Source organism: Caretta caretta, chromosome 2 (genome assembly GCF_965140235.1).
Source record: "Caretta caretta isolate rCarCar2 chromosome 2, rCarCar1.hap1, whole genome shotgun sequence".
NCBI lineage: Eukaryota > Metazoa > Chordata > Testudines > Cheloniidae > Caretta > Caretta caretta.
Genome location: NC_134207.1, coordinates 62,489,549 through 62,777,906, shown reverse-complemented (window position 1 = coordinate 62,777,906; position 288,358 = coordinate 62,489,549). Strand labels below are relative to the sequence as shown.

At 41.6% G+C, this 288,358-nt stretch overlaps 4 protein-coding genes and 1 long non-coding RNA gene across 9 annotated transcripts; 2 read left to right on the top strand and 3 right to left on the bottom strand.

Moving 5' to 3' along the window:
* Positions 1-51,607: 51,607 nt before the first annotated feature.
* ARMC1 (armadillo repeat containing 1) lies at positions 51,608-102,431 on the bottom strand. 2 transcript variants are annotated; one of them, XM_075125168.1, is made up of 7 exons: positions 102,178-102,431; positions 92,027-92,216; positions 85,883-85,974; positions 58,726-58,915; positions 54,528-54,644; positions 54,353-54,427; positions 51,608-53,833 (listed from the first exon to the last, which is right to left on the bottom strand). In XM_075125168.1, exons 2-7 carry the CDS (start codon positions 92,198-92,200, stop codon positions 53,642-53,644), a joined length of 840 nt encoding a protein of 279 aa, XP_074981269.1. In that variant the 5' UTR covers positions 92,201-92,216; positions 102,178-102,431; the 3' UTR covers positions 51,608-53,641. The 2 variants fall into 2 exon arrangements, with proteins under 2 accessions (XP_074981269.1, XP_048696758.1); XM_048840801.2 differs by lacking the exon at positions 102,178-102,431 and adding an exon at positions 97,418-97,581.
* Positions 102,432-102,622: 191 nt separating this feature from the next.
* MTFR1 (mitochondrial fission regulator 1) lies at positions 102,623-140,284 on the top strand. 3 transcript variants are annotated; one of them, XM_048840805.2, is made up of 8 exons: positions 102,623-102,819; positions 116,031-116,174; positions 119,562-119,660; positions 127,840-127,958; positions 132,888-133,129; positions 136,291-136,531; positions 136,717-136,885; positions 138,329-140,284. In XM_048840805.2, exons 2-8 carry the CDS (start codon positions 116,109-116,111, stop codon positions 138,386-138,388), a joined length of 996 nt encoding a protein of 331 aa, XP_048696762.2. In that variant the 5' UTR covers positions 102,623-102,819; positions 116,031-116,108; the 3' UTR covers positions 138,389-140,284. The 3 variants fall into 3 exon arrangements, with proteins under 3 accessions (XP_048696762.2, XP_048696764.2, XP_048696766.2); XM_048840807.2 differs by lacking the exon at positions 102,623-102,819 and adding an exon at positions 102,887-102,905; XM_048840809.2 differs by lacking the exon at positions 102,623-102,819 and adding an exon at positions 121,723-121,762 and having other exon boundaries at positions 116,158-116,174.
* LOC125632519 (uncharacterized) lies at positions 137,062-148,539 on the bottom strand. The gene is made up of 3 exons (XR_007355337.2): positions 148,241-148,539; positions 144,807-144,894; positions 137,062-137,385 (listed from the first exon to the last, which is right to left on the bottom strand). It is a non-coding gene; the product is annotated as an uncharacterized LOC125632519 (long non-coding RNA).
* A 135-nt stretch (positions 148,540-148,674) lies between these two features.
* PDE7A (phosphodiesterase 7A) lies at positions 148,675-278,995 on the bottom strand. Of its 2 annotated transcripts, XM_048840802.2 has the most exons (13): positions 277,831-278,995; positions 216,726-216,786; positions 193,119-193,202; positions 176,211-176,362; positions 174,722-174,785; positions 167,128-167,223; positions 162,149-162,249; positions 158,287-158,418; positions 157,919-158,010; positions 157,125-157,269; positions 154,369-154,465; positions 152,124-152,204; positions 148,675-150,468 (listed from the first exon to the last, which is right to left on the bottom strand). In XM_048840802.2, exons 1-13 carry the CDS (start codon positions 277,966-277,968, stop codon positions 150,257-150,259), a joined length of 1,455 nt encoding a protein of 484 aa, XP_048696759.1. In that variant the 5' UTR covers positions 277,969-278,995; the 3' UTR covers positions 148,675-150,256. The 2 variants fall into 2 exon arrangements, with proteins under 2 accessions (XP_048696759.1, XP_048696760.1); XM_048840803.2 differs by lacking the exon at positions 193,119-193,202.
* On the top strand, positions 254,171-254,829 carry LOC125632517 (large ribosomal subunit protein uL13-like). The gene has a single exon (XM_048840810.2). It carries the CDS (start codon positions 254,171-254,173, stop codon positions 254,786-254,788), a length of 618 nt encoding a protein of 205 aa, XP_048696767.1. The 3' UTR covers positions 254,789-254,829.
* Positions 278,996-288,358: the final 9,363 nt, after the last annotated feature.

Genomic DNA, 288,358 nt, shown 5'->3' with positions numbered 1-288,358 from the left:
ATACAAAGTTGACATATGGCCACTATTGTGCTTTTAATCGTGTAATTTTGTTTGCGCTGTGTTGTTGCTATCTCATCTCCTAAATTTTCTTCAGGCAATTACTGTCAAAAGCATTTAATTTCTTCTGTTATGTATTAGCTAGTTGCCAACATTCCCTTTCTTATGGTATATGGAGACTTTTTAATGAGGCCGGAGTAATATTATCATAACATGTTTTAGGTATATGCAGCTATGTGCAAAGTTACCGAAAAATATTCTGGTCATTCACTAAAGAGAGGTAAAGAAGCTGTGGAGATAATAAACCTGTTCTTCCCCCCACCCTAAGATGTCACGTAGCCATAGAAAGCATGCTGGGTTGCTTTTCAGCTCTAATATGTTGAATATTTGCCTGTGGTTAATTACACTGCATCTTGGAAAGTGCCACAATCAGACATAGGATTAAACCAGTTGAAAGTGATGTGAGGAAACAGGGGGAAATAACTCAGGTATCCACACAAAGTGCTAAGCCACTAACCAAATGTGGTGTAACATCATATAATTAACCACTTTGGTGCTGTACAGACAGCAAATATCCAGGCAACAGACAACCATATGAGCTAGTGAATATGCATTGTTCATTCTTCTATTTATTCACTTCAATGTAGTAAACAATAGATTTGCCTTTAGCAAGAAGGACTGTAGAAACTCAATAGCCATATTACAATATGTATTTCAGTCCATTGTAATTTAGTCCAGCTATGACAGAACTGCAAATATAGAAAGGTAATGTCACCATAACATAACATGATATTGTGCTCTCATTTCTATTGCACGGTAAACATCTATTTTACATTTTCTCCATTTATAAAATGGAAATATGCCTTCCTTACCTCACAATGCTGTGAGAGTTCAGGTAAATTTTCAGGTAGCTGGTCTCTCCTTTACAGGCATAATCTGTACCCACAAAATTTGCATCCACAAAATGGATTGCAGCCCCAAATCAGCTAGCTAGAAGTATAAGTATCCAGATTTGTTCCCACTGTTCATTTTGCAAACAAAGTCCAAATTTTCAAATTGCACCCACCACAGGCAGACAGGCAGGCCCCCAAACCTACAGAAAATATATCTTTTGATTTGTTAGGTTAGATATTTGAATAGAAAGCAGGAGAGAAATGTAATATATTGCTATATTTCAAAACCTGCCAAGTTTTGTGCTGAAATTTAGGGGGCCATTACTGAACCAAAGCAGGACTCTGGATATTTACAGAAAATAAATGTTACTACTGATTTCTTTCAGAAATGCCAATATTTTTCTTCAAAAATATCCAAAGGAATATTGACGTGTGAATATAGCGAGCATGGGTGGCAGTCAGATGGACACAACAGATATTGACAATATTATAAAAGCAGCAGTTATGCTTGAGCTGGGCAGTTATATGAAACGGTATCAATGTCCGCTAATCAGACAGCTGGGTACCAATTGATAAACCAGTTTATTCATAAAGCAAAATGTATCATTAAAAACAAGCAGCTGTATGACTAGGATGTGATTATATTGGTTGAAGCAAATCCTACAATAAACCTGTTCTCAACGTGTATCAGAATTCAGCTATTCAATAATGGTTCAGTCAGCAACTGTCACTATTTTGCTCAGATATCGTTTGGACAAAATGACAGCCTGAACTAACTGGGACCTGTGAAAATTCACAGCTTGTTAAATGGTGATTAGACAGCTAACTCCATTTCCTGCTTCCACTCCTCTTTTCCCTCTTCTGCTCTCTGATAGCTTCTTTCTGCAGTGGTAGGATTGACTGAGGTAAACTGGTGACAAACAACAGTCCAGGGTAATACGCGGTATACAAGTTTTATTAGCACCCATTTGTGATGGTCTGCAGAACTACACCTGGTCAAACCTTGGGAAAGGTGCAGTTCTGTAGACTAAGGGTTGTCAACCCGTTTTTGTCTGAAATCCAACCCCCACCCCCACAACCTACTATAACAAATCCACGGCCCACCTGTGCCACAGTAACTGGTTTTCTGAATAAAAGAGCCAGGGCCAGTGTTAGGGGTGAGCAATCAGGGCAATTGCGTGGGTTCCTATGAAGCTACATTACTCAGGCTTTGGCTTCAGCCCTGGGCAGCAGGGCTCAGGGTCCCACGCTTCAACCCCATGCGGTGGGGCTTCAGCTTTCTGTCCCAGGTCCCAGAGAGTCTAACGTTGGACCTGCTTGGCGGACCCCCTGAAACCTGCTTGCCAGGGCCGGCTCCAGGCACCAGCGTTCCAAGCAGGTGCTTGGGGCGGCAGTTAGAAAGGGGCGGCAGTTCCTCCGGCCGCAGCGGCAATTCGGCGGCAGCTTCTTCCTTTTGCCATCCACGGCAGCAGTTTTTTCCACTGCTTGGGGCGGCAAAAACTGTAAAGCTGGCCCTGCTGCTTGCAGCCCCCCAGGGGGCCCCAGACCCCTGGTTGAGAAACGCTGCTGTAGACCATCACAAATGGGTTCCAACAAAACTTATAAACCATGTGCTACCTAGTTTTTTATATATATATAATAAAAATGAAAATCAGGCCCTGTTATTTTATTCCAAGAGAAGAAAGCACTGCCTTCGGCCTGGTTTCTACATTTGGATTTCTCACTGGCTAGAATACAAGGGTGTAACTGATTTAAACATTCTGTTTATACTCTGAAACCAAGTTTAAATGTAAATTAAAAACACAACATTTACCATAAATATGACTCTCTTCTACCACTGTCATATTCTTGTCTCCTAACTGAAATACTTGGTCTCATTTTTCTTGCCTCAGTGAGCCACTTTAAGTGATACTTCATTATAAGGAAAGATACCACAAATTTGCTGAAAATAAAGATTTTTTTTCATTAAGGTAAACATTCTAATTTCAAAAAGGGTCTAGAACAGTCATTTAATCACCTTTAACATCATCTGGTTAGTTTGAAAATTAATTTTTCCTCAACTTCCATATCCTATGTCATGAATGCTCTGTTGCAGATTTTCCACTAAAGCTCCAAGAGTACTACTCATAACATGGCTCTTACTAAAAAAACAAGTCTCTACATTACTATTGTTAATATAACCTCAAGAGATAAAAATTATGAAAAAAAAAGTCCATTTTCACTTTTTGAACAGAATCAACCAGAACTTCACCCACAGCTCTATTTTGAGCTACTAAATACAACAATACACATTACTATGGATCTGATCCAAAGCCCACTGAAGTCAACTCGGTCTCCAATAGGCTTTAGAGCAGGTCTCATTGTTCATAGGTTTCAGAGTAGTACAAACTCTGAAAGTAAACTGAAACTGTGGGCCAGACTGGTCAATTCAGTCCTCCCCACCCCAGCAAAAAAAGAAAACTTCAGAGATCCAAGTTGCAAAGCTGACTGTGGGGGAAAGGTAAGGAGAGTTCATGATAATAAACACCCAAACTGACACACAACATGGGAGTGCATTGGACTTAATTCTTTTGCATGGCCCGGTGTAGAAGAGAGGATATTACCAGTCTCTACAACATACTCCATACTTATATATGGCGCTTATATGCCCCCATCATAAGGAGTGCTTCAAAGAGGTCCACAGCTTCATTGCTGCTGTTCCCCGGCATATGATATTCTCTTTTGGGTGTTGGATCATATTAAAGAAGTTCTGTATTAAAATCACAAATGAGTTTGATTCCCCATAGTTTAAATTCCAATTTAGTATTACTAATTAAGAGGTCTCTTGGTTTTTGGTACTGTTTCTCTCCCTCTATGTGTGAAACTTGCAAGCTGCTAATTGTGTTAGTACATTCTAAGACAGAGTCTGTTCTCAAAGCAATTCTTTGTAATAACAACTGCTCACACAGAGAGAGACTCAAAGCAATACTCTGTAACAACAGAAACAGCACCCCGCCCTTTTGTTGTATTCATCTTGCTTTGTTAACAATTGTGATTAAAATAGAGATAGAGGATATGTGGATGGATGCTTGGTGTGGATAATAACTGAATGATCAGGGAGGTGCCAGCCTAAGAATCCAGTGTCCATCGGCTGAAGAAGGCATCAAGTGGAAATAACCAGAGGACCCCCGGAGGGCAGACTGGAATCCACCCAATAGCCTCAAGAATGGGAGAACCAAAGAACAAGATAACATCTAGCAGCACGGAGCCGTCAGGAATGTGCCATCTGCTGATTGATTCAGCAACAGCATGATGAAGCAATTCCCATAAACTGGCATAGGAAGAAATTCCTATAAAAATGGGACTCTAGAAAGTGAGAACTTTGCAGTCTGATTCTGCAAACCAACTTCCAGGAGCATCAGATGTGCATCTGACGAGGCCCTGCTCCCTCCTCATGTCCAGGCCACCTGGCCAGTGGCTTGGCATGAGCAACTCTAAGGCTGGTAATTATAATAACAACCTTGCAGAACCTGTGTGTGTGTGTTTGTATGAATGAATGTGTGAATAAATATGAGATTGAATGGAATGTTATAGCTATAACTAACTGCTTACTATGATTCTTTCTGTATTCACAATAAATGTGGTATTTTACCTTTTCCCCTTTAATAAGATCCTGCTGGTTTTTATTTTATTGGTATAACATGGGGGTGGGGGAAAGAGGAGTTTTCAGACTGCAAAGCGTCATTTTTAATCTCCCTGGATAACTTTTTTTAAAAGAACAGAAAAAGGAACTTGGGTCAAAAGCACTCTCTCATATTCAGGTAGTCAGAAAATTGCTAAGTGGATCCCTTAACACCACTCCAAAAAGCTAATTTATAGAAATCGGGCTGGTTGGCCCTGGAAATGGGGAGACTGCAGAATGTCTGATATGTTATTCTGGGCTATTTCATTACCCTTCAGAACTTTTCAGCTGCAGAGTCCAAGAAGTACACAGATGAATTTGGGCCGGCACAATAAAGAACTAGTCTACACTAGAAGTGCTATAGCAGTGCAACTGAGCCACTGTAGCACATCTGCTGAAGACACTCTGTGCCAACGGGAGAGAGCTCTCCCGTCAGCATAACAAAACCACCTCCACAAGAGATGGCAGCTATGTCAGCCGGAGAAGCTCTCCCGCCGACATAGCACTGTCCACACTGGAGCTTAGGTCAGTGTAACTTACGCCGCTTGAGGCAGTGGGCTTATTCACACCCGAGAGTGACATAAAATATACCAAAATAACCTGTAGTGTAAACAAGTCTGGATTACTGTCAGGAAGATTTCCTGACATGATTGAAGTCATTCCTGAGCTGCTAGAGGAGATGGAAAAGGGTCAGGCCAATAGAAAGAACCGTCACTGGGTTTAGCAGGAACAGCTCAGCCATCATGTTGAACAGCAGAAACAGTCAAATGGCTATTCTAGGGAAACTTAGCAAAAAGAAAGGTTAAAAAAAAGAAAGTGAGAAACTCCATTTATGGGTTTTCTATTTTTTCAGGACATAATAAATATAAAGACTTAGTTATATCAATGAATTAGGACCTGGTTTCCATCAGCGTCTAGAATCCAATTTGAAATCATCATTCCATTTTCCAAGTAATAGATATAAAAGTTTACATAGGAGACAAAGCACCTGAACTTGAATCACATCATCAGTTTTGTGCTGATGAGACATTGGATGGATTTTCTATTACATATCTAAAGAGTGAACATCTGTCTTACCAGAGAGCTTATTCAACCTCAGCCAAAACCCTTCATACTCAGGAATACATGTCATAATTTGAGACTACTGAACTGAAGATACTCTGGAGAGGAGTCATGCCAGCAGCGTATATTTTAACACAGCTGAGATTAGTCTTACATGAAAAGGATTCTTGGAGTTTCTTTTTTTTTTTCTTTTTAACTTCAATTTTTATCCCAAGTTACTTCTCTCCCTTTCCATTTTTAGCAGGTGCTTTAGTACCCATAGTAGCACTAACAGTGGCAACACTATCCTGCAGAACATATTTACAAAAAATTAAACGTAAGATCCATAAATTGGCATGTTGCAGTTTGGTGATTTGATGAATAGCATCAAGAAGAAGGCCATAAACCACCACAGAGTACTGCTAAAGCTAGAGCTACCTGCCAGTTAGCAGCAGCGAATGCCTGAAAAATGCCTAGCTATTCATGGGCTGTATTTCTGTGGCATGCCTGAGATGCAACATGTCCATAAGGCAGGGCCTTCATGGAATGACATTATATTATAAGCCAACTAGCATTTCCAGCAGGGAAATTTCAAATGCAGAGATACATCTTCCAGGGCTAACATGTCCAGGAACAAAATAAACAAATATGGTGGCATCCAAAGTTTGAAAGTAGGGTAGAACATGAAACACTTAACTACTCCCAGCACAGTGTTGGATTGCCCCCTTCTCCCTGTGTTGAAAAGCCCAGTTCTCCAAAGCAGTAGGTCTCATTTCTGGCTATGGTATGGGCTTGAAGTGGTAATTAATTCAGCTAGGCTTTTAAAAATTATTTTCTAAAACACAATGTTTTTTAAAAAAGCATTGTAACCAGCAAGTCAGTAGCACACACACACAATATTAAGTTCCAGGCCTGCAATCCCTTCCTCACATGAGTGGTCTCATTGATTTTAATGAGGCTACTCGTATGAGTAAGCGTTTTCAGACTGGTGTCTTTATTTCATACAGTGCCTTTCGAACAAATTGTACCCTAAAACGTTTTATGGAATTAAACGACACAGAGAGTGGACAGTATATGACATTAATTACAGAAAGCATGTCATAAAGACTGTGTGGTGAATAAATTAAGCCATTCAGTCATAAGGCCAACAACCAAGGGAGAGAGAAATTAAGAGACATAGGCAAGGGGAAAAAAAGATATTTTTTAAGATGAGATTTGAAAAGAGAGTCAATGAGGCAGAGAGATACATTCCTGCAAGAAGATTGCATACCAAGAAAAAACTTTCAGATGTCCAGATAAACCAAGCATGGACAGGTTTGAGTAGATGCATGGTACATGGAGGCTATCCCTACACAAACAGCAATTCTCACATGTCACAAATTATTTACAGGGAGAAGCCTATTGCTTGATTGGTCTACTACAGGTGTGGCCAACCTGAGCCTAAGAAGAAGTCAGAATTTACCAATGTACATTGCAAAAGAGCCATAGTAATATGTCAGCAGCCCACCATCAGCTCCCCCACCCCGCTCCCAGCACCTCCCACCCACCAGCAGCCCCACCGATCAGCACATCCCGCTCCCTCCCCGCACCTCCCGATCAGCTGTTTCATGGTGTGCAGGAGGCTCGCGGAGGGAGACGGGGGAGTGGGGAGGAGTGAGGGCACGGCAGGCTCAGGGGAGGGGGCGGGAAGGGGTGGAGTGGGGGCAGGGCCTGTTGCAGAGACAGGGGTTGAGCAGTGAGCACCCCCTGGCAAACTGGAAAGTTGGCGCCTGTAGCTCCAGCCCCAGAGTCGGTGCCTATACCAGGAGCCGTATATTAACTTCTGAAGAGCCACATGTGGCTCCGGAGCCGCAGGTTGGCCACCCCTAGTCTACAACTTGTAGTATATCTAGTTTTTCAGTTCACTGCTCTATAAAAGTCATTTATACTAGCCCCTAACCAGCAGAGATCAGAGGAACATCCACAAGTCATAAACCAGAGCCCATCCTCACGTTTCTCCAGACAAGGAACATTTGTGTTAGATTCATTACATCCCTATACAGATATTTACACAACTGGAAATCATTACACTTTAAAAACCTGAGCTAAACAGTACGATAAGTGGACAGTATTATTGTGCACACACGCACACACACAAACACACACACACCTACCTCAAAGCGCCGGGGTTCAATTCCCAGCTCTGCAACAAACTTTGTGTGTGACCTTGAGCAATTCACTAAATGTCTCTGTGTCTCAGCTCCCCAGCTGTAAAATGGAGATGTTCGTACTTCTCTATCTTACAGGGTGATGTGACACTGAAAAATGCAGAATGATTGTGAGGCACTTAGATACAACAGTGATGGGGGCTGTCTAAAAACCTATACAGGAATATCTGTCGTAACATGCACCTAATACATTCAAGATGGTAAAAAGAGAATGAAGAGACTAATAACCAAATGCCACAATTTGAGAAAGTCCCAAGACTAGAGTCAGACGACTGCAATGATTATGAGCTGAATCATGCACTTTAAGGATTAAGGAGATTGAAAATTTCTTCTAGATTTAAAGGAATCAGCTCTACTACTATAAAGCACCTTTATACTGGTATAATTGCATCCACACTAGAGGATCACATTGGTTTAACTAGATCTGTTTCTAAACTTGAGAAAACAAAACTGGTACAAAACCTGGGTGCAGACAAGTCCTTAGAAGCGTACACATCTGAGGCAGAACTTTTTGCTGACGCCACAACCTTTTCAGACTGACTCATATTCACATGGTACTTAAGTGAGGACTGATCAGTCACATGAAGGAAAAACACTTGGAGTCTTGGCACCACTTCAACCCTCCCTAAATTTCTGCTCTCATTTTCACTATCTATTTTATTCCCAAGCCTCATGGTTTTTGTTCTCTTTTTGTTCCCTTCTCCCACCTGTGCTTGCCACACTCTTTGATTTCAACTGAATGTGCAGGTGCTCAGATCATCTGAAAACCAGGCCCTCAGCGTCTCAAGTTGATCGTGCAGAAATGGAGGCACACCAAATCAGTGACTACTTTTGAAGATTTGGACCTTAACCTCTTTGTTACTTGAAAAAACCACGCCCCTGACCGACATAACTTTTACCAACAAAAGCACAAGTATGGACAGCGCTATGTTGGTGGGAGACACTCTCCCGCCAACATTGTTACTGCCACTCGTTGTGGGGTGCTTTAATTATGCCAGTGGGAGAGCTCTCTCCCATCGGCATAGGGCGGCTACATGGGAGAATTTACAGCAGCACAGCTGCAGCGGTACAACTGTGACGCTGTAAGGTCTGTAGTGTAGACGTACACTCAATTTCCTCATCTTTAAAATTAAGGTAATCGCTGTCTACCTCAGAGAGGTTTTATGAGGCTGAACTCATTAATGTCTGCAATTATGTTAAGGTCCTCAGATGAAGCTGCTACAGAGGTATTTTTATATAACAAGTTCTTCCTAGATGAAGAAACATAGACAAGACACATGCTACTTCTTGTTGAGACTGACTGTTGAAATGAAATCCTGAAGCTTGCACGGCATATGGAAATGTTATGCCTTCGTAAAACTGACACATTCTTAGAGTGTTCTTTAACTAAGTCATATGGATGCTCTCACTAATTCTTCATTAGCCTGCTGCTTCCTATGCATTAAAGGATGAAAAGGGCTAAAGATTTTCCCATATAGCCTGGGAACCACAAAGTCAGCCCTACTGAACGGAGTTATCGATAGAGTTAGAGTTCTAATTTATGTTGTGTGTTTTAACTAATAAGGCTGCTCCTGCTTTAATTAGTGTTCTAGGGTTAGGAGGTTATTCTTTTAAGTGAAGGAACTGAACTCACCTGCTGAGAGACAATCTAGAGCATTCCAATAAAACAATAATGGCTTCATGCCTCCTCTGTCGCACTTAAATCTATGTTAACTGTTTCCAAAAGCTAAGCAGCCAGGCCTATGCTCTACAGTGATCAATAGCCCCATGGTTAGATATTAGAGTATTGCACTCAGTAGGATAAATGTTCGGTCTTTGGTAGATTTAGTGGTGGGTGAAAATGACAGATGGAACGCAAGTCTTTTGTTCAAAAGCTTTGTTCTCTAGACTTTTTGGTATAAAGAATTTCTCTGTGATATTTCTCTCTCTTTTTAAGAAACAGGAAGCACCAAGCATTATGCTTTGTCCCCCTTAGAAAAGCCACTCTTGTTTGCCCAGGATAATTTATTAACAAAAGGAGTAGGTCAACTTAAAATAAAACAAGGCTCCACTCACTAACATTATTCTGAACCTTCAAAGTTGCCACTGTCTGAATAAAACAACTGAAATATGTGACAAATGACCAAAATATGGATGTGACCCACAGACCTCTTGGTGCCAATAGCAGAGGTTTTAGATCCTCTGTATTGGATATACACCTAATAGTTCACGAGAGGGTGGCATGTGAGGTCTCTACTGAGAAGTAGGAGCCCACTGATCATCAGAATCCTTGTGAAATGCATGTATGGATAATACTGAAGAAGTTAAGTATCTCTACTGAAAATTGCATTCTTAAGGTCTTGGAGTTAAAGCAGGTCACCAGGAGGTGACATGCCTCTGACCGGTTCCTTTCAGGCAGGAGTTAACAAATGCTTATCTCCCTGTCTGATCAGGTATGTGTTTGTCTGCCTCACAACGGAGGCCTATTTTCTGGCTGAGCCAGGTACCAGTGCAAAATCTACACAGGAGAAAATCTCCATAAAGAAACAAAACAGAAGGGGTACGTCCTTTTTATGAATGAAGACAAAGGATGGGACTTGTGTATCTTGGGAGGCAAAGGAACACACTGGATCCTTCCCTGAGGAGGCAAGGTAACAGCATGTTTGTCTTACCAAAGGAGGGTCACAGCCAGCCTGGCTGTAAAATGCTGCAAGGATGAGCAACATTCTACAAGACATGAGAGTATCTTAATTAAGTCTGGGCTCTAGAAAGCATGTTATGATTTTGTTTTACATTTAAATCATTTGTTTCCAATGCTTCTACTTGCTATTACTTGAATCTCTATGCTTTGTTAAATAAACTTAGATATATTTATAGTGAAATCAGTATAAGTGTCATGTGATAAGCAAAGCAGCAATCTAAGATGAAACTCGTAAGCTGGGGTGTACTGTTTCTTTTGGATGCACCAAATCTGTGAATACTGTGAGTGTCCAGTGGATTTGTGGGTTTGGACACTTGAGGGAGATGCTTGGAGGGCCCAGAGGTTAGAATCTACCTATTGTTAATCTGTAGAAAAACAGCAGGGCATCTGTAGGCCTAGAGGGCAGTGCTTGTGTTGCCCATGGCTGGTGGAGTTGGGGGCCTCCCCCTACCCCCCAGCCCATCAGGCACAGACAGGGCTTCCTCATGCTAAGGGCAGGTGGCAGTGATGTGCCTCATAACCCTGAGGACCCCTGGAAAGCATCACAATGGAGCACCTGTGTTTTGTTGCACATCACACCGTAACGCACATAATGGCTTTTAACTATTAAAAACTGTTTTTAATGGTTTGTTTTCTCACTCTGTAGATCAAATAAACCCGTTGTTTAAAAGAAAAACTGGAAAAAGCGAAAATTCCATCATGTGCAACCACCTGAAGCCATGGTCAATAGAAGGGGGTGTGAAATGCACAGAAATATGAAAAGCAGTCAATGTGGAAGAGGTGAGCTAGGGACCCATGGCCTACTGGTTCCCATTACACTGCACTGTTCCCTTTAGATCGCCTCACCTGGCAGTATTGTGGAAAAGGAAGGCTAAACAACGCAAAAGGTGCAACTTAAAGCAAAATCTGGAACACTCAGAAAGTATGCACACTAATTCAAGTTCTGGCCTTAACTTTCCTAACCTTATACTCATGCAGTCCTCACTGAAGGTTTCATGGCTGTATCTCATGGTAGAATTTTACCCCCAAGGCTTTGAAGAATAGACAGGACTTCAGATTCACAGGAAGGGTTCCTACTTACTGCAATGAGAGTGACACTAGTGCTTGAATTAGGTAGGTGGGAGATATAGATGGCTATTTAACTTCCTTACTTCTCACTACTACTATTTGAACACGGGTGGGGAAATATTGGCACATGATATTTTGTAGGAAGTGGCATATATTATCACTCACTTTTCCTTTTATTGGAACAATATATTTATGATTCATTTCCAGGCCAATCTCCAGATATTTTATTTTCAAAGACTACCAATTTTATAAGGTGAACTGTATTACTTTTATTGGGAGGGAGTTTTTAAATTTGTTTTTATGAAACAGTATTAATACACATAGATGTGGAGAGAGGGGATTGACACTTTATAGGTGAGCAGTTTTGCAAGCAGCTTGTATTTTGTAAGATACTCACAGAAGTGGTAGGATATCTGCAGACTGGTGGTAGGTGTCAAAGGCCTTCACAAACATTAATAAATTAACCCTCCATCCTGCTGGGAGGTAGTTGTGATTTCCATTTTATTGATGAGGACTCTGAAGCACAGTGTGGTTAAGCAACTTGCAGAAGGTCACAAGGAAATTGCTAGCAAAGGTAGGTATAGGATCCAGGACTCTTCATTTCCAGTCCTGTACCACACATCCATCCATCCTTTACTGACTGACCCTGACTAGATTATAGTTGGTGTCAGGGTTCCCTCTCCACTCTGAACTCTAGGGTACAGATGTGGGGACCCACATGAAAGACCCCCAAGCTTATTTTTACCAGCTTAGGTTAAAACTTTCCCAAGGTACAAATTTCGCCTTGTCCTTGAACAGTATGCTGCCACCACCAAGTGATTTAGACAAAGAACAGGGAAAGGACCACTCCTGTCCAGATTGGAAGCTGAGGAAAGACAGAAGGAACTCCAAGTGCCCTTTCCCTGTTCTTCGTCTAAATCACTTGGTGGTGGTAGCATACTGTTCAAGGACAAGGCGAAATTTGTACCTTGGGAAAGTTTTAACGTACGCTGGTAAAAATAAGCTTGGGGGTCTTTCATGAGGGTCCCCATATCTGTACCCTAGAGTTCAGAGTGGGGAGGAAACCCTGACATGGTGGCAGAGCAGTGGGATCATTTTGAACCAGAGATCATTTTGAACCAAAAGCACAGACCTGAAGAGGTGTGTTTTTTTTAAGCTGAGAGCAGCTAGAGGGTTTTCTGTCTCTTTATCTGGAGGCAGAGGTGTTAGTTTTTTAACAAAAGGATTTTTCTGTAGGCTGAGAACAGCTATCAGAATCAAAGGTATCAGGTTACAGCACAGCAAACTGGGAATTCACAAGCAGGTTCTTTCTTTCTTTCTTTCTTTCTTTCTTTCTAACTCTTGGGTATAACTAGGTTAAAAACAAAGGGGCTAGGATGACAGAAAGCAATGTCCAACAGAAACTGGAATTTGCCAGAAACAGATCAAGGATGCAAGCCCTCCAACACCTGTAAAGTTAGTAAGTAATCTAGCTAGAAAATGCGTTAGGTTTTCTTTGTTTTGGCTTGTGAAATTCGCTGTGCTGGAGGAAATGTGTATTCCTGTTTGTGTGTCTTTTTGTAACTTAAGGTTTTGCCTAGAGGGATTCTCTATGTTTTGAATCTGACTGCCTGTAAGGTTATCTTCCATTCTGATCTTACAGAGTTGTTCTCTTGTCTTTTTTTTTTTTTTTTTTTTTTTGTTCTTCTAATAAAGCTCTCTTTTTTAAGAATCTGATTGGGTTTTTTGGGTCTTAAAAATCCAAGGCTGGTTTGTGCTCATCTTGCTTATTCTCAAGCCTCCCCAGGAAAGGGGTGTAAGGGCTTGGGGGGGATATTTTGGGGAAATAGGAACTCCAAACGGTCCTTTCCCTGTTTTTTGTCTAAATCACTTGGTGGTGGCAGCATACTGTTCAAGGACAAGGTGAAATTTGTGCCTTGGGAAAGTTTTTAAACTAAGCTAGCAAAAATAAGCTTAGGGGGTCTTTCATGTGGGTCCCCACATCTGTACCCTAGAGTTCAGAGTGGGGAGGGAACCCTGACAGTTGGCAACTGAAGGTTTTAAGAAACAGAATATACAGATATAAGTGCTGTTAAAATTCAGACAGAGCTTTACAGGATGAACCCATCATACAACGGAAGCTTGCATTGCTTGTAACCTATTGGCCAGTTACACCATAGTATTAAACTCCAGAGCATAATGAACCCTTTAAGCCACTGTTGACATAGGTAAGGAAGGTTGGGGACCATAGCAAGCAAAACTGGTAACCTAGAGTGAATTATCTAGCAGATATCCTACCAACCTACACAGAATGTGGTGTAAGCTCTATAAATGCCACTTTGGAAATGTGAAAGCCTCCTAGGCTGGATCAATGGACATGGGAGGTGGGGAGGCACCACATGAAAACAATAAAAGAAGGGGCAATAGGTTCTTAATTCCACAAGCAAATGAGCAGTCTAGCCACAGCAGACGGTGAGTGTGCTCCCTCAGGAAAAGTGGAAGACAGGCTGCATTCCGCAAATAAACATGTTATTAGTATAGATCATGCACTTACTATGATTTATTGGTATCCTATTTGCCACGTGCATATTGTTACATTTTTCAAATTACTTCTTGGGGGGGAAAAGGTGAGAAGAGTGGTTAACAGATTCTATATACATACTTCGTGAATGGGTTTGTAAATTCTCAATCCCATCAATACCTTTTACATGTGCAGATATAAATTCAGATCTCTCACATTTGGGGGAAGAGGAATACCAACTAACCACCACTAATCCAAAATTGACCTAATAGAATTTTGCAGTTTGCCTCCTGTCAAGAAATAAAAATATAAATTATGTTTTTCACAAGCAGGGCCTCAGGAAAGTCCATGGTGTCAGCAGTTTCCTGTTCAAGGTCTGACATATCTCACCACTAGCTCCTTCACAGTGATTGAAATTAAAGAAATCTTTTATTAAATCACTAAAGAGTATGTGGCTCTAGTTTCAGTATGTCTGTCTGAAATAATGCCAGTGTTGTATCCTGCCCATCCACTTTATTATTGGGAGCAAAGTATCCAGTTCTCAAGTTCTGCGCTCTTAACAGTACCACAAGATTGTAACTCAAACTGTTTTTACACACTGGCCTCTCATGACTGAGTCTTAAAGAGAAAGGAATTGTGTTCCTGCCACCACAGTACTCTGGGTTGCATGCTCTAAAGTGAGCCATTAAATAGAACTTTGAATATTTATAGGCATGTGGTATACAAGTCATCAGCAGTGGGCTCTACTTTATTGGGCCATCCATTCACGCAGAGTTTTTAAAGCTTTTTCAGGTGATTCCGAGTTTCCCAATAGCAGGGAAGTAGAAAAATTTACTAATACTGTACCAAGGAAAACATGACGAATTGTGAAGACAATTTAATCAGAGAAGGGTAATGATGTAAAATACAGTTTATGAGCTTTAATTTCAGTAAATGCAAACCTGTCAAAGATCCTAGAGGTAACAGAAAACAGGTGACCAGTTTTCAATGGCAAGAGAAAAAAAAAAAGACAACAAATACAGTTCCAAGGAATTACTTGAAAATCTAAGGAAATTACAAGTCCCTTTAACAAGGCCACACGTGAAGTAATTTGTTCAGTGCACTGACCCCGAAGACAGAGGTTCAGGTTTAAAAGCAAGTATACCAAAGGGCAATGAGGCTCATTTAGGGAGCAAGGATTTCAGCAGTGGAATAGGTTTGGTTCTGAGATAAGGTATCGAAGTGTGTGCAGTGCATCATTACAGTATTTCAAAACCAAAAGGAGGTCAAACAAGCATCTAAGGGATGCCGCATTTGACTCATCAGGAAGAGATGTCATGAGCAACATTTTAAAAATTGCTTTCTAATTTTGGGTGCCTCAGTGGGGAATGTGATCACTCAGCATCTTTGAAAATCATTCCCAAGCTGTCTAAAAACGAGCAGCCAAAATTAGAAAGCACTTGAAAATTTTGGCATACACGTGGCCGTAATTGGAAATTGATGAGAGACAAGCTTAGGGTAAACATTAGGAGGGTTTTATAGCTCAAGCTGATGCAAAACCAATGTGCAATAAGTGAATGATAAAGACTCACTAATCACCGTATTATATAGAGCATATGGGTATATCTCCCGTAAGTCAAAAATGAGAAGACACAAAGGGAGATGGCAAACCTAAGGAAGATGAATATTCTGTGAATGTATCTCTTTTACATTCAAGGCAAATTGAAGAACAATATTATTAAATATTTACTTATCACCTACTAGCTTATTAAACATTGTTGCACCAAATACAGCTGACAATATAGTGTGGGAAGGGATATTCTTTACTAGTAAAATGTCAGGAGTGAGCCTCATAGGTGACAAATGCTGTAAGAAAAAGTGACTCAGCTGTATTACAAGCAGTCAAATACCCAAACATGGGCTGGCATTCCAGAAAATACTTATTTCTCTTGCCTTTTTGTTAATTTCCTTCATCCGGTTCCCAGTGTTGCCTTGTACTGAATGATGCTGAAACATCCCAGAATTTGTATTTATATAGCACCAACACTGTGCAAGCTCTTGCAATGCACTAAGTTCTTGCTCCAACATGAACTAAGTGACAACAGACCGTCAGCTGATCAGAGCTCAAGCAGGCACTTTCCAGACTAGTAGAAAAAAAATGCATTAACTTTTATTCACCACTAAGTGTGGATTTCTACAGACCACCTAAGGGGCAGTTCCCCCATTGTAGCACTGATCAGCTGAGCAGTGCATTGCTGCACCCAGATATTCCACTTTGGAAGGGCAGGTGCTTATGTCAAGTCCGGTGTGCACTGCTGCTGCCCACAGCCAGATCATCAAGCAGCATCAGGATGGATTCTGACCTCTGAAGTTACCGAGACAAGTTTGAATGTCAAAACTTCATTAAAAATACAGAAGTCTGGATAATATATGGCAAAACAAATGATACGTATATAGGGAGGAAAAAGAGTTTTGTATTTATAGCACAAGACAGCAAGTCAGAAGAACTGAATCTGTTACTCATTGGCTGAAATGCAACCTTCCTGCTCTGGGCTAGTCACTTGGGTGGGAAAATTTAGACCCAATTTTGGGTACCTCAGTTTTTGGATGCCTAAACTTGAGGCATCTAGGGCGTGTTTGTCGGAAAGGGTGAGTACTCGCAGCTCCCAGTGAGGTCAACTGGACTTGTGAAAAATCTTGCTTCACATTTTCATAACACTTTTATATGTTCAATGAATCAGGAAAGAACCAGGGTTAGAACCCAGGACCTCCTAGGAGTCTGGGTAACAAACAGGAGGAAAATTTAATCTAGTTGGTATTACTGAAACCAATGGTTATATTGAAATCAATGGTTATAACCTATTTAGGAAAAAAGTTGACAAAAGGGGTGGGGGAGTGGCACTCTATGTCAAAAATGGCATTACCTGTTTCCGAGTCACTGAAAACTCAGAAAAAAGTGATCTTGAATGCTTATAAATCCACATCCTAACAGATAAAACACAATATGGGGTATTAGTTGGTGTCTGCAACAGACCGCCAAATCACACTAGGGAACAGAATGACTGGCTCCTTACATACCTATTGTCATAAATGTAAAGGGAAGGGTAAACCCCTTTAAAATCCCTCCTGGCCAGAGGAAAACTCCTCTCACCTGTAAAGGGTTAAGAAGCTAAAGGTAACCTCGCTGGCACCTGACCAAAATGACCAATGAGGAGACAAGATACTTTCAAAAGCTGGGAGGAGGGAGAGAAACAAAGGGTCTGTGTCTGTCTGTATGCTGCTTTTGCCGGGGATAGAACAGGAATGGAGTCTTAGAACTTTTAGTAAGTAATCTAGCTAGGTATGTGTTAGATTATGATTTCTTTATATGGCTGAGAAAAGAACTGTGCTGAATAGAATGACTATTCCTGTCTGTGTGTCTTTTTTGTAACTTAAGGTTTTGCCTAGAGGGATTCTCTATGTTTTGAATCTAATTACCCTGTAAGGTATCTACCATCCTGATTTTACAGAGGTGATTCCTTTACTTCTATTAAAAGTCTTCTTGTAAGAAAACTGAATGCTTTTTCACTGTTCTCAGATCAAAGGATTTGGGTCTGTGGTCACCTATGCAAATTGGTGAGGATTTTTACCAAACCTTCCCCAGGAAGGGGGGTGCAAGGGTTGGGAGGATTTTGGGGAGAAAGACGTATCCAAACTACATTTCCCAGTAAACCCAGTTAGAGTTTGGTGGTGGCAGTGGAGATCCAGGGTCAAAGGATAAAATTAATTTGTACCTTGGGGAAGTTTTAATCTAAGCTGGTTAACCTAAATTTTCATGCAGGTCCCCACATCTGTACCCTAGAGTTCAGAGTGGGGGAGGAACCTTGACACCTATCTATAATGTGTAGGGGAAAAAAGCTCTATGATCATGGGGAACTTCAATATGAGCGACATATGCTAGAGGTCTCATGCTGCCAGTACTGAAACGTCTTGGAAGTTCTAAATGTTATAGATGACAATTTTTTAACTTGCATCCAACATGGGAGAATTCTATTTTATACCTTGTCTTGACAAATAAAGAGGAACTGATCACAGAAGTAAAAATTAATGGTAGCTTAGGTACAAGTGATCATGACTTGATCACGTTTATAATGAGCAATCAGAAGGAAGTCCAGACCTGTAATATATCCACTTGGTGCTTTTAAAAGGTTACTTTTACAAAACTGAATACAATTATAAGCCAAATCATCTAGGAAGAATTTAATCAGAAAAATGTGAATGATAATTAGGAATTGTTTAAGAACACTTTATTAGAAGCCATAAACCCACAATCGAGGAAGAAGGCTATATTGGTTAAAAACACCCAACCTGGTTTAGAGGAAAAGTGAAGGCGACTATAAAAAATATTAACAAATGTAAGAAAGAGGTGGTGGATAGTAATGAACCTAATCAGAAGCTAGGAATTGCAGAACACTAGTAAGGGAAGCAAAGGGACACAAGGAGAAATCTATAGCCAGCAAAGTTATGGACTATAAGGAGGAGTTTTTAAGTATATTAGGAACGAAAAGAATAACAATGGTATTGGCCCATCACTACATGGATATCGTAGAATCATGTAATAATGCAGAAAAGGCAGAAGCGTTCAATAAATATTTCTGTTCAGTATTTGGGAAAACAGATGATGTGGTCCTATCATAGATAACACTCTTCACATTTTGTTAGTATATCAGGAGGATGTTAAATAGCAGTTACTAAAGTTAGGTATTACTAAAATCAGCAGTTCTGGATAACTTACATCCAAGAGTTTTAAAAGAACTGTCTGAGAAACACGCTGGACCGTTAATGATTATTTTTAATAAGTCTTAATACACTGGAACATTTCAGAAGACTGCAAGAAAGCTAATTTGTCAATATTTTAAAAGGGTAAATGGGATCACCTGAGTAATTATAGACCTGTCAGTCTGTCTTTGATCCGGAGTGAGTGGGTGGAATGGCTGATACAGGACTTGATTAATAGAGAATTAAAGAAGAATGATATAATTAATGCCAATCAACTTGGGTTTATGCAAAATAGAGCCTGACAAAGTAATCTGATATCTCATTTCTTAAATGAGATTAAAAATTTAGTTGATAAAAGGTAATAGTGCTGATATAATGTGCTTAGACTTGTGTAAGGCTTTTGACTTGGTACCACACCTTTTGATTTGATTGTCTTATCTTTTCCAGACTTGGGTTTTCAGGGAACTTTTTGCTCAAAATTTACCTATATTACTAAATCATTCTTCAGTTACGCCAAGAAAGCCTGGCCAGCAATTTTGCCTGCATTTCTAAAAGTGCTTATTCAGATACCAGTTATTAGGCCCTAGTTGTTTAATTGTTCCCCAATGTTCCAAACCACACTGCCTTTCAGAATGAGTCCCTAGGTATCTAAAATTGGGTGTTTAGGAACTTAAACGACTGGGCATTTCAGAAAATTTGAATCTCCATTTGTGTTTTCTCTTTATTATATTGGGGTGTTGAAAGGAGAATATGAGAGAGAATGTTTGACTGTTGCCAGAGTAAAACCCTTTTTCACGTCAGGAATGGCTGTAACTCAGTATAGCAGAGGAAAGCAAAGCGACAAATGAGTTATGCATGGTCATCCCTATGGAATGAAAATAAGAAGTATATTACATTGCCTACCATTACATATTATATTTAATGATACCATGGCCAAGAGGGGATTTCTCTACAGCAAATGTAGATGTAAAGTTTTTACTAATATGGTTGTAGAGATATTATAATTTATTGCATTCTTCCCATTGGTTAGGTTTAAATATATAAGAAATTAATGTACATGTTTCTGAAGGAGAGAGACCCTGGGAAAATGCTTAGAAATAATCTGAAATGTGGCCACAGTATCTTTATTTTGTATCTAAGGCATCTTCCCAGTCAATGAACCTCTGTGAAAGATTAATGTAGTTTGAACTTTTATTGAGGAATATCATTCGTGTACTGTCACATTTAGCACAAATGGTGCTTCAGTCACAGTTCAGTAATATTCCAGCATATTATTTCCAAGGCATTTGAGAGTTTAGAGAATTATTGAAGGGCACACTGTACTCATTTGGTACTAAGGCAGAGTGCAGTTGCAGTCTCCATATGATTTCAGCAAATGGAATCATTGTTAATTTCATTGTACATAGCAAAATAGTGGTGATAATAACCCAGGGGAAATATCCCACTGGAGAAAATAGATGGAATATAGTGCTCTATGAGATCTCCACTAAGAATTCTAGAGGCAATATGGGAATGAGAAGAATTAGACTTCATTCCTATGCATTCTGTGAAAAGCTAAACTATTTTGTTTTACAAACACATATGTCTCAGAATATCTTCATTTCCATTTTCTGAATGTGCTGCAGATGAAAAAATTCAAGTCCTACAAAAATCACTTGACAGAAGGTAGGTTCAGATATTTCAATTTAGGGATCATTATTTGTATTAAATACATCTAAGGCTGATCCTGAAAATAAAGACCAAAGCCAAGATTTATAGCAGATGTTGCCTTTATACCGGTAGTTGTGAGTTTACTCTGTCCTTATACATTGTAATAGAACTAGTCTAATTTTTCATTAAAATAAAACAAATGTAGTCCCTTTTCTAAATTGTTAAATCATTCACAAATTGAGTCTGATTTCTATGAATGTGTTGTTTCCAAGTATTCACTGCATAGTTTAAGCAAACATATTTTAGCCTACCAGTTGTTTCCACCAGCTATTTACTATCTGTGGTTTGTGATTGGTCATCTAAATCACATGAGATTGCTTCTGCTTTCTGATTGGATGACAATCCTTTTAAACAGGAGAATAATGACAAACAATGAGCAGTGACTAATAAATACTCTTCTTTGTGCACAAATATCCATCTTGGTACTTGTATTGCTCGCATCACTACAGCATCTGAAAGCCTTTTTCACATGTAAATAAAGGTATTCATATGACAACAATAGCCATTCCCCAAATTTTCATGCAAACTAAAGTGAGTTGGTCTCAATTTGCAGGCCACAAATACTGTTGAACCAAAAATCCATTGAGAATTCAGAGGAACCAAAAAGCCACTGAGAATTCAGACTAATGTTTTCAATTGTGGACCAGACATTATCTACATGAATATCTACATAGAATCATAGAATATCAGGGTTGGAAGGGACCTCAGGAGGTCATCTAGTCCAACCCCCTGCTCAAAGCAGGACCAATCCCCAGTTAAGTCATCCCAGCCAGGGCTTTGTCAAGACTGACCTTAAAAACTTCTAAGGAAGGAGATTCTACTACCTCCCTAGGCAACGCATTCCAGTGTTTCACCACCCTCCTAGTGAAAAAGTTTTTCCTAATATCCAACCTAAACCTCCCCCACTGCAACTTGAGACCATTACTCCTTGTCCTGTCCTCTTCTACCACTGAGAATAGTCTAGAACCATCCTCTCTGGAACCACCTCTCGGTAGTTGAAAGCAGCTATCAAATCCCCCCTCATTCTTCTTTTCTGCAGACTAAACAATCCCAGTTCCCTCAGCCTCTCTTCATAAATCATGTGTTCCAGACCCCTAATCATTTTTGTTGCCCTTCGCTGGACTCTCTCCAATTTATCCATATCCTTCTTGTAGTGTGGGGCCCAAAACTGGACACAGTACTCCAGATGAGGCCTCACCAATGTCGAATAGAGGGGGACGATCACGTCCCTCGATCTGCTCGCTATGCCCCTACTTATACATCCCAAAATGCCATTGGCCTTCTTGGCAACAAGGGCACACTGCTGACTCATATCCAGCTTCTCGTCCACTGTCACCCCTAGGTCCTTTTCCGCAGAACTGCTGCCTAGCCATTCGGTCCCTAGTCTGTAGCTGTGCACTTCCGTCCTAAGTGCAGGACCCTGCACTTATCCTTATTGAACCTCATCAGATTTCTTTTGGCCCAATCCTCCAATTTGTCTAGGGCCCTCTGTATCCTATCCCTCCCTCCAGCATATCTACCACTCCTCCCAGTTTAGTATCATCCGCAAATTTTCTGAGAGTGCAATCCACACCATCCTCCAGATCATTTATGAAGATATTGAACAAAACCGGCCCCAGGACCGACCCCTGGGGCACTCCACTTGACACCGGCTGCCAACTAGACATGGAGCCATTGATTTGCCAAAGCTTTGCTGTTGAGCCCGACAATCTAGCCAACTTTCTACCCACCTTATAGTGCATTCATCCAGCCTATACTTCTTTAACTTGCTGACAAGAATACTGTGGGAGACCGTGTCAAAAGCTTTGCTAAAGTCAAGAAACAATACATCCACTGCTTTCCCTTCATCCACAGAACCAGTAATCTCATCATAGAAGGCGATTAGATTAGTCAGGCATGTCCTTCCCTTGGTGAATCCATGCTGACTGTTCCTGATCACTTTCCTCTCATGTAAGTGCTTCAGGATTGATTCTTTGAGGACCTGCTCCATGATTTTTCCGGGGACTGAGGTGAGGCTGACTGGCCTGTAGTTCCCAGGATCCTCCTTCTTCCCTTTTTTAAAGATTGGCACTACATTAGCCTTTTTCCAGTCATCCGGGACTTCCCCCGTTCGCCACGAGTTTTCAAAGATAATGGCCAATGGCTCTGCAATCACAGCCGCCAATTCCTTTAGCACTCTCGGATGCAACTCGTCCGGCCCCATGGACTTGTGCACATCCAGCTTTTCTAAATAGTCCCTAACCACCTCTTTCTCCACAGAGGGCTGGCCATCTATTCCCCATGTTGTGATGCCCAGTGCAGCAGTCTGGGAGCTGACCTTGTTAATGAAGACAGAGGCAAAAAAGGCATTGAGTACATTAGCTTTTTCCACATCCTCTGTCACTAGGTTGCCTCCCTCATTCATTAAGGGGCCCACACTTTCCTTGGCTTTCTTCTTGTTGCCAACATACCTGAAGAAACCCTTCTTGTTACTCTTGACATCTCTCGCTAGCTGCAGCTCCAGGTGCGATTTGGCCCTCCTGATTTCATTCCTACATGCCCGACTACATTCCTACATGTAGTCACCTACTACAGGACAGGCCCAACAAGGAAAATAACAGAACACCATTGGCCATCACATACAGCCCCCAGCTAAAACCTCTCCAGTGCATCATCAACGATCCCCCATTCTCACAGGCCTTGGGAGGCAGGCCAATCCTCACTTACAGACAGCCCCCCCAACCTGATGCAAATATTCACCAGCAACTACACACCACACTACAGAAACACTAACCCAGGAACCAATCCCTGTAACAAACTGCATTGCCTTCTCTGTCCCCATATCTAGTGACACCATCATAGGACCCAAACACACCAGCCACACCATCAGAGGCTCATTCACCTGCACATCTACTAATGCGATATGTGCCAGCAATGCCCCTCTGCCATGTATGTTGGCCAAACTGGACAGTCTCTAAGTAAAAGAATAAATGGACACAAATCAGACATCAGGAACGGTAACATACAAAAGCCAGTAGGAGAACAATTAAATTTCCCTGGACACTCAACAGATTTAAATGTAGCCATTCTTCAACCAAAAAAAATTTCAAAAACAGACTTAAATGAGAAACTGCTGAGCTACAATTCATTTGCAAACTTACAGCCATCAGTTTGGGCTTGAATAGGGACTGGGAGTGGTTGGCTCACTATAAAAGCAATTTTCCCTCTCTTGGTATTGACAACTCCTCATCAATATTGGGAGTGGACCACATCCACCTTGACTAAATTGGTCTTCAACATTGGTTCTCCACTTGTAAGGTAACTCCCTTCTCTTCATGTGTCAATATATATTTATGCCTGTTTCTATAATTTTTCACTCCATGCATCTAAAGAAGTGAGTTTTTTACCCATGAAAGCTTATGCCAAATAAATCTGTTAGTCTTTAAGGTGCCACCGGACTCCTCGTTGTTTCTGTGGATACAGACTAACATGGCTACCCCTCTTATACTAGGTATGGGTTTGTACTCGATGCTCTTTGATTGTGTAATATTTAGAAGCTTGTGAAATGTGCAGGTCTATTTGACTATCAAAGTTGGGGAACGGCCCCGGACTGGGTCCACCCACAGAGATGAGATTGGCCATCCACATGAGAAGGGGAGAGAGATGAAAGGTGCAGGACTGGCAGTTTTGAAGGCTAGAGTCTTTATGTATCCACAGAACAGAGAGCATTGCAGCCATGCAAGAACACACAAATGTCAAGAATCACTGTGTTTGATTCAGTCCTGCTATAGCTTCCAGCAGCATATCCCAGGGTTACAGGACAACATTTAAGGGCAGTTTTCTGGGAGGGATTGAAGGAGGCTGCAATGGAGCAAGATACCTCACTTCCTTCCCCCCCCCCCCCCCCCCGGGATGAGCGTATCACAGAAATTTAGTTTTGAACATAAAAATCAGAATCTATGAATCCAATGGCCACTGCGGGGTGGTAACCAAATCCACTTATACAAACATGTAGTCCCCTCCTGTGCCTGCATTACATCTTGGACTTTTTTGTGAGCCAAGTAAAAAGTTAAGCAATAAAATAATTACACATTGCTAGCACTCTTCCAATCTCAGTTCTCTACCTTGCATAGGGTGAGCAGCCTGCCCTCTGCTATCTATGGGAATAGATGAGTGTTCTGGAGAGAATACATACAAGCTTTGTGGGGCTAAATATGACAACAGGGCCATACTGGACACAACTCAAGTTTATTATTCCACAGATACTGAAAGAAAAATCTTCTTACTGAAGATTGCAAACTATAAAACTATGTGAACAGAAACTAAAGACAGGAAAAAATCATCTTGTTTTTAAAGTATAAAACAAATGTTTCCATTTGCCAGATCAAGTCATTTGTTATGATTTTATTTTTTTTGGAGCTCTTTCAACCTCATTCCCAAAGATGACCAGGACAAAGTCAGTGACTAAAAGCTTCTGTAAGGTCCAAAGCAACTTGAATTAAATGTCTGATCAAGCATATTATCAATAGGTCAAATCCCAAAGACCATAGTATTTAGTCAGACAACTGCCATTGAAGTCAATGGGATTTTTGCCTGAATAAAAATTGAATAAAGACATCAGGATTTAGCCCTATGAATGGCCAGGAGACTAGTGTAATATTCTAGCCAAGAAGGACAATACTAGACCTCTGAACTAAACAGTTTCCATAATAAAGATCCATTTTGTTATATGGATGTTCACAAAAAAATAATCCTCTCAGCCATAAGTAGGGCTGATATGTAGGTTTGGAAGTTTTCTACATATCTACTATTTTAGTCTTTAAATATGCAGTACTGGTGATGGGAAAGAGTTTTTGCCTTCATGCAGGTTTCAGATGGAAACTGTGAAAGTTTAATTTTGAGAATATTCATATTGCCTGCTATCCAAGCAGCAGGCTGGATTCAACTCATGTGATAATGACATGTATATGAGACCCTCCAACCAAGGAGCCCAAAGTGCTCCACAGACTACACCATATGCATATATCACTTTTGAAGAACATGACACAATATAACAATACACAATGATTCAGGGCAGGAGAGGAACACTATATTCATTTGAAACTACAGGTGAAGTTTTAAGATATACACAATATAATTACACAAGCTGCATTGTCAACCAGGACATTAACTCCACTATTTCTGCTCTTGCAAAAGATAATATGGAAATTTCCTTGGTTGCAGGTAGTCAGAACTTCAGTTTTATACCATACCTAAACATCTTCATCTATTCCTACACAGTACCCCATACCTAACTTCATGCTGGGGTACCACCTACTAAGTGTCCCACACGATTTCCTTCACCATCTACAGTTTTCCTTGAAGTTTTCCCACCCACATACTGTCCAAATCCAGCACTTCTTACTTCAGGAGACCTGAGGAGATTACATCCTGAGGGTTATAGACACACCCAATGTGATCAGTAGCTTTATTTGGACTCACAAAGGAGAAAGAACTGAAAGGAAGAGATCAAGCCCAATCTTGAAAGAGAAACTTTGAGAAAGTAACATAAATTGGTAAGGGTCAAAGTGAGGCACATTTCTTTGGTTCTCAACTAGTTTCTAAAGGTTTTCTTTGTGTTTTGTTGGGTGAAATAGGTGATAAGGTAATTGTACATGGAGCGACCAGCACAGATTTTGTTTACATAGCCCTATTGTACTACACATCAAGTTTAAACTTCTTGATCTTGGCTTTGGTAACATTTTGACACATTGTCAGGTTGGTTTGCTTGAAGAACCTATAGGCAATAGCTTTTTACCTAAGAAGTCATTTCAGGCAGAGAGAGATTTGAGGCAAAGTATCAGTGCTACTGGTGATATTATCAGCATCTAAACAGAACTGCATCAACAAAACAAATTTCTTGAAGATCTAAATGCCTCTTTATTTGTTACCCTGGATATGAGGGGTGTGTGTGCCCCCAAGCTAATTGCAACCATATTATGTGCTTCAGCCACCATGAATAAATAAAAATAGAATACCACATAGTACATGGGTAATTTGAAAGTAGGCTTTTGAAAGTTAGGTCAAAAATAGCTGGGAATTTCTGCTAATCAGAATGGGAGGAGGGGAAAGAAAAGTCAACAATTGAGATTTCATCCACCAAGGTTTTCAAACCTTGGATTTAAGCACTTATGCTATAGAAAATTGTTAGGAATGTTTGTTGATAGTTTATTGAACATTAGAAAAAGTGATGATTTAGTAGGGGTCACTATGACTTATGTGTTTTGTAGAAGTTATAAAAGACTAGCTAATATACTGTACTTTGAAGCAGTCCTCTGAAGCCATCTTGGGAGATGTTTTTCCTGACCCTTTTCTCCCTGGCGGGTAAGCAACTGGCCACTGCAAACCTGTTAATTACTCAATACCATTCCAGATTTTTGGTAAATATTTGGGATGTTTTAAACCTATTGCTTATGTCTGTGTGTGCTTAAATCTAACAAATTGCAGTTTTAGATAGAGCACGCTTACTTGCATTAATCTTTTATCAGACAGAATTGCTGTGTTCCCATTGATATATTCCTGACACTGCCTGGAGTGAAACAGGTAAGTTACCACTGCTGTGGGTTCTGAAAACCCTGGGTAACACATTCAAAAACAAGTTTAAGCAAAAATTTGTTAGGACAATCTGGCAAATCCCAATATTATTATATTCAAGGCCCTACATCACGCAGCCCCGTCAACATCTCTGATCTGGTCTTCTTTGGCATTCCCTGGCCTTTTCTGTTCTACTAATTATGTCAGTCTTAATACCCTATTTATCATCTGTCAGGCATCTATATACCTTCTCCCAGGCTCACTTACGCTGAACTCATCAAAATCCCTCCTATAAACTCACTTATGTCATTGCATCTTGAAGCACAGGGATGAAAAAACAAGAAATGCAATGATGTGCACATGCCTCACTGAACTGAGTGATTATGTGATCTTACTGGTGTCATCCTCATCTCCCCTCTTTTTGCCTGTTCATTACTCTCCTCTGTTGTGTCCTGTCAATTGAGTCTGTCTGCTGCAGGAATTGCATTTTTATTTGCTCTTCTGAGGTATTAAACATTTTTGGGTGCTCAAAAAAATAAATGAAATAGTGTCTGATATAGAATGATCCTCAAATTCTAAAAAATGGAAAAGTAGATTAAGCTGGGCCTGATCCAATTATAAGGACTTTAGGAGAAAGGAAAGGCTACCTAACTCTAAACTAGCTAGCTAAGGTACTTATACGCCACTATTACTGTAGTATCTGAACTTCTTTAAAAGTATTTACCCCTCCCCCCCAAACCTCTGCGACAGAGCAACGTATTGTTATTCCCCTTTTACGGATGGACAACTGAGGCACAGAGGGACTTCAGCCCAGATCCTCAAACGTATTTAGGTACCTAACTCCCATTGACTTGCCTGAAGTCACACTGTATGAGCTGCTTCTATCATCTCTTCCTTTGCTTCTGGATGTAGTGAATGCCTGTGTTTCTGGAGACAAAGTGGATTGTGCTTGTACTCAGTTCTCATTGCTTCTTCTTGATCTTGCTATATTAACACAGAAAGGGTATGTTTTACATAGACACTCAGGACTTGCCAACCTTATATATTGTGCTTTGATTGCTGTCTAGTGTTGGGAGAGGGACTGTTATAGCTGGTGTGCGTACCACTTCTTTCCCTCCAATTCTGTATATGTGAAGTCATACACACAAAATCCAGTGGAACATATGGGGGGAGATTTTCCAAGTCATACACGGTATTGACTTTCAGTGGGATTTAGTAGCCTAATTGCCACTTGTGCCTTGGAAAATCTCCACCAGAGTGTATTTGACCCATATATTTCTGAAAGGACTGTTGGGAACAAGGCAATAAGGAGATTTTCACTTTACTAATATATTCCTGTTCTAGTTAAATAAATAAAATTGAACAAAAGCATAAACATTGGGCTGTATAACTTCACTTAAGTCTCTGGATCAGAGACTTCTCGACCTTTTGGTAACCACTTCTTGCCATTTGGGGCATTTTTTGAAGTTATGGTTTAATTCTCTTTTCACTCCGCCTCTTGGGAGAAGATGATTATCTCTTTTCGGTGATCCCTCAACCCGAAACGTGAGACCTGAACTTCCAACCTCCACATAATATATAATGCTGTACCCAGCCTTCCTGAATCATGTTCTGCTATACATGCTGCTTTTCTATTCTGCATCTGCTGTGGCACAAGCTCTTATCCTGACTTTCATTCTCTGACTCAATATTTGTACTTCTGTCTCATATGGTGATGAAAACATCTTTAGCTGCACTACACTGTAATTGGTATCAAAATATTTGGTAGTACAGTCAATAACAGCCACAACTTTCATTTATTGCTTCTGTCAGTATAGAATGATGGTGTCTTCAGACACTTTTTGGTGGTTTTGGCTTATTTTCTTCTAGGAAACAGGTACATCTTTCTCATTTTAATGGTGGAAATGCTATTTCTGAGTAAGGGAATCTTCTTTCTCTTAAGTTTCTTTTCCGAAGAAGTGCTTTGGAGGACCATGAAGAGCACTGGATCCCAGTGAAAGCAACAGCAGCAGCAAGCATACCTGCACGTTCATTGGTAATCTCAAACAGAGTCAATAGGTATGACATCAGTACCGAGTGGGAAAAGAGAGATCATAGTACAAAGACACTGTGGGTTCTGATATTGAATATTATAGCCTTTGCAAGTGTGGCAATCTGATGACATACAAGAACCCTAAAATATCACATAAGACTGGAGTAGAATGTTGGATTTAATATTTTGGAGACAAAACAGGTACACAGTACTTTGCCAATCACGAAGAGCTCTCTGAAATCTCTCTCACACACGTCTGCACATGCAGAGTAAAAGTTGCAGAACTGATCTCTCTGAAGCCCATTGTAAATGGGACCTGTACAGCCCTAATAGGTAAATGCATATAAATAAGGTGGGTTAATTTCTCTGTGCTGGAGAATTCATTGTTTGGCATAGAATTTGTATATTATATTTGTCATGCTGTCTGGAATGGCTCATGATTGAGTTCTTACCTCAGGGTAGACTGTCAAAAACAGGACAAGTTGGTGGGGTATATTCTACTATTAGATTTCACCAAACCAGTAACAAATGTGAACTCTTGTCTTACCATTCACAGACAGTCCACTTAGACTCTCCAGTCTATCTTGCCACCTGGACAAACTGGACTTAGTGATAAATGGTCATTTACGCTAAAAAAAAATAAATAAATCACACCACATTCAGGTTGCTTCCAGTCCCAAGAGACTGGTCACTTACCTAAGCTCAACTGGTGCCCTAGATCTTACGACAGAGACAACGCCTGCAGCCAATCCTGTAATAAACTATTTAAAGGTTTATTAACTAGGAAAAGGAAATCAGAGTTATATACAGGTTAAAGCTAGCAAACATATGCACACCAATGAGTTACAATCTACAAAGCTGTAGTGATCTGTACATTCAAATTGTCTTTCAGGGCAGATCCAGGAGGCAGTCCCTGGGGATCTCTGGCTACAGTCTAGTGTCTCTGGTCCTTCAGAGTTCAAACAGCCAAAAAGATGCAGTTTCTGCTTGTCAGGGATTTTTATTCCCTTCCCCCAGAATTCAAGATGATGGGACAAGTTCACATGCACATCTCCTCTTCACAAGTGGTGGGGAGCAATCAACAACGTCTTTTGTCCTCTGATGTTCCACAATGGTATGTCTGGTGTCAACTGGGCGTTCTTTTGTTGGGCAGGTGAGAACACCACCTGTTGCAAACTAGTATTTCACACTTGGTAATGTTTCTCTCCTGACTGTGGGGTTTATAGTTTCAGAGCAAACACTTAAATATTACCTTATGACATGAATATAGATATTACAAGTGAGATTAATATACACAGCAACACAGAAACATTTCACAGAATCTAAACATTAAATATAATTCTTTCAAGAATTATACCAATTTTGAGCAAAACTAACATAACAGGTGACCTGGTCTGGTCTCCAGCTATGAGGTTGTCAGTTCTTAGCTAATGTCTGCAGCCTCGTTAAGAGCTGGCATCTGGCCTTCCAGCATCAAAATATTGACGAGCAGAAATCAGTTAATCTACTCTGGGTCTAGCTGATGCACTGCCAAAGCTAATTAAAATACCTTACTGACTGCTGCAACATGCACTGTCAAAGAAAAAGAAGAATTTGGTTTGTTCTGATTTCATAATTGAGGAACCCACTTTTCTTGAGTGCTGACGCAAAAGTGGTCAGAGAGAAGTAATCTTTTAACACCACATACACAGAAGTGCAATTTCGATCTTAGGGCTTGTCTATACAAAAATGTTGTATCACTTTAAATTATACTGGTGTAGCTAAAGCAGTAAGATTCTTCCTAGTGTGGACGCAGTTACACTGGTATAAAAGGTGCTTGTACGGCTACAGTTATCGCCACATAGGGAGGGGAGTAAGGTATACTAGTAGAAGCACGATTATACTGGTATAACTGCATCCACAGTAGGATACTTATATATAGCCAGGATACAAACCAGTATATAGGCAAGACCTCGGTTTGTTGTGTATTTTCACATGGCTTCATTTCCAGGTTCCTATCTGTACCGCACGAAGCGACAGAAAAAGAGAGAGAGAGATTCTTCTCATGGTATAATGTTTCCAGTCAACCAGAAGCAGGAAATTCCAGAAATAACATGAGATGGGCTATTACAAAAGACTTACAGCTCAATTTTGCACACCCAAGAGATATGGATAGGACAACCAGACTTGTGGATACTTACTTATATGAACAGAAACACCCTTGCAATCTTACTGGGCTTCACCAATCAAAGCTGTGATCTCAACACAAAGCATCACTCTAGGGCTCAAAAGATAAGGTACCATTGTCTTCATAATATCAAGATAATCCAGAACTTCAGTGTTTATTTACAAAGATCCTGGGCTAAATTCTGCTCTCAGTTACACCTATGTGAATCCAGAGGCACTCCATAATATCAGCTGAGTTACTCTACATTTAGTTTGGTGTAAATAAGATCAGATCAGATCTTCTGCCACTAAAAGTAGATGGAATTTACAGCATGGGGGGAAAACACACACACACACACACACACAAGCTTCTTACATTTACAAGATGATTCAAAACTCAGGTTAAAGAAAGTTAGTTTGCTTATAACTACAAATACTACCTCTGTAATGAAAAACAGACACTCAAGTTAGATGAGGTTTGCCTCTGGCCCATGCAAGTTATCCATGTAAAAAGTAAAAAATAAGACTGAGATCTAACAGTGAAAAACAAAGGAATTGAATATTCAATCACAATCGCACCAAAATTTAGTAGCCAAGCAAATGCATCTATCAAAGGGAGTTAAAGATGGAAAGTAATCCACTACCTTATGTTAAAGATGAGAAAAATGGTCTAACAGTTCATAAAAACAACCCCTTCGCCACCCACACTTTTTTGGCATAACAAAATGCAAGGGAAAATTATACCGTTCTAGAGTCAAATTCCATATCCTCTAGTATTGTGACAGGGCTTGCAATAATATTTCTATGCTGCCATCTAGTGCACTGCTCAAAGAATACAGGCTTCTTGTCTCAGTGGCTAAAACTAATAGGGAGAAAAGCTCTCTCTACCCTCTTTTCCACATATAAATGACTTATTTTCAGTGCCCACCAAACAACACAACTTTACAAGTTCCCTGCTATAGCAATTATTATGAATACATAATAATGAATACATAATTTCATCTGGCCAATAGTTATATTGAAGCCCATATTTTGATACAACATTCATTAGGATTTCTTCATGCCCAATTTGCAGAACAATTTAAAAAGATGCTGAAATTCTTTTCTGTAAGCGTGCATGATTATTAATTGATTAATACGAGGAACTGACTATATGTAATGATATTGTAAAGGTCCAGTCCTGCATCCCCTACTGAGTTCAATAGAACTATACAAACAAGAAACAGCTATAGGATTGAGCCAATATGTAGAGAAATACAAATCTGGAGAAGTGGAAAAACCTGAAACATGGTAGGCCCAATTAGAAATTAGAGTGTGTTTATACCCCATAGGAGATCAGCATAATCAGTCAGTCAATAAAAAGTCACCTTGAAATAAAGGTATTATATTAAACAGTTCAGAGCACAGAGGTCTCCATTATCACTGAGTGAAAGTACAACACTACAGTCAAAATACATTTAAGCTTTGCTAATTGGGAAACAAAGAACAAAAATATCAGAAGGAATGGATGCGTGTAATATAACTTGAGGAATTTGAAGCTATATCAGCACACCTAGCTCCAGTTCACCTGCATCCTTTCACATAGGCTGCAGAACTATGGCATGGAAAGTAGCTGAGACACACAGATGTGGCCTCATGTTCACTCAATGCCACAATATCCAGAGGCACAACATAAGAGGAAATGATCCTTCTCCAACGTACAATCTGAAAATAGTCTCATCCTTTGGTAGAACCCCAGAATTAGCCTGTTCTTAAGAACTTTTTATATAAAAGTGGAAACATTTAAGTAACCTCTAAGAGTTTAGGGAACTAGGCAAATTCCACAGGATTTTTCAATAATCAAAAGAATATAGCTACATCAACAGTAATACCAGTCACAGCTCTTCCCATCAAAACTAACAGTAATGTCTTTCTGAAAGGTCATGGTGCTAATACTTCCTTCCAAATATAGTTGAAAGAAACAAAGCAAGTCAGTCGTTCTCTCATATTAGACTCTCCAAGTTCTCGCCTTCAAAGAGTCCTGGCTCAATCAGGATGCCTAGTAAAGAACTGCAACCTCCACACAAAGTAACATAAAATTTTCAGTCTTACAAACCCTCTATAAGGGCCACATTCCACTCTTGTTGGGCATGCAGAACTCCCACTGATGTGCCACCCATGATCCCGGTCCTTTTTCTAATGGTCTCAAAGTAATCAAAAGTCTGTGTACCACAGCTAATTTTGGGGCTGGGAGCTCATAGTACTGGGATGAAAAAAAAAAAAAAAGTATCTCCTGAAACTCTAGAGACCTCCACAATTTAGTTGCCCAATAAACACCTATGCCCACTCTCTAATATCCACATTTCAGAAATATTCTTCCAGTTTTGTAAGGCTGTGTAGTGCAGGACTCTACACTGGACCCAAAAGAACATAAGAATGGCCCTACTGGGTCAGGTCAAAGGTCCATGTAACCCAGTGTCCTGTCTTCCAACAGTGGCCAGTGCTGGGTGCCCCAGAGGGAATGAACAGAACAGGTAATCATCAAGTGATCCTTCCCCTGTTGCTCATTCCCAGCTTCTGGCAAACAGAGGCTAGGGACACCATCCCTGCCCATCCTGGCTAATAGCCATTGGTGGACCCCCACTCATGCAGGTCCTACAGAATTGGCCTGCTCATTCAGCATCTCTGATTTGATACAGGCACCCAAATGTGAACATACACAAATTGGAGAGAGCAGGGAAGACTTTCTGTAATTGGTATCCTGCTCTGCTTGGAGCAAAAGACACACAGGGCCATATAAAGGAAAGGAGAGTGCCACATAGTAAAGAACTTCCCTCTCTGGCCCTTATATGCCCAACTGGGCAAGGAAGAGCACCACTGAGCAGGGAAGCAGAAAGGAGAGCTAAGATCAAAGCATGGAGCAGAAAACTAAACAGTGGAGGGTAGGAGGTGAACAAAATGGTGTTGGCAACTCTCACTATTTTATCACTGCTTTTGTGCTATTTGCTTGTTTTTCTTACAGTCCCCACTCTTAAGAAGTAATTCTATGGGAAACTCAACTTTCATTAGAATTTCTAACCCTCACCGTTGCAGAGAAAAGCTTGAAAACATGCCAAGTGCATCTCAATGGTTAAAAAATAACCCCAAATCCAACAAAAAAAATGGCAAATAAAAAGAACCCACATTTATTTATTAATGATCCCAGAATTTTAAACCATTCTTTTGAAGGGGGGCCAGGCTTGACTCATGATTTTTAATATTTGAGGTTGGAAATACTGAGTACTGGGAAAGAGGAAAGTAGAAGAGAGAGCAAGAGGGAGGAGTACAAAAAGCTAAAGACAGAGTATGCCTTGGAGGAAGCAAGTATTTACTTTACAGTAACTGATTTTTCTGAATGTTTTGTCCGGGTGGATCCCATTTGTAGTGTGTGTGCACCTCACACAAGACTGGAATCTCTGACCAGCACAGCCTGTTGGGGCTGCACCTGCACTGTGTCTCTCCGCACGTGTCCCCACTCCAGAATACATAGGGCAGAATGGGCCTGATGGACTCTCTGTTCCCAGCAGAATCCCAGCAGAGGTGGACTGTGAAGTAGCAGGGATGGTTGACTGGGCATAGGATCCACATAGGCTAAACATCTCAAAGAAGCACAGTTACCTCAAGGAAAGAAACTGTTCTCTTCTTCTTCACATCTTTGTAGATCCCGTATGTGGTGGCTGGCTGTCAGTGTCCCTAGCAATAGAAGTGGAGGAGACCTCTCTGTGGTAAACTAAATAAGGATTGCAGAACTGCAATGCTAAATTTGGCCAGATCCAGGATATAATGGTTTAAAAAGTATGAGCTGAGCTCCATGGAGCTGCTCTGAGAGAGCCAAGAGGCAGTGCTAATTTGTAATGAAAGAGGTGCTGGGGATCAAACAATTTTTTACTTTCATAACTGACATGGCAAGCCCAGAGGTGCTGGGGCTATGAACTACCAAGCCTTGAGGTCCCAGGGCTCAGCCCTGGCAAGCCTTGGCACAAGAGAGCACTGGAGTTGCCTTTGCTTCAGTCAGTGCTGAAGGATGCAAAGGGCCTGGCTCACTAACCAATGTGGATTGATCAGGTTTTTGGGGCTGAGATTTAAAACAGTCAGAAGATTCATGACTTTATTCCTCCTCTTTGGTTTCTCATGCTCTGGGAAAGAGGATCAATACTGACAGTCACCCATGATACAACCTACTGATCGGCTCAGTCTCAGTGAAGTGGAGGTGATACCAAGCTTCAGAGCTGAGATCCCAACTAGTGTAGAGATTGATTTGGGAAAACAAAGGCAGCTTGTTGAAGGGTTAGAGAGTCCCTTCTCAGCACTGACCAAAGGAGTTTTAGGGATAGAGTCCCTACTTACTGGGGTCCTGAAGGAATGGGATTTTTGAGAGGATAGTCCCTTTGGGGAATCAGAGGGACATCTTTCTGAATCTCCCCTTAGAAACTGCTCCAACAGAAAAACATTTTAGCCAGGTATCTCTGGAGTGAGGGGTTCTGTTGGAGGAAGACTGGCACAGGGAACAATGATCTGGAACATGTCCCTCACCCAAACACAAAAGGCAACAATTATGACCATCCAGTGAAGGAACAATATCATTGCACGATGGGCAGGGCTTGATGCCCAAAGATTTGAGCTCATCCAGTTGGTGGGATGGCAGCTCAGTGCTAAAGTGAACCAGACTGTTTACATTTAAAACAAAACCAAATAAGAAGCTGCTGAGAGAAAGGAAAAAAAATTCTATCTGAAGCTACAAAGACAAGTTGTTTTGAGGTAGCGGTAGACGCTGCGGAGTTCTCTCTCTGCACCATGGGCAGGAAGACAGCACTGAGCCAAGGCTTCTCTGTCCTAGATGTTCTCAGGTGGGGAGATGAAGGCATGAAAGGCACAGGTGCAGCCCTAGAAACACAGATGGTCAAGAGAGTCGATCTCACAAGCATACATACCACACACAGAATCCCCATGGAGAAAGATTCCAAGAACTACAGAGACAGAAAGGCAAAATTAGAGGGGGACAGAAAGGAGGAGAAGGTGATAGCAGGAAAAACAGGGAGAGGGGGAAAAAAGAGGCAAAAGGAGAGGACAGAGCAAAGGGAAATGCAGGGGGTGGGAACAAAGAGTAAACAGAAAGCAGGAGATGGACATGGAATAAGAAAAGAGACCCTGAAGAATTCATTTTAACCCTACAATATTATATAGTACTATAGGAATCCTACAGTAGTTAGAACCTTTAATGTAGGATTCTGTAGTATTATTAGATAAGTGCAGGTAGGAGATAAGGGTAAAGACTAGAGGAAAGGAGAAAGTTAGAGAGACAAGAGAGGTTAACCAGGAGAAAAACTTGCCTGTTAAACTAAAAGTACAGAGCTCAATCTTCAGTAACTTGTTACTAAGGGGATAACAGGACCACTATAGTTATTTCAACACCAGTCATTCTGGTACACATATTTTCTATACTAGGCGTTGAGGGATGTGCCATGGTAAAAGAAAAGACAAAACTAGAGAAAAACATAAGAGGAGTTAAAAATATTTACTGTCTTGGAAGAATATGGTCTAGGAATTATTTTGGGGAAGTTCTATGGGTTGTATTATACAGGAGATCAGATTAGATGATCAAAATGGTTCCTTCTGGTCTTGCAGTCTAGGACTCCATGAAAAGGCAATGCACCAAGCAGCCACTAATTACAAAATGGCGACTGAAGGGCTACAGCTGCTTTCCTCTGCAGGATTTAAAAGGCTAGTCCCAGAAAGGTATGTTGGGAAGAAGTTCCTACCAAAGGGCACTTCTGTGCTAGGGAGAGTTGATTACAGAAGGAGTGGTTGCTTTTATATGCTACTACATACTACTACTGCATTGCAAGGTGCTATTTTATTAACAATTAACATAAGAATGGATTATTGGAGTAAACTCTAAAAAGTGAAAAGGAACATTTATCAAGATGATCATGTTTATATTTCCTTATCTGTGTTACTGTTCAATTTTACATCATTAACATGAAAAGCATTTTTAAAACATAACTTGATATTCATCATGTACATTGCATTTGTTTGAGCATTTTACTCATATCAGATGGTGGAACTAGAACAGTCCGTTTTGCTTTCTGATTTTTATCAATTTGTAAGATGATGTTTCAGGTTTCCAGCAGTGCAAGCTAATTTTGTCTGTTTTCCCATCACTGTTTTTATTTCTTTCATAAGTATTTGTATTATATCATATGCCTAGTTACAGTCCCACATATTTAAATAGGAGTCACACCGGGCCCATTCTGAATAAAGCAATGGTCATTAAAACCAAATATGAAAAAATATAAAATTACTTAAATATCTCAGTTGAGACTTTGACACTTGAATATATGTAAGCTACCAAAGGATCACAGCAACTAATGTGCTGTATTTGAAACCTACTTCATAAATTAGCGTACAGGTCTAAATACCACAACATAATTCGCATGATCTATTAACCAAATACATACATCATTTTTACTAGTGGAACATCATTTATTTCTACAGCAGAAAGTGTTTCAGTGGCAATGGCCTTTTGTTTATATTACAGTGGAGCATACTGATAAATTAGCATACTTCTATTTCAACAATTATGCTAAGGGACAACACTGCTATTACAACAGCATTATATGTGGACATTTTCATCGGCACTGACAATTTTTACACCATGCAAGTGTTAGTGTTTAATAAGGACATGCATTCTATACAGATGGAGGACTTATTTTGTAATAATGATGTAAAGGAAAAGTGGACTGGGTCTGTAGTTGATATCCAAACTGATGCTCGCTACCACTTCTATCTAGAAGTAGGTAGGTACTAGCGATGGACTCCAGTCACAATGCCTGGATTCAGATACAAATTAAATAAAGTTCACTGATGTTTAAACCCAGGGTTTTAGTTTGACTCTTTGTAGAAATGGGCTCAAACCATGAAGTTCAAAACCAGATCTTCATTTTCCCAAAGCTTTGGGCTGTTCATCTGTAGGACTTTGGCTGAGACACACCTCTCATACTTTACCTGGCAGCATATATATTTTTACATCAGCCATTGACAAGAGACTTTGACTCAGTCTGACTGGCCATGGTATGATATTGTTCTTTCACTAGAAATACAGTTATTGGTGCTTTGATATTGATTGCCCATATGGTGACTCATAAATGCTTATTTTCTGGACTATGGACTGTATATACCACCATGTTGACAACTAGAATATTAAAGTACAAATAGTTGCATTCCTAGTGGAAGTAACATCTGCAATGATCTGTCTAGCTTCCACCAATGCATTTTTCTTCATTCAATGGGAGTTGCATGTGAGTAAAGTCTACAGGATTAGGCCCATCCCCTCCTGTTTATGTTTTCTCCTCTCCAGTCACCCTGTGACAATTCTCTATCCCTTTGTATATATGAGTCTGCAGCTTCTGGCAACGCACCTGTATGGGCCAGGAAATTAGGAGTAGAACTAAAGTACTGCTTTCCAAAAAAGAAATGCAGTTAGGGCCTCATTCTATGCCATGCTCATCTGATATCAGGGTTAGATAGGACTTTGGTCAGAAAATTGAGACAGCCCCTCCAGCTTGCATCGGGAGGTTGTGTGTGAGAGATGGGGTCCCTAGAAGAGCAGGATCTGATGTAGTTACATCCATCATACAGACCTAAGGCAGTTCCTGTTGAATTTTTTTCTTTGCTAATTTGATTTACTTAAATAATGCAGTTAACATTGCTTTGCACGTAAGATCTCTGTTCCTCTCCAATGATAATACTACCTAGTTCTTATATAACACTTTTCATCAGTAGACCTCAAAGTGCCTCACAGAAGTCCCCATCATTAGAATGTATGATTTCCCCAGTGTAGGTTTGTCGAAATAGCTCAATAAAACATATTTTAACATATTTATAGTCACATTTACCATTTTAAAATATCTTAAGCTACTCGGTGTTCTCTCCGAGAACCACAGCTCACTTTTCATAGTTTATGAATGTCAAATTATATATATGATAATGGCTGTCTGATTTTCATCATTCGATTATACATAGGAATTGTTGCTCAATTCCTTATTGCCTATGAAATTACAGTACTGCAGCACTGATATCAGATTCAAAATTCATTTTACTCTATAGGTTGAGGGCGGCATTATTAACTACTCATTTTATCAACTGTATGTGTTGATGAAATGCAAAACTGCAATAAAAGAAGCACTCAGATCCCCATCCCACCCCTCGCGCGCACACACGATAAGTTGAAAAAGATTAGAATAGCACAATATACTAGAATCTTGTTTGACTGACATTGGACACACCAATCTAAACTACAAACAATCGACTAAGGTCAGTACGTTTCCAGGAAATCCAGATTGGTGAACAGCCTGTGCCAGGTTTAAGCTACAATGCATGCACATCAGAACGGATAAAATGTACCATTCTGTATTTTGTAATAAATAATGCAAGGTCTCATCTTAAGAAAGAAGTTATTTGAAAATAACCTGTTATCTCACTGAAGATTTCTATGTACAAGCACCATTTAATCTATTGTTTTTTCTTAGAACAGAATTTTGCAGGAAGGCATGAGCCTTCATTATTGAAAGGCTACTAATAAAAGCGGTTTCAAATATATAGTCTTTATTAACTTTATCTTTGTTTACTAAATTGAAGGGTTTGGATAAACCTTCATTTCAATCAGCCAAAATAGCCCTGCAGCTCATGTAATTTACTGTTACAAACAGCAATGCATATTATGTACCAATACATCTAAACATATGCAGAAACAAAACTGATTACATTCACTTTAATAATGAGATTGCTTCTGTAGCATAAATGATAGTAAATGCTCAGCTATGTTAAATGACTGCTATTTTTCCCTCTTATAGTCAGTGATATGTCTTCATTGTTTCAGTAATGTAGCCAACAATTGAGAGTTAAGTAGTAGCCCCTATTCACTATCAGTAAGCTTTACAGTTACTTTATACACCAAGAAATAGACTTTTAAAAAGTCATTTTACTATGTCTCACTGAATTACAGTATATAAACAATAATGGTTATTTGCTAAAACATAATAGCATATATTTATTGTAATAAAAGAGATAACACCATGAAAATGTATATTTTTTTATTTTATAAGCATTGTAGAGAATTTTAAAGGGATTACTATGTCACTATTAATCATGGCATTTTCACATTTGCAGTACAATTTCGTAATCACTACGGTTCATGGAGGCTTTTATAAGCCAGTGTTTTGAGGTAGTTCATATTTTATTAGCAAAAATGAATCTTGTAATAATACCAATTAAACATCATCTTTATTCCATTCTTATGTAAGATTAAACTACCTCTGCTCCTGTGGCACAAAGCCTGCTAAAAGGGTAAAGCTCATGTGGACAGGCAATGGAGCTTACTCTTAAATGCTGGTTCAAGAGTATACAACTTGCTCCTGCAAAAGCCAAGGACCATCACAAACGTTGGCGCTTTTCATTCCAAGATTTCAAGCTGACCTTAATAAATAAAAATTCACATACAATTTTCCCCCTAGGAAGAATGAAGAAAGAACCACATTACATATGCTAGTCACATTGCCTAATGTATCACTGGAAAGTGTTTAGATACCATGGTGATGGGCACAGAATAAAAACCTTAATAGAAGAGAACAAAAGCCCTTTGAAATTTATATTTACTGCTGGTAAGGTAAATGTTGGTGTCCGTAGTGTCTGAAATACCCTAATTAGAGTATACAGAAAGGTACTGAGGGATCAGAATCACCATTTAGGGGAAATCATGGAGAGTGGAGTGGCTGTTGCCACAGATTCTTCCCTCCATAGAACTTTAACAGCACAAGTGTCTAATTTGAGAAGAAAACTAGCTTTCCAGCATGTCTGTTTTGAAATGCAGCATGCAGCATTCACTAGTAAACATGTAGTCAGGCATACTAGTAAATGAATTTTTCCACCATTGGCTTGAGTCTTCTGGGGAAAGTGAAGAAACCTAGGCCCTTTACATGGGAGACTGCCCAGTCTAGTAATTAAAGCACAGAATTGGGAGTCAGACTGGCTTAATCTTTGATAATATTTAAGATTCCTGTGTGATCGTGCGTGGACCCCTTCCCTATCCCAGATAATTATTGTATGTTTATGACTATGCTATCTGAGCACCTGGTTACGAGATCAGTCAAGATGAAGGTGACAGCTGAAGAAGGCAGTGACCCCATAGAAGTATTATGGAAGGTTTTTGCAGTATTGACTTCCGCTTTGTTTCATGTCCTGCATTTAAAAGAGCCTTTTGGGTAGCACGTGCACATTTTCACCATTTATTGCTCACATTAAAAATGCTTTCTATATATTAAAATTGGTGCTAGACCCATTTTCACTATCACTTCCTGGAAATCCATAAGTATTGTATGTCATCCTAGCACAAGCACTGAGAGTTGGCTAGAGCCATGAGCATTAGCCCACTATTAAAATTAGGATAATGTTGTAAATTATTTAGATGTGGAGGCATTTATAACTCTCTAACAATTTGAAAACTATTCTGGGCAGGGACCATGTCCCTCCTTCTGTTCGTACACTGCTCTGCTCCAAACTGTATGTTTGGGAACTACCCCAATAAAACAACCTGTACCATTTCATTTTACAAAAAGAAATGTGGTACAAGTTGGATATCCATTTACAGCTGTTTTCAAGGTATATCTTCAACCATCCCCACTGACTAATTCAGCTGATCTCAGATTTATTTGGCAGAGAGGCTCAGCCCCACTTCTGCTCACTAAGGGCTTGTCTACACACAGAGAATTGCACTTGTTAACTTAAATCTGTTTAAAAATGGATTTAGTTTGTGAAACACAAACCCTTGTGTGGACACCTATATCAGTTTAAACGTGGCTTTTATAGGTATAACTTGCACCTTAAATGGATCTAAGGCAGATATAAACTGATACAAGTGTCAGCACACGAAGTTATACTTGTTTAAAATCACTCTTTTAATTAGATTGCTGCAAGTTTATGTTTAAATTAGACGTAACAATATCAATGGTGTTTGCTCTATGTAAACTGTAAGAAATAAGGACAGATATATTTGATTTTTGTTTTAACTTAATGGAAGGCTATTGCACTAAGTTTTAGAACATAGATTTAAACAGCAAGTTTCACCTCTCATCCTAGTCAGATGCTGAACCTCACTGAGACAGTGACCCTCCAACTAAATAATGTGTACTTAACTATTCCTGGAGAGTCACAGTCTTCATCTATGTGAAAGGGGTTGGGTGTATTTTCTTCTCCCTCATTTGTTTTCAATGCTTAGGTTTTAATAAATTGTTGCATTTGCATTTTTGGGCACTAAAAGGTAGTTAGAAATAGGGGAGGTTGCACGATTCAGGCCTAAACAAGGGGAATACAGCAAAAGCTGCTGCTGCTGCTAATTTTTATTAAATGTATTTATAAACTCCACTAGTTGACAGCTGGAGAGTTGTTCAGAGGCAAAAAGGAGAACCCACATTTTATTTTCCTGTGTACACAGTTATAGGAATACTTCACACCTGCCAGTTTATATCTGCCCAGGTATTCAATGTTCACTTTCGAGTTAGCCCCACACTCTACTCTCCTCCTCAGCTTACATACCCTATAGCAAAACTAAGCAACATCAGCTATTTTCATATGAAACAAACCATAGGTGTTTGGAGAGTGGGGAAGGAACAGCGTATATTGTACTTCGTTGTGCTGTAAACATTCTACAGTATTTGACAGCTATTTACATGGAGTCACATTTAGGGGTCTTGATTTTGCCTCTACCTACCCTATCAGCACTTATTCTCATTATGAAAGAATATGGTAGTGATAAAGACACTACACTCTACACCTTGAGACAACCCAGGCTCTTTAACTAGTACAGAAGGTAGCAGCCTGCTTGGTAAGCAGTGCTTTCCAAGGGGAGTACATGACACGTGTTCTCCTTAATACTTCTTTCCCAAGTTGAATTCTTTTCTGAGGCCCCTGATTTTGCAAGCTTTTTATTTTTATTTTAACTCCTTAAACCAGCTTTGAAGGACTTTTTTATCCCTGATTTCGGTCCCAGGCAGTACAGATACCAACTCATGACTTCTAAAATTGGCAACCTTTACTAATTTCTTGCATTTTACCAAAACTAGGGATTGGTGAAGACTATCCAAACCTTCTGTTAATTAAATGTGTTCTTTTCTGAATTCCTGTGTGCTCCTGAGCTTCCCCTCATTATCAAAATCCTGGTTTAAAACCAAAAATGAGTTCCTTGAGCCCATGTCCTTACACTAGCATGTGCCTGATTACTTTTTACAAAAATGAAGGTTACTTGTTACTGGAATCCTTCAAGATGACTCTACATATTCACACTTATGCATTTTGCGCCACCTTGTGCAGCTCACAGAATGAACCTACTTCAAGTAGTACCCGTTAGAGCACATGTGCACCTACTCCTGTCCCTGTCTCCTCACATCTCCAAATGTTCTGAGGGCATGGCTACATTATGGGCACTGCATACTCTACTACCTCAGCTCCTTCCACTGCCAACCAAGAAAAAACACAATAGGACTTTGAGAAAGAGGGGAAGGTTGGTGGGAAGTGTGAATATGCAGTCATCTCGGAGAACTCTTGGTACTAGTAATGGTCATTTCTTCTTTGAGTGGCTCTGCACAGTCACACTTATGGGTAGTCCAGCAAGCAGTGCTGAAAACTCAGGAGGAGGGAGAGTCCTAATTAAATGACTGATGCCCCAGTTGACCAAATCTAGCAACCGCTCTTGAAGCTAAATCCAAAGCATAATGTTTAGTAAAGATATGTATTGACTTCCATGGTAGCAGCCTTACAGATTTCTCCAGTAGGAACATGCTGCTATTTGCTGAGACCGTACAAGAGTAGGCACAGGGACAGCTACTAAGTTGTTATATTCAGTGACATTGTTTAACCCATCTGGAAATAATCTGACCAGATACAGTATAGAGACAAAAAGAAAAGGAGTACTTGTGGCACCTTAGAGACTAACCAATTTATTTGAGCATGAGCTTTCGTGAGCTACAGCTCACTTCATCGGATGCATACTGTGGAAACTGCAGAAGACATTATATGCACAGAGACCATAAAACAATACCTCCTCTCACCCCACTCTCCTGCTGGTAATAGCTTATCTAAAGTGATCATCAAGTTGGGCCATTTCCAGCACAAATCCAGGTTTTCTCACCCTCCGCCCCCCCCCCCCCCCCCACACACACACACAAACTCACTCTCCTGCTGGTAATAGCCCATCCAAAGTGACCACTCTCTTTAAAATGTGTATCATAATCAAGGTGGGCCATTTCCAGCACAAATCCAGGTTTTCTCACCCCCCCCCCCCACCCCCCTCCAAAAACCACACACACAAACTCACTCTCCTGCTGGTAATAGCTTATCCTAAGTGACCACTCTCCTCACAATGTGTATGAAAATCAAGGTGGGTCATTTCCAGCACAAATACAGGTTCTCTCACCCCCCCAGCCCCCCTTTTTTTTTTCCAAAAAGCACACACACACAAACTCACTCTCCTGCTGGTAATAGCTTATCCAAAGCGACCACTCTCCCTACAATGTGCATGATAATCAACGAGGGCCATTTCCAGCACAAATCCAGGTTCTCACACCCCCCCCGACCCCCATACACACAAAAACTCACTCTCCTGCTGGTAATAGCTCATCCAAACTGACCACTCTCCTTACAATGTGCATGATAATCAAGGTGGGCCATTTCCAGCATAAATCCAAGTTTAACCAGAACATCGGGGGGGGGGGGGGGGAAGGGGCGGGGAGGGGGGGTAGAAAAAAGCAAGGGGAAATAGGCTACCTTGCATAATGACTTAGCCACTCCCAGTCTCTATTTAAGCCTAAATTAATAGTATCCAATTTGCAAATGAATTCCAATTCAGCAGTTTCTCGCTGGAGTCTGGATTTGAAGTTTTTTTTGTTGTAAGATAGCGACCTTCATGTCTGTGATTGCGTGACCAGAGAGATTGAAGTAATCTCCGACTGGTTTATGAATGTTATAATTCTTGACATCTGATTTGTGTCCATTTATTCTTTTACGTAGAGACTGTCCAGTTTGACCAATGTACATGGCAGAGGGGCATTGCTGGCACATGATGGCATATATCACATTGGTGGATGTGCAGGTGAACGAGCCTCTGATAGTGTGGCTGATGTTATTAGGCCCTTTGATGGTGTCCCCTGAATAGATATGTGGGCACAGTTGGCAACGGGCTTTGTTGCAAGGATAGGTTCCTGGGTTAGTGGTTCGGTTGTGTGGTATGTGGTTGTTGGTGAGTATTTGCTTCAGGTTGGGGGGCTGTCTGTAGGCAAGAACTGGCCTGTCTCCCAAGATTTGTGAGAGTATTGGATCATCCTTCAGGATAGGTTGTAGATCCTTAATAATGCGTTGGAGGGGTTTTAGTTGGGGGCTGTAGGTGACGGCTAGTGGCGTTCTGTTATTTTCTTTGTTAGGCCTGTCCTGTAGTAGGTGACTTCTGGGAACTCTTCTGGCTCTATCAATCTGTTTCTTCACTTCCGCAGGTGGGTATTGTAGTTGTAAGAATGCTTGATAGAGATCTTGTAGGTGTTTGTCTCTGTCTGAGGGGTTGGAGCAAATGCGGTTGTATCGCAGAGCTTGGCTGTAGACGATGGATCATGTGGTGTGGTCAGGGTGAAAGCTGGAGGCATGTAGGTAGGAATAGCGGTCAGTAGGTTTCCGGTATAGGGTGGTGTTTACGTGACCATTGTTTATTAGCACTGTAGTGTTCAGGGAGTGGATCTCTTGTGTGGACTGGACCAGGCTGAGGTTGATGGTGGGATGGAAGTTGTTGAAATCATAGTGGAATTCCTCAAGGGCTTCTTTTCCAGATGATGAAGATGTCATCAATATAGCGCAAGTAGAGTAGGGGCGTTAGGGGACGAGAGCTGAGGAAGCATTGTTCTAAGTCAGCCATAAAAATGTTGGCATACTGTGGGGCCATGCGGGTACCCATAGCAGTGCCGCTGATCTGAAGGTATACATTGTCCCCAAATGTAAAATAGTTATGGGTAAGGACAAAGTCACAAAGTTCAGCCACCAGGTTAGCCGTGACATTATCGGGGATAGTGTTCTTGACGGCTTGTAGTCCATCTTTGTGTGGAATGTTGGTGTAGAGGGCTTCTACATTCATAGTGGCCAAGATGGTGTTATCAGGAAGATCACCGATGGATTGTAGTTTCCGCAGGAAGTCAGTGGTGTCTCGAAGGTAGCTGGGAGTGCTGGTAGCGTAGGGCCTGAGGAGGGTGTCTACATAGCCAGACAATCCTGCTGTCAGGGTGCCAATGCCTGAGATGATGGGGCGCCCAGGATTTCCAGGTTTATGGATCTTGGGTAGTAGATAGAATATCCCAGGTCGGGGTTCCAGGGGTGTGTCTGTGCGGATTTGATCTTGTGCTTTTTCAGGAAGTTTCTTGAGCAAATGCTGTAGTTGCTTTTGGTAACTCTCAGTGGGATAATAGGGTAATGGCTTGTAGAAAGTGGCGTTGGAGAGCTGCTGAGCAGCCTCTTGTTCATATTCCGACCTATTCATGATGACAACAGCACCTCCTTTGTCAGCCTTTTTGATTATGATGTCAGAGTTGTTTCTGAGGCTGTGGATCGCATTGTGTTCTGCACGGCTGAGGTTATGGGGCAAGTGATGCTGCTTTTCCACAATTTCAGCCCGTGCACGTATAGAGACAAAGTGAGGGAGGCAATATCTTTTATTGGACCAATTTCTATTGGTGAAAGAGAAGCTTTCGAGCTCTTCTTCAGGTCAGGGAAAAGTACGCAGTGTCACAGCTAAATATCAGGTGGAACAAACTGGTTAGCATAACTAGTTAATACATATTCTAAGAGACCATTCAAAGTGAAGTGGCCCTCTGCAGTTAACTCCTCTCCAGTCATATGACAAAAAAAAAAGGGGGTTAGTGGATTACAGATTGTTGCAATAAACTATAAATCCATTGTCTTTGTTAAGATCATGATGTTTCGTGTCTAGCAAAATTATTAATTTAAGCTCCCAGGCTTGTCTTTTGATGGTGTTGTGCAGGTTTCCTTTGAGGAAGACAACTGAGAGGCTGGATATGGAGTGATCACTTTTCTGTGTGAGTTCATTCAAGAGCATAGTGATTGTCTAGTTTCATCCACATTGTTGTTACGGGGGCATTTAATGCACTGGATGAGGTACATCACATGTTGTGACAGGCATGTGTAGGACCCTCTTCAAAAGACAAGCCTGGGAGTTTAAATTCATAACTTTGCTAGACATTAAAAATCATGGTCTTAATAAAGATACTGGATTTATGGCTTATTATAACCATCTAACTCACTAACGCTCCAGAGGTGTTAACTGCAGAGGGCCACTTCACCTTGAATGGTCTCTTAAAATATATGTTAACTACTTATACTAAACAATCTGTTCTAACTTTTACTTGGCTGTGACAGTGAGTACCCTTCTCAGACCTGAAGAAGAGCTCTTTGTAGCTCAAAAGCATGTCTCTTTCACCAACTGAAGTTGGTCCCATAAAAGATATTACCTCACCCACCCTGTGTCTCTAATATCCTGGGACCAACACAGCTACAACAAGACTGCACCTGGATATACTATGATGCATATAATTCTTAGCATAAGAAACAACTTAGATGATTCCTTAGAATTCTAGCTTTATTTAGACAACATGCTAGAATCTTTCTAGCATCTAAAGTAAAAAAGATTCTCATTTATTAGTATGCAACTTTGGGAAAAATACCAGTAAATTAATAGTCTGATATGAAACTCGCACTATTTGTGATAAAAAACCTGGGATCAGGTCTAAGAACCCCCTTGTTTGTATGGAAAGTAGTAAATGGTAAATTAACCATCAAAGAATGCAATTTGCTCACCCTTCTGGCTGATGTTATAGCAATAACAGTTTTAATAGGTAAGTTTAATAAAGAACGTTGCCTAGGGTTCAAAAAGTGGTTTCATAAGTATAGATAAAACCAAATTAAGATTCCACGTGGAACTGGATCCCTTAAAGGGGATCATGTTAGACAACCCCTTCATTAACCTTTGAACTATGTCGCATAAACAAAGATTAAAACATGAAAAACTAAAAGAGCAGCCCAATGAACTCTTAAGAAGAATTAGATCATCCTTCAGACTTTAAAAACATTAAATACTATAAAACACAGGAAGAGAAGCTGTAACTGGTTAATCAGATTTTCCTCGCATCCAAGAAACAAATTTAGTCCATTTCAAATAATACATCCTTACAGACTATTTTCTAGAACTGAGCAATAAATTTTGAACTAGCAAGGAACAGGCTTGTTCAAGATCAGGCAAAGTCTGATAGATCAAGCTGTCAGATGGAAAGACTATGGATCTGGATGAAGGATCCTGCTCACTGGTGGAATATCAGGTGTGGAGACAAAGGGAGACACTTGCAGACTCTGACATCTGAAGCAGGTCCACATACTCCTACTGTCAGACAACCCGGAGCAATCAGGATAATCCCTTCTCTGTCATGACTCATCTTCTTCACTGCTTTCTGAATTAATGGAAAAGGAGGGAAAAGATGCAGAAGGTCCCTTCCCCAATGCAGCAAGAAAGCACCTGAGATGGATTGATTGTCCCTTTCTGCTCTTGAACAGCACAGATGACACTTTGTATTGAACATGGTTGCAACTAAGTTTTCATTGGGCTGATCCCAGCTGGAAAAAACTTAATCCTTCAGGAACCACTCATGCATCTGAGAACTGTCCCTGCTGAAATGACGGCTAACACATTGTTGTCCTCTGCTAAATGCCGGGCTACCAGATAAAGACATTGTGAAGAATGCACCAGTGCCATAAATTGATTACCTCTGCACATAACAGGAAAGAATGAACTTGTTTACATAATACATAGCAGTTGTATTGTTCATTGCTATCTGAACAACCTTCCCCCTTTAAGAGAGGAAGAAAAGATCTGAGAGCCAAATAAATGGCTCCTAATTAAAAAAAATAATTATATGTAAGTACTTTCCTTGAGAAATCCAGTGGCCTCGAACTGTAAAATGATGTGGCTGAGTTCCCCCATCCCTTGCTGGATACATTGGAAGTTATTGTGACAGATGGCAAAGAGGGATTGAAAAGACACTTCTGAGAACATTTGATCTGTCTGTCCACCATATCAACAAATTTAGAACATCTGAGACATGGGCGATAAACATCCGAAGCCTGTTCATATGGGGTCTGGAAAAGTGTGACATCCAAATGCTGCATTAATCTCATTCTGAGGCATGCAAATGGAGTAATGTAAGTGGTCGCTGGCATAGGATCTATTAGATCTAAAAAGAAAATAATCTTCTGGGTGCAACACACTGAATCTTTGAAACAGGCTGTTTTATCTTCCAAAAAATCTTTGTTCCCAAAGGAAAACTCTTCCAGCTAGCGAGTCCAGCATACAGCCTTTTCACTGAATTCTCTCAGTCAAGTAGAGATTTGACTTTTGACATTCAGAAACAGTTCCAAAGCCATAAGAAGGGATGTTGTAGATTTGATGTGAAATAGGAAATCCTCCTGTGAAGATGACGTTAGCAGCCAATCATCCAAATATGGGTAAACAAAGATACTCTGTTTTCTTAAATGTGCTGCTGCTACTACAGAAAGGCACTATGTAAAGACTCAGTGCTGTAGAAAGGTAAAATAGTAGGTCTTTATACTGAAAATATCTTTGCGTCATTACAAAACACAAAGTACTTCTGACAATTTGGTTGGACAGAAATATGCATCCTTTAAATTGAGAGTTGTAAACCAATCCATAACTGGACAGCAAGGGAATTATGGAGGCTAGAGTTAGCATTCAAAACCAGAACTTCTGAACAAACCTGTTCAATTTTTTTAAATCTAAAATTGGATGGAACCCAATCCATCTTTCTTCTCTACCAGGCAGTTGACTAAAACAGTTGACTCAACAGATGTTTGAGTACCTCTCAACAGCACCTATCAGGAGCAATTTCTGAAATTCTGATAGAAGAATAACCTCATGAGAAGGTTCCCTGAAAAGGGAAGGATAGGGGAAATTGAAAGGGGGTAACTTTTCAAATTGTATTGCATTGCCCTTTTCTATAACTTCTAGGATCCTTGTGTCTGATGCAGTAAGCATGTATCAATAAAATGAGCTGACATGTCTCCAAATGAAGAAAGGGATGCATTCTCACCAATTGGTTAACAACTGTTGATCCTCACATCAAATTTGAGGCCTTGTATTCAGTAAAGATGAAGAGGAAGGAACAGATTGTTTTGATTTAGGTCTGGATTGGATTTATTTCTTTTTATGCTGAGACTGTGATGAAGATGTTGTGTGTAGATGTTGTCCCTCCATCAATAATGCATTTGCCAAGCTTCTCTTATCATCTGAGAGTTCCTGTGCAAATAGAGCTAGCTTCTCCCACAGATGGACTTGGTAATGGGCTATCACCCTTCTGGTAATAAGGCACACTAATTCGAGGAGATGAGGAAGAACAAAAATCTCTCTCCCTGCCCCAGGGCATCAATATTCTTTTCTTCCCTTCTGTGTCCACAGTTGAATGGGCCTCACCAGACTGAAGCCTATTATTGGCAGCAGCAACCACTAGAGAGTCCGGCACAGGGTGAGAGTGAAAATACAACAACCCTTATAAGGTGTCTGATACAACTTTTCAGCTTTCTTAGATACAGGCTGACAAGAAGCATGGGTAGCCCAAATAGTCTCAGCAGGCTGCAAGAGACCATCCAGCACAGATGGTAACACTAATCACCTGAAAATAGCACCAAAAACATTGAATACCAGATGTAATGTCTTCGCACAACAATGAAGGTAAGTTCAAAGTGGATGCCATAGAATCCACCAGGTCACAGAATTGCAAAATGTTCTCAAAAGGAGATGACACAGAAGCAATACCCATATGTTCATCAGGTGCCAAATCAGGATCAAAGTCTCTATCCATCTGATAGCTCCTCTTGTTGAACAGTATCTCCTCATCCCCCTCTTCAGGCAGAGAATCAGGCACTATTGCTGAGCTGCACGCGCACTCTAATGGGCACTGCTGGGAGAAGGTCCTACCATTTGGCTGCACCAGATAGCACAAAACCTATGTTAATATGCACAGTCACTTGAAGAATACTGTTTAAATAAAAGCACATTCTAAAAATATTTGCAGCATGCAGGACATAACACACTAAAGAAATGGTTGAGCATGGGTCATTTGATATTATGATGAGGTATTTGTGTTTCTCTCTCTTGAAATCCAAAAATAAAGAGCATGAGCTTTTAGAAGTAGAAAACCCAAGAACATAACAGAAGTCAATTGTCATTACTATACCCCAAAAACCACAGGATGCAGGAGTATGTTTAGTTTAGTTATATTACCCTTTATTATTTTACAATATATTTCAAAAACTTGTACAGATGCCTTAACTGTTTTACAAGACCTGCAATACTGTCAAAAAATAGCATACCTAAAGACTGAATGCACAAACTGTAATACCTACTTGTACTGAACCATTAATATCCAAAGGGGTATAGTAATTTAGTAAGTAGATGTGCAGTAATACAAAATGCAAACAAATGTTAACAGAGAAAAGTAAACTTTGCATTCATGGCTATAGAACAGAGGGCTTTTCAAACACATTTGGTACTGTAACATTCTAGACTGCAAAATGAGTAATATTACATATTTAAAGCAATACATGCCCTGGAAAGCTTGTATTTTCAATCTGTGCGTATAAACCTGAATCAAAATGAGCTAGCTACATTAAAAAACAGAGACATCTAGTCTGAAAGTAACCTTTTTCGTCCCCGAATGACACTGAATTTGAGTGGGTCAACTCTGACTTTTGTTACTGTTATTTTACACTATTCTTTCCTGTACACTGTTGCATTAATATGACAGCCTGTGAATGATTTTACTCCCCGCCCATAACACTGGGGAGTAACTTTTATGGAGCAAACATTTGTCTCAGTCTCCAAATTGAAAATGTAGCCAATGTTATAGCATGGATGTCATCACAAAACACACTTTTTTTTTTTTGGTCAGTTTTATAATAGCATTACAGTTTTTTAGCTGTATTCCTGTGAAGCAACAAAGCAGTACTGTAGTTTTCAGAACACTGAAAATGCTTACTAATATTTCAATATCCACTTTCATAGATTCTACCTACTTTTGTTATCTTTTCTGGTCACAAAACAGAGAGAAGATGTTAATGACCAAGACATCTTTAAACTTACACTGTCTGCAAACAACAAGACAAAACCAATTGTTCAGGTATGTTTTTTGTCTTATCCACGTTGATGTGCTTTCATGGGAAAATAATGAAGGCAATAAGAGGAAACAACTACAGTACTACCGATCAGATTTCTGCCAAGCAATAAAAGTTTAAAGTCAAAATTTATGAGAGTGGCACTGTGGCGGAACAGGCATTCAATTTGTTTTATTTTTCAAGTTTATGAAGTTTCAGTTACCATTATAGTCACTTATAGTGGACACTATCTGATAACTGAGTAAGGCCAACAACCCACCTTCTATCTCAGAAGAAACTGCAATAAGCAGTTGAGCAGATCACAGCTGTTGGGAGTATGATCTTCTTAACCAGCCTACATGGCAGTCAGTAGTATCTGGTACTATATACACAAAGTCACTCACACCCATCATTGAAATGATTTTCCTACAGCAGTTTATTTACTGTATAACATATACATACATACATACATACATACTTCTTTCTGCTCATTTAATCCCTTATATGTTAATCTCATAGCTCACCAGTGGTTTAAGGGCTGAAAAATATTTCAACAAACATAAGGGGTTATAAAGTTCAAGTGTGTAGCAATTTTATTTTCATACAGAAAATTAATATGAAATGCTGGTTCTGAACATGGTTGGCAAAAATAAAAGGCAAAACAAAGGCAGGGTATATTTTCATCTGGAGTCAATGTCTAGAAAACCAAAAGAAATAAATCTGAAATAAGGCAAAACAAAAAAGGCATTTTGATTCATGCACAACTAGAACTAATAAGAATTTCCTTTCACAGAGGTCCTGAGACTTGAGTTGAATGGGTTCTCCCTATCGCTTGCTTCGTGTGAAGTCAAACTTAAAGCTCCATAAGCATAAATGTTTGGTTTTTAATAATGGACCCATTTAAAAAAGGAGACAATAAAATGTACATGAAAACAAACAAAAGCGACTTGATCTGAGGCCTCTGTCCTTTGACCTGCCTAACAGGCTAAATGGCCAATAAAATGTAAAATGCAGCATACATTTGTGTAATCTAAAATCTTTTCGTGATAATTTATTGCAAATTGCACTTGGCAGTTCACCACACCAATGGAAAACTGGCCACCCTGTTGGTTGTTCATGCAGTCCTTTAACCACAACGCAAGTCACCAGTAGAAAGACCTGGACAGAAAGTTTGCCGCTGTGCTGAGCCAGCTGGCTGCACCTTCTGGGTGTGACCCAACCCGGGATACTGCTTTGTCTTGTTCCTTTGTAGGGCTTTCATCCTCTGGCAAATAGTCAGGTAGATCTGTATTTTGCTCTACTTCTACAGGAGTATCTTGGAATGGAACCAGCACCTGATGAATAGAAGAGTTCAAGAAATTGTCAAATGCTGTGAATCAAAATGAATACAAAAAAAGACAAGGGCCTCATCCTGAGAGGCAATGAACACCTCCCTAAATAACTGCCATGGTAGATATTAGGCACTGTCAATCCATTTTATTTAGACCATATGCAAGAAAAGTACAGGTTTAAGGTAAAAACATACCACCAAAAAGTCAGACTATCTTTCTCTACAGCTGTGAAATAAAACCACATCATTGAGATTTGCCTTCTTGACAGAAACCAAATCTCAGTTTCCAGACTCATCTCTCCAGGTCACCTCTTGCTAACAGTTCAACAGTAATTTCTAGGAATACTATTATATGGATTCACATCTTTGAGCAGTATACACTTTATCCTCTTTATGTTGTGTATGAATCTCTGACAAGTACAACAATGTACAGTTCCTTAAGAATAGAAGTGATGGGCATTGTAGTACAGGTACCAAAGATCCAAGCCAGATCCACCTCTAGTTAGAATGAACTGTATCTCACCTCCTCTCCACTTTCACTTTTCACAACTTGCTGTGCTTTCATAACTTTGGTTGATGCTATTGCTGTTGCCAAAGCCTACAAGAGGGAGAAAATACAAGGAAAATAAAGGAAAATAGTGTTATAGAACTGCAACAGATGCACAGGCCTTAAAGCAAGCACAGTTGTAAGTACTTACTTCTGCTTTTAAGTCTGAGCGAATTCGGACCACACATCTTTGAACCGCCATTTGAAATGTAAAGCTAATAACTCCTTTAATTTTCAACAAGGCTTCTTCACAAAGATTCCTTCGAGACTAAAAAAAAATAAAGTATTAACATGCAAAGGCCATACAAAAGTATTAACCATGGATGTTATGACAAACTCCTGCATCTTTTAAGACAGTTGGTAAATAAGGTAATTTTGTAGAAGAAAATAAATAGTGCCGGTTACAATTATTTTTAATACACATATACTGACATTTCATATTGCTACAAACCTTGTCATAACAAAATTTACAACATTTTTGCTTATATTTTAAAAGTCAGACAAGGATGGAATCAACTGTAAATAATCAGGAAAAAGTGCTGAAAAGCAAAGAATGTTTTTCTCCGTATGATCAGCTAAACAGTCCCCTGAGGTTAAGTCCGGATTGAGTGGAGCGCTCATTGATGTGTAGTTAGTGTTTAAGTTGCTATTTATCAGACACCTTGTATCCATACTGACTGAATGCATCAAAGCAGCTGTTGTATCCTTCAGCTACCTCATCTGTGGCAGCTCATGGACATCAAAGCACAGCATAATCTTAACTCTGATTTCAAGGGAAAAAATGTTTGGTTAAAAAACCAACTGCATGTTATGTTTAAAGCAAGTGACAATGCCTACTGTGCAATAACATTACATTGACCTATACTGGTTGCATCTAGTCTACATTACCTTAAAATGTTTTCTTACTTTTTCAGTATTTAGAAAACAAGATGGTTACTACAAAGAGAGTAAAATATCTATTTGGGAGACTGTTACCACAAACAAAAAAGCTACATTGTAGTGGGTTACCAGAGATAGATACATATATACACACCTTGACAGTCTTATAGACTCAAGTGTTAGTCAAGTTTCATCAATCTGCTAACTAACTGGTTCAGCTAAACTATACAGAGGCAAAACTCAGCTTACTTCCATGCACATATGAATGTCATTTTGGACTGTATTAAAGAACATTAATAATTAGAATTGTGGCAATATAGTAGGCCTGGGCTACTATATATCTTTACACAAAAGTGTGGGGGGGAGGGGGCAAACTGCATTGTACAAGTGAAAGACAAATAAAACCACCTCTGGCCACGAGGAGGGAAGGCACAAAAGGGTGTGAGGCAACATGGTTTAGTAGACTAAACAAGGGGTGATTGCATGGATACATACATCAACTGACAGAGTCTCTCCTTCTGAGAGCTTGGTCAAATCATATAATCTGTGTCTCTGTTTCCCTAAATGGAGTAATACCTATTCCACAGATAGTTTACTACTTTAAGTTGTAAAACACTACATGAATGCTAAGCCTCACCAGAGTGTGTACAAATCCCTTCACTAGCTGGAGACTTGGCAACCTCCAGCTATTTGGACAACTGTCCTTTCCATTGATAACTATGAACAAATCCCAGCTGGGCAATCCTTCTACCACAGCATGGAATTTAGGGTTGGGGAAAACAAAACCTAAAGGTAACTCAGGTATCCATGTTTTATATAATGAGTCAGTTAAGTCTGAGATGCATATCAAAGACTCATCTTGCCAACTGTTCCCAAAACCATCAGGCCAACTCTGTGTACTGTGAAGTATCATAGAATATCAGGGTTGGAAGGGACCTCAGGAAGTCATCTAGTCCAACCCCCTGCTCAAAGCCGGACCAATCCCCAATTTTTGCCACATATCCCTAAAGGCCCCCTCAAGGATTCAACTCACAACTCTGGGTTTAGCAGGCCAAAGCTCAAACCACTGAGCTATCCCTCCCCCCCTACCAGTAATTATGGTAGACAAGTCATTCACAGTTCGTGGGGGAGTGGGAGGGATAACAAAAAGTGGGCCCAAAAGTGCTAAGGCTGCCTCTCGTGTAGTGTTCTTAAAAATTAATAAAAGATTCTGATTATTTGGGGCTGACAAAAAATCCTGCCAACTCCGGCTAAAATTATACAGACTACCCATTTGTTACCACTATGAAGTCTTATTGGGAAGATTAGACAGCAGTAGATCAATCAACAGACTTCTGTTGTACTACATTTTTTGTTTTTTGACTGAGATCATTATCAAACTCTACAGAATGTAGCTTTATTTTGAATAAACTGATCAAGAACTATTTGAGGTCTCCAACAAGTCAAGAAAGATTTACAGGATTTCCAATCACTCTTACAAAACATGAACTGGTAAAAAGCCTTAAGTAGGTCAACTCTGACATATGAATTTGCAGGCCCAAAAAATCAGACAAGTCTATTCAAAACTTTGAATTCCTGCAGATGTGTTTGATACATTGAAACAGTTCTTAAGTTTAAAAAGAAAAATAATTTAATAAAAACAGACTGCTCTTTATTCACATGAATACACAGAGGAAGGTAATGGGTCATCGCTGGAGACAAGAGTCAATTATGGGGGCAGGGAAGCAGCATTGCAGACAGAAGCTGGTTTTTTTGTTTTAATTTTGGCAGGGATGAAGTTAGTTATTTGACAGTAAGAATGTTTCACAGACCTGGCAAAAAATGCTAAGGCCAGCCATGCATACACATAGATGAAGTTACACACATACCTCAGACCGAATCTTCTTTGTCAAGTGCTATATAAAGCTAAATTATTGTTATTGTTCACATCCTCTACCATTGTATAGTTCCCAACTTATTCTAACACTTAAAACTGCTTTGTAGGGATGTTTTACTGCTGCTGTGTTATTCCAGGCACCTCGAATATCAGTAGGGTTTCTTTGATAGTCTCATGAAACTCAGAACTATGTACATTAGCTAATCCAGCCAGCACACAGCCAGATTCTTCTTTTCCTTTAATAATGAGCTGAGAAAACATGCTGGTGTATTCCAGGCAACCGGAGAAGCCTGAAGTTCTGCTCTCTGGATCCAAACATCTAAATACCTTGTTATACACTTTTTACTAGGATAGCAATGAATATCTTTGCCACAATGCTTAAAAAGTGAAATTGCAAAGAGCTGCATTAGCTCCATTTGTCAGGGAACACAAATAAGAGGTCTTCAGACCTGCTGGCCTCAGTCCATTTACGGGATTATATGTACTTGAATTGGCAGACAAAGGAGAAGTGGATAGAGTTTATCTGTGTTTTAGAGAAGCTTTAGAGACTCTGATGCACAAATGATCTACAATGTTAGTAAACATAATAGGAGCATACTATTGGAATGTATTAAAAACTGGTTTGAAGATACAAAAGCAAGTGATGCTGATAAACGAACAAGTGAAGGGTTCCAAGGTAAGTACTTATTTCTTTACTACGCATACAAATGACTTGGAGTACAATCTAATTTCAAAAGGAGCTAAATGTACTCACAAGAAAATATGAGGAAGGAAATGCTATTGATAAACTGGGTTCCCAGACATGCTTACTTGGAAAAACGTAAAGTAACAAAACAAAGGATCAGGTCTGATCATTTAAAATGGGTACAAAGCTGAAGATACAGAGACCTGAGGGCATTTGTGAAGAACATGCTTAAAAAAATCTACATGCTATTTGGCAGCCGTAAAAAAGCAAACATAGCCCTGGGGTGTTGTACACAGGGTATGGTGGATAAATCTGTAGAAGTTATTTTGACATTACATAAAGACTCAGTGAGATCTCACTATCTCAAGTGCCAGTCTGGACACTATAGTAGAAAACATCTCACAGACTACAAGATGATGTAGCAAAAGGACGCTAACAAAATTCAACGTTCCTTAGAGTTATAATAGAAGATTAGTCAGTGGCTAGAATCTCTCATGCTGGTACAGGCAATTGTGAAAAATAAGGAATGGTTTTGATTCCAGTGCTCTGACCACAGAGAAATATCATGAATCGAGATTGATAAAAGGCAGTATCTCAATTATTCTAAAGGTGACTGAAACAGGAAACAAAATTGGCAAAGATGGAAATGGAATTATTTAAAAATACAAAGTTACAAAGCAACTAGCCATAAATATTTCTTGCATTAAATGTCTTTAAATTATACATCAGTATTTCAAAATATGACTCACAGGAGTTGCTGGCATACATGAAAATAATAAAAGCATTCTTTGAATGCCCTTCTTTTTTGGTGCAAAGTATGTTTGAATATAACATGCATGTACATTATCACAGTATTTCCCTATCATTTCCAGTCTGATTCCTAATGATAAGTACTTAGGATTTACTTACTGAATCATCAAGGCCATCTATATGTAAAACCACTGTTTTAGCACGTTTATTTGTACTGCCCAGGAAAAACTGAGCTTTCCGCCGGCAAGAATTCATTTCATTCACACCATCCATGTCTGACATGTTGGAAGCTTGAAGGATGTCATAGACTTCAGAGGCTAAAAGTTTAGTCTCTCCTGGTGTAGTAGTCCTTAAAGAAAAAATAATACATTGAGATTTATAAGGATCTATTTTCACAGTTTTATTTCAATTAGCTGCCCCATTTATGACTCAGTATCTTGAATGATCAGCACACTACGGAAGCATTTTATATAGCTAATATGCAGTTAGAAGAAAAGACTCCTTAATTTAAAAAAAATAAAATAAAAGAGAGGGTCTACCCAACCCACTTCCATCATCCATATGCCAGTGCTATTACCAGCCTGAAACTGAAGCCAGAATGTTTATGTTAATTTTATACCTGTGAGCTTCTTTTGCACCATTATTTTTTAATGATATATCAAGAACACTTTTAGCTTTTATTTCTCTCTCTGCTATGTGTCATATCTATTTAGAAACTTGCAAACACAATAATTAAACTGATTGACAAACTTTGATAACCCCCCCCCCCCCCACAACATGTTGATTAGGATACAATGCAACCATGTTGTGTTCTATTTGCTTAATAGCATCTTTGATTAATCTCAGTTCCCAGAACTATGTTGACATAGCTGGTGCTACAAAAAGAAAGCAAATGCAGCTGTAGATATAACATAAATAGTTGCCCCTGTACGAGAGGATATCAAACTGCCTTAGAGATAAGTATTCCATCTCTTACCTACCTTGTGGGGTACCATTCCCATTTTACCTGGAATTTTACATTTTAAATAGAGTCACAGAGATTAAGTAACAAGTCAAAAGTTCTGCAGAAAGTCAACAGCAGAGCAGGGACTAAAACCCACAAGTTCAGACTCCCAGGTCCCTGCTCTAACCACCATTCCACACCCTTCTCGACTGTGGATCTTTAAAAATAGCATTGTGGAGATATTCCGTATTAAATAAGTTAAAAGTAGGTTAAAATTGGTGGCATAAGCTATATGGGAAGCTTTAAAGGAAATGAATTTAGATATTAGACTGGACATCTTTCATTATTTTCTTATGCTTAATCACAACTGAATTTAATGGGCCAAATTCATCACTGAATTAATTTCACTGACTTCAATGGAGGGCAGGATTTGACCCATCATTAATAAACTATAATATTTTGAATGAATAAAAACAACACTACAGCAACATCGTACAATGCATCTTACTGTGGCCAATCATAGGCATAAATATATTGTAGTAAATAGCTAAGTTTTTCCTTTGAAGCTTTCTTCCTTACTATTTCATCCCAATAACTAGCCCGGGTCAAACATTACCTCCATCCCAATTTCATATCACAGAAGAATAATGTTGGAGCAAAATCTTAGTCAATTCCCTCCCTCTAGGTCTCCTACTGAGTCTTGTCTTCTCTTCCCTGTGACTGTCTTTTAGACTGTAAACTCTTTAGGGAAGAACTATCTTATTTGAGTATCAGTACAATGTTCACCATGCCTGCACTTAAATTAAAGTGATACTGTGAGGTTTGTCCTAAAGATGATAAAAAACAAGACACTGGGGCCTGAACCAGTACAGCATTTAAACAGTCACTTAAAATTAGGCACATGCTTAAGTTCATCCCTCTACAAGGAAAAACATACTTAAGTAAATCGAGGTCAGATAAAAAATGCATGCTTTTTTTTCATGATACTCAGATTCACTGGACAAAATGCGTACATGTCGTCCACGGCTTGAAGTTGAAGGATGGCGTCTATATTTAGGTGCTAAAATTTGACAGCAGTGCCATGTGAGCTGATGCCTCAAGGAACGATAAGTTAACTTTCAAGAAAATGACAGCTTAACAGGGCACCATAACACTAAACAGCCGTTCGTTATGTTAAATTGTGTCCAACAAAATTAAAAGACACAGAAGCAAAGTCTTCTGTAATACCTATTCCCTTTCAAATATAATTTGTTTTTCCATTAAACTTAACTGGCCAGTTCACAATCAGTATAACTTTTTCCCAAAAGCTTTTTTCTAAATACAGTAACTCCTCACTTAACGTCATCCTAGTTAATGTTGTTTTGTTGTTATGTCATTGATCTATTAGAGAACATACTCATTTAATGTAGCGCAATGTTTGCTTATAACATTGTTTGGCTGTGGGGGCTTGGACCCAGGATGGGCTGACAGCTCCCCTCCACCCTCCCAGTGCCTCCTGCCTGCTGGTGGCCCCGTAGATCAGTAACTCCCCCCTCTCTTCCTGCACCTCCCACCTGCAGCAATCAGATGTTTCGCAGCATTTAGGAGGCTCTGGGGGGGACGCGGTGCGCAGCCTTCCTCCTCCCCCCTAGAGCCTCCTGAACACCCCGAAACACCTGATAGCTGCAGGCGGGAGGCACAGGGAGGAGCGAGGACATGGGGCACTCGGGAGGAGGAGGTGGAGCAGGGGTAGGAAAAGGCAGGGTGGGAGGGCAGCGAGGGCTGGAAGAGCCAGGGGTTGAGCATCCCCCAGCACTTTGGAAAGAACAGCAAGAGGAGCAGCTGGATGATCCACGCTCTTTCAACCTCTGACTCCACCACCTCAACCAAGCTTCACTATCATCGTTGCTGAGTACAGTATTAAATTGTTGGTTTAAAATTTATACCTATATTACACTGTTTGTTTAAAACTGTTTAAAATGTATCCTGTATATCTATATAATGTCTTTTGTCTGGCTGAAAAAATTTCCCTGGAATCTTACCCCCACAATTTACATTAATTCTTATGGGGAAATTGGATTAGTTTAACATCATTTCGCTTAAAATTGCATTTTTCAAGAACATAACTACAATGTTAAGCGAGGAGTTACTGAACAAGTTTCTTATCTTAGCCTTAGAGTACATCATGGAACACAAAATAATCAGTTCAGAAAAGACAGAGACTACGATAATAAAAGTTCCTTAAAAAAAAATCCCACTAAAAACATTAGCCATAAAAAGGCACAGAAACTTAAAATTCGAAGTTGAATGGTATGCTATCTAATAATGAAATGGGACTTAATGTATAATGTAACAGTAAGCTGCATATATTTAGTGCTCCAATATCACAGTTGGCAGGAATTCTTATATAATTCCAGCTATCTTCATATAACTTAATTATTAAAATAACCTGCTAATTTGACAGCACAAAAAGCAAAATCTGCTATTTTTTACAGACACATTAAAAAAGTATTCTCTAGGTTGTCCCCAAAACAATCCTTTTTTTTTAAAAGTAAGGAAACTGCTAAGGAAAATCATTGAACAAATGTATTATCATTAACAACTTCTACTCATCAGTCTGCAGGGGAACACAAACTATCTTCCCATTCAAGTTAATGAGAGTTGGGATTGGGTACCAGAATCTCTGTTCACACAAAGATGATAAAACGTAAGAGTTACTATTTTTCAGAAAAGGTTTAGACACTATTTGAATACTGAACTGTAAATCAATGCATTAAGAAAGCTTAACAGTATAAATTGCAGATAACTAATTTTCTAAAAATGTAAAGGGTTTGTAGCAGGTTGCCCACAAACATAAGTATTACTTGACGGAGCGAGTTACTCAACAAGATTCAGCTCACATCGCATACGTACTATAACAATAGCAGTAAAATGAAACTAAATAAATGAACAGTCAAAGAGAGGCAAGCTGAAGTGATACCACCACAGTATAAAATCAGAGATACAAACCAGAAATAGGAATATCAGTCAAAGTAAAGTTATATGAAGTATCCATCTACATAATGCAATACTGCCAATAATTCCAATAACTAAGTTACAAACAAAAAACAGCATTATGCCAAATACATTACAGTTTCTAATGTGCTGGTAAAATAGAGTAAAATCTAAGTCTTGCACCAACCTGTTCCTGTTTCAGTTAAAGGGACTAACAATATAACATCACCACATGATTAATTAAGGATGAAAGTATGAAAAACTAATACAATTATTACAAAATTAAACACTTTTTGGCAGAAAAATAAGTTGATCATGACCAGGGAAATATATAGTAAAACCAATACCATATTTAAAACTTCTATGTTCTTTTGTGTTTGTATGGCACCTGGAACACTATGGGTGCTACTGGAAAAATAAAAATAAAAAACATAAAAATGTAAACCACTAATGCACAGTATAAATACAGTAAAATGTGAACAGGCAAGACAGTCTAGCAAAGACTAAAATACAATGAAGTTAAATCAAAGCTCTAGCAGTACTGTCAACACTGGATCAAAGTAGTATGTGATATGTCAGGAGAGGATGTGTGAGATAGATCCTGTTTAAAAAAATAAAATAACTTAATTGCAAACACAGTAAACTCTGAAGCAATGGTGTGTGCGCTCAACTAAATGTGTACAGTTCATCACAGGGTTCTTATCTTTCACATTGTGATGGGGTATATCTATTTCACCCAGATTTTTCGAAGCCATTCATCCTACAGACGGATGCCTCAGAAGTGGGGTTTGGGGCCGTACTGTCACGGGAGCTGGATGGGGAGGAACGCCCCATGCTCTACCTGAGCCGGAAGCTACACCCCAGGGAGACTAAATATTCCACCATCAAGGAGGGCTCAGCAGTGAAGTGGGCGATTGAGGCCCGAAGGTATTACCTATGAGGGGGCCCCTTCCGCCTCATCACGGACCATGCACCTTTCCGTTGGATCAACACCATGAAGGACTCGAATGCCCAGATTATGTGGTGGTACCTCTCCCTCCAAGACTACAAGTTCAGTGTGCTACACCATATAGGTAGGGATCATGCTAATGCGGACTTCTTTTCCTGAATGGGAGGGGAGGATGAAGGAGAAGGACCCTCGCGGGGTCCTTGCTTGAGGGATAGAGTGTGTGGCAGGGTGTAACTACCCTGCATTGACCCCGCTCAGGTTAACTGCACACTGTGGGCCAAAGAGGCCACCCCCCTTGCCTCTGCCGGGCATGCTCAACCAGGAGACAGGATATAAAAGGGAGTGGTCTAGCTCAGTCTGGGCTGGCTGAGGAGGAGAGCGGATGCATACTGGAGGCTCCTGCCAGGGAGCTGCAGGGGCTACAGACCATGGAGGTCAACCCACTGGGATCAACGGCAGAACCACCAGACCTTGGAGGAAGAGTGAATCGGAATGCTGACGCCCTCAGGAAAACTCACAGAGCAGGAACCAAGGGTAGGAAGCAACCCAGGGAACACAACTCTCAAAATAGGAAACTGAGCCAAACTGCAGACTCCTGATTTTACAGAGGCCTGGGTCAGGACCTGGTGGAGAAGGGTGGGCCAGGGTCCCCCTGCCCTGCCCCGCCCCATACCTACCTCAGGGTGCAGGCACTACTCAAGGGCTCCAGCTCCGTGGCCCAGAGCAGCCCCGCGGGGCCCTGTGGGGCTCCGGCCACGGTGCCCTACTTTATAGGCTAGGGCATTAGTATCTATTCTAGCCACTTGAGCTGTAACCCATTATTTGTCGCATGCGACCTGACACCTTGTGTTGGGGTGTATCTACCCCATGACACAAATATTTAAGAGGTCAAAAATAGTGAGTACATTTTATAAAGAGCAAATAACTGATCCTACTAACACTGTTGTCAATGGGATAACTTATGGTAATCAAAGCTATTCCAAATGGAAAGTGTCTGGAGAATTGGATCCTAACATTTTAAAGTTAAGTTTCATTTAATGTAATTTATATATTCATGGAAAACAGCACCTGTTATGAGTCCCAGGGAAGCTGTTTATGTTCATAGTACTGAACCGAGTGAATTTCTGTCTTAACCCTAAAATGAGAGCTAACTAGTGTGGTTTCTGCACAGGTCGATTTACATTCCGTGTTACATATGGTCTGAGGAATCTTACTGAAAAGTCTGAAGCACGGATATAAAAACCTCACATTTAAACTGCCCTTTTATCATTGAATGTTTCCACTGAAATCAGTAAAGAAATATATAATATGAAAGGACTCAGTAAAGTATTCTCTCTAAAGACATCTATTTGGAGAAACCCATTCTTACAATGAACCTCAATTGTCTTTCCAAACGTTTGGGAAAGTGTATGTTTTGTTAGAAGTCAGCATTTCCAGAGGGCCACAATGCATATTTTTAATACTGAAATACAGTAATTAGAGACCTCAGGAATGGAGGTTGTTCATAATTCAGAAAAAGTTATGGTTCTTTCAGAAGTTTACAACTGAATATTGACATAATACAGATTTCAAACTTTACTACGCAGAAGAATGCTACTGCTTTCCTTTTTTTTTTTTTTTTTAATAGTGTACATTTTAACACAGTATTGTATTTGCTTCCTTTGGGGGGAGGGGGCTTCTGCAGCTGCCTGACTGCGTACTTCTGGTTCCAAATGAGGTGTGTGGTTGGTCAGTTTGTAAATCTAGTGCTCATAACTCTGAGGTTCTACTGTATAAATATGCTTGACAGAGGCACTCTCCAGTTAAATATAGGTTCACAAAAAATCAGCTGATTTTTTGCCATAACTGATAAATTATTGCATTTCCAATCACCATAGTGCACCAATTAAATGTCAGAGAGACTTTATCCTACACGATATTGAAAGTACATGGAAGGAAGCTCTAAGTTATCCATTACAAATTTAACACACTGTGGGCAGGTGTTAAGAATTTTTCAAGAGTTAAATGTATAAACTAACGCTTCAAATAAGGGTTATAATTTTGTTTTATTAAAATTATAATAGGATAACAAATCTTTCTATATACACTTTAACTATATGCTTTTATCAAATATACCAAACTGTCCCTCAATCTATTCATTTTCAGTGGCCAATTTCTCATAAGCTTCACTATTCTTATGTTCAAGATAGTTTCAGTCAGTTGGGATAGTTTTGATTGGCACTAAGGTGCACAAGATTGGATACTCCACGGCATGTTGATGGCAATCAGCTAAATAGGGAAAAGTTGCCAACACTTGTTTCCAGAAATGGATCTGTCACTAACACTAGCTTGCTGAAAATTTACAGCACAGATGAAAATCCAAAAGGCAGAGCACAATATTGAAGAAGACTTGCAAGACAAAACCATAGGGATTACTTCTGCTTGGGGATTATGTAAAAAGTAGGCAAGCATTTTGGAGGCTAAAATATTATTTGGTATAATTGCTAAGGACATTGAGTTGGTGCTCTAAGATAGGATAATTGTTCTGAGATCTCTTTTCGATCAACAAAATTGATCAGGATTCTGAGAGTTGCTCAACATTGCCTCTATTGCTGAACAGGTATTGAATAATCTCTTTAATACCCTTGATTTCTTCTCCAGACTACAAGAAGCAGGACAGCAAGGAAAGAAGCAGGAAGTAACTACTTTTGACAAATGATCCAACTCTTCTGTCTTAAGTGTTGAAAGCAAAGAAGCCCCTCTAGTCAAAAGGATGTTGTGAAGGCCAAGACCATAACAGGGTTCAAAAAGAACTAAATAAATTCATGGAGGATAGGTCCATCAATGGTTATTAGCCAGGATGGGCAGGGATGGTGTCCCTAGCCTCTGTCTGGCAGAAACTCGCAATGGGCGACAGAGAATGGATTACTTGATGTTCATTCCCTCTGGGGCACCTGGCATTGGCCATTGTCGGAAGACCGGATACTGGGCTAAATGGACCTTTGGTCTGATCCACTATGGCTGTTTTCATGTTCTTATGACTTTTGATAGAACTGGAGATGGACACTGTCACCACAAGCAGTACCACAGACCTGACAAGAACAGGAGCTTCTTATTCTTTCTGGTATATCAAATGAAGAGGTATACCTGAAGTCTGGCTGGGCATAAAAATTAGAACTGGAAATGAAAGCTTCCAACTTTTCCTGTGTGATAGGCACATTATTCACCTTTTTATTTTCTTCGAGTCCTAGTCTAAAGGTTCCCTGAACATCTGGCTGTCACTATATGGCAGGGCCATGATGTCAAATTTAGCACAACTGATGAATGACCCGTTATAACTTCAGTAACGATGGTGGGCTATCATGTGCCCAGCAATAAATCAGGTGAATAAATGGATGCAATCCTGCAAGCCATCAGGGTCCTCTACAAAGGGAAAGAGCCTCTTAGGACTGTAAAGAGCAGCTCTTCAAGAGGGTTGATCTCAGCAATGTGGTCAATTAGAGTCTAAGAAGTGTAGAGGGAGTAAATCAAAAGGAGTAAGTTATGAGGGGAAAATGAAAATAAAAAAAGCTTATCCAATTCTTGTCCTAAGACTAAGATTTCAGTGGGTAAAGAATTGGTCATCCTTTTCATCAGGAAGCCTGTATAGAGAATTAGCAAGTGGAATAGGTATGCTGGGCTGCACAGAATTTATTTATTTCTGGACCACTTGTTGAAGACAAATTACATAACTCAAAAGTTAATAATGTTTGAGATTCCCTATAGGAGACAATCAATATTATTCTTGCACAGAATCAGTAGGCTTGCCAAGAAAATAAAATTGTGATTTGTCTGGAACCGCTGCCATGAGACAGTTATCACTTGAGAAATCTGGTCATTCAAATCCAGCCAGGGCCTGGCGACAAATCTGGAGTAGCGGACAGTTGAATCTAATGCTCTTGTACCCTTCTGAACCCAGTTCCTCAAAAGGTAAGTAACTTCTTAGAGGATATGTATCAGTAGGAATTTTTGAGTATTAACTAACTTGAAATTGACTAGCATGTCAGAGGGAGATTTTTCAATAGCTTATTTCCCAGCTGGCTCTCTGGATTTTCACCACAGTGGGTAAAGGATCCTCCAATTAGTACTGGGAAGAAGAGAGGTCTGAATTAAAGGATGGAAATGGAAGATAATATCCCATATGGTAACCAGACCCCCTTTGTATCTCACATTACGTGCTAGGTTGACCCTTGGCCTTTTGAACATGCTGTTACTGATGTGAAAGCTCCAGCCTCTTCCAAAGCCATGACTAGCAGCAGATGATCTAGAGAGGTTTGACACATTAGGCAGAGAGATCTGGAGGGCCCAGATTGCATTGCTTCAGCAAGAGAAGAGCATTTGTTTTCCTCTTCACCTTCATCCGTCTGTCAGTAACTGCACAGCTGCCTAGGTTTGTTCAGCTCCATATGCTCATTAGATAGCTTTAACAAAATGAGATATCTGCATATAACCAAAAACTCCAGCTTTAACAATATGAGTGCCCATACAGCCCTACTGAAAAAAGCCCTCTGCTTATCTATTGGGCAGCAGCAGAGCAACACACTGCCCAGCCATCATACCTCAACCTTTAGCTGGAGGAATTACCTTTAGAAGTAACAGGTGGGACTTATTCCATGGCCCATGAAATTCTTGGCCTCTCTGCTGAGTCTGCCAATCAAAGCAAAGTGTGGTAGTTACTTTGTGACCATATGGGAGCTGGAACTGAGACCGAAACTCATCTCATAAAGAGAGCTACCAAGCATCCATTAGAAAAGAACAACTGTTAAGCCCTAACTGAATTGGGCTGGTGTAAGGAAGGAAGGAAAATATATATTTTGTAGTTTAACTAAAACAAAGGAGTTTTTAGCAGCCATGAAAATGCTTTGAAAACAGAGGGGTTGGAGGTGAATGTAACAGGGCCTTGAAAATAATACGTTTAAAAGACAAGTTTTGGGAAGAATGCGGACATTAAAAGGTAACTGGTAAGATAGGAGGAAAAGTCCTTGAAAAACACTCTAAATTATAGAAGATGGTCATGAACTGATTAAAAGTGTTCAGTAATGTACTGGTAGTCATAGAATCATAGAATATCAGGGTTGGAAGGGACCCCAGAAGGTCATCTAGTCCAAACATGCTCAAAGCAGGACCAATTCCCAGTTAAATCATCCCAGCCAGGGCTTTGTCAAGCCTGACCTTAAAAACCTCTAAGGAAGGAGATTCTACCACCTCCCTAGGTAATGCATTCCAGTGTTTCACCACCCTCTTAGTGAAAAAGTTTTTCCTAATATCCAATCTAAACCTCCCCCACTGCAACTTGAGACCATTACTCCTCGTTCTGTCATCTGCTACCATTGAGAACAGTCTAGAGCCATCCTCTTTGGAACCCCCTTTTTGGTAGTTGAAAGCTGCTATCAAATCCCCCCTCATTCTTCTCTTCTGCAGGCTAAACAATCCCAGCTCCCTCAGCCTCTCCTCATAACTCATGTGTTCCAGTCCCCTAATCATTTTTGTTGCCCTTCGCTGGACTCTCTCCAATTTATCCACATCCTTCTTGAAGTGTGGGGCCCAAAACTGGACACAGTACTCCAGATGAGGCCTCACCAATGTCGAATAGAGGGGAACGATCACGTCCCTCGATCTGCTCGCTATGCCCCTACTTATACATCCCAAAATGCCATTGGCCTTCTTGGCAACAAGGGCACACTGCTGACTCATATCCAGCTTCTCGTCCACTGTCACCCCTAGGTCCTTTTCCGCAGAACTGCTGCCTAGCCATTCGGTCCCTAGTCTGTAGCTGTGCATTGGGTTCTTCCGTCCTAAGTGCAGGACCCTGCATTTATCCTTATTGAACCTCATCAGATTTCTTTTGGCCCAATCCTCCAATTTGTCTAGGTCTTTCTGTATCCTATCCCTCCCCTCCAGCGTATCTACCACTCCTCCCAGTTTAGTATCATCCGCAAATTTGCTGAGAGTGCAATCCACACCATCCTCCAGATCATTTATGAAGATATTGAACAAAACCGGCCCCAGGACCGACCCTTGGGGTACTCCACTTGATACCGGCTGCCAACTAGATATGGAGCCATTGATCACTACCCGTTGAGCCCGACAATCTAGCCAGCTTTCTACCCACCTTGTAGTGCATTCATCCAGCCCATACTTCCTTAACTTGCTGACAAGAATACTGTGGGAGACCGTGTCAAAAGCTTTGCTAAAGTCAAGAAACAATACATCCACTGCTTTCCCTTCATCCACAGAACCAGTAATCTCATCATAAAAGGCGATTAGATTAGTCAGGCATGACCTTCCCTTGGTGAATCCATGCTGGCTGTTCCTGATCACTTTCCTCTCATGCAAGTGCTTCAGGATTGATTCTTTGAGGACCTGCTCCATGATTTTTCCAGGGACTGAAGTGAGGCTGACTGGCCTGTAGTTCCCAGGATCCTCCTTCTTCCCTTTTTTAAAGATTGGCACTACATTAGCCTTTTTCCAGTCATCCGGGACTTCCCCGGTTCGCCACGAGTTTTCAAAGATAATGGCCAATGGCTCTGCAATCACAGCCGCCAGTTCCTTCAGCACTCTCGGATGCAACTCGTCCGGCCCCATGGACTTGTGCACGTCCAGCTTTTCTAAATAGTCCCTAACCACCTCTATCTCCACAGAGGGCTGGCCATCTCTTCCCCATTTTGTGATGCCCAGCGTAGCAGTCTGGGAGCTGACCTTGTTAGTGAAAACAGAGGCAAAAAAAGCATTGAGTACATTAGCTTTTTCCACATCCTCTGTCACTAGTTTGCCTCCCTCATTCAGTAAGGGGCCCACACATTCCTTGGCTTTCTTCTTGTTGCCAACATACCTGAAGAAACCCTTCTTGTTACTCTTGACATCTCTGGCTAGCTGCAGCTCCAGGTGCGATTTGGCCCTCCTGATAACATTCCTACATGCCCGAGCAATATTTTTATACTCTTCCCTGGTCATATGTCCAACCTTCCGCTTCTTGTAAGCTTCTTTCTTGTAGTGTCCTTTAACATATCAATATTATCTTGAAGAAAGCAACCCAGTTATAATTCTTGTCTAGTCCAGGTCTAAGAAAAGAGTCCAACCCCAGAGTGCCCAAATCTGTTTCTTAGCTAAGGTCAGCAATTGCAATGACATCACTTGTTTGTTAAAGAATGAACTCTTTAAGGGTTTAAGCACCCAGGTCTTGCCCTTTCGTGAGTATCTTGATCAAATGCTTATGAATGATTTCTACTGAACAAAGGTAGGAATTGCTTATTGTGTAGGATTTTTAGACATGTTTAGAGCAATTGTACAGATATCATTTAGCCTTTGGATTTAATAAAGCAATTTATGGTTGAACTAGTGTTTGATATTGATTGTTTGACGGTATTGGTAATATTAATTCCAGTGTCTGGTTTCATATTGGTGACCTATAGGCAAAAGTCTCTGAAGCTCATTAGCAATGCCCAGAGGCATCCAGTGCCCTAATAAGTGCTACTATTACACCTTCAAGGGTGAAGTTTTCTGGAAAGAATATTTATTAAATCAAGATCTGACCTTTCCAGAGCTTACACGGGCAGGGTCTTCCCACTTTCTGCACACACAACCACCATCTCACATATACTGCTCTCAGTCTTCTTCAAATATACCCTAATACGTGCCCCCCACCCTGTTCTTAAAAGCACTGCACTCATTAACCAAAATACACTAAACTATTAACTCAACATTCAAATATGTTCTGCAATGCAAAATCCTCTCAAACTATACCAAAATCCTAATACTAACATATATATTTTTCCCCACATGATTCATTATCCAAATTTGAACTTACAACCTTCAGATGCACAGCTCAGAGCTCTTCACTTCAGTTATAGGAGTAAGTGGTAGTGGAGGCATGTTGTTATTCTCTATGAGGAGCATCCCAAAGACGATGACAACTATTTGTGAATTAGCACTAGAATGTTGGCTATAAGTATTCCAGGTTTCTATTCCTGACTCTGGGGGCAGAGAATGGGCCAGTGGTTTAAACACAGACAAGTGCAGTCAGCTGCTGAACCCGGGATCTCTACAACTAAAACATGTACTACTATCACTTCAGCAAAAGGACCATTTTCACTAGCATGGGGGCAGTAACAGACTCAAACATCTCTAATTTTGAGGGCTACTAGAGACGGAAGAGAGCCACATTGTGTTATCTCCTTGAGGAACCTAGCCTAATTTAGCCTATTTCACCTAAAAGGAAGCATGGCAACATGAATGAGACTTGGGTCTGTCACAGAGATCTGAGTTCTATTCCCAGCTCTGCCTAACGATTAACCTGCATCTTAAACACATATGGTCTGAAGAACTTCAGCCTTGCAATCTGAAATCAGTTTAAGCCCTAACCCGTTTTCCTCTGCCTCTTCACACGCCACACTCATTTTGTGTTGGCGCTGAACGTATAACCTTAAGCTGATGCTAAATAATTTGTTTGTGCATGGGATGTGGGGGTGGTCTTTTGAAATTAAAAGCTTGCTAGTGTGAAATTTTAGATTTGAACCTGCGGCCCTCATCTGTGTATGGCAGTGTGATGTTCGAGCTGGCCTCACACCAAAATTATCGCTGCTCTGTCTGCTTAGGTGAAAAACTTGGGTAATCTAGTGGTGGACATGTTATAGATCTTATGCAAAGATAAGCCAAACTTGTATTGGTCAGTCTAGCAGGTGTGCTACTGCTGCTTAAACTGGCAGTTTTAAACTAAATCCTAAACATATCTCGGGGTCTTTTAAGACCCATGGATCCTTCTAATCCAGCCATGCTGTGCTCATGGTATTGAGAGAATTAGCACTGCAAATTTGGAAGATTTGTCTTTCCAGCAGCTCCAGAACATAAGAGTTATAACAAGGTCCCAGCACAACCTACCTGTAGGCAGTCCTCGCCAGGGATGGGGACAGCATTGAGTGCTACCAAGGCCTGAGTGCAACATGTGTTGCCAAGCCTTTTGGGGTGAGCAGTAGTAGAGCTTTCAAGAACAACTCTTGGCTATAGCATTTCTTCCTATAAATGCCAATCAATACAATTGCCAGTTAAAGCAATAAATCCGTGTGTGCAAGTTTGTTAAAGATTTTTGGACAATCTATATGAATCTGTTTTACACATTAAAAGGAGAGTAACACTTTGTACGGTTCTTAATTGTACATAATGACTTTCTGTCTTAAATATATCTTAAAAAAAATAAATAACCTTGCCAAACTTCTGTTACATTAGCTGTACAATGTGTGACTGGTAGTTATACCTCCCCTAAGTTAGAGGCATGAAGTCTTGGCTAGTAAGGGTTGCAAAGTATAAAGACAGGTTTCAGAGTAACAGCCATGTTAGTCTGTATTCGCAAAAAGAAAAGGAGTACTTGTGGCACCTTAGAGACTAACCAATTTATTTGAGCATAAGCTTTCATGAGCTACAGCTCACTTCATCGGATGCAGTGAGCTGTAGCTCACGAAAGCTTATGCAAATAAATTGGTTAGTCTCTAAGGTGCCACAAGTACTCCTTTTCTTTTTTAAAGTATAAAATATTAAAAGCAGTCAGTAGAAGAGCTAGGATTAATGTGCCTTCCCCATGGCTACAGGGTATTGAAAAAGAGAATTTTACTGGTCATGAAGGAAAGGTATGACAGACCTGCAAGATGAATTACAAGCAGCAGATCTGTTATCTCCTTAGCATACTAACTTTACAAATTACCTGTGATATACTAAGCTAGGGAAAGTTTCAATAAGAGCGAGCTCTGCATTTAGACTGTCCATTTTATGCAAGACAAAGACAGTGTGCTCAAGAAATATTTTATGACATTTACATAATCACTCTAAATTTCTCCAGTTTCCTTGATCATCTGTTCCCATTCTATTATGACATGAATATTAAATTGTGGGATGAACCTGTACTCTCGAAGAACCAAATGTAGGTTTTTGTATGCTATATCTATAGTCTCACAAATGCTCTTGAAAGCAATAAAATAATTCCCCTTCGTGTATAGCGTTAATAGTGCAAAACCACTAATCTCTTGTTATTGCAATGTAATTATTTTATTATTTAATAAAAATACACAATGCTAACTAGGCATCGAGTGTTCACTAGTTCAGCCTATTATCCGTTTATCACCAGAAAAGAATACAAACTTTAAACCACAGTGTAACAATAGATTTAAACAGATGTCATATGCTTATCCCAGCTATTTGTCCAATTTCATTTAACTCTTGCTATATACACACACACACTAAAAGGGAGGTCAGTATTTAAACTTCCACAGCTTGGTATCTACCAGATGGACGCATTCCATCAAAATCAGGCCCTATTACTCAATGAAATTTCAGGCTTTTAGCATTTGCTAGATAAAATTGGGCCTAATAGACATAGAACTTCAGTGTTGTAGCTATGTCAGTCCCAGGATATTGAAGGGAGGCGGGTGAGGTAATATCTTTTATTGGACCAACTTCTGTTGGTGAGAGAGACAAGCTTTCAAAAAATATTACTTCACCTACCTTGTCTCTCTAATAGAACTTCATGCTGAGTTTCACAGTATTTAGTTGAAACAGCTTGTCCCAGTAGTGAACAGCGATCACTTAATGTAATATATGTTTATGGCAAGAATCATTTTCATGGTACTTCTGCTATAATGATTTAATGGTAACCTGAGGAGCACCTCCTCTACCTATCCCTCCCCACTGTATGACATTAATGATGTATATAAAGTCATCCCTGCCCTTCCTCAGTGACCATCCTGAAAGAGCAAGATTAACAGTAGTGCTGATAGCATTGAGGGAGAACTCTACTTCTGGTTAACATTTTTTAATAAAAATAAAATAAGTACCTTTCCAGGAAAATTTTACGGGATTACTTATTCTTGGTTTTCAGTGGTAAATTTCAGATGGTTTTACTTTTCTGAAACCTACCAATAAAAAGCAAAACCATGCCTTGGAAAGGTTAAGAATTAACCTAACCCCAGTCATAACATGAATGAACAGGAAAAGCCTGATACCAACATGCAGTCATAATAGCAAAGAGCTGTTGGCTTTCAAAATCCTGAAGAGTCAAGTTGTGGTACTACTACCAAGCATCAGTATGATGAACTATTTCTATTCATTCATGATGAAAGTGTCCAGTTGGCTAGCTGTCACTGAAAAGAAAGGGCTTGTTATCTGCAGAAATATATTTTAAAAAAAACACTGAATTCAATTACTTCATTTCACACATGTATGTTGTAACTTTTGCTTATGTTGGGAGTTATGAGGCTAAATACTGTAGCTAGGATTTATTCAAAAGACTTTCAATGTAGAAAACTCTGGAAAGAGTTAAATGCAGAAACAGATTCCGCATTAAAGTTTTCATGCTCCTGGAACGCTGAATTGGAGCTCAGTTCCCATAAAATAAAGTCTTGCTCTCATAGAATTTAAAATTACCAGAAGAAGAAACTTGTGGTAAGGCAAGAGAGACAAATAGCTTTACAATCTAGAAAATTTTCAAAGGGGTAGACGATTAACACGGCTAATGCTAATCAATGCAATATAGATAATGTACTTGAAAATGAAGATTGTTTAGGTAATAATATTATTTCCTGTTTCAGTGCTCCTAAAACTACTTCCACGTTGATATCACAATGTGTACTTTTATGAGAAACCTCACATTACTGAGGCCAGGAGCGAAGTACCCAGCACAGGCCAGCAGCCAGGACCCAGGAAGGGGGGCTAGGAGCAGAGCCCCACTGAAAATCTGGGGGTGCTGCAGCATCCCCGAAAACCCTTAGGTCCCAGCGCCCCCTCAAACCCACTCTCCCACTCCCTATGGCACTCACCAGCCCCTGATGGCAGGAGCACTGGTGCAGGCTGCAAGACGGTGTCTTGCCCCCTAAGCTAGCACCGCTCCCTGCCAGACCAGAGAGGCAAATTTTGAATTTTTTTTAAGCACACAGCTGTGAGCTAAATAAGCTGCATGTGACCCGTGGGTTGAGAACCAGTGATATAGAGAATGGAACATATGTCAAAACTTCAAAAACCTTCTGTACCCCTCTCGGTGGACTGGAATGAATGGTAATGGAACAATTTACCAAAAGTTATGGAGGAATCTCCATCACTGGCAATTTTAAACTTCAGATTGGATGTTTTTCTAAAAGCTAGGCTGTAGGAATTATTTTCAGGAAGTTCCATGGCCTGTGCTATACAGGAGGTTAGACTAAATCAGAATGTTCCCTTTTGGCCCTAACGCATGAAAATAGGTCACCATTGTAATTTGTCCAAAGTTGTTACTTAGGACTTCTCTACATGGGGAAATTGATTGGAATAAGTATTGCAGAATACTTCACTGTGAGTACTCATTATTCAGGAATAAAAGTGTGTTCTTTCTGGAATAATTACTTCACTATAAATGCTCTATTCCAGCATAAAAATCATTATATTCTGGAATAATTTGAGTGTCCACATGGGGAGCTATTCGAGAATAACCCAAGAGCTATGCTAGTCTGTTTCCTCACGTAGACAAGCCCTTACACAACATTTCTATCATTTGCTGGGTTGTGTACAATAAATTAGTGATCTCAGTCCACTTCCTAGTAGACCCGCACCTGCTTCATAAAAACCAACATGACAACTGGCATTTTTGTTGATACTCAACAAAAGGGGCCAAGGACTAATGGGGCATGTAGATTGGCATCACATGTGGAGATGCTCCCCACAAGCTCAGGTTGGAGGCCCAATACTGGCAAGGAAGGGTGGGGAAATTTGTACTGCCAACTGCCTGTGTTGTTCCTTTTTCACAGATAAGTGACTTTGGTCTCCAACACTATCAATCTGGCACCTTTCCTGGGTACTAAATTCACTAAAAAAGAATCTGCAGCCCCTTTTAAAAAAAGTATTTTGGCAATTTTTGCTCTTTATTCCAGAGAGCTGTCAGAGTCAGCATATCACAGAAGCAGTGTCGTCCACTCATGATTCTGTCATGAGTCTCATGATTCTGTCATGAGTCTCATGATTCTGTCATGAGTCTCATGATTCTGTCATGAGTCTCATGATTCTGTCATGAGTCTCATGATAATTATTTCAGAGTGGTAGCCGTGTTAGTCTGTATCAGCAAAAACAATGAGGAGTCCTTGTGGCACCTTAGAGACTAACAAATTTATCCGGGCACAAGCTTTCGTGGGCTAAAACCCACTTTATCAGATGCATGGAGTGAAAAATACAGTAAGCAGAATATATATTATAGCACATGAAAAGATGGGAGTTGCCTTACCAAGTGGGGGGTCAGTTCTAATGAGCCAATTCAATTAAGGTGGAAGTGGTCTATTCTCAACAGTTGACAGGAAGGGGTAAATACTAAGGGAAGGAAAATTACTTTTGTAGTGCTAACGAGGCCAATGTAATCAAGGTGGTCCATTTCCAACAGCTGCCAAGAAGGTGTGAGTATCAGCAGAGGGAAAATTACTTTTTGTAGTGACCCATCCGCTCTCAGTCTTGATTAAGGCCTAATTTGACAGTGTCAAGTTTACAAATTAATTCCAGTTCTGCAGTTTCTCTTTAGTCTGTTTTTGAAGCTTTTTTGTAGAAGAATTGCCACTTTTAAGTCTGTTATTGAGTGTCCAGGGAGACTGAAGTGTTCTCCTAATGGTTTTTGAATGTTACAGTTCTTGATGTCTGATTTGTGTCCATTTATTCTTTTGCATAGAGACTGTTTGGCCAATGTACATGGCAGAGGGGCATTGCTGGCACACATATATCTATATATTCTGCTTACTGTATTTTTCACTCCATGCATTTAATGAAGTGGTTTTAGCCCACGAAAGATTATGCCCAAATAAATATGTTAGTCTCTAAGGTGCCACAAGGACTCCTTGTTATTTTTGATGATAATTATTGTTTTTCTTAAAGCCCTAGCTCCTTGAGTCAAGTGGATATGTGATGATTTCAGCCTTCATTCTTAAAGAAAAAGTAAGTTTCTATCCCTTGCGACTGTGAAAAAAGTTTCAAAATGTGATCCTATTACACCCTAAAGGCTCAGAAAGCTGAAGGCAAATAAAAAGAACTAAAAAATCATGAGATTATGTAAAAATAATAGATTTTGTGAACATTTGGGGTTGGCAATTCTGCAGAAGAACCTGCCTCAGCATTTTGTCTTGTAAACTGAACAGCTACCAAGGAAGGACACCGTATTTCTAGAATGTATTTGACATTGGCTGACTGCAAGGTTTAATTAGTGTTAAAGACACTCTGTGTTCCTGTTATTAAACCTTCCTCTCTGCTAATTTACATGAGTCCTCCTTTCTCTTCCACATTCCAATCTTGAGTGTGCAACCCTTCCTTCCCCCATACAGACAGAATGGATGCAGGTTTTAGAGATGCAAATAGGTCTTTCCCCTGGAATGCCTTTTAAAGTTAATCTTGAAACATTAAATTCAGCAAATTAGCAAGATGTTTTTTATATGATCAGCAATTAAAACAGTTGATATTTAAATTGTTCGGTATCAGCTTTTACACTATAGAGATGAATGGATTGTTCATATACATCAAAACTATTGCTTCAGTCTGTCCCTGAAGACCAGGGGAAACAGTATTGCACTGATTACATGTAGAAAGAAAACTTCACAGATAGAAGGGGCAGACACTTGTGATGTAAAATGAAACATTAAATGCTGAAGAACACATTGAAAATTCCAAATTACATGGAGATCCCCTAAACTAATGCTATTGGTTGACCCTTGTCATCAGAGTTTCTAAAACAGCAGATTGAAAACATCTGTATTCAATGTGCTTGCCAAACAAATTTATTTCTCAAAAAGAAAAGGAGTACTTGTGGCACCTTAGAGACTAACAAGTTTATTTCTATTATACCAGTTCACACTTAGTATGTTCTCGCAATAAGTTTCAAATCTCACTTTTCTATTTTGAGATTACATTTAACCGCTTCACAAAATTCCTCGGTTGTGACCAAGGATTATGTTTAAATTGCTAGTGCATTCTGCAGTTTTATAGTCCTCTTCGCATTTAACCATGAAGGCACAGAGCTCAAACTAAACAATGATTATGAGCCTCTCTCTGCCAATAAGATAATACAAGAATAACGTCCACTTTCTTCAGTAACCAGCACAGAAAAAGTCTTTATCCATTTAGCATCATACAGCTTGATAAAATGGTTGAGCAACACCTGTTTTGAACATAGGCAGCGGATCCTTACAAACTGTTCCATTTTCAGATTTTGCCCAGTGATCACCTCTCATTTTCAAACCTTGCTAATTTTTCGTTTATTTTGAGATGATATGGACAATAATGAAGGCAACTCAGATCTGTCATAATAATCCTTGCAAATACAAATAAACCTTATTTTAATCTTTATAAAGTTTGGACTGAAATTTCAAGTCTATCATTTTAATGGGATTGCTCTTGCAGTCTACTTTTATGCATCCATCTTTTTCTTTTTCAAATCCCTCCTCAAAAACCACACTCCTGTCATGAAACCTACTAGAGTTGGCTATCAAACCCTGAACTGTTAGGTTTCAGAGTTGTAGCCATGTTAGTCTGCATCAGCAAAAACAACGAGGAATACTTCGTTAGTCTCTAAGGTGCCACAAGGATTCCTTGTTGTTTCTGAATGGTTAGGATTAACATAACACCTGTTGCACTACCAGGAATCTCCACTGCTTGGCTATTTAGTGCTTTACATATATAATTTTAGTTCTGGCATGTGTCTGCTTGAATTGTAAATGTCCTAGGGCAGAGAGTGATTTTTTGTATGTTCTGCAGGAGCACTGAACGCACAGACATAGCACACTGACAAGAAATATTACACCAACAACACTCCCTATATCTCCAAGGAGAGATACTGAACAAACTGGTGCCACATATACTGCATGATATTTCAGTGAGCTTTGATCACAGAGAACGTGTGATTTTGCAAATGAACTTTAGCTTTGCAAAACTGTTATTTACCAGCCCAGCTATAAAATCTACTCTACAATGCTGACAAAAACAAAAGTATTTGATTCACTCTTCAAAACAGTCGTTCACTTCAAGTCTTATGAGGTTGCTCTGCTTATGGTCAGACTCAGACTAGTAATAGGAGCAGCCTAGGAATACTTGATCAGACATTAAGTAAATGCATCTTAGGTATACCCTTGGATGACAAGAGCCTTACCCACATTGATTTTGCCAATGATGTAGCGCTAGTTGTTGAATCAATGGACAAGCTGGTTGTGGCACTTTGCCATGTGAAAAATCCATGGGCAAAAGTCAGCCTGAAAATTAATTAGGGCAAAACCACAATTCTTTTGGTCAGCGATTCCGAACATGTGATCACACAGTTGAGAGTGCCGGTAATTTCACCTATCTCAGCTCTGTTAATTGGATAATCTAGGTGGCACTGAGAAAATTGAAACCTGCATTGCAGAAGCCTTGTTAATAGGACACTTCATCAACAGCATCTTTGAAAACTAAAGATCTTGATAAGCAGAGCACAAAACTGAGGATAATACAAGGCTTTGGTGGTCAAGATTGAAAAGAAGTTGGACACTATTCAGTTGAAGCATCTCTGAGTGATTTAAAATATTCAGTGGTTCAAATTTAAGCCACATGAAGAGATCTATCTTCTAACTAAACAGGTCCAGCTCTCAGTCGCCCAAGGCTCTCTAACGTGGTAAGGTCATTTGCTCGGAAAGTCTACCAACTTCCCTGCAAGAATCATCTTTGAATTTGACCCAATGAAAGCATGATGGAAAAGACATGCCGGAAGACCTAAAACATCATGGTTGGATGACATCACCACACACCTGTTCCCTGCAAACAATCTATAAGTACAATCTCGTAATGAGCCAGTTTATAAGATAGATCATCATAGAAATACATAATGTTTGCTGTCCTCTACGCTGTCCAGAAAGCCTGAGAGCCAACTAGCTTGGAACACCACTAAATTTTAAGTCTTGAAAAACACTCTTTTTAATCTAATACCTGCTGTAACCAGTAGACCTAAAATTTGACTTACTAGAGCTGGTTCCAAACAGAGACCAAACGAGTATACAGAGTGTCTTTCCAGCTCCTTGCTGTGACCATCTATTAACAGTTATGTTGCGACAATACCTAAAGGCCTACTCGACAGGGTCTCCCATTGTGCAAAATGATAATCTCTGGTCCAAAGAGTTTACCATCTAGAAAACAAAACCGTGGATGAGACAAACAAACAGGTTAGGGTGTGGGCCAAGAAAGTCAGAGTAATACAAATAGGGTTTGCACATCTACATTATGCTTGTACAAGATGATATGTTGTAATTACCAAACTTCAGCTTCAAGCATTTCAGAGAGCAGTTGCTCCATCAGTTTCTATGTTAACAAGAATACTGAAGATGGAGATTTACAAACATGCAAGCTCCCACACAGAAAATGCAACAATTTGTTAGTATATGCCCACAACCACTGCATAGTTTATCTTCCCCTCACAGAAGATATCACACAACAGCATAAGATTTTTCATCACTCCCACCCTCCTTTTCTTGAGGGTATACATAACACAGAGAACAAATTGTTGCAACTTTTAAGGACCCTATTGACCCTCCTTTAGACATGCAAGTTTAAATATTTAAACTAACATATTTAAAGTATACAGCAGATATGTGACAAGTACATGAAATATTTGTACACTGATTTGCATGAAATTAAAAGGACAATTCTCCAACCAACATTTTCCCCTCCTATTACCCCTCTAATATTCAGATTTGCTTTATTTGGACTTTACTCTTTTTTCCCCCCAAGTGTTCTCCCCGTTTCATAAAATCAAAAGGAAGACATTATACAATGAACATAAATAAAACCAATGTGATTCTGCATCTCTTACTGTATCAGTTTCAGCAAATATTACTTGAATTACTTTGATTTTTTTTAAGCTAAACATAATACATCTGAGCTTTGCCAGTTCCAGGGAGTAATTAAATTTTCAAAAACTATAGGTAATTAAGACTACCCAAAATTAAAATTGAATAAGAAGTCAGGAATTACAGAAGTGCATGCATTTCACCATATCTGCAAAGGACTCTGTGTAATTAAACACATATTAATTGCCCTAATCTTCTTAGGCAAGTAATAAATTGGAAGAGCTGATTAATACGCTGGCTTTAGTTCAGCTTGTTAAACATGACACCCTGACAAAGGAAGACTATCTTGAAAAGCTCTTTTAGCTAAGTAATTGGAATTTTACTCTCAGCAATTTGCCATTCTGCAATAAGAGCTATTTGGTATATTGATTACTCATCAGTATTTTTTTTAAAACGTCAGTTATATTGAAAGAGTACCATTATGATGCTCAAAGATTATGAAATGATTGTGAACTTTAATCTTTACTGTCCATCAAGAGTCACTTTCATTCTGAACACAACATGAGTATTTTCTTGTAGGCTACAAATCCTAATTAATTCTAGAAGTTGCTAATAATATTTTATAAAGTCCAAGCAGACATATTAAGTTCCCCACACCAGGAAACCAATGACTACATCAGTATGTAACATTAAAGAGCTGCTGATGCCTCCTGGAAAACTCTGAAACACTTAGTTTTGAGAAAATTCTCCATTCCCTCCCTTTTTAATTATTATTATTTTAAACACAAACACATACACACACACTCACACTCTCTCTCTCATTGGTAAAGTTTACCAGGACAGGAATCATGTCTTCCTAATGCACTACAGAAGGGGGCCCTGGTCCTCATGAGGACACTACCACAACAAAGAATAAACTGAATGGAAACAAGATTTTCATTTAAAAGTGTTTACTCCAGCTGCTTATTCATCACCTGAAAATACCTCAATTTCCAATTATAACACAACTGGTTGCTGAGGAAAGAATAACATTATAAAGAATTAGGGCTACAAGGGCTGGACTCTCATCTCACTATGATAATTTAAGTCCATTAAAATGAAGTTACTCTTGATTTAGTAAGCATAAGGGAGAGGAAAATCAAGCCACAGTGAAGAACAATCAGCAGGAATAGAAGAACTACTGAGAAGCTAAAATATTGTTTTCATACAAATCTTACTAATACAGAAGAATGTAGAAAATATGGGACATGTAGATAGAAGTGTTTCTAAATAAAATGGCTCTTCAAAGTTTTCTATGAAACCATGCAGTTTTAACCTGGATTTCCCATATGCTATTGCAACAAGCAGCATTTTATAACAACCTTCTTATGAAATATCCACAAAGCTTTATAAAACATATTCCAAATCAAAGTAAGTCTGAAAGAACCTAGAAAACCCCAAAACATGTCTTTAAACTCAACTTTACCATTCCACTGAGTTGACATTTTGTGTTTCTCCTGACACAGGACTCGAGAGCTGAATGACTCTGGCCCCCAATATTTACTATTATTTCTATGCTAGCAAGAGACTAGCAATTATGTACAGGGCAAAACAAAATAATGGTGAACCTAGAACTGCTTTTCGGTTCCTTAATTGTGATGTAATATTAATGGTGAATCAGTACACTAGCCAGTTTAAGTAGTGGAATAACCTCAACAATTGAGATATAACGCCAATTAAAAAAAAAAAAAACCCTTCAAAATCTGAACAGAGAATTCTACAGGCCCAGTAATTTGTGAAGTGAGGCATAAAACAGACCTATAAGCAGAGAATGACAGTAAGCAAACTTGGATGTGTCACAAGCACACATGGGTGCACACATGCAAAAATATTTTCTACCCATTTTCTGTGATCCACTGATACCAATGTAGACTGTACAATCCTAATTAAGATTTCTCTTGCCGTCTGGGGGTTCCTAGGAGTTAGATTTCCTGTTTCTCTTCATATGAGCACTTCTCTAGCTTCAAATGAATCATTATTTAGATTGTCAATTCTTTAGGACAAGTGACCATCTTTTTTGTTCCATGTTTGCACCTAGCACAAGGGGGCTCCTAGGCGCTACCACTATACAAATAAATAACCAACCACGAACTCAGAAATGTTTAACCATTGAAATTAATGATTTAGAAGTTTGCAGAACACGCTAATTTGCTGAGTTGTGGAGGGATCGCAGAACGGAAGGTGATGAGAAAATGTGTTTCTGTGGTCTGGATGTCTCTGATGCTAATTTCAGAGTAGTAGTCACTCAGACAACCAAAAAACCCATATGCACCTGAGTGTCAATTCGTCTGATCGCAGAAGAGAGCCGCAAGTCTGATTACATCCTTGTATTGGTCAGAGTAATAGATTGGACACGGGTCACTGAACAAACATCACATCCAACAAGACCTGGATATAATTTATAACTGTAGAATGAGTGTGCAGCCTCCTGGCTGCTTTTAAACAAACAACAAAACAAAAGAAAACACAAACCTGGCTCCCTTGCTCTGCCAATGATGCAATCTGGTAGAAAGGGAAATTGAAAGTGGAGGGTTGGGAGTTATTTAGGGGAAAGGAAAAAGTACAAAGGCAGTAGGTGAGAAATTACAAATCTTTTTTTAGATGAAAAAAGAATTAGGTTCAGGCTTCCAAGACTGAGGGTCTAACCTTATGTCAGTGGTGAGAAGCCAGAGGGGCACTGCCCACAAATGCCTGAACCTGAAGGATATTGATATCAAAGCTTTCATTCAGTCCTACCTGCAGGAATTCCAGAATAGTTGGGATAGCACCATTATTGTTCTCAGTTGCTGTAACATGACATGAATTCTGTCAAAATTGTATTGCAAGATACAAAAGTCTGAGAACAGGACTTTGAAAGCTTAACTCGTTAGCTGATTTTTTCCATCCTTTACAGAAAAGTCCTTCTTGAAATTCATACATACATTATATATATATATATATATATATATATATATATATATACACACACACACACACACACACACACATATATTTAATTAATTCTAGAGCTGAAGATCATCCAATTTTGGAAATGGTATGAGCCTTATACAGCATCTACCCCATGCTGTGAAACTACCAAAAACCAAGAACACTACCACTACAAGAACATGGAAATTGTCATAATGGATCAGACCTGTAATTCATCCAGTCCAGTATCCTGTGTCCAGCGCCAGATACTTCAGAGAAAGGTGCAAATACTCCACCGTAGGCAGATGTGACATAACCTGCCCCGCTAAAAGGTCTATCTCATCCTAATCCCTAACAGCTCAAGTCTGGTTTAAACCCTAAATAATTCCTTTCACTATTTTACCAGTTGAGTATTAATGACAGACTTCCAATGATTTATATGGAAGAAACTGGGTGGTTTCAGCTAACCATTATCCAACCTTGTGAGTCACTCATTTTACTGAAATTTAGATTTAGAATATTCTCAAACAAATGCAACCAGTTGGCTCAAATATTCTTCTCCAAGAGTTTCTGGAAATGTTTCACTAGCTCTTTCTGAATGATCACTGTTGACAACTTCAACATTTATATTAATATTTCTAGCTTTGGTATTACACAAAAGTATCACATTAAGGTGTCCTGCTCAACTATGTCATTCTGACCAACTAAGACAGCACCATGTTTTCCGAGGCAAATAAAAATGGTATGTGTCAATATGAGGGACTACTCGCTTACTACACTGATCACTAATGTAGTCCTGAAATAGGTGGATGACTACTATGAGATTTAGTAACTAGATAGCAGTATTCTTGTTAGTAATAAAAGAATCCTCCCTCCCCCCAAAAAAAGAGATTTGACACCTGGTACAATTTAAAGGTTATTCTGATTTCTTTTCTTTTTAAATAAGGACTGTTCAAATTCTGCAGCACATATTAACTTTCCATGGGTCCAGCATATCTAATAGATTCTCTAAAGTTCCAGGATGAATAGTGTGGTCAACAACTCTTCTCCTGAGGCACAATGGAACTTTCTGCCATAAAGGTAAAGCTTAATCTGTGCAGGAGACACAGCAATCCCACAGGTTGATCCAAGACCACAAACTAACTCCCACAGAAATTAAGGACGATCACAAATCTCACCATGTTCCGCTTCAAGTGCAAGGCACATATCAACCTTGCTTTCTCAAGGACATAGCAGCAGGTACACAAAAACCCACTCAAACAAAACATGATACTGCACACACTAGTCTCCCTCTGGGGAGACTACAAGCGAAAGAATGAACCACAAGTGACATGTTAGTCAAGTCACTTAATTCATTACTGGAAGGCACTTGGATACTACAGTGATGAAGGCGATATAAGAACCTATAGTATATGGAACAGAACTCTGAGCAGCTGAAACCTCCCTCAGTAGGCAAGCTCCTTTCAACTGGGCACTTGTAGTGTAATAACATTTAATTGATCTGTTATACTGAATAAAATTCAAACTAGTAATAGCTTTAAACCATAAGATCCAAAGAGGAACAAATGCATGCTATACGGTCATGAAATTCATTACATAAATTCAGGCGGTAGAGTTTTATTTGATACTAACTTGTTATTACACAAAACAACGTGGCCTGTCTGTTTTCAGATCTGGCAGCCCCTACAGACTTACCTTTGTATTACAGTTTGTAAGCTCAGCATCATACCCAGTTCACTTTTCATCTTTTCTCTGTTGGCCCGGCATTCTGCCAAATACCGGAGAGCCTAAAAGAAAAGAAGGATAATAACCCATCAGAAGCTGCTTCTGTTATTTCATCATTATTTTCTATTTCTGATATTTCAAATAATGAACTATTTAACAATTCATAGTTTCTAAAATAAAAAAAGGTGTTGGATAGTTAGAATATGCAATTTCAGTGCACCAGCTCCACCTCAGAGACATTTGCCACATCGTGCTAGGTGCAAAAAAGAAGCAGCAATTACAGGCATAAGATGCCTCTTTAGAATATTCAGACAGAACCTGGAACAGAAGACTGCCACCGTTACCCTCCTCTTTTGTGAATATTAGGGAAAGTCTGAACATTGTTAATAGATACAAAGAAATAGTTGAAATGTACCCTTTCTGAGATTCACAAATGCAATACAATACACATTCTGGAGGTGGGGTCCCAAGAAAAGAAAATCTTTCTGAAACACTCAAAGTTTGCATTCAAGTGTTCTTATACTGATTATTTCCATGGGTCTCTTCTTTCATGGAATACAGAAACAGTTGGCTGAACTCACGAAAACCTTACGCATAACTCAATGGCAGCTCTCTGTTTGTATGTATTTTTGAACACCAGATCCAATCAATTCCAAACATGATCATCTGTTTAGCACAGCTACAGCTCTAAAGCACCTCTGAAATTCTCTACAGATCTATCAACTAGTTGACAGCAGCCATTAAAACCTTCAGGTATAACAATACCCCATCTCATTTCTGCCTACCCCCAATAGAGTTTAACACGCTGATGTCCTGAATCATTTCTCTCTCAGACAAATAATAATGGCAGGGAGAGGAAGGGGAATGTGAATGTGTGCACAGACTCTAGCATGGGGGAGAGGAAGAATGGGGGCGCGGGGGGGCACACAGAACCCCTGGCAGTGGGAGGGGAAGTTAGGGTACCCTGGTATGTGGGGAGGGTGGCACACAGAGTCCCTAGCATAAGGTGAATAGGGAAATGGGGGGCACACAGAGATCCTGCCATGTAGAGAGAAGTAGGAATGGGGGGCACAGAGACCCTCCCATTGGGGCAGAATGGAAAGCCATAATATGGAAGGAGAGAGGAAGCGGGGGAAGGGATGCACATAGAAACCCTGGTTTGACAGGGAAAATGGGAGACCCAGGGTGCTCCTCATGCTTTGGAAAAGCTCCCCATATACATTTTCAAAATTAACTCATCATTCTCCTTCAAAACCCTCCTATAAACTCCAGTTTGCTCAGAGGCCTACATAAACTTTGACCACCAGTGATCACACTGACCAATACTGTCTCATTGCTTTGTTGTATTCTCCAATCTGGCTGTACCCAGCTGTTATCTCTTTTTAAGCTCTCTGGGGTAGAGACTGTCTTTTTGTTCTGTATTTGTATAGCGTCGGTATTATGGGGTTGTCATAAATATAAAGGGAAGGGTAAACCCCTTTGAAATCCCTCCTGGCCAGGGGAAAGCTCCTCTCACCTGTAAAGGGTTAAGAAGCTAAAGGTAACCTCACTCGCACCTGACCAAAATGACCAATGAGGAGACAAGATACTTTCAAAAGCTGGGAGGAGGGAGAGAAACAAAGGGTCGGTGTGTCTGTCTATAGTCTGTCTTTGTCGGGGATAGACCAGGAATGGAGTCTTAGAACTTTTAGTAAGTAATCTAGCTAGGTATGTGTTAGATTATGATTTCTTTAAATGGCTGAGAAAAGAACTGTGCTGAATAGAATAACTATTTCTGTCTGTGTATCTTTTTTGTAACTTAAGGTTTTGCCTAGAGGGGTTCTCTATGTTTTGAATCTAATTACCCTGTAAGGTATCTACCATCCTGATTTTACAGGGGGGATTTCTTTATTTCTATTTACTTCTATTTTTATTAAAAGTCTTCTTGTAAGAAAACTGAATGTTTTTTCATTGTTCTCAGATCCAAGGGTTTGGGTCTGTGGTCACCTATGCAAATTGGTGAGGCTTTTTATCCAACATTTCCCAGGAAAGGGGGGGTGCAAGTGTTGGGAGGATTGTTCATTGTTCTTAAGATCCAAGGGTCTGGGTCTGTAGTCACCTAGGCAAATTGGTGAGGCTTTTCACCAAACCTTGTCCAGGGAGTGGGGTGCAAGGTTTTGGGAAGTATTTTTTGGGGGGGAAGACACGTCCAAACAGCTCTTCCCCAGTAACCAGTATTAGTTTGGGGGTGGTAGCGGCCAATCCAAGGACAAAGGGTGGAATATTTTGTACCTTGGGGAAGTTTTGACCTAAGCTGGTAAAGATAAGCTTAGGAGGTTTTTCATGCAGGTCCCCACATCTGTACCCTAGAGTTCAGAGTGGGGGAGAAACCTTGACGGGGTCCTAGTCCATGCCTGGGACTCCTGGCTGCTATGATAATACAAATGATAAATAACTGTAATAATGGCAGAGTGGTGAAATGATGGAAACAGACTCCCTCGTGGGAGGAAATTGGGGGACCTTGGTACAGGTGGAAGGGAGGAATGGGGGCACACAGAACCCCTACTACTAGAGAGATATGGAGAAGTTTCAGGGAACCCCTGAAATGAAGGGGGATGGAAGGGTGGCACACAAGGAGCTTATGGGGGCATGGAGGAATACAATGAGCCCCTGGTGTTTGCTATAAGCTCCCCGCTCAAGAAGTGTGTGACCCTCTTAGTAGATCTATTGGAAAAATGTGCCTGTTGATGCAGGGGACTAGGAATCAAGGCACCCCGGTTCTATGGAAGAAACACTGGTAAAGTCACTTGCTTTCTCTGTCCTTATTTCCATTTTATAAATGACAACACAGCTTAAGTATTTCACAGGGGTGCTGAACAGCTTGTTGTAAGACTGCATGTGCAACACCTTCTTAACGCAGGCAAACTTACCCACAGAACCGTATTTTGATTAAAATCTGTTAGGGATATGCTACAGTATTTATGGCATTCCTTAGATTTGTTATTTTCTCTTTAAAAAAAAGGATAATCTGGAATTGTTTGGCAAGGGGGATCCCCACCTTGTTTAATGTGTCCCTTGAACAGCAAGATACAGGTGCCTGTGGAACCCTTCTTGGGAACCTACATCTCGTGCCATTGCAAATGTCATGTAAAAAGCAAAATTTTCAGTGTTGTAGAAATATGGATGAGATACACCACCCCCAGTGTTCAGCTGTGCAAGTCAAAACACTTTGAACAAGGCAGGGCACCAGAGGATCTCTGCCTTATTCGACGTGAAAGCTTCAACTAACTTGAACTTTTAGTAGACAACCAAATTAACTACAATATATGCACAAGGCATCCTATCTTCCACACTGGAGAACTGCTGTAAGAAATATTACTAGCATGTTAATTTACTGCCCAAGTGCAATGTGCAATTTTTAAAGGCTCAAAACTCAATGAAAACAAAAACAACTTTCACCAGAACACTCAAAGGGGCTTCTTCTAAGACACTTCTGCCCTCAGTCACTTCACCATTACAGCCATAAAAAAGCCATATTTAATAAAAAATTCTTAATGAGAGAAAGTAGTTTATGTATCTACTTTCTGAATACTCAACAGCAGCTCTACTGTTTATACTCATACTTCAAAAATAGAACCAACATTTCAGATAATAGTCTGACTCTAAACATAGATTTATAAAGGAAACCCTTGAGTAGCCTTAATCATTGCTATTGCTAGGGCTCCACTTCTAATAAAGAGTGATTTTTTAAGATTTTGGGCATGCCACAAAGAGGATGTTGTAGCCTCAAACCGAAGAAATAAATAAAAAGAAGAGCAGTAGAATGTGCCACAATGTACAGAATAGATACTGCTCTTTTATCAAAAAGCTGTTGAAACAAAAAGAGGAGTACTGAAGTGGGACGGAAATACCAGGCGAAAGAACTCAAAGATTTTTCAGCCTCCAAGTCTCAATTTACTTGTATTACATAGTTTCTCCATTTTTTTGATCAACAGCTAGAAAGTGAAAAATGTATCTCGTTCATGGGATTCCTGGATATTATATGTAATGTTCATCTGATGTGTTTGGAATCATTGTTCACGATGCCATGACTTTAACAGAAATTTCATTTTATTAAAGGTTTCAGAGGAACAGCCGTGTTAGTCTGTATTCGCAAAAAGAAAAGGAGTACTTGTGGCACCTTAGAGACTAACCAATTAGTCTCTAAGGTGCCACAAGTACTCCTTTTCATTTTATTAAACTACCTCAAGGGCAGACTGCTAATTACTCTCCTATGACAAGAAAAAAAGAAAAATCTGAAAAAGGTTTTTATGACGACGACTGTGGCAAAGCTTCAGAGGCACCTTACAGCTAATGATTTGATAGCTTTAATCTATTTCGTATCCAGGTAGAGCTTTGATTGCTGTTCCCCAAGCCTGTGATATGGACTTATTTGCTGCCCAAGGTTTTGTTTTCTTGTCTTTACAGATGAACTTTTCTGCAAAATTTGATACTGCTGACTAGAGGTTTCCAGCAATTGATTATTGGCACTGCTTTGTTTGCAACACCACTTTCTTGGTTAAAATCTCAAATTTCTCAGCTGATGAGATGTATTGTATTTCCAGTGTTACCTTTTTGTGGGGGGAAAGGGAGGTGGCTCCCAAGGTCAATATAGTATTGTGCTTGAAGGGTTTCCTCGAAGCACTAGCTTATCTACCTGCATTCCAGGACCACACATGACAGACTCATACCTGAGATATACTCAGATAGCTGAGGACTTTGCACAAGTACTCAGTGTGTTACATAATTGCTTTTGTGATAATAAATTGTGAAAGTTGACTCATTCCCTAAATGGAATCATACAGCAGGTCTGTTGCTCAATGAACACCTCACAACAGTGTGCCTAGTCCCTTACTTATTTTATGGTAGCTATATATTGTTCTTTCCAAAGATGTATTTCTAACATTTATTCTCAAATCCTACCTTTATTTTTGGCATGTTTTATAGTTAGAATGCAAGGCCATTTTATTTCCATCTGAGTAATCTGAAGTCCTTTAAAGTCTCTGGTTCTACATTTATGACAGTTTAACTACAACCTTTGCTATCCTGCCAAGATGTGGAGACTCATACACTTCTATCAAACTCTACAAATCATTTCCACTTATAGTCTGAGTTTCCATGCACTGCTGTTCAAACACTTCTAGAAGTCTGTCTAAACAGTCATTGGAATTAAAGACCTGAGCACAGTATTTCCATGTTGAGACAAACAGCTGTCTATTCGGAAAGCAAGTTACCTGACTTCAAATTGCAAACCTTGATGGAAAAGCATAGCAGGTGGAAGCATTTCAGGTTTCTTGATTTGTGGAAATTCACTGTATTTGAGGGTGAAGTTTGTTGCAAATATAGCACAGGCTATATTTATCTCTGTTTATCAATTTTGTGTTTAAGTTTGTGTTGTTTTTACAATAAGGATGTTAATGAGGCAATGGACTTCTCCTTATCAGAACAGATGAGCTTTTAAAGTGTGGAACTTCTTAGTAGGAAAAGAAATCTATGTAAAATCTGAAACTCTACTAACAATTAGGAAAACTAAAGAAACAAGTAAAACAAATCCATCCATTTTAGGAATTTAAAACTATGAAATGGGAAGACAGGAAAAAGCTAGCACTATATACATAATACAACATGAAGTAAAATTTAAAAATCTATTTAAAAAAAAAATTATGATTTTTTTAAAAAAATTGATTTTTATTCACCCACTTCCAATCAAGAGAAAAGGCATTATGTCAGTGCAGTACTTAGATTTTAAGAGTCACATTATTCACATTCATCAGGTACAAGCAAAGTCTGAAGAGAAGCATGCATACAGTTACATGTGACAAGCTATATTCTAGCTTTTTCCTCTGCATACCCAAAGTTAGAGGGTTACCTTCTAAAACACACACACACACACACACACACACACACAGTAAATTAATCTATAACAACTTGTTCTCCAATTTCAGAATGATTTTGTCACTCATTAATTGTTGAAATGGGGGTGGCAGAAAATTAAGCATGACAGTGACAATAATTTGACATAAGGTACAAGCAGCAAACAAAGCAAATAAAAAGCCCACTGATCTAAAAAAAAAAAAAAAAAAATCGATTACTTACTAGTAACGCTGAGTGAACAACTGGAGGGCTAGGGTGATCCAAAAACAAAATAAGGCCTGGCAGACATCCCTGATCCTGAACGATGGCTCGTCTATTTAAAGGGTCAGCTGCTAGGTCTCGCAGCTGGTTAACTACTGCTAGCGCATCAGGCTCCTCACTCATAGTGGAGTTCATTTTCCTATGCCAACACCTGTTGAATAAATTCTGTATTAGTAACAGTTTATTATTAATGAATCTCTGATTAAACTGTAGTCAATATAGAATGCAACACTCTGTCTTGTTCTTAGGGGCATACAGACAAATGGAACTCACAATATGCGGACTCTATACCACGGAAACTAGAAATTTAAGAGTCCATATACAGAGAACGACAATTTTTGTTAATTGTCTACTAGTTCAATCTTCATGTATAATTTTTAGGCCTGACAATCTTTACAGAAGATACATAGGCAATAATTGATAAAAGTATTGTCAAATACTGCTTAGACCAATTATGGTCATGGATGAAGAACCAACAGTTTATTAACGATGACACTGTCTATGGAAACCTAAAACGTACTATCCCAATTCTGTATTATATCTAAAGTAAATCTGTAAAGAAACATACAATCCATGTTTCCATAATAAATGTTTTAAACTGCAAGTTTCAGCTTTCATATTAATCTCTTACACACAACAAACGTGTACCAAAAAAGCAAATCAAAATTTGTATCCATGACATCAGGCACTTCTAACGTTTTACTTCATTCTGGAATTACATATCAAATATGTATAACCCAGCACAAATTCAAGCCCCTTACAAAGTACCTTTGGTATTCTCTCTCTACCGAATACTTTTGGTATTCTCCGTCTTAAAATAAATAAATAAGGCATGGGCTTCATCTTGCTCCTACCAAAGACAAGGGGAACCAGTTTGATTTTGAATGAAGGAGATGTTGGGTGGACAGCACTGGACTCTAAAGCTGCCTAAAGAGAGAACAGTTACATCCTGGATAGCAACAGCACAAGTTTTCCTATGGGATGCCCCTCAGTAGTGGAGGAACCATATCTTGAGGTGAAAAGTTAGTTAAGATCAAAGGACGGATCCTCAGTTGTTCTGAGACTGACAAGTAGAGTACAGACTACGGACCTGTTCTTGACAGCACTAACTCAAGTACTCAACTTTAATACTCATGAGTATGATTAAAGCAACATTGTCAGCTTGACTTTTCTTTTTAAATGGATTGATTTTTTATAAAAAAAAAAAATCCAAGTTTCTAACAGATCACTCTTTAAACAGTATGCCCTGTTTTTTTTAAAAAAAATGTTGAAGAAAAATTGTATACAGTTTCTTCTGCTCTCATCTTGAAGTTTATAAAGACCTTTTCAGAAAAAAAGAAACACTCTGTGGAGGAAACAGTGAAACTCATCAGGGTGGATTTAAATCACAAGTCAAGATGACTCAATTTAATCATGGATTTCTACATAAAAGTGCATTCTTGTGGGTTGTTATAACCTTAATACATATTCTTCACAACTCAGAGACAAATGTAGGTTTCATTTTTGGAAGGTACATACTATACATTTTTAAAGTAATTTATTTTGAAAACTTTTCAGATTAGTTTTATAACTATATCAGAAAATGAATGATTGTTTGGTTATTTCATTTACCAAAGGTAACTGAAGCAGATATTTATGATCTCCAGTTCAACAGGATAATCACTAATATTTGGAGGATTTTCTTGCCATGCTGTATTAGGAGGAGAACATCACCAGACAGACATTTAAATGGTTTTAATTAAAACAACATTATGTATTCTAGATTTTTGAATTTAGTTAAACATTCAAGCTTTTTAAAATCAGGTTTGTTTTTGTTAAAAATTTTTTTAACTAAAATAGTTAAATGAAATATTTTAGATCTATTCCACCCCCAACAATCTTCTATTCATTGAACTTTTTGCACTTTTACAGAAAGGTAAGGGTTTGACTCTGTGTACACAAATTTGCAGAGGGGCAATAGGGTTGAGGTCTTATTTCTCACCTCTATACATTATTTATTTATTTAAAAACATTTTTTGCTGTTAACAAGCATGATATCTCTGGAGACACAAATCCACAGTTTGAGAACAGCAAAACTAGGCATCTCTGATGGTATCTTCTTGACTGAGCACTGAGTCCCATTGGGTAGATGGAAAGATTAACCTAAATAATCTATACAGAAGCCCCTGGAGCCCCATAAGATTGAGTCCCTAATCCATTCAATACAAAATGGAATTCAATACAAAACTTTCTTAAATATTACATGAATATATTGTCTCATATTGTAGAATTAGAATTTATAATCCCTATTCCATGATGAGATATCTTTGAGCTATAATGTATCTATCTTTAGATAGGTTTTTTCCTCAAAAAGCATTTTATCAAAAAAAAATCCGATTTAAATAAAAAAAATCAGATTTTTTTTAAAATCATTGATTTTTATCCACCTGGAAAGTCATTAAATACTCAAAATAAACACACACACAAAAAGAAAGAAAAAAAATCTTAGGCTTTACTTGTAACTATAGTAGGTTCAAAAGTTAAGAACATAAGAACAGTCATACTGGGTCAGAGCAAAGGTCCATCTAGCCCAATATCCTGTCTTCTGACAGTGGCCAATGCCAGGTGCCCCAGAGGGAATGAACAGAACACATAATCATCAAGTAATCCATCCCCTGTCACTCATTCCCAGCTTCAGGCAAACACAGGCTAGGGCAGGGGAGGCCAACCTGAGCCTGAGAAGGAACCAGAATTTACCAATGTACATTGCCAAAGAGCCACAGCCATACGTCAGCAGCCCCCCCATCAGCTCCCCGTACCTCCCGCCCACCAGCAGCCCCTCCCCCCTTCCTCACACCTCCTAATCAGGTGTTTTGTGGCGTGCAGGAGGCTCGGGAGGAGCGAGGGCATTCCAGGCTCACGGGAAGGGGTGGGAATGGGTGGAGTGGGGGCAGGGCCTGTGGCAGAGCAGTGAGCACCCCCCCCCCGACACATTGAAAAGTTGACGCCTGTAGCTCCAGCCCCGGAGTCTGTGCCTATACAAGGATCCGCATATTAACTTCTGAAGAGCCGCATGTGGCAACTCCTGGGCTAGGTACACCATCCCAGCCCATCCTAGCTAATAACCATTGATGGACCTATCCTCCATGAATTTACCTAGTTCTTTTTTGAACTCTGTTATAGACTTGGCCTTCACAACATCCTCTGCCAAAGAGTTCCACAGGTTGACTGTGTGTTGTGTGAAGCAATACTTCCTTTTATATGTTTTAACCTTCCCTTTTATCCAATGACTGCTTACTTTGGTTAAGACAGTGTTTCTCAACCAGGGCTCCCTGGGGGGCTGCAAGCTGGTTTCGGGGGGGTCCGCCAAACAGGGCCGGAATTAGACTTGCTGGAGCTCAGGGCAGAAAGCCGAAGCCCCACTGCCTGGGAAACATAGCTTCATGGGGCGCCAGGCAACTGCTGTGCTTGCTACCCCCTAACGCTGGCCCTGGCTTTTATATGCAGAAAAGCCGCTGTTGTGGCACAGATGGGCCGTGGAGTTTTTGTAGAATGTTGGGGAGGCCTCAGAAAGAAAAAGGTTGAGAACCTTTGGTGAGGGACCTTGTCAAAGGCTTTCTGAAAATCTAAGTACACTATGTCTACTGGATCCCCCTTGTCCACATGCTTGTTGACCCCCTCAAAGAATTCTAGTAGATTGGTGAAGCATGATTTCCCTTTACAAAAAGCATGTTGACTCTTCCCCAACAAATCATGTTCACCTATGTGTATGATAATTCTGTTCTTTCCTATAGTTTCAACCAGTTTGCCTGGTACTAAAGTTTTCAGACCAATGTGAGGTTCAGGTGTGATGGTGTCCGTTTATGTTATTAGTATTTCCTTCACACAGAGTGTTAAAGTGAAGAACTGGTGCAAATGACCAGCTTCAAGGTTAATTTTTAAGGAGTTAACACCATAAGGTCTATACAGATCAAATAAGAAGCTACCATTTCACATAATAATTAGCATTTTACATTTGCAAAGCATTCTGCACACAATTTTCACAAAATCCCTGTAAACCAGGTAACTATTATCATTCCCACTTTATAGATGGCAAAACAGGCACAGATACTTTAAGTAATTTACTTAAAACCAGACATCAAGTCAATTACAGAGCTAAGATTGTAACCAGAGTGCTTTATTTCCAGTCCCATGCTCAATGCATCAGATCATTCATACCCTTTTATTATATACTACAAACAATTATTTTATTGGACCAACTTCTGTTGATGAGAGAAACAAGGTTTTGAGCTTACACAGAGCTCTTCTTTCAGGTCTAAGAAATTAACTCAGGCCTGAAGAAGAGCTTTGTGTAAGCTGAAAAGTTTGTTTCTCTCACCAACAGAAGCTAGTCCAATAAAAGACATTACCTCACCCACCTTGTCTTTCTAACTTACTGGGACCAACAAGGCTACAACAACACTGCATACAAATAATTCTGTTATTTTTATATGTTTTTAATTTAAAAAAGGCAAAGCCATGTTTCTAATCCCCCCCCTCCAAAAAAAAATAGCAAGAATTTTTGTCTGGACATCATAACTCCTAAATTATTTTCACATCTTTTACACGGATTTTCTATGTGATCTCAGAAAATAACAATCTCGCTCTGCTTTAGTTTCCTTATCATCTGTACACTGGAGATATTTACTGACCTCACATGGGTTTTGTGAGAATACATTAGTATTTGTAAGTGCTTTGAAATCCTTGGTTAGGGCATCGCAGAATGTAGCGTTATTAGTCATACTCATGGAAAAACATCAGTTTCAGGAACCCATCCCCTACACTTTTTAAAAAATAATCCAAACCCTCCTAATTGCAGTAATATGGAAACTAGTAAGGTTGTTGCATATAAGCACTCAATTTGCAAAAGCAGCAACAGATGGTTGAGTCCAGAATAACCCAGTTACTTTCTTCCCTCTTCGCTAGTGGGAAAAACTGTTGCTCCAAGGAGCAAAAAACCGCTAGGACTTGTTTAGATCTTGCCACTGGACCTAGTCCGCTAACGCAGCTGCCCGCACCCAAACCTTAGCAACTACAGATTCCGCGCCCCCGACCGTACCACGCTGCCCAGAGGCCAACCCAACCCCTGTGGCCATCACTCTCCTCACACCCCTTCCAGCCTGAAAAGTGTGTGCCCGGGGTCGCAGCCTTTAAACCCCACTGCTCCCGCCTCACCGTCTCCAGCTGCCTCCTCAGCCGACCCGCTCCTTGGGCAAGTCCATTTCCCCTTACTCCTGCCCCCGTCCCCTCCAGCGGCTTCACCCTCTTCTCAGGACCCGACCCAAGTTCCTGCCTTGCACCGCCGGGACAAGGCGCCTTCCCCAGCCCACTTACCGCTGCAGGAAGGTTTCACAGGCCCGGGCGCCTCAGCATCGTGCCCGGGCCGGGCTTTGCGTCGCTGAGGCCTGGTAACGGGCGTCAGTGGGGGACAATAGCGGGGGAAGGGAATTCAGATCCTCTACACACAGGGCACCCACCGGGACCACCTACCGCACCCCGATTGGCTGAAGCGAACAGCGCCCCTCCGCCATTCACAGCAAACGTTGTTACACCACAGTCTGATTGGCTGCTCCTAGGGCATTGTGGGTACAGTAGGGTCAGCCCAGGGAAACTACACGTTCCAGTGCCTGTGCCTGGCGCGCCCGGGCTCCCGCTGGAGAAATGCATGCTGGGATATGTACTCTCGGTGGGGCGATGGCTCTACCACGAGCACTGCATGCTCCACAGTGTAGTTTGTTGGCCATTCTGGTCCAGCGGTGCCTTGCGTTTTGCTACCTGTTGTCTACTGACGTGCCGCTGGAACATTGCATGCTGGCATCCGCAGTCTCTGTGAACCCTCAGGAACATTGCATGCTGGTACCTGTAGTCTCCGCATGCTCAAACCCCTGACGTTTGGCAGCGTTGTATAAATTGATTTAATCTAGGCAGTAGTGGGCTACTGTGGATAACCCTGATATGCACGAGAGGTTACTACTTTTACTGAAAATATAATGCAAGGCAATCTGTGGTACAAAAGGCTTCAATACAGTCAACCTTTCCATATATGGCAGGGGATATTCTCCCATGCATCCGATAAAGTGAGCTGTAGCTCACGAAAGCTCATGCTCAAATAAATTGGTTAGTCTCTAAGGTGCCACAAGTACTCCTTTTCTTTTTGCGAATACAGACTAAGACGGCTGTTACTCTGAAATCTCCCATTAAAGTGCCTTAATGGTGATCACAGCACAGCTTCCAAGTAGGGGAAAGTATTCAGTGTTCCCTTATTCAGTTCTACAGAAGGTGAAACGAAATCCCTGGTTTCACAGAACCAGTCCTGACACAAAGAGTGCACTGCAAAACTAGAACAGATCCGGTCATCTAGAATCCTGTCACTTTACGGATCTAAGGCAAAATAATTTGATTGAAATGCCTCTTTAAAGACCACTGTCAACTAAACAAACAAAACTTTGCAGACGAATATCTTTACCTGTGTTTCTATTATCAATTTAGATTAGATTTTAAAGTTAAATAATAATACAAATCCCGTTTACACTATTTATGCATTTTGTTTACTTCTGCACTTCTCTCAGCTTGTACAATGAAAAGTTTCAAATTTGAAACTGACAATCAGGCCCTTTTTCTGCTATAACCATTGCAGGTGAATGTTAATTTTTTTAAACAAAAGTTTTCATTTTTGTTTGATTTTGTTTTTATTTGTGGAAACATTTGTAATTTTTTTAGGTTTTATAAAATCTTCTTTTATCAGCATTTAAATTTGAAGCTAAATTTAAATTGACTGTTTAATCCAATGTTACTGTGTTCCAAAATTTGGAAAGCTGAACCTCTCTACCCTTTTCGGAAAATGAAACCAATTATGCCCCTCTTGCAACCTTGGTTTGTGATGATAGAGGCCTACCCATCTTAATGTATACATCTTCTGCACCCTCACAGCTAGCCAGTCCTTCATGGAAAAACTTATGTAGATTTTCATAATAATATACTTCTTTCCTTTCTTACGTGCTTTCTTGAGCAGTGAAATTGTTAGCAATATTGACATATAAAGTATCACTGGCATTTCAGTTAGCACCCATTGAAAAGAATGGAGCGGTCCACACCTTAAGACTCTCTGCAAGATTATATGGATATCCACTTAAAATTTTGAAAATTTTCCTTCCAAACCCCGATAGCTAGAGACCATTCTTTTTAATGAAAGTTGAGACTCTGAACAAGTAAGGGATCTGCGTGTGCACCTCCTGCACCTACTAGTCCTCTCTCCCTCTCTCTAGTGGTAAGTCTTACACTTTGAAAAACATTGCTTTACTCACAGCTCAGTGTGTTGGGTTTAAGAATTCCAGCAATACTATTAAATTGCCGTATGAGTGGTGTCTGAACAGAGTAACATACACAATAATCTATGAAAAGGCCAATTTGAAGAGACGAATAGGGATGCATTTTTCAATTCAATTAAAATAAAGCAGACCAAGAGAGCTGTCACAGTTTCACGGTGAACTGCACCTTTGATTCCTACCCCTGCTCCCCTCCAGGGCGCCTACTTAAGGTTTCAGGCTCCAGCCATCACCTCTCTCAGGCAGAGACCCATATCTCTCTCCCTTGGACCAGGGCTTTAGGCTTGTAGTGCCTCTGTACCTCACTGTGATTTCCCCAGCAGTTCTGACCAAGTCCCAGCACCTGTAGTTAACCTTTCTTCAGGGCCTACAACAGTGTATGTACACCATTACCAGCCAACCTTCACAAAGCACAATACATTTATTCTTATGGTCAAACCATTACAGAGAAAACATACAAAAAAACCAGTAAACTGATTTAAACACACTAAATGTACCAGGAGTTATCAACCAGTCTTATGGGACTCAGTAGACCACAGTCTTTCCAATCCTTCCCCTGTTCCCCTAGAGTTGCTCCCCTCCCTTGGAAAGAACATTCTGTCTATGCTGGGTCAAGCTCACCTTTTCATGCCAAAAAAGCCCTTTGTCTGCTGGAAAACCCAGTCTGAAACACTATATGGTGGTCTCTCTCTGGAGGCATTTACAACCTGAGTGACTCAAGCACTTGAGTGAAGCACTTGGAGGAGAGGAAGGTGATCAGGAACAGTCAACATGGATTCACCAAGGGCAAGTCATACCTGACCAACCTGATTGCCTTCTATGATGACATAACTGGCTCTGTGGATATGGGGTAAGCGGTAGATGTGATATATCTTGACTTTAGCAAAGCTTTTTATACGGTCTCCCATAGTATTCTTGCCAGCAAGTTAAAGAAGTATGGATTGGATGAATGGACTATAAAGTGGATAGAAAGCTGGCTAGATTGTCGGGTAGTGATCAACGGCTTGATGTCTAGTTGGCAGCCAGTATCAAGCGGAGTGCCCCAGGGGTCAGTCCTGGGGCCAGTTCTGTTCAACATCTTTATTAATGATCTGGATGATGGGATGAATTGCACCCTCCCAGCAAGTTTGCAGATGACACTAAGCTGGGGGAGAGGTAGATACGCTGGAGGGTAGGGATTGGGTCCAGAATGACTTAGACAAATTGGAGGATTGGGCCAAAAGAAATCTGATGAGGTTCAACAAGGACAAGTGCAGAGTCCTGCACTTAGGAAGGAAGAATCACAGACACCACTACAGGCTGGGGACCGACTGGCTAAGTGGCAATTCTGCAGAAAAGGACCTGAGGATTACAGTGGATGAGAAGCTGGATATGAGTCAGCAGTGTGCCCTTGTTGCCAAGAAGGCCAATGGCATATTGGGCTAGTATTAGTAGGAGCACTGCCGGCAGATAGAGGGAAGTAATTACTCCCCTCCATTCGGCACTGGTGAGGCCACACCTGGAGTACTGTATCCACTTTTGATCCCCCCCCACTATAGAAGGGATGTGGACAAATTGGAGAGAGTCCAGTGGAGGGAAATGAAAATGATTAGAGTGCTGGGGCACATGACTTATGAGGAGAGGCTGAGGGAACTGGGGTTATTTAGTCTGCAGAAGAAAAGAGTGAGAGGAGATTTGATAGCAGCCTTCAACTACCTGATGGGGGGTTCCAAAGAGGGTGGAGCTAGGCTGTTCTCAGTGATGGCAGATGACAGAACAAGAAGCAATGGTCTCAAGTTGCGGTGGGGGAGGTCTAGGTTGGATATTAGGAAATACTATTTCTCTAGAAAGAACAGGAGTACTTGTGGCACCTTAGAGACTAACAAATTTATTTGAGCATAAGCTTTCGTGAGCTACAGCTCACTTCATCGGATGCTCACGAAAGCTTATGCTCAAATAAATTTGTTAGTCTCTCAGGTGCCACAAGTACTCCTGTTCTTTTTGTGAATACAGACTAACACAGCTGCTACTCTGAAAACTATTTCTCTAGGAGGGTGGTGAAGCACTGGAATGGGTTACCTAGGGAGGTGGTGGAGTCTCCATCCTTAGAGGTTTTTAAGGCCCGGCTTGACAAAGCCCTGGCTGGGATGATTTTGTTGGTATTGGTCCTGCTTTGAGGAGGGGCTTGGACTAGATGACCTCCTGAGGTCTCTTCCAACCCCTAATATTCTATGATTCTATGACTCGATTTAATCGCTCCCCGCTGTTTTTATTTCTTAGAGGAGCTGTGGTCACCCTCCTGCCCTGCAGTTCCATATAATGTCCACAGTGATACATACATAAAAAACATGGTCCCTAAAGATATTACATGCAGTTAAATGTCTGTCACAAGAGCTTTTAGAAGGGTCAAGAATAGATTTTTTTTTGATACACATATAGATGCTATTAGCCGCCTTTATAACAAACATACATGCCCTTTCTCACCAACTAAAAGTAAGAACTTCATTCTTCAGGAATGCTTTAATGGATACATCCCCAGCAGGGATGTATTCAATAGTATTCAGAAAAAATGATGAGCTCAACCAGGCTTCCTGTGGTACAAACCCAGTGTCACACCAGGCCAATGAGCCATACAAGTGCAGAGTGGACAAAATGCTTTGCTTTTCTGTGCACCAAAACCATGAATAGTAAAAGCGAGGGATTAATTTTAGCCCCACATTGGTCTTTTGTTAAAATAATAGTAACACAAAGAGAAATATTTTATGGGTTTAAAATAAACCATTCACTAACTTTTTAAAAAATAATAATTCTTGTGCCGTGCTGGAAACCCAAACACAACAGCACCCAGCGCTGGAGGAGACCAAACCGCAGCACCATCCAGGGAAGGGAGAACCAGTCCCAGAGCGCAGCTGGTCGGACAGGCGGAGACAGGATCACGCAGGGAACAAGGTCCAGGTGCACGCAGGGAGCTGGGGGGGGGTGTCACCCCCCTATCGGGTTTTGTCCTTGACTCTTCCACCGGGGCCAGCAGCATGTCACCACTGCGCGCAGGATCCCAGGCCCGCGCGCGCACGCTGAACGGCCAATCAGGGCTTGCTGGGCCGCCCAGGAGGCGACGTCACGGGATTGACTCTTGGCAGGCGCCCTTCAATCACGGGCGTGGGCGGGTGGCCCGGCCCCTGGGCGGGGAAAGCGGCAACTTGTCACTCCCAGACCGGAGCCCGGCGGCTGCCGTTGCGGTCGCGGCGCTCTGGCCCGCGAATGAGCTGTAGGTTAGGTCCCGCCTCTCGCAGGCGCGGCGGCGATTGGTCAGTCCCGAGCAGCTCGCGATTGGCTGTGCGGAGAGGGCTGAGCTCCAAGCGGAGCCTGAGCCTCCGGAGCCGAAGAGCCGGTGACCGGCGAGTGAGCGCGGAGGCCCTGGCGGGGCAGCGGGTGAGTCTGGGCGGGGTTGCGTTGGGCGCTGCCAGGCGGCCGGCAGTGCCGGGACCTCTCGGGGCCCGTGTGGGGCTCCCTCTCCCGTGAGTCCGCGCACGCTGTTGGGGCCGGGAGCCTGATGGGGTCCGGGGGGCGCGGCGCCTTCGCTGGAAACCGCCGCGGGGCATCAGGGCCCGGAGCCACGGAGGTGGTGGGGACGCGGTAGAGCCGCGTCCTGGGGCGAGGGCGGGCAGTTCGGTTCAGAGCTCGGTCTGACGTACCGATCCCCTCCCCACAGACTCTCCCTCCTGCTGGGCAGCGGGGGGGAGCCGGGGTCCCTACCTCCTGCCCTGAAGGACCCGCCCGCCCGGGCGGGCGAAACACGGGAAGGGTAAACTGCGAGTCGGAGGGGCCCTCGGAGGATGTGCGCGGGGGTCCCCCACTTCCGTTGGCCGAGGCGCGCTCCCTGGGTGACGGCACTTACAGGGGACCCCGCCCTTACCGGTGACTATTAGCTCTGGGAGCGTCTGTGGTTCCCGCCCTCCCATAGTGCGACCCTGTGTGAGCCGTAGCAGAGCCATCGGTGCTAGTAACAGCCACGTGTAGCCTCCGTCAGCTCACTGGAGGGAGCCTGCCTGATGATTGGTTTCAGAGTAGCAGCCGTGTTAGTCTGTATTCGCAAAAAGAACAGGAGTACTTGTGGCACCTTAGCGACTAACTAATTTATTTGAGCATAAGCTTTAGTGAGCTACAGCTCGCTTCATCGGATGCATTCAGTGGAATGCCTTTCTGAACAGCTTTCTGATGGCCTTTCTGATCAGCTGGTCCCGACGGCACAGTAGAAACCAACTTTATATGCAGCTCCAGGGAGCCCCTGCTTCAAGCATGGCTGTTGCTATTACAGCTCCAGCCTTAGGATGAATGGGACCTAAAGGTGATCCTGGATGAACAGTGTTTAGTACAGGCATACACACCAATTGGCTTACTAAATTCCTATTGCTTCTTCACTTACTAGCGTTACAGATCTTTTCCTTCCCACTTTGCTGATCTCGTGAGTGTTGACAGAGAGATCTGTGTCGCTGTGTAGGCAGAGCGGGGTGATGTGGTCGCTGCCAGAGATTTTGCAGTCTAAATCAGATACAAGTACAAGATTGTAGGTAACTGTTAATATTAAAAAAAAATCAAACAAACCTTGAGTTAACATCCACAAGTTCTAAGGAGGGCTTTGAAGGGAGGAAGGGAGATATGTGAAAGAAAGCATAGAATCAAATGAATTAAAAATCGTAAATGAATCAAACTGTACCATTAGACATTCCATGCTCTAATAATAAGAATATAGCAGTAGGGATGATGATAGTGACTGCAAAATGCTCAGGGAGATTAGAGAGGCTATTAAAAATAAAAAACTCAATAATAATAATAATAATGTGGGATTTCAGTTATCCGCATGGTGACTGGATACATGTCACCTCAGGACGGAATGCAGAGATAAAGTTTCTTGATACCTTAAATGACTGTTTCTTGGAGCAGCTGGTCCTGGAACCCACCAGAGGAGAGGCAATTCTTGATTTAGTCCTAAGTGGAGCACAGGAGCTGGTCCAAGAGGTGAATATAGCTGGACCACTTGGTAATAGTGACCATAATAATAAGTTATATATTATATCCCTGTGACAGGAAAAACACCACAGTGGCCCAACACTGTAGTATTTAATTTCAGAAAGGAGAACTACACTAGTTAAACAGAAATTAAAGGGTACAGTGCCAAAAGTGAAATCTCTGCAAGCTGCATGGAAACTTTTTAAAGACACCATAATAGAGGATTAACTTAAATGTATACCCCAAATTAAAAAAACATAGTAAGAGAACCAAAAAAGAGCCACCGTGGCTAAACAATAAAGTAAAAGAAGCAGTGAGAGGCAAAAAGGCATCCTTAAAAAGTGAAGCTAAATCCTAGTGAGGAAACTAGAAAGGAGCATAAACACTGGCAAATGAAGTGTAAAAATGCAGTTAGGAAGGCCAAAAAAGAATTTGAGGAAGAGTTAGCCAAAGACTCAGAAAGTAAGTTCATCAGAGGCAGGAAGCCTACTAAACGTCCATTGACCCTACTGGACAATTGAGGTGCTAAAGGATCACTCAAGGACAATAAGGCCATTGCGGAGAAACTAAATGAATTCTTTGCATTGGTCTTCACAGGCTGAGGATGTGAGGGAGATTCCCAAACCTGAGTCATTCTTTTTAGGTGACAGATCTGAGGAACTGTTCCAGATTGAGGTATCATTAGAGGAGGTTTTGGAACAAATTGATAAATTAAACAGCAATAAGTCACCAGGACCAGATGGTATTCACCCCAGAGTTCTGAAAGAACTCAAATGTAAAATTGCGAAACTACTAACTGTAGCCTGTAACCTATCATTTAAATCAGCTTCTGTACCAGATGACTGGACAATAGCTAATGGGACGCCAATTTTTAAAAATGGCTCCAGAGGTGATCACTGCAATTACAGGCCTGTAAACCTGACTTCAGTATCGGGCAAACTGGCTGAAACTATAATAAAGAACAATATTGTCAGACAGATAGATGAACATAATTTGTTGAGGAAGAGTCAACATGGTTTTTGTAAAGGGAAATGATGCCTCACTACTAGAATTCTTCGAGGGGGTCAACAAGCAAGTGGACCAAGGGGATCCAGTGGATATAGTGTACTTAAATTTTCAGAAAGCCTCTGACAAGGTCCCTCACCAAAGGCTCTTATGCAGAGTAAACTGCCATGGGGTAAGAGGGAAGGTGCTCTCATGAATTGGTAAAAGATAGAAAACAAAGGGGAGGTATAAATGGTCAGTTTTCAGAACGGAGAGGGGTAAATAGTGGTGTCCCCTAGGGGTCTGTTCTGGGACCAGTCCTATTCAACATATTCATAAATGATCTGGAAAAAGGGGTAAACAGTGAGGTGGCAAAATTTGCATATGATACAAAATTACTAAAGATAATTAAGACCCAGGCAGACTGCAAAGAGCCTCAAAAGGATCTCTCAAAACTGGGTGACTGGGCAACAAAATGGCAGATGAAATTTAATGTTGATAAGTGCAAAGTGATGCACATTGGAAGGCATAATCCCACCTATACATATAAAATGATGGGGTCTAAATTAGCTGTTACCACTCAAAAAGATCTTGGAATAATTGTGGATAGTTCTCTGAAAACATCCACTCAGTATGCAGCGGCAGTCAAAAAAGCAAACAGATAATAGGACAGAAAATATCATGTTGCCTCTATAAATCCATGGTACGCCCATATCTTGAATACGGTGTGCAGATGTGGTCGCCCCATTGCAAAAAAATATATTGGAATTGGAAAGGGTTCAGAAAAGGGCAACAAATGATTAGGGGTATGGAATGGCTTCTGTATGAGGAGAGATTAATAAAACTGGGACTTTTCAGCTTGGAAAAGAGATAGCTAAGGGGAGATAGGATTGAGGTCTATAAAATCATGACTGGTATAGAGAAAGTAAATAAGGAAGCGTTGTTTACTTCTTCTCATAACACAAGAACTAGGGGTTACCAAATGAAATTGGTAGACAGCAGGTTTAAAACAAATAAGAGGATGTATTTCTTCACACAACACACGGTCAACTCCTTGTGCAACTCCTTGCCAGAGGATGTTGTGAAGGGTAATACCATAACAGGTTTCAAAAAAGAACTAGGTAAATTCATGGAGGATAGGTCCATCAATGGCTATTAGCTAGGATAGGCTAGGGACATCATTCCTGTCCCTGTTTGCCAGAAGCTGGGAATGAGCAACGGGATGGATCACTTGATGATTACCTGTTCTGTTCATTCCCTCAGGGGCACCTGGCACTGGCCACTGTCGGAAGACAGGATACTGGGGTAGATGGACCTTTGGTCTGACCCATTAGGGCTGTTTTTATGTTATAAGAGCATTTCAAAGTGGGAGGTTGCAGGCTCAGTCATTTTTCCTGTCTGAGGACATCTGGTACCGTGTATGGAGATAGCAGTGTTTTATTTCAGTTTGCCATATGTAGGCACTACATGTGACTGCATCTATCACAATTCAGATATGGAAGCTAGGTGACTTGAGATTCGTAATAGGATATGACGGCTTACAGTAGCTTGATTCCAGTCCAGTTCATTTCGACGTCAAAGTAATTACTAAAGTCATTCCAAGTGGAAAATGATCGTGGAATGTTTTTTATGATCTCACAACATGGTGTGATGGTAATTTATAACTTAGTAGTTAACTGCGGAAATTGAATTGTAGTTCTGTTGTCTCTGAAAAAACAGATGCACTTGAGTGCAAAAGCAAGAGGAGGAGCCTCTGTTTATGAACATCAGATAGCGAAGTTTAGATCTGTGATGAACAGATACTTCTGAAGACAAGTAGTCAAACCTCTAAATTCATGTGGGTTTTTCTTTAAATTACTCTTTTGTAGCTGGCAAGATATGACACTGTCATTCTTCTATACTATGACTTTGTTATGCTTCTGTTTTATAAAACTTAAATATAAATCTTACTGTTTAGAATATATTGTAGCACTTGTTTTTATTTGTTGGAATCTCTGGAAACTGGAGCATAGACAAGCACTAAGACTGTTACTCTGGTGCTCAGAAATAAGTAGCTCCTAGTAGTGACTGTGCAATCTTTGCTTACTAGTCATGTCACCCTTTATAAATATCTAGTCTGCACTAGTTTGGGAAATGGATAGTCTTCAAGCTGGTCCTACATTAAAAGATTCTTGATGGCTCTTCAGTATACTGCTGCAGTGGTTTTTTGTCTGAAATCTTGTTCTTTGACACTCAGGCCTGGTTTATGCTTAAAATTTAGGTAAATGTAGCTATGGTGCTATGAGTGTGGAAAAATCCATACCCCCTAAGCGCCGTAGCTATGCAGACCTAACTCCTAGTGTAGACACAGCTAAGTGCGTGGAAGCATTCTTCTGTTGACCTAGCTATTGTCTCTCGCGGAGGTGATGTTTCTACAGCAGCAGAAAAACATCATCTGGTGCTGTAGTCAGTGTCTACACTATGGGGTTATGGTGGCATAGCTACAGAGCTTAGGTAATCTGCTACAGTTCCCGAGGTAGACATGACCTCGGTATACTCGCTTTTATAGGTGCCATTTCATCAGATGATGTTGGGGCATGTGCCAGCATTAACAACTGCAGACATGCATCCCTGATAAAGTGGGTAAACCTGATTTTAAGGTGTCTGCTTTAAAGGGAAACTACCTACTTCAAGATTATATTTCTCTTAATCTTGTACCTGCAAGTAACACCTCCATTCTCTGTAAGGGATTAGAGAGGTTTTCCTTTATATTTTTTTTTCTTTTTGTTAAGTTTGTGCATTTTACAACACTTCATACAAATACAGTAAATTGATTATATGCAGTCAGTTTCTTCTTTTGCCTGCATAGGTTTCACCTAAATGGGTGGGAAGGGGAGATTTTTAGGAAGGAAAATTTGACTATTTCACTTTAAAAGGTGGGAAATGACAACTGTGGACAGAGATTCAGACAGATAAAGGACTTGAAGCTACTTTTTTCATAAATGTGTCTACGTCGAGGTGGTGTCTGTTTAAATTTTTTTTCTTCTCTCCATTTCTGTGTAGCGCTATAAGCCTTGGTTGAGTGTTTCATTATAACTTTTCTCCACAGTACATTGTTTTCTGTTTTGAATCTGAAAAGTGCTTTTAGATTTACTCTGCTAACTCGTTATTAAATAATCAGTATTATTTCCTTAATTTATAAATCAATGTCTGATATAAAAATGTTGGGTAATGTATACAAGACAGGCAAATGTGAAAAATGGGGGAAGCAGAGCATAGCAAGGCTCATGTTAGAAATACAGCACTCCCTGGGGAGTAGAAGTGTGTCTGGAATTCCTTCCAGATTAGGGTCACTGAACATTGTTAGTTTTTGGGTAAGCAGGTGTCTGTAAAGGAGGACTTCTTGCTGTTGGGGGGAAGAGGGGGAGAGTTGCCCTCTCTTTCCTTCCAAATTTACCTAGTTGGAGTGGGATATTAATCTTCACTGCTTTTCTCCCAGATTCTGTTGGGAGTCTTCCTTCTCTGAGACAAGCTGCTTATAGCCTTCACAGCCTGAATTAATAACTACCAATGAAGTGCTGCATCTTACAGCAGGGACATTGCAGTATTCTGAATTACTGTAAATATAAAGACAGGTTTCAGAGTAGTAGCCGTGTTAGTCTGTATGCACAAAAGGAACAGGAGTACTTGTGGCACCTTAGAGACTAACAAATTTATTAGAGCATAAGCTTTCGTGAGCTACAGCTCACTTCATTGGATGTATAGAATGGAACATATAGATATAGATGAAGTGAGCTGTAGCTCAGGAAAGCTTATGCTCTAATAAATTTGTTAGTCTCTAAGGTGCCACAAGTACTCCTGTTCTTTTTGTAAATATAAAGGAGAAATTGACATGACTCTTGTCAGTTTATCTGCAGTCCCCAAGGTTGCCAATGCCCTTTGTCAGACTGACCAGTCTCTCTTCACTTGTTTGAGAAAGCTATGAGCAGCAGCAATTACTGAATCATTTTGTTTGTTAACTTAATACTTAGAGGGTTATTTTGCAAACATAAAAGCTAGAAACTCTTTAAATGAACACCCAAAGTCTGCAAAAATGGGTCAATTGAGTTTCTTCTCTCAGGAAGGGTAAGTTGAATAGACTATTTTGGGCATTACTTTTATTTCTTAAGTTTCAGAGTGGTAGCTGTGTTAGTCTGTATCAGCAAAAAGAATGAGGAGTACTTGTGGCACCTTAGAGACTAACAAACTTATTTGAGCATAAGCTTTCGTGGGCTAAAACCTACTTCGTCGGATTCATGCAGTGGCCACAAAAGCTTATGCTCAAATAAGTTTGTTAGTCTCTAAGGTGCCACAAGTACTCCTCATTCTTTTTATTTCTTAGGCACTTGGCAGCAGGAATTTCCAAACTATAACCTACATTTAGGAGGCGACCGTCACTTGGTCATGCTGATGAGTATGCCAACATTAAATATTATCAATGTCTGTAGTTTCAAGAGAAAAGATAGAAAACTGTGCCAAGTAACTTTTGTTCTTTAGGATAACATCTTGCTGCTACTTAAAGTAGTTCAAATGAAGGTTTTTGCTAGGGTTGGTAAAATGAATAAATGTTGAATTTCTCCTTCTCAAATTTGGCAACTACGTAAAGTACAGGTGAGACACGTTCTAGAAATTTCTGTTATTGCTGTCTAGCAATTTCATTGAGTATGAAATCTTTGCATTCTTGGGATATAAGTAGATTGTGGAAGAGTTGTAATTTATGAAGAAGGGTAGAGTGCAGTAGAATATAGGTAAAACAAATGTCTAGGGTGGTTGTGATAACTCTAGAAAATGAATGGATCTCATAAAAACATCAAGGTGAAATATTGTTTGAGTATTTTGTTTTCTTTTAGATGACATCTTAATTGGAGATTATAAAAACATTAAGACTATTTGTTCTGGGTTAATGTAGCGTTCTAGAGGGATACTCAGTGTTAGCATGCAGTAGATCTGAAACAGATTTTCATGCTTTAATGGTTCTGATTCTATTGATGTAAATGGTACAACTTGCATTAACTTCTGTGAGAGCCAGATCAAGACCACCTTCAGCAAGGAATCAAATGATGTAAAATTGGTGCCCTGAACCCTAGAATGCCTTAAGTATCTAAACCAGTGATACTCAGACTGAGGCTTGAGAGCTGCAAGTGGCTCTTTAATGTGTCTCCTCCAATGGTTCTTTGTAACATGTCATATTAAAACATTGTGTGATTTTAATTATTAATCAGCATGCGTTTACTATGTTATTAACCAATTGCAGTTGATAAAATAAAACTTGATCAGTCATTTTGCTGTGAGAATTATGAATGTTACAATAGTAAATAAAACAATGAATTCACACTACTGTGGTTCTTTTGAGTAACATTGAGTGCTAATTTGATTCCTGAACCACTGAGGTCTGAGTATCGCTGGTCTAAACATTGCTTAAAACTGAAGTGGTTTACACCCTGAATTATAAATAGTCAACTTCTCTAAATAACTCTGCTGTAGAATAGTTGTTCTATCAAACTTAATCTCTTGCCAAGTGCAAAAAAATCTTAAACATCTACACTACTTATGGTAGTGGTGAGGAACTCAGTCAAACTAGCTTTTTTAACCTCACCTTAAAAAAAAACAAAAACCTTTAGAGCTGAGTTCTTGGTAATAACTACATATGGAAACTTGGCATAGGAGCTGTAAACAGTTGGGGAAAAAACATGTTTGTAATGGAAACACTGGCAGTCCTAACTATTACGCTTGCAGGCATTCTCGTGTCTCTTCTAATCCTCTGGCTTGAGAATATTTCCTGCATATCATTTCTTTCCCAGTACTTTAGCATTTTTTGTTTTAATGGTGACTAAGGGTATGTCTACACTACGAAATTAAGTCGACTTTATAGAAGTTGATTTTTAGAAATGGACTTTATACAGTCAATTGTGTATGTCCCCACTAAGCGCATTAAGTCGGAGTGTGTCGTCAATACCGTGTCTAGGATCGATTTACGGAGTGGTGCACTGTAGGTAGCTATCCCACAGTTCCCGCAGTCTCTGCTGCCCATTGGAATTCTGTGTTAAGCTCCCAATGCCTGATGGGGCAAAAAACATTGTTGCGGGTGGTTTTGGGTACATGTCGTCAGTTGCCCCTCCCTCCCTCTGTGAAAGCCACGGCAGACAATCGCTTTGCGCCTTTTTTCCTGGGCTACCCGTGCAGACGCCATACTATGGCAAGCATGGAGCCTGGTGCTCACCAGCTCACCGGTGCTTTTGTGAGCATTGTAAACACCTTGCACGTTATCCTGTAGTATGTGCAGAACCTGGCTAAGAGACACCAGCACGAGGATGATTGTGAGGAGGACATGGACACAGACATTCCTGAAAGCACAGGCTGTGGCAATTGGGACGACATGGTGGCAGTGGGGCTGGTTGATACAGTGGAATGCCGATTCTGGGCTCGGAGAACAAGCACAGACTGGTGGGACTGCATAGCGTTGCAGGTATGGGATGATTCACAGTGGCTGCGAAACTTTTGCATGCATAAGGCCACTTTCCTTGAACTTCGTGAGTTGCTTTCCCCTGCCCTGAAGGGCAGGCATACCAAGATGAGAGCTGCCCTGACAGTTGAGAAGTGAGTGGCGATAGCCCTGTGGAAGCTTTCAATGCCTGACTGCTACAGGTCAGTTGGGAATCAATTTGGAGTGGGCAAATCTATTGTGGGAACCGCTGTGATCCAAGCAGGCAGTGCAGTCATTGACATTCTGTTATCAAGGTTAGTGACTCTGGGAAATATGCAGGTCATACTGGATGGCTTTGCTGCAATGGGGTTCCCTAACTGTGGTGGGGTGATAGATGGAACTCATATCCCTATCTTGGCACCGGACCACCTTTCCAACCAGTACGTAAACCATAAGGGGTACTTCTCAATGGTGCTGCAAGCACTGGTGGATCACAAGGGACGTTTCACCGATATCAACGTGGGATGGCCAGGAAAGGTGCATGATGCTCACATCTTTAGGAACTCAGGGCTGTTTGAGCAGTTGCAAGCAGGGACTTACTTCCCAGACCAGAAAATTACTGTTGGGGATGTTGAAATGCCAATAGTTATCCTTGGGGACCCAGCCTCCCCCTTGCTCCCATGGCTCATGAATCTGTACACAGGCAGCCTGGACAGTAGTAAGGAGCAGTTCAGCTATAGGCTGAGCAAGTACAGAATGGTGGTAGAAAGTGCCTTTGGACATTTAAAAGGTCACTGGCACTGTTTCCTGACCAAGTTAGACCTCAGCACAACCAACATTCCCATTGTTATTGCTGCTTGCTGTGTGCTCCATAATATCCGTGAGAGTAAGGGGGAGACATTTATGGCGGGGTGGGAGGTTGAGGCAAATTGCCTGGTGGCCAATTTTGAGCAGCCAGACACCAGGGCGATTAGAAGAGCACAGCTAGGTGTGCTGCGCATCAGAGAGGCTTTGAAAACCAGTTTCATGACTGGCAGTGTGACAGTTGTGTGTTTTTCCTTGATGCAAACCCACCCACTTTGTTGATTTTAATTTCCTGTAAGCCAACCACCCTCCCCCCTTCAATCACAGCTGGCAAAGGAAATAAAGTCACTATTGTTTTGAAACCATGCATTCTTTCTTTCTTAATTAAAAAAAAAAAAAAGTGAGATAACTGACAAGGTAGCCCGGGTGAGGTGGGGTGGGGAAGGACAAGGCCACATTGTTTATTGTAGCCACACTACAAATCAAAACTGTTCGAATGACAGGCTTCTGTTGCTTGGGCCATCCTCTGGAGTGGCTGGGTGCCCGGAGCCTCCCCAGCCCGTGTTCTTGGACGTCTGGCTGAGGAGGATATGGAACTTGGGGAGGAGGTCAGGCGGTTATACAATGGATGCGGGGGGGGGAGAGGGGTGTCTGTGCTCTTGTGGGCTTTCCTGTAGCTCCAACAGATGCTTCATTGTGTCTGTTTGCTCCTCCATTAGCCTTAGCATCGCCTCCTGCCTCTGCTCTTCGTGCTCACTTAATGCTTTCCTGGCCTCTGCAACTGAATGCCTCCGTATATTAAGTTGTGCCCTATCACTGCGGGAGGACTGCATGAGCTCAGAAAACATGTCATCGCGAGTACGTTTTTTTCGCCTTCTAATCTGTGATAACCTCAGGGATGGAGATGATAGGGGGAGCGTAGAAATATTTACACCTGGGGGAAGATAAAAAGGGAGAGTAAAATTAAGATGATACATTTCTGAGAACAAAAGGGAGACTCTTTCGCAGTGAATCAAGCAATTCACAGTAGACAGCAAATGTGCTTTAGGTACAAGGTCGCATTTTGCCTTTTATATTGAGCACCTGCCGGTATGGTGACACATCACAAACGGCTGGGCAACAGATTTGGTTTCCAGGCAGCCATGGTAAGCCTTTTGGTATGTGGGGTTGGCTTCTTACGCCTTCATAATATGTGGGAAATGTTTCAAACTGCAGCGCCCTCCTTTCCCATAGCAAGCAAAGCCGGTTGGGTTTCACATTTTAAAAGGAGGGGCTGAAGTTTTCAGGTGGATGTGCAGCACACACCTCCCCCACCCCACTGCGTGGCTATTCCCTGGGATGATGCCTTTTAGCCAAGTGCAAACAACCCAGCATGAATGGGGTCCTTTTACTGTTCCCTTACAAAAATTCCCCTATTTCAACCAGGTGACCTTGAATGATATCACTCTTCTGAGGCTAACACAGAAAGATATAGACTGAATGTTGCTTGAATGTGACCAAAACCCAGGACCATTCGCTGCCATGCTTTGTGCTGCAATGATTCCAGACTACTTGCTACTGGCTTGGCATGGTAAAGTGTCCTACCATGGAGGACGAAATAAGGCAGCCCTCCCCAGAAACCTTCTGCAAAGGCTTTCAGAGTACCTCCAGGAGATGTCCCTGGAGGATTCCCGCTTCATCCCCAAACACATTAACAGACTTTTCCAGTAGCTGTACTGGCCACGAATCATCCTAATTCTTCAGGGCAAATCAAACATTAAACACTATTGCTTTTAAGCCCTGTACTGTAGTTACAAATGTGCACTCACCAGAGCTGCCTTCTCTGGCTTCAGGATCAGGGATCCTGCCTTGAGAGGGTATTGGCTCCAGGGTGATGAAAAGGTCCTGGCTTCTGGGGAAAATGGATTCACCGCTTGCCTGCTGCGCATTCTCCTCCTCCTCCTCCTCCTCATCCACAAAATCCTCCTCCCTGTTGCGTGAGACTCCCCCATTGCAGGTGTCCGCAGACAGTGGTGGGGTAGTGGTAGGGTCCCCCCCCCGAATGCCATGCAGCTGATCATAGAAGCGGTATGTATGGGGCTCTGACCCAAAGCAACCGTTTACCTCCTTTGTCTTTTGGTAGGCTTGCCTGAGCTCCTTAACTTTCACGCGGCACTGCTGTGTGTCCCCATTGTAGCCTCTCTCCACCATGCCCTGTGCGATTTTGGCATATATATTAGCATTTCTTCTTTTTGATCGGAGTTCGGCCTGCACAGATTCTTCTCCCCATACGGCAATCAGATCCAATGTCTCCCATGCTGGAGCTCATTTGCGATTCTGGGGGGACTGCATGGTCACCTGTGCGGCTGAGCTTGCCACACTGACCAAACAGGAAATGAAATTCAAAATTTCCCGGGGCTCTTCCTGTGTACCTGGCTAATGCATCGGAGTTCAAAGTGCTGTCCAGAGCAGTCACATTGGAGCACTCTCAGGCCAATACCGTCAAATTGTCTGCACTACCCCAACTTCAATCCAGCAAGGTTGATTTTAGCACTACTCCCCTCGCTGGGGAGGAGTACAGAAGTCAAATTTAAGAGCCCCTTAGGTCGACGGAATGGGATTGGTTGTGTAGACGCATTCATTTTAAAATCGACCTAACACGGCTAAATTCGACTGAACCCCGCAGTGTAGACCAGGGCTAAGGAATTTTACTAGCTTCCAACAAATCAATATATATAGTTCATACTACAATATTCCTGTTGTTCAGAATGATTCAGTGACTTAGACTCTGCATATAAATTGTCAGATGAAGCCAAAAATGATCCAGAATCTATAGTGGTAACTAATTGTTATTGAGTGGCAGCACAAACACTTTTGTGATAAAAGAATGAGGCTTGGGTTGGACTTTTATTCATCTGCTGCTCTGGCATTTGAAGCCAACTTAAAACAACACAGAGTAACACAGAAAACAAGATTGTGAGGAGAACTCCTTGTTTCTCTAATCTATTTACAGTAATCTTAGTTGTAACAATTACTAGGGAAGGGATTTGACAGAAGCTACTTGTAAGCTGATGGTGTCCAAAATGCCATTCGCTGTTTACAGATGTTCCAAGTGACCCTTGCTCACTTACTATCAGATAATTATGTTTAGGACCTTCTCCTGCTTATTGCTGAAGTAAAGCCATTATGCCGTGGAAACCGTTACTGCATTCTGCAACAGCAGTTTTAGTGCCTTAAATGTGACATATTTTTGTTTTAAAATCTAGAGCCTATTTAGAATACGTGGCTATTGTGAAAGTACTGGGAAGAGCTGTTGCTGAAAAATTCTGCATTCAGAGTCAGTTTCTACTGATCATTGTTGGAATGTGTGTAATTTTGTTGGACTTCAAGAAAGCCTTTTTACAATGTTTGCCTTTTATTTCAGAGGGACTATGGAACCTCAGCAGCCCTGTAGGTTTGGAAGGTTTAAATACCAGTTTGTGAAGACTTTTTGCCACTCCAGATGATCTGCTGGATTAAACGTGTAATTAGGATGGTTTTTGCACAAGTTGGACTAAACATGGAATCAGTAAGTGTTCCAGTTTCATTGAAATTCTATTGAGTGCAAATATTTCAAATGTAATCCACTTAAATATATAGTTCACAGTGAGAGCACATGGGACTGCATTTTAAATTTTATGCAGTGTTGGTATAATTCTTACATTAATTAATTTAACTTGATTGACATAAGGTTATGAAACCTAATGCTTCGGTATATGATCATAGTTGCTATATTAAAAGCTAAAACAGGCTGTTGTGTTCCTGCTGGCTTTAATGACAAAACATATAACTTATAGTGGAACGCTGCCATTCAGGGTGCACAAAGAAGGGGTTTTCTAAACACTTTGAAATTGAAAGGACACTTACTTGTTTTTTCTCAAAGGGGGAATTAATTTCCATATAAACTAGTATGATGCAATAGTATGTTCACCTCCCATACAGTCTCTTGGCTATTCTAGTACCAGTTCAGGTTCCTGAAATGCTTGTAAAACACAGTGGTACTTCGCAAGTCTTTGCGGGTATGTCTACGTGGCAAAAAAAATACCTGCAGCGATGAGTCTGAGCTCTGGACTACAAACTCGGGCTCTTACTAAGGTCATGTCTTCACTGGCAATGTTAAAGTGCTGCCGTGGCTTGTGTAGTCGCAGCGTACTGCTGGGAGAGCTCTCAGCACTCTTAAAAAAACCCACCCCCATGAGGGGAATAGCTGGTGCACTGGGGGGCACTTTACAGCACTGAAACTTTCAGTGCTCAGCAGGATGTTTTTCACACCCCTGAGCGGGAAAGTTGAAGCGCTGTAAAGTGCCAGTGTAGACAAGCCCCAAGAAGCTAAAAATAGCCATGTAGATGTTCAGGCTCTGAAGCCCAGGAAAGTGGGTGCGTTTCAGAGTGCAAGCCTGAGCCAGAATGTCTGCATGATTATGATTGTTGTTGTTTTAGTGCTGTAGCATGAGCCTGAGTCTGTATACCTGAGCTTAGACTCACTATTGCTGTGTAGACATACCTTGTAGTCTGTTCAGTAACACCCCTTTCTCCCATTCTAGTAGGTCTGAGAGCTGCAGAAGTGGTACTCTTCTGGCTTCACCTATCCCAAAACCTTTCCCCACCTCAAGGGAGGGGCAATGGTGATAGAGACCATTCTTGACCTTGTTTTGCACATGTCGTCAATCAGCCAGCCAACCACACCATGTTCTTTCCCCTTTGCCTCTTCTCCACACCCCATAAAATTTCCTGTTTCACTCTAATCTTTCTCTTCTTTCCCTCCTTCCTAGGAGCCCATAACATATTCTTATTCCTGCCATAATTTCCAAGCCCCCAGCAAAGTACCACAAAACTAATTGTGATCCTAATTGTGTTGTCTGTGCTTCTCTCTTTGAAGGCTGTGCTATGTGCAAGAGCAGAAGAGCTGCATTCTCTGAGGGGAAGCAGAAAGGAGTGTGTACACTTCTTGACTCCCTGCCTCATGCAGCACTGTAGCCCTTTCTTTCACTGCTCAGCAGAAGCAGCAGATCAAAACTAAAACAGTTGCACAGCAACCATTTTCCTACTGACACGGTTGGGAGCCACTCTGAACAGAAGAAGCAGCTTAGGTGCAGTCCTCTGCTGTGAGACCTCCTACATATTCTTCCTCTTAAATGCACAGGGAGGGTGGGAAAGGAAGATTTACAATTGTGTTATATTTAAATTTATATTTTGCCAGATTATTGTAGATCGATTGACCTTTTTGTCAGGAGAGCTGGCAAGCTGAAATTATAAAACTCAGTTTACATAAGACCTAATTAGTGCCTTATGATGATCTAAAATAGAGGTTAGAGAATAGGAACACAAATTCATACCAGACACCAGTTCTTTGAACACAAAACTGAGATCTACAACCGTAGAAATCCTGAGTAACCTCGCTGGATCCTCTTCACAACCAATTCAGATCATCCAAACAATCTGTATTGACATAGTCATTGTCCTATATCTTTGGGTCCAGCTTTTAAAAAATATTCTTAATATGGGAAAGAACAGCTCCAGTTTCTTTCTTTCTTTCTTTCTTTTTTCTTTTTCTTTTTTTCCCCCTCCTCCTGCCCTTTCTCTTCCATAGCAGGCTTGTGGTAACAATTAAATTTCCAAACACCAAGTGGTGTAGATTTTTATAACATTTCTCATTTGTGGGATTAAGGCAGTTAAGAGGAAGCAAGTAAGCTAGGTGACTTATCAGCTGCTGATTCTCCTCCTCTCCCCACTATACACTATGTTCAGGTACATTCTCAAATCCAATTTTGAGTGATTTCCACTGGTTATGTAGCCTGTAGTCTAGATTTCACTGTTAGGGGAAAAAATGATAAACTTCCTCTCATTATTCAGTACTGTACTGCCTAAACAATTCCTCTCTCTGATACTGAGGTCAGATTTCTTATTTTCAGAATCCTGAATTTGTGCTGATATGCTGTTTGCCAGAGCCCCAGTCTCAGTGTGCTAGAGACCTTTCTGATTTGAGTTGAAACCCTTAGTCATTATTAGTGTGGTATTGACATAAGAATAGCTATACTATGTTACCTCGATGATCCCTGGCCTAAATTTAACAAAGACTGGACAGGTCTGCATATCAATTCTAAGACAATATTAATGTTTCATCTTAAGCAGGTAGACAGTGTAATTATTGAGTCCATAAGAGTATGTAGTGTTTGCAGGGGCACAGTTCAAGTGTTAAGATGCATAGCATACATTACAGTATGTTTAATAGAACATGCAAACTTTCACAATAAACTATCAAGGAATCCCATAACTGCTTGGCCAGCCTGCGCTAGTTGGTAGCGATCCTAACAGCATCAGTGTGCCTTGTGCTGTATGATACATAAGTAAAGGCAGTCTCTGACCCAAAGAGCTTTCATTCTAAGGTGAGAAAGAGAATGTGCTGGGAAACAGAGCTAGGGATAACTTATTAGGGTTTTTTATAATTATTAAACTCTGCTTTTGTCCATGTCTTGGAAGGAGGTATTTGACCTACTTCAAATTCCTTTTCCTCCCCCAACTTAACATGCTTCATCTATTTAAAGAAAAAAAAAAGTTAGCTCTGTGCTGAGTGTCTCAATGTGTTGTGACTTGAGGTCTGTCACATAGAATGTGAATTCCTTAGGGCAGAAGACTGTCTTTGAATAGCATTGAACATGCTGCAAATACTTAAATTATTTGTGCTGATGCAAGCAAGTTAAAGTATGACTGTCAAAATAGTGTGGGTCACCAGTATGAATTTGAGTCCATTGTCTTCCATGCTGCAGGGGAATATGTAGTTTTGGTATGTGTACATTTAAACATTAGACAGTACAAATATTGCTGGATGGAGCAAATAACTTTATTGTATCTTAATTGTCTATTGGGTAAATGATCTAACAAGTACTGTAACGGTTCACTGATTTTTTTCCCTCAGGTGCTCTGGTCAGGAAAGCCTTATGGTTCATCTCGAAGTATTGTAAGGAAAATTGGTACTAATCTCTCTCTTATCCAGTGCCCAAGAGTTCAGTTTCAGGTAGGAATTCTCCACAGTTTAAAAACCTTCTTAAAATACTTTTCCATTTTTCTCTATGGTGTTTGTTTTGTGTTAGAGGACTTTAAAGTTGATCTGCAGGTGCATTTAAAAGAAAATGTGTAGGTTAAGTCTTGGATGCTTCAAATATGCAGAGTAGAAGAGGCCCCTTGTTCATACCAAAGTTAGTTTTCCTCCCTCCTCCTCCCTGTCCACCACCATGTCTTGCCAAAGTCTAGTCTCTTCAGTTTCTACTCTGATACCCCCAGCAAATGTGACATTGGTGTTTATACCATGACACTTCCAACACGCTTCATTGAACCTTTAAGAATGTTAATTTGTAAAATAGCACTGTGTGGCTCTAGTAGAGCTTTGTCTGTAAAATAGTCCCTGCTTTTAAAAATAAGCAGTATTTCAAAGAGCTCTACTTCAATTGGCCTGCTCCAATCTGTAGTGGAGCTGTGGTAAACATTGCTACTGCAGCGTATGCTAGCTCCTCACAAAAGTGAGAGTCCTCTGGGTTGACTTCTAAGGATGTAAGAGGCAAGTTCATAATCTCCTGAATGCCTTTATTGTCTGGGGGCATTCACCACAGAATTTATTGTATGTTTCTCTTTTAAAAACAAAACAAAACAAAAAAACCTCTTCAGGAAAACTTAGCAGCTTGCCGTTCTTGACTGCTTTCTTCCAAGGCAAGAGACTTTTTTGGCTACAAAAGTAAAAAAGCAATCTCCGCTGTGGCCAAAAAATAAGTATCATCAGACATCACTTCCAAAGCTGTATTTAACTGATAAATTGGGTTTATAAACCTGGGTAATGGAAAGGCAAACAATGTCACTTAAGAATGAGTGAAAAGTAAATACATGTTGCTTATGCACATGATATAAATTCTCTGAAGGTGAACATGGTAAACAAGATAGTGTGAGCTCACTATTTGTTCAGTCTTTAAATGTAGACTTGAACTATGTAGGTGAAAGAATGTCAAATTCTGTGCTGCACTCTGAATTGTGCACTCCTAATGTGAACAGACTAGGAAGTTGGGTGGGGGGGATGGTAATGATATAAACAAGAGGTGGTTATTTTGTCCTCCTTGTGTTGCAACAAGAAGTCTTTCTGGAACAGATGGAAAATACAGAAACTGCAACACGTGCTTTCTAAAACTCTGTTTTGGATAGCAAAGAAAAGTTTCCAAATAGGATAATTTGGAGGGGCTGAAATTCTTGAGCTGAGAAAGAAACCGCATCAGTCTTTTTGAGATGTGGGGAGAGGAGAAGGCGGCTTTGTGTAGAAAGTTTCGTGGTTGGGAAATGTCCATTTTAAGGCTTAGTAATTCAAACAAATGTAGGCTTTTCACTGCTTAAAATATATTTGTTTCTCTAATTTTCTTTAATAGCATAGGTGATGTTGATAGGAAGACCTCCCTCTGCTATTAAAGAGAAATTAAGTTCCTTACCATTTATTAGCCAGATAACTTCATTTCTTGTAGAATGAGAGGAAACCCTGTGTCTTGTATTGTCTTCTTACAAGAACACTGTGCCTGTAGGAGCCCTAACTTGACTTTCCTGCTTCTTATATGAATCAAATATTAATATTTCAATCTAAACTTTGCATTATTATTAATGAAGTATTTGGCATTTCCCAGACATTTTGAAGAATAAACTGCTTCAGGAATAAAGTCACTTTAAGTTTAAAATTTGTTTAAAATTTACCTTTTAGTATATAAATCTGATTGTGATAATACAGTGGATGAAAGATGATGATCTGAAGAAGTAGAAGCACAGCTGTTCTAGTGAACTGACTTTGAAATCTTGTAAATATCTGAGCTTTAGTCAACAAATTAAACCTTCAAATCCCATTAAAGTTGTTTGTTTAAAGCACTGTATACAAGTCTTTTGGTCTTGTCCAACATGTTAGAGATACATAAGCCTGGTTTCTGTGTGTTTGACTCAGAAGATGGAATTCTGAGTGTTCTTTTCAGCACCTGTCTTGACTGTTCTCCTTTTAGACTGTTGCTATGCTGAAACTTTCCTATAGATATCTCTTTTCCTTTTTTCTTTCCTGCTAGCTTTAGCTATAGTATGAAAGGACCATGCACTGAACCTGCTGTAAGTTAATTTTTTTTAAATTACTTGCTTCAGCCATTAGTGCATGCCTATAATCAGTGTGTCTTAACTCCAGCTAAGAACCATAACCCATATTCTCTACAAGTCTTCATTTCAACCATGAACTTCTGATAAACGAGTTGGAGATATGTATCTGTTACTACCATGTTCATATGTGCTTTACAACATGGCAAGCCTTCATTCCACCAATCTTAAAACAATAGAGACTGACATAGCCTAAAGTTTTATTTGAGGGTTTAATGTCTTAGGGGCTAGCTATTGCAGTAGCTTTCCTTTCTATTGGTCTCTGAGGATTTCATTGGAATTAAAAACAAACAAACATGTAATGGCAGATGCAGTTGACTTTCCATATTGTATGCGAGGCTCTTAGTATTCAGTAACCTATAATGTAGCAGCTTAATGCATGTACTATATAAACTACACCTGACACTGTAAATCACTTGCTGTAAGGGGAGATATGGAAGAGTAAAAGTGAGAGTGTCTAGCTCACTCAGTCTATCCTGATTCATGAGTGTAGTTGAGGAACTAGTACAAGTTAGGGCCAGGCTTAATACAGAGGAGCTGCACAAGCTTCCTCATCCAGCTCAGCCAATGCCCTTAAATCCACTATTGTTCAATTGTAACATTCTAGTCCTATGTCTCTTTTCTGTGCACTAATGATTCCCAGTTGTATTGTATTGTCTGCCTTTGTCAGACAAGCATCCGCTAGGGAAATAAGTTGAATTTGTCAAACTTTTTTGACCTTAGTATTCATCTGAGGCTTTCCAAGTGAAAGGCTAATGCACTAACCCAACAAACGTGGCCGTGGATGTAGTTAACTTGCTCAAAGAGAAGTTATTCCCAGTGTTTGTTTAAAATATCCCAAGGTGTTGATTCCAGACTAGTAAGTCTTTATTCAGAACTTTCTAAGCTTCAGAAGCTTTAGATGGTATTTCTCCAGTGCCTTCAGCCATACCTTGAGTGAAGGCAAAAAGTGGTTGGGAGTGTGCTGTGACAACACCCAGAGCAGAACAGTTGTACTTAATTTCTATGGGGAGGGAGGGGAGGTAGCTTTGAGAGGTGTCTGTGAGCAGGGGGGTGGGAACTCAAGTAATTCCAGTAGATATGTTCACATATTATGCACTTAGGCTACGTCTACACTTGGCACGAGGAGTATGATTCCCAGCTGGCGTAGACATACTCATGCTAGCTCTCGTTGAGCTAGTGTGCTAAAAAAATAGCAGTGTAACATGGGCTAGTCACCCCAAGTAGTAGCATGGGCAGCAGTGACATGGGCTAGCCATCCCCAAGTACATACTCGGGGTCCAGGAGAGTCTGTACTCCGGGCAGCTAGCCTGTGCTGCCACGGCCTGTGCTACTGCAGCTACACGACTATATTTAGCTCACTAGCTTGAGGAGAACTCATGTGAGTATGTGTACGCAAGCTGGGAATCACACCCTAACTCCAAGTGTAGACCTAGCCTTGGATGGGCTGAGAGCTGGGGAGAAAAACCTGAGACCGCTGGTCAAAGCTGGGTGCTTTCTCTCTGACACTAGCAGCATGCTGCCCTCCCTGGCTCAACTCCTGCTACCTAGTGTGTCCTGGAGAAGAGATCAGTTGGCGTGGGCCTCTTGCTGTCTCTCCTAGCTGGATCATACATCACAGCACCTGCAGGGAGATGCCTGTCAGCTCCCTGGTTCCCCACTGCTCATGATGTTAAAGCAGTGATCCAGACGCTGTCTTCAGTCAGGAAGCCACAGAGGGGAGGGGGCTGGTGAAGTAGTATATGACTTGAAAATGTATTGAAATCTGATGTAATAGAGGATAAAATAAAGATTCTTGGAGGTGGATTATGCATTATTTTAAATCTTTCATTTAAAGACTTGCTCATGCTTCATACGAAGCTTTTTGGAAAACTTCAATTATAGAGAGCAAGCTCATGTTGCAGTTTTTTTCTTTTCTAGACATCCAAATCATCTATGATGTTGCAGTTAGCTATTATGGAGATCTTAAGGTGGTCAGAAATAAGATATATATATGAATGAGAGAGAGAGAGAGCACACAAGCAGCAAAGATTCTGTTTTCATACAAACCTCCTTAGAGTTTAAAAAAATAAAGGGGGGGGGCAAGTACAAAAAACTCTCAGTATACCAGCAAAACTTGTTTCTAAATATGTGGGATTCAGCTTTCAATCACCACTGATGTTTAGGTAACTTGACTTCGTAAATGTGATTTGTAGAATTTAATCTCTTTTGTAAAGCACAGTTCCTGAGGTAAGAGCAAATTGTCTCTGTTATTTGAATCTTAACTATTAATCCTGTCATGGTGATAGCTCCTGGTGTGTCCAATATCACAAGAAAAATCTGTGTTGACAACACGGATTAAATGGCTAGAAGTATTTTAATTGTGATATTCTATTTATCACCCTTAATGTGAATACAGGTGTCATATCTGGTCATAACTTCTTTTGGTTCTTTTAATCAAAAGACACCTCCAATGGAGCAGTGAGAGTTGTAATGCAGTACTCTATGCTAGTGTTTCCAATCGGTAAATCCCGACCCTCTGATGGGTTGTGGGGCCCTAGGCAAGCACACTGCTCCTGGCTGGGTGCAGAAAAGAAGCCCCAGGGGAGGGGTTGGAGAGCGAGTTCTCCCAACGCTTAGCCCTCAGCGGTGGTTCTTGTGCCGTGGGGCTGGGCCTGGGTCCGGGTCCAGGTCCTTGCTCCACCCATTGCAACCTGGTACATACGGTTGCGGCAACACGTATTCAAATTTGGCCTGTTCACCCCGTCTGTTAATAGAGTTGTAAGTAGGATTACTAGCCTTGTCTACTGAACTCCATCATCATCAGCTACAGGTGCAGCGTCTCCAGTACTACTGATAACGTAAGTGCTAGTTTGTATGCAGAGTTGTAGCTGTGTCGGTCCCAGGATATTAGGGCTTGTCTACACTTGCGAGTTACAGCGCAGTAATGGAGCCCTAGCTCACTCCACGTCCACACTGGAAAGGCATGTAGAGCACGCTGACTCTGCGGCTATGGCGCTGCCGGTACTCCTCCTCAGCGAGTGGAATAACGGTTGCTGCGCCCTCGCTGGAGTGCCACAGTGCTAGTGTGAACGAGGTGCTGCATTACTGCACTCTGATCAGCCTCCGGAAACGTCCCATAATCCCCTTAAGTCAAGTGGCCACTCTTGTCATTGTTGTGAAATCGGCTGTAGGAATGCAGAAGTGCCCTTTCAAAGCTCCGTTTCAGAGAAGCTGGCTGCTTACAGCTCGGAGAAAAAGCAAACATTTACTGTTTGCTTGAGTGAGTGAGAGAGAGGCGGGGGAGTCTGAACTTACAAGACAGCATGCTGACACACACTCAGCACCCCCAAAACCCACTCTCTTCCCCCACATACACACAACACGCTCCCTGTCACACTCCATCCCACCCCACCCCCCATTTGAAAAGCATGTTGCAGTCACTTGCATGCTGGGATAGCTGCCCATAATGCACCACTCCCAATGCCGCTGCAAGTGCTGCAAATGTAGCCACGCCAGTGCGTTATCAGCTGTCAGTGTGGACAGACTGCAGCACTTTCCATGCTGTGCTCTGCAAAGCGCTCTACATCTGCAAGTGTAGCCATGCCCCTAGAGAGACAAGGTGGGTGAGGTGATGTCTTTTATTGGACCAACTTCTGTTAGCGAGGGAGACAAGCTTTCCAGAATATATAGAGCTGCTCTTCAGGTCTGGGAAATGTACCCAGTGTCACAGCTAAATACAAGATGAGACAGATTGATCCCTTGAGATGTGTTTACTTATGCTAAACATTCAAGGTGAAGTGGCCTGTTAACACTCCTCCAGTCATAGGGAGGAAAGGGATGTACCCCTGGGGGAATTCTGCGCCAAAAAATTTCAAAAACTGCAAAATTCTGCAGATTTTATTTGTCAACATACCTGTTCATAAGTATGTCTGTAACAATACAGATAACAAAAAAGATTCCCCCAGTAGTAGAGAGTTAAAGAAACCTCTACAACAACCCAGTTCCTGTTTCTCTGTTATGCTTTGTTTGGGCACCTCAGTCTGGGTTTGTCATACGTGTCAGCTTGGCACATCTTGGGGGGGAAAACTCTACCCTTCGGGTCTCAGACACCAGCACACCCTCGTCCCAGAGCCCAGCCACAGGGTGTCTCTCCCCCCCCCCCCCCCCCAAGCTCAGACACCCACACTCCCTTGTCCCAGAGCCCAGGGCTCCAGAGAAAGAAACAGTCTTATGCTGGATCCTGGGCTTGTATAGAGTTTCCTGAACTCTACCTCCTTCCTTCAGGATATGTTGGTAACCACAGCTGCCCAGAACCCTCCAGCTCCCCCTCCTCTGCCCCTCCAGTAGTGTCCTGTATTTTATTTACTGGGCCCAGTGGTCTCAAGTGGGGGCCAGCAGCTCTGCAGCACCAATTCTGTGGGGGGGGGGAAATGAAATTTGTGCAGAACATTAATTCAGCGCAAATTCTGCATTGAGCAGTGGCACAGAAGTCTCCCAGAAGTAAGGAAGGAGGGGGAAGGCAGCTGTGGTGGTTAGTGTAGTATAGATTGTTGTAATAAGCCATAAATCTCGTGACTCTATTGAGTCCATGAGTTTTAGTATATAGCAAACTTATGAGCTCCCAGGCTCATGTCTTGAAAGTGTTGTGCAGGTTTCCTTTGAGGATGAGGACTGAAGTCAGATACAGAGTGATAGCTTTGTGAAAAGTGTTCACCCACAGCTGATACGGTGTGCTACTTCGGCAGGTAGTAAAAGCACCCCATCTATGCTGCAGCTTCTCCTGGTGTTAGCAATGGTGGAGCTGTAGTGGGGTGAGTTACAGGCATGAAGTTCAGAAGTATAGACACAGCCAGCCCGCTTTCTGAAATATGAACAGGTTTTACCTGGCCTAGATAACACTGAAACCATTTTTCATTGTTGGTTTGGTCAGGATGAACTGTTGCTGAAAACCACTTCCAACTTTATTTCAGTTTGCTAGTGTACTGAGGGTAATAGTAATCACCTGGGGTGGGTATACAGGTTCAAACTACGTGGCTGTGCTTTCACTGGGGAAACTCTTCCAGCCTTTCAAACTGGTCTTAAAGCCAGTCTGAACTGCTGCTGTAGACTGTTTTGGTGGCCAAAATAATTCTCATCTATTAGTTAAACCCTGTGAAAGCAGGTTTAAATCAGTTGTACAAACAGTTCCAGTCTCTGGAGCTTTGTCTGCCCCATGATTGCAAAGTTTTTAAACAAATACAACAGATCCCATTTTAAAAGCAGTTTGAGTTTGTTTGGTACGGGGCTCACAGGGACAGACAATTCGTTAAAACCTTAGTGTCGTGTCCCCATTCCCTCCCATCTCTTCCCTCCCTCTTGCACATGAAAAGACTTGTAATGGTTGGACGGGGAAGTTTCAATAACTCACTTGTGTCAGTTCTTTTCAGTTTTCTAATTTCTGCAGTGGTCATGTAAATACTAACTTCTTTCAAGCCCTGACATTTGCAGAGAGCACATCCGTTTTGAAGGAGGGAAGGGTCAAGTGCCACCTAAAATATTTCACTTTCAAAATAAATGACATTAAATAAATCTGATCAAAATAGGAAGTTCTAGTGACCCTATTAAATTGACTATTAAAACGTTTGATTTAATATAATATAATTGAGTGGTGACTGTTTGTAGACTTGGACTACTTTGCCTGCCTGTGCCAGTGAAGTACTTTGTGGCTTATCTCCTATATAACAAATAACTTGCATTGGCTTTATAGTGCTAAATAAGCTGGTATAGCCTAGGAAACTTGTCATGACCTTTTTAAATAGCAAAAATAATCTCAGTAAAAACAAGGGGCCTGATCCAATGCTTATGGAAGTCCTTAACTTCAGTGGGCTTTGGATACTATCTTAGTGCCAAGTATGCTAAGATCCCTGGTATCTTGTGTGTATCTTGACAGCTACATACAGTATCAAGCTCTTGTACTCCTTCAAATGCAACTATAAAATGGTTTGGAGAGTGCTTTCAAAAGGAACAATCCCTTATTAACTTTAAAAAAATAACTTTTGTCTTGAAAATTCTAGGTTACTTCTCACTCTACAGAAATAAACCACTCTAAACAGGTCAGAGAAGACACGGTAGCCTCTTTTGCAGATGTGGGATGGATTGTGCAAGAAGAAGGTGAAGTCTCTACCAGGCTCAGGTATGTTTGTTAAATCTCCTCAATTTCATCATAGGTTCCCCTCAAATCGTAGCACTTGCAGTCTAGTGTACTTAACACTATAGGTGTGCAACATTTCAGTATTGTGGGGAGCAAGGAGGGAAGAAACTGAAGTCAGGTTTATGAATGGAAGAACCACAACTTGAGCGGACATGGGGCTTTGATCCAGGAAAGACAGGCTATGCACTAGATAATTCTAGCATTGAAGGCACCCATATCCCTATTGTGTCCCCACGCAAATGCTCTCTATGATATGGGACCATCGTCAACGCTCTCTTGTTTTTGTTGTTGCTGCACTTGCTTTGAGCAGGGGTTATTGCTGCTGGTCCTAAATCTTGCTTCTGTGGGATTGCAGTGCTAAACAAGCAATGGGGATTCAGCTACACTTGTGCAATTGGTCTTTCTGGTAGTGTCCCACAATATCTGACCTGCCTCTACTGACCTCTCTGGTTAAGTCTCTGCAGTGCAGAGCAGAGACACTTGTGCTTGTAAAAACACACACACACTTGCATTTTGTACTTAATTTTTATAAGCATGAAAATGGGCAGGCATGAGCATAGCTGTAGGACAGGTACTACTGCAATGGGCAGGGAGTGGTTTTTATGGGTATAGTGCTCTGTATACACCTGGAATGAGATGGCTATTGTGGACACTGTATTATTACAGGTTTCACTGGTTCAGTCATGCTGGTGCAGGCTTCAGTGGCATAGGCTTTCTAGAGTAGACCAGGTTTCTGTTTACTTTAAATAAGGAGCATCTGAGGGCCCTGATTGATGGCTTTGGTATTCACAGATGTAGTAGCTTCCTCCAAAGGACACCTGTTTTAAAAGCATGCATTTAGTGATGACCTCAGTGCCCTCCAACACAACGTGCTATAGTGAAATATTGCATAATAGGAATATGGCTGCAAGCCACTGTTAATGTCAATAACTCCAAAGGGAGTAGCAGAAATCGATCAACTTGACTTTTCAGAGATAAATCCCTTTGATAGGTACATTTCAGCACAAGGAATGGCTGTTGTGTAAGAGCTGAGTTGTACAGTCATTCAGCTTTATAGTATCAATGGGAAGAGCAGCTCTTTGCTTCAAGGAAGCACCTACAGATTGTTGTGGAACTTGGGTATTGTTAGTTGAAATTGCTATTTGGGGAGAACTCACTAAGGAACATTGTGTAAAGTGATCTCATCCTTGAACTCAAAAGTTGACAGCTGGACGGCAAACGGTGAGTTACAGGGTAGCTCTAAAAATTACTTGGTTAGGCAGGGTCTTAAATTTGGCTTGTTACTTGTACATGTGAAATATTTAACATTAATTACAGTAGTGTTCAGTAGGTTGCTTTCAAACACTCTCTAGAAGGGCAATCCCTGGTCCAAGAAGCCCACATAAATATAAAGATATTTATTTGCAATATCTACTTCCCATAAAATGCTTAACAAGTAGTTCACTATGCATGCTTATGTCCCTATGTCAATATATATACCTGCTTACAGAGGATGAGATCCACTTTCTCTACACTGTCAAAAACAGATCTATTAACAGCCTTGCAGAACTAAACTGCACATCATTTTGTCCCCCTGTACACTGAATGCTATAGTCACATTTCAGACATGTATTTTTCAAGTGGTAAATTCCAAATGTTCTACTGAAACAAATATATTTCAATAAACTTACTGTGCATCAAAGTACCTTATTATATAAAGTCCCTTTACTACAGTATTTAAATAAGCTTTTTAAAAAATCAAATCAATTTGAAGTATTATTGAATGTCTTTCATTTAATCTGTGTGAATAAAGTGCTGTTAATTCAAAAATTCAGTGGCATGATTTAAGTCAGCACTGAAGGAAGTAAAAATAACTTGGCAATAATAGCCCCAGGCCAGACAATGAAATTCATCACCTACGCACACTGAAATGTTGACTCTTAAGCAGATATTTTATCGGTATGGATTAATTATGTTGAATAAATACTTCACATTCCAGTTGTACATAACTAGTGTTCAGCTGTTCTTTTTCAATACAAAATGAAGCTTTAAAAGCTTTCGGGGGAACCAAGGGGACAAGGTCCTCTGGAGTAAATCCAAGATGCTACCCAGGATTTATGGTTCCAGGAACCCTATGAAAACCCTGAATTCTGTCCTGGCAGGATACAACATTTATTTTATTTTAATTTTGCATTAAAAATAAGGACAGTCCTAAAACTATTAGAGATAAATGTGCAATCTATGAAGTAGTGGTCCCCAGTTCAAAAGTCAAAGTAATAATATTAAATAGGCAGGACCTGGGTGTTGCAGATAGCTGGTAATAGGATTTGAAACCTCCCACCTCTAGGTCACCAGTTCAGATGTTGAGTGAAAGGAGGAGTGTTTTTTGTCTTAGTACAGCTCTGGGTGGACAGACATCCAAGAATCCAAAAAAACTGTACCTGCTCCTGTCTAGGCAGTATGTATTCTGTGGATATTGTTTCCATTGCTGTCAATTCAGCACTTCTCAACAGTGATAAACATACAAATAGAGTATGAATTACAGATACTGCAATAAACAGCAATTGGGGATTCTTTTGTCTGCAGTTAATTTACTTTTCTATGAAGGATGGACTAGCTGCAAAGCCTGCAACGTCCACCTTACTTGTTTGTCTGTTATCCCTGGGTTAAGTTCTATGGCACGTGTTAGGCAGGAAGTAAGATCCTAATGGGTCCCTTTTAGCCTTAAAAGACCCTATGAATCTCATGTATGGGCTCTCTCCATTTAAATAGGAACAAGCGCTACAAATATATTGGCCGGGCAGCCAATACTACTATAAGAGTACAACTGACACTCTGATTTAAACCAGGGCCATGAACTGTGTAACTTAAAGCACATTCTGCAGATGAGCACTTATGGCACCTTAGAGACTAACACATTTATTTGAGCATAAGCTGTCACTTCATCGGATGCATCCAATGAAGTGAGCTGTAGCTCACGAAAGCTTATGCTCAAATAAATGTGTTAGTCTCTAGGGTGCCACAAGTCCTCCTTTTCTTATTGCGAATACAGACTAACATGGCTGCTACTCTGAAATCTGCAGATGAGGTATTTCAAAAAGTCCTATTTCTATTCAGAATTCTTTCCCCAGTGTTTGACCAAGCAGTGCCACAGAAACCCAAGATCCTGATATGCTTGAGGAATTGTAAGAATTCAAGTGGGAGTTAATTAAATATATGGGCTTTTCTTCTGCAGCTACAGTATCTTAGTTCATTCTTGTAATCCTCTATCTCAGTAATGAGCATTAGTTGTACTATTGCCTTGAACAATATTTCTGGTACCTTGGTATCTAGCTTTCAAGATCTGAAGTTATCAAATAAGCAGGAAACTTCCTATATTTTAATATCATAGTGTTAAAATATTCTGGGGTTTTTTTGACAGGTATAAGAAGAGAAGTAGCAAACACAGCCTGTGTTTTCATTCCTTTACTGGTTACATACCATGAAGGCAGGAGCTCGTAAAAAGAATTTTTTAGTGCATGAGGCTTCTCTTCTCCCCTGTTCTTCTTACGATGCATTATTCTCCTACTAAACAGCTTTTGTAACATTAAACTTTGCCACAAAGCTTCATGCCCCTTGACAATTCTGAGAACAAGAATCTGAAGAATCCTATCAAACTAGGGTTGTCTATGCAGTGGGACAGTATAGGTGGAAAGTGGACTTTGTAGAACATGGAAAGCTATTCCATCTCAAAAGGAACAAATTGCATACAAAAAAATTCTCAGAGGTGGAAAAAATCTAAAATTGTCAGTGATGGGCAAGTTTTTAAAGAAGCTTCATTCCAACAGCAAAGCAAACAAATGTGAAAACTTAGAAGTAACTGTTCGCACAAGGCATTCAGAGGAAAAACAGATTGGAGCTAGAAAAAATAGTATTTATACTTAGAGTTTCAGATTGCCCTGCCAAGAGCTGAGTAATAGACTAGATGAGACTATTTTATTCACTGAATGTCAAAAACCCTATTATCTCTAACTTTTTAGTGTAACCCATGGGGCTGCTAAAATTTATTGTCTTGCTTTTAATTTAACACTTCAAATTTAACTGAAAGTATTCCAAGTATGCTTTTTCATCTTGGGCAATGAAATGACACTTAAGTTATTGTGCAGTACATTAGTGCTGCAATATCAGGTTGTGAACACTGCAGGGGAACGTGTAAATTCCACTGGAAAGCTTTTTAATCACAAAAAGCTTTTATAAACAGGTCTCTTCATTTATTAATAAAAGTTTACTTTTACCAAACCTTAATTTTGGGCCTAACTTAACTTGATAGTGTCCCTTTTATTAGTAGTATTTACTATTTTGTTAGGCCGATTCACATACTAATTACTTTTGATTATAAGCCCTTCCTGATATCTAGCCTGAATCTTGCCTTAGCTTAAATTTGTGTTCTCTTATTCACACTATTAGAACAAAGGTGGAATGTGTTCATATCAAGATCTTTGTTGCTTATATAACTTGTATATCATAATTACTAGTAAATGTCTGTAGCACTACCAGGCTCTCCGTGTTTCTGAGGCAGCATTCCATCCTCTCTTCCCCCCCCGCTCCGCCCCCCCAAAAAACACACACAAACAAACAACAAAAACTTAAAACCAATGCCACTTCAACTTTAGTTTTTAGGGATCTATGAGTCAGATTCTGCCAGACATTACTTGCAAGTATTTCATTGTAGAAAGAGGGATATAAAAACTTCTGAAGCAGGAGAGAAGATGTTTACCTGAGGGTTTTTTGGTTCCTCCTTAAAAGGCCAAAAGTAAGCAGTTTGGTTTGAAGGTCCAATCTTAATGTTTGGCTCAGTGCTTACACTTAACTGTTTTGCTCTCTCCTCTTAGCAGCTTGGTAGAAGCACTTACTACAGATCAGCCCCATGTGACAATTGTTGCTTTGTTACAGATCAGAAGTCTGGTCAGAATCGGCTCCACCTCTTCCACATGAACCATATTGCTCTGGAAGACCACCAGGTAGACAAGTATCCTTACCAAACCGATTACAAGAAGAGCCAGCCCCCAAGGGTGTGGTGACCAAGAACGATGAAGCTCTGCAGAAGATTAGTGCTCTAGAAAATGAACTTGCCAGTTTAAGGGCACAAATAGCCAAAATTGTAATCTTGCAAGAACAGCAGAATCTGCCAGCAGGTATTAAACTCTGTCTCACTTTCATATCAAATTAGCTAAAAAGGAATCTGCTCTTTTAAAACTGATTGACCGATACGTGTAAGTATAATGAAGTCATTTTTGTGAGATATTGCAGGATTGATAGTGAAGTTTGTAGGGTTGTAAGAAGTGCTAGCACCAAATTTCATTTACAGTGGTTGTACAGAGCCTCACTGAGGCTTGATTCCAGGATATCTGTGCTGTCTTACTGTGAAACTACAGTACAAAGTAAACTTGCAGGTGATGGGTAAAAGGCTCTTTTTTTTTAAATTCCATCTGGAGTTGTGGGATGGAAATTGAAACCTGTGAGAGGAAAACAGTGTGTGCCCTTTACTAGCCTAGTTGTACATGAATGGGTTTATTCATATGCAGTAGTGAACTACCGTGGAAACCTAAAACTTGATTGACCATGAGCCATAGTCATGTTATCTGATTTCCATTGTAAAGAGCAAATGGTGTTTTTCACCACCAAGTCGTAGCTGATAGACGTGCGTGTAGTGGTGTGATGGCAACTCCCCAAAACCTGCCTGACTGGTGGTCAGAATTTATCTATTAAATATCAAATAGATGAGACTTCAGATATTCACTATCCTAACCTTCTGCAGATCAGGTTTAGTATTAACTCCTCCTTCTGCCTGGACTTCACGTTATTTTCACTTAACACGTTCAAGAGAGTGGGTACAGTATACTAACAGGGACCACACAGATGTTTCTCCAATGGTAGAGGGGGACCAACACCTCCAGATTCTTATATTTCCTACTTTTAAAAATCATTTCTTCAAATATTTGTGCAGAGTGTCTTGAGTTCTGAATTCTGCAGATAATTAGCATTTAATAGGATTTCTAGAACAAAGCTTGGCGCAAATATGAATGAAACCAAAGGCATAATATAGCTGTTAAGTATTATAAGGATACTTAAGTCCCACAGAGTATCAGTAATATGTCATGAGGTCTAGTGTCACTGAGATACTAAATATGCTTTTGGAATATAATACATATTTCAAATGGCTTACGAAACAGTGACATGTTGCTAGAAATGTTCAAGGACAGCAGAAATCTCTAACGAACTTCAGTGCTTATTACATGACTAAGAATAAGTAAGCACGGTACCTGTGATATCTTCTCACAGCTTATAACCGACCTAGTACTCTTCAGTGAATTGTAACTTGTTACAATGGCTGCTTATTTCTTAGTATTGGTTTCTAATATCATTGACTCACTTGTCTCTGGGGCAGAAGTTCACAAGTTAAATCCTCCCCATGAAAATGGGCTCATATAAGTCAGTTCAATAACACACAAGGGCTTTGGGGCAGGAGGAAAGGGTTGAATTGCTATAGGAGCCATTCTTGGGATCAGATGTTGGTCTGAGGGCTCTTGAGTGCCAATTTCTGTTCAGATGGAAGCTAAAAATCATACAGGGCCCCTGATATGAATGTCCTAACCTCAGTCCCATAGTCAGCATCACTCCGAACCCCAACAATACTTTATATTATATAGCACCTTCCACTGAGATACTTGGCGTGCTTTACAAACTTGAATTGTTGCAGCTCACAAGGATAGTAGGGCCTATTTTGTATTCTGTATCCATTACAGATAGGAATGAAGGGTGAGAAACTGCGTTAGAGGTTAAGTGACTTGGCCACAGTCACCTAGCAGGTGTGTGGGAAAGCTGGGAATAGGTATACTAATTCTTTCCTGGGCTTTAGCCATTAGATCATGAATGCTGGCTCTCCTGACAAGGTTGAGTTCAGTATCCAAATCTGGGAGCGAATAGGGAAATAATGTGACCACTATATGTGCAATTGACTCATTGCACTGAAATAGTTTGAAAGATAATTCAGTTCCATTCCTCCTTTGACAGCAACAGTAGCTTGAAATTAACACACTTCTAAACATACCAAATTGCTAAAATGCTAATAATCACCTAAATGACACATGCCCTTGGTTAATATTTTTTCTAGGTGTGATTTTTTTCCTTCTGTTCAGTAGAAGGCTTTCATCTAGATTTTAATTTAAATAACATTTTCCTTTACCTCCCTCTTCTGGTAGAATATGGTAACTGCTTTAAATATGTTAACATTATACATCTGTCTGTCCACGATAGTTGGTTTGGTTCACTTTTAAGATTAATTAAGGGTGGGTGGGGTGAAGATTTTTGTTAAATAAAAATAAGGTCCCAATTTGCATGAGCAGAGTCAGTGACTTAAATTCCATAGACGTCTTTTAGAAACAAAACACTTGGGAAGTTCTCACTCTCTGCCAAGACCTGTGTAATATCTTTGGTGACTCCTGTAACACTGACTTAATATTCACCTAAAGTGGTGCAAGAAGCTTTAATTTTAGATTTTTGTTACAACCTAATTGGTTCAGTCAGTTGCCAAATCTCTCCTCTTGAGTCTTAAGAAGACATTCAAAAAACTTAAAGAAAAACATGGGTGGTAACAGAAACAAGGTGAAGACTTTTTAACTGGGCTTCACACAACTTTCTGACCTCTGCCATTCAGGTTTAAGAATCTCACAAGAGAAGTCCTTCCTTTCTGAAAATAATTAGCACGAATAACTACTGCTTATCTAGGGATTGTGATTACAGTCAATAAGCAATTTCATTTAGAATCTTGTCTTGGCAAATGACGACAAGTATAATTGGAATTTTTACTTGGGATGCATTCATTGCTGTTGTCCGGCCAAACTGTTATTAATGTGTAAAATTATTTCTAAACAGTGATTTCTTCCAGACACAGTGGCTGCCTTAAGAATATAACTTTGCATTGCCTTTCAAACTCTCTCCAAGCATCATTAAATACTGATAGACCCCAACAAGGGGCAGAGTTGGTGGAAACAGGTCCTGGTGTTGAACAAGTTTTGTAGGTCTGACATGGATGTGCATCTACTGTTAGTATCTGAACTGGGAACTGAACATCCTTTTGGAACAGTAATTAGCTGAGGTGATTGTTTTAATGCTGTCATTTTTAGGCGGTTTAGGACTTAAACCGGGCCAGTAGTCTTGTGACAAGACAACCTTTTGAGGAAAAAATAAATTGATGTGCAGCAAATCTGTTCCTTTTCAAAATACTTAATGTATCAAGCTTTCTTTAAAAGGGCATTTAGTTCTTACGGGGAATGAATGTCTTGGTGTGTTTTAGCTGGATTAAGTCCTACTGCATCAGCTCCTGCACCACCACCACCACCTCCTCCTCCACCGCCTCTTCCACCTCCTGGGGTACATCGGAGTATGTCTGCTATTGATCTCATTAAAGAGCGGAAAGGCAAGAAAATAAACGCGGGACAGACTTTGATAGATAATGGTCCAAAGAAGCCTGAAATACCAAATATGCTAGAGATCCTCAAAGACATGAACAGTGTCAAACTGCGTGCAGTGAAAAGGTGAGTATACAATAACTTGTGTTATTTTATTAATGCAAAGTCTTACTCAATAGTTTTCATGGAGAAACATTTGAATTTTGGACTGTTGCTGATCTAACATTTGAAAGGCAGCAGGGGACTGCAAAGATGCTCTAACTACATTCTAAAGACTTGCTGTGACTGTTAATTTCCCTTTCCCTTTGAAGACCAGCAGAAGGCGCAACATGCAAATCACCTGACCCAACTGATCCTGTAGCACTAATAGCTGAAGCTCTCAAAAAGAAATTTGCTTACCGATACAGAAGTGATAACCAAAGTGAAACGGAAAAACAGATTCCAGAGTCTGAAACAAAGGCAAAGTCTGAAATGATGCTGGTGAGTATTGAGATTCTGGACACATCCTGGGATTCGGTCCTACATACATTAAAGCCGAGGTAAATCTCTCTTCAAAAACCTTAGCTGGCTCTCAGACCAGCTCCACAGAACCCCAGTGAGAATCCAGAAAGCTTGGCTTGTGCATCAGCAGTGCTGGGGAGTGGAGAGACGGTCATTCAAAGCACTGTAGGGGGCAACTTTATCTCGGGCTTCTGCTGACCAGGTAAACCATGAGCAGGCTAGAGAGGTTTTATTGTATCACTAAGACCTTAAAAGACAGCTGGGTTCCATTTTAAAAATACATTAATCATGGTGCTGGGAAAACTCATTAAATTGTGTTTTTAAAAGATTGAAATTGAAGTGAAACTCCAATGGTAAGTGTTCAGAAATTCTTTCAAGTAGTGCCTGCAATGCATCTCTCTGCATTTCTAGTGAAATCCAGTTTTGCTGGGCAGTAAACTTTGCCTGCAGTCTGATCAGCAGTCATTGAGCATTGTGGGCTAGAAAGGGAGAACAAATAAATGATCAGATTAATCTCTTGCACTTCACTCAGCTTGGAAAACAAAAGTGAAAGCAAACAACAAAAGAGGTAGAAAGCCTAATAACCTTACTCATACAGCTGGTTGTGTTCTGGGCCTGACTGAGGAAGAACTAGATTACCAACCATAAGCACTCAAAAATCAGGAGATTTAAAATAATAAAGGTTGGGTTTTCTGGTGTACATTCAGGTCACATTTCTTCTCTACAACCATGAGGGCTATAATTTTTTGTAACAAGGGCTATTATTACTTGATTACTTGCCTCCAGGAGCTGGGAATTTTAAGAGCACAAATGTCACAAGACTTGAGAGAACATGGAATTAATATTTGACTTGTGGCATGGAATGTTCATTACTATTTCCACTCTGAGACTGTGATCCATCTTTTGTTGGGGCAAGGGATTGGATGGTAAACATCAGAGGCTAATGGAACCAGCTGGAAGCCTTTGACAGAGAATATTGTGGTGGTGACCAACACTAGTTGTGGTCTAGTAACATTTTTAACCTTATCAGTTACTGGGAGTGGCCCTTAGGCAGCCTTCTCCTCCCTCCCCCCCGTCTGGTCCTCACATTTCATTATACGTGATTTACAGAGGACTTGCAACAGGTGCAGGAAAAAATCTGTCAACAGACTTGTTCTGGGAGCGGAGTCATCTAGTTGATCTGAGTAACTTCACTTGGTTCCTGATATGCATTTCCCCTGTGAGACAATTTCTAGTTAACTTTGTGGGTAAAATGCATCTAAATCTAATCCCCATTTGCATCCATGGCAGCAAGGCAAAGTGGACAAATGATGGGTGGCCTCTGCTTGAGTTCTAGGGTCACTTATGAATTTGGATTATAAAATGATGCTACAATTTCCAGGATCTGTACATATTGTAATGTACTTGTTTTTCCCTTTTCAGTTTGGACCACACATGCTGAAGCCTACAGGAAAAATGAAGACTTTAATTGAAAAATCTTAACTACTTTTATATCACTACAAGAGACTATTCAGCTGCTTTTATTAGAAATCAGTGTTATGTAGTAAGTGTCTCTTGGTATTTAGTGCCCTCCTACAAAACAAACCAAAAAAAAATACTGATATAAAATTATAAAAACGTAGTGCCTTTGTTTTACATTTTGAGGTCTAGAGGTACTTGTCCTTATGTGACTTTTAACAAGAGGGTTGAGTTGAGAGACAGTACAAGTTTTTAAACCTATAAAGTAAACTTTAAAATCTAGCTTTCAGTACCTAAAATACTAAGACTTTTTTCTGTGGTGGTTTTAACACTAATTTATCTGTACAAATGTTTTTATATACGTGACTGACAGTCTTCAGACAGTTCGTGTAAATGATAATAATGGGAATGAAGTACTGTCAGTCATTTTCTCTCTCATGTAATAGCTGATGTAACAAGTTTCTTTCGCTGCAGAATTTAGTTTGAGACTAGCAACTTCTGTTCCAAATGAGATCTCATTAGTTTAACACAGCTTTTGCTGGTTTTAGCCTAAAAAGCATAAACAGCTCATGCAAGGGTATGAAACTATTCAGTTAATAATGGAGAAACAGATAATCTCTGATAAGCTTCATTGATTTTACTTGTTACAAAGCTGAGTGGTATGGAATAGAGCATTTCAAAAATAGCAAGATTTCTCAAATGAGATTGCCCTTCTCTCAATGCAGAATGTTCTGTTTTTTCCCTCCAATACATATAGTGCCTTAAAGGTGAATTTGATCTTGAGCAACTGGCCACAGTTAGCTTCAGGTTCAGTCCTCTGTCAAAAGGTAGACCAATGTGTGTGAAATAGGGTAGAATAGCAGTGTAGATTAAGATACTTCAGACAGAATGTCAGGGTATGTGTCTGAGTGAGCAAATGTGGAAGTCACAAAGTAGTAGAGATGAGAAGAAATGGAGTGCTTATAAAATGAACTATAGGGTGTTTGTCAGTAAAATCTTACTGCTTTCAGAGGCTCTGATCTCTGTTGCAGCTGGGGAGTGCCTGACACACAGGAGAGATGTTTTTACCCTCTACACAGTTAATGGGGCAGACTTGTGCTGGGTCAGTCCCTTAGCATAAAACAGAAGAGACTGAAGGCTACCCTTATTTGTGATAACTGCCCATGGCCCCACGATAATATTTCAGCAGTCAGGGATATTTTGACTACAATCCCTGCACTAGTTCCAGGAAAGCATTGGTGTGGGTCACCTGAGGACCACCTGGGGAAATCCTCTAGGTACCTGCTGTATGGCAGCTTTGTTCTCCTAATCAGCACCGAGCTTGGATCATCAGGGGAAAACAATCTGAGGCTTTTTGTACACAAATGCAATCCAGTTTTCTCAAGTATTGAAAAATTGGGTAGAAAACATTCTGGCATTCACAGGACTAATAAGCAGGAACACAACAGATCTAGCTTGGCTATATATCCAGTAAACTGACAGCAAGTTTCTTTTGAATGTGGATAAATACAGGTAGAGAAGGTGAGTCAGCAATCTCGTTCTAAAGGAACAGCTGGCTACTGGAGTTGTGATGTGAGTGCTTGTTCTTGAAACTTTCCCCCCCCCCCCCCCTCCCTCCAACTACTGGAAAAGTGCAGCATTTTCCATCCACCTACATGCTAGTCCGTATTAACAAATTGAGATTTAAAGAGTATGATCAACAAGGGCTTTATTTCTGATGTAATACTTGAAAGTGTTTGTATTTACAAAGCTGTTTAAAAGTAAAAAAAAAAAGTTAACTAAAAATTCCTCTTACTTCGGAAAAAATATTGTTCAAAGCATTTAGAAGAGCAAAGTCCTATTACTTGGTCTCCAAAGAGTGTTTTGTATTTAGTGCTACACTGAGATGTACAAAATAGAAAAAACAAAATGCTGACTTGACTTTGGCACTGTCTGTCTTGATCATATGTGCATTAGTTGGCTGGCTTTGCGGGGAGAAATGGTCAGTCTGAAAACAAATTCAGAAGTGGTAGAGCTCTGAAGGGAGTCTAGTTGCATCCTCCTAAGATATTAAAAGTATCCAGCTCCAGTATGGCACTTTACTCCTATGTCACCGGATTATGAAAACCTGCTACTCCTGCACAGCAGCATGGTGGAAACAGGCTGGGAAAAGCAGTGTGGGTATTTGAATTTAAATTGCAGCTGCTTGTTCTATGGAGGCAAGTGAGCAAAGGCCGCTTCATTTTTACTTTTGGTGCCTAAGTATGGATTCTTCCAGACTTCCTTCCTCTTAGTTATGTAGAGGAGTTCAGAGATCCATTCCTCAATAACATTGATTAGCATTTCCTTCCCCTCCTCCACAAGACTTTTTTTCTCCCAGACCCCTCAGTAACCATGCTTTCAGGTGGGTTAGCCTGTTTCCTTGGCTTGACACACGTAGAGGTTTGCAAATCAGCAGGTTCCACCCAATGCTATACAATCCAAGGAACCTTTTCAGTGGATCATTCTATCTCCACTTTCATCCAGCACTTTAAGTGCCCCTGGCACTCAGAAAACACCTGTGTTGTTTCCTCCTACCTCTGTAGGCACCTAAAATCAGTGCTTAAGTTTTTGTCTCTGGGCATGTACACGGCTGCCTCATTCTAGGCAGCCAGACGCTTGTGCCCTGGCATGATACACAAAGCAGGGGAAGATAAGCATCCATCTGCAGGGCCCAATCCAGTTGGCAGGAGCTGAGGCCACCTAGAAGTTCAGGGCCCATTCAAACTCCGTAAGGAGGTGCTTATGAGCCCAGTAGTTGGATCACTCCCGCAGGACTATATAGCTCCAGGTTTAATTTCCCCCTCTGCCTGATTGGTGGGGACTATGGTGAAAAGGAGGATTTGAACAGTCATCTCCAACCGCTCCAGAAAGTGTGCAAATGATTGGGGCTATTCTGATACAGGTCTTTCTCATGCTCTCCTGTTGAAACTATCCAGGGTGTATAAAGTCATAGGGCCAGAGAGAGAAGAGAATGAGTAATGCTGGTGGTTAGGACACTCCCAGGTAGGAGACCCAGGAGCCAGTTCCCCTGTTCCAGTGAGTATGTATTTATATACAGTGGAACAGCTTCAAACAGAGATTAGAGGAAGACCCACTGCAGAATAGGTCATTCTCAAATGGTTAGAGCACTGAGAGGTGAAAGACACCTGCTCAAATTTTTTCTCCCCCTGCAGGCAGAAATCAACCCAGGTCTTGCACATACAGAGGGAGTGCTTTGACAACTAGGTTAAATTAAGGTGGACAGCAATCCTCATTTCTGCCCCCCCTCCAAAAAAAAAAAAAAAAGTAGTGCCTGACTTGAGGAGAGGGGCAGGGTTTAGGAAACATGGCTCTAGTCAGCATCTCCCGTTGATTAGTTTAGGCAGGCAGCTGCCTATTGTGGTGGCTTACCTAGACTTTAGGAATCCCAGTGTTTTTCTAGGTGCCTACAAGTTAGGCACTGTAATGCCTATATCTCATTATGAAGCTAGTCCATATTGTTAACCTTGCATTTTGCTTCCTCACACCCTCCAAAATCAGGTTAATATTTACCTTCATATTGCACTGCCTATAGAAACAGTATCTTAAGGTTTGTAACATGGTCCCGACCTTACTAATTTCATAGCCCATGAGTCAAATTGTCAAATGAGATATTTCAGTTGTAATCCTAATTTATCAGACCTGTAGCACATGTAATTTAGTAACACAATGAGTAGTTTACAAAAGGGCATTTAAATGTTTTACACTCATAATGCACAGAGACATGGCTTAGGGGTCAAAACTGAACTCTGAACCTTCCCTTCCACCAAACAAGTCAGCTAACTTGTTTGTTTAGATTAGTTAACTGAGGGCTATAACTGAAAATCCCAGCCTAAAATTCTGCTAAGAATGGGGTTCACAAAAACCAGTCTGCTGAGCAAGGAGCTGCCTAAACCAAATACTAGGAAATGCCAAGGAGATGGGTGTAGCCTAAGCCCTGGTCTACACTAGGACTTTAGGTCGAATTTAGCAGCGTTAAATCGATGTAAACCTGCACCCGTCCACACGATGAAGCCCTTTATTTCGACTTAAAGGGCTCTTAAAATCCATTTCCTTACTCCACCCCTGACAAGTGGATTAGTGCTTAAATCGGCCTTGCCGAGTCAAATTTGGGGTACCGTGGACACAATTCGACGATATTGGCCTCCGGGAGCTATCCCAGAGTGCTCCATTGTGACTGCTCTGGACAGCACTCTCAACTCAGATGCACGATTGTCTGCCATTGCTCTGACGCAGGGAGGGGCAACTGACAACATGGCTTACAGGGAGTTAAAATCAACAAAGGGGGTGGCTTTACATCAAGGAGTATTTCAGGCAGGACTTCACGGAGGGTTCCAATAAGAAATGGTGCACCTAAGTTATTGGAACAAGCAGGTCGGTCTGGCCTCTGATTGATACACGGCTAGATTTACCTTGCTGCACCTTCTCTGTGAGTGACTGCAGTGTGACCTAGAGGAATGAGTCCCCTAGACGGGGGGGCGGAGGGGAAGGTTGCAAATGAGTACAAAACAAATCTGGTCTATTTCTTGTTTTGATCCACTCCATCTATCTTTTACATCTTTGGCTGACAGCAGACAGTGCAGAAGGACTGCATGCCATCCACATCTCACGGCTGCTCGGCAGAAGATGGTACAATAGGACTGCTAGCCATCCTCATCTCTTGCCTGCCCGGCAGAAGATGGTACAAGAGGACTGCTAGCAATCCGTATCGCCTGCCTGCTCACCATAAGATGGTTCAATAGGACTGACTGCAGGACTAAAGAGAATGACCTGATCAAGTCACTCCAAATTTAGTCCCTGCGCCCATGTCTGCCCAGGCGCTCCTGACCTAACAGAGGCGACCAGGAGCACCTCGGACATGACGATGATGGCTACCAGTCCTACTGTACCGTCTGCTGCCATAAGGCAAGGGGGTGCTGCTGCTGTGTAGCAATGCAGTACCACATCTGCCAGCACCCAGGAGACATACGGTGACGGTGAGCTGAGCGGGCTCCATGCTTGCCGTGGTATGGCGTCTGCACGGGTAACCCAGGAAAAAAGGCGCAAAACGATTGTCTGCCCTTGCTTTCACGGAGGGAGGGAGGGAGGGAGGGAACGGGGGCCTGACGACATGTACCCAGAACCACCTGCGACAATGTTTTAGCCCCATCAGGCATTGGGATCTCAACCCAGAATTCCAATGGGCAGCGGAGACTGCGGGATAGCTACCCACAGTGCAACACTCCAGAAGTCGACGCTTGCCTCAGTACTGTGGAAGCACTCCGCCGAGTTAATGCACTTAGAGCATTTTCTGTGGGGACACACACACTTGAATATATAAAACCGATTTCAAAAAAACCGACTTCTATAAATTCAACCTAATTTCGTAGTGTAGACATACCCTAAGATCCATCTCTTAAGAGATTTAGGAGCATAAGTCTTGGCCATAGGGAGCCACCTCCCTCCACTTGGTATTCAGAGCCATGAACTCTCTATGGGAGTTAAGTATATAAACTGTCCCCATCCTTCACTCACTCACCATGTGGGAGACCCAGGTTGAAGTTCCTTCCCCCCCCCCCCCCCCCCGTGCACCATAGAGAACAGATTAGAACTTGGGTCTCCCGCTTCCCTGCCGAGTACCCTAGCCCCTGGACAATAAGGTATTCTGGGATCACATTGGTCAGTGAAACCATTCCACTGTATATAAATAACTATTCATTGAACCCGGGGGGGAGGGGTGTCTCAGCTGAGCGCCCTAACCACTAGTTACTCTGAATATTCATTGGGTCAGAGACCAAAGTATATGCAGAGGGACACCTCCAACAGGAGACACAGAAACCAGCCCCAGAATACCCCAGATCCCAGTAGTTGGGTCTCCCACCTTCCAGGAGACTGCCCTTATGCCACAGCAGACAGTGAGAATTTGAATCTCAGTCTCCAGCCTCTTAGCATACTAACCACTGTGATAAAAGTTAAGGCAGAGTGCACCACCTCTTCTTTGCTACTCCATCCAATGTAAAATGTTGTTTTTTCTGCTCCAAGGGAGGAAACAGTCACAATTCATTGGGAGATGCCCTGATAACACCATAGCCCCGTATCCTGCTATATGCTTACCCACCTCTACCTCTGATTCTCAAAACCTTACTCAAACTGTGACAAGTAAGAACAATGATTATCCTCATAGCACCATCCTGGCCAAGACGAGCGTACACTCAAACCTCCTTCACCTCCCTCTGGCAGTGCCTCTCTTGAGTTCATCTCAGGAAGGATCTCCTGTCACAGAACTCTGAGACCCTGATCCATCCCAACCCCCTTTTCCTGAACCTGAGAGCACAGTTCCTAGATGATTCTCGAGGATGGTGCTAACCTGTTTGGATAAGGTCTAGTCAGTTCTATCAGGAAACTTAGTACTTGCAAAACTTACCTTCAAAAGTGGAAACTCTTCAATTTCTGGTGTTCTCTTCACTATTCTCAAGCATCAGACATTCTGCTCTCCAGAACCCTAGACTTGCCTGTTGAATTTGAAGACTAGGTCTATTAATGAGCTCATTCAGAGTACATTTGGCTGTTATCACAGTCTTCCATTCGCCTATCGAAGCATCTCAGTTTTTGCACATCCCACTAACACCAGATTCCTCGAGGGCTTACACAACTTGTTTCCCCTGTATAGCCCTTGGCCACCCAGTGGGACCTTAATTTGATTTTCAATGGCCTGAGGAAACCTCCATTTGAACCGATGACTGCCTGTTTTCTCCTCCACTTCTCCCTTAGACTTGGTTCCATATGGCTATCACTTCAGCTTGAAAAGTGACAGACTCTGCTCTTATGGAAGATCTGCCATTAACTACCTTCTATAAAGACAAGATTACACGGTGTCCCCATCCTCACTTCCTCCCTAAGGTCTCTTTATAATTCCATATTAAATCAAGAGATCCATCTACAAGTGCTTTACTCAAAGCCCCACGCCTCCAGAGAGGAGGCCAGCCTACATACACTAGATGTCAGAAGGACTCTCACTATGTACCTTGACAGAACTAAGACCTTCCAGGCCTCTCCTAGATTATCTGTATCATTTGAAGAGAGGATGAAGGGACAACCCACTTCCACTCAAAGACTGTTAAAGTGGGTTTTGGGTTGCATTTTACCCTGCTACAAATCTGCTGGGATATAGCCCTCATAGTGCACTCCATTAGAGCCCTGTCCATATCTATAGCTCTACTGAAATACAATCCCATAACAGAAATCTGTAGGACTGCAACGTGGTCTTTCATCCGTACCTTTGCCAAGCATTACGCCATCTTACCTGTTTCCAGGGATGATACTACTTCTGGCAGTCCTTTGAACAGTCAAACCTCCTCATTGAGTTACTGCCTGGGAGTCTCCTACAGTGGAGCACCCATAGGAACATATACTCAGAGAGGTTACTTGCCTTACAGTAATTTGAGTTCTTTGAGGTGTTCCACCTCCCTGCCCTCTTTCCCCTTTCTGTGGAGGCTCTACTTCGTGGTCAAAAAGGAACTGAGTGGTGGTGGGTCCATGTGCCTCCTTACATGCCCTCATTGAAGGCACAAGGTGCTGCTGTGTCTGCAGGCCCACAGAAACTGCTCTGCATTCTCTGGTAGAGAGTACATGGGTGTGCATGCATGCTATGGTGGAGCATCCATCGGGACAAAACATCTTGAAGAAATCAAGTTACTGTAAGGTCAGTAACCTTTTCTTCCTTTGGATTGCTCAGTGTTATGACTCACTTTCAAATAGCTTTTTTGCAAGCACCTTTTAACTCTAATGACTAAATCAACAGTGGGCAGAAACAATATGAAGGCAAGATTTCAGTTCACATTTTCAGAGATCTCCAGGAAAAAAAGACCTTCCTTAGGTTAAAAAATATACTCTCTCCATTCCTTTTTTTAATCATGAAGTGAACAGCAATGCCATAAAAAAATTCTTTTCAGGTCACTTAATGTTGAAAATCAGTGGTTCCCAAACTTTATTGGTTCATATACCACCTGCTTAAAAATTGGTATTTGAAATAACACATGCAAATTTCTCTTAGTGCACATTTACTTCAAGCCTAATAGGCTTAACTGAAGTATTTCTGGAATCTATAGTAAAATAAATGCCTAAGGAAACCTAAAATGTTCAATTACAACTAAGGGTGGCCAGAAAACAAAAATCCATTTTGCAAAAAACTTGGTTTTGACATTTTTCTTCCCCAGTCAGATGCAGAATAAAACTAAGGCCCTTTGAGGTTTTTCACTGAAAAGCAGAGACCCCCTTCCCCCATCCACTAATAAGCATAGCCCAGTGGTTAGAGCACTCAGCGGAGATGTGGGCGACCCACATTCAAGTCCCCAATCTAAATCAAGCAGAGCAGGAACCTAAACCTGAGCCTCCCGCATATCCCTGGTAAGCGCCCTAACCACTGGGTTATTGGATATTCTGGGGCAGGAATATACTCATTCTGGCATTGATCAGAAATTCCACTGTGAACCCAAGAAACCTGCCCAACGGAAGGTTCATTTAAAGTGAATTTTGTGGAAATGTTCATTTAGACAAGTCGTCATTTTCCAACTAAAAACATTTCAAAAAGTTCCTGACCAGCTCTAGTGATAATGTCCTTTCTAAACATTTCTGGTTTTTAGACAGCACATCACAAAGGAACATGATGAATCAGCCATTATGTCTTTCACATTACTCAAATTACAAGAAACGATTTAATGTCGTAAATGATGTGGTAATATATTTTGGTACGTGCCATTGAACTAAATTCCATGGCCCAACTTTAACCTACCTGAAGTACATCTGAAGTTCCTGGTAATTCTTATCTGGATTGTTGCTGAACACAAGCCACAGTTCATTTTGCTTCCCGTTTACAAAATTTAAATCAGTGGTCTCCAACCTTTTTATGCCCAAGATCACTTTTTGAATGTAAGGGCAACCCAAATGTTGCCCTGTCCCTTCCCCAAAGCCCTGCTCCACTCGCTCCATCCCCCCCTCTCTCTGTCACTTGCTCTCCCCCACCCTCACTCACTTTCAGCGGGCTGAGGTATGGGGTTGGGAAGTGGGTGCGGGCTCTTGGCTGGGGCCGAGGGATTTGCAGTGTGGGAGGGGGCTCTGGGTTGAGCCTTGGACAGGGGCTGGGGTCCAGGAGGAGGTGAGGGGTGCAAGCTCTGGGCGGGAGTTTGGGTGCGGGGGGGGTTCCAGGCTGGGGCAGGGGTTTGGGGTGCAGGAGGGAGTGGGGGCTCAGGGCTAGGGTGCAGCCTCCTGCCGGGCAGCGCTTACCTCCGGCAGCTCCGCAAGGCTAAAGCAGGCTCCCTGCCTACCCAGGCCCCACGCTGCTCCTGGAAGGGGCCAATGTGCCCCTGCAGCCCCTGGGGTGGGGCAGGCAGCACACAGCTCCACGCGCTGCCCCTCTCTGCAAGCACCGCCCCCACAGCTCCCATTGACCACAGCTCCCATTCCTGGCCAATGGGAGCTATGCGGGCAGTGCTTGCAGGCAGGAGCAGCGCGCGGAGGGAGACCCCCAGCCGCAGGGCACGCTGACTGCTTCGGGAAGCAGCGTGGGGCCTGGGCAGGCAGGGAGCCTGTTTTTGCGCCGCTGGAGATCGCGATCGACTGGGAGCTCCTTTAGGATTGACCAGTCGATCGCAATCAACTGGTTAGTGACCACTGATTTAAATCAACAACATTTTGAGTAGCAACTGGGGAAAATGAAAAAAGTGCCACTAACAAGAAGTTTGTGTGTGTGTGAGAGACAGAGATGGGGTGGTGGTGTCTACAGTGGGTTTGTTACTTAGACAAAAGGAAATCAATCGTTAACAATTAAGTTAAATGCTATCAGTAGCATGTCCCACATACCTTAGTGGATGATACTGAAATCAACTCCTGTGAGAGTGGTGGTGTGGGATCTGGCAGGAAGATTTGTTAAGGCTTTACATTAGAAATGGTGGTTCTAGAATTCAAGACCTGTGCATGTTCTTCTCCAGACCAAGGGAGCGTACAAATGGACAGTGAGTTTAGGAAAATGTAACAATGTGGAGAATCTGAAGGGATAACAAGCCACTTTTAACCTAGAGGGAAACAAACACATAAGTCAGGATCATTTTTAAGTGAGCTCTAATTCTAACTGCAGGCAAAAGTTGCAGAAGTGAGGAAGTTTGACAATTTGCAGGACAAACATTTAAACCCCATATAAAATGGGTTAAAATAAGGTTTTATAATAGAAGTTAATTGCAAGCTTAACTACTTCACTAATAATAGACTCAGTTATGTAACTTAAACATACAAGAGCATAATTTTGAAAAGTTATTTTTTATTCATCAAAAGTTAAGAGCAACAAGCACATATTAAAATGAGTATGGTAAAGCCTTTACAAATGGCTTTACACTGAAGCTCTCTCCCAAAAATGGCTGTTGCAACGAACTGTAAACAGAATTAATAAACAGTCTTTTACAGAAATAACACGGGAAATACAAATGAACTAAAAGAAAGCACCAGTTTCTCTTAAATTCTGTAACAGTTGTGCTTACTGTACTTAAAACAGTGTAAAACAAATTACAAAAATGGAATGTTTGAAGTTTAAAATTAGTCCTTAAATTTTGTCATTAAAAACATTTCTCCGTTTCACATCAAAAACCCGTAAATGGGTAATGTTTCAGGAGAGGGAGGAATAAGTAAACAATGCACTTTTTTCAATCAAAAACGAATTTGGTCACTTAGCTTTGTGCATAGTTTAAGGCATCTGTAGCAATCTGTTACAGTTTCCCCCCAATGTGGCTGTTCATTACACTGTCACATTCTAAAAGAATAAATAAAAAATGTTGCAGTTGAAACCCTTCCCGCTCCCTCCCCCACATAACCCCGAACACTCTCGCACCCACACATACATACACACTGCAGCGAAAGGGGCATTTGTACCCTTGGTCAGAAGGACACAGTTCCCATCCCACTTTATTTCAGATTGGCAAATACCCTGAGTTGAATATGGTGTTTATAGACATTCTGCCTTTGTCTTGCATATGCAAGTTCAAATGTACAATAGTGAAAACAACATGCAACGTTTTCAATGCAGAACTGCAACACGGTTAGAGACAATGTTCCCCCCCCACCCACCCACCCACCCCCCACTCTGCAAATTCAGAAGCATTTTCAAAAATTGCATTCCCATACAGCACTGGAGAAAAGCTTGGCTGTGCTCTATGGTGAACGCTCAGTTCCCAGTGCACAAACAAAATAATGACAAATGGAGTCTTTTCTGGCATCCAAAGGAAAAAGAGCTTTAGTCTCAGATTTGACCTTTTTTTCTTTTTCTGTTTTTCTAAAAGAAAACCAAAGTTAGTGGTTCTTTCACAGCCATGCGTAAAGATAAGTCTAGAACCAATAGTTTCAGAGTACATTTGTAAACATCAAGTCTTGCCAGAGGCAGCAGAGGATGGGCACTTCACATTTCCATATTTTAAACAAGGACTGAGTGGAAGGTATGCTTTGAACATGTTTATGCAAGACTTGCTAAATCCCAAGAAAATGAAATAGTTCATATCAAGTCTTAGTTCTGAAGACCTTATTTCAAACTTTTTTAAAAAACCCACGTGGCACCATGATGAAACTTCTTGTACTGTTCCTTCAAGATTCAGTCACTGCTGTGCTTTGCATATTCAAGGTTCCAAACAAAAGCCAACTGAGGCATATGCATATTGCTCTATGTTCCAATCTTGTAATTAAAAATTGGGTTCAAGTGATCTGTAAAGGAAAACTTGGAAATAAATAATGCTGGCATCATTTACACTGAACCTTGAGCAGTTATAACAAGTTTCTCCTCAAACCCCATTGTGCAGATACAATTGCAGAGGCAATTTTGTCATACGGATTCTGGAGTCAGGACAATCGAGTTTCCTGAGGTAATACGTCTGAGTCCATTTCCTCAAATGCAGGATCAGTATCATCACCACTGCTTGACTGTTCTCTTTGCAGTCCCTTCCAACTAGCTTTATTCAGTCCCAGATGACCAAGCATCGTCTGTGATAACCTGGTATTTGAAAACCGGGCCCACTCTGTAAATAATGGCTCCACTAAGTAGGTCATAAAACCTTTAAAGAAGAAAGCTTTAGATTAAAAACAGGAAAGAATATGCATTTTTAAGGTAAAGGTTTTAAAGCATTTAGGAAGTGATATAAAAGATTAACAATGCATTAGCAACTCGTCTCCAACTTACATCTAAAAATGGTCATCTTTCAATATTTCTAACACTGTGGCACTTTATTAAAATATAGAAGTATAATCTATAGAAATATTACAGGTTTGACAGTAAAAAGAAATAGCATTATATTGTATTAAGAAGGAACCGATGAATCTCATTTGTTCCCTTTTGGGGCAGTGGAGAAATAAAGGGAAAAAAAACTATTGGAGAGGAGAAAGGAGGACACCAATCATCAGATTTGAATTAAACTACACAAACTAGACTAAAAAGCCTATAAGTCTAACAGAAACAAGCTCATATATAATAAACCATCCCACAAACAAGCTGAATTGTGTTACAACGGAAATATACATTCAAATTCCCTCGGCATCACTAGACCAGTTAAGTGTATTGAAGTATGACCAGGCAAACTTGTGTCTCATTCAAGGCAAAGATGACTAATGGCCTGCACAAATTAAAGGGCTCCCAGTGTTATGCAGCAAATGAGACATCTTGAAATAGCTGACTGCCCTCTACACACACACACACACACACACAAAAGTATTTTGTCTATGTCTAAGACTTTTAAAGGTATTCAGGTGCCTAACTCTCACTGATTTCAATGGCTGTGAGATGCCTGAATAGCTTTAAAAATCTGGCTATGTATATGCAAACAAAAATTTAAAGATAAGGTTGCCAGAACTGTACTTTTGCCTTATTTAAAAAAAAAAAGTTTATTTTAAAAAAATCAAAATTATGGTCAGCTATTCAACAATCTACTGGTTATAATTGATGTAATTTAGTATAATTTGTGAGAACCAAAGTCACAATTTTTTTTTACATTTCCAATTTTATATGAGATAAAAAAATTCAAATTATGTCTGGGGTTAAAATTTATTAATCTGCTTAATATAGTAGAACATATTTTTTCATTCAATCCCATTCAATCTATATGAAAATATACTTAAAAAAAAAAGTCAATGTTTATTAATGGGAAAATCCTTTCACTTCTGTCCCTGGTATAAATCTAGCCCAGGTTGGCAGTGATCAAAAATCATCTACCAGCTATCCATTGGCCTACATGAAATTCCTATGCTTTAAGACTATCTTTAAACCAGTTCCCAGTGAATAGGTGTCCACATTCCAAAAGCCTAAGTCAACTGGCAGCTTCACTAGAAGCACCAAGGACTGAATGGGTAGGTGAATGAAATGTCCTCTAACTCTGGAGTTTGTCATTCCAGGTTAGGATTAAGGCACATTGGAGTAGTAATATGGGAAAGGCTACATTGCTATTGCCCATGCTATACCTGTTCTATGGATACAGGACTTCAGTCTCCAGGACTATCAATCAAGCACCTTTCACGATTACTAAATTCAAAGGAGAAATTTTAAAGCAAAGAAAAAATTGCTTGTGGTGAAGAAGCATTGCCAAATTAACACAAAAAAAAGACAAAGGGCAAATTCTAAGATTTATAGGCAAAGATAGCTTTCCTTCCTCTAAAAATTGTCATTAAAGGGAACCACTGAAAGATTTTAAACTGTTCAAATACATATATTTGTAGTTACCAATCTGGATGTTGGCAATGGTTTCTGACTGTCGATCACACAGCGGACTCACACCCAAGTGATATTTTTTTTCAACATCTCCTAAAGAGAGAACAATTACTTAGAAAAGTAATTTTTAACCGTAAGCATTCTGGAATTGTTAATTCATAATACACACAAGCAAATCTGTTTTAGACAACCATTCAAGGAAGGCAAGTCACCTTGAGAGAACAGTTTCTATGTATTACAGCTGTATCCTTACTTTTAAAATGCATTCTGCAAAAATATAACCCAATATAAGAGCAGATAAATATTAGGGCTGTTGATTAATCACAGTTAACTCATGCGATTAACTCAAAAAAATTAATCGTGATTAATCGCAGTTTTAAATGCACTGTTAAACAATTGAATACTAAATTTATTAAATATTTTGGATGTTTTTCTACATTTTCAAATAGATTGATTTCAGTTACAATACAACATACAAAGTGTACAGTGCTCACTTTATTTTATTTTTATTACAAATATTTGCACTGTAAAAATGATTAACAAAAGAAATAGTATTTTTCAACTCACTTCATACAAGCAATCTCTTTATCGTGAAAGCATAGCTTACAAATGTAGATTTTTTTCTGTTACATTACTGCACTCAAAAACAAAACAATGCAAAACTTTAGAGCATACAATCCACTCAGTCCTACTATTCAGCCAATCACCAAGACAAACAAATTTGTTTAAATTTATGGGAGATAATGCTGCCTGCTTCTTGTTTACAGTGTCACCTGAAAGTGAGAACAGACGTTTGCATGGCACTTTTGTAGCTGGCATTCCAAGGTATTTATGTGCCAGATATGCTAAACATTCGTATGCCCCTTCATGCTTTAGCCACCATTCCAGAGGACATGTTTCCATGCTGATGACACTTGTTAAAAAAATAATGCGTTAATTAAATTTGTGACTGAACTCCTTGGGGGAGAATTGTATGTCTACTGCTCTATGTTTTACCTGCATTCTGCCATATATTTCATGTTATAGCTGTCTCGGATGATGACCCAGAACATGTTGTTCATTTTAAGAACACTTTCAGTGCAGATTTGACAAAACATAAAGAAGGAGTCAATGTGAGATTTCTAAAGATAGCTACAGCACTTGACCAAGGTTTAAGAATCTGAAGTGCCTTCCAAAATCTGAGAGGGACAAGGTGTGGAACATGCTTTCAGAAGTCTTAAAAAAGCAACACTCCGATGCGGAAACTACAGAACCCGAACCACCAAAGAATAAAATCAACCTTCTGATGGTGGCGTCTGACTCAGATGAAAATAAACATGTGTCACTCCGCTCTGCTTTGGATTGTTATTGAACAGAACCAGTCATCAGCATGAATGGACGTCCTCTGGAATGGTGGTTAAAGCATGAAGGGACATACAAATCTTTAGCACATCTGGCATGTAAATATCTTGCAACGCCAGCTACAACAATGCCATGAGAACACCTGTTCGCACTTTCAGGTGACATTGTAAACAAGGAGCAGGCAGCATTATCTCCTGCAAATATAAACGAACTTGTTTCTCTGAGCCATTGGCTGAACAAGAAGTAGGACTGAGTGGACTTCTAGACTCTGAAGTTTTACATTGTTTTATTTTTGAATGAAGTTATTTTTTGTACATAATTCTATATTTGTAAGTTAAACTTTCATGATAAAGAGATTGCACAATGGTACTTGTATTAAGTGAATTAAAATACTATTTCTTTTATTTTTACAGGGCAAATATTTATATTTAAAAATAAATATAAAGTGAGCCTATACTCTGTATATATATTACATATATTCTGTGTTGTAATTGAAATCAATATATTTGAAAATGCGGAAAACATCAAAAATATTTATATAAATGGTATTTCATTATTGTTTAAAAGCATGATTAATCATGCGATAAATCGTGATTAATTTTTTTAATTGCTTGACAGCCCTGTAAGACAATCCTTCATTTGAAGTATCTTTTCTAGTGAGGAATACATTTCAGCTAGAATCTGAAACTTTTGGGTGTATTGAGTTAAAGCAGATTCTTCATCAGCTGTTAGTAGCAGAAGAAGCCTGTTTCAAGAATGTAGCCACACAAAAAAAAAAGTATTTTAACCCTCTTTTAGTCCTAAACTTATATAGCCCTTCATCTCACAAAGTCACTAGGACTCTCAGATATTCATCTTATGATACATTTACACATTCATTGGTATGAGATTAGAATATTTCTATTCTTTTACTTGCCTTGATGGAAGAATTCCTCTGTTACTTTTTCACTCCACTGCTTGCTCAGTTCCCAGGTCCGGCATGGATTACAAATATCAGCACACTTCAAAGCCATCTAGTGAATTACATATACTGTGTTACACAACTTTTAATTTTTTTCTACATGCAAAAACATGAATACAAAAAGCAGCATAATTTCTAGAGTAACTACTGTATTCCATAACGTCTCATGCATTTTTATAATCAGCGTAACAAACCCAACCACTTGCATTTCACTCTAAAATTATATACCATAGTTAAGGCTGCAATTTAGTCACAGAAGTCGCCGGAGTCACAGAATCCATGAATTCCAGCGACCTCTGTGACTTCAGCTTGCGGTGGTCCGGAGCTGCAGGGTCCCCCGCTGCCTGCTGGGGCAGGAAGCTGTGGGGTACCCCCGCTGCCCCTGGCGGCAGGGAGCTGCAGGGAATTCCCCCACCGCCCCCACAGGAAGCTGTGGGGGTTTCCCCGCCCGCAGGGAGCTGCAGGGGCAGTGGCGGGACACCCCCCGAGCACCCTGCCGCTGCCGGGGAAACCCTTGAGCTCTCTGCCACTGGGGGTGGTGGGGCACCCACCCCCAACTCGTGGTGGGTGGTGGCGGGGAACCCCCAGCTCCCAGTAGGTGGCGGCGGGGGAACCTCCAGCTCCCTCACGCCAAGGGTGGCACTGTAGGGGAACCCCAAGCTCCCAGTGGGCAGCAGTGGGGGAACCCCCGAGCTCCTGGGGGTGGCAGACAGCTCCGGGCTGCTAAGAAGGAGCCCAAGCTCCTGGCCCCCGTGGGTGGCAGGGAATCCCAGCTGCTACAGGCAGCTCCTAGTCCCTGCAGCTTCCCCACTTGAAGTAGTGTGGGGATCCGCAGATCCACGTTTTGTCAGAGATATTTTTAGTAAAAGTTAGGGACAGGTTACGGCTTCTGTGACTTTTTCTGTTTTGCCCGTGACCTGTCCGTGACTTTTGCTAATAAGATCAGTGACAAAATCTTAGACTTCGCTAACAGAATGCTACTTTGAGAATTATAAGAGGTCAGAACAGAGCTAAGTAAAACTGAAGGCAAACAGACTTCTATCCTGGACAAAGTGAATGAGAGTTAAATACAAAGTACCTCTCAAAGGCACTGTATACAGAGCATTCAATACAAAGACATTTATATACGAAATAAAATGGCAAAACGGTATTTATTTTAATTAACTCTAACCAAAAATTAAGTTAGCTGTTAGGAAAACACTATTTCAAAGCCAGTTAACATCCCTGCTCCCCATTTTATAACTGCAATAAGACATTTTAAAGAATTAACTAATAGCATAGTTTCAATGCCAGAGATCCTAGTAGGATTGAGTTAGTATAGTTCAGTTTACTTCCTTGCATTACTTATTTTTGAAAAACAAAATATAAATCCCCACTTAACAGAAAATGTATTGTTTATGGCTTGGTTGGGACAGTTCAAACCCTGGGTTCGTACTTTTGTAGACAGGATGACCAATCTGAAATTACAGGATTTCTGCATTCTTTAAGAGGGTCCTCCCTCCAGTTTAATGTCCCTCTTTCTCAAAGGAAGTGTTTTAGCCTTCTGTACACCTCCCTGTTGAGAAGTATCTGACAGCACAAACCAAGGGTTCATAACAGCACAGCAATACCCCACAATATACTTTAGAGTATTGCCTAAGGGACCCAAAGCTAACTATAAAACAGTCTTAACCAGTCTCTTAGGAATTTTCTTTAGAGGGAGGAGCAAAAAACTTGAACCTCATTGAAAGATTTGTTAACCCAGTTTCTGCCTGCTGGGATCAGTGACAGACTGAAAACCTTTACCTCCATTTCTAATTCCCCCTCCTCCGTTTCTGATTCATCTGTGCCTCCCTCTGCTCATTGAGCAAGCTCCTCTCTAACATGTGCAGGCAGAAAGGGCTGGTTTTACCCTCTACAGAGTGAGGATCTTGGGGAGCCTCAGCAGGACTTGCTGGTACTCCATTTCATTGTGTAAGCAGGCCTAGCACACACTAAGCATAAATTATGTCAACTGACTGCTAACAAAGAAGTGGTATTTTTTCCTGAAGTTTTGTCTTTAACATTCTCAGTGGTTCATGGATCCTCTGTAAGCCTGTAGTAAAAACTCATCAAAATGGCAACCAGAAAGCAGTCGCAGAGGTCGCCTTCCTGCTGCCTTCTCGTTTAGAGGCAGAAATCCTGAATTTTGACCGGTTGTCATCCAGACTGTATGGCAGTGAAGGAGGAACCACCTATGGTGTGTTACTGCCTACCGAGGTTTTTTAAATTATCCGTGAAAATAAGCTGCTTCAAATAGGTCGAAAGAGTGAGGTCAGTAACTTTCTGTTCTAGCACAGCAACATTTTCTACTTTGAAAGTTAACATCTCAGTCGGTGCCCTTCTTGGCAGTCTCTCTGCAGAGAGAAAGAATTGAAGATGATGCATCAAGACAGAAATACCCTCTTGACCCTGAAGATGGTCCCTCCAGAAGAAGGTGATATGCACTGGCAGAACAGCATAAGGAAAATACTGGTCACTTGTGCTGCACCTCTTCTGTAAACAAATATAAGAGCTTAATTTCCAGTGCTGTCAACCTGACATTTTACAAGATCTAAACAACTAAAGAATAAAAACATCCCCTCTTCACTGGTCACCCATGGCAGCTGAAGACCATTTTCCTGGGAGGAAAAAAAAGTATGATATTTGAAGCAATTTACTTCTGAATAGTATGGAAGTTTCAAAACAGTCACCTGTAAAATGAAGTGGCGATGGCTTGCCTCCTCTAAACATAGGTCTCCTCTGTCCAAATGGGTTCTAAACAGGGACAGGTATTCATTTTGCCGACTTATGTCTGTAGCAAGAATGAGAGCACCTATCTGGCTTTCCATCAGCTGCCTGAAATTAGTGATATAAAACACCCAAAGGCACGAAAATATGAGGAAAAAAATTAAAGCATCATATTTACACGTTTAAGTTGAATGCAGCAACTGTATATGAATGTATAAATAAACTGTAAGCCATGATGGCTGTAAGTGCAGCACTTTCAAATGTTTATATAAAATTTTTAAAAACTACAATATTTATAAAAATACTCTGACATTTCACAGGTAGCTCTCAGGAAGAGAGAAACTTACTGCATATATTTTTAAGCTAAATTCTAGCTATTGTTAAAGAAGATGAAAAGAGCTGCAATTTAAAAATACAGATCATGAGTTACTGTTTAGGTCACAAAATACAATTATCTCTTACTAGTCAGTCAATATTTTCTTTCAATCTAATCAAATGTTTGTATAATGAATACACTTCCATCACACAGTTTTCACAATAAATACTAGTTTCCAAGTTGTATACTGAATAATTAACTGTTCCTGCGAGGCTCATACTACTCATTAAATCTTCAAATTGATCTGAATATTCAGCTAGGATTATGAATTGCTATGTAATATTTTAACAGAACACTTGTTTACAAAGTTGTCTGATGCCATGGATAATACATTGTGTGTAACTTCATATAGTGTACACTCTCTGTATAAAAAATACAGACCTGTTTTCTAATGACATATGTGCAAATAAACCAGACTCTCTCAACAACCCTACTGCTGATCTCCAGTGGTGGTTTTCTAATACTGAGATATTCTGCAAAACATAAACAAAATTACTGGTGTCACTTTAAAAGACTTTATTAGTTTTACACTACAGTCTATATGCCTCTTAAAAAGGTTCATGATTTTCAAACTTTTTAATACTTCTATTACATTAATAGCTTGTATTTATTGTTTTCACTCAATGGGACAAAAATCCCAGGTTCAAGTCTACTATTAAGTGAGTACATTAGCAATTTCACTGTTAATATAATTCTATACTGAAAAGATACTCAAACCTGGTTCTGATAAGTATGATATTTTCACTTACCTTATATAAAGTTGCTAAGTAATGGTTTGTTTTAATAAGGAAAGGCTGATTAACACCTGGATGATCCAAATCATGTGTGGCAGCTGCAATTAAACTGAGCAGAACATCCCATGGAGTGAGAGACTTGGAAAGCTGTAATAAATGTAACAGTATTATTCATGGGAACATTCACAGGTGAAAAAATTCTGATTGGCTTTTCATAGCTAGCATTCAGTCCCTGGAAAAAGGTCCCAAAAATGACCATTCAATTTCATCTTTCACATAGTGCTTTGAAGGAAGAGCACCATAACAGAAAGGTGAATGCAGAGAAGGAGGTGAGGGTACTAGTAGAACTTTTAAAAAAAGTTTAATAGCAACCATTGTACAAGGCAATCCAGGAGTAATTACCCTACAGGAGTTAAAGGCTCAAATCAATTTCATCCGACCTCGTCGATAATATCTAGATAGACACAATAACTATTTAAATATTTATGATAGCTAGAGCTGTCACTCAAATTGTTAGCTACTCCATTATCAACCAGAGAGTATTTCAAAATTCCTGTTTAAATTAAAAATCCTTGAAAGAGGTTATTTCTTCAAGTTAGTTGTCCAACTCATCTTCCGAGCCGATCTTAATGTGTACACGGTCAGCAAAAGGTCCTGCTATTTCTCCTCTAGTTTTAATGCAGATAATATCATTTCAACATAAGATGTTTTTTATTTAAGCAAGTTAAGGCTCTATATGCCTCAGATATTGTCAGAACTGTTCACTGGGTAGTTTCCATCTTCTGTCACAATCCCATTTCCTACCCCTATTGGGAAAAAAAGGGGAGAAGGGTAGGGAAATAGAGAACGGCACCCAGTAAGCTCTCAAATTTCAGAGTCCCGCAACAAAGAGCTTTTCACAGGGAAAACAAAAAAGAAGGAACAGGGTAGAAAAGAGATGACAAAGTGCATATATGGGCAGACCAATGATAAGCTACCAATGTACCCTGGTATAAAGCTGTTTGAATTCAAATCATCATTAGTGGTAATGCATCACTTGATAACCATGCATTAATAACACTTATTTACCATTATACCAACAAGAAAAACCTGTGCCAAGCCACCTGACTGCTGGAAGACCAACAAAAAATTCAGATGCTAGTTTACTGACCAGCCCAGGAATCTGTGATACCATCAGTGACTGTTAACTGGGGTTGGCAGTTTGGGTAAGGAAAGATTTCTGTGGCCATGGCAATTAAATTTTTTTTTACGCTGCCCGGGGTGTCCCTGGAAATTTCTGGGATAGCTGATTTTTTTTTTCATTTTGCTAAATGACAGAGATATATTTCTGAACCAAATAGAATTTTCTCTTTTTACCACTAACAAATAGTTCAGGGGAATAAGTGTTTGGAGTGATAAACAGCATTTGGAGGAGTGAAAAGTCATAATGTGGACATTATCAAAGCTTTTCTTTTGCTCAGTGCTTATGACGCTTGTCCAGTGTTTCATGATGAGGTATTTTAGAACACTGACCTGCTGGAAAAATCCTCCACTTCAAGAAATATGCATGTCATTGTTGAATCAGAAGTTGGGAGTAATGACTCAAGAACACCCTCTTCCCTGCCCTCCCCACCATCCCACAAAAGTGCAGTGTTGTATGAATATTTCACAACCCTAGAAAGTGTCACCACAAAAGGATTTCACTTTTTCATTTTGAAAATATGGTCACCTACAGAAGGGGATAACACCTGAATCCTTTGTAAAACAAAATTTGTTACCTCCAGAAAGCACCTAGCTGTGAATGGCTAAATATATAACTGCATGATCTTATTTTCATGACCCTCATCTTCCTCCCTCCTTTTGGTTGTCAAGTCATGTGTTGCATCTTGTCTCATATGAGAGGCCTCAATCTTGTATGGAGTCCCACCAACCTTAATGCAATGTTATAGATAGCATGCAGGCAAATGATTGCCACCTTGAAGCTTCAGACAGTTTAGCTAATCAGGGTAGGTACTGTTTCCTACTATGTGATCATATAGCACCCTAGCAAAGCTTTTGACACGGTCTCCCACAGTATTCTTGTCAGCAAGTTAAGGAAGTATGGGCTGGAAGAATGCACTATAAGGTGGGTAGAAAGCTGGCTAGATTGTCGGGCTCAACGGGTAGTGATCAATGGCTCCATGTCTAGTTGGCAGCCGGTATCAAGTGGAGTGCCCCAAGGGTCGGTCCTGGGGCCGGTTTTGTTCAATATCTTCATAAATGATCTGGAGGATGGTGTGGATTGCACTCTCAGCAAATTTGCGGATGATACTAAACTGGGAGGAGTGGTAGATACGCTGGAAGGGAGGGATAGAATACAGAAGGACCTAGACAAATTGAAGGATTGGGCCAAAAGAAATCTGATGAGGTTCAATATGGATAAGTGCAGGGTCCTGCACTTAGGACGGAAGAACCCAATGCACAGCTACAGACTAGGGACCGAATGGCTAGGCAGCAGTTCTGCGGAAAAGGACCTAGGGGTGACAGTGGACGAGAAGCTGGATATGAGTCAGCAGTGTGCCCTTGTTGCCAAGAAGGCCAATGGCATTTTGGGATGTATAAGTAGGGGCATAGCGAGCAGATCGAGGGACGTGATCGTTCCCCTCTATTCGACATTGGTGAGGCCTCATCTGGAGTACTGTGTCCAGTTTTGGGCCCCACACTTCAAGAAGGATGTGGATAAATTGGAGAGAGTCCAGCGAAGGGCAACAAAAATGATTAGGGGTCTGGAACACATGAGTTATGAGGAGAGGCTGAGGGAGCTGGGATTGTTTAGTCTGCAGAAGAGAAGAATGAGGGGGGATTTGATAGCTGCTTTCAACTACCTGAAAGGGGGTTCCAAAGAGGATGGCTCTAGACTGTTCTCAATGGTAGCAGATGACAGAACGAGGAGTAATGGTCTCAAGCTGCAGTGGGGGAGGTTTAGATTGGATATTAGGAAAAACTTTTTCACTAAGAGGGTGGTGAAACACTGGAATGCGTTACCTAGGGAGGTGGTAACCTCCTTCCTCAGAGGTTTTTAAGGTCAGGCTTGACAAAGCCCTGGCTGGGATGATTTAACTGGGAATTGGTCCTGCTTCAAGCAGGGGGTTGGACTAGATGACCTTCTGGGGTCCCTTCCAACCCTTATATTCTATGATTCTAGTACAACAGGGCCCCACTCTTAATTGAGATCTCTAGGCATGACAAAAATATAAATAAAATACTTACCTACCTCCCAGAACATTACAAACTTTATTTAATTAATATTTGTAAGTTCTTTGAGATCTTAGACCAGACACTATGCAAGAGTAGTGCAGACCACTATTACTCTACAAGAATAAACCAAACCGATAAAAAAAAATCAGTGTTGAACTAGATAGCTGGTTTCCAGCTGGCTACAGTACATCATGGGACTTCTCTAATCTAATCAGAAAGTAGCATTTTTCCCTGAAGTTTCCTGTCTAGTGTGTAGCCTATACCAGAGTACCAGCAATTAAAGTTACCTCTGACAATTGTTAGCTTTGCTCAGCTCCTTATGTAGAACTCTCTCTGCTAGGTATCTCCCTTTCACAATGGCCCTTTCCGAAAGAAGAAAGGACAGACAACTCTTGTACACTGCTACAACCTGCATCTGGCAGAGGAGCTTTGTTCATTAGTATCCAAGGTGAACTAAGCATAAGTGATATATCAGCTTTTGAAAAACTGAGTTATTTGGGTCTCTACTGCCAGCTTCTGACTCAATGACGTGCATAATTCTTGGAGCAGAGGTTTTTTTCCCAGTAGCTTAAAATCTTTATGGTTTTAAGGAACATTAAGAAAATACAAACATTATATTTGTACCTTTACACGTTATGTAAAACAAATTTGTATATCCTACCTTAGGTTCTTTTAAATAACAGTGCATGGCCTGAGTCACATCAGCAGCATGAACTGCATTATGATAAGGGTTTTGACTATGATAATCTTCTTGAACCATAACTATATAAAGAAAACAAACATCTGGGTTTAATTAAAATGGCAATTTAAAAAAGAAAACAATATAAATATCACAAATTGACATTTTTGATAAGACATATAAAGTTCACATATCAAATTTGTTTAAGTAGAACCATCTCCAGTACTCTCACACAAAGGTTTTATGTGGTCACACAATATTTTTTAAGCTAACACAAGTTTTAGTATAAAGTCATCCTGGAGATCAAGTTATTCAACTTTGATCACAATGTTATGATCTGGAATATTATGATCTTACTGAGCAACCACCTCCTTAGCAGGAGTCTCTCTCTAGAGAGAGAGACTCAACCAGTCTGCTTGAACGTTGAGGCAACCTGGAACACACATATGGAAGTTGATTCTATTAATCAGAACAGCAGGGCTGACACCTCTGCTAATCTTTTGTGTCCCTCATAGATAATTTAGGCAATCCACGCATCACACTGGTGGGCCTTGATCAGAAAATGGTACCCTACAGCAACCCATCAGGGACAGAAGAGCTAGCTGTTCTGCTTTTAGTTTCAGTACATGTGAAGAAGTCTTTCCTTCCTGACCACTGTCCAGCCACTAGCCCCATATGAACCAGACTGTTGTCTTCGCTTGCCTTTCCAAGTCCTTCTTGCTTTCCTTAAGCACTGCAATTACAATATGTGGAAGGTCACTTGAGTGGAATCAGTACAAGGGAACTAGTTTATAGCAAATAAACAAACAAACAAAAATGGTTAGTAATCTATTCTATAATTTCACTTCAACTGTGCACTGGGTGCGCACGCACCTGTTGGAGATTTTTCCCTTAACGGTAACCAACTGGGGCAGCACAAGCCCTCTGTTACCTCGTGCCATCACATGAAGGTATAAAGAGCCACCTCCTCAGTCCCTCTCGCCAGACAGAGTCTGATAGAAATAGAAAGGAGAGTGGGTTGTGGAATGGACATATGTAACACATCTCAAGGAACAACCATTACAGAATAGGCTAGTAACTGTTTTCTCTTCAAGTGATTACAACATGTCCCTTCCATTTCATTCAGAAGCTGTTTGATCTGGCAGTGAGATCAGAGTCTACCAAGATAAGGATTGCAGGACCACATGCCCAAAAGTGGCATAATCTGTAGAACACTGAAAGATGACATGATGTGAAGCAAAGGTGTGTACTGAAGACCAAATCAGTACTTTGCAAATGTCCAGAATAATCACCTGGGCCCCAAAGGCTGCATGAGATCTTGTTGCATGTGTTAACACCCTACTCTGTGGAGTTATACTAGCCAAGTCAGAACACAAACAAATGCAAGTGGAAAGCCACAACAAAATCCTCTGAAAATAGACTGGAAAGCTCTTCATTCTGTCCACAATTGCCACAGCTGTGACAACGACCTAAATTGTTTAGTTTTGGCCAGGTAAAAAGCTTAATGCTCTTCTGAAGTACAGTGTGTGGAGTGTCTCCTCATCACTATGATTACGAGGTTTAGGGAAGGAAGTTGGTAAATATATAGCCTGATTAATATGAAAGTGAGACACCACATTGGTGACTCACTTCAGATGAGGACACAAATAAACCTTGTCCTTGTAGAAGACCGTATATGGAGGTTCAGAAACCAGAGCTCTCCTGGATGAGGAGATTGAGACCAAAAATGCCACCTTCATGGAGAGATGAAGTAATGAACAAGTTGCCAATGATTCAAACGAGGATCCATTAGGGTGGTTGTCAACTGGTGGGTAGAACTCCAAGACATCTGCCAAATGGACTTTGACAGAACTAATGGCAAGACCTTGTTGCTTCAGGTAAAACAGATGTCCAACACATGATGGATCAGAGCCTGGACCAAGGAAATGCCTTTCTGCTGTAACCAGATGGAGAATCTCTTCCACTTTGCTAGTAACTATACCTCATAGAAGGTTTTCCATTACTTAAAAGCACATCGTTGACCTCCTTTAAACAAATTTCTTTGAGTTCACCATGCAGCTTCAAGGTTCTCAGGCCCTGCAGATTGGGGTGGAGGAGGCAATCATGTTCTTGGAGATCAGTCAGTATTAGATGAGCTCTGTGTGAAAGAGTTAGAGTGGAAAACCAATGTTGCCACAGACACGGCAGAGCTGTCAGCTTAAGTCGAGTGGACCTGGAGGAAATGCATACAGGAGTCTGTCTGACTAAGGCAGAGAGAAACATCCATCAGAGACCTAGGGCGGTGACCTGCTTGAAAACAAAACTGGTGACACTTCCTATTGATTTTTGTAGCAAACTGGTCTATCAGTGGTATATCCCACCACTGGAAAATGAACCTGGCCATATCTGGACAAAGAGACCACTCAAGGCGACTGTTGAACAATCTACTTAAGCGGTTTCTCAGAGCATTCTGAACACACAGGAGGTGAGAGGCTTTGAAGTGGATTGAGTTGTTGATGCAGAAATCCCACTGCCTTTCCCTGGTACCTGCCAGGATCATTCAGTGTCCTATCATCAAGTCCTGTTCCCTGAATGCAGTTGTAACTGGTACCATGACTGGTGAACGTTCTCAGGGCTTATGTAATGTCAAAAGATTGGAAGCAAATACAGGTTATGACTGTTTTGCACAAATTAACACCTCACACAGGAGACAAAAATGTTTATTTCTGTTACTCTTATCTAGCAAGACAACATAATGCTCCCATTTAGATGGCCACCCATACCCCATCTCCATGGATGAGAGGGCAGTTCAGAATGTCTCCATCCAGAATTTCTGCTGCTTCATAAACTGGTTCAGCCACTTGAAGTCTCAAATCCTCCCCCACTCACCTCAACTTACTGATTATTGCAACGATCCTAGGGTAACACACTTGTTATTTGAAAAAAAAAGGGTCATGGTTCCATTTCCGGAGAAACAGTGGTCTGACAACACATTTGATATGTGTCTTCTCTGACTGATGAAGCTAGAGTCTGGAGATGAATTTGCAAACAGGAGAATGGGGGAGACAGAAGATCTCAAAGTAGTTTCTAGGTACCACAGAGAGCACCCATATGCCTGAAATGCTGAGAGCCCAGTGGGACTGAAAAAATGGACACTGGAGGTAAAACCTTGGAGTGACCTCAAGTAATCAGAAATGATCTTGGGAGAGGACTGAAACAATCTGAACGGTCTTTTGGTTTCTAAAAAAATTGCAACCTTCTGGAAATTGGCCTAGGGAACAGCCAGAAGAGGAAGGCCTCTTCCTGGAAGCTGCATCCAAGACTGGATTTGGTTCATCTTGTCAGCAGCTATAATTAGAATATTTTCTCACTATCCAGATATGCTAGGATAGAATTAAGGAAGACTCTAAAAAGTGGGAATATCCTTGGAAGGGAGGGGAGCCATTCCATGCTAGAAAAGCTTGTCTTTCTCCCCAATAACAGCCTAACTCAGACAGCCCTCCTGACAACTATGGAGCTGTTGAATATGTTGGCAGATGACCCAAGAGAATCTTGGACTATGTGGCTGAGGTTACTGATTACCTGAAGACATTTAGATAGGTTATTCCAAACTGATTTTAAAAATGAAATAAAGTCCCCTCCCTAGCTGAACCTCAGATAACCAGGGGATGACCAAGGAGACAAGACAAACAGTTTGTCACAGTGACGAACTGGACAGCCTAAAATCAGACGTTCGCCTAGATACTCTCTTCACTTTCCAGTCTACAGGTTTTTGAGGACAGCTGATGTGTTTGTTTCGACCACAGACCCTGAATCCACTTAAGGAGAAATCAGTCGTTTATTAGGAGGAACTGCTAGGGAACTTGTAAAGCAGAGATTTAATTTGAACAGACTGATGAACAGACTGGACTCCTTCCTGTCCTTTCTGTCTGGGGGAGGGGAAAAATCCTCTGAGTCCCATTTATCCTTGCTTTTTCAAACTTCATAACCACAAAAACATGCTTTGTATCAAACAGATCGAGCCTCCTGAGAAAACCTCCCAAAGGGAACAGAGAGCTGCTTCTCCTGGCTCAATCAAGAATTAGTCTTTCCTTCAGACTAAGTTGGAGGATATAGGGGAAAACAGGCAATGTGAGGGATGAGTCTTTGGTCTTGGTGCAACAAGTCGTGGTAAAGGCATCCCAGGACATCACTGACAAGTGAGATGTTGCACCACACGGTGACTCTTGTGCAAAAACAAGAAGGAACCATCTCATTCCAGGGGCTGTGTCAAGGACATTAGGATACAGAAATACAAGTCCATAAACAATTAAACAGAGCTGCTCTCCCATTGTCAAATAAAAGTAACATTAATTTACACCTTTCTCCAAGGATACACAATACAGCATCACCTCATGAAGGTCCCAAACATCCCTGTACAACTTTAAGAAAGTAGCATTAATTCCTACATCAGTGGAGCAAGATGGGATCCTTTTCTATACTACTAAAAAGACCTGAGCAGAAATGGGTTCAGCAACTGGTACTTCTGAACTGGCGATAACTACAGGTTAGATAAAGACAAACTATGTTTCTTTTCAGAAACCAAGGTCAAAACCAATATTATATTTCAATAATATTCTCACTATCTCCTCTTCCCTCATTTGTGATGTGAAATTCAGCCTTCATAATCCGTTGCATACAACTGTGACACATCATGAAATTCACACATTCTTGGGCAAAATCAATTTTTTCTGCCAAACTTAATGTAACTGATTTTTGCAGAAATTTTTTTCCTTCACCTCCCTAATTCTATTATTAAAATTAAGCTATTTCCAAAATTTGTAAGTGCACACAGTATGACAATACTACCATTATAGGAACCAGCTTCAAATCAGCACTGTTCAAACTTTCTTGCTAAACTCTAAGCAGTACTTCAAAAGGTATCTTTTAAAATGGAGTTAAGATGTAATGTTCACTTTAACAAAAGACTATAATATATTTACCTAAAAATCTACGAAGTTTCATCGTATCTAAGTGGAAGTGTTCTATCAGTCCATGAAGATTAAACAGGTGGAAGGTTAAGCTGACTAGACTGTTTCCTAAAAATAAAATACAAATATTAATTCATTTAAAAAAAGATGAAACTAGCGCTTCCATCACAAGGGAAAAATTATTTAAAAGTTTTTGTATTCAAAAGTTATGCAAACAGATTGAAAAGTATAAGAATTCTGTAAGCATTAATTGGTCTAGTCCATTAACAATTTCCCCTAGTGATCCTCAATATATCCACTATCAGCAATAAACTGTGCAATGAGGAGTCTCACTCAATATTAAAAAAAAAATTAAAAAGTCCATTTTCAGTAGCACTGTACCTTTAAAAACAATTAACCTGCAATCCACCTAAGTAGGTTTATTGCTTAGAAAAGGAACACAGAGGTAATTAAGGCAAAAAAAAAATCAATGTTGACAACTGCCCCAAGTTGAACACCTTACATTTAGTTATTCCAACATGTGTTTTCTTGCAAAAGTAATCCGCGCTGAAACCAGAAATCAAAGAATATACAAATGTGCCATTTGCTATGAAATTTGTAGTACTACAAAGCAACTGCTATGATCATTTGTTTACTAGGAGCTGAAATATTCCATATCATATATTTGATTTCTTTTTTTTTTTTTTTTAAATTTCAGAGTCAGTAAGGAAGGCTTGCAAATTAAACACATATAACACTGACAACAAGATCAGTTTTTGGCATATTTAGTTTGACACCTTAGAGACTAACCAATTTATTTGAGCATAAGCTTTTGTGAGCTACAGCTCACTTCAACAGCTCACGAAAGCTTATGCTCAAATAAATTGGTTAGTCTCTAAGGTGCCACAAGTACTCCTTTTCTTTTTGCAAATACAGACTAACACAGCTGTTACTCTGAAACCTGTCATTACTTTGACAGTGTCACTTTAACAACCAGTTACACAGCCACTCAGTGTGCTAGGTGCTCTACTCAGAAGCACAAAGTTCCCCACCCCGTATAACTTATTGTCATGCTTCACCACATGTGTGCATGTCATTTTGGTACCACTTCCCCAAAAAGCTCTTATTCCCAACACTAGGACAAGATGTTCTTTTGAAGTCTATTCCTTTAAGAGGCATTTATCTAGAAGTACTCTGCTGTATTCAGTTTGTATGGGAAAAATCACCGAAAGATGTATGTGCAACACTCTCCCCATACAGCTTCAAAGAACTGGACTGCTAATCTAAAATGACTTCCAGGATGACAGAATGGGAATGCACCATATCCAGGGTGGATAAAAATCAATTATTTTTTTTTAAATCAGATTTTTATTTATTAGATATACTTTTCATTTTAAAAATAAACCTATTTAATACTAAATTTGACGACCTATGTTAAGGCCTAAACTTAAATGATTTTAATAGAGTCTACAAAAATTTAAGTAATATATTCAAGCAGTAAATGTTTGCTGCCAAAAGTTTAAAGAAAGTAAGAACAATAAAATGGTGAAAGCACATGGAAAAGACGGTTACATTTCGTAACGGGAGTTCTTTGAAACGTGTTGCTCATGACCATTCCATAGTAGGTATGTGTGCTCACCACATGGACTGGTGCCAGAAATTTTTCCCTCAGTGGTATCTGTAGGGGACCAGCTCTGGCATCGTCTGGAGTGATGCACGTATGCACCGGTATAAGGGGCGTCGCCGGCTTCCCCCCCCGCTCTCCCGAGTTTCTTATTCCCGGAACTGCGACAGAGGGGAAGGAGAGTGGATCATGGAATGGACATGAGCAACACATCTCGAAGAACAACAGTTACGAAAGATAATTGCCTTTTCTTCTTCAAGTGCTTGCTCATGTTCATTCCATTGTAGGTGACTCCCAAGCAGCACCACCAGATGGGTAGGAATTCATGGACGTGTCGATTGCAGCACAGCTCTGCCAAATCCAGCATCATCTCTGACTTCCTGGGTGATGGCATCGTGAACGTGTGTACCGAAGACCACATTGCAGCCCTGCAGATGTCCTGAATAGAAACATGCCCCAGGAAGGCAGCTGAAGACCCCTAAGCCCTAGACAGAACACCAGTAGGAAGATATCCTGGTTAACAAGGAAGTGCAACACCATCTTTGGCAGGACAGCTGGATAGGGCCGCAGCTGGTCATTGTTGTTGTAGAATATTGTCTATGGGGGCTCCAAAGTAAGGCTTGAAGTCTGGGGATCGGGGCATGCCCCATCCCTAGGCTAAGTCCCATAGGGGACTAACTAACTATTTCTAACTTATGCACTAAGGGTACTAATAAACTATACAAACTTCCTAAGAACTATATACAGAGAATCACAACTAGACACAGTTGAGAAGGAATGCTCGCCGAGGCAAGGAGATGTTTCAGCACCATCACTGGCAGTAAGAAAGAACTAGGGAGAGGGGAGCCTGTGGCGCCCCTTATGCTGGTGCCATTCCAGAGGGCGCCAGAGCCGATCCCCTACGGATACCCCCGAGGGAAAAACTTCCAGCACCGGAGCATGTAGTAAGTACACACATCTACAATGGCATGGACATGAACGAGCACTAGAAGAAGAACCAGAGTTTATTGATGTGTTAAACCAGCTTTTCATAGCAGTAGCCTCTTTTGCAGGGGCAAAGAGAATATTTCCTTCATTTCAGGTTATTCAACTCAGTTCAATAACTAGTTCATTTGAAGCTGAGAAACTAATTGGGAGTTGAAAAACCACAAAAGCTTGGTTTCCTCTTCTAATCTATGAATAAGAACTAGGTGTGAGTAGGTAAGATATACTAGATCTAAAACCCTTAACGACATGGTCATCAGAAACAATAATTTAAATTCACTAACTACGGATAACATTTCCTTTGTTTAATTAATCAGTTTTAAATACAAAAACATGTTTTGATAAGCTTACTTTTTTCCTAATTTATCCAGCCCATTTTATTGTTTGTATTAGTTCAATAAAACAATTCTAAAATGCTATTTTGTGCATTTTAATTGATTTCCAATTTCCACCCAAATGCAGCTTGACACAAAATCACAAGTGAAAAATGAAACTTCTATTAAATAACATCATTCACCATTTTCTAATGTAATAAAATGTAAAAATTAAAACTGAATAACTGTATGTTAAGCTCCCTAATTGCTTAGACAAATATATGTAGATATAGTGTATCCTAATGGTCAGCAAAAAGCAGTAACAAATTATACCAATTTTGAAAAATAACTAACAAGTACAAATGCAAAAAATAGGTTAAAACTGACTATTTAAATCAAGGTTTCCTGTTTGCTAATTTAAGTGAAAACTAAAAATCAGTTATTCAAATCACTTTGAGTAGACAAGCCTTTGCTATGCCTCCTATGGCTCATGTGAACAGGGTGGACTGATTTAAATCAAAGTAATTTAAATTCACTAAATCAATCCATCATGTCCATATGAGACATAGGGGGCACAGTTAGGGCTTGTCTCCTCAAAAAAGTATTGGTATAACCAGAATCTGCTTTTGCACAGATACTGATATAGTGGTCCAAAAAGGCTATGTGCACACTTGTTTCTATATAAAAGTCTTGTTTCAGTTTAGTGAAACCTGTTCCTAACTGATTTAAGCTAAGACAGGGGCGGGCAAACTTTCTGGCCTGAGGGCCGCATCAGGTTTCTGAAACTGTATGGAGGGCCGGTTAGGGGAGGCTGTGCCTCCCCGAACAGCCAGGCATGGCCTGGCCCCCGCCCCATCCGACCCCACCCCCCCTCCGCTTCTCACCCCCTGACTCATGCCCCATCCAACCCCCACTGTTCCCTGATGGCCCCCCTGGGAACCCTGCCCCACCCACCTCCCTTGTTCTCGGTCCCCTGACCACCCCCGGACCCCTCGCCCCTAACTGTCCCCTACCACTAACTGCCCCCCACCACCCCATCCAACTCCCCTTCTCTTTCCTGACTGTCCCCTCCCTGGACCCCTGCCCCCATTCAACCCCCCTGTTCCCCGCCCTCTGATGGCCCCAACCCCTATCCACGCCCCTGACCACCCCCCAAACTCCCCTGCCCTCTATCCAATACCCCCCTGCTCCCTTACTGCCCTGCCTGGAGCGCCGGTGGCTGGCAGCGTTACAGCCGCACCGCCCGACTGGAGCCAGCCAAGCCACGGCTCAGCACAGAGCACCGGGTCAGGCCGGGCCCTGCAGCTGTGCTTCCCCAGGAGCTCGCAGCCCCGCCACCCAGAGCATTGCGCCGAGGCACAGTAAGCTGAGGCTGCGGGGGAGGGAACAGCAGGGGAGGGGCTGGGGGCGAGCCTCCCGGGCTAGGAGCTCAGGGGCTGGGCAGGACGGTCCCATGGGCCACCGTAGTTTGCCCACCTCTGAGCTAAGATGCAGTAAACCATTCTTATAGCAAAGTAAGAGTATCACATAGTGTGCATCTACATATCAGCATAGCTATGTCTGTGTAGCTACGCTGACAGAACCCCATAGTCTATTGACTAGTCTACACCTCAAACATAACACTGGCACAGCTGCAGCTGGGCTGCTGTAGTGCTTCATTGTAGACACTACAGCGATGGGGGGGATTCTCCCATTGCTGTAATTAATCCACCTTCCCAAGAGGGAGTAGCTAGGTTGATGTAAGAATTCTTTTGTCCACCTATCACTGTCCTCGCTGGGGGTTAGGTTGGCTTAACTACATCACTCAGGGATGTGGATTTTTCACACCCGAGTGATATAGCTGGGCTGATTTAACTTTTGCATGTATACCTGGCCTATATCAAAGGAAGAGTTTTTTCCATCAGTGTAAGAATAGCACGTCCCCAAAGTTAGCTATGTTGATGGAAGCATTCTTCTCTCAACACAGCTGCATCTACATTGGGGGTTAGGTTGACATAGCTATGTCAGTCAGGGACGTGGTTTTTTCACGCCTCATGTTGACCTAACTCAAGTGCAGACACAGCCACAGCTTTTTGCACCACATTAACTATACAGTAACTCCTCACTTAAAGTCGTCCCAGTTAATGTTTCGTTGTTATGTTGCTGATCAATTAGAGAACATGCTCATTTAAAGTTGCACAATGTTCCCTTATAACATTGTTTGGCAGCCACCTGCTTTGTCCACTTCTTGCAGAAAAAGCAGCCCACTGGAGCTAACTAGTGGGGGCTTGGAACCAGCGTGGACCAGCAGCCCCACATCAGCTCCCCACTCCCCTAAGTTCCTTGTGCAGAAACCGCCCAGCAGGCTATCAATTGCCAGCAGTTCATCTGTCCCTCCCCCCACTACCATGTGCTGCTCCTGCCCTCTGCCTTGGAGCTGCTCCTGGGAGCCTCCTGCTTGCAGTGCAAGGAGGGGGAAAGAGGGGTGCTAATATCAGGTGTCCCCCTCTCTCCACTCCTGTACCCCCATCTCCACAGAGCGGGGGGGGGGAACACCACAGGGCTCAGGACGGAGGGAGTCTCAACTTGCCGACGTACTTAAAAAGACAATGTACTTAGAGTGGGTTCAGCGTACTTAAAGGGGCAATGCATGTCTCTCTCTCTCTTTCTCTCACACACACACACACGGTGCGTGTCTTCCCCTCTCTCCATTTATGCTGCCTTGTAGAGTGTGAGGCTACATTAACAACAATGTGTTAACCTTTGAGGGCTCAGCCGAGTGTTAGTTCATCATTTAGCAGCAAGGCATTGCCTGGGAAATATCCCACCCTCTTCCACCCTCCAACTTCACCACCTCAGCCAAGCTTCACAATCATCATTGCTGTGTATTAAATTGTTTAATTAAAACTTACACTGTGTATATGTGTGTATATATATATATATATATATATATATATTTAAAATATAGTCTTTTGTCTGGCAAAAAAAATTTCCATGAAACCTAACCCCCCCATTTACATTAATTCTCATGGGGAAATTAGATTTGCTTAACATCGTTTCGCTTAAAGTAGCATTTTTCAGGAACATAACTACAATGTTAAGTGAGGAGTTACTGTATCTATTTAAATTCACATCTTAAATTACACCCATGCAACTTTCTTATGTAAAAAAGCTCTCATGCTCCTTATCTTAATGAGACTCACTTTTGAGACAAATGAAACCATAACAAGAATGGATAAAAAGTAAACTGATTTTCTTCCACTAGATGAAAATATAAAATATGATGCCGAGACCTTTCCTTCAACAAAAGAAAGACAGAATCCTATTCTTTGGGGGTTGCCCATGACCTTGCTGGGTTGATTCTTTAATGTTTCTTTTCAAGGTCTAACCCTCTGACAAGGTCCCTCAGATTGCTGCCCATGGCCTTTTTTTTCTTCTATTTCTCTTTGGTGGTCCCATATACTACCAGCCATTCTTCTTCAACCCAGTTCCACATTTCTCTAGGGTGTCCCAACACAACAAAATATTATTAAGAAAGAGCTCATCTTTCCCCGAAAACTTTCTCCTCTTCTCCTTTACTTCATCATTGTTACCATCACAACTATCCCTCCTTCTATTTCCCAGACATGAAAGCTTGTGTCATCTTCAATCCTTCTTTCCCCCAACTATTCCTTCACCACCAATTCCTTTCCAATATTTTAAAAATTCATCCCTTTCTCTCCATTTGTATAACAAGATGTTAAGCCATGCTCTAACCATTTCATTTTATTGTCTACCATAATCTCCTACTTGCTGGTTTCTCACATGCCCATCTCGCTTTCCTCCAATCTACTGACAACCTTACCCTACCTCTACCCTATCTCCACCTGATTCCCTACATTGGCTTTACTACTTTTGCATCAAGCTCCATGTCTACTCTCCAATTACCAAGCTATCCATAACTTCAATATACCTTTTCTCTGCCATCAACTCTTTCTACAGTCCCCCACCAACCCTCTCTGCTCTCTGAAGTCTGTATACTCACCTATTCCAACCATTTCCTTTGCCCACTGTTGATTTATTTATTTCTTCTATGGTGCCCCTATACCTAGCGCACCACCTAGATCCACTTTATGGATGCCTAAATCCTACTCTCCTTCAAAACCTTCTAAAGCCCCATCTCTTCTATAAAGCTTCCTGACTATAATGCACAGTTCTGCTTTTTATACTGTATTCTATTATACTGTAACTATTCTAACTTTACACTAAATTCCTCAGGGGAAAAGACATATTTGGCATAATTCACCTAGAGGACATAATCCATATACACTAATGGCTTTCTATAACTAAGCAGCACAGATTTTAAGTGTTGAGTTTCAAACGTTTTAAAAGATCTTTGATAAAGAAAAAGAATAATTACGCTATGAAGCAAACACTTGAGGGGGTATATTACACCAACTCAAGGATATGGTGATGTAAGTAGTAATACTACTGCAATGTAACTAAGACTAGATTTCAGGTCACATAGTCTAGGCTTTCAAACTAAAAGTGCCAACTATCCAAAAGCCTTTTATTAGTCACAACACTAGGATAATAAATTTGTACTTTTTAAAGTATAATCAAGAAGTACGATTCCTCCCCACAGAAAATGAAGTGAAATGTTAATGGATAGTTTATGGTAGAAAGAAACCTACCTAAGAACAGCACAGCATGCTTAAAAGAATATCTGCAGTAAAAGTGAACTTACCATTTGTTAGCCTATCAAAAAGAAACATATCAAAATTCCATTTTCCAACTTTCTCCAGCATACACTGAAAGCAAATAAAAACAAACATTTGCATTCAGTATGTGATTAGCATCAAATTACAGCCCACAAAAAAAGCTATTGCTTTCTAAGCCAGCTGTGGATTTTAACATCTATTATTGAAAACAGATTAAAGGTTTACCACTTGTAAACCACATTTTGGTCTGAATGTTTTTCTAGCTAATATTGTTTCAAACTGTTTAACACTTGTCAATGTTACAAATAAAATCACTGTAACTCAAATATTAGATATCTTTTTGACAGAACTGGGCAGTCACCTTTGCTCTTTCCCCTTTTGGTCAAACAAGGGAGAGAAAAATGTTTTAAAAGAAGAGTGGTCACAAGATTGATACTTCAGTACATATTTGAGCCAAAATGCATAATCCAAGAGTTTTCCTGTCCCTCCCTAAACAAAACTGGAGTGAATTCTAAAATGAATCCTAACACAGAGAACTTATGCTCATTTCATTTACAACATGTGAATAATAAGCTTTTATTTGGTAACCAATGAGCAGTCCAGTTTCACACTGAATCAGAATTACTGCTCTATTTTTTTAAGATGACAACATTAAATAAATACTATTGATGTTTAAAAGGGCTTGACAAAAGGAGCAATCTGACAGAATTGGTTCCAATATATCCAGATGTGGGACAACAAAGTTGCACTGCAGAAATTATTAGCCACACAAAGCTCTCCAAATGATTACTCTCAGAGGCAAAAAGCCCCCATTAAAGTAGCACAGAGAAAACAGAAATCTAAGATATTTTGTTAAAATAGTCATTTCATCGCAAGTAACATTTTTGTTCTTAACTTCAGAAAAAAGGTCAATATGAAAAAAACTGCATTAATGATAAAAGAATCCATAAAAAGGGTTTCCATTCACCTCAATAGATTAAGAGGCTGTGTATATAATAAATATGCATTGTATGCAGACGTGTATCTAGTTTGTTTCATAAAAGTATTTGTCTGGAACACCGTATCTGACAAAAGACACTATTAAAGTTTAGCCACCTCCATTGTTATTTCAATCATATTTGATATGATCTGCTGCTTTTATAAAAAGAGAATTAACAGATGTCGTTCTCAAAAAATTAAATGCCTCATAAGATGTGGATATTCAAAAACTATCTCCCAGCACAGAGGTTGTTCTTCCTCACTGCCTATGATTCATCTACCATACTGTTATTTTTTTTCGTTCTTTCTTTTGTTTGTTTGTTTGGTTTGGTTTTGGTTTTACAGGCTAAATTGCATAATCCTGAAGCAAAATTATTTGGGTTGTGGTTTTTTTGGACACAGTACACACTCAGTATAAGCTCACATTTACTTGCACATATCTGTTTATATACTGTTACAGTACGGAAGATATTTGTATTGTTATAAAGCATTCAAATTTTCCTTATAAAAAATTAGGAACAATTTTTAAAAACACACCTTTGCTTGTCCATTATAATCATCATCTAAAATGTTTGAGGAATTTGGAACAGTAATACCACGGAAGAAACGAGACGATCTCAAGTACCGCTGGAAACTAAGTAATCTTCGGATATTCCTTGCAGACACAGACACTTCAATTTCAGAATTTGCTAGAAAATACAAGAAAATAAAGTCTTTCTTAAAATAAGAGAAAAATCTGTGTAAAAAATATTATAACTATATTTTACCAGTGTTCGGTATTAGATGAAGTACAGTTGCATCTATAATAGCTACATCCTCATCAACTAAGTAGTCCCCGAGCTATGTTTCAGACCAAATGTTTCCTATTTAAGCTTACTGTAAAGAGAAATAGATCTATAATCTCTATGCTGGTCATATGTCTTTTAACTAAAAATACAATGTATTCTAAGGAACACTGAAGAATAACCACATGTTGCACCAGCACTGTCAGGTTAGACAGCAGACCTATTGAAAATGGACCATCACAAAACAGTGTTGCAAATGACAATGTTTTCCAAAAACAACAAGTGCAAATACGTAATGACTGCCACCAACCATTTATAAGATACTTACACACTAGGAACTGAACTATGTAAACAGCCATGTAGTGGGATATGATTTCAATGACATTATATGAAGAAGCCATGAGTGTCCAAAAATAACATACAACAAGAACCAAAACCTTGAGACTTTCTGACCCTATAATTAGAAATTGTGTTAATTTTTCAAAAGCATCTGCGACTTAGGTGCTCTTGAGAAATGCTACCTAGAACAAATAATTTTTCCAAACAAGCACCCAAATTTCTACTTATTCCTGGGATGTTCTCAGTGAAAATATGAACAAAGTACCATATCAGAACACAATGGAACCTATAGAGAGACCATTCCTAGCCTGTTTTCAGAGAACAATCCAAAATACTGCCCAAGAATTCTACTCCACCTTTATTAGAACATAACTTTTAGTAAAGCAACTGATTTTTGCTCATCCTCAACCGCAGTTACACTGTGTAATGTACCAAAAAGGGATATCAGGTGGTTTATTTCAGGAACTTCAAGATCAAAGTATGGCTTAAGTTCTCTAAAATGATTTATATATTTTCATCCTTAAACCTTAAAGGGCAAATTGTGCCTTCAGTTTCTTTTGTACAAAACCTCTACAGGCAGCTTCATCTATTAAGAAAAAGTTGACTATTCTTATACTGAAACTGTCATTTTTCTCAGAGAAGTGATCAATAAAATGATTTCATGTTTAAGAAGCTCAGGGTTAATACTCCTATTCCCAAATTACATAGGCTTCAAAACAGCAAGAACCAAAATTTACAATCTATACCTTTGTCTTTGCCAAAGGGTGGACAGATTAATTTCAGAAACCACTGATACAATGCAGATTAATATTTGTTCTTAAAAAATCAAACATTCTAACAATATTTTGTAAATGAAGGTAGAAGCTGGCCCTTTAAAAAGTCAATTTTATTAATCTACTGAAGCCCAAGAAAGTTACAAGATCATATACACCCTTGTTTAGTTTGATTTATCAAATATGTTATGGTGGCTTTGAAACCCAGTGCCAGATCCTTGTAAATACTTTTTAAGAATCAAAACAGTATAAAGAATTTAAATTACAAAAAAGCTACATATTTTCCCAAACAAAAATATGATTTCAGTGAAACATGTCTTTCAATCCTCTATCTTTGGCTCCTCTTTTTTAAAAAGTAATTTGTCTCTTTAGACACATTTGTCTGAGAATCAAATCTTTTCACCTCTTAAAGTTGTCATGATGCAGAGGAGAGTGAGCAGACCAACAGATATTCAGAACCTAACATTCTTTTCACCTTACATTCTAGAACAAAGATTTTAAAGACATGCAGGGAAAAAACACAACTGAGCTGTGTTGTTTCTTCTGATTATGAAGGCCTTAAAGATGATACATTTGGGGTTTTTAAAATACAGCTTTTTCTTGTTTTACTTTTACTTTTTTAAAATTATGCTGTTTAAGAATATAGGAGGTACCATACTGATTTAGACTAGTCATCTATCAAGTACAGTACCATGTCTTACTGTACTAGATGTTTCAGAGGAAAGCACAAGAAACCTCCAAATAGATAGATTATTCCGTAATTGTGCATGGGGAGGTTTCTTCCTTACCATCTAAGTTTTAAACCTCATTTATTTTATGTTTCAGCAGTCTGGTTCCCTCTTGGAAAAGGGGGAGCCCATTGCTTTTGTATCAGATCTCCCTTCTCCAATAAGTTTCACAATGTCTTTCCTCTTTACATATCTTATCAATGCACTTACGCCTGCTATACACTAAAGTATTACATTTGAACAGTTGCTAACAATCATGATAACAGACAAAACTGAAGGTTTAAGGACATTCATCATTGCATCAAGTAACTGTGATTAAACTTCCAAAGTTGGAAAACTTCTTCAGACATGGTAAAATTTTGTAGTCCAGACTACGACCAAGACACTTGAATTCCTCAAAGCTACTTCTGCACATGGAACTGGAAATATTTCAGATAGCTACCGCAGAACCTTGAAACTAAACATTTTTTTCTAGTAATGTAAATTTAGACTCCAGGTCCTCCCTTCTACATCCCCCTAAGTCACTACATATTGCAACTACTCAACTACTACCTACTACTCAGGATTCACTAGAAGCTTGCCTAGATGTCCAATATCTTCATATCCAATAGGCAAGTCATCAGTTGGCTTTGTCACCACATATCAACCTATCAATATTTCTAATAATCAAATTTCCTGTCACCACATTTTGTGTCTCAGACCTGTAACCCATCTCTTGAAGCAATGCTAGTGCATGAGGAATAAACCTCCTTTACCATTATTGGAAGGTAGCTTCCAGATAAGGGAAATTTTCCCCTCCTTCTTCGTCCTCCTCCTATCACAACACCAATTCTCCAACTTTTACTTGAATGCGATATACACAGAATAACCATCTTAAAAGTACTCAAATTCAAATACAAAATCCAGGAATTTCAGGATAGTCCTTGGTAAAAGAACATATACTATGCATCAAAAAGCTGAGAATTCAGATCACATATAGTAATTCAAACATTATTCCTAATCAACATACATAGTTCTGGCTATAGAATTTACAGTTAACAAAAACACTTGTCATACCACAAGCCAATTTGGCTATCTGTAAGGGAAATGAGGTACTACCCTTTAAATTCCATATAATTTGATTCATTTAAAGATAGCACAGCAGAAATGGGTCTTTGGGGGTATTGTACACTGCATTGTAAATCCAGGTCTGTGGGACCCTGGCCCATGGATTCTGTTTGCAAGCCTGGGCTTAAGAAACCACAGTACACTGTATGCCCATGTTTACAATTGCTGGACATGAGTCTCACACCTGTACTAACATATCCATGCTGCACTACAGACACTGATGCAGATCTGCGGCTTGACCTCCATCCACACTGCAAAATGACAGTGTTTGGATGCAAGTCACAGCAGGACTCAGGATCTTACACACCGCCCTCTAACAGGTTCCTAGGACCAGAGTCCTGAGTGTTTGCTGACCTGGGTTGAATTGATTTGTCTGTAGCTAGAACGGGGACCTGGACTCAAACCTGAGTCAAAGCCCAGGCTTAGTGACATACCCCAAAAAGGACTTAAATGAGGGCAAACTAGGGGCCTTCAGGATGAACTCAAAGAGGTTGTACAATACACAGAGGGCTTTGAGGAAAGCCAGGAGATGATTGTGTGAAAAGTCTGGCAAAGTGGTAGGTGAGCTTGGGAGTAATGCTGGAGGTGACTGGGGCAATACAATCCTTGGCAAAGATGGATAAGAAGGGAGGGACAGAATAGCAGGTTTGAAGGGGGTGACAAGAAGCTTAAACTTAATACAATATTGGATGTGCTGCCAAAAGGAGAAATTCAAGGAAGGGAGTTGCATGATCAAACCAGTAGACAAGGAACAGGAGTTTAAAAAGCAAAATTTTGTATGCACTAAATGAGGGCACTGCATATGCCACGGAGGCCACAGAGGAGGATAGAGCATTAATCAAGGCAGGTATGAGGCAGTGAATGAGAGATTTAGATGTCTGAATGGAAGGAAAAGAATGGGTCTTGGAGATGTGGAAAGAAAAAGGCTACAGGATTGGAAATGGCCTGGATGTGTGGAGCAAGGGAGAGGAAAGTGTCAGAAATGACTCCCAGGTTGTGGGCCTTTGTTCCATGTACTGGAGAATTTGCCAGTATGCCACATTTCTTCCTGTCTACTTAGGTTTTACCCTCAGAGTTACTTTTATTAAAGAAGTCTTATATCCAAGGTTGATCATATTTCAAGATTGTTCCCTGTTCACTGTTTTCTTTGAGATATTCAATACTTCACTTACTTTTGTTTCATAAACATCTTAATGGGAGCAATATCAACAGGGAAGGTAGAAAGACTTCTTTCAAAAAAATACTGCTCTGCTCAATTAAATTTTAGTATGTATGTACATACACCCTTTTGTTAAACAGAAGTATCTACATTAGATGATCCAAAGAGCTAGAAGAAAGTCAGCATTTTGGAATTCTGGACATATGTCCACAAATTTGTCTTTGTTGGAACATCGAAATATTATTCTTTTCCTCTTGTTAAAATGTCAGGTACTGAACATGAAGGGATACATTAGACAAGATGTTCAGATCAAAGCATCTGCACAATCACAATTTAATATATCCAATCCACAATACCCATGTCTTCAGTTTCAGCATTTTTGAATATCAGTATCTTTAGGGGTACATTTCTTTAAGTTCCCTTATGACTGCATTAAAAAATGTATTAAACAGTGTTTTACATGAGGAAATAATTTTTTACAAATATTGAACCTGGTGGTCTTTAAAGAAAGAAGTGGGTCCTACTGTCGGATGTATTGTTTCAGAGCCCTCAGATGTCAAACACTGACCAGACAAGGAAACCAAGATTACCTTAATTTTTGTGTCCTGTTGACCTCTTGCTCAGGGAACCAAAACCACAGGAACTGAACACCTTTAAGTTTTCGAGATATTTTAAAATAACTTTACATTCTAGTTTGTTACTCACATTGTGCTGCTCCATCAAACCCAGGTGCTTTTGGGACCTATTTATTTATCCAGGCTCCTATATCACCACCAACTACCATAACAAAATAAGAGATGCATTTATGGACCGTAGGAGGGAAGAAGTTAATTCTATATCAAAAGTTACTTAGTGGTAATATCAAAATAAAGTATTAACAACCTGGGAACTTGGGTAATTCTGTGGGCAAGTTAATGATAGATAAGGGAGGTGTCAGTTGATTCATAAAAATCTACCAAACTATAATTTCAGTGGTGTCACCTTCTGTGGCATGCCAGCAGAGATTTGCTGCCCAAGCTCACAGCTCCAGGTCCTCCAGTTGGTAGAAATTTTGATAATACAATGTTGTCAGAAATGGGTCGAGTTGGGTATAATTCAAAAGCCTTTTCTCCCATGAACACAATGGTACTAAACACAACAAACCTAGACCAATTATATAGATATGTATTAGAGAAAATGTTTAAAAATCAACTTTTCAAATTATACTTTAACACAGGCATGTCAACAATGTAGCCTTCACAAACTTAAATTGTGGCCCTCGACTGACAATACTGTGTTATCAGTTAATGCTCAGAACATGATACCCAATTAATTTTTTTTTAAGTGTTACAGATTAATATCAATGGAAGGAGCGCTTCAAGTTGATTTGTCATCATCGGCAAAAAAGAAGCAGTTCAGTGGGACTGATTATCAGCTTTGTTTATTATACCAAGAGTTGTAATGAGGCACTGGTTAAGATGTCAGCAGAAATTACTGGAATCCATCTGCAAATGGTGTGCACATAGTTATATAAAACATACATAAAATACTTTGGACTTGTAATTATTACAAAATCCTTATTTTTACTTTTGTCTTGACCATTTTTAGGCATCAATGGGGAGAAAAAAAGTACCAGCTAGCAGTTGAATCTTTTCAGAATACCACCATGGAGGAGTTGGTTAAACACCATGCCTAGTGGCACCTTACATGCTATAAGAAGTGCACCCATAAACTGAATTTGGCAAGGTTGGAGAGGAAATACATGAGCATCAGGAAAAAGCTGAAGATGCTGGGACAAGGGCCAGTCGGGGTAGAGACTTGCCTTACAGTAGGTCCCATAGCATGCATTTAGAGAACACCTGCTTCTTCTGTGGTAAGCCGGAAGCCTGAAGGCATCCATAAAGCGCAGTTTCAACATATCAGACAAGTGAAAAACTGCACTCTTAAAGCAGTCACTCTTAGAGAGAACTGTATGGAAAGTAAAGTGGGTGCATTGACCCAAAAGACACCTATGCATACAACACCACATATCACATTGAGAGATGCACCAAGAATGTATGTGATGAGTTGCATCAAAAGGAAAAAGCAACAGAAACTAATACTGATTTTACTACTGCAACTCAGCTGGAGTTCATAAATTGCCTTTCAGAGGTGCTAATGGATAGGAAAGTGACGGCAATGACTGATGCAGAGGCTAAATACAGAGAGATATGTGCTTTAAATGGAATTGAAAAGGAACAAATGCTTAGCAGAAAGGCTCAGAGCACTTATGGAAGACGAACTGAAATATGGACACTGTTTTTAGCAATTTATCCACAAAAATGAATAATAGTGCATACCTTAAAAGCTGGAAAAGACAAGGTGTTTTAAAAAGCGGAAGAACGTGTTGATGTCCCAGTGAAGAAGCTACTGTCTCACACTCGCACAAAGGACAAGTTAATCACATACCTTGTAGAAAAAATGCTCCAGTACGTGGAGAATTGCTTTAAGAATTTCATCACATGGCACAATGAAGTTGCTGCTTCACACTGTTTGGCAGAGTTTCTTTGTAGTTCCCAAGATAAGGCTGACACTAAGGGCTGGTCTACACTAAAGCTTCATATCAACCTAAGCTACGCTACTTCAGTTATGTAAATTAGGTAACTGAAGTTGACATACTTTAGGTCGACTTAAAGCAGTGTCAACACCACACTGTGTCGATAGGAGACGCTCTCCTGCCGACTTACCTTCCGCCTCTCGGGAAGGTGGAATACAGACGTCGAAGACAGTGCGCTCTCCCATCAACTTAGCAGGTCTTCACCAGACCCACTAAATCTATACCACTGCACAGATAGCAGCAGTGCCAATTTAGCTGCAAGTATAGACAAGCCCTAAAATTATCTTGCATGCCATCAATGGCACAGAGATGCTACTAAACTCCAGATTTTTGCACAAGACACAGATGTTCCAATGCCCTCTGTGAGACACTACCAAAGACATCTGCAAAATTCTGGTTTTGTGCCTGCTGCTGGGAATAGAATAGCTGTTTATCCCTCAGGAATGTGTTCCTGTCACTGGGACCATTAGTCACCACATTGCCAGGTTTCCAAGCTCTCTCAGAGTGTGACCCTACTGAAAGGTTGGCTGGAAAGACCAAATTATCTTACTGGAAGGTATTTGATTCAGCCTCCAAAGGCTCTCTCACTCTGAAGGTGCTCCGAATGTCTGACACCATCACTGATGAGATCATAAATGCCCTGGAGGCATTCACATGCTGAGTTTACCATCTGAAGACCAACATTATGGTACTTGCAGAGTTACATTGGTAGAGGTTTTCCAAGAAGCAGATAAAAAAAGAGAAAAATTGCCAGTAACAAAGGGTGTATATATACCGGCTATCAAGAGGGCAAATTATCAAGCAATGGAATGGCTCTAGATGATTTAGCAAATCCAAAACTACCCTCCCCTATCAGGTATGAACACATCTTGGAGGATGGACTGATCACACCAGTTATGTGTGAAATACCACGTGCTCTCGAATCAATCCTTCAGCTAATTAAAAACTCATATGCAAAGACCAGATGCTCACCACCCTGCAAACATTTGAACAGCAGCCAGCCTTGGATGGAGATATGAGAGTACGGTGTGGATGAGGATCAGTGTGACAATGTGTCTTAGTAGTGGTGCCCTAGATGGAGAGGATACTGATGATGACATTGATTAATAAATGTTTTCAGTCCCACATGTCAAGGCTCAATTCCTTAAGATTACAAAAGATTGATGTATTTTATGTAAGCAGTGCATCCCTGCGTTAAAGTAGAATTTAAAAACATTGATTTTTAAACATTTTCTTGAATATGTATCTACATAATGATTCTAGCTTTGTCATGTTTGATACCGTTGTGTTCACAAGAGAAAGGACTTCCGACTGATACCAAACTAAACTGTTCCGATGACACTGTACAATCAAGATTTCCACCAATCGGAGGACCTGGAACTGGAGCAGAAAGGGGGAAGCGAGTCCTCACTGTCACGCCACAGAGGGTGACATCATTTCAATTATGATTCTGTAGATTTTCACAAATCAAATGACACCTCCCTGACCTTTCTATCACTAGCTTGTACACGTTGCTCCCAGACTATAAAATAAAATCCTAAAATTAAATGCTTAACTTGGAATCTTATAGAGACTGTTGTCACCAACAGACAGAGGAACAGCTGGAATGTTCATATTCGTGGATCAGAGCATGTAGCCATCGAGAGTTATCTTTAAGTTATTCCAAGACCTATAAAGAATACCTTGCAGCTTCTACAGTTGGGATCTGCAAAGGAAATCCTATCAAGGAGACTGGAAAGATTTTTTGGGGGTAGAAGTATTAATTTCTTAAATGTAGGGTTTATAGTGAATAGCAAACACTGCCCTTAACTACATCTGTGCTCTCCCCACTCATTTTTTGAAAGAATGAATTCTCTCTCTCTCACACACACACACACCCCTCCACCACTATTATAAAACTCAGGAGAACACCACAAACTTTCTGATTAATACACAGATCTCATATTTGAAAAGAGCACACTGTTTCACAGGTGAATTTCAAACTTCTTTAGAAAGTGTTTTGGAATAAAGGTAACTTTACAATTCTATTACCAGAATTTAAATATAAGAGTTTACCATTTTACTACAGTCGACTAGACAGATTTCTGTTATCAACATATCCCGATCACCAATCCAGTCTGATCAAAGACATTAGGAAATTCATCATTACCATCTCAAAACCAAACATAGTAAAGGATTAAAATATTCTTTCTTATTTAGCAATTCCTGGAAACCCAAAATTGCCTTTTTGATTATACTGGCGCACAGAGCACTTTTAAATATATTTTTATATACGTTCAATATGTAAATGTCACATTGGAATTTTTTCACATTACCTGAAGAACAAATAACATTTTTAACATTATTGCTAAAAGATTAAAAGATAAAGGATTACCACTATCTTTAATATTTTTAACTGTACTGATATGACTATAAAAAGACCTTCACCTGTCATCCCACTTTTGATGTTCACTTTTGTTTACAGCACAGAAACTGAAAGGATAGAAGTGTTCTTTTTTTTAAAAAGTGAACAATGTGGAAAATTGTTCTGTCACAGATGAAGTACTAATATGACTAACATGGCTTTGTGCGGTTTGACCTGGATCAAAAAGAAAAAATAAATATTTACCAACGTTTATTTCCTACATCTCAGTATAACTGTTTATACAGAGTTAGCGCTGAGAGGTCCCAATTCAAGGATCACTGTTAGATACCAACAACACAAAAGGATGGCCCTCTACCCCAAAGAGCATACAAGCTAAGTATACGATAAGAGGTAACAGGAGGATAAAACAAGTAAGGGTTGCACAAGGTAACTGATTCACAACATAGGGATTGTACCTCTTCACTGTAAATTAAATGCCAACTCTCCAACAGGAATTGATTGTATACCAACCCAAAGTGTGCTAGACACTTAATACATTAACAAAGTTGGTTAAAACAGTAACTGAATAAAAAGTTCTCTAGATGACCCTATCCTTACCATAGTGATATCTTCTAAACTCTGACTGCTCCACCCGTTTATTTATGCCAAAGAGACCAAGACAGATATAAAACTGAAGAAATGAAAGTTAGAATCAACCTTCAGTGCAACAATTCACAACATAAGATCTAACTAGCAATCCTATAACTGTGTATCTTCCCAGACATACCACCATCCACTGAACAAGGCAAAAGTCTAGACCAATATAGCATTCTGAGAACTAGATACATGGAAGCAACTGCAGCTGAAACGGTAATTTTGGATTAATACAACCAGAAAGCATAAGACCAACCAAGGGGGAGGTCCTAAATGTCAGCAGCTGGAGCCTCTCCCCGCTATACCCAGAGGATACAGCTGCTTTAGTCAAACAAAAGACAAATACACAGGTTGGGCAAGCCCTCTGGCCAGGCAAGCTTCTTCTTTTCCCGATGCACTGGACAATAGTCTGGAAGGCTTTTTCTTGGCAAAAGTTCAGAGAAAAGTTCCTGAGTGTCCTGGAACTTTTTAGTCCTATAAAAGTAGAACTATAGAGCCCTGAAGATAACACAAGTCCTTTATTTTGCCTTTTGTTGTTGTTGTTTTTTGCAGATGGCAACAGAACTAAGGTCCATATCATAGTTGACAGGGAAGGAGGACATGGTCTTAATAACTGCATAAACTTCTCATTATGAAACACCAACTAAGGAGTAGGAGGTGAGAAAAACCATGCTTACAGCCAAAGTGAAGGCCATCAAGAAAATGGCTTTCAGAGTAAATCAGCAATGGGGAAGAGATCTCAAAGATTCAAAGGAAAGGAAATGAAGTTAGATTGTGGGCATATCCTCTACTAGAGGAGCCAGTTTAATTAACTTCAATGACAGGCCCACAGAACTAACTCTAGGTCTTATAATAAAAAGTCTAACAAAGTATAGGCTCTGCTGAAGAGCATATATGCTCACTTTTTTTTGGGGGGGGGGGGGGGGAGGAGGGAGGATGTGGAAAGAAGGAGACCCATTCCAAAATGCATCCGATGAAGTGAGCTGTAGCTCACGAAAGCTTATGCTCAAATAAATTGGTTAGTCTCTAAGGTGCCACAAGTACTCCTTTTCTTTTTGCATTCCAAAACAGGTTCCTAGGAAGATACCTAGCAAAAGGAGCAGAATATCTGACATTAGAAGAATCTCAAAAAAGTTTTATGTTCTAAAAAAGATCTCAGGGTAGAAGCTGCCAATTAACTACGTCAGGGATATTATATTAATTCTAACTATTTTTGCTGGCTTCTTTAGGATAGGACTGTGCAGAGGTGGTGTTCAAAACTTAGAAGATTAATTAGGTTTTATGACATGTATCACTCCAACCTCAAGCTCCATGGAGCAAGAGTCAAGAAATCTTCCCTTAAAAGAGGGAACATGAACTTTACCTTATTTATTTCAAATCTTCATAATCCAATTCTGGATTACTGTATGGGACACAACCCGACCGGCTTTTTCAACAAAAGACAGTTACCTACAAAGTCTCTTGAATGCAAGATTTTTACTGTTCTGCACCCTTTCAGTACTTTTATTGGGAAAATAAAACGTTAGCATAACCTTTGATCACTCAGAGATCTTCCTATGTGACCACACTGATTGTGAATTTTACCCTAACTTCTTAATGGGTCACCTACATGCAAGTTGACTTATTCCTAAAAGGTTTGGCTCATTCACTCTTCCATTTTCTCCAGTAAAGAGGGGTTCCAAGGTTCTCTTATCTGTGTTTGATGCACCTTATCTCATCTTTGAGGATAGGAGAGATTAATTGGGGCATGTTGTGCAAAGGCCTATCTGTTTGTACCAGTTTTTCTTCCCATTTGCTTACTTTTATAAAGTTTAAAAAGTCTTCAAGGCTCCTAGTAACATCACAGATTGACATAAACTAAGAGTTTAGAAAAGACAGGTGATGTTTATAATTGAAAACACTAAAGGTGAGTTTAGATTGCTTAATTTTTAATAGAATGATGTTGCCACCCCTTTCTGGGCATTGCTTATCTGGGGGTACAGCTCAGCAGGTGGACCGAAAGGAGTTCGGCTTCACCATCATGGCTGGAGACACATCCTGTATCTGCTGCATCGTCGGAATCTGCCATCAAACCATTAGGCCTTCATCATCCTGATCCTGAAAGATGCCTTCATCAGACCAGGGCAAAGAGAATGAGCCAGATTACACCGTCACCTCCATCAGGTTTGACTAAATCCTGATCAAATACCAAAGATGTGAACCTTGTGTTACTGTTGTCACCTCCTCCCTCATGCTCCATTTTCCTTTACCACCTTGTTTCTCCTCTTTCCCATCTTCTTTTTATGCCTTCTGACTCTGAAGAAATCTGTTTTAGCTGTCCAAGACAAATCTGCCTTTTGCAACTCTGCTATGAACCTATGACCAGAAAGGAAAACTAAAAACAATGCCTTAAACAGAGTTTGCCAGATGTATGAGTGCCTGATACGGCCACATGCTATGCCTTGCAATTTCCCAGCAGCTATTTTGCAAGCAAGAAAGCAAGAGAGAATACTATTTTCTTCCTCCCTTCATGTTTTAGTGTCTTGTTTTTACTTAAAGGGAAGAGAGTAATACTTCAATAACAACCTCTGAAGACCATCTAAACTGACTTTCTTCTTACCAAAAAGGACAGTTAGTAGCTCTGTAAGACTGTCAAACAAAGTCATGACAGTGGGGCAGCCAGGCCAAATTGAGTGGCACTGCGGCCCGAAGCACCAGGTGGCAACACATGGAGTGGGAAGATGGGCCCAGTCCTGTGGGATAGTAGCTTCCAATGCAGGGGGAACTCGCTCTCCAAGCCTCCTATTCTCCGCTCCCACCCCAGGATCTACTCTTCCACACCGGGCAAATATTAGGTTTGCAGTGCAGGGACAGAGTGTGCATATACATAAGGGCACTACACAACAACAAAATTCAGTTGGTGGTTACCTTAATAAAAAATTTGGGAGCCCCTGGTTTAGCGTATGAGGCACACTAAAGGAAAAGACTACTTTCCAGAAAGATAGGCAGTCATTTTGTTGTTCTCTTCTCCTCCCCGCAACTTCCAACTTTTAACGGATGGTTGTGCCTGTGCCTATGCTTCCAGCCTCACATGATCTAGAGCCCAGCTCAACTGATGAGTTAATGCCTAGATGAAGAAGCAGCAGCTAAGGTAGAGTGAGATGTTCTCTTTCCCAAGACCTGGTGTCCTAAACAAGGATCTTTTCTAGGAATTTGGGACCCGAAAAGGTAACATATGAGTGATCTTCAAAAAATGTCACCAGGACACCAAAGCAAAATCCATAGGGTAGTGTGTGTCAGAATGCAGAATCTTAATAAACTGGCCTTAAGGAGAATAAAATCCTGGAACATGTCATACAAATTAACTTCCACCAAGCACTTTGACAGGTTCTTGCAGATGGCTTTTTCTGACTGGGTTTCTTATGTCAGCAGAGGTACAGGTGTAATAGGCATGTGTATCAATTAGCATCTCCGCCACTTCATTCTTTAAGTTCCTAAGGAAAATGTGCAATCAGTAGCAAGTGTGGTACTTTTTTTTTTATTATTATTATTCCTTGTTCTTAAGAGGAACTAGAGGCGATCCCAAGAATTACAGCCAATAAATTTTACCTCAGTACCAGGTCAAACTTGTTGAAATGCTAACAATTATAAACTGTTGAATTATAAAACATGATTATGTTCTGATAGGGGTAAACCACAGCAGATTTGCTACAAGAAAATTGTGCCTCTAAAACTGTTTGAATTCTTTGAACCTGTCAAGAAAAGAACAGGTAAAAGAACAAGTTGACATTTTGTTAAAAGGCTTGTTTTGAAGTTCAAATAAAATTTTTCACAAAAGACTACCAAAGAAACATAAGTTATCACAGGAAGTATTGTCACAGAACAAACTGGTTAAGAGAAAAAACAAAGCAGCAATAAAAGGTCTTTACGGCAAAGGATTAAGAGTGGGATGATCCAAAATTCTGAACTAGGACCAGTGTAATTATTTAATATGATATGGAAAAAATAAGTAAGTAATGATAATGGCAAAATTTGCAGATGACAAAATTTAGGTTAGTTAATGCAAGAGAAGATGAGGAACTTCAGAGAGGCCTAATGCAGCTAGTTGAATTGGCAACTCAAACTGGCAGTTCAAATTCAATGTTGACAAATACAACCTTGAAAGAATAATTCAGTCATACACATTGCTGCGTTCTAAACTGATTAACAATTCAGGAAAAAGACCTGAATGTGATTGTGGATAGCTCAACATTCAGAAGTTGTGAAAAAAGGAAACTAAAAACATTTGGATGGATAAAGAATGACAAGGAAAATAATTGTGAACTGTTATGATGCCTATACAGAAATCTATGTTATGCCCTAACCTGAAATACCATCTTCAATTCTACTTCTGCTAAATCCTCTTTTAGAAAAAGGTCTGGCAACTCTTATATTCCATATATGTGAGTACTTTCCAAGTCAAAAACTCTTCTCACTACTTATTCTTGCAGTTTAAGCAGATTCAGAAGATTGATGCTAAAAACAGGATAGTCTCTTTAAAGGAAAGATTGGCTGTTTTTGAGCGGGATGTGAACCCAAGCCTATCTTCAGCCATGAAAGGTCCAATCAAACATGCAGATTTGGGAGGATGGAAGGAAACTTCTCAGGAGGGTGATAAAGGCACCTAGTGGCAACAGATGGAGAGAGAATACAGCTGTTTTCAAACATCTTTATTATAGAAGAATGGACTGGAAGGATTCTCTTCAAATTTGCCCAAGGCAAAAAGATGGCAAGCTTGCCTTCTCCTCTTGAATGGTAGTTTATATTCAATTGGGGAAATTTTTCAGGGTTTTTGTCATGTGACACTAAATACAGATATTCTTCCTACAAAATCCTCCTAGAATCACCAGAGAAAGAAAATGAGGGGGCTAAGAAGAAGAGATAGTCTCCCCCAGAGACTGAATTGGTAGTAACGTACAGTGCACCTTTGCTTGAAAAGGCTGAGTGGGGAAAAACCCTGAACAGGACTGCAGAGAGGAAAGAAGGAAGGATTTACTTTCAATTGATACATGGCGGAATTACAAGTGAAGAAAAACTGGGCTGGAATCCACCCATTTGCAGGGGAATTATAGGGGAAAAAAAATTGTTCCATGGGGTCGGGGCCTGAAACAAGGTACACCTTCCCATTTTGGCCTCACACCTGCATTCCTAGGAAGGGCTGGGGAATTGTGCACACACAAAGCTCACAACAGTTGGCTCAAGAAAAAGTTGTAGCCAAGACATTTCTTGGTACCAAGTTTAATGCTACTAAAAGTTGGGTTCTCAGCCTGAGTGAACAGAGGCATGACTTGTCTGATGGACAAATATTAGACTGATGACACAGTGATAAGCACCGTACATAAATCTAGATAGCAATGCCAGACAGAAGTGTTGTTTTTTTAACTGTACCCCCTTTGTATCAATTTGTCAATAAGAATGTGAAGAATGTCAATGACTTGCATTCATAAAATGTATTTTAAAATTTAACATTAATAAATTGCATATTACTTCTGCAATGTCTTATTTTGCTGCACATCGGGAGGATTACCAATTTTTAAAAGAAATGCTTTTGTGACAAAGTCTAAATTCCCCTTCACTGGAGAATTCAGTACCTCATACTCTTCAAACTTTGTTTTCTCACTTGTTTTGTGTAACTTTAATAACTAGTTTTAAGGGTTTTAGACCACCAATTAGACGTACTTTAAAAATAAGTTAGTGGAATGGAGGGAATAACTGGAACAGGTTTGGGGTTTTCTTTTCTGCCACTCTCATTTAAGTCATTATAACAGCCACATTTTAATTAGAGCCAACAGAAGATTTTTTCCACCTTTTCCCATTGCACTTAAATATATTCACAGAGCTGTACTGATATCTGTCACACTAATGTACATGGATAGTTTGTAACAAGACATTTAAAATACCTTTCATATTTGTACATTTAATTTATTAGTGATTTTTAAAGAGTTAAAATTTAAATTACCTGCATATTCACTGAATGTTCATGTCATAGTGAATAAAAATAAATAATAATGACTATTTCTTATACAGCTGTTTTTATCAGTAGACCCCAAAATGCTTCATAATCTTTCAACATATTACCCTCACAATACCCCTATGAGATAGGGAATCATTATCATCCCCATTTTACACAAGGAGAACTGAGGCACAGAGAAGCTAAATGGCTTGCCCAAGGTCATACAGGAAGTCTATGGCAGAGCAGCAAATTGAACCTAGGTCTCCCACATCCTAGGTCACTGCTCTAACCATTGGACTATCTTGTGGATACTGCACCTTTTGTACCATAGTGCTGGCATGTTTAGTCATAAGAAAAATGAAAAAAGAAAAAGTCAAATTCTGACTGAAGTTTACAGTACTTTTTTTTTAAAGATTAATTATGTTTCCTAACACATTTCCAATTAAACAAATTGTTTAAGCTCATTATTTTCTTATGCTGCTTTAAGTTTCATTTTAGGTTTGATTCCCTCCCATCCACATTTTCAGCATTATCTGCATGTGCTAAATTAATGGAGCCTTTCAGAAGATTAAGATCTCTTCAGGGACACCGAAACCTACTGCAGATCTTTTCCATTTTAATCCGACATGTAAGGTCTCCACTTCCAGAACCATCTAACTCTTTGTAAAAGCTGGAAAAGTACTCTTCTTGTCTCTTCCAAGCAAATAATAAGTGCATCCACTGCTGGATACAAGATGATACCTCACTTCATTCAAAAACCTGTGTCTAGTCTTGATGTGTTCGTAAGTTTAAACTATACTTTTCAGAGTATAAAGTAATACTGAGCACTGGGATTCTTCTGTGCTATTTTTGGGATAAAAAGGATGAAGTGGTGGAAAGATTTTTCTGAAAAGTTCAAGAGTAGTTTCTTGTTACATAAGCAGCTTATAGCATTAATTTTTAGAGGCCCAGAAGTTAGAATTAATGGAAGCCTTCATGTATTTGTCATTTATCTGCTTTCAAATACTTACAGTGAAAAATACGGAAATCAATGTATGGATGAGAACCTCTTCTTTCTGTTTCAAATCCTGCCCGACTTCTTACTCGCACATCTCCTAGAAATAGGGTCAAGAGTGAAATAAGAGTGGAAGAGCAGCAGAGATAAAATGCAATTGAACATAGCTGCAATTGAACAAGGGATAAAAAGTCATGTACTTAATGGTGTAGGGTTATTTATACAATAAACCTACTCAAAGCTTTTTGTTTTAGAGGTGAAGTTTCAAAACAAGTGTGAAGATTTGTTAAACATGCAACTGCATGCTTTTTCTCAACTTCTTTCCTGCCTAAACATATGTGGCCAAAAGCATTCAGATGAAATTAAAAACATTTGGCTACACCATTATGATAAAAAAATGCGTCTTAATGTGACAGGAAACAAGAATGTTAAAAGTTGATTTGTCCCTCAGTTAACACATGAAGCAGGAATATTTGTATAGTTCAAAAGATTCAACTTCAAGAAATTGTAGCTTTTAGCAAATAAACTAGTTACCCTCTGTTCTCATATTAAATAATAAAACATTTTCCCGCTAGCATTTACTTACTTGTGCTCAGCTGTTTGAACATTACAAAAGAGCCTATTCAAATACCAAAATGCAGTATTAAAATTTTAAAGCATCAGTATGTTTCTAGGTATTTGCTACTGCAACTTAAACAATTAAGTTTATACTTAATACACTATACTGTATTTCTTAACATATTAGTTGATTTCTGCATTTGTGTTTTACCAATTGAAAGCTGATCAGTGTAAGTAATTCATTCATTCATTGAGACAAGAGAATTCACCTGAATTAAAAAATCCCTTCAGCTTTTAAAAATGAGATCAATTTAATATTATGTTTGTCTCAAGTCTAACTCAATGTTAAAACATTAGACCATTCTCAAAATTGCTCTATTTCTATTAATGAAATCCTGAATGTATATTACAGTCCTCTCTCCAAAGAAAGCAGTTTTCATATAAGTCATAATTAGGGATTTAATGGGGATGACAAAGACTATATTTTAAAAAATTGTGAGCACTAAAGAAAAATCTGTAGGTACTTAAATTCCAGTAACTGCCACCATTCCACTGTGTTGAAATTGTTTCATCTCTCCCTCTCTGCTTCTCCAACTAATTTATTCACAGAACTAATTTAAACACATTATTAAACCAAGTAGCAAACCACTTTACTAAGATTAGCATTGTAGCTGAAGATACAAAAATGTTGTGAATAGTAATACAACAGTATGTATGATGAATAGTTTTGCAGAAATTTTATATATTTATATAAATATTTTATATATTTATATATAAACACTACTATTTGGCAATACATATAATAATGCACTTTATATAAGTAGTATCTTGAGAGGTGCAATGTGTGAGTACCACAAAGATGAGGAGGATCCAAGTTGTGTATTATAATGAAGTATTTATATATTCACACAGTCTTGAGGGGTATGAAATGTTTTCAGTTATTCTTTCCTTGTATATGTTTTTAAAGGTCTGAAAGTCCTTTGTGAAACTGCTAGTAGAAGGTTTCAGCAAAAGGAAAGCTTATCTCACCACCACGCATGCAGTAATCTTCACCTCTCAGGCTAACAAAGACAATGTCAAATTATAAGACTCTCCAAGATGTTCAGCTAAGAGTGGTTCATTCCACTCTCTAGAAGATACAGAGGTAGCACTGCAGAACTCTTCTGCGAGGCACATGAACTGGTGATTCGTTGGATAAGTAATGTGACCTTAGGAAATACTTCTTAAAAAAAAGTCTAGTAAAAGAAAAACTTTAGAGAGAAAAAGTCAAAAGATGGAGAAGAGGGAGGGAACTCAGATTGTACATTGATATTTTCATATGAAACTGGCAAATAGGACTGCCCCCATTCTCAGGCAGAGTACAGCTGCCAAACTTGAGTCACATCATCATGTACCAAAAAACACGTCAAGAATAAAAGGGAAAGCAAAGGAAAATAGTAAGAGGAACTCCAAGAGCAACACCACCTGAAGACTTCCTTGGGAGTTTCCTGTTAATAACAGAAACTAATGGGTATCATACCTCAGCGAAGCCTAAAAAAATATTTTCTACTGTGTTTTGAATTCCCACGTGCCAGGGTCTGGAGTTTGACAGCTGAGCCAGTCTATTCAATTGCCCATATTTCTCCCAAACATTATGAAGCCATGGCCTTTGAATAGTAGAAAATTTTGAAGACTTCATACCAGGGGAGGTCACTTTTAATTTTCCTTTGAAGATTTCAGTAACCTACAGGTTCCATTGTTGTATTCTACCAAAATGGGCTAGATATAGAGGAAGGAATAGTTTAACTATTAAACTGATCATCAAGGTTAAAGGATTATAGCAAAGGAGACTTGCCTGATGACCATTTCCCTTCACTGAATCTATGTAACATATTTCACCAGCCACAAAATCCCACAGTGGCAAAGAAAATCCCACAGTGGCAAAGATGTTGATGGCAAAGGGCTCTTCAAGTTATTTGCTTGAGAGCAATTTTGTTTTGCAAGTTCACCAAGTGAAACACAGCAATAGATTTACAAAAAAAGGCACTGTTTCTGACTGAAAGAATGAAACACACATGATGGGATGGGTAGCAGAAAAGAAAGAGCAACATACTAGTGATGCATATGGACAATAATGAAACAGAGGTAACTGTATTGAGATAGTACAGGGGTAGGAAGGAATGCTTTTATACCTACAGTACAGAGTAGAAATTTCCCAAATAAGCAGAAAAGAGTCTGTGGAAAAGAGATATTTTCACTGAGCAGTTGAAAGGTAAAGACCTAGTACCCATCAAAAACCTCCTGTTGGTTTTTTTTTAATACATTAAAATACCTAAAGCATTTGCCTCAGAAATATTGGAAAAAGTGGAGTGCTGCAAGGCGCCTAAAGGTTCTGAACGGTAGCTCAAAACAAAAAGACCGTCTCCTGGCTGAACTGGAAGGAAGGGAGGACTTCATTTACAATGGAGGGGAGTATAGAGGAACCCTGGAAGCCAGTAGACTGTATAATCTATAGAGACCATCTGTCTGTAATAGTTCAGTCCCATTCTTAGAAGAAACAGCAATGCTTGCCTTTTACAAGCAGTCCTCTTGGGATGACAAGCCTTCATTGTCACTTCTTGGACCTCATTTTAGGGGAAGACTGTTCCCAATACACAGAAAACCAGAAATGATAAATACCTGTTGGCCCTGGTGGGACAAATGGGCTGTCTCCATTACAACTGGGAGACACCCAGATATTTACGAATGGAATGAGTTTAGCATCTTTTTTCAGAGCAGCTTTCTTCAGAACAAAGGGAGCCTCCATGAATCTTTAAGACCCTGAAAAATGTCCAGTATCAAAGCCAAATAATTCTTCTGGGAACTAAAGCAAAGTCACACCTCCAGTAAGAGAAACGAATGATATTACAAAGAGTACTGCAAATGAAATTCTTTCATCCTTTTATTTCATTCTGTTAAAGATTGGCGTTAGCCTTTTAAAAAGTTTCATCAAGGGGATATCTGAACTATGGTAACAATCACTACAAAATCCTTTAAGTCTGTTACAAGAGCTTCATAATCTTTTTTCCAGTAATGTTCTATTTGCTTACTGGCTAGATTTTTGGAAGCAGCTGCCCAGACTACAAGAACAAGAGTCTTTATTAACTGAGAAATGCAATCATCCTCTTCAGGGGGATTAGCTTAAACATCTTCTCTGTCTTCCCATGCTTTTTTCTGAAATTCATGACAAACCCTAATGAAACTACTCTTTTCAGAGTAAGTCAACACACATCTCTAGTGACTGCTGAATGGTAGTCCCTAATCACCACTGCACTCATTTAAAAGTGAATTTTTAAAAATCCACCAATTCAAAGAGGACCAAAAAGATAAAGAAGAAACTTCAACCTCTTCAAAGGAAAAAGAAGGAAAAATCTTCTTCGCTGAAGTCTCCGATTTAGTGTGCATGTATGCACATTCTTAGCTATTTTTGTTGGGTCAGGGTACTAAACTCCGTTTTATTTCTAGCATAGGTGGAGAACTTGGATGATTTGCAGTCTGTCACAAAAGACATCAAGGTACCAGCAAAGGGAGAAACTAGCTTGAAAAAGATGATGGGTGAAAGAACAGGAAGAGAAGGATGAGAGTGCTCCCTTGGCTAACTGGTTGAAATTGCACAGGGCAGGATAGCCAGAGGAATGCCCCAGTTTAGGGGAAGAGGATCAGGCTCAGAGTTTAAATGGAAAAGAGAGAATAGCCTGCATATATTAGAAGTAACACAAAAGGAATCAGGGGATAACTGTTGCTGAGGGGAGGTTGCTAATTTTCTACCTTTGTTAGCTTTTTGGCTTTTTCTTCCCCCATAGTGATGATGAGCTATTGTAAAACCGACAGATCCCGGTCACAGCAAACAGGATCGAACCTGGCACCTCGAGCTGAATGCATGAGCCTCTACTGCATGAGTCAAAAGCCACAGGGCCCTTAGCTAAGGCTGAGACAGACTCATTAATATCTAAGTGGTCTCGGTGCCACTAGAGGGGACAAAGCACCACACCCAGGAGGTGTGTGGGTTACACTATGCAAGTGGGGATTGTATAGGGTAAGTAGTCCAGATCCAGCAGAGAGAGGTGCCTTATCACCAAAGCAGACAGTTTAGAGTAGGCCACTCAATGCCCCATAACTTCCAAACCCTATATTGGCCAGGGCTCCCCATAATGGATCTTGAGGCAGCAGAGAAGAGCAGAAAAGCCAAAACACAGTAAGAACAGAAGGAAATCAAGAAAATCTACAGGAGAAAGAAGAACATTGAGGAAAGCTACCCTGTAGCTATAGACAGAAACAGCTGACTGGGGTCAATATAGCTGGATCACGCTTACAAGATACCAGCGCAAACAGCAGAAGAGTTCTACAGTGCTGTATTTCTATTTTTAGAAGATGAACCATTATCCAAGGTCTGAATCTGGACTGAAAAATGCTTTTGGAGAATGCCAGAGTGGCTGAATATATTTTTTGGAGTGGAGAAGGAGAGAGTAGCCATCTCAAGCTGACAATGTTCAGTTGTACTGACACTGATTGAGTCAGTTAAGATTTTCCCATTATTTTCAGGGATTTTCAATCTTTTTCTTTCTGAGGTCCCACCCAACATACAATAAAAATCCCAGAGCCCACCTTGGCCACAACTGGTTTTCTGCATATCCAGTAGATTAAAAGCCAGGGTTGATGTTCGAGGGTAGCAAGCAGGGCGATTGCCCAGGGCCCCACAAAGCTAAGTTGCCTGGGCTTTGGCTTGAGTCCTGGGCGGCCGGGCTCTGGCTTAGATTTTCTGCCCTGGACCCTAGCGAGAGTGAGCCTAACACTGGCCCTTCTGTCTGGTTTATTTTGGCGGACCCTCTGAAAGCTGCCTGCAGCCCCCTCAGGGGGCCCCGGGCCCCTGGTTGAGAATTGCTGATTTAGGTATCCATAAGATTATGTTTTAGGTAGGATTTGGAAATACTGCTGTACCACAGTAACATCACTCCAATTGGGGTCACTTGAACCTCTCTTCAAGACTTGGATTCCAAAAGCCTGCAAACTTTAGGGAAAGCAATTTCACAATCATTACAGCCAAACAAAGCCAATAGGATAAGTTCTAAGTAGTCTTTCTGTTAATTTTATAGGGCTGCCGATTAATCGTAGTTAACTCACGTGTTTAACTCCAAAAAATTGTGATTAATTGCCATTTTAATTGCACTGTTAAACAACAGAATACCAATTGAAATTTAATAAATATTTTGGATGTTTTTCTACATTTTCATATATATTGTATTGTGTTGTAACTGAAATCAAACTGTATATTATTTTTATTACAAATATTTTCTCTGTAAAATGATAAACAAAAGAAATACTATTTTTCAATTCACTTCATACAAGTACTGTAGTACAATCTCTGTCATGAAAGTGCAACTTACAAATGTAGATTTCTTTTTGTTACATAACTGCACTCAAACACAAAACAATGTAATACTTCAGAGCCTACAAGTTTACTCAGTCCCACTTTTTGTTCAGCCAATCATTAAGACAAACAAGTTTGTTTACATTTACAGGAGATAATGCTGCCCTCTTCTTATTTACAATGTCACCAGCAAGTGAGAACAGGCATTTGCAGGACCCTTCTGAAGCCGGCATTGCAAAGTATTTATGTGCCAGATACGCTAAACATTCGTATGCCCCTTCATGCTTCACCACCATTCCAGAGATCATGTTTCCATGCTGATGATGCTCATTAATAATATAATGTGTTAATTAAATTTGTGACTGAACTCCTTGGGGGAGAATTGAATGTCCCCAGCTCTGTTTTACCCACATTCTGCCACATACTTCATGTTATAGCAGTCTGGATGATGACCCAGCACATGTTGTTCATTTTAAGAACACTTTCCCTGCAGATTTCACAAAACGTAAAGAAGATACCAATGTGAGATTTCTAAAGATAGCTACAACACTCAACCCAAGGCTTAAGAATCTGAAGTGCCTTCCAAACCGAGAGGGACGCAGTGTGGAGCATGCTTTCAGAAGTCTTAAAAGAGCAACACTCCAACGTGGAAACTATAGAACCCAAACCACACAAAAAAGAAAATCACACTTCTGCTGGTGGCATCTGACTCAGATAATGAAAATGAACATGTGTTGGTCTGCACTGCTTTGGATTGCTATCAAGCAGAACCAGTCATCAGCATGGACGCATATCCTCTGGAATGGTGGTTGAAGCATGAAGGGACATATGAATCTTTAGCACATCTGGCATGTAAATATCTTGCAACACTGACTACAACAGTGCCATGAGAATGTCTGTTCTCACTTTCAGGTGACATTGTAAACAAGGAGCAGGCAGCATTATCTCCCACAAATGTAAACAAACTTGTTGGTCTGTGCGATTGGCTGAATAAGAAGTAGGACTGAGTGGACTTGCAGGCTCTAAAATTTTACATTGTTTTATTTTTGAATGCAGTGTTTTTATATACAATTCTACATTTGTAAGTTCAACTTTCATGATAAAGAGATTGCACTACAGTACTTGTGTTAGGTGAACTGAAAAATACTACTTCTTTTGTTTTTTTATAGTGCAAATACTTGTAATCAAAAATAAATATAAAGTGAGCACTATGCACTTGATATCCTGTGTTGTAATTGAAATCAATACATTTGAAAATGTAGAGAACACCCAAAAATATTTAAATAAATGGTATTCTATTATTAACAGTGCGATTAATCACGATTAATTTTTTTAATTGTGCGATTAATCGCAATTAATTTTTTTAATCGCTTGACAACCCTACTATTTTAACATCCCCCAAAATTATGTTATTCAGTTACATTCAATTGTTATATATAGTTCATTTGGAGTATCAACTTATTAATCAAATTAAAGGTAAACCATATTTTTTATTTATTTTTAAAAAAACATGTTTTTTACCTCTGTTGCTAAGGAATTACACTTAAGCCAAGCAGTTCTGTGATTGTAGACTTATTTGTATGATGTATGATGCAAAGGTGTGCGGAAGACTGCCTAACAATATCTGTATTCCTGAAAGAAAGCCACTATATTATCTTTTTCTTATCCATTACCAATTTAAAATTAAATCAAAATTTGAGTTTTATCTGAATCACAGCTAGAATCTACAACTATTCTATAGAAAGTTTAATGCAACTTTAATTGGTTTCTCCCAGGTCTGTTCATAAGACAACACTAATGAAAAAAATAGTTACTAATTTGTACAAATAAAGTGAGCTTAACATTTGGAAATACAGAATGACCACCAACCAATGAGAAAGTAGCAATGTGTATTATAATAGTGATACAAGTATCCAGGCAGTAAGATTCAGAGTACACAGAGTAAAACAGGGCAACTCCTCTTTTAAGGACTTAGTTCATTTGAAAGTTAGCAACTAAATACAACAAATTACAGGCAAGGGAGTTATGCTCGTCATAGTAAGTCTGTTTCAGGTGTTCTACAACATGCAAATTAATTCAAAATATGTACAAAATTAAAATTAAGAATATAATATTGAATGTTTTTATAGCTCTAATTCTATTCCAGTTCTGGTCTTTCAAAAGAAAAATAATAAACATATCATAGGAAGTTAGATATTGCCTTCAAGTTGATTGTACAGTATTCAAATAGCAGTAATGAGTCGTCTTTTGTGTTCCAAAACTGCATTATGGTGCATCACCACACCACTTCTATCCTCTTGATACAATTCCATATTTTTCCATAAAATTCCAGAAACCAGTAAGAAAACCAGAAACCAAATCCTTATCCCCATTAGAACAGAATCTATGGTACCTCAATCTTCTTGCATCTCAGAGCACTTTAAAAAGCTGGATACATATTATCATTCCCGTTTTAGGGAATAAGCTATTCATTTTTATGTTTTTGAAACAGTAAATTTCACTTTGCTAATTGAAAAGAAGAGGCACTAAGTGTCACATCACAATTAAATCACAAAAATTAAGTAAAATTCACTAATGTTAAGGGACAAAAATCCCCAAAGTGAGAAAATTCATATTACAGAAACTCAGACCTGAATTTACTTTCTTGTACCTAAGTAGAGGAACACAAACTATATACAGTAAGATAACTGGCACTTTGGAGAACCCTGCAATGCATGCTGCAAAAAAGTATGAGTATAGAGTTTTAGTCCTAAAAACAAAATAAGGAAAAACATTCCAACATATGAGTAACAGAACTGGAAAACAAATCAGTCATTTTCAAAAAGCTTTTAAAAATAAGCATCTTTTTTCCACTCAAGAGCTCTCTGAAGTATTTGCTCTGTGCTTTCCCAGTCTTAGAAACCTTGCACTACAAGGTGGGTAGAAAGCTGGCTAGATTGTCGGGCTCAACGGGTAGTGATCAATGGCTCCATATCTAGTTGGCAGCCGGTATCAAGTGGAGTACCCCAAGGGTCGGTCCTGGGGCCGGTTTTGTTCAATATCTTCATAAATGATCTGGAGGATGGTGTGGATTGCACTCTCAGCAAATTTGCGGATGATACTAAACTGGGAGGAGTGGTAGATACGCTGGAGGGCAGGGATAGGATACAGAAAGACCTAGACAAATTGGAGGATTGGGCCAAAAGAAATCTGATGAGGTTCAATAAGGATAAGTGCAGGGTCCTGCACTTAGGACGGAAGAACCCAATGCACAGCTAAAGACTAGGGACCGAATGGCTAGGCAGCAGTTCTGCGGAAAAGGACCTAGGGGTGACAGTGGACGAGAAGCTGGATATGAGTCAGCAGTGTGCCCTTGTTGCCAAGAAGGCCAATGGCATTTTGGGATGTATAAGTAGGGGCATAGCGAGCAGATCGAGGGACGTGATCGTTCCCCTCTATTCGACATTGGTGAGGCCTCATCTGGAGTACTGTGTCCAGTTTTGGGCCCCACACTTCAAGAAGGATGTGGATAAATTGGAGAGAGTCCAGCGAAGGGCAACAAAAATGATTAGGGGACTGGAACACATGAGTTATGAGGAGAGGCTGAGGGAGCTGGGATTGTTTAGCCTGCAGAAGAGAAGAATGAGGGGGGATTTGATAGCTGCTTTCAACTACCTGAAAGGGGGTTCCAAAGAGGATGGCTCTAGACTGTTCTCAATGGTAGCAGATGACAGAACGAGGAGTAATGGTCTCAAGTTGCAGTGGGGGAGGTTTAGATTGGATATTAGGAAAAACTTTTTCACTAAGAGGGTGGTGAAACACTGGAATGCGTTACCTAGGGAGGTGGTAGAATCTCCTTCCTTAGAGGTTTTTAAGGTCAGGCTTGACAAAGCCCTGGCTGGGATGATTTAACTGGGAATTGGTCCTGCTTTGAGCAGGGGGTTGGACTAGATGACCTTCTGGGGTCCCTTCCAACCCTGATATTCTATGATTCTATGATTCTATGATCCTATGAAACCTGAGCCTTTGGAAGCAGACACCAGTATCACAGTATATTACAAATTCGTAAGTCCAAAAGATAGAGGTTACTTACCTATAACTAGAAGTTCTTCAAGATGTAGGGTCCCTATCTGTATTCCACAAGTGGGATATGCATGCTCACCATGTACCTGAGTCTGGAATTAGTTGCAAGCAGTGTCCATTGGCTCACACAGGCACCGTAGCTCTCTCTCCAAGAGCTCCCAACCAGGTGCGTAAAGAGTGGTGCAGGCCAATGCCTCTCCAGATTCCCATTCTTACCACAGTATAATGAATGGAGGCCCTTGAGCTTCAGCTTTGGCCCCCCCACCCAGGAAAGTGGGGTTTGGGCGGGCTCAGGCTTCGGTCCCTCCTGGGGTCATGAAGTAATTTTTGTGGTCAGAAGGGGGTTGTGGTGCAATGAAGTTTGAGAACCCCTGCTCTAAAGTATCAGGGAAGCTTCCTGCTCACCTGTGAGTGGGGCTCATCAGGGAGGAGTTCTGAGTGCGGGGGGGGTGAGGCTCAGCAGGAGGGTCTGGGTACGAGGGGGTCTGGATGCACGGGGGTTGGGCAGATGGGGATGCAGCTCCCTGTTAAGAGATCCCTCCCTGTGCAGCTCAGGAGTGATGGGTGCAGGAAGTGGGGAGCAAGGGGGAGTTTGCAGAGCTTCCTGCAGCTGGGGGAGAAATCAGGGTGGCTCTGACCCAGCCCCGGATGCCAAGCGGGGAAGAGGAAGTCCCGTCCTCCCCAGCCCAGCCAGGACTAGAAGCTGAGCATAGCACAGGGTAGAAGCCACCAGCCGGATCTTCCCCAGTCCCACCTCCTCTCCACAGTAATTTATGTCTCTGCCAGCTGCCCTGGCACCTGAAACATACTGCTGAGGAGGGTTGCATGACTGCTCTTGTGACTTCCCTGTGTTTCCCCATCAGAAAGTCATTTCTCTGCGGGGAAGCAAAGAAATCTGTGGTGGACATAAATTCTGTGCATGCACAGAATTCCCCAGAAGTCGTCAAAATGTGGATTTTTCATGATTGACATAGATATCTTGGAAAGGGGAAAGGTAAAAGGTTGAGCAGAATATGGGTCATGATGTGGACCTCCTTATAAGAGTTTCCTGTGAGAAGCCAGTCACTGAGGTATGGGAAAACTGTAAATCCTCTTCTTGTCCAAGCAGCCACCGCTGAAAAAACCATGGGTGCTGTGGACAAACTGAAGGGGAGGACTCTGAGTTGGTAATGGTTTTGGTCAAAGAGGAACCTGAGGCATCGCCTGTGGGCTGAATGGATATCTGTATAAAAATATGCATCTTTCATTTTGAGAGCCATGAACCATGTGCCATTCTCTAACAAGAGAAATACTGATGCCAAGCATATTGTGGAATTTTAGTTTTTTGATAAGCTGGTTTAACTGACATAGATCAAGAAGTAAGGAGAATAGAGACTCCCTTTCCAGGGTGTTGAGGTGGAACCTTTTCTGTGGCTCCCCTGAGGAGCAGGGAGTTCACACCTCTTTTCATAAAATTGCCTCATAAGAGGAGAGGTTCCTGAAGAGCAATCGGGAAGGGGGTTTGAAGAAGGAGTAGTCAGAAACTCATTTAGAAAGCCCCCATCGGTACTCTTTAATACCCATTTGTCTGTAGCTAGGGCCCTCCAGCTTTTGACAAATTGGGTAAAGCAGCCTTCAAACATATGAATAGGGGAATGAAGAAGCAGCAATAAAGGGATGTGGATGAAACAAACTCTTTGCCAGAGGTTAGAATATGACATGGTGGTGGATGATGCAGAGGGTGGGTTCCTGCTCACTCTCTCACATTGTGGCTCCTGAGAACACTGATGATAAAAGGGCTGAAGAGGTGGGTCTTGCCCTATATCCCTATTTATGATGCTTCCTCTTGGGATGCCTAGCTGGTGAAGAATTGTTCTTGCATCTTTGAGAGAGTGGAGCGACTTCATCCATTTTCTCATGGAGCAGGTTAACAGTGTCAAAAGGCAGATCTTGGATGGAACTCTGCCTCTCTCTAGGGAAACCTGAGGATTGTTGTCATCGTTGATCCCTCGAAGTCGAGGATGATCTCTTTCACAGGTTTTATTTTTTATGGGTCCTTTGGTGACTGAGGAGTCCAATCCTTGAGCCGCAGACCCATTGGTAGATGTTGCAGGTGGTGTTGGAAGTCAGGGTTGGGCTATGATCATTGCGTGACAGCTGTCTGTCCTTTATTTTCTGGCATTTTTCTGCTACCAGGGCAAGACGATTTTCCTCAAAAGTGGAGGTTCCTTCTCTGACAAGTCTTCTCCAGTTATCCCTATCCTGGACTACTGTCTCCCAGTGTGTGGTATTGATGCCACATCTCTTGATGTTTATCTTGAGGATGTCTTTAAAGTGTTTCTTTTGGCTTCCCCCTTTCCTTTCTCCTTTGGTGAATTAGTCATACAGCAATTGTTTTGGTTAGTGTACATCAGGCATGCACACACAGTACCTGCTCCACCTCAGCTGGTGCTTGATAATCAGGGCCTCAACACAAAAGATGTTGGCCTCTATGAGGACACTGACATTAGTGTGGTGATCCTCCCACTTTATGTTGAGGATCTTCCTAAGAAAGTGCTGGTGTTTTACGTTTTTCAGGTATTTTCTATAGGTCATCCAAGTCTCACAGCCATAGAGGAGAGTTGGGATTACCATCACTTTATAAACTAAAAGTCTAGTGTGTGTTCTGATGTCGTGATTGTTGAACACCTGGTGAGACAGTCTGCCAAAGGCAAGGCTGGCACAGTGGATTCTGTGCTGAATCTCAAGGTCTATGTCTGCGTTCTGTGAGAAATGGCTGCCAAGACAGGCAAAGTATTCTACATTTTCCACTTCTTCTCTGTCAGTATAGATCTTCCTTGCTGCGTCTGATAATTGACCAGGAACTGGCTGGTGGAGAACTTTTGATTTGACGATGTTCAGAGTCAGCCCTAGGCTTTTGTAAGCTTCAGAGAAGCAATTATGGACTGTTTGTAGATCCTCCTTTGAGTGTGCAAGTACAACACAATCATCTTCATACTGGAGTTTGGTAACTGTTGCTGATATCACTTTAGTTCTGGCATGGAGACAATAAAGGTTGAAGAGGTTGCCGCCAGTCTGATATTGGATGCCAATGCCATGTGGGAGACAGTCTTGGGTTAATGTTTTCATAGCTGCTAAGAAAATGGAGAAAAGGGTGCGTGTCAGTACACAACCTTGTTTTACACCAGTTCAGATGAGAAAGGGCTCACAGGTAGAATCACTGCACAGGATGGACACAGTCACCTGGTCATGGAGGAGTCTTACAATGGTGATAAATTTGCTTGGGCAGCTAAGCTTTGACATGATTTTCCACATAGCCTAATGGTTGCCAGAGTCAAAGTCTTTGGTCAGATCAATAAAGGTCATAATCAGCTCCTGGTGTTGTTCTTGACATCTTTCCTGGATCTGCCTGGCTGAGAAAATCATGTGGATGGTGCCTTGTGAAGCCACACTGATACTCTGGAAGTACTTCCTCTGCAAGATGGAGCAGGTGATTCAGTAAAATTCTAGCAAGAATTTTCCCTGCGATGTAGAGAAGGGAAATGCCTCGATAGTTGCCACAGTTGGCCCTATATCCCTTTTTGAAAATGTTAACAATGTTAGCGTTATGTAATTCAGTGGGGATTTCTTCAGTGCACCAGATTTTGAGGAGCAGCAAATGAAGCTTGTTAGTCAGTGTTTCTCCCCACACTTTTAGTACTTCAACTGGTATGCCATCAGGACCTGGTGCTTTATTGTTCTTTATTTGCTTAATTGCTTTGAGGACCTCCTCAAGTGTTGGTGGGTTGGCAAGAGTTTCCAGATTGGGTGCTGAGAGATGGAGTCAATGGTGTCATCAATCACAGTGGAGTCTCAATTTAGAAACTTTTGGTAGTGCTCCTTCCAGCGCTCTTTGATAGATTAGTTATCTTTAAGAAGGGTACCACCATTTTCGGATCTCAATAGTGTGAGGCCACATGAGGTTGGTTCATACAGGGTCATTGTCTCACAAAAGAAGCTCCACATATCATGTCTGTCAGCAAATGCTTGGATTTCTTTTACTTTATCCTCCCACCATTTGTTTTTGATTTCTTGGATCCTTCTTTGAACTTCAGCTTTGAGCTGATGGAAAGAGCTCTGCTTCTGACAGGAAGATGCATAGTTTTGCGAGTCACAGAAAGCTTTTCTCTTTGGGTTCAAAGGGCTGTGATCACAACGTTGTTGTCGTCAAACTAGTTCTGATGGTGGTAGGTAGCAAGGCTAATGGATTCCTCACAAGCCTCATGGATGGTAACCACGGTTCTGTCCTCATGACAGTGGCCATAGGCATCCCCCTGGATGTGGTATCTGCCACGTCCACCACAGCTTAGAATGAAATTTTGGCCACCAATTTGCCCTCATCCACTAAGGCCTAAAAGCAGGCTCTATTCTCCTCAGAGAGCTTGTCCTTAAACTCTAGAAATCTAGCATAATTGATAAAATCATGTTTGGCCAAGGGGTCCTAATAATTAGAGATCCTGAACTGGAGAGAGATGGAAGAGAATACCTTTCTTCAGAAAAGGCCGAGTCTCTTATGTCCCTTATCACAGGAAGGAGCCTTTGGGTGCTGATGCCTGGACCACTCTGTGGCTGCCTGCACTACAGATTGTTTGGCGGATAGTGAGACAAAAAGAACTCTCACCCCTTGGATGGGACAAAGTAGTGCTTCTCAGCATTCTTGGAGGTGGGAATACAAGTAGTAAGGGTGTGCCAAACCATATTTGCTGGTTCCATGATGACCTAGTTGATGGGAAGGGCCACTTTGCTGTGTCCAGAAGGCTGAAGAATGTCTAGTAGGCTGTGCTGAGGCTCCTGAATTTCCTTCAGCTGGATTTGTAGCTCTGCCATTATCCTATGCATGAGCTCTTGGTATTGTTTAAAGTCATCCAGGGGAGACGGAGAAGATGGGGTGACCACCTCACCCAATGACAATGACGAGACTGCTCTTGGAGCCATCAGATCTGGTTCACCTTACTCCTCTGAATCCTCTGACAGGGCCAATTGCATATAGCTGGGTGATAGCAAGGAGGACTCATGCACAGATCCGAGGTATCTGGGATAGGGCTCCTACGGTCCCAGTATCACCAACAGATGGACCCATCAGTGGAAAGGAACCCCATGGAAGAGGGTACCACCTGTCCCTTGCCAATCAGGTCTTGTGGAAGATCAGAACCCTGAACTTCTAGGGGTTCTGTCTGGGGCTGCCTGACCTCAGTGCCACAAAGTTTCCTACAGACTCATTGGAACAGAAGGCCAGATTCCTGATCAACAGCGGCACCGACAGTAATGATGGTTGTGCTTCAAGACTGTCAGGGAGAATGGGAGAATAACTCCATCTCCTTGTGACAGACTCCTCCTCCATTGTAACAACATCCCAGAATATAAATGGACCCAATAGACTGGTGAACTCAGACGGAGAGAGCAAAGACGTCTTCTGGGGAAACATATGTCTCCATCCATCCTGAAGAATGAGGAGAGTCCATGGGTAGAGCTGGAGCCTCTCTGGTTACCATGGCTATCGGCTCACTCTGGGGCTATTATCGTTATTGGTACCCTTTGGGTTCCCGCAGTGGATGGAGGCACCAGGAACTGTCTATCCTCCATCTTCAGCACCATCAGATCCATGCCCTCACATGCCTCTTTCTCTTGTTGAGAAGATTTAGTCAGGCCTAAGACTTCAGTGCCCATGCATGCTGGCTCTCTGAACTCTGATGGGGTCAGGAAGTGATCCCTTCTTTTCAGGATAATTTTAGACATAGATGACTTGCCTTTCCATCTAAGAGAGTGCTCCTTACTCTAGTGTGAAGCGTTCTCTTTAGGCTTAACAGACTTAGCCTCCATTCCCAACCTTGTGCTCGGAGGGGTGCTACTTGCTTGTTGAGGCTGATGTACAGGGTGGGGCCCCAGCCGAAATCTGACCGAGGCTTCAATGCCTTCTCCATGAGGTGTTTTCTGAGTCTCGACCCCCATGAGTACTGGGGGGAAAGGAATGAGATGCTGGACTTGGCAGAAATGTGACCCTCACCCAGGCAGTATAGGGAGTGTTGATGTTTATTGTTCACAGAAAAGGAGCTAGAGAAGGAAACAGTTTTTGAACCCTGGGCATAATCCCAGGCTTCTCAGGGGGAAAAAATGCTATCTTTCTATGCTGCACTATACTATTAAAACTAAAAAACTAACTATATAGCATTCTTATAGGAGTGACGCAATAATAAGGAGCTGAGAACACCAAAAATTCTGATGCAAACCATGTGGTGGTAGGAAGAAACTGGAAAGGCTTTGGCCCACATCACCCTTTATGACCTTGGTTGGGAACATAAGGAGAGCTACTGCATGTCTGCAAACCAATGGACAATGCCTGCAAGAAATTCTGGACACAGGCGCATGATGCACATGCATATCCCACATATGGATACACATAGGGATCATCACTCAAAGAAGAATCATGATACCAAAAAAAGAAAATCCTCACGATTTTTAAGCGAGTTATATTACTTTTTTGGTCTGGTACCTCACTTTTGAATTCTTAGGGGGAAATTTCCCCTCTGTGTATGAGCATTTCAGAAAAAAGTCATCCTGAAATGCACAATCTGGGAAACGTCCTCTTCCTTTTGCTCCTGGTTGATAAGTAGGACACTTTAGTATCATCCCTTCCCCAAGCACCGATCTCAGCTCCCTCTTCATCCTGTGCCCTACACCCTGTAGCCCTCTCTAGTAGGTACAAACCCCAATCTTACTGTACTTTCTATAGGCACTGCCCCATCCAGCTCCCACCTGTTAATACAGTCTCCGGCCCCCTAATTGGCTGCTGGCCCGGCCATTTCCCTGGATGCTGCCCCTGTCAAGTTCTAGGAGACTGAAGTCAAGCTGGGGCTGACTCCCAGAAGGTTGAATAAGAGGAAGACAATCCTGGGATACTTTCACCACCCCACCCCTTCACCTACTTAGGGCTGAACAGAGGAACAGGATGGGAAAGAGTTACCCATCAAGCTAGCACCCTCAGCACTTTCCCAGATCCATGGGGTGCTCTTCCCATTCTAAGCCCAGGCAGCATATGCAGGAGAGCAGAGAAATCCTGCTTCAGTTACTCCATTTTAATTCACATCATTATTTCAAGATTGAGATTTAAGACAGTTTCTATAATGAACTTTACAAGTGTAAGACAAAACTATTCTTATATGCAAATATTTACTCTGTAATAAACCACTCAATTTTAATTAGAACAAAAAATGACAGGTGCTAAAATGTTCTGCTATATGCATACTGAATCAGGGACAATAAAAAGTACGCAATGCAAATAGACTTTACATAATATTGTTTAAAAATGACCATACAAAGGTAATTGCCACCCATTAAATCTATTTTTTCTACAAATTTAACTGAGGTACACAAAGAAGACAGTTACCTTTTCCATAACTGGTGTTCTTCGAGATGTGTTGCTCATGTCTATTCCACAATAGGTGTGTGTGCTCACCACGTGCACCGGTGTCGGAAGTTTTCCCCCCAGCAGTACCTGTAGAGGAGTGCCCATAGCGACCCCGGGAGTGGTGCCTCCACGGCGTGGCATATGGAGCGCTGCACACTCCCCCCACCCTCAGTTCCTTCTTGCCAGACAACTCCAACAGAGGGGAAGGAGGGCAGGATGTGGAATAGACATGAGCAACGTAACTCGAAGAACACTAGTTATGGAAAAGGTAACTGTCTTTTCTTCTTCGAGTGATTGCTCATGTGTGATCGTTCTACCATAGGTGATTCCAAGCTATATCTATTGGAGGTGGGTAGGAGTTCACAAACTCATGGGACGGAGAACAGCCCTGCCGAACCCAGCATCTTCCCTGGTCTGGGAGACCATCACATAATGCGAGTGTGAACTGAAGACCATATGACAGACCTACAAATGTCCTGAATGGGGACATGGGCCAAAAAGGCAGCCAACGAGACTTGTGCCCTAGTCGAGTGCGCCCTCACAATTGATGGTGGAGGGATTTCCGCCAGGTCATAACAGGTACGGATACACGAGGTGATCCAGTTGGAGAGCCGCTGAGTGGAGATCGACCAACCCACCATGCGTTCAGCCGAGGCAATGAATAGCTGCGAGGATTTCCTGAAAGGCTTAGACCACTCCAGGTAAAAGGTCAGAGCCCGTCTCACATCCAGCGTGTGGAGGCGGTGCTCTTCATTGGACACATGGGGCTTGGGGCAGAGGACTGGCAGGAAAATGTCCTGACCCATGTGGTAGGCAGAGGCCACCTTCAGGAGGAACGAAGAATGTGGGCGGAGCTGGACCTTATCCTTATGGAACACCGTGTACCGGGGATCGGAGGTCAGGGCCCTCAGTTCCGAGACCCGGCCAGCCCACGTGTTCGCTACCAGGAAGGCTACTTTCCACGAGAGGCGTGACCAGGAGCACGTAGCTAGCGACTCAAACAGGGGGCCCGTCAGCAGGGCCAGCACCAAGTTCAGATCCCACTGTGGGACAGGGGGCCTAATTTATGGGAAGAGACGATCCAATCCCTTAAGAAATCGGCCAGTCATGGCATGGGAGAACACCATATGCTCCTGCACCGGAGGGTGGAAGGCCAATATGGCTGCCAAGTGCACCTTGACAGACGAGGGCTCCAGGCCCTGGGCTCTAAGGTGAAGGAGGTAGTCCAAAATGAGCTGAATCGGGGCAGTCATGGGGGAACACCCCACTCAACTGCCCATCGGGAAAACCAAGATCACTTTGCCAAGTAGGCTCGGCATGTGGAGGGTTGCCTGCTTTCCAAGAGGACGTGTTGAACCCCTTCCGAGCATGTCCTTTCCTCCCGGCCTAACCATTGAGCAGCCACGCTGTGAGGTGGAGTGCCGTTAGGTTGGGGAAGAGGAGGTGGCTCTGGTCCTAGAGTAGGTCCAGATGGAATGGTAACGACCACAGCAGGGCGACCGCCAGGTTCGTGAGGGTCCCCTACCAATGCTGCCTGGGCCATGCTGGGGTAATCAGGAAGATGCGGACCATGTCCATCTTTATCTTTTCCAGGACCCAGCCAATCAGGGGGATCATGGGGAAGGCATAGAGAAACTGGCCTGACCAGGACAGGAGGAAGGCATCGGAGATAGCGCCCTGTCCCAGCTCCCCTCCCCACCCCCGCCCCCCTGGAGCAGAACCGGGGACAGCAATGGTTCTGCAGAGTCGTGAACAGGTTCACCTGGGGAGTTCCCCACTCTTGGAAAAGTCTGAGCGCCACCTCTGGGTGAAGAGACCACTCATGTTGAGAGGAGAAGTCCCTGCTCAAGCGGTCCGCCCACAAGTTCCGGACACCTGGTAGGTGGTAGGCCTGTTGGCAAATGTTGTGGGCTATACAGAAGTCCCACAGCCTGAGGGCTTCCGGGCAGAGGATCGGGCCCTGCCTTGCCTGTTGATGTAAAACATCGAGGCCATGTTGTCCGTGAGAACCCTGACCACTCTGCCCTCCAGGTGCAACGGAAGGCTATGCACGCCAGTCAGACCGCCCTGAGCTCTTTGACGTTTATGTGGAGGGCCAGGTCCTGTGCAGACCACAGACCTTGGGTCTGAACGTCTCCCACATGTGCTCCCCATCCTAGGTCCGATGAGTCGGACACCAGTTCCAGTGATGGGGACCCCGCGGAGTATGTTCCCCGGAAAGTACCACCATCGAAGGGAGACGATCACCAGTTCGGGCCCAGTGAGGACCTTGTCCATCCTGTCTCTGGCTTGGGAGAGCACCGAGGCCAACCAGAGTTGGAGGGGCCTCATCCTGAATCTGACGTGACGAACCACGTATGTACACACCAACATGTGACCTAAGAGCTAGAGACACGCTCTAGCTGTTGTCACTGGAAACCTTGTGATTGTGACGATGAGCCCTTTCAGGGTCTCAAACCTGTCTGGTGGGAGGGAGACTATGGCCGACATGGTGTCCAGGACCGCCCCGATAAACTCTATGCATTGTACCAGGACTAATGTGGACTTGGTGTCGTTTACCAACAGGCCCAGAGTGGTGCACGTGGACAAAAGGAGCACTACATGGTCCTGCTCCTGCGACCGGGAGCTGCCCTTGACCAGCCAGTCATCCAGATAGGGGAAGATCTGGACGCCGCGACATCTGAAGTAGGCCACCACCACAGACATGCATTTTGTGAATACTCTCAGAGCAGTGGACAGGCCAAATGGGAGGACCATAAATTGGTAGTGCTCCTGCCCAACCGTGAAATGGAGAAAGCGCCTGTGCCCCTCGAATATGTGGATGTGGAAGTACGCGTCCTCCAGATCAAGAGCGGCGTACCAGTCCCAGGATCCAGGGAGGGGATGATGGAAGCCAGAGAGACCATGTGAAACTTGAGTTTTAACATGTACTGGTTCAGACCTCGCAGGTCCAGGATAGGCCTGAGCCTGCCTTTGGCCTTCGGGATAAGGAAATAGCGGAAGTAGTACCCCTTGCGTTTGAACTCTGCTGGCACCACTTCCATTGCTCCTAGGCCAAGGAGCTGCCCCACCTCCTGCTCAAGCAGGGACTCGTGAGAGGGGTCCTCCAGGAGGGACGGGGATGGAGGGTGGTTGGGCAGGGTAGAGGTAAACTGGAGGGTGTAGTCCTGAGAGATGGAGCTGAGGACCCAACAGTCCAAGGTCAGACGCGACCATTCTGGGAGAAAAGCACACAACCGGTTGGAGAAGGGAAGCTTTATTGAGGGTGGATCCCTGATGAGAACTGGTAGGTTGTCCCCGGGCGTCCCATCAAAACTGCTGTTTCTCTGCTTGTTTGCCCTTGGAGGACCCAGGCTGGGGGGAAGACCGAGACTGTCTCTGCGGCCGTTTCTTATAGTCCTGCGACTTTTTTTTGCCCGGACAGCAGGAGCCATGACGCCCTTCTCGTGGACACCACAGAGGCCATGGACCGCGCCGGCATGTCTGCTACATTCAACGCTGCATGCAAGGTTGCCCTGGCAGCTGCTGTACCCTCCTCCACCAGAGCTTTGAACTCCTTCCTGTCATACTCCTGGAGGAAGTCCTCGAACTTGGGCAGAGAGCCCCATAGATTGAACTCATAATGGCCCAGGAGAGCCTAATGGTTCGCCACCTGTAACTGGAAGCTCGAGGACGAATACATTTTTCTCCTAAATGAATCCAGCCTCCCTGAATCTTTATTTTTCATAGTAGGGGCTGGTTGGCCCTGCCATTCCCTGTGGTTGACCGACTCAACCACCAGGGAGTTAGGAGCAGGATGGGTGTAAAGGTATTCATGTCCTTTGGTGGGCATAAAATACTTGCGTTCTGCTCTCTTAGAGATGGGGGCCAAGGAGGCCAGGGTTTGCCACAAGGTATTTGAAATTTTTGCCACCCCTTCATGGAGTGACAAGGCCACCCTTCCCGGTTCTGAGGCAGACAGGACGTTAAAAAGGGAGTCCGAAGACTCCTCCACCTCCTCTGCCTGAAGCTTGATATTTGATGCCACCCTTTTCAACAGCTCCTGGTGGGCTTTTGAGTCCTCCTGCGGGACAGAGGGGCTGTAATTGCCTCATCAGGGAAGGGCAAGGAGGCAGGCGCAGTACTCTGCGCATTCACCAGCACTGGAGGATCCACCCCCTGGTTGCCCTCCAGGCATGGCGCCGAAGATGCATGTCCCACCGACTCCTTCCTCGGAGGTCGGGAGAGGGAGGCCGACGGCCATTCCGAAGCTCCGGCCACGGAGCAAGCCCCCACTGGGGGCGTCCAGGGCCACGCTGCCCACTGGTACCACTGTGCCAGCCACGGGGCCCGGTGCCACTGCACCTGCTGTGGCACCGGCAGAGCAGGCTGTTCAGCCTGGCTGGCCTGACCCAACCCATCTATGGAAAACTATGAAGGGAGGCCAGGCAGGCTGACGTCCGACCTGCCGCTGTCCCTGGACTGGGAGGAGTGGCAGCGCCTGGAGCAGTGCCGACCACGAGATCGCGACCCCGACGTGGAGGAATGGTACCACTGATCGCAGCTGCTCCGTGATCGGCTCCAGAAGGCAGATCCGTGCCGGAGAGGGGCCAGCGATCGACGCCCGGGGCTGTGGGAGCGGTGCCGTGGCGGGGTCCTGGAGCGAGACAACGAACAAGAACGGCATCGAAGTTCGCGTCGCGACTGGCTACGATAGCCCTTCTGAGATGAGGACCTTCAGTGACGGCTGCCTGTGTCCCGTCATTATCTGCTCCTTGAGGCGGAGCGGGGTCTGGAGTCTGTGTCAGACGGAACCCAGCCAGACAACCTGGTGGGGGTCGATGGTGACCTGCGTGGACTACGCGCAGGATGGTCTCTGAATGGCGATGGGAACATTCCCTCGACCGAGAGCGGTACCAAGTCGGGGGTGACTGCGGAGATCCCAGTGGCGGTTTGCCTCTGAACCGCGAAGCCAACATTGGCGGTGCTCCTAGTACCGGCATGGACATAACGTCCCGGGCAGCGTGCAGGACCTCTGGAGTGGAGGGCATCCGGACATCCGAGGAAGCCTGCTCCGAATGGGCCGGGCTACTCTGCTCGACCTGAGTTGAAGGCCTAGAAGCCTATGGGGACTGAAGACTGCCCAACATTGGTCTAGCCTCTCCGCCAGTCTTGCTCCAGTGCCGCGGCGGCGAAGGCCTCTTCTTAGCCTTCTTGGCGTGCCCCATGGACAGGGAGGTGGGGAGTTGCCGTGCGCTGACACCGTGGTACCCGATGGCAACTCGGAGCGGCGCACTGGAGTCGGGGTCAAAGCCGACTCCAGCAGGATGGCCCGGAGCCTAATGTCTCTCTCTCTCTCAGGGAAGAGGTTGGAATGGGGGCAGGGAAGGGGTGGGAAGAGGCGGGGCCTCCTGGAAGGCATGGAGTGGGGGCGGGGCTGGGGCAGCATGGGGGGAGGGTCAGTGGTGTGGCCCTCAGGCCAATGTACTAGCCCTCATGTAGCCCTCGTGGTCATTTAAATTTGAGACCCCTGAACTAAACTAAACTAAAACTAATCAAACTACTAACTACACGTACCATACACTGAACGAACAAGAGTTCTGGGGACAAGTTGCAGCAAAGCTGGAGCAGAGCACTTTCGAAGCACCTTCACTGGCAACAAGAAGGAACTGAGGGTTGGGGGAGCATGCAGCGCCCCTTATGCCGCGCCATGGAGGCGTCACTCCAGGGGTTGCTGGGGCGCTCCTCTACGGGTACTGCTGGGGGAAAAACTTCCGACACTGGTGCACATAGCGAGCACACACACCTACTGTGGAATACACATGAGCAATCACTCGAAGAAGAACATACACCCATGCAAACCTGTAAGATTTCTCTCCTGTTCAATATTTTTCCTTAAATCCAAAACTAATGAGGAAACACTGCCTTTGGTATCTTAATAAATTTTGTGACAGTAACCATGGTTTCCTTATATATCTTTACAGCACTTTGCACAATGGGGCCTCAATCCCAAATACAATATTTGGATGGAATAATCTTTTTGCAGTAGTTAGTAAATGGCAAAATAAATTGACTAAAATAGTGACAGCAGAAAAAAGGACTAACTGAAAAGTTTTAAAATATTTATAAATTATGCTACACTTCACCACAACCATTTTAAAGCAAACAGTCACAAAAATAGATCAGTGCTGCTTTACAGAAGTTGCCATGCTTACCTAGCATACGAATGTACAATGCAGTTTGATCAGAGCTGTCATAGGAAATTGCTCCACGTCTCTGTAAAAAATAAAGACAAACATCAATCTATTGTATGGATATTAATTAGTCTGATCCTTAAATTGCATCTCTTTTGAAGAACTATGGTCAACTTAATCTTTTAAAATTGACTAATTTAAAAAAAAATTCAGTTTTTGACAGTGCATCCTAATTTTATCCTGGCAAGAGCAGAGAAGTGCCAAGAGAAGGAGAGAACTAGTAACAGAGAAGCCAGGAAAGGAGAACTGCTAGCAAAGGGTCTTATACAGTGGTCCCCAAACTTTTCACGTCACACCCCCCATCTGCACCTCTGCCCCGCCCCTCCCGTGAGCCACCGTCGGAAGTCACAAACAGAGTCACGCTCGAGCTGGCAGCCGGGGCCATGGCTGGGTGCAGAGCCATGGCCATATGCAGGGCCGGAGCAGAGTTGGGGATAGGGACGGAGCAGAGCTTGGAATGGGGAGGGGCTAGGTGACGCTCCCCTCCCACCAGACCCCATGGAGACTGGCCTGGGGCCCACTGAACTGCCCGAACCTTCCTCCACATCCCTCCTTAAGGGGGTGCACCCCACAGTTTGGGAACCATTGGTCTATGAGGAGTGCTCAATTTCCGCCCCCCCCCCACTGCTTCTCCAGCTGCCTCACAAAATCATGTAGCATTGTATATCAGTGATGAGGTAGAATGTAAAGAAATAAGAAGCGATGGAATGGATAAGACAGAGTCCGTCTGGGCAAAAAATAAACCAGGGAAGAAAACTACTAGAGCCTCCCCTGGGACAGTGCTTGGAGTGTGCTATAGACCGCCGGGATCTAATTTGGATATGGATAGAGCCCTCTTTAAGGTTTTTAATAAAGTAAATACTAATGGAAACTGCGTGACCCTGGGAGGCTTTAAATTCCCAAATATAGACTGGAGGACGAGTACTAGTAATAATAATAGGGCTCAGATTTTCCTAGATGCGATAGCTGATGGATTCCTTCATCAAGTAGTTGCTGAACCGACTAGAGGGGATGCCATTTTAGATTTTGTTTTGGTGAGTAGTGAGGACCTCCATAGAAGAAATGGTTGTAGGAGACAATCTTGGTTCAAGTGATCATGAGCTAATTCAGTTCAAACTGAACGGAAGGATTAACAAAAATAAATCTGCAACTAGGGTTTTTGATTTCAAAAGGGCTGACTTTCAAAAATTAAGGAAATTAGTTAGGGAAGTGGATTGGACTGAAGAACTTATGGATCTAAAGGCAGAGGAGGCCTGGGATTACTTTAAATCAAAGCTGCAGAAGTTATCGGAAGCCTGCATCCCAAGAAAGGGGAAAAAATGCATAGGCAGGAGTTGTAGACCAAGCTGGATGAGCAAGCATCTCAGAGAGGTGAGAAAGAAAAAGCAGAAAGCATACAGGGAGTGGAAGATGGGAGGGATCAGCAAGGAAAGCTACCTTATTGAGGTCAGAATATGCAGGAATAGAGTGAGACAGGCTAAAAGTCAAATAGAGTTGGACCTTGCAAAGGAAATTAAACCAATAGTAAAAAGTTCTATAGTCATATAAATAAGAAAAAATAAAGAAAGAAGAAGTGGGACCGCTAAACACTGAGGATAGAGTGGCGGTCAAGGATAATCTAGGCATGGCCCAGTATCTAAACAAATACTTTGCCTCAGTCTTTAATAAGGCTAAAGAGAATCTCAGGGATAATGGTAGCATGACAAATGAGAATGAGGATATGGAGGTAGATATTACCATATCTGAGGCAGAAGCGAAACTCGAACAGCTTAATGGGACTAAATTGGGGGCCCAGATAATCTTCATCCAAGAATATTAAAGGAATTGGCACATGAAATTGCAAGCCCATTAGCAAGAATTTTTAATGAAGCTGTAAACTCAGGGGTTGTACCGTATGATTGGAGAATTGCTAACATAGTTCCTATTTTTAAGAAAGGAAAAAAAAGTGATCCAGGTAACTACAGGCCTGTTAGTTTGACATCTGTAGTATGCAAGGTCTTGGAAAAAATTTTGAAGGAGAAGGTAGTTAAGGACATTGAGGTTAATGGTAAATGGGACAAAATACAACATGGTTTTACAAAAGGTAGATCGTGCCAAACCAACCTGATTTCCTTCTTTGAGAAAGTAACAGATTTTTTAGACAAAGGAAACGCAGTGGATCTAATTTACCTAGATTTCAGTAAGGCGTTTGATACCGTGCCACATGGGGAATTATTAGTTAAATTGGAAAAGATGGGGATCAATAGGAAAATTGAAAGGTGGATAAGGAAATGGTTAACAGGGAGACTACAACGGGTCCTACTGAAAGGTGAACTGTCAAGCTGGAGGGAGGTTACAAGTGGAGTTCCTCATGGATCAGTTTTGGGACCAATTTTATTTAATCTTTTTATTACTGACCTCGGCACAAAAAGTGGGAGTGTGCTAATAAAGTTTGCGGATGATACAAAGCTGGGAGGTATTGCCAACTTAGAGAGAGACCGAGATATCATACAGGAAGATTTGGATGACCTTGTAAACTGGAGTAATAGTAATAGGATGAAATTTAATAGTGAGAAGTGTAAGGTTATGCATTTAGAGATTAATAACAAGAATTTTAGTTATAAGCTGGGGACGCATCAATTAGAAGTAACGGAGGAGGAGAAGGACCTTGGAGTATTGTGGCATCTTAGAGACTAACAAATTTATTTGAGCATCTCTATTTGTTAGTACTCTAACAAGTACTCCTTTTCTTTTTGCAAATACAGACTAACACGGCTGCTACTCTGAAACTTGGAGTATTGGTTGATCAGAGGATGACTATGAGCCGCCAATGTGATATGGCCGTGAAAAAAGCTAATGCGGTCTTGGGATGCATCAGGCGAAGTATTTCCAGGAGAGATAAGGAGGTTTTAGTACCATTATACAAGGCACTGGTGAGACCTCACCTGGAATACTGTGTGCAGTTCTGGTCTCCCATGTTTAAGAGGATGAATTCAAACTGGAACAGGTACAGAGAAGGGCTACTAGGATGATCCAAAGAATGGAAAACCTATCTTATGAAAGGAGACTCAAGGAGCTTGGCTTGTTTAGCCCAACTAAAAGAAGGTTGAGGGGAGATATGATTGCTCTCTATAAATATATCAGAGGGATAAATACCGGAGAGGGAGAGGAATTATTTAAGCTCACTACCAATGTGGACACAAACGGATATAAACTGGTCATTGGGAAGTTTAGACTTGAAATTAGACAAAGGTTTCTAACTATCAGAGGAGTGAAGTTTTGGAATAGCCTTCCAAGGGAAGCAGTGGGGGCAAAAGACCTATCTGGCTTTAAGATTAAACTCGGTAAGTTTATGGAGGAGATGGTATGATGGGATAACATGATTTTGGCAATTAATTAATCTTTAAATATTCCTGGTAAATAGGCCCAATGGCCTGTGATGGGATGTTAGATGGGGTGGGATCTGAGTTACTACAGAGAATTCTTTCCTGGGTTTCTGGCTGGTGAATCTTGTCCGTATGCTCAGGGTTTAGCTGATGGCCATATTTGGGGTCGGGAAGGAATTTTCCTCCAGGGCAGATTGGAAGCAGCCCTGGAGGTTTTTCGCCTTCCACTGCAGCATGAGGCACGGGTCACTTGTTGAAGGATTCTCTGCACCTTGAAGTCTTTAAACCACAATTTGAGGACTTCAATAGCTTAGACATAGGTGAGAGGTTTTTCGCAGGAGTGGGTCGGTGAGATTCTGTGGCCTGCGTTGTGCAGGAGGTCAGACTAGATGATCATAATGGTCCCTTCTGACCTTAATATCTATGAATCTATGCCCTCCCTCCCCACTAGTACAACAAAAATAAGGAAAAATTGACACATGCAAAACTTTGGTTATGTGGAGTTACAGGCTGCAGATACCTCAGCAGTGGCCTGTGCTCCTCATACTCATCTAGAATGTTAAAGCTTAGTTCACAGAACAAACATTTGCACTTCCTGCTTTTCTATTTTTCTTGTAACTAGAGGCAAATAACAGATTTTTAATTTCACTGCAATTCTGAAAAGTTTAAAAAAAATCATTTTGGGCCAGACAGAAAATTAAAGTGTGAAATTTTCAGCAAATCAAAGAAAAACATCATTATGGGTCAAACAAAATATTCTGTTCAACCCAACACTAAACATTTCATTTCAATTTCCTGATTTTTTAAATGCAAAATTAAAGGTAATTTCAAAATGAAAAGTCATTGTATACCAAAAAACAAAACAAAAAAATCAAAATGTTTTATTTAGAAAATGTCAAAAAAGTTTCAATTTTTTAGAATATTGTGTTTTGTCCCCAAATGAACAATTCTGCAAAGCTAACACAATTCACAAAATGTTTATACATGGCTGAATCTGCAAATTTTTTTTATCAAAAATGTCTTGCCTGAAAAATTCTGCCCAGCTCTATTTGTTCCAGAAATTTCTAATGAGGATATTTTTAATTACATATTTCCTGGGTTTGTAATGTCAAAGTCCAGAGGATTAAATTCACATTCTGAAAGGATATAAGGAGTACAGGGCACTATGGAGCACCTGCACCCTTCATACCACATTTTTCTTTATTTGCTTATAGAGACCAGTGAAACAAAAAAATATTGCATAAAGATATTTTAAAGCACAGGAACGAGACCTGCACCACCACATATGAAATGTCATTTATGAGCTATCAAAATGATTACTTCCTCAGGGCATTCAAAGACTCAGAGCAGGCTGTACTTCTTACCCCATAAACTTATTTCATACTGCATGCCTTGATACTCAGGGCTTGTCTTCACTATGGGGATAAGTCAACCTAAGTTACGTTACTCCAGCTACATTACTCACATACTCTGGTGTTTTCATGGTGCTGAGTTGACAGGAGACACTCTCCGGTCGACTTCCCTTTCTCTTCTCAGAAAGTTGGAGTGCCAGAGGCGACTGGAGAGCGCTCTACCATAGATTTAGCAGGTCTTCACTAGACCCACTAAATCGATCCCTGCTGCATCGATTGCAGCAGCAGTGATCTCCCCATAGTGGAGGCCAGCCCTAAGGAATCTTCCTGCAGTTATACTGGACTTGTCCCATAATAACCAAATATTAAGATAGTATTTTTGCAATCATACAACCAAAGCAGCAGGAAATGTTGCCACACTAAGCACTATAGACCATCCTGTATGCAGTACTTATCTGCCAGATGCAGACTGATACTAACAATAAATTGAATTTTTTTGCCAAAACTAGGCAACAAAGGTTTACGAAAATCTACAGCATACTGTATGGGAAAAATCTATCCAGTATCATAAGGGTCAAGATTACTGCACAATGTTTTTCTTAAACTGAAATGTTGGTTACAAACCAGACTCATTCATAACAGTGCAGACTAGCCTTTTTAGGCATGAGGCATCTCAAAAGCTGAATGATACTTAGAAATATTTGGTATTATGCAGAGAGAAACTCTTGCAATGGAAATACAATGAAGTAATCAATACTTTGCTGTCTCAAAACTTTTAAAGGAAAAAGAGGGTGTCTGATTATTTTGTCATCTCCATTACTGCAGCCTCCTCCTCTATCACCCTCACACCTTTCAATCTGTACAAGATGCAGCCATAAGAACCACTTACCTCATGGGCATTGTAAACAATTCTAGCCCTTATTCAAATCCCTTCACTCTTCCCCTTACCTTCAACATCAAATTTAAATGTTGTAGCTTTCAATGTTCTTCACAATCTAGCTCCTGCCTACTTCTCTACTCTTTTTGCTCCTCCCTCTGTCCCTTTCAGGTGTTTTGCCAATTCTCATTCCTGGGCCTTTTTTGTTATGCGTTCCTAGTACTGCCAGCTCTTACAATTTTTGGTATTTAAAGAGTTCTCATGAATTTCTGATTTCTTCATTCAAGAATATGTTTTCCCTTGTCCACAATGCTTAGAATCTTCCTTTACTATCAATGAAACCGAAGCCTCAGGATGTCCTCTCTCTTTACCTTTTGCAGATGAGAGTGAGGCTGCCCCAGCATAAATGGATATCATCATTCACTGAAGTCTGACTGTCCTCAGGGAAGATGGTGTCTCCTTACCATATGAGGGCCAGCAGCAACCATAAGACGGGGATATGACTAGGATGAGATGACAAGCAGCACAACCGAGGCAGCATAGTGCTAGGAAATGGGTTAGGAAACTGAGGTGCAGCAGACAGAGGCATGGGGCTGAGGATATAGACTTGATCTGTCTTTGTGTATGGCCCTTTATCAGGGAGAGGGAGGGTACTGGGGCAGCAGGAGGCAAGGAAGGGGGAAAACTGGGAACTGGTACTGCTGTGCCCCAGGTAGAGAAGACATCTGCCTCCCACTACTCCAAAAGTATAGCTGCTGAGTCAAAACAGTAAAAGGAAATATATGGGAGTTCCCCTATCTCAGCAGAGAGAAGAGGGTAAGTGGAGTCTCCATCTGAATAGCCAGAGACAGCTGTTCATTTAGGGTTGACTTTTCAACCTGAAATTATCACATACACATTGCCAAAGGAATGAAGGGGAATTAAAAAGTCAAAAGACAGACTAAACATGTGATTTAATTTTTTCTTTTTAACTCATGACTTTAGGGGCCAATCTCAATTTTTGAAGGTTTGACTTACAGTTTTTTGCTCTATTGAGGGGCTCTGACTCACAATTCTTGATCTCTTCAAGTTTCCAATACTGCTAATCTATCTTCTTAGGGAGGTGTAAAAAAAGGAACAGAATGGCAGCTTCCCATACCCTAGGGGACTGCAGGCAGTAAGACAAGTTTCCTCCAAACTTGGAACAGTGAGGCCTACACCTACACACCCATACATTTAAGGTTCAATTTTGACAGATTACACAAACTGGAGGTAGGTAATTCTTCCCCTGGAACTATAAAAATACCAGAAAGCATGCAAAACACTTTAAAACAAATCTTGACTTTTTCAAGCCACTTGTAATGTTTAGGGTTGACAATACCCTCTCCGCCAAGTCATTCCTTTACAAGTACTTCTGCCAAAAGGAATATAAAACACTAGCCCCTCCCGCTACAGATATGTTAACAATGTAGACTGAAGACCATCCTAAAGCAAGACCCATGCATTAGTTGTGCTATTCAATCAATGCTTTTCTCTACATCCCATCAAACATTTGTACATTACAATCCAATGAGACAAACTCTTCAGGCAGGGTCTTTGTCTTCTCACCTGCCTCAATGCCAGCATTGCTGGCACTATGCAAACATATATCAAACCAACATTTCTGGAGGCAATATCAGCAGTTCTTACTGTGTGTGGGTGGTGTATGTGTAAATCTGTATTTAACTACCATAATAGGAACCTTAAAAAAAATCAAAGGAATAATCTGTTAAATTGGAAAAGGGAAAAAATTACCTCTGTTCTAACTAACAGTCTTATTTATTGCAAATATGGGAAGACCAAAAGTCTAATAACATATGTTTACCAGTAGGATCAAGTTTGTTTACTTTCTCCACTTGCATCATTGAATTGTTAGACTCCAAGGCCAGAGTTTATATTTATTGAATTTAACTTGCCTTCTTTTTCAAGTGAAAAACAAACTTATTCCTTTCATTTTCAGGTCAGAAAAGGATTTCCCCAGAAGCACATTTTATCTTTATTATAGTAGTGCCCAGAGACCCCCAAATCATGGTTAGGTTCCAATAACGCTAAATATTGTAAAGAATAAGAAAAAGTCACTGCTCTTTTCACAGAGCATATGGTCATGAGAGGAATTACACCTGAAACTACTATATATACACCTTTATTCTCTGAAACCTCTGTTCACATCTAACTTATGCATTTCCTCCCTTCAGATATTTGGATTAATCCAGGACAATACCACCACTTCCTATTATATGAAGACTGTGGGGAAGATTGACAGATCATGTAACTGAGGTTTCACTGACAGCATGGCAACCTCTGAAATTTAATCAGACAAACAGATGGTGAGTCGGCAAGATGCTTTCAATGAGAAGAGGAAGACACCTACCAACTGTGAAGCTGAAAGGTAGTTTTAATAGGACTTATAGTACAAAGAGCAAGAACATGACAGGAATATGCAGATTGGCAGAGGATTAAAAGACTGATGGTCCCTCATGTATCTGTTAGGTGACTAACAAGAGTCTCATCGGTTTCTTACAGTGCAATATACTTGCAGTTGTTGACTTCTCTTTCCAAGAAGTGTTGGCCTTATGCCCAATGTACATAGCATCTTGTAAAAACATTAGAATGTCATTTCCCTTTGTCCAGATGCGTATCCCCTGTAATACCAACATCTAAACCACAAGTGATACCTGGATAACATTTAAGAATTTCTCCTGAGATACTAGGAAGGTGTTCACTACCTTTGATTAAATGACTGTAGTCCCTCCTTTCAGCTTTGCAACTGTTGGGCTGGCCAGCACCGAATTTTGGCTAAAAGACAGATCCATGTTGCATTGTTTTGTGCGTGTGTGTGTGTGTGTTGGGAGTGTGAAAGGAAGTTCCAGTTACATTTAAATCTACTCTGAGAACCAAGATATGAGGGTTAATGAGAAGGTGATTATAATCACTGGCCTGTTCCTACACAATCTTTATTATATTTACTCTTAGTGGCTGAGGAGAGGAAAGGCGCAAAGGAGGCCTTTCAGCTCACTTCAGAGATAAGGGGCCCATGGCCTCCACTTTTGAGTATCTCTTGCTCACATGGTACCTTTTTTGATTTTCCAAGTAATCTTGGATAAAATAGGTTCAAATGCTTCCAATTTGGCTTGAGTGTGGCATAACACTCCATAATCTTCATAGAGATATTGTTATGATGTGATTATGGCATAACTGCGATGTATTTTATACAAGATAGGTCATGTGACATATTGTTGAAAAGGTTATGATTTACTGAATATGATTATCCTATTTGTATGGATGTATCATTTTTGTATTTTGAGTTAGGAATATTGTCTACACATCTATTACAAATGCGTTTACACCTGGCGAACGCCCACTAGGCAGAATGCAATAAGTCTAGATGGCTGGTTGGGAAGGGCCATTAGGGAGAATAATAGGTCTCAGAAGATGCTAATCTCCCACTGGGGAGCCTTCCTGGGGATGCTGGAAACAGCCTCTGAGTCATGGCTGCAGTGGCCCTATTGGGACATGTGACCAAGTCACCTAGTACTGAACTCCATGATACTACTAGTGTTTTTCCACTGACCGGGTGTGGGAATCAAACTGGGAGACAAAGGATTCCCACTATATATTAAAGCTATTTAAGGCAGGGCAGTGACATCATTGTCATTCATTCTTCACTGACTCCTCTCTTCCCCCCACCCCCAAGAAAGAAGACTGCTGGAAACACCTAAGAAAAAAAAGACTGAACTAGGGGAGAATGGCTGAACCCAGGCTAGAGGGTTGTTTAGTTTGTGAAAGGAATAACTGGAGTTTTAAGCTGCAAGCAAGTGCAGCTTGCCTTCAAGAATCACTACAATCTGCCTAAAACAACATATATCCAATTTCTTTAGTATATTAAGCTAAGATTGCGTGTTTGTTTTATTTGCTAGGTAATCTGCTTTGATCTGTTTCTTTCCCTTACACTCACTTAAAACATACCTTTTGTAGTTAATAAACTTGTTTTGTTTTGTCTAAGACCAGTGTGTGGAAAACATTACGGGGTGGGGGGAGGGGAAGGGAGCAGTTGTATATCTTCCTCCACATTGAGGGAGGGGGCGAATTTCATGAGCTTACGCTGTACAGATCTTCGTGCTGCACAAGACGGTATAATGTTGGATTTACTCTCTAGACAGGGGTGTGCACTTGAGTACTGGGCAATTCCTTAGCTGAGCCTTCCCATGCAGAGCTGATTTCAGCATGTGTGTTTCTGCAGTTGGGTGTGTCCCTACCTGTATGTGTGCTGGTAAAGTTTAGTCTGAAGCCTGGGGTAGGGCTTGGCACAGTGCACAGCAGTACAGTGTAAAGGGAACCCAGGCTGGTGGGTCAGGCGGGCTCAGTGGGATCAGGCGGGCTCAGTGAACCCAGGTCCAGGCAGCACCAGAACACTGTGATGCTCTGAAAAGTTAGATGGTCTAGACTGCATTCTCTTGATTTTTAGGGTGTCCTGATAAGCCAGCTGACCATTACTTTCCTTCTTGGAATAGAACTCTGAAGAATAAAGCAAAAGCTTCCATCCAGTACATGAACAAAGCTACTTCCGTAAGTAATGCTGAAGGTTTTCTGCCTTCTTAGCAGTTAACATGGTTCTGAAGAGTCATGGGCTGGAAATGGAGAGGTGAGCTTGGTGGTCCATAGCACAAGGCGGGTTATACTCCATGTGTCCTTGAGCTACATTACCACCCCCAGCCCTGTACCCCTGAAACATACAAAAGTCCAGATATGTTCCCCCACCCCTACATGGGGGTCTGGTATTTGTACTTATGACCAGCTTCTCTGGATTGAGAATGAACAAATTCAATTTGTCACTACATATTAAAGTATTAAACACCACGGCCATATAATAAACAATACATGTTTTCATTACAGCTTTCAAAAGCAGTCTCCAAATTCAGCTATCACTTTAATCATATTCAAGGATTCCATAAGCAATTTAAAATTACTATACTCATTATTCAATGTATTAAACCTACTGTGACTGATGCAGGCTGAGATAATAATCTAAGAATACTGAGATAGCAAAACTATTCTAATACCATATGTGACCTGGTCAGTGAGAGAAAATTATATATTGAGTTAAGACTTTCTCCTGTGAATATATTGTTCTGTCTTAATAAGGGAGGCTGTTGGAAAGACAAGCAGGAAAGCAACATGATGGATCTAGATAAAGCAAACACCTGATGGGCAATTACAGGGCAATGGCATACTCCCAGGCTCCAGGACCAAAGTGACAGAGGATGGGAGGGATCTCTAGGCTCCCATTTTGCCAGGATGGGAGCCTAGAGATCAAAGGGGCTATAAACAGCCAAAAAGCCCTTACTGTTCCAAGTGAGAACAGACTGAGATGAAGAAAGTCCAGCAGCAGTGTTTGAAAAGAACTGTGGCCTTCCCTGGCTCCCAGGAATAGTCAGCCTTAGGGAAATATAGGCAAGCGTTTAGAGCAGGGGTTGCCAACCTGTGGCTCCGGAGCCACATGTGGCTCTTCAGAAGTTAATATGTGGCTCCTTGTATACGCATCAACTCCGGAGCTGGAGCTATAGGTGCCAACTTTCAAATGTGCCGGAGGGTGCTCACTGCTCAACCCCTGTCGCTCATTCCCAGCTTCTGGCAAACAGAGACTAGGGACACCATCCCTATCCATCCTGACTAATAGCCATTGATGGACCTATCCTCCATGAACTTATCTAGTTCTTTTTTTAACCCTGTTATAGTCTTGGCCTTCACAACATCCTCTGGAAAGGCATGCCACAGGCTGACTGTGTGTTCTGTGAAAAAATATTTTTATTTGTTTTAAATCTGCTGCCTATTAATTTCATTTGGTGACCCCTAGTTCTTGTATTATGAGAAGTAAATAAAACTTCCTTATTTACTTTCTCCATGCCAGTCATGATTTTAGATCTCAATTATATCCCCCCTTAGTTGTCTCTTTTCCAGACTGAAAACTCCCAGTCTAATTAATCTCTTCTCATATGGCAGCTGTTCCATAAGCCTAATAATTTTTGTTGCCTTTTCTGAACCTTTTCCAATCCCAGTACAGTAACTCCTCGCTTAACGTTGTAGTTATGTTCCTGAAAAATTCTATTTTAAGTGAAACAAACAATGTTAAACGAATCCAATTTCTCCATAAGTATTAATGTAAAGGGCAGGGTGAGGTTTGGGTTCCAGGGAAATTTTTTCCACCAGACAAAAGACTATATATATTATACATACATACATATATACACACACACTATAAATTTTAAACAAACAATTTAATACTGTACACAGCAATGATGATTGTGAAGCTTGGTTGAGGTGGTGGAGTCAGAGGATGGAAGAGGGTGGGATATTTCCCAGGGAATGTCTTACTGCAAAATGGTGAACTAGCACTCTGCTGAGCCCTCAAAAGTTAACACTTTGTTAATGGAGCCTCACACTCTACAAGGCAGCATGAATGGAGGGAGGAGACACAGCATGGCAGAGAGAGAGACAGAGACACACACCGTGTGTGTGTGAGACAGAGAGAGAGACACACACACACACAGTGTGTGAGAGAGAGAGCGAGAGACGCGCATTGCCCCTTTAAGTACACTGCTTTTTTAAGTAGATCAGCAAGTTGACACAGCAGTTGCTGCCAGCAAGCTCCCTCGGTCCTCAGCCCTGTCGTGTCTCCCGTCCCATGGGAACAGTTAGTAGATCTGTAATTTCACATCTGAGTTCCTTCAGAACTTTTGGATGAATACCATCTGGTCCTGATGACTTATTACTGTTTAGTTTACCAGTTTGTTCCAAAACCTCTTCTAATGACACCTCAATCTGGGACAGTTCCTCAGATTTGTCACCTAAAAGGAATGGCTCAGGTTTGGGAATCTCCCTCAACCGTGAAGACTGATGCAAAGAATTCATTTAGTTTCTCCACAATGGCCTTGGCGTCCTTGAGTGAACCTTTAGCACCTCGATCGTTCAGTGGCCCCACTGGTTGTTTAGCAAGCTTTGAAAGTGCAGGGACCTAAATTTTGGTAAGAATGGTGGTTTAAGCTCTCTTTTGAAAAATAAATTATAGCCCTACTGTTATAAAAATGTGAAAAAAATGCAAACAGATGCATTGTTTTTCTGAATAAGAAGCTCTCATTCCTCTACTGTTCATAGTTTCCAAATAGTAGCTTGGACTGCATTAGCCTTCCACAGCTATTTGTGAAAACTATTAGCAACAGCTGTGATCAAGCACTGGATTTATTCACCCCAAAATTGGTTTAGAGAAGAGAACAGACCTTCCTCCTCCTCCAGCAGCCAAGGAGCTCTGGGGAGTAGACATATCCCTGCCCCCACCACATGTAGCAATCAGGGTTTAGAAGAGGGGGAGGAAGAAATAAAGATTCTTTCTGACAGTAGTCAACATAGTTAAACTTTTAATTTTTCAAATATCTACTAGTCCGAGTCTGATGGAGCCCTAAGCAGGGTCCAGGAAAGTCCCAGGACTTGTAGGTTAGTGATGCACCTGGGTTTCTCACCAGGGCATTACTTCTGGAATTCACTAATGAAATATCTCCTCCTTGTGTTTTGTATCTTTCCATGGATAGGAAGGTGACTGGTAAGTTTGTCAAACCACCCTCCTTTGGTCCATCAAGTTTTAAAAATCAATTAGATATTGTCTCACTTACTGATATATTTCTTTAATGAAGTTTCCAACATCCTTAACCACAGAAGTGTTGGGCAGTAATTTTGTTTAAGCCTTCCCTCCCAAAAATGTTTTCTTAAGTATTACCCGCTCCCTTCTAGAGTGGAAATTATTCCTGACAATATTCCTGACAGGAAGTCATCCTGGGTAATATTGTAAGATTTTACATCCTTTTTTACTTCTCACGTTCTAAATTCACATGAGAAACTACATTAAAAGAACAAAGTTTGCAAAGTCAGCTATTAAAAATTTAGGAAATATCAGAAATAAGGTTGACTGTGCAACCATAATTTGGCTCTCTTGTGCATATGTATTATGATAGAGGCTTTAGCTACATGGTCACACACTAATTTTTTTTCCACAGGACCCCTCCCTCATTCAATGCACATGATAGATCACGGGTCGGCAACCTGCAGCACGTGTGCCAAAGGCGGCAAGCAAGCCGATTTTTACTGGCACGCAGCAGCCAGCCGGGGTCCCAGCCGCCGGCCCCACTCAGCCCGCTGCCGGCCTGGGTGAACAGAATCCCTGGCTGGCAGCAGGCTGAGTGGGGCCAGCGGCCGGGACTCCGGCTGGCAGGAGCCGGCAGATGGAACCCCAGACTGGCGACGGGCTGCTGGTCTGGGGTTCTGTCTGCCGGCCCACTCAGCCCTCTGACAGTCTAGAGTTCCAGCCGCCAGCCCCTTGCCAGCCGAGGTCTCGGCCACTGGCCCGACTCAGCCTGCTGCCTGCCTGGGTGAACAGAACCCCCGGCCAGCAGTGGGCTGAGTGGGGCTGGCGGCTGGGACCCAGGCTGGCAGGAGCCGGTGGAACCCCAAACTGGCAGCAGGTGAGCCACTGCCGGTCTGAATTCTGTCCACCACCCTGATCAGCCTGCTGACAGTCTGAGGTTCCGGCTGCTGGCCCCTTGCCAGTCAGGGTCCTGGCCATTGGCCCCACTCATCCCACTGCCAGTCTGGGGTTCTGTCGGGGGCCCCTGTAAATGTAAATTTTATTACTGGCACGCAAAACCTTAAAGTAATGAAGACTTGGCACACCACTTCTCAAAGGTTGCCAACCCCTGTGATAGATGGTGTTCAGTTAGTGAGCAGCTATTCAATATCCTGTTTTATCCTCATTGTTCAACATATGGACAGAGCTGTCCCTAGGGGGGTGCAGGGCCTGGGACAAATCAGCTTCCCCGCTAGTCTCCTCGCCATCTGCCTGGCGCTTGCAACCCCACTAGTCTCCTCCATCTGGCGAACCACCACCCCGCGTCCGCCTGACCACTGCTCTCCTCGCCACCCGCCCGCCTCCTCACCGCCTCCCGCCTGCCCCTCGCCTCCTCACCCGCCTCCCTGCAAGTCTCCTTGCCATCCATCTGGCATGCCCCCCATCCACCCGCCCACCGCTGTCCTCCTCGCCATCCACCCATCTCCTCACCCTCCTCCCTCCTGCCACTTGCCTCCCCATTCACCTCCTCACCTATCCACCCACGTCCTCAACCGAATATCGGGACAAATGGTGTCCCAATCGTACATTGGTCGGGACACAGGACAAAGAGCTAAATATCATGACCGTCACGATTTTATCGAATCGCAGGGTCCCCCAGAACGCAGAGCCAGGTGCGGTCACCCCATTTGCCCTACCCAAGGGACGGCTCTGCATATGGCCTTAGGCTTTATTACTACATACAATTCAAGCCCTGCTCTGAAGACAATTTATTAATTTCTGCCTGAGCTTTTCTATGACATTCATCATTGAATTTGAGTACTTCACAAACATTAATTTACCTTTATAGATCCTCTGGGAGGTAAGGGAGTGGTATTACCCCTATTTTACAGGGGAGGACCTTATATGTTCAAAGCACAACTCCCAATCACTTCAATGCAGCCATGAGTGCTCAGCACTTCTGAAAACCAGACCCCAGAGTCTCAAGCTGGGCACCCAGAAAATAAAACACATACAATTAGTACCTTCCTGAGAAAAGTTCAATTTAAGTGACTTGCTTACCACAGAGGAAAGCTGTGGCACAGGCAGGAACAGAATTCAGTTCTCCATGGAAGCATTCGTCTACCTTAACCACCAGACAGTCCCCTCTGTGCCTACAATCCCTGCCTCGTTCACTACATACCTTCCAATTTCTGTAACAAAATTAAGTAAGGGTCCTACGGATATCAGCCTGCTTCATTATACAATCCCAATTCATCCCCAGAGTGTGTCCTTCCTTTGCAAAGAATAAGGGTCCTGTGGAAAAAGTAGTATGTGCTCATTTACTTAAAACGTATATCATAATGCACACACACGTGGGTGCCAAATTAAGGTTGCACACAGCCAACTTAAATCCTGGCATTTTCCAACTTTTGAGTGCTTGACTTTGCAATCTCACTACTTTTAATCTTAGTGCTTTGTGTAATGTCCTAGGTCCTTGTCAGGCCTGTCTTATTGCCCCTTTTCAGTCCCAAGAAGGAGCAATGAAGGGATGGAACATGCTCAGGCGTGGGCGGCGAGTTATATTCTCTCGTGGTGCCTGGGCTTCAGGAATATTAAGGGCTGGGGGCCCTGCTCCACCAATATTTATAGCTAGGCCTCTCCCCGGGCCCTGCCTGGAGCAGGCCCCGGTCCCCCCGCCACTCCCCTCAGCCCCGGAGCACCCCGCGCTCCTCCCTGCCCCGGACCATCCCTGCCTGAATGAAAGCAGCCCAGGGCTCTCTCCCTTGTCTGCCTGCGCTTCTGGGTGCTGCTGCTGTTGGTGCCTATGGCAACAGCACAAGAGATGCACTGAGGCAGCAGGCTGCTGCACCTCAGGAGGGGGTGGGGGAGGAGGCACACACATGCTTGCCAGCCCTCCCCTTCCCTCCCCTAGCACCCACCAGGAGGAGACGCATAGGGGGCTTCCGGGAGACATGATCATCCTGAGGGGATCTCACTCACCTGAGCAGCTGCTGGGGTTTCGGTGAGTGTTTGACCCCATGATCCTCCCCCCTGCAGCCACCACTCCTGCCCCACGCTGGACAAGGGGCAGCCCTATCCCCCACCCCCAGTGAGGCTATGGTGAGGGGCAGTAGGGGAGGAAGGAAGCCACAAGTGACGGCAGTCCCCTCCCCACCCCAGCACCCACTCACCCACTGCAGGGGAGACGGGGTGGGGGGGGCTTCCTGGACCTGAGCAGCTGGGGCTTGGGTGAATTTTGTGACACCCTGCCCTCCCCCCCACACCCCGCAGCCACCACTCCTGCCCCACGCTGGGCAAGTGGCAGGCCCATCCCCCACCCCCAGTGAGACTACAGTGAGGGGCAGCAGGGGAGAAGAGGGGTCCCTCACCCAGAGCTCGCTGCTGCCAGCAGGGAGAGGGGGAGGAGTCCTCTCTGACCCTAGTCCTGGGGCAGCCTGTCTGCACCCCAAGCTCCTCATCCCTGGCCCTACCCCGCCCCACCCCAGAGCCTGCGCCCCCAGCACCCCAACCCTGAGCCCCAGCCCTGAGCCCCCTCCTGCACTGTGAACCGCTCATCCCCAACCCCACCCCAGAGCCCTCACCTGAGGGGAAAAACACGCAACTTAAATGTGGCGGTCAGTTTGGGGTATGATCGTGTTTAGCACAATACTTGATTATTTTACATGCTTCAAAGTACATAATTAGTTGTATACAGGTGTTATGAAGTGGGAATGTTCTTAATGTTTTCTCTGAATACTGTGTGAGTGCCTCAGTTTTCCCTATGCATTTCTTAAGGATCTAGGTGGTGGGATAAGGATAGTGTGATTGTTGTAGAGGGCCAGTGTGATGCTGTCTGCATAGAGAATGGCTGATACCCTGTCTCCTGGCAACTGATGGCCTGGGCCCCTCCCCTGCAAGATGCCAACTGAAAGTGTTGGAGAACAAAGAGATCAGGTGGCCTCCTTGTCCAGAACAGAGACAAAGGCCAGAAGAGGGGCTGGAGGGAGTGTCAGTTTGGAGCTGGCTGGGGATACTAAACTGCTCAAGATAGTTAAGACCAAAGCAGAAGAACTTCAAAAAGATCTCACAAAACTAAGAGATTGGGCAACAAAATGGCAAATAAAATGTAATGTGGATAAATGTAAAGTAATGCACATTGGAAAAAATAACCCCAACTATACATACAATATGATGGGGGCTAATTTAGCTACAACTAATGAGGAAAAAGATCTTGGAGTCATAGAATCATAGAATATCAGGGCTGGAAGGGACCTCAGGAGGTCATCTAGTCCAACCCCCTGCTCAAAGCAGGACCAATCCCCAACTAAATCATCCCAGCCAGGGCTTTGCCACGCCTGACCTTAAAAATATCTAAGGAAGGAGATTCCACCACCTCCCTAATAATAATAGTCATCGTGGATCTGAAGACATCCACGCAGTGTGTAGCAGCAGTCAAAAAAGAAAACGGGATGTTAGGAATCATTAAAAAAGGGACAGAGAATAAGATGGAGAATATCTTATTGCCTTTATATAAATCCATGGTATGCCCACATCTTGAATACTTCATACAGATGTGGTCTCCTCATCTCAAAAAAAGATATACTGGCATTAGAAAAGGTCCAGAAAAGGGACAACTAAAATGATTAGGGGTTTGGATCAGGTCCCATTTGAGGAGAGATTAAAGAGGCTAGGATTTTTCAGCTTGGAAAAGAGGAGACTAAGGGGGGATATGATAGAGGTATATAAAATCATGAGTGGTGTGGAGAAAGTGAATAAAGAAAAGTTATTTACTTGTTCCCATAATATAAGAACTAGGGGCCACCAAATGAAATTAATGGACAGCAGGTTTAAAACAAATAAAAGGAAATTCTTCACACAATGCACAGCCAACCTGTGGAACTCCTTGCCTGAGGAGGTTGAGAAGGCTAGGACTATAACAGGGTTTAAAAGAGAACTCGATAAATTCATGGAGATTAAGTCCATTAATGGCTACTAGCCAGGATGGATAAGGAATGGTGTCCCTAGCCTCTGTTTGTCAGAGGGTGGTGATGAATGGCAGGAGGATCACTTGATCATTACCTGTTAAGTTCACTCACTCTGGGGCACTGGCATTGGCCACTGTCGGTAGACAGGATACTGGGCTGGATAGACCTTTGGTCTGACCCAAAGGTCAGGCTTGACAAAGCCCTGGCTGGGATGATTTAACTGGGAATTGGTCCTGCTTCGAGCAGGGGGTTGGACTAGATGACCTTCTGGGGTCCCTTCCAACCCTTATATTCTATGATTCTATGACCCAGTATGGCCATTCTTATGTTCTTATGAAACAGGGAGAGGCCCAGAACTTGGGTCTGGGCTCCCCACCCCGCAAGATGGACCTGACTGAGAGGTCCTGTTTTCTGTACCTACAAGCTCTGTTTTAGACTGTGTTCCTTCTGTTTTACCGGCTGGCTGAGAGTCACATCTGACTGCAGAGTTGGGGTGCAGGGCCCTCTAGGTTCCCCAGGAGCCCCGCCCGGGCAGACTTGCTGCGGGAAGCACACGGTGCGGCAGACAGCATCACACTGACCCTCTAGTATCAGGGGGTAGCTGTGTTAGTCTGTATCCACAAAAACAACAAGGAGTCTGCTGGCACCTTAAAGACTAACAGATTTATTTGAGCATAAGCTTTCGTGGGTGAAAACCTCACTTCTTCAGATGCACTTCTTCTTCTCCTGACCCTGTAGGGCTCTACAACAATCACACACCCTTATCCTACCACCTAGATCCTTAAGAAATGCATAGGGGAAACTGAGGCACCCACACAGTATTCAGAGAAAACATTAAAACATTCCCACTTCGTCACAACAGGTACAACAAAATATAATATATTGAAGCAGGCAAGTGCTGCTTCTGACTTTCCACTTTTAATTGACCCTTGTAATCTTGTAGCGCTGGCACGTTGTAGCTTCTTTTTATCCCAGCACCCCCACCTCTTACCACACACCCTCTCCTGCCCCCAAACTCCCTCCCAGAGCCTGCACCCCTCCACCCATCCTGGACCCCCATCCTGTGCCCCAGCCCGGAGCCCGCAGCCAGCACCCAAACTCCATCCCAGAGCCTGTACCCTCACCCCCTTCCCACACACCCCCTCCTGCACCCAAACTCCCTCCCAGACCCTGCACTCAAACTCTGTCCCAGGGCCTGCACCCCTCACCCCCTCCTGCACCCCAACCCTCTGCCCTAATCCTGAGCCTCTCCAACACCTCAAACCCTTCATCCCCAGCCCCAGAAAGAGCCCTCACCCCCTGGCACCCTAACCCTCTGCCCCAGCCTTGAGCCCCCTCCTGCATCATGAACCCCACCCCACAGCCCTCACCCCAACCCTCTGCCCTAGCCCTGTGTTCCCTCCCAAACCCCTCATCCTCAGCCCCACCCTGCAGCCCTCACCCCTGCATCCCCTCATCCCCAAACTCCGTCCCAGAGCCTGCACCCCCACCCCCTGCCCCAGCCCAGAACCTGCACCCAGCACTCAAACTCCATCCCAGAGCCTGCACCCCAGACCCCCTCCCCCACCCAAACTTCCTCCCAGAGCCCAACCTCTCACCCCTTTTGCACCCAAACTCCCTCCCAGAACCTGCACGCTTCCTGCACCCCAATCCCCCGCCCCAGCCCAGGGCCTGCATCCCAGACCTCCTCCCCCCACCCAAACTCCCTCCCAGAGCCTTAGGCAGGTGGTGGATGGAGTTTGGGTGTGCAGGTTCTGGGCACCACCAAAATTTCTACAAACCTGCCACCCCTGTGCTCAGGGGATGCTGTATACACAGTCTGATCTGCACTAGGAGCTGTGAGACAGTTGAGCACCCTCAGCAAGGGAAGAATCTTCTGAGATTTTATCTTCAGTTTTAGCAACTTATTGACTAAGCATGCACACTTTGATTTTTCAAAGGCTTATAACTTGGCCAAATTTGGGTAGATTTTCAGGGGGATGGTACAAGGCACATTCCTGGCCCAAAGGCCACCTCCCTGCCAAATTTCAAGTGGCTACTCCAAAGCATGGGGGCACTAAAATAAGGACTCAAGAATTTAACATTGGTTTTGCTGAGGTGTTTTTCTTTAGCCTTGTTCTCAGAAACAGCTGAACCATTTTGGCTGAAATCTTCCCAAAAGTTCAGCCTGAGGCAGAAACCCTGCATGGAAAATTTCTGCCAACACAGTTAGATTTTGACAAAGGTATAAGATATTGAATAGAATGTCTTATAATGGGAAGTGTTGGGCAACCTTAATAGGCCACACTACCGCCCTGCCTATAATATTGACCAAACCTTGATGTTTCCTTTAATTTCCAGATATGTAAGTAGTTACTTGTTTTTAAAACTTCCTATTCAAAAAGAGTCCACACAAAAACTTACATAGAGGACAACTTTCTAATCAACCTTTATAGAACAAGTTACAATATTTTTAAACTACTCTAAATGCAACCACCATAGTTTCTCTTCCACTTGGATATATTTTTTTATAAACTCCAATTGAAACCAGGTCCTTATAACAACTCTTCACAGGCACAAGATCATGACTTTCAGTCTATTTAACCCCAAGCAGAGTCTGTTATATGCAATTATATTTTCATTACTATGAGTCACTGTTGCTTCCATTTAAGAAATATTAAGAAATTAAAAGATTCAGTATTTTCACCATTCTTGAATTGTGCTAAAACACTTCACGGTATAGATAAATGACAAAAGTGTTATGGGAAGCACAAATAGTAAACAGTAACAAAAGTATGGCTTGCCTTAGGACAGGAGCAAAAGATTCTGTCTCCAAGTATTAATCTAAACTTATCCTTATCCTGGCCAAAGCAACATCTGGGGCTGACATTCTTTCAAAGCTTGGTTCAGGCGAAGCACGGTAGCCTATGGTAAGAGAAATATCACTGCTGTTTCAATGGCTGCAAGAGCAAGCAATGGTTACCACTGACCACAGATGGATGCACAAGTTATCTGCTGCAGTAGGGTTCAAACATGTTTGGCATCAAGCACCTTTATCCTCTTCACAGAATAATACTAAAAAGGAGAAAATAGTGCAATTCCTTCTGTCACTAACCCTAAAAGTCAAAAAAATAACTAGGAAAAGAATGTCATGGCTGAAGTGCGACATCTAGAACCTGGACATGACAACCATGACATCAAGAAAACTTACAGTTTTGGAAAAACTTCTGGCCCAACACATCTTCAGTCCTAATTATGCTGAATATAATATATTATTTTTGGCACACAAATTCCTCACATTTCAAAGACTGAATCATATGCCAGTGTAATTTAGAAACAAACTGAGAAGGGCCCCCACGTCAATCAACTGCTATGTTACTAAAGAACCATTAAAAAAAAATCAAATTAGATGCTGCATTAATACAAAAATGACAATGTATTATTTCAGGTGAGTATTTCACTTTTACATTTATTTTTGGCTACAGAAGTCTAAAGCCCTAATATAAGTATTTAATTTAATTTCAGTCACACAATACAAATAATATACTTGACTAATTAAAGGAAACAATGGTTGAACATTTTAAGCCTCAAATGTAATCTGTTTTGTTTCCAACACATCTGGAAAGTCTCTCCTTCAGAGCAGACTGTTTATACACAATATCCTCTCCAGCACTCATGTCTTTTTAAAAATTACTATAACCGGTGAAAGTTTGAAAAGAAACAAACTCCAAAAGTTAAAAACTTCCAGTGTGGGATATCCACCAAGGTGGTAACAATGAGCCTAACCATTAAACATGTGCCTTTGAAATGATGAAAGCATACATAAAATGAACTCCAGAGGCCATTTGTTTCTGAAGATAATGTTTTTTTCAGAGTTTCAAGCTTTCATGGCTCTTCCCTGCTCCCTAGCCTAAGGGCCTGCCTACACTTCCCCACAGTTCAAATTATGAGGGTGTAAATAGCAGTGAACACTAAAATGCTGCTGTTTAACTTCCCTTTGTGGATGCTCTGGGAACAAACTAAAAGGTTCCTACTTCATCTTAACATGGTCCTGTTTGAAGAGGACTACTTTAATACAAACTAGGAACTTTTTAGTCCACACCTGCAGCATCCACATAGAGGAGATACAGCACAGCACTTGGTGCACAATGAAATTCAGACCCCAGTAGTATGGACTGCGAGGCAGTGCAGACTTGCCTTAAGTTTACTTCTCTCCAAACAGACCAAATCTTTCTTCATTACACCTACCTCACCAAGCCAACTGGACTTATTTCTTTCTTCAACTCCCTACCCCAAGCAGACCAATAAGGCTTTAGAACCCTTAGCTTTTTCTAAATCTGTTTAAATAGTTTGGTCCTATCCACGTAAAATGCCGAAGTTTTAACAGTTACAGTTCAGCACTCCACTTGAGCCCAAGTGTGGCCAGGGCCTCAGCCAATAGTCTCGCCACATAGGGCAGTCAGTTGACTGTCCTAAGTAAATCAAGTGTGCAGTGAATTCTCAAGAGCCTTTACTACTAAAACCCTGGAACATGTTACATCTGAGCACACTAGCCAGAAAGGCCCAGCAGAAAGCCTGGAAACTTGCTAAAACCTGAAACTGTAATTATTGTGGGAATGTAGCACCACTATTGTTAAGTTTGGAATGAGTTTCCTGTTTAATAGCTAAATTTTTCAAGGGCTCTAAAATCCACGTTTACTCAGATTGTCTCAAAAAACTGCTACCGTTTGTCAGGACCTGAGGGCAAGTTTAGTGGTACAGGTTTGGAGTCATCTGGTCAAGGCTTTACAAGACATTGACAGATCCTTTTTCTGACGGGAACACTAAGATTTCCTGGGTCTTACAACTTTTCTGGAGCAACCTAGGCTATCATACTGATCTGCCCCAAATGACATCCATCATGACGGCACTCTGCTAAAGTCCAGCACCTACTGCCACTTCAGAGAAACAATGTTTAAGCTACTCAAGTTCGTTTTAAAAACTGGATCATGCTTGGGCAATGCACAACAGACAGTGATTCATGCTGCAGGACTGTTCTTCACATACTCTGTCCCTGCAGTGCTCCATATCATCTGAAAGGGAAGAGTACTGTGTCATCTGTCAAGGGCAAGTTGGAGTGTTGCTCAATGAGAGCAAAGTTAAGGTTGCAATGCAGGGCTGATGTGTGTCATGATGCGTTTCCCAGCTTTCACAGGTTTACATTAGTTTTAGCTCAACTGTATTTTATCCTTCTGAGATGTTTAAATATAGTGCCACTTGACATTCTGGAATTAACTCTGCTAAAAAGTGTTTTTGGCAGAATATTTCCCTTGTTTTGACTAAGCGAGCTGGTATGATTAAGAGGCACCTGTTGGTGGGGTACAAGGGATCTTCCTGGCCACATTTTGCTGCCACTCACACACAAACTCTGTGGCCCTCCCTACCCCAGCAGAAAAAGTCAGATATTTGTCTGGCACTAAGGTGGTAGGTACGCCTTTATTTACTGCCTGCTTAGAAATGCTATGAGACACAGAGTTTGTAGGTCACAGTGTGCAGGACAGAGCAGGGTTGCTTCAAGGAGAGCAAGATCCAAGCTATTGGCTCTCAGTAGTGACAGGGGTTGCCTGTTATGCCTTGCTGAAACTGACTAGGTGAAAACAGCTATTAAGTCAAGTATCTCAGCTCTCCAAGGCTCAAAGATGGGGCCATCTTTACATTAGACACTAAGATTTGGCTCTTTGGGAGGGTCTAGGAACTAACCTACAAGAGAGTTGTATTTAACTGAAGGTGCTCTTACAGGAAGTTTTTTCATTTAACATGCTGAAATGTGGTGTCCTCTGAAAAGTGATTTAAAATGGTGTTGTATTCCAGTTTTGTGTTTAATTTACACGTAAAAAGAAGTTAGGATTTTTTTTTTTTTTTTTTATTTTAAGAAAAATGGCAGCCCTCACCCTGCAATATGAACGTCAATCTAGGTTACTTCTTCCTCATACACTATTTATTCTTCCTGCACAGAGGACAGAATGACTGATGTGTTATTTCGGTCTTTACACTAGTACCAGAAAGATTCTCTAAACTTAGTAAGACTTAAAGCAACAGGTACATAAACTAGAAGAGTTTAAGACTATGTCAGAAGTCATTTAACTTTGTTTAAAGTAATGTTCCAAATTCAGTTACTAGCCAATTGCAGTACAGGCTTTTAGATAAATCACTATCTGAATTGTCCACACACACAGGTACCTCTAACATTTTTGTTCAAACACTAATGATGTGTTTTGTACTTGACAAGAGGATCGTGGTCAAATATTTTCTGTACATTTTGCAGCGTAAACACAGGACATGTTAGGAAGCCATGGAGATGCAACATGGGTATTTGGTTTTGTTTTATTTTAACCCTGTCAAATTAGCTTCTTGTGAGTACCACAGAAGAGGCTTAAATAGAGATTTAAGTAAGAGAAGGTGTGGTTGCTTGGTGAACACACAGTATTTAGCTTTTGCAAATGAAAAGCAAAGATGGGGGGAAACCTGCAGGTATTAAACTGAAACCACCTCTAGCGCATCCTGGCTGAAACTAAAAATATAACATTAGGTTTCAACAAAAGAAGCATTTCTCCTTACCACCTAATTTTTTTTTTAAAAGGGACACCAACTTGAAATTATATTTTTTTCTAAAGATTTTTGCATACTTCTTACAAGTAGTAAATATGGTTAACTTAAAATCAAAGTTCTCTTTTTCCAGTTTTATAATATGCATTTGACAGCATTTTGTGTACAGTCAGTTTCACTGTTTTACTGACTGTTTCACTTCCTGCCTTATGCATTAGCAAGAAAGACATAACCCTTAAGCAGGACTGTAGAAGGTGCTCATATGCATACTCTATGTACTCTGCAAGGTGATGTTATTTGGTAACCCAAACAGAGCTACTCCTGCTCTTTGTAGTTTCATGCTGGAGAATCACCTCTTGTCTGGACCCCTGCAACTGACTAAAGAGCACTGGGAGCCTAGATATTCTTATTCACTCCCCAGACACCTACTCAGGACAAGAAACCTGAGAAGGAGCCTGGGGGAGACTCTTTCAATCGCTGGACCTTGAAATGGTGCCCCAAAAACTTTTAGCAGAGGCTGGAAGAAACAACCCACGCAGCCATCTTCAGGAACTAAGGGCAAAGTAGGGATTAGAAAAACCAGGTGAACCTAGGAAGGAATGAATGGAGAAGCCCCACCCATCCCAAAGATCCAAGAATGATCAAGAATAGCTTGCTCTTCTAGAGAGAGGTCATCTCCCACACAGGTCTGAGTCTTCAATTAGGGGAACACTATCCTCACAAGAGAGGTGGAGATATTGAAGGAATAGAAGAGACACCTAATTAGCTTACTTTAGACAGAGTTGGAAAAAGAAGTGGAATCAAAACAGATTCATCGGGGGTTTCCCCATTTCAGTTCACAGGGGCAGGGAGTAGAAAAGTAGCCAAGCTAAGATCCCTTATTCTTGTCTCCCTCTACAGAAAGCAGGAGCCAAGAGCAGCAGGGCCATCCTTCTCCTCCAGTTTCCTCCTTAACATGCATATCCAGTAGAAGCATCTGAGCTCCTGACACCTCTCCTGTGTATGTGACATCCTATTTTTGTGGGTAATTTACACAGCAACTGGGGAGAAAGACAAACCTGGTTTGAAATTTAAAAACAAATTCCAAGCAGGGTTGGGGGGCAAGACAACTAATTTCATGTTGAGTGTCCCCTTAACTGAAAACTGATTTGCAAGATAAGCCATTTGTACACTCAGATCACATACATGTAGCTTTGGTGAAACATGCAAAAATAATATGTCTCCTTGTGTTCAATTATATTCTAAGTGACAGTCCCAAGTCTCAGACAAATGAGCGACTAAAAAGTAGCAAGCACTAAAAAAACCCACTGTCCATTCCAGAAGAATGTGTGTAAGTGGATATAAAATATTAAACCAAGTAGTAGAGATGGAAGGTTGCAAGAGACTTTACGAGCATGCAGCATAAACTGTTCAACTATATCCAAAAGCAGCTTGTTATGAAAAAGAGCAAATCAATTTTGTAATTATTCATGAAAGACGCGTGTGGACCTCCAAGCAGACGTCTGGAAAACATAAAAGGGGTCTTGTCACTCTCGAACCACAAAATAACTTCATCCTTGGCAAAGCGTACAATTATGCCTTCAGTATCTTGATTAAATGCCCTGTGATCTTATAGAAACCCTCTTTAAGTGGATTGTCAATTTTCTGAGTCCTTTCCAAGATTCCCCTACATAGACAGATTCACCATAAAAGCACTTCATCTCTTCTAATCCGTCGACGAAGTCAAGACTCTATCCTGAAATAAGTTCTGTGTATGAATGAGGATGCACAAGTCCAGAGTCAGATCAGCACCTGCGGAACTTTTTTAATCACAGCAAAAAACCTGGAGTAAAAACTGGTCTTCTGATGACACGAGAGTGATTGCTCCACCAGACAGATCTGTTTTACTGTCGAGAAATTCACCTGACTGAATGCCAAATGGGGTACAAGCCCAACAAAATGAAAATACACACACAAAAAAGTGTAATATACCTTTTACAGACACAGAATACAGTAAAATCCAAGCATATGTAATTTCCCCATCCACAACCCTGGGAAGAGAGAATTGTTGTTTTTCCAACATTTTTAAACAGTAACTCTTTCCATGCTTCTCATAACTTGAGAAACTTTCAGAAATTTTCCTTACAGATTAGAGATGAGTTATATCAGAGCAGTCCCATATTTCAAGGCAACTGAATGAAAATAATACATACAGTGCACAACCAATGAAGCTTATTATTAACCAGTGAAGTTATTATGATTTTGTGATATTAGATGTTGGGAAATAAATCAAATTAATTTCAAAATCTATTCCAGGAAGCTCAAATATTTAAGATACGACTATTTTTAAACTTTATCCTCCATTATCTATTTTTGTGGAGGAAATTTAAGTATATGCTGCCTCACCCTATATTTATAAAGTAATTTGTAACTAAAGAGTTTTCCTTCCCACATTTTTTCTATTAATAGATTAAGTTAGAAAAAGGGGTAACCAAATTAATTTGCTCCAGAAATACCGCAGACTCGATTTTAAGATAAGTTAGGCTTACTAGAAACATAAACCTGAAATTTTCACTTAGTTACTACTAAATTAATAAGAGAATGGCCTCTTGTGTTCCTTAATTTGAATACCCTCCAGTAACGTTTAAGAACTACAGAACAAAAGATGTATGTATTCTAAAAGCTGTAATTATGATGCTTCACCTATTGTATTTGAAAGAAAAGAACAAGGATGCAAACGTAATTTTTAATTTGCATTGACACACATGGCATTTTGTACTCAAATCATGCAAATTATAATTAATGCAATTGTAACAGGGTTGGCACCCACCTCTCGTGAGCTCCCCCTCTGATTGGGTGCATCTGCAGTCTTTAAACCTATCCAGCTCTGGTATGGGGCTGTATCCCCAGGACTTCTTCCCTGGAGGCACTATCATCCTATGACCTTCCCCAGGCTCCGTCCCTACTCAGTCCCCACAACCATCCAGGAACTCCTTCATTGCTCCCCCCATCCCTGCTAGCAAACTCTCTCTTTGGCTTAGTCATATCAGCCAGCCAGGAACACATCTTGCTCCCCCGGCCCCTGCAAGAAGACTGTCTTTGGCTCAGTCCTAGCAGCCAGCCAGGAGCCTCTCACTCCCCTGGTCCCTGCCAGCAGACTTAGCTGTCCATAGTCCCGCTGCTCTTCCACCCAGGCACGCAATCCTTTCTTCTCCAGCTCTAAGCAGCAACCAACCACTGCTCTGGTCTGTAGCTCCTTTTTATAGGGCCCTCCTGGCCTGATTGGCCGTAACGGCAGCCACTCTGATTGGCTGGTTCCTCACAATCACTCTAGTCTGCTTAGAGAACCTCTCCACTGCTCCTTTCCTGAGATGGGTGTGGCAGAACCATCCTGCCTCCAGGAGGGGGCCTTTGGGCCTAGTCCACCTCACCGCAGCTATGCATTATATAATGGTTAAATAATTTTTGAAGAAAACGTGTACACTTTATATAAACTTGGGAAATATGAGATTAAAAGTCTCTCTCTTCAAACTGAAATTTTTTAAGTATATAGTCTCTCAGGACATGTCTGCACACTGCATCAGAGTCAAACTTTCTGGAGCTCTAGTAAGGAGATGTTCTAGGCACCGCATTGTTTATGAATTCCACGTAACAACCAGCAATAGAATTTGAACCTTTATACTTGATTTTCTTGATTACCCTAGACGTTCATATCAGAGAATACACATGCAAATAATGTAGGTCTCTGTTCAGTCAGAAGGAAGCTGTCACCCTCTGAAGCAAGACTGCAGAGGTGTTTTTTCTCCACATTACAGAATACCAAGTATCCTGTCTTCCAAAGAGTGACAGTGTCCATAACCATGTTTCCCTTGCCTGGATGGGTGTAATATCATAGATGTGATAAGATGGCAAACACCATTTCAAAGAAGCATCAACACAGAAGACTGGACAAGAGTCCCACTCAGGTAATTTACAGTACAACAGCAATACCTTCCCTTCAATGTGTGGAAGGAATTGACAAAATCCAACACATCTTGTGTAATCTGGTCTCTGTGATCGTTCAAATGCTTTGAACTGTCAGCCAGTTCAATATATCATCCACCCTTTCTTGGAGATAATCACAAAGACTACAGAAAGGACTTGCAATTTGAAGTAGACCCCCTCAGTGTTTGTCCACCACATTAAGCTCTGCAGGTCATCTTGAGAAACACACCATAGTGTCTACGTTGTGAAAGGCAGAAAGTCTTTGATTACAAATGATGCCTCATTCTTAACCTATCATAGAATCATAGAATATCAGGGTTGGAAGGGACCTCAGGAGATCATCTAGTCCAACCCCCTGCTCAAAGCAGGACCGATCCCCGACTAAATCATCCCAGCCACCGCTTTGTCAAGTTTTTCCTAATATCCAATCTAAACCTCCCCCACTGCAACTTGAGACCATTACTCCTCGTTCTGTCATCTGCTACCATTGAGAACAGTCTAGATCCATCCTCTCTGGAACCCCCTTTCAGGTAACTGAAAGCAGCTATCAAATCCCCCCTAATTTTTCTCTTCTGAAGACTAAACATCCCCAGTTCCCTCAGCCCTCTCCTCATAACTCATGTGTTCCAGTCCCCTAATCATTTTTGTTACCCTCTGCTGGACTCTTTCCAATTTTTCCACATCCTTCTTATAGTGTGGGGCCCAAAACTGGACACAGTACTCCAGATGAGGCCTCACCAATGTCGAATAGAGGGGAACGATCACGTCCCTCCATCTGCTGGCAATGCCCCTACTTACACAGCCCAAAATGCCATTGGCCTTCTTGGCAACAGGGGCACACTGTTGACTCATATCCAGCTTCTCGTCCACTGTAACCCCTAGGTCCTTTTCTGCAGAACTGCTGCCTAGCCATTCGGTCCCTAGTCTGTAGCGGTGCATTGGATTCTTCCAACCTAAGTGCAGGACTCTGCACTTGTCCTTGTTGAACCTCATCAGATTTCTTTTGGCCCAATCCTCCAATTTGTCTAAGTCCCTCTGTATCCTATCCCTACCCTCCAGTGTATCTACCACTCCTCCCAGTTTAGTGTCATCTGCAAACTTGCTGAGGGTGCAATCCACACCATCCTCCAGATCATTTATGAAGATATTGAACAAAATGGGATAATCAAAGGGGATTATGAGGATTCACTATGTCCAGTAGCCATAAAGAACATCTGAGCTAGGTCTTAAGGGTGTTGTGTTGACTGAACAGTTCTTGAAATCTTTCTGGAGTCAACTTCACGTTTGCTATCATTTAATCTGTAGTTGAATCAATAAACTATCTTCTGATTATGAAAAAGGTAAATTTCTCTTAGTTTATCCTTTGGTCTAAGGAGTCAAATAGGGTGTAAGTTTTTGCAAGACAGATTGCACGCTCTGTGATATCTAAATCTTCATCAGCCAATCTTTGAGATAAGAGAATGTGAGTACTTTGTCTTCTGAAATAAAATGTCATCATAGTCAGGCTTTTGGGAGACAAGCCACATGTGAGTATTTTGTGCAGAGAATGATCCGCTGATGAAGAAATGAAGACACTACCACCTGTGAGTTGGGCTGGTGGCTGTTATGGAATGAGATATTTGAGGCAAACAGCCACAGATCAAATTTCATATATACAGAAATACTATGGAGGCTAGGGAAACTTAAGTCCTCAACAAATTTAGGAACAAGCTCAAGACAGAAGGAGATAGAGACCTTACATCTTCTCTAATACAAAAACATGAGAGAACTTCCTCATGCTCTGTGTGTGTGTGTGTGTGTGTGCGCGAGAGAGAGAGAGAGAGAGAGAGACACTGAGTGTGTGACAGAGTCAGTGTGTGTGTGTGTGTGTTTGACAGACACACATACACACACAAAGTGTGTGCTGCCTGCTGGGAACATTTCTGAAAGACGCCCTACGCTGTCTCTTTAAGACACTCACTGAAAGCTCTCCTGCTCTGTCCTGAGCCCTTCTGTCTCGTCTCCCCTGCTCTGTGGAGATGGGGCACATGGGGGGATAAGGGGGGAGAGAGACAGACCGCTACAGCTAGGGAAATCTCAGAAACAGTGCACTGTCTCTTTAAGAAAGTCACTCACCCTTCCCCACAGATATGCCAGATATACTAAATATTTGTCTGCCCCTTCATGCTTCAGCCACTATTCCAGAGGACATGATTCCATGCTGATGACTCTTGCTGAAAAAATAATGCATTAATTAAATTTGTGACTGAACTACTTGGGGGGAGAACTGTACGTCTCCTGCTCTGTTTTACCCACATTCTGCCATATATTTCCTGTTATATTGTTCATTTAAAGAAAAATTTCACTGCAGATCTGATAAAACACAAAAAAGATACCAATGTGAGATTTCTAAAGATACCTGCAGCACTCAACCCAAGGTTTAAGAATCTGAAGTGCCTTCCAAAATCTGAGAGTGACAAGGTGTGGAGCATGCTTTCAGAAGTCTTAAAACAGCAACACTTCAGTGCGGAAGCTATAGAACCCAAACCAACAAAAAAGAAATTCAACCTTCTGCGGTGGCATTTGACTCAGATGACGAAAACGAACATGCGTCAGGCTGTACTACTTCGGATTATTATTGAGCAGAACCCACTAGCAGCATGGACACATGTCCTACAGAATGGTGGCTGAAGCATGAAAGGACATATGAATCTTTAGCGCATCTGGCACATAAATATCTTGCGACACAGGCTACTACAATGCCATGCGAATACCTGTTCTCACTTGCAGGTGACACTGTAAACAAGAAGCAAGCAGCATTATCTCCTGCAAATGTAAACAAACTTGTTTGTCTGAGCGATTGGCTGAACAAGTAGGAGGACTGCGTGGACTTGTAGGCTCTAAAGTTTTATATTGTTTTATTTCTGAATGCAGTTTTTTTGTTTAATTCTACATTTGTAAGTTCAACTTTCATCATAAAGAGATTGCACTACAGTACCTGTATTAGGGAATTAAAACTTACTATTTGTTTTTTACAGTGCAAATATTTGTAATAAAAATAAATATAAAGTTAGTACTTTGTATTCTTACTGTGTTGTAATTAAATGAATATATTTGAAAATGTAGCAAATATACAAAAATATTTAAATAAATGGTATTCTGTTATTGTTTAACACCTCGATTAATCGCAATTAATTTTTTTTATCACTTGACAGCCCTAATTTTTAGCACAAACTGTTTTCTTTGAAGTGTGGCAAAAACAAAATTGGTAAGCATACTGGCCAAACAAAAGAACTGTAGATTTAACTAGTTAACATGGAATTCTGTGTTCTTGTTTTTTACTTATTTAACTGTAAACTATTGATTTTAGAGAGGTGAGCTCTTTAGTATTTGAAGAATAAATATGCTTAAGTCAGTCACCTAGTATGCAATATGTTTCACTTCATAGGAATATCATGTATTTCAGTTAGTTATTCAGATTTACAACAACCCAGCCTTCAGTGCTTCAGTTTAATTTGAGAAAGAAACAAGGATCCAAAGCATTAGTAGATTAACTGTGCTCTGGTCAATAAAATGTGAGTTTCTGCATTTTTAAATAAAGAACTTGAGAAGTCTTTCTGATAGTCTTAAGACCAAGAATACTGAGATGACCTGAATTCATCCCGAGACCTTTATTTGCTCCAACGTATTAGTATAGGAATTATGGAGATCCAGGCCAATATGGTGTTAAAGTATGGTGTGGAGATTAGTGTGATCTTTACTCCCATCCTTTCAGATTGTTGAATGCAATGCAGTGTCCAAGAAAGCTACCTCAAATAATAATATATCTAGGAGTGCTGTAGAAGTAATATTCAGTAAGGTAAACATCTTCCCTGAAAGATGTGTCCCAGGTTCTTATTGTGGCAAGAGAGCACTCGCCCCCCACGACGATTTGTGAAGTATCTGTATTAATCTGGATCTGTATTATTAATTCTGGCTGATACAGCAATTTCATGGTAACTTCACAGTATCATGGAAAACCTTTGTATGTATGAGCTAGGGAGGGGGAAAGGATGTTTGTGTTCTTGATGATCTGTATGTTTGTGCTCTATCTATCTGTTAAGCATAAAAGAACAATGGTGTTGGAATCTGTGCTATGCTTCTGTGTATTATATTCTTTATTTCTGGGGGAGTATGTAAAATTTTGCAGAAATTTTATTTGCCAAGGTAACAATATAATCAAGCCAGTTTCAATTATTTTGGTAATTTATTTCAAAAATACAGTCAGCAAGTATGTCTGTAACAATACAGACAACAAAAAAAGATTCAGGAGATGTTTTTTGACAAATAGATTCCTTACTAGGCATATTAAAACAGAGCTCTGAGTAATAATGCATTTAAACTACAATACAGAAACGTATTTCCCACACCCCTCAGAAGCAGTGCAAAAGCTTGGGGGAGTCGGGTAATGGAGGAGCTGAGGAAGAAGGAAGTAAATGCTGGGAGGGAGACTGGAAGTGAACATGGAGGGTTGTTGGGTGTGGGTGGGAGAAGTATGGAAGAGGGGGTGGGGGTGGATGAAGGGGATAGTTAGGGAGCCTCCCCCTGCAGACCCTGCTAACCCCTAGCCTCTCCCAGTCAGGCACTTCTGTCCCATCCCCATGTGTCCCTGTACCCTCACTCAGCCGCCACCCCCCAATCCCCATGTGGCCCTGAACCCACACTTCCATTCAGCCCCTGGCTCAATACTGTCACCCCACTAGCTCCTGGCAGGCTGCCCCTACTCCCACCACTAGTCTTTCTGAACCCCAGTCTATGTGATCCCCAGCAGCCCCGCATACTCTGCACTGTCCATCCCCCACATATCCCATGTGGCTGTACCTGGACTCACGGGCAGGGTGCCCACTCCCTATCTGTGGCTGACTGCTCTGGCCCATAAGCTGATTGCCCTCTGTTCTGATGCCACAGCAGCCCCCGGGTGGGTGAAAGGTATAACTGCAGCACCTCTCCAGCAGAATCCATTTTCTGTGGTGGCGGGGGGGGTGAGACTCTTTGGGGCACATGAATTCTGCATGTGTGAATTTCCCCCAGGAGTAGTTCTTCACAACTGTCACGTGTCTCCCGAAAAAGTTTAACTGTAATCCAGAAGATCTCATCTGAGATTCTAGGATAGGGCACGTTTAGATTACTGAGGTATCTTGGGGAAGTCAGCACTGGTCCTTGGGGCCTAAATTAGGTGAGTTGAGGGACTCAGTTTCTGTGAAGGGCTAGCAAACAGAGTCAGTGCTCTAAGAAGCATGCCAGAGAGGCCAAGGGAGGAAACACGGCTGCAATGTTGAAGATTCGGGGAATCTTAAAAACACCTGCTGATCCAGATGCTTCTGAGTGGTCACAATGGAGTGCTTGACTAGGATTCACCACACCCAAACTGCAGACTCATTTTTGCTAATTTTTTTTTTAAATTCACTCTGAGACCAGATCTGGAAAATTTCAATCTGAAAGGTGAGTTTGAAATATGTCCAGTAATAAAAATGCTTAGGTTCTTTAGCCTAACTTAAGTGTGGTTCTTTGAGATGTTGCAGTCTTTGTGGATCCCACTACAGATAAACAGGCACCCTATGCATATGAGGCTGGAGGGCTTTTGTTTATTTGGATAAACACATGTCCATTATGACTATGCATGTGCTCCGTGAATCTTCATGTTCCAATACAAGGGTATAAATGATGGGTTGTATGCAACAATTCAAAGCCAGGCTGGCTGAGACTCCAGAACGCAGGGATGGAGGGCAGGATGTGGGATCCACACCAACATCTTGAAGAAACACAGTTACTTTAGGGTAACTGATCTTTCTTCAAATGTGTGTCAGAATTGGGTCCCACTCTAGTGGACTGGCAAACAGGATTCTCCTTGGCTGAATGGTGGGAGTGTAGAGTTTCAGCTGTATCAGTCAAAAAAATTAATGCAATGCTGTTTTTCCTGACATTGACATCTGACCTGGCTGCCATTATGTCAAGGACATGTTTGACAAATGTCAGTGGGTTGCTCCAAATTGCAGATCTCAGATTGAAATGTTCCTGAAGCAGGTAGAAGATGCTGCCTACACCCTGATAGAGCATTTCTTGATGTTTGGAGGAAGACGTTCACCAGCCAGGTGATAGCAAGTGGAAACGCACCATGTTATTCACTTGGAGATTCACTGTAAAAGCCAAGATGGCTTGGCTTTTAGATGAGCAGGAAAATGGCCACAAAGAAGCAAGGGGACAGCTGGAAAGGCCTAGCCTTAATAAGGTATTAGAACAAAGCTCTAGGCTTGTCCAAAGTACAGTTTTTGCTCTTCCAGCATAGTGCATGACTTCGAGAAGACTGGCAAAATGATTAATTAAAATGGAAGTCCAAGACCATCTTCAGGCTGAACTTCGGATGTAGTCTCAACACCATCTTATCCCTTAGGTAGGATATGTAAGGCAGTCTTGGCACACACTGACTCTCTGTGCTGAGGTGATGGCAACCAGGAAGACTATCTTGATGACAAAAGGGGTCTAATGAGCACTCCAACAGTGATTCAAAAGAAGTGATTCCACAAGTTTTAGGAGGAGGCTGTTGAGATCCCACTTGTGGGTCAGACCCCTAACCAGAAGATAACTATGAAGGAGGTTTTTTGAGGAATTTTCCATACCATCAGATAAGAGAAAAAATACCAGAGCATGACATGCCAATATTGCTGCCAGGCGGACCTTGAGAGAATTAAATACCAGTCCTGCCTGATTCAGGAGCAACATAGTGTCAAGGATCCTTGGTATTGGGACTACTACTGGGTCCATATTGCTTTGGGCTCCCCATCTTTTCCATTTCAGGGAGTAAGTCATCCTGATGGAAGGTTTTCTGCTGGTAGAACTTCCTGAACCTGTAAGGAGCACTCCATCAGTAATGCTCAACCAGCCAACATCCAGGCCTTCAAGTGTGATGACTATGGGGTCTGAGTGCAGTATCTGACCACAGTTCTGAGATCTTATGTCCAGGCAGATTGGGAGGTGTACAGGAGGCTAATTGGACATCTGCAATAGGTCCAAAAGTGTCTTAGCCATGAAGTGGTTATCACGATGACCACAGCCTTGTCCTGTCTGATTTTTGATATCCCAAGGATCAAAAGAACTGGTGGGAAGGCACATAGAAGTCCTTAAGACCACCAAAAAAAAAGACAAAAAATTGAACAAAAAAAACTGGTGGTGACCCCAGATTCATGCTCCTGTGAAGCAGATATTTGTGCATTTTGTGTCGTGCTTTGGAGTGAACATGTCTGTCACCATGCCTCCATGGGTCACAACTGAGAATACCAAATTCAGGACAAACTGCTAAGAAATAGGGCAGACACACCCCAAAACTAGTCATTATTCTCCCATAAGATATATCAAACCAGCTACAAAAAAAAAAAATGGTTTCACCACAATTGCTAACAAGAACTCAGGTAAGCAGTTTCCTTAGGTATTCCAGTCCTTGTATCACCACCAAAAACACTAGACTTACAGATGGGTGATTCTTTAAAACCAAATTCATCAAATAAAAAGGTTCTTCTGATCCCAAAGGACCAGCCACACACCCAGGTCAATATATAACTCAGATCTTGCCCAATAATCACACTATTGCCAGTCCTTTAGTATCTAAAATCTAAAGGTTTATTTATAAAAAGAAAGGAGAGAGTTAAAATTGGTTAAAGAAATCAAATACATACAACAATTGCAAAGTTCTTGGTTCAGACTTGTAGTAGTGATGGAATAAACTGCTGGCTTGTTAAGTCTCTGGTTGCTTCTAGGTCTTCAGTCCCTTTGTTAGAATGCTCCCTATGGTATAAGTTCATTATCCAGATATTTGAGCAGGAAAGAGGCAAATTGGAGATGTTTCCAGGGCCTTTTATAGCTTCTGCCACACAAAGGGAAATCCATTGTTTCAAACAAAGCTCTCAGCACAGCTAGTGGAAAATTACAGGGAACAAGATGGTGTTTGGAGTCACATGGGTAAGTCACATGTCCATGCATGATTTTGCTTAGTCATAACAGAGGCCATTACCTATATTTCAGATGGAACTTTCACAGGAAAGTCCATTCAGTGTAGATGGGCATCTTCCATTGTAAGTGTTCTTTTGATGGGCTACTTAACTTGAATAGTCCCTCCAAGATGTGCAGGCTAAATACCTTGTGGGCATTACCACTAGCAGCTTACCTGAAAGAAGGTTGTGTAAAAATCCTCCTAATGGGCCAGAGAGGATTCTGGGTGTAAGTGAAACTCAGGAGTTGGTGGTGGCTCAGCAGAGCAACGCTTCTGTGGAGCAAGATAAAGGTGAATTGTTGCTTAAAGAAGCTCCTAAGAGAAGAAACCTCATGGCAGTTTTTGCAAGCAATTTGCTGTAACTGAAGGGTGTGAAAGTGAATTGAGGTAGATAAAGATGATTTTCTGTCCATAGAAGGCAACAGTTTATTTTATGAGAGATTTGTTTCAGTTCCTAACAGCCAGAATTTTTCTGTTGAAAATGGATCCACTGACTCAGCTTTAGAAAGACCCAGTATGGATAGCTTTAAAAAGGTTTTAGATGGAATGAAAATTGTTAGGGAATTTGAACAGCCCTATAAGCTTGACCAGCTTGTTGGGGAGACAATGTTATTGGAACATAAATGTATTCTCTAAGTGAACAGTCTGTGTCTCAGGTTCAGAGGGTAGCTGAATCTGCCACGAGCATGGCAGAGTTCAAGGTTCTGGTCATCGATGGACGCGGCCATCTTTTGGGGCACCTGGCAGCCATGGTGGCCAAGCAGGTCCTGCTGGGGCGCAAGGTGGTGGTGGTGGTGGTGAGATGCGAGGGGATCAACATCTCTTGGAACTTCTACTGCAACAAACTGAAGTACCTGGCCTTTCTCCGCAAATGCATGAACACCAACCCGTCCTGCGGGCCCTACCACTTCCGCGCCCTCAGCCACATCTTCTGGCACACGGTCCGAGGGATGCTGCCCCACAAGACCAAGCAAGGCCAGGTCGCCCGGGAGAGACTGAAGGTCTTTGATGGGATTCCACCCCCATATGACAAGAGGAAATGGATGGTGGTACCCGCTGCTCTGAAAGTCGTACGCCTGAAGCCGACACGCAAGTTCACCTTCCTGTGGCGCCTGGCCCATGACGTTGGCTGGAAGTACCAAGCCATCACCTCGACCCTCACGGAGAAACACAAGGAGAAAGCCAAGCTGCATTACAACAAGAAGCAGCAGCTGATGAAACTGCAGAAGCAGGCAGAGAAGAACGTGGAAGGCCAGATCGCCAGATACACTGACGTGCTGAAGCAATACGGCATCTTGGTCTGAGCCTTGAACCTCAATAAAACCAGCCCCTCCACTTCAAAAAAGGACAGTTGTGCAATTAATCTCTCGAGAACACAGGGGATGGCAGGCATACTTCCATCTCTAGACATTTTGGATATGTCTTGTAGTCTTAGTGCACTTGACATCTGATTCCATATGGAAGCAGAGGTTGGTAATGGAAGGACAAAAAAACCTTGAGTCTAACATGCTAGTAAAAATGAATGTTATCTCTTTAAGACAGAGTCCAGCCTTGGAATTGGAAATGGTTAAGAATCTGAAAACTGGTAAGCAAGCTAGTGTCTGTGTTGATGCAAATTACTTGACAGGGGAGAGAAAGACTTGCCCGTAGCTGTCAGCAGGGAGGACGCACCTAACTAGCCAATGGATTCTGTCAAGCAAGTGAGCTCAGAATTTGACCCTACCGAACAGGAAGGAAGAGAAAAATTTTACCCTGCAAAATGGAAGCCACAGGTTAACCCTAAAATGCCAAAACCCCAATGGTATTGAGTCAAAGGCATGACAAAAAATGATTGTAAAGGTACACTTGTAATTGCTTTTATGTTACTATTTATGCTAATGTTAACTCTTGTGACTAGTTTGTTGCGGATACCAAAAACTATAAAAATGTACAAGATGCATGATCTTTTGGAAAAACCCTTGAACATGTTGAGAGTGATACATAAGAACTCATTATGTGCTAAAAGCCTTTATGGTTATACTATTTCATTACAGGACAACACACTTCATGTTAAAAGGCCTTGTGATACTAATGTTTTTCAGTTAGTGCCTGTAACTAGCCTTGGAGTACACAGGAGAAAAGACATTACACATCTAACATGCTGTGTGGAAGGGGAAATTGAGGCACATCGCCTCATGGCACTAGTGGCTAAATGCTCAGAGACTTACACTCTAGAACAGGGGTTCTCAACCTTTTTCTTTCCAAGCCCTCTGCCCCCATGCTATGAAAACTCCATGGCCCACCTGTGCCACAACAACTGGTTTTCTGCATATAAAAGCCGGAGCCAGCATTAAGGAGTAGCAAGCAGGGCAACTGTCTGAGGCCCCATGCCACAGGGGCCCCCACAAAGCTAAGTTCGGTTTCAGCCTTGGGTGGCGGGGCTCAGGGCCCTGGACTTCAGCTCCATGTGGTTGGGCTTCAGCTTTCTTCTCTGGGCCCCAGCGAGTCTAACACTGGCCCTCCCTGACAGCCCCCCTCTGCTTTGGATCGTTATCGAGCAGAACCCATCATTAGCATGGATGCATGTCTTCTGGAATGGTGGCTGAAGCATGAAGAGACACATGAATCTTTAGCGCATCTGGCACGTAAATATCTTGTAATGCCAGCTACAACAGTGCCATGCAAAAGCCTGTTCTCACTTTCTTGTTTACGGTGTCACCTGAAGCAGACAGCATTATCTTCTGCAAATGTAAACAAACTTGTTTGTCTGAGTGATTGGCTGAACAAGAAGTAGGACTGAGTGGACTTGCAGGCTCTAAAGTTTTACATTGTTTTATTTTTTGAATGCAGAGGTTTTTTGTACATAATTCTACATTTGTAAGTTCAACTTTCATGATAAAGAGATTGCACTACAGTACTTGTATTAGGTGAATTGAAAAATACTATTTCTTTTGGTTTTTTACAGTGCAAATACTTCTAATAAAAAATAAATGTAAAGTGAGTACTATGCACTTTGTATTCTGTGTTGTAATTGAAATCAATACATTGGAAAGTGTAGAAAACATCCCAAAATATTTAAATAAATGGCCTAAGTCCCAGACATGTACACATTGTTGCATTCAATTTTAGGTCATTTGCCATTGACTGAAGAGATCTGAATCTGTCCTCAGGAGATTCGCCGCTCCAGGCCAATGGGGGCTGCGGAAAGCCCCGCCGCTTCCAGTAGCCCCCATTGGCCTGGAGCGACGAACCACGGCCAGTGTGAGCGGCGATTGGCTGAACCTGCAGACGCGGCAGGTAAACAAACTGGCCCAGCCCGCCAGGGGGCTTACCCTGGCGGGCTGCAAGCCAAAGGTTGCCGATCCCTGGTCTAGACGTAAGAAATATCACAGCCTGAGAACGTGTTATATTTTCAATCCACAACACACGGTGGATGAGATCTCTGACAAGTTTTTTGCCAAAACAAAAAACAACCAAAACACACAACAAAAAAACCAAGGAGTGGGTTGATGAGTTTACTGTAAGGTTATTCAACATTAATAGCAAATAAAGAAGCAGAGAAAGGTTAAATGATATAATAGATATGAAAGTATGAAAAACTTAGGATATCACTAAACTAAAGCAAAAATAAAGGTGGAATTAAAATGTGGTGGAGGGCTTATAGAAAAATACTGACACACAACAGACTTTGTGCACACGAAAAGCAAAAGAAGCCTTCAAAAAACTAAACAGCAAATGCACTGTTATCAGAAAAGAAGAAGCAATGTATTAGTTAAATATATACTGTTTACCACAGACCCAGACAGAATACCAATCTTACCCTGTGGATTCCTTTCAATACCATGATCCTGACCCTATTTAAATATAATTATTTATTTGATAAATGCAGAGTTGGAAAACATAATCCTAACTATACATATAAAATTATGGGGTCTAAATTGGCTGTTACCACTCAAGAAAGAGGTCTTGTAGTCTTCGTGGATAGCTCTCTAAAAACATCCATCCAATGTATAGCAGCAGCAGTCAAAAAAGTTAACAGAATGTTGGGAATTATTAGGAAAGGGAGAGGTGGTAAGATAGAAAATATCATATTGCTTCTATATAAATCCATGGTGCCCCCACATGTTGAATACTGTGTGCAGATGTAGTTGCCCCACATAAAAAAAAAAAAGCAGATGTCCTGGAATTGAGGCGGTTTGAGCACCTGATAAAAGATTCCCCCGGGAGGCTTCCTTTGAAACTCTACCAGGCATATCTCACTGGGAGGAGGCCTCAAGGCTGACCCAGGAGAAGCTGTAGAGGTATCTCCCGGCTGGCCTGGGAATGTTTGGGAATCCCCCAGGAGGAGATGGAATCTGTTGCAGAGGAAAGGGAGATCTGGTTCTCCCAACTCTTCGTGCTGCTGCTGAGACCCTCACCAGGAAAAGTGGCATAAAGGAAAGAAGTAAGAAGAAGAAGAAGAATTGGAAAAAGTACAGAAAAGGGTAACAAACATTATTAGGGGTATGGAACAGCTTCCATATGAAGAGAGATTAATAAGACTAGGACTTTTCAGCTTGAAAAAGATACAACTAATGGAGGGATCTGACAGAAGTCTATAAAATCATGACCAGTTTGGAGAAAGTAAATAAGGAAGTGTTATTTCCTTTCTCATAACACAAGAGCTATGCGTGAAGAAGTATTTCTTCACACAATTCACATTTAACCTGTGGAACTCTTTGCCAGAGGATGTTGTGAAGGCCAAGACTATAACAGGGTTCAAAAAAGAACTAGATAAGTTCATGGAGGATAGGTCCATCAATGGCTATTAGGGATGCAAAACTATGCTCTGAAGTGTCCCTAGCCTCTGCTTGCCAGAAGTAGGAATGGATCACTTGATGATTACCTGTTCTGTTCATTCCCTCTGGGGCACCTGGCACTGGCCACTGTTGGAAGACAAAAAGAAAAGGAGTACTTGCGGCACCTTAGAGACTAACCAATTTATTTGAGCATAAGCTTTCGTGAGCTACAGCTCACTTCATCGGATGCATACTGTGGAAAGTACAGAAGACGTTTTTATACACACAAACCATGAAAAAATGGGTGATTATCACTACAAAAAGGTTCTCTCTCCCCCACCCCACTCTCCTGTTGGTAATAGCTTATCTAAAGTGATGACTCTCCTTACAATGTGTATGATGATCAAGGTGGGCCATTTCCAGCACAAATCCAGGTTTAACAAGAACGTCTGGGGGGGGGGTAGAAAAAACAAGGGGAAATAGGTTACCTTGCATAATGACTTAGCCACTCCCAGTCTCTATTCAAACCTAAGTTAATTGTATCCAATTTGCAAATGAATTCCAATTCAGCAGTCTCTCACTGGAATCTGGATTTGAAGTTTTTCTGTTGTAATATCGCAACTTTCATGTCTGTAATCGCGTGACCAGAGAGATTGAAGTGTTCTCCAACTGGTTTATGAATGTTATAATTCTTGACATCTGATTTGTGTCCATTTATTCTTTTACGTAGAGACTGTCCAGTTTGACCAATGTACATGGCAGAGGGGCATTGCTGGCACATGATGGCATATATCACATTGGTAGATGCGCAGGTGAATGAGCCTCTGATAGTGTGGCTGATGTTATTAGACCCTGTGATCGTGTCCCCTGAATAGCACGGGCTGAAAAAGTGGAAAAGCAGCATCACTTGCCCCACAACCTCAGCCGTGCAGAACACAATGCCATCCACAGCCTCAGAAACAACTCTGACATCATAATCAAAAAGGCTGACAAAGGAGGTGCTGTTGTCATCATGAATAGGTCAGAATATGAACAAGAGGCTGCTCGGCAGCTCTCCAACACCACTTTCTACATTACCGTCAATGCTTATGCTCAAATAAATTGGTTAGTCTCTAAGGTGCCACAAGTACTCCTTTTCTTTTTGCAAATACAAACTAACACGGCTGTTACGCTGAAACCTGTTGGAAGACAGAATACTGGGCTAGATGGACCACTGGTCCGACTCGGTATGGCGGTTCTTATAAGTGACATCATGGGCCAACCTAGGGAGAGTACCACTAATTTTTCCTTTCTCTACTTAATCTATTCTATGGTCTTCCAAAGAATGCCCAACAGAAAATCTAATTTAAACATCTTTTAGCTTCCACCTCAGTGTAAACATTGGAAGTCCAACAGTGTAACAACCTTATAGCAAAGAGCATACGTGTGTGGAGACATTCAGCAACTCTACAACAGGATAACTTCTGTAGCATCACAATCAATTAGGGCTCCAATCAAAATGCCATCACTTTGTTTCTTGTGGGGGAAAAAATCTCTCGTGAAGTAAAGAAATTGGAGTGTTCCGTTACAGATTCTTAAATATCAGCTCACTGAAACCTATACTATAAACAAGCTGTAACTGGAAACAAATTATCAAGGAACATTGCAAGAGAAAATAAAAATCATCTTTAAAAAAATTCTGAGTTAAGATGACACCCTGTTTATGGCTCAAAATTAACAGATGTACCTGTCCAGTATAATTTTTTTTATTAAAAATTTTTTTTTTAGTTTGTGACCTGCCGAGTAACAAACTCAGTTGTGCTGGTATTTTTTGTCTCAGCTACCCCGACTTTCCTACATACCATAGTCCATGCATGCCCCTCCATCCCTACATGTTCCAACTCTCCTGTGATGATTCCCATTCCCACCCCCACCCAAAGCAGTTTTCCACACCTCACTCCTACATTGCTCAGTTGTGCTCACGATTTTGACAAGTTACATTTAGCAGCTCACAGAATACAAAGAATAAAAGAAATCAGTAAAATGGAGTTACATAACAGACAATCAAGCAAGAAGGAAGGGTGGGAAGGAGCATAAGAAGAAAAAATTAAGAAAACTGAAAAGAGACATAAGGTAGAAACAGAATATGAACATGTGATTGCTCTGGTCTGAAATATAAGTTGGTTTTTCAGAACAAAAGAAAAAAATTAGCTCATACATTACTGCTTCTTCTTGGGGAAAAATAAGTGATTGGAAAGATAAGCAGTGGTAACCACAGCAAGAGAATGAGAAAGAAGAGCAAGAATAGACAATCATAGCCTGAACATCATTTATGTAGTGGAAGAAGCAGCATACCATTCCACTGGAAAACATCACTGTGGAGAAGGAACAAAACCTGGTTGTTACGGGGTCTCAAAATGATACTGAATTGTGAGTTTTACCTCAGTTTAAGGAGCCGAGGGATTTTTTCAGTAACATACACTCATTTCAGAATTCTGATATTTATTTAACCTTTGAAATCATTTAGAGAAAATTAATAAAGAGCTGGAGCTCTCAACAAACATCTGAGCACAGTGACATTTTGCACCAAAGATAGGACAAGAAACAGAATGTTTGTGTTGGCCTTTTACTTCTTCATGCCATATTACATTCAAAGACTATGTTAAAAGAATGTTATGGGTATAAATTCAAACAAACACTCAGACATTGCGAAATGTCATGCAACCTTAATTCAGCTTCCTTGTGTGCTTACATTTTAAGTCAGAACTAAGAAATTCGGCATTATGACCGTTTTTTATTACATGATCACATACTATTTTCACAAGACCTCTGCTTTACTCAGCGGATAGGCAAATGAACACAAATGAAGACCTCTTGGCTCAAACTAGTTTTGATAAGATGAAAATAAATTTGAATCAAGGGCCACATCATTAAAAAACCACACAAGCTCCCTTCATGTGTAAGCTTTTAGCTTGAGAGCTTTAGTGATCTCAAATTGTCATAGTACTGCAAGAAGAGAGTGAGCAACAAGGCTGCTAGAGCCCAAACATCTTAGCCTCTGTAAGCTAAAACCAACACTTCAAATGCACCTGGAAAACTATTCAAATCAATGAGCACAGGTGCAATGTGATCCTTGCAAGACACTATTAAAGGAGCTGGTAACTGCACTCTCTGCTGACTGGAATTTCTGGTCTTCAGTTATCGTACAGAGCAGAATTCATTACAATAATCTATTCTGATGTGACAGAGGTGTGAACAACAGTAGTGATCATAATAAATCATATAATACCAGCTCTCATAGCCCTTTTTCATCAGTAGATCTCAAAGCACTTCACAATCTTTTATGTATTTATGCTCACAACACCCCTGTGAGGTAGGCAAGTATTATCCTCACTTTATAGATGGGGAACTAAGGCACAGAGAGGCAAAGACTTTGTCTACACTGGCATTTTTGTTGGCCCAACTTTTGTTAGTCAGAGGTGTGGAAAAAAACCAAACACCCCCAACCAACAAAAGTACTGGTGTGGACAGTACTATGTCACTGGGAGACGCTCTCCCAACGATATAGCTACTGCTGCTCATTAGGGGTGGTTTAATTATGCCAACAAGAAAGCTCTCTTCTGCCAGCATAGAGTGGCTACATGGGAGACCTTACAGAGGCACAGCTGCTGCAGTAGAGCTGTGTCGCTATAAGGTCTGCAGTGTAGACATAGCCTAAGTGATTTGCCCAAGGTTACACAGAAATCTGGGGCAGGGCAAGGAATTGAACCCTATCATCCAAGCCCTAGGATAGTGTCCTAACCACGGGACCATTTTTCCTCCCTCTCATCTAGAGAGAAAGTTATAACCTTATCATTGAACACAGATGAGGATTCAGAGGGGAGCTAAACAGATTCATGGAAAATAGCCAGGTGGCTATTAGCCAGAATGGGCAGGGATGGTGTCCCTAGCCTCTGTTTGCCAGAAGCTGGGATTGGGTAACAGGGCATGGATCACTTGATGGAATGCATCCGATGAAGTGAGCTGTAGCTCACGAAAGCTTATGCTCAAATAAATTGGTTAGTCTCTAAGGTGCCACAAGTACTCCTTTTCTTTTTGATGATAACCTGTCTGTTCATTCCCTTTGGGGCACCTGACAGTAGCCACTGTCAGAGGACAGGATACTGGGCTTGGTGGACCTTTGGTCTGACCCAGTGTGGCCGTTCTTATGAGGAATAAAGCTGTTGGGCACTCCTGTTATGTGGACTGCCTGTACATCTCAATATCCAAGACGACCCAACACACAAACCTAAGTACACTTTGTACTCCTGGGGAAATTGTGTGCCAAAAAATTAAAAATTCTACAAAATTCTACATATTTTGTCAAAAACACTATATAATCATGCCAATTTCATTTATTTTGGTAATTTATTTCAAAACACCCGTTAACAAGTATGTCTGTAACAATACAGACAACAAAAAAGATTCAGGAAATGCTTTTAGACAAATACATTCCTTACTAGGCATATTAATACAAAACTTTAAGTAATAATACATATAAACTATCTACTACAAGTAGATAAGGAAGTGTTGTTTACTACTTCTCATAACACAAGAACTAGGGGTCACCAAATGAAATTAATAGGCAGCAGATTTAAAACAAATAAAAGGAAGTATTTCTTCACACACTGCACAGTCAACCTGTGGAACTCCTTGCCAGAGGGTGTTGTGAAGACCAAGACCGTAACAGGGTTCAAAAAAGAACTAGATAAATTCATGGACGATAAGTCCATCAATGGCTATTAGCCAGGATGGGCAGGAATGATGTCCCTGGCCTCTGTTTGCCAGAAGCTGGGAATGAACAACAGGGGATGGATCACTTGATGATTACCTGTTCTATTCATTCCCTCTGGGGCACCTGGCACTGGCCACTGTCAGAAAACAGGATATGGGGCTAAATGGACCTTTGGTCTGACCCAGTAGGGCCATTGTTATGTAAACTACAATACAGAAACATGTTTCCCACACCCCTCAGAAGCAGGGCAGAAGCTTGAGGGAGTCAGGGGTAACAGAGGAGCTGAGGAAAAGGGAAGTAATTGCTGGGAAGGAGCCTGGTAGTGAACGTAGAGGGTTGTTGGGTGTTTGTGTGAGAAGTATGGAACAGGGCTTTTTTGGGAGGGCGGGGGGGGGGGGAGAAGACACATGACTGTTAGGGATTTGGAGAGTCTCCCCCATGCAAACCTAGACTCTCCTATTCAGTCAGGCACATCTACCCCTGTCCCCGTGTCCCTGCACCCCACCTTCCCCCTGTCCCCATGCACCACCCTTCCCCATCCTCATGTGTCCCTGTACCCCCAGTCACCCCCAGCACCCATGCACCTCCACCCCCATTGTCCTTGCACCCACACTCAGCCATCTCCTGTCCCCATATGGCCCTGCACGCCCATTCAGCCCCCACCCCAGTCAGTCCCCCCCACTAGCCTTTCTGAATCCCAGTCTATGTGACTCCCCAGTAACTCAGTGCAGCCAGCTCTATCTGTCCCCATGGTATCCAGTGCCTCCTCACCTGGCCAGACACATGGGAAGGGCACTGTGAGGAATGCAGCCTCTCTTCCTCCCTATCAGCTGCTGACTGCTATGACCCATGAACCAGCTGCCCTCTGTTCTGGCATCATAGCAGCCCCTGGTGGGCAAAAGGCATAACTGCAGTGCCTTGCTGGCAGAATGTATTTTCTGCAGAGAAAAAAATCTGCAGGGGATGCGAATTCTGCACATGCACAGGTGACAGAATTCCCCCAAGAGTAACTTTGCTAGTATCTCCTTCAGTTCAGGAAACAGATATAAATTTGACTACTTCTACTGGTGCTTCCCCTGCACTTCCAAATCCAACTGATAGTCCAGATAAAACAGGTTGAGCTTCAGTCCAAACTGCTGTCTCTGTTCAGGAAAATTGATTAAATACACTGACTAGGCCAGTGGTGGGCAACCTGCAGCCCATCAGGATAATCTGCTGGCAGGCTGCAGGACAGTTTGTTTACAATGACCATCCACAGGCACAGCTGCCCGCAGCTCCCAGTGGCCACGGTTCACCGTTCCCAGCCAATGGGAGCTGCGGACGGCTGTGCCTGCAGACAGTCAATGTAAACAAACTGTCTCACGGCCTGCCAGCGTATTGGCCTGGCGGGCCGCAGGTTGCCCACCACTGGTCTAGGCCCAGTGAAAAATGATACTGTCATTCATCACACTGAAAGTAGTGTAGCTTAAGCCACAAGGTCCTACTATCTCTCCAATGGCTCTGTAACACAAGTTGAACAGGAGTGCCAGTACAGAACTTTGCAGTATTCTACAGGACAGCACTCTTGGTATAAATGAAAAATTGATCAAAACTACCCTCTAGATCTGTCCTGACAAACAAGACCCAAACCACCTAAGGAAAACTGTCTGTCATTACAAGGGCTCGTAGATGTCAACAATACCCCAGAGTTCACAGTTTCAAAAACTAGGAATGCAGAACAGCCTGCATGGATACTAGATTTTTGTCCACACTAGAAAGAGCTAAACTAGTGTGATCACTGCACTATTCATACCATAATCAGACATGGAACTCTAGTGACGTTGCTCCAGGAAATCTAAGGTGTCTTGATATTGTGAAAGTTGCTCTGCTGCAAACCTCTCATCCGACCCAAAAATGGAGTTAAGACAAGGTAATAGTTGACAAGATTCCTGCACCGGGGCTAATTTTAAAAGATGTTAACATCATGCCCTCCCAAATGTTGATAACCTCATCCATCAGCACAGTGCAGTGACCTAAAAAACAAAGGAAACAATAGTTTGCACATGACAAGCTTGAAATCTCTACCCTCATGCCTTCAAGCCTAACAATACGATCTAGAATTTATCTAGCTGCATGCCTAAAGCCAGAAACAACTCGAAACAGTACCACTGTCATCATGAAAATCACGGTCCTTGCCCAGACTGCAAACACTGTAAAGTATACACTAAGTAAAAAACTTTGTAATTTAACAATTACAAAATGAGTAAAGTTATTCTGCATATTAAATATAGGGGAAATCTTTGAGAAGTAATTTGTTTATATCTAGCTATCTTCTTATTGTGTTCTATTCTGAAGAAAGGATAAATTGTTCCCAAAACTTCTTGGGAAGGAGATTGCATACACATGAGCTTCTTCTACAGGAACAGAGTCACCACCCAACTTCTCATCTGTAAGAGTCTACCCTAACCAATCTGGTTTCCTTCCTCTTAGTGTTGGAGCAGCTTCTTTGCGTTCTTCTCCCTCCTTGATCTTAAGTGGGGTATGAATTTTTTACTCTTTGCAATTAGGTTTCAGCTTTTGGCAGTGGAGTTCCCCCAGCTTGGTCTGCAAGAAGGGGAATTCTATGGGTGGAGAGGAAGTTTCCTCCCTCCCCCCACAAATCATTTTTGGTGGGAAAAGGAGTAGAAATATAATTCTGTGGTCTACGTGACCATCTTTCTGACTGTAACAGGTAGTTATCTGGAGCTTAGCCAGGGAGAACCTATTTCAGGCTGTGGCCCCTGTAAACTTCCTTTTTGGATAACTAAAAAGAGTCAGGTAAGACTCTTCTTTTTCATTAGTACAAAGAGGGGACCTGAGTCTGATTAGTTATATCATCCTCTTCCTGATCTCATTTCCATAAGCTAGATTGCCATATGTGCAATGGCAGTTGCATGTGTGTGTGTGTGTGTGTCTCACGCTCAAAAGAGGGGGAGGGTCAGTTTTGGAGTCATTCTAAGATTGCAGGAGAGACATCAATATACTCTTGAAAAAGGAAGCAGCAACCACAGAAGCAATTTTTGGACCGGATATGAACCAAAATGTTGGTCTGCAAGTTTCCTGCAGTTAAGATCTACTACATTTTATAATGCAATTAAGTATCAGATAGGAATCATGTATCTGAAATGATAACTCCAATACTTTTGTAATTAACTTTTTGATATCAAACATTGTCTTTGGCATGGAAGTTTGTTGAGTTAACAGCAATATAAGCAAGCACCGAAGGTATTACTGTCATAAGCAGAACAACACTGAAAACTTCACGTTTTCAGTCTAATGCAGGGATCTCAAACTCAAACCACCACGAGGGCCACATGAGGACTAGTACATTGGCCCGAGGGCCGCATCACTGATACCTTTTCATATAAAGATACAAAAGCCCCCACCTCTGCCCCCAGCCCCACCTCCACTCCACCCCTTCCATAAGGCCCCGCCCCTTCCCTGCCCCCATTCCAATCCCTTCCCCAAAGTCCCCACCCCAATTCCACCCCCTCCCTGTCCCTATTCCAACCCCTTCCCCAAATCCCTGCCCCACCTATTCTCCACCTCCTCCCCTGAGAATGCAGCTCCCCGCTCCTCCCCCTTCCCTCCTGGAAAGCGCTAAGCACCGCCAAACAGCTGTTTGTCGGCGGGAAGCACCTGGAGGTAGGCAGAGGAGCAGGGAGGTGGCGCACTGGGAGGAGGAAGGGCGGCGGCAGGTGAAGGGAGCTTGACGGCTACAGGAAATAACTCCAGGGGGAGGGGGAAGCTTGGCAGGCTGCAGCAAATAACTCCGCGGGCCTCGTGTTTGAGACCCCTGGTCTAATAAACTACACTTCTAAATTCTGCTATAAGGATTTTTGTGCATAATTCTGGACTGGAATTTGAGAAGTTTGGGTTCAATTTCCTGGCTCTGACGTAGGCTTCCTGTATGATTTTGCAAAATTCACTCAAGCCTTGCATAGACTACAAGTTTCCCAATCTCAACAATGAGTGCAGATGTAATGCTCTTGAATATGGGTTAACTGTAAGTGCAGATCAAGGACAAACAGTATTCAGCATTTCAAAAAACAAAGGCTAAACCCTTAAAGCCCTTAATCTCTTTGTGACCCAAGCCTCATCTGTAAAATATGGATTGTGACGTTGCACTCCATATGTTTTATGGAAATATGTTTATAAGTGTGAATAAGATGTAACTGGAATACGCTTCGTGCAAAAGATCTCTTGTAAGGTATCATTACAAAGCTTATAATCTACCGAGTGTGTTCATCCTATTTGTATGAATGTATCATTCGTGTATCTGAAGCTATAGCTGAAGCTGAAGAAATATGAAGTATTACTCTGAAGTCCTATTGTAATTATGCAAAGTGTGGGCCATTAATGGTGGTTTAGAATCTTGATGGCTCCCACTGACCAGGACAGTTGGTTGTAAATGGCTCTGTTTACTTGTAAGCCTTTCTGTCCTCATATAAAAAGAAAAGGAGTACTTGTGGCACCTTAGAGACTAACAAATTTATTTGTGCATAAGCTTTCGTGAGCTACAGCTCACTTCATTGGATGCATGCAGTGGAAAATACAGTGGGGAGATTTTATATACACAGAGAACACGAAACAATGGGTGTTACCATACACACCGTAACAAGAATGATCAGGTAAGGTGAGCTATTACCAGAAGGAGAGCTGGGGGGGGGGGGGTCACGTATGTGGGGGGGGGGGGACCTTTAGTAGTGATAATCAAGGTGGGCCATTTCCAGAAGTTGACAAGAACGTGTGAGGAACAGTGGGGGTGGGGGGGAATAAGCATGGGGATATAGGAATAAAGACTGGGGGTAGATGTGTCATTACACAAAGTAAAACTAAGTTAACTGTATCCAGTTTGCAAATTAATTCCAATTCAGCAGTCTCTTGTTGGAGTCTGTTTTTGAAGTTTTTTTGTTGAAGAAATCATAGATCATAGAATATCAGAGTTGGAAGGGACCTCAGGAGATCATCTAGTCTAACCCCCTGCTCAGAGCAGGCACAATTCCCAGTTTTGTTTTGGTTTTTTTTTGCCCCAGATCCCTAAATGGCCCCCTCAAGGACTGAACTCATAACCCTGGGTTTAGCAGGCCAATGCTCAAACCACTGAGCTATTGCAACTTTCAGGTCTGTAATCGAGTGACCAAAGAGATTGAAGTGTTCTCTGACTGGTTTTTGAATGTTATAATTCTTGACATCTGATTTGTGTCCATTCATTTTTTTATGTAGAGACTGTCCAGTATCCCCAATAATGTCACAGCAAACCTGGTGGCTGAACTTTGTGACTTTGTCCTCACCCATAACTATTTCACATTTGGGGACAATGTATACCTTCAAATCAGCGGCACTGCTATGGGTACTTGCATGGCCCCACAGTATGTCAGTATTTTTATGGCTGACTTAGAACAACGCTTCCTCAGCTCTCGTCCCCTAATGCCCCTACTCTACTTGCGCTACACTGACAACGACTTCATCATCTGGACCCATGGAAAAGAAGCCCTTGAGGAATTCCACCATGATTTCAACAATTTCCATCCCAACATCAACCTCAGCGTAGAGCAGTCCACACAAGAGATCCACTTCCTGGACACTGTGGTGCTAATAAGCGATGGTCACATAAACACCACCCTATACCGGAAACCTACTGACCGCTATTCCTACCTACATGCCTCCAGCTTTCATCCAGACCACACCACAGGATCCATCGTCTATAGCCAAGCTCTACGATACAACCACATTTGCTCCAACCCCTCAGACAGAGACAAACACCTACAAGATCTCTATCAAACGTTCTTACAACTACAATACCCACCTGCTGAAGTGAAGAAACAGATTGACAGAGCCAGAAGAGTATCCAGAAGTTACCTACTACAGGACAGGCCCAACAAAGAAAATAACAGAACACCACTAGCCATCACCTTCAGCCCCCAACTAAAACCTCTCCAATGCATCATCAAGGATCTACGACCTATCCTGAAGGACGACTCATAACTCTCACAGATCTTGGGAGACAGGCCAGTCCTTGCTTACAAACAGCCCCCCAACCTGAAGCAAATACTCACCAGCAACCACACACCACACAACAAAAACACTAACCCAGGAACCTATCCTTGCAACAAAGCCCATTGCCAACTCTGTCCACATATCTATTCAGGGGACACCATCATAGGACCTAATCACATCAGCCACACTATCAGAGGCTTGTTCACCTGCACATCTACCAATGTGATATATGCCATCATGTGCCAGCAATGGCCCTCTGCCATGTACATTGACCAAACTGGACAGTCTCTAAGTAAAAAAATAAATGGACACAAATCAGACATCAAGAATTATAACTTTCAAAAACCAGTCGGAGAACACTTCAATCTCTTTGGTCACTCCATTACAGACCTAAAAGTTGCAATTCTTCAACAAAAAAACTTCAAGAACAAGAGACTGCTGAATTGGAATTAATTTGCAAACTGGATACAATTAACTTAGACTTGAATAAAGACTGGGAGTGCATGTGTCATTACACAAAGTAAAACTATTTCCCCATATTTATTCCCCCCTCCCACCCCCACTGTTCCTCACACATTCTTGTCAACTGCTGGAAATGGCCCACCATGATTAACACCACAAAAGATTTTTTTTCCTCTCTTGCTGGTAATAGCTCACCATACCTGTTCACTCTTGTTACAGTGTGTATAGTAACACCCATTGTTTCATGTTCTCTGTGTATATAAATCTCCCCACTGTATTTTCCACTGCTTGCATCCGATGAAGTGAGCTGCAGCTAACGAAAGCTTATGCTCAAATAAATTTGTTAATCTCTAAGGTGCCACAAGTACTCCTTTTCTTTTTGCAGATACAGACTAACACGGCTGCTACTCTGAAACCTGTGTTCATGTAGGTGAGGCCGGAAAAAATGGAGGCTTGGGGCCTCACAGGACATGTGACCATGTCACCTGGTACTGGAATCCATCTTAAACCTGGTGCTTTTCCATTTAGGAGGAAGGGTGGGGACCCAGAGAGACAAAAGATTCCCGCCTTGTGCCAAAGCTATAAAAGGGGGTGGAAGAGAACAAAGGGGCTGCAGTCATGAGAAAACCCTTAGTTACCACCTGAGCTGGAACTAACAAGAACATACCAGGGGAAAAGATTGGGCCCAGACTAAGAAGGAGTCTAGTCTGTGAAAGAAGCTCACTGGAACATCTCTGAGGGTGAGATTTACCTGTATTCAGTTTCTTAAATGTATTAGGCTTAGACTTGCGAGTTTTATTTTGCTTGGTAACTTACTTTGTTCCGTCTACTATTACTTGACACCACTTCAATCCTACTATTTAATCTTAATAAAATCACTTTTGTTTATTATAAACACAGAGTAAGTGATTAAAACCTGGCGGAGCAAATAGCTGTGCATATCTCTGTAGCAGAGTTATAGAGAACAGACAATTTATGAGTTTATTCTGTATAAGCTTTATACAGAGTAAAATGGATTTATTTGGGGTTTGGATCCCATTGGGAGCTGGGTGTCTGGGTGCTGGAGATAAGTGACTTGCTGAGCAGTTTTTGGTTAAAGTCTGAAGCTTTGTGGGCGTGGACCAGACCTGGGTCTGTGTTGCAGCAGACTAGCATGTCTGGCTCAACAAGGCAGGGTTCTGGAATCCCAAGCTGGCAGTGGAAAATGGACTCAGAGGTAATTCCAGCACATCAGGCGACAGCCTCAAGGGGGTCTCTGTGACTGAGCCCATCCCAGGGATTATGCTCTCCTACCTCACAGGGTGTCGAGAAGATACATTCATTAACGTCTGAGGTGCTCAGATATTATGATGGCCTCTACTAGTATTTAAGATAATGAATTCTGATGCTATGAAGTTACAAAGAGCTTGTGTAATACAGAACTGAGTTAAATAAGTGTCACTCATTTATGAGCTGGAGACATTTCAAATTTTCGCTGCCACATTTGCATATGTAATGACTTGGGGGAAAGGAAGAGAGAAGACTATACAGATACGATGGATTTCATCTAGTCCAGAAGATGTTAGGAGCATTTGCCATAAAAGACATTATATATATTGCAGTACTACCCAGGAAGTCCAGTCATGGGCCAGCATCCCACTGAGCTAGGCACTGCACACACAAGAAGAGTCCTAGTCCAACAAAGCTTACACTTTAAATATAGGACAAGAGAGTATTCAGATACAGACAGATAGGGGAGCACAAGGAAACACTGAAAGAATGCTGGTCAGCACGATGGACGGCAGTGTCAGCACACTAACTTCCTAATCATTTGTCAAGGCCCTGATAAGCTCCCTCTGCTGGGCACTTTCCAGACCACTATGAGGGGATCCATATGCTGGATCCCAGAGTCTGAACAGAATCACTTGCCCCTGGTTTGGGGTCCCTACACACACATTCAGGGTGCAGATCCTCTATCTACACTCCATCCTAAGAGTTTAGGACACATGGCCCACTGCCCAGTACTCTGGAACCAGTGCTGAAATTGGGTTACAGTTTAACTAGCTCAGTGGGGTATGTGACACGGTGTAGCATAACACATACAGACTTTGTACAGGACTCATACACAGCACTGTTCTTTAATAGCGTGAGAAACACACAGATCTATACAAAAATAAAAAACCCTATACACATTTCACTGCTTCAGTTTCCTCGCTGCTCTTTGGGCATTATTTGGGCTGTGGTCAGTGTCATCTGGGGTCATGCAAAGTCCTTCTGCTGTAGTGCATGGCTTGGGCTCTGAAACAGAGCCTTCTCTCCAGTTGGCCTCCTCTAACCTTGGCCAATACATTCCCTTCCCTGTCCTACCCAACCTTCCTGTATCTCGCCCCCAGGTTTATATGCCCCTCTTCTACACCAGGCTTCTTTGTTCTGTCTTTGATAACTTTTCACTGTTCCAAACCTCCTTCCTGCAGACCAATTTAGCCAAATTGATTTCCCAGCTCAGGCACACTCCTTAATGCAACTATTGTGTTGTCAGAGTGTAGCCATTAAAGTTGACAACTCTCCACTGGCCCGGGGCTGGGGAAGACATTCCACATTTACACAAGGGCATTCAGTGATACAGAAATTTTCGTAGCATCAACCATAATTCATAAATTGTATGTAGGTTCCCCAAATCACTATACCACTGTCAAACTGGGGTGGTTTTTGTCTGTTTGTGTTTGGAAGGCATCACAGCAAAGGAGAGTTTTAAGAAGAAATCTGAAGGAAAACAATGAAGTGACTTTGCAGATGTCTGTTGGGAGCTCCTCCCGTGCCTGATGGGAGGCATGGGAGAACAAACTAAGGTGCCTGTTTGAGACACTGTAAAGAGTCACCTAATTTCTTTAGCAGACTAAGCATTTTACTGTACTGACTTTCTGAACATTTGTTACCCAACTTCCCGACTTGTCTTCATTTCCTTTCTCTCAAATGTCATCTGAAAAGGACTACTCTGTTACTTAATAGAGAAGGTAGTTTTGTTTTAAGAAAAACTAAACGAGTTTTTGAAACAGTCATAAATGCCCAGTAACAATTTTTTTCTGAATTCTACCTGGCATAAGGAAGAAGACTGTTCAATTTATCATCTTTTACTCACCCCAATTATAAAATATCACTAATTCCAGTTAATTTGAGCAATTTTGACTATTCAAGACGAATACATCAAATTGAAATGACTTAAAATTTTGTTTCACTACAGATTTGTTTTAGGGTTGAAACAGATTACTTTACAAACTAAGAGTTTGGTTTTGTTTTTTTAAATGAGTTTCCTTTGAAACATGGCACCAAACCTGGTATTACTGTTTACACCCATGACAAAAAGGTAATGAAGACATACAGCGGAATTGGTTTTTGGTGACTGTAGCCAAATTGCACTGAAATTAATGAAGATTTTAACCTACTAGTCTAGCCACTCAGATTTTATGCAGGCAATGAGAACAATTAGGTCCATGAAACAAGTAATCATGAGCCTTACAAAGAATAGCAAATACCAAAATCTCAAGTGTTGCCTAATATCAGAATTTTAAGACATATGCACAAATAATTTAGACTTAAAATTAGGAAATTTGAAGAATGTCATATAGCCACTTTATTATCATAACACACAAAGGCCTCAATCAGGATTAGTCCCCATTTTGCTTGGCACTGTATAAAATCTTATGAAGACAGTCTCTGCCTCAAAGTACTTAACTGGAGGATTCTCTGCACCTTGAAGTCTTTAAACCACGAGTTGAGGACTTCAGTAGCTCAGACATAGGTCAGGGGTTTGTTACAGGAGTGGGTCGGTGAGATTCTGTGGCCTGCATTGTGCAGGAGGTCAGACTAGATGATCATAATGGTCCCTTCTGACCTTAAAGTCTATGAGTCTATAACTAATTTGACACTTAAGAAGTGGGTGCAACAAAGAGGAGGAAGAGGATATGGGGAAAGACCTGGGTAGCAATAATAAGATGTTACCCCACAGATAAGAAACTTGGACAACTTGATTCCAAATCCTTCATTACTTCAATTTTTAAAAAAATATGGGGACAGATGAGGGGTGAGAAAAATGGCATTAATAAAAGAGGAGATAATAAACATAAGGGAGGAAGAGGAAAGGATGGAGAGCAAAAAATGACAGTGGAGGTTGAAGAAGAGAAGTCAGGAGCATGCAGCTAGTCAACAGATAATTACGCCCAAAATTCAAACCGTAAAAGGTAGTCTGCAAACTGGGATGTGGATGTGCCTCACCCTTTTTCCTACTTCTGCAAATGGTGCTTACTGGGCAAGCTGTGGTGCTTCTGTAGACTGACAACACTTCTGGGGGTTATCTTTCCCAGCCCACATGGAGTTTACCAGTGTTTAGTACCTTAAGTGGGGAGTTGTATTCCTGGAAGGCTGGGGGGAAAAGGGCCAACAGCACCAGGGCCCCATGCTCAGGGAGGTAGGCAACATTTCTGATGTCTGAATAAATAAAGTGAAATAGGAGGGGGTGGGGTCCCAACGAACCTGATGTATGAGGGTCCCAAATTGCTCTAGAGCACTGCTTGGCAACCTGCGGCCTATCAGGGTAATCCACTGGCAGGCCGCAAGACGCTTGGTTTACATTTCCGCAGTTCCCATTGGCTGGGAACGACGAACCACGACCAGTGGGAGCTGCGGGTGGCTGTGCCTGTAGATAGTCAATATAAACCAACTGTCTCGCAGCCTGCCAGCGGATTACCCTGACCACAGGTTGTCCACCACTGCTCTAGAGGGGACTGACTGGAAAGGATTCCCCCTCATCAAGTCATAGCAGAGGGGTGGCTTCACCAAACTGAAAAGGGGATCCTGTGCAAATGTGCATTGACTGATCCAGGCTTGATTTCTGTAGGTGTGACTGTACTCACTGACCCCAGCTAAAACCACTCCTGCTGTTCAGGCAAGAGACTCATTCTATATTTGCACAGGGCATACATAGCATTACAGGGCACTGAAGTTGGAGACTTTGGCAGTTACTGCAATACAAATAAATCTAACAATTTTCTCAGTCTCTACTCCTTGAATGTGCCAACTCCATTAGTGACAAAACAGTTATTACTGAGATTATGGGAAAAGCAGTTGATGGAAGAATTACAATGAAAAAAGTAATTTTTCAGACAAACAAGAAATTTGCATTTCTTTAAGCTGCATGCATAATGGCTGCAATCAACATTATACCAAACAATGACCTACTTTGTTTCCTTACAGCTATTCTGTTTAGGTTTAATTCCCCATAATTCTTACATTGTGTATTCCTTTCATCTCACCACCACCACTATTCTGACACACAAAAAAATAATGCATTGCTATTAGGGCAGTCGATTAATCGCAGTTAACTCACGCGATCAACTAAAAAAAAAATAATCGCGATTCATCACACTGTTAAACAATAGAATACAAATTGAAATTTATTAAATATTTTGGATGTTTTCTACATTTTCAAATATATTTATTTCAATTAAACACAAAATAAAAAGTGTACAGTGCTCACTTTATATTTTTTATTACAAATATTTGCACGCTAAAAAAAAAACAGTATTTTTCAATTCACCTCATGCAAATACTGCAATTGCAATCTCTTTATTATGAAAGTGCAACATACAAATGTATTTCTTACACAACTGTACTCAAAAACAAAACAATGTAAAACTTTAGAGCCTACAAGTCCACTCAGTCCTACTTCTTGTTCAGCCAATCGCTCAGACAACCCACTTCTTAATTACAATGTCACCTGAAAGTGAGAACAGACATTTGCATGGCACTGTTGTAGCTAGCGTTGCAAGATATTTACGTGCCAGATGCGCTAAAGATTCACTATGCCTCTTCATGCTTCAGCCACCATTCCAGAGGACATGCTTCCATGCTGATGACGCTTGTAAAAAAAATAAAAAATGCATTAATTAAATTTGTGACTGAACTCCTTGGGGAAGAACTTTATGTCTCCTGTTCTGTTTTACATGCATTCTGCCATATATTTTATGTTATAGCTGTCTCGGATGATGATCCAGCACATGTTGTTCATTTTAAGAACACTTTCCCTGCCAATATGACAAAATGCAAAGAAGATATCAATGTGATATTTCTAAAGATAGCTACTGCACTCGACCCAAGGTTTAAGAATCTGAAGTGCCTTCCAAAATCTGAGAGGAATGAGGTGTGGAGCATGCTTTCAGAAGTCTTAAAAGAGCAACACTTCAATCCGGAAACCACAGAACCCAAACCACCAAAAAGAAAATCAACCTTTTTCTGTTGGCATCTAACTCAGATGATGAAAATGAACATGCGTCGGTCCACACTGCTTTGGATCGTTATTAAGCAGAACCCCGTCATCAGCATGGACACATGTCCTCTGGAATGGTGGTTGAAGCATTAAGGGACATATGAATCTTTAGCGCATCTGGCATGTAAATATCTTGCAATGCCGGCTACAACAGTGCCATGCAAATGCCTGTTCTCACTTTCTGGTGACATTGTAAACAAGAAGTAGGAAGCATTATCTTCTGCAAATGTAAGCAACTTGATTGTTTAAGCAATTGGCTGAACAAGAAGTAGGACTGAGTGGACTTGTAGGCTCTAAAGTTTTACACTGTTTTATTTTTGAATGCAGGAGGGTTTTTGTACATAAATCTACATTTGTAAGTTGCACTTTCATGATAAAGAGATTGCACTACAGTACTTGTACTAGGTGAATTGAAAAATACTATTTCTTTTGTTTTTTACAGTGTAAATATTTGTAATAAAAAATATAAAGTGAGCACTGTACACTTATTTTGCGTTGTAATTGAAATAAATATATTTGAAAATGTATTTGAAACATATTTGAAAATCCAAAAATATTTAAATAAATGGTATTCTATTATTGTTTCATCACAATTTAATTTTTTTTAATGGCTTGACAGCCCTAATTGCTATTACACAAAATGAGACCAGCAACTCTACTCCCCATAAGCACTTGCACAAACTAGTGCTGTCTTGGTATGGGACGAGAAAGCAACTTTCAGTTTTCTTTTAATACATGAAGATGCAAACAAGTGACAGTGTTTTCAGTGGGGGAGGGGAGGGAGAGAAACAATCAGTAAGTTACCTAAACACAACTCAAACAGCCTGATCAAAATGTTAAACAGAACTCTAAGATGTCAGCAACTAAAACATATTTACCTTTTCTATTATAATTCCACTCTGAAGTCTGAATAAAGTCCTTTTGAAAATGCAAAGGTCTGTTTATCACAATTTGCAGGAAAACTTCACCAGCACATTGACAGAAACAAAAAGAGCAGTAGAAAGGAAAACCTGTTTTCTCATATAACCTGTATTGAATGTTTTTTTATAAACAAATCCTCTTCAACATTGTTTTTTACCTCTGATTGTTATTCATCTTGTGAACCCTTTAATATGCACAGGGAAGATGCTGAGAATTAAAAAACCAAAGATCATCTTACTGCAACTAGACCTCTAAGGCTGGAATCTTACAGAGGGGAAAAAAGAAGAAGAAAAAAAAAAGGAGAAATGCTCACTATTACAGCAATGTTTTACTCTGAACATACACTGCTCAATATAATATGGGAAAAACAATGTAAACCTAACCAAAAGCGTTTGGCTTTTTGAGGGAAGAAAAAGTTATCTGTTCTTACCTAGTTTGAAAATAACTAAAGAAAGCAAAAGGCTTACTGACTCTGGAAGCCCCTTATAGAAGAATTTACTGCAAACTCTGAAATTAGGAAAAGATAATATCAGTGGTAACTAGCAACAGGAAAGACAAAATATAGGTACAGTAGTATTTTCTTTTCACCACCAGAGGGATTTGAAGTGATAAATTTAATATGCTACTGATGGGGTAAGGTAGTTTGTTGCCATCAAACCTTAAAAAGCGCAAGGAGACTTCCAAACTTGGCTGCACATTTATAATGTCAACCAAAACTGGGCACAAACGTGAATTTTATCAACTTGCAGGCATCACTTTTTCTAAATGGTAGCAGATATCGTTGCAAGAAGCAACATATTCAACTACAAATATACAAGTCTCCATGCAAAGGAAGGGATGGAGAGAAGGATCCTAGGTGACTGAGATATCTTGGTGGTGGAGCACGGAGTGTAGCCCCACGACTGAGTAAACCGGTTGTGGGACGTCTTGCGAGAGAAAAGGGGTGTGTGACACTTTGTGCAGCACAGTGACCTCCCGAGCCAGCCCGGGGGCGAGGGAAGCGCGCAGCCCAGGGACTGCCAGAGCCTCATGGGGGGCAAGGGAAGGAAATGGCGTTAAGGGTGTAAACCGTGACTGACTGACGCGGGTGGGCACCGAGCCGGCTCTGGGAGGACGGGGGGGGGGGGGCCTTACCTGAGAGAGTTGCCTGGGGTTGGGGCAACCGAAGAGCGCGGAGCTGGAGCTGAAACTGATGGCCCCTCTGCGGCTGAGGACATGCTGCGGGACCGGCCTGTCCAGGGGCAGCACCGGCAGCTGGTAACATACTTCCATTGAAGAGCCTCTGCGCTCCGAGCAGCGCCAGGGCACCGGCCGCCGCACCTGCCTGCACCGGGAATCGCCGCAGCGCGACGGGGGCGGGGCGGCAAATGTGCCAGAAGGGATAAAACCAGCAATTAAAACACAGAGGGGCCCGGCTCCGCCTCACCCCCCGCCCCCGGGTCTGGACGGGTACCGGGCTCCTCCCCCGCCGCCCCAAGAGTCGCGTCTGGGCGGGCTGATTCCTCCCCGGAGCCCGCAGGGGTCCTTGAGCCGCAGCCGCCGCAGGGGGGCGGGGAAGCGGGGCCGGCAGCTGAGTGCTGTCAAGGAAGGAGGCGGCGAGTCCCGGGCCGAGCCCCGCAGCGCGGCCGCTGCCTCCCGCTGTCTCTGCTGCTGCTGCTGCTGCTGCTGCTGGAGGGAGCCGCTGCCGCTGTTAGCCCCGCAGCCGGGCCGTCCGGGCGCCGCTCATGGAGGCGGGCGCTGGTGCCCGGGGGTCCGCTTTGGGTGAGACACACTCGGCACTGCTATTGTCCGGCACGAGGAGGCGGCGCGCGCTCCGGGCGGGAGGGGCCGGGGCGCTGCGGTCCCGAGCGAGCCAGTGGGCGGGGGGAGCCCGCGGGAAGGAGGAATGCTGCGCCCGGGCCGCCCGCACTGAGAACAGCCCCGAGCGCAATCGCCCAAGAAGAGGCACGAGCCGGACGGACTCTGTGCGTGTGTGTATGTACGCGACGCGCGAGCCCGGCCGGCTCCACGCAAATCGTCATCACGTAACGGCGAGGGGGGGGATATTTTGGAGACAAGCGGTGCGGTGCGGTCCGGGCCAGTTCGACTCTCTTTTGCGCATGCGCGATATTTTCGCGGCTTGGGATCTTTCTGCCGTGTTAGAGAGGGTTGCAAGTGGAGCGCGCGCCTAGCGCCGCCCGAGCTCAGCGTCTGGGCCGCTGCCCCATTGGTGAACGGGGGGTGAGGGAGGGGAAAGAGAAAAGCAGACTAAGAACGTTTCCCGCGTAATCTCAGCCCAGCCACGCCCCTGCTCGCTGTGTGTGGCCCGAGCCCGGGTCCGGGGGTGTGACGGTAACATGGGCGGGGGCGCCGCACGTTAGACCCTCTTCCAGGGGGGCCTCAGGGCTGCCGGCCAGATACTGGGCAGCAGCTCTGGGGACAGCTGTGTTCAGCAGCGTCTCAAGCCTGCCTGATTCCAGCGGGAAACAGCAACCTGCTGAGCTGGGAGCAGGAGCTGCGGGTCCTGCTCTGGCAGGTGACCATAGGTCCATGTTTTCTGGGGACAGTCCCTGTCTGAGGCACTGTATCCCTAGGTAAACAATGTCCCCAGAAGAGTCCCCGGTTCACAAAACTCGTCCCCGAATACCGTTGTGATGTGAATACCCTTTCTTCTTCTTCCAGTCCTGTCCCTGTGGGTGCTCCACTCTAGGTGTCGGTGCGTCCCAGAGCTGTTGATTGGAGATTTTCGGTAGCAGTGCCTGGTCGGGACGCACACACTCAGTTGGTATCTCCTGTCTCCTTGGTCTCTTCCTGAGCGCCTGCAACCCGCACCCCCCTCAGTTCCTTCTCAGCCGTCCCCGGCTGAAGATGGGACTTGAGGCACTGCTGCTTCTCTTCCCTGGTCTCTATGGGGAAAAAAGTATCAAAGAATATAGAAATAGTTATTAGTTACATCCTAGTTGTTTCCCTTCCTTTAGTGTAGTTACATAGTTAATTACTTAGTTAAAAAAAAAAAACTTCCCTCCTTCTGAAACACTTTCCCCTGCCATTTCTAGTTCACAATGCCAGGGGCTTCAGGATTCAAAAATTGTGTTTCCTGTCAGGACTCCATGACACGGTCCGATGAGCGCTCACATTGTGTGAAGTGCCTCGGGGAAACCTACATTCCCACTGTACGAGCCTCAAGTCAGGGGCTCGGCGTGACAGGAACCTGCGGCTTAAAATGCCTCTGATGGAAAAATCCCTGCAGCCGCTCCTACACGGTCCCCGGCCAGATCCGAACCAGTGGGGAGCGCAGCCCAGGGAGCAGGAGCAATAGTTCCTAACTGAATGTGACCTATCAGTACCACCTGAGCTTAACTCTCCACTCCTGGATACACAGGGCTCACTCTTCAAACAGCCGCTCTCACCACCTGAACTGGCTATCTTCACTGACAGCAAACCCAATATACAGCAGCAGGTGGAGTTCTCCCCATCTGCCTCTCCTCCTTCACCAGACCCTCTTCCACCTCAGGCTATGGTCCTCAGCCACCAGCCTCAGTTTCCCAACTTCGCCCTCCCATGGACGGCATCTGGGTTCTCCTACCCTATGCCTTGGCCCCAGTGGTACCCTTGGCCCCATCCTCCTACCACTCATCCTCAGACCTCTTCCACGAAACCACTACCTGCTTCTGTGCCTCGATCTCCAGCTCCGTCCACTTCTAGAGTACCTGAACCACCTCCTGAGAACGTGAGCTACGAACCATATCCTGACTCACCGACCTCTAATTCTCCATCTGCTCCAGACGGAGCCCTCTCCCCCACTCCTCCACAGAACGTGGACAACTGTAAACAATTTCAAGAGCTTTTCAAGAGGGTGGCACTCAGTCATGACATCCCCCTAGAAGGGATTCAGGAGACACAACACAAACTTCTCAGAATCCTTCAACCCTCTGCACCTTCAAAGATCGTGGTCCCTATAAATGAAGCACTCCTGGAACCAGGTGACACTCTGGCAAACTCCAACTTCTTTATTACCTACCTGCAGAAAGGCCGAACGTAAATACTATGTTCCTGCTAAGGATGCTGACTTCCTATTTCTCACCCACAATCGAACTCTCTCATCATGGATACAGTCGCACAAAGGATGAAACAGCCACAATATCGGCCCACCGTGCAAGACAAGGACCTTAAACGCCTTGACGTCTTGGGATGCAAGGTTTATACGTCCTCCACTTTACAATTCAGGATTGCAAACCACTCTGCACTCCTCGCCAGCTATGACTTTGATAACTACAATAAACTTTTTTAATTTGCCTCCTACATTCCAGAGGATAGGAAAACGGACTTCAAATCAATTCTGAGCGAGGGCCAATTGATTTCCAGAACAGCCCTACAAGCCTCTTTAGGCACGGCAGACACAGCAGCCCGTACTACTGCAACTGCTATGGTTATGCACAGATCTTCATGGCTTTCTGCATCTGGCATCCCTAAAGATCTGCAGATGAAAGTGAAGGACCCCCCTTTTGATAAAGACGTGCTGTTTTCCAAAAAACTGATGAACTACTTCACACTATGAAAGATTCTAGAGCGACACTGCACACCCTGGGTATTCACCTATCTCTTTCCAGGAGACAACAATACCAACCTTACCAAAGACTGCGCACACAACAATATTATCGGCCTCAACCCAAACCACGTGACATAAATAGGAATCTCTCTAGACCCCCTAAGCACAGACAAAATCAAGCTCAAGCAACGACCTCCCACCCATCCAGGAATAAGCAACAATTTTAAAATGTTGGTCAAGGGTCTGCACGACCACCTCTTGATTCCACAGCCTACTTGCCCATTTGGCCACCACTTCCAGAGTTTCCAACATGCCTGGCAGCGTATTACACAGGATCGCTGGGTCCTCGAAATAGTTCAGTCCGGTCACTCTATCCCATTCATATCCTATCCTCCTACCCTTCCCCCTTCCCCATCCCTCTTCAGGGACCCCTCCCACAAGCACCTGCTTCACATAGAAGTGGAACCTGTGCCGACGCAACATTGAGGGAAAGGGTTCTACTCTCATTTCTTCCTGACCCAGAAAAAGACCAGGGGATGGAGGCCTATACTAGATCTACGCCGACTGAACAAATTTGTGAGTATACAAAAATTCAAGATGGTCACACTGGGCACAATAATTCCTGCACTGGATCAAGGGGACTGGTTCACAGCCCTCAACCTACAGGACGCTTATTTTCATATATCAATTCATCCAGCTCACAGACGCTTCCTATGATTCACAATCGGTCACGACCATTTTCAATTCAGAGTTCTTCCTTTTAGTCTCTCCACAGCGCCAAGAGTCTTTTCTAAAACTCTAGCCGTGGTCGTGGCTCACCTCCACAAACATGGAATCACGCTTTTCCCCTACCTGGACGATTGCCTCATCAAAGGCAACTCCTATGGCGAGACACTTCAAGCTACCCGTTTCACCATCTCCCTCTTTCACAGCCTAGGCCTCCAAATAAACATCCAAAAATCCACCCTGACAGCTACACAGCAGATCGAGTTCATCGGAGCTCATCTCAGCTCAAGCCAGAGCAGAGCCTCACTCCCATATCACAGATTCCTTGCTATCATGCAGCTTATACGCATGCTCGCTATTCGTCCCAGGACACAGACAGGAATCTGTCTACAGCTCCTTGGTCACATGGCAGCCACCATCTTCGTGGTCCAGTGTGCCAGGCTACACATGATGTCTTCAGGGTTGGCTCAATTCCAATTTCAAACCCAACAGATGCACCTTAGGGACGCTGCTAACTCCTCCTCCCAATGTTCTAGCTTCCCTACATTGGTGGACAAGACCAGAAAACCTCTGCATGGGGGTTTCCTTCCAGCAATGATCCCCAACGCTCATGCTCACCATGGACGCTTCCCTAAACAGTTGGGGAGCGCGTCTAGGGGGACAGAGGGCACAAGGCCGGTGGTCCGCATCAGAAACGCACCTACACATAAATCTCTTAGAGCTCAGAGCAATGAGGTGAGCGTGCCTTTACTTTCTTCCCCTCATAAAGAACAAATCTGTTTGGGTCTTAACAGACAACATAGCATGTATGTACTACATCAACAGACAAGGGGGAGCAAGATCACATTCCATTTGCATGGAAGCCATCCGACTATGGAATTGGTGCATACAACATCAAGAACAAATCATCGCTTCCTACCTACCAGGCTGCCACAACACTACTGCAGATGCACTCATCAGACACTTCTCAACAGAACACGAATGGGAACTGCATCCCGCAATACTTCAACAGCCCTTCTCCCTCTGGGGCATCCCGTCAATAGATCTCTTTGCCACACCCCAGAATCGAAAATGTCAGCTGTTTTGCTCCAGAGCGGGACTTGGGACTGCATCCCTAGGAAACACGTTCCTCATCCCATGGAACAACTCTCTCTACGCCTTCCCACCAATCCCTCTGCTACACAGGGTTCTTCGGAAGATTGTAGATGACAAGGCCTGGATCATCCTTATTGCCCCAGCTTGGCTGAAACAGACGTGGTATCCTTACCTCCTCCGCATGTCCTCCCATCATCCATGGGCTCTCCCCAACAGGCCAGATCTTCTTTCCCAAGACAACAGACAGGTTATTGCCCCAGCTCCAAAAGCTCCACCTAACAGCCTGGTTCCTTCATGGTTCCAAACCCATGAACTAGCCTGTTCCGAGCAAGTCTGATACATCCTCCTGCACAGTAGAAGAGACTCCACTCATAAAACTTACCTGCAGAAGTGGAAGCGTTTCACCCCCTGGTGCTCACGTAATCACTTAACGCCCAATACAGTGACCCTCCCTAACATTTTGAACTACCTCCTGAAACTAAAACAGGATTGACTTTCGCTCAGCTCCATCAAAGTACACCTGGCGGCGCTTACCACCTTCCATGACATGTTAGAAGCTTATTCACTCTTTACCTACCCCACCATAAAATGATTTCTCACAGGCCTGCAAAATCTCTACCCTGAAATTTACCCAATGGCAGCTACATGGAATCTTAACCTCGTTCTTCACGCTCTCATGAAACCTCCATTCGAGTCTCTGGCTACCTCCTCTCTTCTCCATATGTCCATGAAAGTAGCTTTCTTAGTCGCAATAACATCTACAAAGAGAGCAGGTGAAATAAGCACCCTGATGGCCCATCCTCCCTACACAATCTTCTTCAAAGACAAAGTCACTCTGAGACCACATCCTAAATTTCTGCCTAAGGTGGTATTCACCTTCCACTTTAACCAACCAATATACATGCCTACTTTTTATCCCAAACCTCACAAGATTCCACACAAGGCATCCCTGCATACTCTCGATGACAGGCGAGCAATCACATTTTACTTAGACAGGATTAAGCCATTTCATAAATCTCCACGACTCTTTGTCTCCATCACCGAGAGATTGAAAGGTACAGCTGTCTTTAACCAACGTCTGTCCAAGTGGATCTCTGACTGCATCAGGTCCTCTTACCGTATTCAAAATATTCAACCACCCAAAGGCATTAGAACTCATTCCGCTCGAGCTACGTCAACATTTGTTGCCTTCCTACATAACGTACCCATTTCTGACATCTGTAGAGCGGCTACATGGTCATCTGAACACACGTTTGCCAAACACTATGCTATCATGCAAGATACCACGGCAGACACCATAGTAGGCCATAAAGTCCTCTCTACAGTACTCACTGCCGCATCTCCAAAGTCCCACTGACCATAGTGGGTACTGCTACACATTCACCTAGAGTGGAGCACCCACAGGGACAGCACTCAAAGAAGAAGGGGAAGTTACCCACCTTGCAGTAACTGAAGTTCTTCGAGATGTGTGTCCCTGTGGGTGCTCCACTCCCCACCTTCCTCCCCTCTACTTTTGAGTACGAGTATAATCGCTCCATGGTAGAGAAGGAACTGAGCGGGGTGTGGGACGCAGGCGCTCAGGAAGATTCCAACAAGACGGGAGATACCAACTAAGCACCTGCGTCCCAGCCAGGCACTGCTACTGAAAATCTCCGATCAACGGCGCCGGGATGCACCGACACGTAGAGTGGAGCACCCATGGGGACACACATCTCAAAGAACTTCAGTTACTGCAAGGTGAGTAACTTCCCCTTATGTTGATTATTTGGTTAATATGTCTAATGCATAAATGAGTTAGAAATATCCAGAACATTTCTATTGTTATTATTACTATTAGCTCTGATACAGATGGTACAGCACTATTGCAGTTGCCATAGCTACGACAATGGCTGAATGCCATATGACATAGAACACAATTGAGATTCAGTGTAAAGTAAAAATGGCATTGTCAAAAAAGAGCAAATGCTGCTTTAACAACCTAGCTTTCAAAGGATTTTCCATATTTATGACCAACTGGAAAAGAAACATCTGTATTATATTCAATATGCCAGTCAGTATTTTCCATTTTGAGTGGAGGCAGGACATCTGTAAAAGAACAGGAAGGTGACATTAAACACAAAGCTGCTCTGACAGCACATGCCAGTTCAACTTCTTTTACCAATTTTTTTCACAAAAGTTGAGCAAACACAGTGAGTATAACTTTGGTTTGCCAAGAAGGAATATATGCGTATCATACTATTAGACATAATCACAGTTTCAAATTAATGGACTGTAATTCCAATTTAAATAAAATTCAGCAACCCAAAATTCTCGTGTGCCCTGACAAAGTGTGAAGCAATAGTTGCAAATGTTTTTGCTCCATGCACAAATGATGAACTAATTGACAACCAGAAAGATGTTGAATATGTGTCAGTGTGTGCAAACGTAATGAATCACAGACGTAAAATTGCTTCCTGTCTTGGTTTACTATTTCAAGGTTTATGAAGGCTTTTTTTGTGTGCAAACTAAATGTTGTTGAACTTTTGCTGAAGACATCAGAACTTATTGCAGCTGAAATAATACAAATAATGTGAATAAGTATGGAATCGAAAGTAAGGTTGTGGCATTCTCAGAAGATAATACAAACAAATCTTTGGCAGCATATACAAACGTGGAAAAAGAAAATTTACACACCAAAGTAGAGACAGGTTTCAGCGTAGCAGCCGTGTTCGTCTGTATCCGCAAAAAGAACAGTACTGTCATAAATATAAAGGGAAGGGTAAACACCTTTAAAATCCCTCCTGGCCAGAGGAAAAACCCTTTCACTTATAAAGGGTTAAGAAGCTAGGATAACCTTGCTGGGCTAGGAAGGAACCCACTCTGAACTCTAGGGTACAGATGTGGGGACCTGCATGAAAACCTCCTAAACTCACTTTTACCAGCTTAGGTTAAAACTTCCCCAAGGTACAAACTATTTTACCTTTTGCCCTTCTACTTCATCGCTGCCACCACCATACGTTTAGCAGATGTATAACTGGGAAAGAGCCCATTTGGAAACGTCTTTCCTCCCAAAATCCTCCCAAACCTTACTCCCCCTTTCTTGGGGAAAGTTTGATAAAAATCCTCACCAATTTGCATAGGTGAACACAGACCCAAACCCTTGGATCTTAAGAACAATGAAAACGCAATCAGATTCTTAAAAGAAGAATTTTAATAGAAGAAAAAGTAAAAGAATCACCTCTGTAAAATCAGGATGGTAAATACCTTACAGGGTAATTAGATTCAAAACATAGAGAATCCCTCTAGGCAAAACCTTAAGTTACAAAAAGACACAAAAACAGGAATATCCATTCCATTCAGCACAGCTTATTTTCTCAGCCATTTAAAGAAAACAGAAACTAACACATATCTAGCTAGATTACTTACTAAATTCTAAGACTCCATTCCTGTTCTGTCCCCAGCAAAAGCATCACACAGACAGCCACAGAGCCTTTGTGTGTCCCCCCCCCCCTCCAGCTTTGAAAGTATCTTGTCTCCTCATTGGTCATTGTGGTCAGGTGCCAGCGAGGTAATCCTAGCTTCTTAACCCTTTACAGGTGAAAGGGTTTTTCCTCTGGCCAGGAGGGATTTTAAAGGTGTTTACTCTTCCCTTTATATTTATGACAAGTACTTGTGGCACCTTAGAGACTAACAAATATATTAGTCTCTATATTATTTATTTATAAATTAGGTAGTCTCTAAGGTGTCACAAGTACTCCTGTTCTTTTTGCAAAGTAAAGACAAGCTTTAAAAGGGAAGTGGTAGGCCTTGGATGTTTTGCTCACATCATGCACAACTATGCCCAAACAAAATCCCAGTAGAGGTTGAGAGCATTCTAATTAAGATTTTTGGATATTTTCATATATTCACTGTTTGTGTGGAAAGATTGAAAATGTTTTGTATGTGGGACAAGAATATCAGAGTGTAGTGAGACACAGTAATGTCAGATGGCTGTTGATATTACCTGCTTTAGAGAGGATCCTTCAACTTTGAGTCGTTGAAGTCATTTTACTTGTCAGACTAAAAGTGTCCAGAAGTTCTTCAAAAAGTATTTGAAGACTCATGTACCAAACTCTGGCTTGCTTTTATCTATGCAAACATGACACTTTTTCATGAGACAATCAAATCATTTGAGGGACATGATCGCTGTGCAGTAGAGTCAGCCGAAATCTTAAACAATCTTGAAAAGAAGCTGGTTACAAAGTCTGAAGAAGCCTTTATGCCTGGTTTAGTGAGAAAATTAGCAGTGGTCCCCAAACTTTCTACCTCATGCCTCCCCTTACCATTCTCCCTCCCCCCGGAGCCAGGGCCAGGAGCAAGGATGTGGTTCTGGAATGGGGGGATGCAGACAGGGATAAGGGGGCCAATTCTGGGGCCACAGCTGGGGGCGGGGCCGGGAGTGGAACTGAGGCCAGGGCCAACAGAAGACCGGGGTGACACTCCCTCCCTACCTACCGTGGGGGCTAGCCCGGGCCCCAGCCATGCGCCTCCCAGTTTGGGGACCTCTGACTTAGAGACCTAGAAGAAGCAGGTGTCATGCTGCCTTAATGTGTCAAGATCTTTCCTCAGTGCAGCCATAAAATACATACGTGCATGGGGAAAGCATATAGATGATTTGAGAGATTTGAAGTGTCTGCTTTTAAAGAAAGTTTCTTTACGATCCGAGATTGAAACAGCAGCTGAGTTACTGCTGAAGTAATGCCAGAATGTGACAATTAACGAGGATGCACTGTTTGATGAAGTAACTCTGTTAAACGAGTGTGTGACAGGGAAACTGTGAATGGAATGACACAGCTACAACGATTACAGTATGTGGCAGATGGGATGAAGTAAACAAGCATTTCAGGGAATCCTCAGTACCACACACAAATATAAAAAAAAAATGGCAGAACTGATCCTGTGCCTGCCTGGCAGTAATGCTTCAGTTGAGAGGGTGTTTTCTGTCATGAATGACCTGTAGACAGCAGAAAAATCCAGATGCAACGTTGAAATTGTGAAAGCCATTCTCATTGTCAAAACAAACTTCATTTTACCCTGTCTTGAGTTCTTCAACAAACTGAGCAAGAACATTAACATTCTAAAATAAATACACTCATTAGAGAAATACAGCTATTAATCCACAAGCTTTTCTAGTGCTGCTAGCATTGGGAATACTGGTGAGTATAATTTCTTATGTGGGTCCAGGGGTGGGAGTTTTCCATCTATAGACTGTTTCTATTTCCTAGCCATTTGGGGGGAACTCTGAAAAATTAAGAGGGACTCTTTTGTATTACTATACGTATAAACTGTTTAAAA

Bases quoted from the DNA above. Each gene is read 5' to 3' on its own strand.
- LOC125632517 (XM_048840810.2), top strand. From the start codon at position 254,171: ATGGCAGAGTTCAAGGTTCTGGTCATCGATGGACGCGGCCATCTTTTG.
- ARMC1 (XM_075125168.1), bottom strand. From the start codon at position 92,200: ATGAACTCCACTATGAGTGAGGAGCCTGATGCGCTAGCAGTAGTTAAC. The intron at 54,428-54,527 runs GTAAGTACTTAC...TCCCTCTTGTAG, and splicing joins GCTCAGACTTAAAAGCAGAA to GCTTTGGCAACAGCAATAGC. The intron at 53,834-54,352 runs GTGAGATACAGT...TCTATTCATCAG, and splicing joins AAAGTGAAAGTGGAGAGGAG to GTGCTGGTTCCATTCCAAGA.
- MTFR1 (XM_048840805.2), top strand. From the start codon at position 116,109: ATGATCTGCTGGATTAAACGTGTAATTAGGATGGTTTTTGCACAAGTT. The intron at 116,175-119,561 runs GTAAGTGTTCCA...TTTTTCCCTCAG, and splicing joins TTGGACTAAACATGGAATCA to GTGCTCTGGTCAGGAAAGCC. The intron at 127,959-132,887 runs GTATGTTTGTTA...GCTTTGTTACAG, and splicing joins GAAGTCTCTACCAGGCTCAG to ATCAGAAGTCTGGTCAGAAT.
- PDE7A (XM_048840802.2), bottom strand. From the start codon at position 277,968: ATGGAAGTATGTTACCAGCTGCCGGTGCTGCCCCTGGACAGGCCGGTC. The intron at 158,419-162,148 runs GTAGGATATACA...CATTTATTACAG, and splicing joins GTTATTTAAAAGAACCTAAG to CTTTCCAAGTCTCTCACTCC. The intron at 152,205-154,368 runs GCAAGTAAAAGA...TTCTCTCTTTAG, and splicing joins AGAGGAATTCTTCCATCAAG to GAGATGTTGAAAAAAAATAT.